Source organism: Panthera pardus, unplaced genomic scaffold (assembly GCF_024362965.1).
Source record: "Panthera pardus isolate Hobbes unplaced genomic scaffold, ASM2436296v1 HiC_scaffold_16, whole genome shotgun sequence".
In the NCBI taxonomy this organism is placed as follows: Eukaryota; Metazoa; Chordata; class Mammalia; order Carnivora; family Felidae; genus Panthera; species Panthera pardus.
The window spans coordinates 8218333-8452538 of record NW_026526721.1 but is presented as its reverse complement, the minus strand read 5'-3'; the positions used below and the strand labels follow the sequence as shown (position 1 = coordinate 8452538).

The following is a 234206-nucleotide window of genomic DNA, read 5'->3' as shown; positions in this document are numbered from 1 at the left end:
TCCTAAGCAGGTTCCTCGCTGTAAGCACAGAGCCTGACTTGGGGCTCAATCTCAGGAACTGTGAGATCATGACCTGAGCCAAAATCAAGAGTCGGACACTTAGCCAACTGAGCCACCCAGCGCCCCCAACCAACTAGAATTTAAATAAAAACTTCAAGAAAAAATTAAAAATATAAATAAATAAAAACCCTATTTCCAAATACAGTTATGTTCTGTGGTAATGGGAGGTTAGGACTTCAACATATTAACTTGGAAGACACATGATTCAGCCCATAACAGGCTCCTTTTCTATGGGGTCCTGGTTGCAAAGCACAGAGCCATGCCTGTCACCCCATGGAGACAGGACAAGAAGAGGTTATCACAGTGGGCTCAGGTGAGCTGTGAAGGCTCTCAGGCGACATGTATTCAGTCCCCCTCCTGGAGAGCCAGGCCAGGTCCGGCTGGTGCATAACTGGGCTCACTGTGGAATCCCAGAGGCTGGAGACAGGTGCATGAGAGGGTCCCTGGAGCCCCTGGATGGAGCCTGAGCCCCGGGGGCGAATGTATGACAGTGTCCATAGGAAAGAGCGAAAGAGCAAGACAGAGTGCCAAGTCAGACCAGAGGGACAGGGCTGAGGTTTAGGGCAAGGGCAGGGGCAGAACAGGCAATGGGGACATCAGAAAGGGTGGGGCTGGGGCTGGGAATATTCATCCAGGTGGTGTCCCCACCAGCAGAAAGATGAGCTTGCAGGTGTACTCGACTCATGTCATGGACTTGTGTGATGATCTGAGGGTCATGCCCTGCGGGACAGACCCCCATTTCCATGTGCCTGCATAGACATGCTGCACACGTCCTCGGCGGGGCGGGCGGGTTAGGGGGGCAGCAATCTCCCTGACCATGTGCTTGAACTTCTGCCAGCCTGGGAAGATAACGGACTGCTGCCTGTTCTAGGTGTGAGCCTCAACCCACCTAACTAACAGACCACGGAGACCGCTCAGAAGGTTGCAAACCCTTCATTCAAAAGGCTACATGCCCGGGGCACCTGGGTGGCTCGGTGGGTTAAGCATCTGACTCGTGATTTCAGCTCAGGTCATGGTCTTGCAGTTTGTGAGTTTGAGCTCGAGTAGTGCAGAGCCTACTTGGGATTCTCTCTCCCTCTCTCTGCCCCCTCCCTGCTTGTCCTCTCTCTCTCTCTCTCTCTCTTAAAATAAATAAACTTAAAAAAAAAAAAAGGCTATGCCCGTTTTCTGGGAGGGCTCTCCATTCTTCATCAGAGAGAATGAGCAGTGACGTGGACAAGTTTTGCTGGTCTTTATTTCAAAGGTTAGAAGAAAATATTACTGCATAGGGGGCACCTGGGTGGCTCAGTCGGTTAAGCATCTTACTCTTGGTTTCGGCTCAGGTCATGATCTCTTGGGTTCATGGGTTCGAGCCCCACATCAGGCTTGGTGTTGGGCATGGAGCTTGCTTGGGATTCTCTTGCTCTCCCTCTCTCTCTGCCCTTCCCTTACTCGCTCACTCTCTCAAAATAAATATTTAAAAATATTTAAAAATTACTGTATATGTTCAGGAGCCATAGATGTCTAGGATTGTCCTACTTTTACTTCCTCATGTTTCCCATACCTCTCCTACCTCCATTAAAATATAGATACACAGAACAGTGTCTTCACTTTCAACAACATAAAATCCCAAAGAGGCAGAATTTACATGGAGGGTCTTAATTTCAACTTCTCAGAATAGAAGCAGTTTCTGCGGGACCCAGAGCCTGAATTATTTCATTTGAGAATGAGCTATGGTCTTGACGCCAATGTCCATTCAATCTCCAGCATAATTTATCTTTCCTATCACTAGCCCCCTGGGAAGCCAGTGTGAAGGTAGAGTGACACCAATTCTGACAGATGACAGAGGGAGTTTTGTCTTCTGTGTGGTGTGCCTGCTAAGCCTCAGACTCCAGTGAGTGGGCCTGGGTTCATGTCCTAGTTCTGATTTTCTGGGCCATCTTGAAGCAATGATTTTCTTCTTCTTCTTTTTTTTAAATGTTTATTTATTTTTCAGAGAGAGCAAGAGACCAAGGGAAGAGCAGAGAGAGGAGACAGAGGATCCAAAGCAGGCTCTGCACTGAGAGCGTTGAGCTCGATGCGGAGCTCGAACTCATAGACTGCGAGATCATGACCTGAGCCGAAGGCGGATGCTCAACCAACTGAGCCACCCAGGAGCCCCTAAACTAAAAAATGTTTTAAAAGCAAACTCAAGCTTTAAGAATTAAAAACCAGGGTCCCCTGGGTGGCTCAGTCGGTTGAGCGTCCGACTTTAGCTCAGGTCATGATCTCGCAGTTCGTGGGTTCGATCCCTGCATCAGGCTCTGTGCTGACAGCTCAGAGCCTGGAGTGTGCTTCAGATTCTGTATCTCCCTCTCTCTACCCCTTCCCCTGCTCATGCTCTCTCTCTCTCTCTCTCAAAAATAAATAAATGTTTAAAAAAATAATTCAAAACGAAATATATATCATCTAGCAATTCTACTTCTGAATATATACCAAAAGAATTGAACGCAGGAGCTCAGATGAATGCTGTTCATAGCCGTTTTATTCACAATTGCCAAGAGGCCGAAACAACCTGTGTCCATTGAGGGATGAATGGATAAACAAAATGGATCTACCCATACAATGGAATATTATTCAGCCCTGAAAGGGAAGGAAATTCTGACACCTGCTACAGCATGAATGAACCTTGAGGACATTGAAGCAAAGTGAAACAAGAGGACAACTGCATGATTCCACTTCTATGATGCATCTAGATAATCATTCATAGAAAAGAAAGTAGTACCAGGGGCAGAGGGAGAGGGAAATGGGAATTACTGTTTAATGGGTACAAAGTTTCAATTTGGGAAGATGAAAAAGTTCTGGAGACAATGGTGGTGATGGTGGTACAACAGTGTGAATGTACTTCATAGCACTGAACTATACACTTAAAAAGACTTAAACATCCCTTATGGGATAAATAAGTCACAGGAATAAAAGGAATACAATCAATGCTATTGTAATAGTGATGTGTGGGGACAGAGGGTAGCTACAGTTGTGGTGAGCACAGCATCCCTTAGAGTTGGTGAATTACCATGCTGTATACCTGTAACTCAGGTAACATTGTGTCGACTACAATAAATGGTAGGTTTTACGTTATTTGTATCTTACCATGATTTCCTGGGTGGCGCAGTCGGTTAAGCGTCCGACTTCAGCCAGGTCACCATCTCGCGGTCCGTGAGTTCGAGCCCCGCGTCAGGCTCTGGGCTGATGGCTCGGAGCCTGGAGCCTGTTTCCGATTCTGTGTCTCCCTCTCTCTCTGCCCCTCCCCCGTTCATGCTCTGTCTCTCTCTGTCCCAAAAATAAATAAAAAACGTTGAAAAAAAAATTTAAAAAAAATTAAAAAAAATAATTTTTAAAAACAAAAATATCCCAACGCATCTTCTTCCTGTGGAAAAAATATACTTTTTGCTTTGTCACACACACACACACACACACACACACACACAAGATCTCTTAGAAAATAATAGCAACAGCAATAACAACATCTTGTAGCTTCTAAATCAGCTTTGGGAGTTGAGGAGCACTTTGTGGAGAGGAGAACAGGAAACAGGGTCGGTCTAAACACAAGGAGAGGAAACACCCATTTCCCTGCTTGTCTTCGACACTGTTTATGTAAAAATATTCTGCCCTCTGAGATGTTTTGACTTTTGGTATCCTCCTCCTAGGCAAGCCGGAAACCCTGAGGGTTGACATCTTTACTCTTTGTTTCTAAGCAACGGCTGAAAGTCAGCAAACGAAGAAAGAATTTTTAATTAAAGAGAACAGAGCAAGAAATAGAGCCTCAATTTTATCTGTTTCCCACATCACCTCCCAGGCAGGAATTCGTACACTTGAAGTTATGCAATTTCCCCTGGTTTATCAACCAAGGGCCTAATTAAATTTTTATACCCTTAAGATTTTTATACCCTTTGGCAAATTACTTCCTCTATCATAAACATCTTCCTTGGACCCAAAAAATTGAAGAAATAATTGAAACATACTTGATAAGACAAAAGCCCTTTGAATTCCCAACTACCTCAACAGGAGTTTATTTGTTACTGTACTTTATTTTTTCATTTTTTTATTATATATATTTTTAAATTTTTAATGTTTATTTATTTACTTTTGAGAGAGAGAGAGAGCAAGAGAGAGAGAGCACAGCAGGGGAAGGGGCAGAGAGAGAGGGAGACGCAGAATCCGAAGCAGGAGCCTGACGCGGGGCTCAAACCCATGAACCATGAGATCATGACCTGAGCTGAAGTCAGAGGCTTAACCGACTGAGCCACCCAGATGCCCCCTGTTACTGTATTTTAATTCCGCTACCTGCAGAAAAAGAACTTAAAAAAAAAAAAAAAACCAAAACCCACTACCACCTTTATTCTGTATTGCCAATGAGTTCGTTTTTCATTAAATACATTTTCAGCAAAAACATGCATCGCTATTCATTTTCATTATAGTTTGTGGAGTTATATTCCACCTGTTTGAGGGTGGCATATTTGCATAAGTCCTTTAGAGCTCTCCTGTTAGGGAGATTTGCTTTTTCTCCTCATTCAATATTTATTGGTATTGTCATGAACTCACTGATATTTATTGTATACTTTGGGTTATAATCCAATACTGCTTTGTATCTGTGCTCTCATTGTCCCTGCTCTGCCAGGACATGGGGTCTTACATATGCTCGGCAGAAGGAAGAAAAATACAAACCAAAAGACATGAAAGAGTGCTTACTGTGTGAGGCTGCTGTCTTGGGTCCTTCTTGTCCTTTTTTTTTTTTTTTTTTTAAGTTTATTTATTGATTTATTTATTTAGAGAGAAAGAGAGAGAGACCATGAACAGGGACGGGGCAGAGAGAGAGAGAGAGAGAGAGGATCTCACGCAGGCTCTGCCCTGTCAGCACAGAGCCTGATGCCATGCGACGCGGGGCTCGAATTCATGAACCATGATATCATGACCTGAGCCGAAACCAAGAGTTGGATGCTTAACCTATTGAGTCACCGAGCACCCCCTTCTTGTCCTTTAAGCTGACTTTAGCAGCATTCCGTTTCTGAAGCCCACGTGCCCTCAGGAGCACAAGTCCTGGTTCTCTAACCTGATGGTGACTTTACCCAGTTACCTAGCCTCTCTGAACCCCAGTTTCTTAATCTGTAAGATGAGGATGATGCGTATTTGCAGAGTTGGGATGAGGATTAAATTGATAGTTTATGAATTAATTACATGCCCACAAAAGGAGCAAATGATCCCAATTGTATGAGGTGCCTGGAATCGTCAGAGTCACAGCGACACAAAGTGGAACGGTGGTTGCCAGTGAGGATAGGGAGGTCGTGTTTAATGGGACAGAGTTTCACTTGGGGATGATGCAAATGTTCTGGGATGGACAATGCTGATGGATGCACCAGTGTGAATGCACTTAAGGCCGAGGGGCTGGATCTGAAAATGATTAAAATGGTAAATATTGTTATGTGTACTTTACCCCCACACAAAAATATATGCTCATTGTTTAAAATTTAGAAAACATTTTTGGGGCGCCTGGGTGGCTCAGTCAGTTAAGCGTCCGACTTCGGCTCAGATCATGATCTCACGGTTCATGAGTTCGTTGGAGCCCCACGTCGGACTCTGTGCTGACAGCTCAGAGCCCGGAGCCTGCTTCCGATTCTGTGTCTCCCTTTCTCTCTGCCCCTCCCCCTCTTGCGTGCTCTCTCTCAAGAATAAACATTTAAAAAAAATTTTTTAAATAAAATGTAGAAAACATTTTTTAAAGTGTTTTAAATCCTTGGTAATCCCAGTAGTCAGTGGCCACTTCTGTTTTGTCATTTGTAGCCTCTGTATGGTTTGGGTTCTACTCATCCAATTTTGTTCTTTCGACATTATACAGATGTATCTCTCCGTGCTGTTCAAAACTCAATAAACTTAAAATATATATATATATATATATATATATATATATATATATATATATATTATTGTCAAATTGGCTTCCATATAACACCCCGTGCTCGTCCCAAAAGGTGCCCTCCTCAATGCCCACCCCCCACTTTCCCCCACCTCCACCCCCCCATCCTCCCTCCGTTTGTTCTCTGTATTTAAGAGTCTTATGGTTTGCTTCCCTCCCTCTCTGTCTGTAACTATTTTTTCCCCTTCCCCTCCCCCGTGGTCTTCTGTTAAGTTCCTCAAGATCCACATGAGTGAAAACATATCTGTCCTTCTCTGACTGACATCTTTCACTCAGCATAATACCCTCCAGTTCCATCCACGTAGTTGCATGCTTCAATAAACCTTTTTACTACCTTCGTGATATTCCATCATCACTGATTTAGCCATTGCCATATGTTTAGACATATTTTCAACATTGTAAATAACACTATCATAAACATCTCTGTTAATTAATATCTTAATTTTTTTCATGTTTATGTACTTATTTTGAGAGAGAGAGACAGCACGTGTGCAAGCTGGGGAGGGGCAGAGAGAGAAGCAGAGAAGAGACTCAAGTCAGAAGCTTTAACCGACTGAACCACCCAGGCGCCCCTAATATTCTTTAATATAGACCCAGAAGGAGAATTACTGAGCAGAGGTGACCATCTTTAAGGCACATGATTTACGTTGTCATGCTTTCTCAGAAAGGTAACCTGACTACATTACCACAGGCTATACGAAAGACACTCATTTTAAGGCACCCGTTTTAAGGTTGCCCAACGTTAAATATAGCATTTTATTGTTGTAATGTCTGCCAATGTTCTTTGATTTCCTCTACTCGTGTTACATACTCAGTGTCCTCTTTAGTCGTTTGTATGAAATGTTATATAGTAAGCTTAGTTATTAATTCCCCCCTCTGCCTTTAATTAGGTTTAATTATTGCCAAATAATTGCCAAAAAATCTGTTGCTTTTTTTAAAAAAAATTTTAACGTTTATTTGTTTTTAAAAGAGAGAGAGACAGACAGACAGCGTGAGCAGGAGAGGAGCAGAGAGGGAGACACAGAATCCCGAGCAGTTTCCAGGCTCTGAGCGGTCAGCACGAAGCCGGACATGGGGCTTGAGCTCACCAACCACAGATCATGACCTGAGCCGAAGCGGGGCTGCTCAACCGACCCAGCCACCCTGGAGCCCCCAAAATCTGTTGCTTTTAAGGAAAGAAAATATGGAAATATACATACACACACACACACACACGTACATATATATATATATATATATATATATATATATATATAATTTTTTTAATGTGGAAATATTTTTATCCCTGAAGTTCATTGCTTTCCCACCCCACCCCCCCCATTAGTTTAAATCACAGGCAGCAAGCTCCAGTTCTCAAACGTAGAGTCAGTGGGGCACCGAGGAGCAGACGCTATTTAAGCAAGGGGCCCCCAGGCCGGCCCGCGGCCTTCAGTGCTCTGTCGCCCGGGCAACTGATAAACCAGCATTCCTCCCACCTGACCCCGCGCCGGTGACGGTGGCGGCCGCGCTCCCGCGTCCCGCTCCAGCCCTGCAGCCTGGGGACGTGTCCTCAGCGTCCGGCAGCGGCCAGGCTCATCCAGGCGCTTTCTAAGCGCGGCCCCCGGGGTAACCGGAGGCAAGTCCCACGCACCCCCACGCGGGGCCACCTTCCTCTGCAAGGCCCGCGACGGCGGGGAGCGCGCTGTCCTCCCGCTCTCCTCTCCGCGGCCTTCCACCCGCCTGGAAGTGTCGCCGCGTCTCCACCCCACCCGGTTCGCGCAGCGCCGTCGGGGCGTCCCGGGCGCTCCAGCACCGCAGGCAGGGCGGGTCCACGCGGGTTCCCAGACTTCCGTAGCCGCCCCCCAAAATCGCCCTGCCGCTTAAAAGTGGCGGACGTGAGGTTCTGCGGAAATCTGGGACCCAGACGTTCCCGCGGCAACCAGAACCCCAGGGGCCGCGGGAAGAAGCCAGGGGCCCCTCCCCTCCCGCAGCGGGCGGGGGACACCCCCGGGCGAGGGTCCCGCCACCCCTGACCCATAAGGGTGAGTTCCTTGCAGAAATACACCCCCCCCCCCGCACGTGTCCTCTTCCCCGCGCTTCCCGAGACACTTCCCGTCGCCCATTCCCCGGGGTGCCTCGCCCCCGCCCTGGCAACCCTCCCTGGGTTTCCTTTGTCCCCGCCACACCCCTGCCCCGAGCTTCCAGAGTCCTCTCCAAGGATATCCCACCACCACTACCCCCCCCCCCCCCCAACCCCCGCGCCGCGCCTCTTCGGGACCTTTTCTGGTCCCTTCCCCCTCTCCGCCTTCCCTGTCCCCTCCCCGAGCCTCTCCCGCGCCCTCCCCGCCCCCTCCCCGGTTTCCCCTGTCCCCTCCCGCCCCGCCCCCGTTTTTAAACCTGGCGCCGAGCGCCCTGGTAGGTGAGCGCCCTCGCCCGAGCGGTTAGAGGCGCGGCCGAGTCGCTGGTGCCGCCGGAGGGGCGCTGGCTGTGCGGGCACCATGAGACCCGAGGCGGCGGCCGGAGCCCGGGAGGCGCGGGGGCGCGTCTGTCACTGCCCCGCCGACGGTCCCCGGAGGCCACCGCCGCCGCGCGGGCCGGAGAGGTGAGGGTGTCCCCGCGGTGCGACGGTGAGGGGGGCGCAGAGCGGGATGCCCCGTGCGCCGCTGAGTCCCCCCGAATCCGGGCGGAGCTCCGGAGCCCGACGGCGACGCAGGGCAAGTCCCTTAACCTTAGTCAGGGACGCAGAGTCCTCCGGGTTTCGGGGTACAGCGCCGAAGCGCGGAGGCCCAGGAACGGCCCGCGAGGAAATGGGCCAACGCTTCCATCCATAGATCTGAAATCACTGGGCTGGGAACGTTGAAGTCTCGGGGCCTCTCGGCGTGCCTAACAGGGGTCCCCTCACGTTGACTGTCACAGCCTTGGTGACAGTGTTTGGTTGGCCCAGTGCTTGGGGCTCAGCCCTTTCAAGGTAGTACAGTTAAAATCGAATTAGCCAAGGAGGTGTGGAAGGGGCTGCGTGGCTAGGCAGCCTGACAGGAGAAAACCATTTGCCCCTTTTGCATCCTAGATGCCTTGTGGAATGGTCTCGGCGAAGTCAAGATCCTTCAACAGCACGGGTGGTGCGGTAGAAATTAATGAGCCACAAAGTAGCCAGCTACAGTGGGGAATCAACGGAAGAATCCAGTCAGGCTGGGAGAGAAATCCCTCAACTAATGTGTCCTCTGATCATTGCATCAGATTTGGGACTTCTCAAAACCCAATGAAGGCAGAGAACTGATAATGCGGCAAGGAGGAAAAAAAAAAAAAAGAGAGAGAGAGAGAGAGAGAGAGATCCCCCCACCCCTTCCAAATGGTACTGGTTTATCCACAGACTGAGAACTTGAGAGAACTTTCTGGGGTATCCAGTGATCCTTTCTCAGGCAAACATTAGAATTGATAAGAATGATAACTCTTACGATATTATTTTTTTTAAGTTTATTTGTTTGTTTTGAGAGGGAAAGAGAGAGAATCCCAAGCAGGCTCTGCATGGTCATGGCAGAGCCCCACATGGGTCTCAATCTCACAATCATGAGATCGTGACCTGAGCTGAGATCGAGTTGGATGCTTAACTGACTGAGCCCCCCAGGTGCCCCTTATGACATAATTTTGAAAGAGCAGAAAATGCTGGGGTTCATCTCTGGTCCCTGCCTTTCCAGCCCCACACCATGGAGACCTTGGATCCTGACACCCCAAGAAACTGAGCTGCCCGCAACTGGAAACCCGGTAAGGTTAAGGGGGGCATTGTGGTATCCAACAGTTCAGCCAGAAAGTGGCACCAACTCAAAAATGACCATGAAGGCCTGTCCCTCTCTCGGTGGTCTAATACAGAAGTGCCTGTGGGTTTGGGATTGGGAGCCTGGGTGAGGCTGCTGTTAATCAGACCTGAGTCACATGCACAGATTGGGCTCCTGCTTGCTTCTCTCTCTCTGTCTTCTTTTGAATCTTGATTCATTTTTTGAGAGCAAGATGGAGACAGAGCATGAGTGGGGGAGGGGGAGAGAGAGAGGGAGACACAGAATCAGAAGCAGGCTCCAGGCTCCCATCACAGAGCCGGATGTGGGACTCGAACCCACAAACCATGAGATTGTGACCTAAACTAAAGTCGGACACTTAACCGACTGAGTCACCCTGGCGCCCCTGCTTGCTTCTTTCTTGAAAAGCAAAGCCTAGCTATGGCCTAGTTCTCTCAAGGGCATTCTGAGAGAAAGAAAGGGAGATTTCTTTTATGTTGTTTTTTCCCCTTGCAAACCAGCGGGTAGAGAGAGGAGGGGTTGGCTGTCTCTGGCTGCCTCCCCTCCCCTTAGAGAAAAGCTGAGGGTGCCATTACTGCTGGGCTGGTACCACAGTGCAAATAAGGGCAGAGACCAGTCTGGGGTGCCCAGAAGTTGCTGTTAAAAGCCCACCATCTGGCCCTTTCTGAAGGACTTTTGCCCAGTCTGCAAGCACTCCTGGGGTAATTCATGTTGTCTGAGCAAATACACTCTGGCTGAGGGCTTTGTGGGTAAAGATTAATCTCCACCACTATTCTTTTGTTTCCTGCACTGGTAACTAAATGGCTTTATACTTACTGAAGTAATGGCTTGCTTTCATAGAATTTACCTTTCCTTTTTTAAATCTTCAAATGTAAGTTGATGACTTTTATAATGCTGAAGAGCTAATCAGGCTGGGAAGGACTATGTATTTAATTTACGTAACATGTGGCATATGTTATGTGTGCAGTTATTTGTAATATGATAAGAAATTCAGGTGCGGGAAAGCTGACCTTGGACTGTATTTTAATATCCAGACTACTTTATTAAATTAGCCTGGATAATGGAAGTTTTTAATTCAGTTGCTATTATTTAAAGAATGAAAAAAATACAATCTATATCAAATGAATGATTTTGTAGACGAAATTAGTCTTAAACACATGCAATCTCTAAATAATGGAAAATAATTTCGTCTTTTGCATCCAAGCTTAAGTTCGTTCTTAAATATAAGATTTAAGAGGTGCTTGGGAGGGGGAGAAAATATAGTTTACAATTATGCGATTTTTTTTTTTTTTGTTAAATGAAATGTATATGGAGCGGTTGTTGCAAGAATAAAAATACTGTAGCACATTTATTAACGCAAGGCAGGTGGATTTTTTCCTATGATGACGAGAAGGCTATTTGTGAGAAAATTGTTAAGGTGTAGCAACTTTCTAGTTGATCGTTAGCATGGCACACTGGATAAAGCAGTTGTGTCCATGGATTTGGCGGGGAGGTGCTCTGTGGGGGCTGTAGCGCACGCCGCCCTGCGCGCCTGGACAGCTCTTTGTAGAGCCCACTTGGCGAGGTGAAGTCTGCGGGAGCCAGGGCCAGGTGAGCGCCGCCCGGCACCGGGAGGGACCGCTTCTTGCTCAACAGCGCCCTCTCCCGACGACGCGGGAGAACTCCTTGCCTCCCGGGCCCTGTTGAGTATTTCTGGAGAAATTGTAGGGCTGGATTGGAGGCCCTGTGCCCTGAGCCGTGGACTCACCCTCACCCATTTGGTATCCCTCCCTCTCCTTGGGGGGCTGTCTTCCTCTCCTGCCTGGGGAAAATGAACGACAGCCTAATCCTTCGTTGACCTCTGTTGCATTTCTCTCCTTGCCACTTGCCGACCTTGCAAGGGAGGTGATTCCCTAAAAGGAGATGGGCCCATCCTCCCATCTCACAGGTTTCCCCGCCCTTGCACTTTGTTGGAGTCAGAGGCTGCATGGGGAGGAGAGTGGGAGACCCTCATGAAAGCCTCTGCTTGTATCTCTTCTCTTACTCTTATGGACACACACATTGACATACTTACCCTGTATGCATTTCTGTTCCCCTGGCATCATCAAAATATGAATGTTTAGACATTTCTGTCATCAGAAAAGGATCTTTAATTAGAGTGTATTTGTGACATAAAGTTTTTGTTTTTATTTATTTAGTTTCTTTTCTTTTCCTTTTTTTTTTTTTTAGAGAGAGAGAGAGAGCATGAGTCGGGAAGAGGGGCGGCGGGGGGGTGGGGAGAGAATCTTAAGCAGGCTCCATGCTCAGTGCAGAGCCTGACATGGGGCTCGATCCCCTGATCCTGGGGTCATGACCTAAGCCAACATCAAGAGTCGGGTGCTCAATGGACTGAACTACCCAGACCCCCTGGCATAAAGTTTTTAAAGCTGTGTATGTTTGTGGGTAAAGTTTTACAGTTTTTAAAGGTGTATTGAATGTTTCAGAGTCTGGTTAGAATTACTCAGTTTATTCTGTTTAAATTTTTTTTTTCCACGTTTATTTTTGAGAGAGAGAGAAAGAACTTGAGTGGGGGAGGGGCAGAGAGAGAGAGCTCCGGAGACGCAGAATCTGAAGCAGACGCAGGGCTGGAACCCACAAGCCGAGAGATCATGGCCTGAGCCGAAGTCAGATGCTTAACCAACTGAGCCACCCAGGTGCCCCTAGAATTACTCGCTTTAAAGGAAGCTGTTTCTCTGTACTAACACTGCCTTTTGGTGCCACCAAAGTGTGTGCACTGTTGTATTAGACACAGCCATCGCCGGATATAAAATCACCTCTGACAGCCCAGGATTGCTTCCTGTGGTGGAGTGAGCAATTAGAGATATTTTATAAAGACAAATAAAGCTTAACACAGACGCGATTCTCTGGAGTCCTCAAAAAGTGAACTTCATTTTGGAGAAGGTTTTGCTCAAAGAGCCTCATTTTCTTTCCCTAACTTAGCTCAGCACAGCATATTGGAAAGAAATATGGTTGGTAAAATATAATGACGTTTGGGGTGCCTCGGTGGCTCAGTCGGTTGAGCGTCCAACTTCAACTTAGGTCATGATCTCACAGTTTGTGAGTTCGAGCCCCATGTCGTGCTCAGTCCACTTTGGATCTTCTCTCTCCCTCTCTCTCTGCCCCTCCCTCACTCATGTGCACTCTCTCGCTCTCTCAAAAATAAATAAACATTAAAAAATATAAATATACACATATGTGTGTGTATATATATATACACACTTATATGTATGTATGTACATATAATGTATATGTATGTACATATAATATATATGTATGTACATATATATGTATATATAAAATGACGTTTGCTCAGAAAGACCACACATATCACTGCAGGATGGAAGGATGTGATGATCGTTGGTGACAGTCCTCAGACTCCTTCCTTGTCACACTCCAGAAGATTTTGTCTCCCTCTCGATCTGGCTCCGTGCAACCCAAGGGCTGGGGTTTCTGATCCATGGCTCCAGCCCATTTCAGCTCACTTTCAAGCTGTCCCCGGAATGGTCTGTCCCAAGACACCCCACTTTGTGCTTTCCATATAACTAAAACTTTCAGAGCTCTAACATCAAATGGCAATTTCTGCCTTCTCAGCCCCTTAGATAATCTGGCCACAGTTCAGGCCAAATTCTTTGAGATTCAGGACCTCACAGAATGGACAGAAAGGGGTCAGCCCTGGACCGGAAGAGTGATTGTCCTTTCTCTCACTAGCACCTACTCTGGTCACAGCGTGGACAAGCCTGGCACTCTCTCTCTCTCTCTCTCTCTCTCTCTCTCTCTCCCTGTGTCTTATCTCCATTGTCCTTAGTTGCTCAGCCTAGCTTTTCTTTCCTCCACTCCTGATATTCAGGGGGTCACAGGGTTTTTTGAATACTACTGAAGTGCCCTTGAAATCCATCTTTCCTTTCCCTTCCTGTCACTGTCCAAATCTTTATTACCTCTTGCTATGTGCCTCTGGGCCCTTACCTCCCCAACCTAGGCTGTGCACTACTCCCAGGGGCCACCGTTATCCTTAAATACAGGTCTGACTATTGAACTCCTGACTTCAAAATCAGCAGTGGTCTTTACTGCTGCCTCCAGAATGAAACTGAGACTCAAAAATAGGTATTCAAGGGGCGCCTGGGTGGCTCAGTCGATCAAGCATCTGACTTTGGTTCAGGTCATGATCTCATGGTTCATGAGTTTGAGCCCCGCGTCGGGCTCTGTGCTGACAGCTCAGAGCCCGGAGCCTGCTTCAGATTCTGTTTCCCCGTCTCTGCCCCACCCCTGCTTGTCTCTGTCTCTCTCTGTCAAAAATGAATAAATGTATAAATGTTAACAACAAAAAAATAGGTATTCAAGGAGTCCTGTAATGAGGATTCAGCTTCCTGGTGGAGCCCATTTACTACCACAGCTTCTCGTTCATTCCACACTGGGCTCCTCACTCTTCCCCATCTGTGCCCGTCAGAACTTGATGCTCTTTCTCTGCCAGGAATGGTCTCAGAATCACACATTCAAATGCCACTGAGGTCTCTGCCAGGCCTTCCATGAACCTTTCCCTCCTCCCTGCTTAGAATTGCTGGCATCTTGCTATATGATGCTTTGTAGCGCGGCTATTTGACAGTGTGTGTGTGTCTTTTCCAATTATATTTAAAAAGTCTTAACTGGGGGCACGTGGGTGGCTCAGGTTTAAAATCAATAGGAAAAGACCATCCAGAGAGAACGTAGGCAAACAGATGATTCAAAGACAAGAAGAGGCACCTGGGTGGCTCAGTTGGTTAAGCATCTGACTCTTGAATTCGGCTCAGGTCATGATCCCAGGGTTGTGGGATTGAGCCCCGCATCAGGCAACACACTGGGCATGGAGCCTGCTTGAGATTCTCTCTCTCTCTCTCTCTCTCTCTCTCTCTCAAAGAAAAAAAAAAAACAACCCTGAACTGAAGGACTGTGTCAGACGGACTCCTCTTTCCATCTTTGAATCCCTCACAGTCCCCAAGACATCACTGTCAACAGGAAGAGGAAGAGAGACTTATCAAATACTGTTAAGGTTGGGGCACCTGGGTGGTTAAATGTTAAGCGTCCAACTTTGGCTCAGGTCATGATCTCACGGTTCACAAGATTGATCCCTGTGTCGGGCTCTGTGCTGACATCTCGGAGCCTGGAGCCTGCTTCGGATTCTGTGTCTCCCTCTCTCTCTGCCGCTCCCCTGTTCACACTCTGTCTCTCTCTCAAAAATAAATAAAACATTAAAATTTTTTTTTAAAAAAAGAAGATAGAGAACTCGATCCATGTTCCCCTTAAGAATAAGGAGGATGAGGGGTACCTGGGGGGCTCAGTCGATTAAGCATCTGACTTCAGCCCAGGTCATGATCTCACGGTTCGTGGGTTCAAGCCCCGCATTGGGCTCTGGGCTGACAGCTGGGAGCCCGGAGCCTGCTTCGGATTCTGTGTCTCCCTCTCTCTCTGCCCCTCCCCCAGTCACACTGTCTCTCTCTCTCTCTCTCTCTCAAAAATAAACATTAAAAATTTTAAAAACCCACAAATACTGTTAAGGTGTTTACATTGTTTCTAAAATTGGTATTGATACTAAGAAGCGCAGACCACTTAGATTATATTTTTTTAGAATTTCAGGATGCTACTTCAGACAGACTATATCTGTGTTTGATGTGTCTGTCTTTGCAGCTTGAACCTGGTGATGACCGGCAAACTCCGGGATCAAAGGGTGCCTTTGGGTTTCAGCATCCTGTAAGGTAACATGACTTCACAGCAAGAAATATGTTCTTTCTTTTTAATAGAAGCATAAGCATACTTTAGTGTCCTCACCTGTGTACATTCTCAACAAAGTGGAAAATAATTCAGTATAGTCTTCTGTATTTAGTTCTTACCCAAAGGAACTTCAAGGATATTTTGTTGGATTTCTGGAATTCTTTCATTCATTCAGTGTTCCAGTTGCAAATTGGATTGACCTCTTTCCTTTATGTCTTTTGTTTATACCTCTCATTACATATTATGTCTTGTGTTAAATTTTTTTAATGTTTGTATTTATTTTGGGGAAGGGGAGGGGCAGAGAGAGAGGGAGCCAGAGGATCCCAAGTGGGCTTTGTGCTGACCTCAGAGATCATGATTCGGGCTCGAATCAACCAACCGTGAGATCATGATCTGAGCTGAAGTCAGATGCTTAACCGACTGAGCCACCCAGGTGCTCCTGTCTTGTGTTAAATTTAATTGGATATGAATTGTATATGTGTATCTGCTTATTTACTTAAGTACTTAAGTACATTTCTATTTCTTTCCCAGAATATAAGTTAGCATATTGTCTGGAGCAAAGTAGACCTTGAAAATATGTGTGTGACCGAACAAGGGATTGGTTGGAGGGTTCTCCCACCGTTGGCTTCTCCGGCCTCTCTGTGCTGCCATGGTCCTTCCTGGTGGGGATCAGGACCCTCACTACTGTATCCCTCTTACATTTCATCCATTTTAGGCAGGTGGCTCATGCTCAGGATTTTTTAACTGTGTCTCTGTCTCTTTCTCTCCCCATCTCTCATTTCCTGCAGCAGAATGAATCTAGTCTGTGCTACTCCTCATGAAAGTATTTTTACCCTGGTTATCCTGGAAAACTGAAAGCTCTAGTAAAACCCAGAGATACTAACTGCTAGAGATGCACTTGAAAGACCTTCAGACTGGTCAAAGAGTGATTTCTGGAAAAGGGAAGCTTTCCTAGTGTCCCTTACACCTGTGGTCTTTATTCCCCACGGGACTGGGGAAGCTTTAAAAATACAGACGCTGGGGGGCTCCCCTGGGAGTGTTGACTCATTTGTTCTGAGAAAGGCCTAGGTGTCTGTATTCGTACGGTCTCCCAGGTGATCCCAATGTGCATGGGGGATGAACCTGCCACCCTCTGTCTTGCCCTGTGAGCGTCCACCTGCACGACCCACCCGTGGACCTGCCGGCCGCGGACGCTCTGGGGCTGCTCCCCAATTTTTGTTTCAATGAAAATGCAGTGACTGGTGAGGCATGCGTTACAAACTGAGTGCACAATTTTATCTTTTTATTACAGAAAATTTCAAACACAGACAAAAGTGGAGAGAACGGTACAGGGACCCACATGCCTGTCACCAGCCTCAATAATTATCAGCCGTCTTCAGATCTGCTGGTGTTTATCATCTTCTCCAACCTATTTTTTTAATTGTTGTTAGAATATTTTAAAGCAATTCCAGATATCCTACTAATTCACATTCCCCTGCAATTACTTCAGCATTACAGCTAACTTTTAATATGGCCAAACCCTGGGGGCACCTGGGTGGTTCAGTCAGTTAAGCGCTGATTTCGGCTCAGGTCATGATCTGACAGTTCGTGAGTTCAAGCCCCATGTCGGGCTCTATGCTCACAGCTCAGAGCCTGGAGCCTGCTTCAGATTCTGTGTTTCCCTCTCTCTCTGCCCCTCCCCTGCTTACTTGCTCTCTCTCTCTCAAAAATAAACAAACATTAAAAAAATTTGTAAGAGAAAATATGGCCAAACCCTAAACTATGTTTGTAGTTTATATTTTATTTATACATTTTATATAAAATAGAATTTATGTTATTTATATTTTATACAATATAGAAATATGTTACATTTTTATATTTTATATTTAAATTTATATTTTTATATAACATTACTTGTATTTATATAATATAGAAATATATATATTTAAAGTATATATATACATATATGTATGTATGTATAAAGTATATATACACATATATGTGTATATATATATATATATATATATACATGTCTATATATATTTTTTTTTCTTCTGTTTGTTGCAGAGTTCCTCAACCCCAGCACTATTGAACTTTGAGCTGGATGGTTGTTTGTTGTAAGGGGCTGTTGTGGGCATGACACAATGTTCAGTGGAATCACTGGCCTCTGCCCACCACATACTAATAGCTTCCCCTCAGTTGTGGCAACCAGAAAGGTCTCCAGACGTTGCCACATGTCCCCTGGAGGCTGAGAATCCCTGGCTTATCAGAAATCTTGGGACGTTCAGAATTGTCACGCATTATTTATAGCAGGGTGTTTCCGCTCTTTTCTCCTCCATCCAAAAAGAGGGAAATGGAAATCAGCTCTACAGGGGCGCCTGGCTGGCTCAGTCGGTAGAGTGTGTGACTCTTGATCTCGGGGTTGTAGGTTCGAGTTCCATGCTGGGTGTAGAAATTACTTAAAAATATAAAAAAATAAATCAGCTTTGCAACTAAGTAGTGATCAGTTGATAATCCCTCTCAGTTCCTCAGGAGACCTCAGGGGAAAACGCCAATAAATGAGTGAGTAAATGGTAAGAAAAAAGGATTATGGGGAGAGTGAGGGGTATTTTAAATACTTCCCATGTGTAACTGGAATCATAAATCCTATAAAACCTGGATTTAGAGGTTCCAAATTTATATATTTAGGTTATTTCCCTTCCTTCCTTCTTTTCTTTCTTCCTATTCTTTAGACTAGACAAATAACCAGGGTTCCCATCTTCTGTACTGGCAAAGTGAGGAACCCACCCCTATCACTTTTCTATAGCAACGTCCAGAAAGATTAGCTGCTTCTCTAGACTGGGGCCTCAGGGTCAAGTTTCCTCCAGGGCCCAAAGGGCTACAATGTTCCCCATGCTCAGGGGTGTTAGGGAGAGTGGGACCTAACCTAAATAGGACATATATTCTCCAGGATAAATCAAGTTCTCCATTCGATCAGAGTGAGACTCTTCATCTTGAAACTTGGTGTTTTAATTCCCCCTTACCTTCACGGAAGCAGACCCTTTTTCCTGTGTTGGTCTAAATTGATTTTCCCACTCACGTTTTAGCTCATTTCTGAACTGGTGTAGGGTTCCTCACCAGCTCTCTCCACCTGCCCACAGTCTTGTGTTCTGGTGACTTAGAAAACACACCTCGGGGTGCCTAGGTGGTTCAGTTGGTTAAGCGTCCGACTTCGGCCTCAGCTCATGGTTTCATGGCTCCTAAGTTCAAGCCTCGCGTCAGGCTCTCTGCTGACAGCTCAGGGCCTGGAGCCTGCATTGGATTCTGTGTCTCTGCCTCTCTCTGCCCCTCCCCAGCTCACAATCTGTCTGTCTCTCTCTCTCTCAAAAATAAATAAACATGAAAGAAAGAAAGAAAGAAAGAAAGAAAGAAAGAAAGAAAGAAAAGAAAAAAATTAAAAAAGGAAGGAAAAGAAAAGAAAGAAAAGAAAACACTCCGGGCACATTGAAGGCAAGATCAGAGAGGGAGATTGGGAGTTAGCTGCTTTTAGGGAAGAGTACCTTCTCGATGGAGTTCAGCATTGTTTCGGGGTGATTAATGGTGTATTTTTTTCTTGAATATTAGACTTTATTTACCCATTTCAAAGCGCCAAGAGTATCTGCAGAGTTCTGGGGAAAAAGTGCTGGCCAGCTTCCCGGTGCAAGCCACAATCCACTTCTACAACGATGAATCCGATTCAGACGACGAAGAACAAGAAGAAGAAACCCAGTCTTCCGAACTTCAGTGCCAGGAGACAGAAGGTCAGGCGGAGAATGGCCCAGGAGGGAAGGGCAAGGGCCAGCTCACAAACCTGGGACGGAGGTCTGTAGGACACGGTGGCCTCAGTGGTAAGGGTCTACTCTCTCATGGTGACTCTCTGGGGAGCACAGAGTGTTCCTCACCCAAATAAATGGGGTCTCTCTCCTACACCAGACCTGGCTCACATGCACTCCTGGGGACAGCCGTGCCAGGACACCTTGCATTTCCCTTGGTGTTTAGGGGTCGGGGACTACCTCTGGCCAGGACGCCATTCACAGCCAGAACTTAGCTTTTAACTTTTCCTTCTCCTGGTGATTCTCTTCAGGGCACTCATGCACACTGTTGAGAAAGGATTCCAGGACCAGGAGAAGGTTTGTGTTGACATGGGTTGTTATTAGTTGGGACCAACTTTCAAAGCACCATTTACCATTGTCACTGTGCCATCAAGTGACAGATTATTCCAGTATAGGTTACTACCCCACCTGTGCCTCTCACTTAACCTCGGACTCTTTATTTAGCGATTTCTATTTTTGTAAAAATGATGAAGCTGTTGTCCCAGGGTTGATGTATTTGCTTACTGGCATTCCCAAAATATTTATGAAAAATAAATAAAACTGAATAATTTCCATAAGAGTAACATAAATTTTAAATGTGGATTTTTAGGGGACAATTCTGGATAAAAATTTGTGATTCTTGTCTAAGGGCTGAGTGTATGAATAAATGGAGAGAAGAGCTTTAACTCTTAGTTGGGGACTGGTTTGGGCTTATTACTTGAATAGAATAACACTGTTTTCAATCAAATTATCTAATATAAAATTATTTCCATTTTTTAAATATTTTGATGATTAAATGAGTGTACTCCACAAGTTTATCACTTAACTATCTTACATGTGGTTGTTTTCCTATATATAGTACATTATATAAATTTATACTTGAAATAAATATTTTGAAAGAAAAATGTTTGATAATCACCTTTTTTGTGTAAAATAATTTTATTTATTTATTTATTTATATTGTATTTTTTTTTTAAGTAATCTCTACACCCATGTGGGACTCAGACTCAGAACCCTGAGATCAAGAGTTGCACGCTTCGCCCACTGAGCCATCCGGGCACTCCATGTTTAAGACAATTTTAGATTTTAATTAGTGCCTGCTTTAAAGTGTTTAAAAGTTTGTCAGAGTGTTTTCATATTTAACTCTTTAAATGATATTAATTGTGTTTAAGAATATAAAAGTGTAAAAAGAATGTAGACAGGATTGTAACCTCGATGCTCAAAAAGTCCATTAATATTAAAAAAAATGGAGCTAGGGGCACCTGGGTGGTTCAGTTGGTTAAATGTCCAACTTCAGCTCAGGTCGTGATCTTGTGGTTCATGGGTTTGAGCCCCGCATCGGGCTCTGTGCTGACGGCTTAGAGCCTGGAGCCTGCTTCAGATTCTGTGTCTCCCTCTTCTCTCTGCCCTTCCCCTTGTGCTTGGTCTATCAAAAAAGAAAAAAGAATTGGAGTAATATATGCAAATATTTTAACAATCCAAACAGTATAGAAAAGTATACATTTGCATAGTAAGTCACCCTCTCCTGTTGTGCTCTTTCTCTGTGCAAAATACCCAACATCAATTGTTTTTTGTCTACCTCTTTAAAAATTGCTGTTTGTAGGGCACCTGGGTGGCTTAGTCGGTTGAGCATCCAACTCTTGATTTTGGCTCAGGTCATGATCCCAGGGTCATGGGATCAAGCCCCGCATAGGGCTCCATGCTGTGTGTGGAGCCTGCTTGAGATTCTCTCTCTCTCCCTCTGCCCCTGTCCCGCACCCATGGTCCCATGCTTTCTCTCTTTCTAAAATAAAATAAAAATAAAAATTACTTTCTTTCTTTCTTAATAACTGGAAATTTGTAGCTCTTAATCCCCTTTATTTCACCCATCCCCCATCCACTTTGCCTCTGGCAATCACCACCATTGAAGAGTATTTAAAAGTCTGTTTTGTCTGGCCATTTGCTTTGTTTTTGAGACTCCACATATAAGTGAAATCATATGGTATTTGTCCATCCATAGTGTTGCAAATGGCAAGATCTCATTCTTTTTTATGGCTGAGTAATATCCCATTATCTATCTCTATCTATCTCTATCTCTATCTCTATCTCACATCTTTATCCATTTATCTCTTCACAGACACTTGGGCTGCTTCTATGTCTTGGCTGTTGTAAATAATGCTGCAGGAAACACAGAGGTGCATCTGTCTTTTCAAATTCGTGTTTTTGCTCTCTTTGGGTAAATACGGAGCTGTGGAATTACTGGATTCTATTTTTAAGTTTTTGAGGATCCTCCATAACTGTTTTCCACAGTGGCTGCACCAATTTTCATTCCCGCCTGTAGTGCACAAGAGTTCCTTTTTTTTTTTTTTTTTTTCACATCCTCCCTGACGCTTGTTATTTCTTGTCTTTTTTTAAAAGATTTTATTTTTAAGTAATCTCTACACCCATCGTGGGACTCGAGCTTACAACCCTGAGATTGAGTCACACGCTCTACTGACTGAGCCAGCCAGTCGCCCCTATTTCTTGTCTTTTTTAAAATTTAATGTCTTATTATTATTTTTTTTTTTTATTTTTGAGACACAGAGACAGAGCATGAACAGGGGAGGGGCAGAGAGAGAGGGAGACACAGAATCCGAAGCAGGTTCCAGGCTCTGAGCTGTCAGCACAGAGCCAGACGCGGGGCTCGAACCCACAGACCGTGAGATCATGACCTGAGCCGAAGTCGGACGCTCAACGAACTGAGCCACCCAGGCGCCCCTTGTCTCTTTGATACTAGCCGTTCTGATAGGTGTGAGGTGGTATCTCCTTGTGGTTTGATTTCATTTCCCTGATGGTGAGTGACACTGAGCATCGTTGCGTGTGCCTGTTGGCCATCTGAATGAATGTCTTCTTTGGAAAAATGTCTATTTAGATCCTCTGCCTCTGCTCATTTTTTAATCGGATTGTTTGATTTTTTTTTTTTTTTTTGGCGTTTTTTTTCCTCTTTTCAGATTTTTTCTTCAAAATTTTTTTTTGTTAATATGATTATTTTACTTGTTTGAAGTGCCTTTTTTCAAACTTTAAAACAATTCTACCTGGGCTTATTTCAGAAAGGATTTCAGATGGCATCCTACTTTGCCAGGTTGTAACAGAAAAACATTAGAAGTCTTACCCTTACTGTCCCTTCATCGGATGCTTGAGATGAAGCTTCGGTCATCACATTTGGCTTTGTTTAGTTTTCTCAATAAATCAGTTTTACTGAGAAAAAAAGATCTGGCCCAGTTGCCCGTTTCCCATCAAGAAAACAAACTTGGTCTGCCATATATTCACTTATAAACTATACATTATATGGAACCATTTGAAATTGCTGATGTTTGGCTGTTTTGACCTCCATTTCCATTCGTTTACAAAAAAGAAAAAAAAAGTCACCTTGATGGCGTTTTCTTTTTAAAAAAAAATTTTTTTTTTAACGTTTATTTTTGAGACAGAGAGAGACAGAGCATGAACGGGGGAGGGTCACAGAGAGAGGGAGACACAGAATCCGAAACAGGCTCCAGGCTCTGAGCTGTCAGCACAGAGCCCGACGCGGGGCTCGAACCCATGGACCGCGAGATCGTGACCTGAGCCGAAGTTGGACGCTTAACCGACCGAGCCACCCAGGCGCCCCGATGGCGTTTTCTAAAACCTACATTTCTCCTTCATTTTCTGCAACAGCTTGCCTGATAATGATGTAGAAAACAGAGATCACATGTGGTACCATCTATACACTTTTTCTCCGGAATCTTTAAAAAATTCGAATCAAGTCAGCCACTCCAACAATGGTTACAATTAGCCAGGTTTCCATTAAATGTGTTATTTTGAATAAGTAATCTGTGGTTCCGGCTGACTTCTATGAGACATCTTTTAGCGGCTCACAAAAAAATAGCTCCTAATGAATGTGATTATGGAAACAGAGTCTTGCAAATACCAGGGGCTGAAGCCCGCTGGAAGCATTTGTACTTTCACCCAGCTGTGTGACAAGCCTCCCACGCTGGGTAATTTGCTGTAATATTTGTTTCTTCACGTCTCCAGTGCATTTTCTATGAGCCTTCCAGCGGATTTGCCGACAAAAGAACGCATTTCAATGTGTGGCCATATTGTTTTCTGTTTGCTATTTTATTTTATTTTTTTTAATTTTTAAAAAAAATTTTTTTTTAACGTTTTTTTTTTAAAATTTATTTTTGAGACAGGGAGAGACAGAGCATGAACGGGGGAGGGTCAGAGAGAGGGAGACACAGAATCTGAAACAGGCTCCAGGCTCTGAGCTGTCAGCACAGAGCCTGACACGGGGCTCGAACCCACAAACTGTGAGATCATGACCTGAGCTGAAGTCAGACGCTTAACTGACTGAGCCACCCAGGCGCCCCCAAATGATAGCTCTTTTTACCTGAGAAACTGCCAGAAGTTTTCAAAGCAATTGCACCATTGTCCATTCCCATCAGCAGCACATGAAGGTTCCAATTTGTCTGCATCCTTGGTTATGCTTGTGACTGTCTGTTTTTCTGATTACAGCCAGCCTAGTGGGTCTGAATGGATACCTCACTGTGGTTTTGATTTGCAGTTCCCTAATGACTAATGATGGGCACTTTTCATGTGCTTCCTGGCAATTTGTATATCTTCTTTGATGAAATGTCGATTCCAGTCTTTGTGCATTTTCTAACTGGGTTGTCTTTTTCTTGTTGAATTGTGATAATTGGGCAGAATTATTTTTAAAACGCTTTGTCTTTCTGGTGTGTGTTAATTTAGTTACAATTGGTTAACACAACCTATAAATCTACGTCATCACACATGTATATACGCCAATATACTGGGCCCAGTAAGTACAGGTGACTCCATCACCTGCTGTTATGCAAACCCTCTTCCTGTCTCACGAGACCTTGTATGATCCATGACCAGGTGCCAAGCAAAGGTACAGTGTCGATCTGTGCATTAAATTAACAAGGGTGAGGGGCACCTGGGTGGCTCAGTCGGCTGGGTGTCCAACTTGAGCTCAGGTCATGAGCTCACGGTTCATGGATTTAAGCCCACGTCGGGCTCTGTGCGGACAGCTCGGAGCCTGGAGCCTGCTTTGGACTCTGTCTTCCTCTCTCTCTGCCCCTCCCCCACTTACACTCTGTCTCTCAAAAATAATAAGCGTTAAAAAAATTTTTTTAAATAAAATAAATTAATAGAGGTTAAATTAAATTATTTAAAAATTTTTTTAGACTTCTAAAACTCCAGAACTCCCAATATTCCTTATGGATTTCTTTGCGCCTTCCCCTGGGCTGTGTGCACCCACGGTGCAGACGCCCCGACTTGGTTAAGGCACGGTGCCAATGGCTTCACCAACTCAGATTTGATTCCTATATGATCCAGTTACACTAGCTCAGAGAAAATTTCATTCTGAATCAGGAAATAAGCAAATCCTTGTTCTGCAAATTCCTGTTATTGGCCTGGAGAGAGACAGATAAGGCTGCAGGGCCTTGCTGCACCTGACCCATTGCTCCCCAGTGGAATGTTCCACCACCTGGCTTACAGTCCATCTTCAATAACATTATCTTCCCTCAGGGGAAACAACATTAGTCCTCGAAGAAGGCTGCAACGAAATAAAATATGTACCACTGACCAGCCAGTAGGCTCACAGATTTTTACTTTTTGGGACTTTGGAGTAAATTCTGGTGGGCTTTCTACAAAGGAAGTGGAGATTTTATTTTAGGTAGATTTTAGAATTTTTTTTAAATGTTTTTACTTATTTTTGAGACAGAGAGAGACAGAGCATGAGCAGGGGAGGGGCAGAGAGAGAGGGAGACACAGAATCTGAAGCAGACTCCAGGCTCTGAGCTGTCAGCACAGAGCCCGATGCGGGGCTCGAACTCAAGAACTGTGAGATCATGACCTGAGCCGAAGTCGGATGCTTAACCGACTGAGCCACCCAGGGGCCCACATTTTAGGTAGATTTTAAAGTAAGGTATAAAACTCTCTCTGAAATTATATAAAAGATTATTATTTCTCTTTATATTCCAGAGGTCTATTTGAATAATATATTGAAAAATACATTTTTTAGGGGAAATTTCATAGCAATTTTATTATAAATACTAACATTAAGAAATAAAGCATCCTTTCTTCCCTCCAGGCTAATTTTTCATTGTAAATTTTTTATTGAAGAATGACACCTGTGAAAACATATGGCATAAGCTTGATATGTATTTGCAAGGTTAATATGATCATGCAAACAGCACTCCAGATCAAATAGAAAACACAAGTAGGGGCACGTGGGTGGCTCAGTCTGTTAAGGGTCTGACCTCAGCTTAGGTCATGATATCACAGTTTGTGAGTTTGAGCCCTGTATCGGGCTCTCTGCTGTCAGCACAGAGCCTGCTTCGGGTCCTCTGTGCCCCTCTCTCTCTGCCCCTGTTCATTCTCTCTTTGTCTCTCTCAAAATAAGTAAATTGAAAAAAAAAAAAACCTCAAAAAAGTTTTAGGGGTGCCTGGGTTGCTCAGTTAAGTGTCCACCTTCGCTCAGCTCAGGTCTTCATCTCCCGGTTCATGAGTTCGAGCCCCACGTCGGGCTCTGTGCTGACAGCTCAGAGCCTGCAGCCTGCTTTGGATTCTGTGTCTCCCTCTCTCTCTGCCCCTCTCCGACTCATGCTCTGTCTCCCAGTCTCTCTCTGAAAAATAAATAAACATTAAAAAACACATTTTTTTTAAAAAAAGGAAACACAACTAGCCACCTAGGATAAGTGCTCCCTTCCAGTCATGACCCCCTCTTACACTACAGACTCCATTTGACAGGTTTTGAACTTGGGATCAGTAGGATCACAGGACATGTGCTCTTTCCTGTCTGGCTTCTTTCCTTGACATTCGTTTGTGAGATTCTTTCCAACTGTGTGGGCAGTTGTAGGGGTCTCATTCTCTGCTGAAGAGACCCCCACTGCGTGGCTGTACATGTGTCCATCCCCTCTCCTTGTGGTGTGTATGTGGTTTGTTTCCAGCTTGGGGCTATGAGAAATAACACTTCTTCAACTGTTTCCATACCCGTCTACTGGTGGACAGGGGCCCGATTCCATTGTGTGTACATGTAGGAGCAGGAACAAGAGCACAGTTTTTAGAAGCCTGTCCTGAACATGTCTGGTCTCCTCCAGCCAGAAAATAAGGAGTTGGGTGAAGGTGCACGGACCAGGAAGTTCCAGAGGAAAAGAACATTACCAACAAGGCCAATCTTTTCTTTGAGACCTTTTTTTTTTTAATTAATTAATTTAATTTTTGAGAGAAGGAGAAAGTGCGAGTGTGTACGAGTGCAGGAGGGGCAGAGAGAGGATCCCAAGCAGGCTCAACACTGTCGGAGCAGAGCCCAATGTGGGGCTCAAAATGAGGTTTGAACCCATGAACCATGAGATCATGACCTGAGCTGAAGTCAGATGTTACCCAGCTGAGCCACCCAGAGGCCCCTCTTTAGATCTTTATGAATGGGCTAGAGCTCAGGAGTGCTGAGGTGCCCAGTGAGTGACCATGGGCAGTGGGCTCTTCATTTTTCTTGAGTCGAGATTTTGTAAAAGGATTTAGGAGCTTACCTCATTAGCAATGAAACGGGTTGTGAAATGGAAATGTGAAAAGAGATCTGGAACATTCTATCCCGGAGGAGAAAGTCTAAGAACTCTTCTCTGCAAGTTCCAAGAAGTTTCCAGGAATTTGGTAAGGTTTCAACCAAGCTCTTGAACTCATCTGATGCCTTTACATACAGAGGAAATTCAGTTACAACAAGAGTCAAGTTTGAGAACAGAACCCGCATCCGGCAACATGTCCCCTTTCCAGCAATGAGGCCCAGCTCCGTCCCCACTTCCCCGTGATGGGGCAGCTTTGTACGCCAACCACGGGTCACATGATGCTTTTTCTAGCTGTTTCTGTAGCTCATCCCTGCCATGCTAATTATATAGACTCTACTAAGAGTTTTCCATTATTTTATTTTAGACCCTGAACAACCAACTGAAATCAGAGGGGTTGTTTGTTTGTTTGTTTGGGCAACTTATTTTTATCATCTCTCCCCCCACTCCCCACCCCATGATAGCAAGATAATATACCCAAGCAAAAGGAAAAACTACCTGGTTTTCTCTGTCTGTGTGACTCATTTTTGTAGAATTGCTGGTGAAACACCAACGTATAAATAGGTTAACTTTTTATGATGATTACGAAAATTATGGGTATTTATAAAAATATCTTCAACTGCCTTGGAGTTTGCTGGGCAAATCTAGAATATGATAGTATTGTAATATTCCATTATATCATTACACAGTAACCTTTACAAGCAGATTTTATTTTATAGTTTGAAATATTTAAAAAAGATGCTTAACACAACTAGCTATGACATAAATGAAAATTAAAACCACAGATACTGTCACGCGCCTACTAGAATGATTACATTAAAAAATTTTCTTTATGCTTATTTATTTATTTCGAGAGAGAGAGAGATTGAAAGTGTGTGCACAAGAGGGGGAGGGGCAGAGAGAGAGGAGAGAGAATTCCAAGCTGACTCCGTGCTGTCAGGGAAAAGCCCAACGCGAGTCTGGAACCCACGAACCATGAGATCATGGCCTGAGCCGAAATCAAGAGTCGGACGCTCAACCAACTGAGCTGCCCAGGCGTCCCTAGAATGATTACAATTTTTAAGAGACAGATAATAACAAGTATTGGTGGGGATGTGCAGTAGTAATTGGAAGCCTCATACATCACTGGTGGGAACGTAAAACGGTTAACGGTTTGGAAAACAGTTTGGCAATTTCATTAAAAAGTTAAACATACATCACTCACCATCAGAGAAATACAAATCAAAACCACAATGAGATACCACCTCACGCCTGTCAGAATGGCGAACACTGACGACTCCAGCAACAACAGATGTTGGCGAGGATGTGGAGAAAGAGGATCCCTTTTGCGCTGTTGGTGGGAAAGCAAGCTGGTGCGGCCACTCTGGAAAACAATATGGAGGTTCCTCAAAAAATTAAAAATAGAACTATCCTACAACCCAGCAACTGCACTACTGGGCATTTATCCAAGGGATACAGGTGTGCTGTTTTGAAGGAGCCCGTACACCCCAATGTTTATAGCAGTGCTATGGACAATAGCCAAATTACAGAAAAAGACCAAATGTCTACCAATGGATGAGTGGATAAAGAAGATGTGGTCTAGATATATATACAATGGAGTATTACTGTGTCATCAAAAAGAATGAAATCTTGCCATTTGCAACAACATGGATGGGAACTAGAGGGTATTATGCTAAGCGAAATAAGTCAGTCAGAGAAAGACAGATAACATATGATTTCACTCATATATGGAATTTAAGCTACAAAACAGAAGAACATAAGAGAAGCAAAAATAATATAAAAACAGAGAGGGGGACAAGACATAAGAGACTCTTAAACACAGAGAACAAACTGTTGCTGGAGGGGAGGTGGGTGGGGGGGATGGGCTAAATGGGCAAGGGACATTAAGGAGGACACTTGTTGGGATGAGCACTGGGTGTTATACGTAGGGGATGAATCACTGGAATCTACTCCTGAAATCATTATAACACTATATGCTATACTATAATCATTATAACATTATATGCTAACTAACTTGGATGTAAATGAAAAAAAAAACTGATAAAACAGAATAAAATGAAAAATATCCCCCCCCCAAAAAAAAGAATTCTTGCTTAAGTTTCATTATATGTGTCACATCATTCGCTTCTTTTCAAGTTGAGTCTTCTCTCTAGTACAAAACTTAGAACATTATAACACTCAGTAAATATTTTTAAATGGAGAGATTTATAAAGGTATAAAATGAGCGTATGCAATGCTTGGAGGCTCATGCTTTATTTAACTGGTCTATCACTATTACTGCAATAAATAAAAAATCCAAATAGAAAAAAAAAAGTTAAACATAAATTTACCACACAACCCAACATTACCACTCGCAGGTGTCTACCCAGGAGAAGTGAAAACATTTGTCCACACAAAGACACGGACACCAATGTCCACAGCAGCTTTATTTGCAAGAATCCCAAACTGAAACCAATCCAGATGTAGATCAACTGGTGAATGGATCAATAAAATGTGGTCTATCCGTGCAATGGGATATAATTCAGTAATAAAAAGAGATGAAATGCAATAGTAAAACATGCTGACACATGAATGGACCGTGACAACATTGTGCCAAGTGAAAGAATCCAGATACCACAGACTACCCTGCGTGGTTCCATTACATGAAATGTCAAGAGAAGGCTTGCAGCGTGCTCGGAAAGAGAGGCATTGTTCAGGAACCAGGTCGAAGGGTCTTGTGCAGCAAGCTCAGGGGCCCGGCCGATCCACAGAGGGCTTTGGAGAAGAGCCTTGTAGAGTTTTGAACGGGAAAGTGATAGGATCAGGTTTGTGTTCTGAGCATTCTTTCTGTAGAGACGCAAGACTGGGCACAGGAAAGTCAGGTGGGAGGCTGTCACAGTGGCTGGGACCCCGGGAGGAAGACCAGAGAGGAGGACACCTGTTTGAGGATGTACATTTCCGTATGCACATTTCTGAGCACTTGTTGTTGGGGTTGCTGACTCGTAGAAGATACTCCTGCTGACTAGACAACTGCCGTAGCTCCCCCAAATTCATGCTGGCCAACTTACACAGGCGATTGCTTTAGGACACCCCAGCTATTCTCCATTCCTCTGTCTTCCTATAATGAGATTTCGTATAAACTGCTCCATGAAGGAGATTGTACTCTCTGATTATGGGTAAAGAAAATCAAAAGCTTTGTCTTAAGCATGTGATTTCCCCTCTGCCTTCTGTCCCACTGTGCTGAGCTCCTCAGCAGATTGAAAGGCATGCTTGTTTCTTTTTTTTTTTTTAATTTTTATTTAACGTTTATTTATTTTTGAGAGAGACAGAGACAGCATGCGAGTGGGTTAGGGGCAGAGAGAGAGGGAGACGCAGAAGTAGAAGCAGGCTCCAGGCTCTGAGCTGTCAGCACAGAGCCCGACGTGGGGCTCGAACTCACGAACTGTGAGATCATAACCTGAGCAGAAGTCTGACGCTCAACCGACTGAGCCACCCAGGCGCCCCAAGGCATGCTTGTTTCTTATTAATAGGCCCTGACCATAAATCTAAGTAAGCAAGAAAAAACAAAAGAAAAAAAAGAGAAAAGGCAAGTCTTTAACACAATGCATAATATATATTTATATATTATATATGACTATATAACATGCATTATACATTATATATATGTGTATAATGCAGAATGCTTGCTTAGCGCTGGGAGTGAGTGCCCTCCTACAACAGGGATTGACTGACAATGGGTGCAAAGAAATTTTTGGGGTGATGGAAATGTTCTAAAACTGGATTATGGTGATTGTTGCACAATTCTATAAATTTCCTAAAATTATTGAATTGTGCAGTGCCATGATTGGGTAAATACATGGTACATAAGCTACACCCCAATAAAGCTGTTTAAAGAGCTGAGACTCAACTACTAAAACAGTATTTGTATCTTTTCTTTGGCCATTAAGCCACTAAACAAATTATGTAATCTTTTTTTAGCATGAAAAAAAAACCCATACTAAAAAAAAAATTAACTCAAAGGAGAAAGCTCTAAAGAAATCATTTGGTTTCTTCCCTGACACCCTTCGTTTTTGACTCTCTGAGTTTCTCAAGGCCTTGTCTTCTGCACACTTGCAGTGACCTCTGAGCCATCCATCACAAAAAGGTGAAGAGGTCTCAGGTGTATGTTCAGGATGATGACTTCAGTTCCAAAGACACGAAAGGAAGACCATTTGCTGAGATCCAGGCCATCAGGAAGTTAGATCTTTCTGTGAGTATCTTAAGTTACTTTAAACTCCAAGATTACATTTTTGAACAATGTGGTAGGGTTATGACCCAGATTTAAGTTAGGTGTAAGACTTGGGGCTCATTACTAACAATACCAAACAATAATGGTCACCAGCTGTCATAATTTGGGGGTCTCTCCAAGTACATCCACTACACCTGCAAATGCAAAAGTTTTACATAGTTTTCCACAAACAATATACTGATTCAATAGTTACACCTACCATATAGATGGTTAAAAGATATTTTTAAAAATACGTTTATCAGCATACAACAGATACAGAAAAGTGAACAAATCATAAGTGCTTGATGAATTTTATTTTTTTTTATTAAAGATTTTGTTTTTAAGTAGTGTCTCAACCCAACATGGGCCTTGAACTCACAATCCCTAGATCAAGGGTCCCACGCTCTACCAACTAAACTAACTGGGTTTCCCGGTACTTGATGAATTTTAAAATAGAACACAGCCTTTAAAATACAAGCCAGGGGGATGCCTTGAGTGGCTCAGTCAGTTGAGCGTCTGACTTTGGCTCAGGTGGTGATCTGAGTTCATGAATTCAAGCCCCATATTGGGCTAACTGCTGTCAGCATGGAGCCCGATTTGGATCCTCTGTCCCTCTCTCTGCCCCTTCCCCGCTTGTGCGTCCACACACACTCTCTCTCTCTCTCTCTTTCTCTCTCTCTCTCAAAAATAAATACAACACTAAAATTTTTTTTTAAATACAAGCCAGGTTAAGAAATAGATTATCATCACCCCAGAAGCTCCTTTTATGTGTTCCCCTGGCTAACACACTCACTCCCTTCCCCAAGGATAGCCACTATTCTGACTTCTAATACCACTGATTTTTCTTGCCCAATTTTGAAATTTACCATACAGTGTGTGCTTATTTGTGTCTGGTTTCTTTTACTCAAGATTGTGTACCTAAGAGTCACTCATTGTTCTAGGGTATTCTATTGTAGGAGTATATCACTATTTACTCATTCTATTGTCGATGGATGTTTGGATTGCTTCCAGGGTTTTGGCTATTATGGATAATTCCGCTATGAATTCTTCTGAATATGCCTTTTGTGCATATGTGTGTGCATTTCTATTGAGTACGTATCTAGGAGCAGTCTCTGGGTCATAGGGTATGTGTATGGTTAGCTTTAGTATAAATCATTTTAGTTTGCTAAAATCAAGAAAGCCACTTGAAGTGATTTAAGAGTAAACACACTCAAATGCAGAAATTTTCTAAATATAAACACACGTTCATTCTTCGTCAGAGTTGGCCTGAACAAACACTGTCATAGGCAGGACAATTGAATATCAGTCACGAAGTTACTGGAGTGTGATGTCTCACAAACATAACTTCTGAAGACACCATCTCCTGTGAGTTTCAGCCCTCAGGAAATGAGGCCGCTGTGAGCTCTCTGGCATTCCTGTCTGCGCCTGGGCGGGAGTCTAAATGAGCAAGGATTGTATCCCTGCCTTGGCTTGGATCTCAGAGAAAGCATTATGTTTGTTCCATTTCCCCCTACAATCTGGAAATAAATTTATTTTGGGGTTAGTAAAAAGTCTACGGTAGTTATTTGCACAGGATACCAGGCTGAGGCTCTCGGTTCCTGGCTGTCTTCTCGAGCTCCGTGGCTGTTTCCCAGGAGGGCCTGCAGGCCTTGTCTATAACCAGTTCTTCTGGGGTGGCCTTGGGCTCATCAACTACCCTGTGTCATAGCCTATCCCTGACCTGACACCTTGAGATTTGAATTTAAGCCAAGGGAACCCTGATTCAAACCACAGCCTTCCAGCAGGATGTTTTTGTGGCACAGGTTAATTTCAGAAATTCAGAGGATTTGCCCCAACAAACAATGCATCCACATCAGTTTCACTTCCTGGTCTCTGGACTGGTTTTCCACTGGGATTTGGAGAAAACTTTCTCTCAAAACAAGGAAACTTCTAGCTTCCTGCCTGCCTTTGGGAATTTGAGGGGCTCACCAGAATTCCTGGGCCTTGGGGTATTTACAACCCTTAATAGACCAGGCTGTGGCAGGAGGGGGCGGGGGTCTCAGTTTTCTTCTCTTTTTTTTTTTTTTATTAAATTTTTTTTTTTTAACGTTTATTTATTTTTGAGACAGAGAGAGACAGAGCATGAACAGGGGAGGGTCAGAGAGAGGGAGACACAGAATCTGAAACAGGCTCCAGGCTCTGAGCTGTCAGCACAGAGCCCGACGCGGGGCTCGAACTCACGGACCACGAGATCATGACCTGAGCTGAAGTCGACCACTTAACCGACTGAGCCACCCAGGCGCCCCAGTTTTATTTTCTTTCTATTTGGATTCCTCCTGTTGCTGCCTGTTCTTTCTGAGGTCTCCAAGGTACTTAGTCCCTAGAAGGAGCGGCTTTTGGAATAGTGTCCATTATGTCTTAGTGTTTAGACGGGAAGCGATGACTACATCTTCTTTCTTTTTTACAACACCCTAGTGTCCCAAAGAGACCGGCTTCAGCTTTAAGAGAAGTTACCACACGCTCTTAACTGTCCGCTTTGGTTTGCTTTAAAAATTGCCACAATGTTTGACGTTCTCATTTGCCAGTGGCTGAACAGAAATTATGTTCTCTGAGTCAGATGGACTCCCTGAATTCAGTCACACTTTTCATGTTTTGATAAACCATGGCCGTGTTCTAAAGCTCTGCCCAGAACATGTTTTGTGGAAAACTTGTTATTTGTAAAATGGCAAATATTTAATACAAAGACATATAGGACAGCTATAATGACCTACTTGCTTAGGTTTATGAAATGGAAAGTAATTATTTGGGATCCCATATTTTGGGCTAACTTAACATTTTAAAATAATTATTTATTGCATAAGAATATATATTCTTAGGGGCACCTGGGTGGCTCAGTCGGTTAAGCGTCTGACTCTTGACTTTGGCTCAGGTCATGATCTCACAGTTCATGAGTTTGAGCCACGTCAGGCTCTGCGCTGACAGTGTGGAGCCTGCTTGGGATTCTCTCCCTCTCCCTCTTTCCAGGCCCGCTTCCCTGCTTACTCGCTCTCTCTCAAAATAAATAAAAATAAACTTAAAAAGAAGTATACATCCTTATAACATATAAGAATGCAATGAATATAAATTCACTCACCATTAGAAAGCTGGTTTGTCAATACAAGAGGAGAAGTCTTTATCAAGAGAACAGGTGAGGGGTGCTTGGTTGGCTCAGTCAGTACAGCATATGACTCTTGATCTCGAGGTCATGAGTTCAAGCCCCATATCGGGCAGGGAGCTCATCTAAAAAAAAAATTTTTTTTAAAAAAGAGAGAGAGAGAGAGAGACCAAGTTAGTCAACCAGCCCTTCCTAGTTTTCCATGTTTAAGACGATATAGATGTGGCTGACTTAAATTGCTTTTTTTTTTTTTTTAAGTTTACTTATTAATCCAGAGAGAGAGAGAGAGAGAGAGGAGTGGGGCAGGAGCAGAGAGAGGGAGAGACAGAGAATTCCAAGCAGGCTCCGTGCTGTCAGCACAGAGCCCAATATGGGGCTCGATCCCACAAACTATGAGATCACCACCTGAGCCAAAATCAAGAGTCGGATGCTTAACCAACTGAGCCACCCAGGTGTTCCAGATAGCTTTTTGTTTTAAAACCAGTTTTCTCCCATCCAACCATCCAACCATTAATTTTTTAGTAGCCTTATTGAGATGGAATTCACATATACTGTAATTCATTCATTTAAATTGTACAACTCAGTGGTTTTTTTAGTACATTCACAAATATGTGCAACTCTCACCACAGTAAATTTTAGAACATTTCATCATCTCGAAAAGAAACCCCACAGTCTTTAGTTATCAGCTCCTTCCTCTCCCACCCCAGCCCCGAGCAACCACAAATCTGCTTTTGGTTTCTGTAGATTTATATTTTTCCCCCCAAGTTTTAATTTTATTTATTTATTTATTTATTTATATTAAAAAATTTTAAATCATTTATTTATTTTTGAGAGACAGAGACAGGGTGTGAGTGGGGGAGAGGCAGAGAGAGAGAGAGAGGAGACACAGATTCCGAAGGAGGCTCCCGGCTGAGCTGTCAGCACAGAGCCCGACGCGGGGCTCAAACTCATGAACTGTGAGAACATGACTTGAACTGATGTCAAACACTTAACAGACTGAGCCACCCAGGTGCCCTGAGAATCCCAAGTTTAATGAATTGCTCTTTCTTACTCTTCCATTTGCTTCTCTGCTGACTCTTTCAAATAAAACTAAAATAAAAATAGGAGATACACGAAGGATTTCCTCAATTAACCAGGAAAATGAGCACAATTATTCTGTGCACAAGGGAAGCCACAAAGCTCACTGGAATAGTGGTTTTACTTGTCAGTTACTTTGATCACCCTGAGTACTTTTCAGTATGGTTAGACCATTTCCAAGTGCATCACTCAGAAAAGCTATCTTCTGGGATGCCTGGGTGGCTCAAGTAGGTTAAGCGTCCGATTTCTGCTCAGGTCTTGATCTCACGGGTTCACGAGTTTGAGCCCCACGTTGGGCTCTGTGCTAACAGCTCAGAGTCTGGAGCCTGCTTCGGATTCTGTGTGTGTGTCTCTCTCTCTCTGTCCCTTCCCTGCTCATGCTCTGTCTCTCTCTGTCTCAAAAAAAAAACAAAAACAAAAACAAAACAAAACAAAACAAAAAAAACCCACACACACACAAAAAAGAAATCTTCTTCACCTCATACATCCAATGAAATATTTAAAATGCAACAAGAAGGTAACAGTAGATGCAATAAAAATAACTTCAGAAATTTTAAAATAGCTTCTGAATAGTCCAAGCCCTTGAGATCAGGACTGTGCCTTTTCTTTATGCCATTGTGCCTTGGTTGTTATTTGGAGTGCAATGGCTTCCAACTTCAGGTCCAAATAAAAGAAAATATCGTTTTGCATTAATCCAAGAGATATCTTGATTTAATTCTACCGATAGTGACATCTAATGTTTTAGTTTTTTGCTTTTTCGTTTCAGAAAGGACAGAAATTCCGACTGTCATTTTGATATCAGCATGCGATGAATTCCTACTGATGCTCTCTTTTGTCCTCTAGTAGACATCTTTTGGGGGGGGTACGTCCAACTCACAATCATTTCCCTCTTCTTTGGGGACCATCCCTCAGTTCACCAGGGAAGCCAACCTAGGAACGTGGGTGGGTCTATACCATGAGCATTTCGGAGTTGTGACTGGACACGTCTGGCCCCGCAGTAGACAAGGTTGATCTGTAGAGAGATGAGAAATGAAACAGACGTGCTTGCAGGAACAGAGATGAGCAGCCAAGAAACCTGTTGGTTGGTCAATTCCTGGTTCCGCTGCACTCCTGACACCTGGCTGCATTCCTGCCCTGTAGATGTTCCCTCCACACAAAAGTTTAAAATAAGGAGACCTATAGAAGCCGAAACTAATACTGTAGTGTATGTTAATTAGCTGGAACTTAAATAAAAACTTGGAATAGGGCATCCGGGTGGCTCAGTCAGTTGAGTGTCCAACTCTTGATTTTGGCTCAGGTCATGATCTCACGGTTCCTGCCCTGAGATGTTATGTTTTTTTCAACAAGAGTAATACATACTCATATGACACCGATAGAATACCTACCATGTGCCAGATGCTGTTCTAAGGACTTCTGTTGTGACAGTCTCACGAGACCCTATGATGTCATGACTGTTATGGTGCCCGCTTGACAGATGAGAAAACCGTTCAACCCTTGCTGGAGACACTTGGGGGCAGTGCCCAAGACCCCGGGACTCTGCTGGTGGCACGCAGGAGGGGTGGCCCTGTCAGAGAGTGCTGAGGGAGGAGCAAGGAACCCACAGCCACGGGTTGGCCTGAGGAAGGACCTCAAGAGTAGAACAAGAGAGTGTCTGTCCAGCTCCAGGTGAATGAGCATTGCAGCAAGTAAGTGACCCTGTTCTCTGCCTCTGCTGCCTACCAGCCTGACATCAGTGAGGAAGAAAGGGAAGATCTGGGGTGACAATGGAAGGTGAGGTTATAGTTTCTCGCACCTCAGAGAGGGGGAGGACCACTGGCATAGACATGGGGGCCTCAGGTCTGTCTTTCGGAAAGCTGGCCCCTTTCACCAGCACTTCTGGGGGTTCCGAGAGTGGGTGACTCTATTTGCGCGGTGGCCGGGACAGGCATCCTCAACACTCGGGGGTGGACGTTTAGCCCAGGGCTGCCCACGGCCACACAGTTAAGAGCATTGCAGGCTTACGCTTCTTACATCACAGACACGGCACTGTGGCTAAGGTTACACCGTTGGGTCCACAAGCCAGGTGCATGGGCCGACGTGACGCCCTGGAAGGGCCTGGCCCAGGGTGCCGACCGCCCGGAGCCCATCCTCTTGCCAGAGAAGCCCCTGTCTTCCTTGTCGTTCTAGGCCTGCCCCCTTGTCCTGTCCCTCCCTCCCTCTGCACTGGGCGATGCAGCCACCGTGCCTCTTCCAAGCTCCACTGCTTTCTGTGGCCTGTGGCACCAGGTTCCACCGCCCACCCTGGGCTGAGTGACGATGGAATGTGTCTTCCTGACTCCCCTCTGCTTTCTGTCCTGGACTCAATACCTTAGGTAGAGCCATGTGAAACGGCTGTTCTCATTTACCTACAGAAATCATACGTTCTCATAGGTCAACTTAAACGTAGGCCTTTTAATTTTTTTATTTATGGGAGAGCACAAGCAGGGGGAGAGGCAGAGAGAGGGGGACAGCGGATCCAAAGCGGGCCCTGCCCTGACGGCAGAGAGCCCGATGTGGGGCCGGAACTCGTCAACCGTGAGATCATCACTTGAGGGGAAGTCAGACGCTCAACTGACTGAGCCACCCAGGCGCCCCAAACAGTAGGCCTTTTTTATTTGAAACATCTTGCTGCTCACTGTGCAGGAAAATACACAGAAAGAAACAAAGTAGGAAATCTGGGCACACGACAGTCTCCCTGGAGACTGTACAAGATCGTTTTCCCCGCCTGTCTGCCTTTCCCAGGGGCCTTTTAAACAGGGAGTTTTGAGGACGTCTCCCAAGGTTACCTCATGGCCTGACCTGAATGTCGGACCTGGTGGCTCTGCTCAGACGGTGGCCGCGCCCCACCCTCCTATCCTCGTCCTCACATCTCCGCTTCCCTCTTCTCTCCTTCCTGCAGGCTTTTCTTCTGCAGCCGCCTCTTGGTCCCAGGCTGTCTCCCAACCCCCGTGAGAAGGAGGCCTGGCTGCTCAGGCCTGTGTGACCTCGCCGTTACCTCCCCGTCCTGTCCTGGAGGCCCCTGGGGCCAGCCCCCCGCCCTCCCCTTGCCTGTTTCTCTCTGTACTGTGTGTTTTGCCCACAACATTTCTCCTGGCCAGGCTGCTAAGTCCAGAAAAGTTTAGTTGCCTTATCTCCGCTGTGGGTTTCTATCTGAGCCAGCTCTCTCCTCAATTCATGTTTCCCTACACAGAAGGGGCCACCTTTGCAAGCCCACCAGCGGCTTCCCCCACCCCCACCCTGCAGATTCTGTCTCTGTTTCGGGCCCGAGTCCCTGCTGGCCTCCCTCTGGGGCCCAGTGTCGAGGCTGCATGGCCCACTCCGGAGCAGAGGGCTGCTGACCGCCAGCTGACTCCACCCAAACCTGACTCCCCAGACTCACTCTCTGAAACTCCCCTCAGGCAGCCCGTTGCCCCCTCCTAGTGCACGGCAATGGATCTTGAGTGGAATTTCTACTCGGGGTCCTCGGAGGGAATCTGATCAGAGATCAGAGGGTTACCAGCCGGAACACGGGGCACAGGCCGAGCAGAGCTACTCTGGGATAAAACCAGGCTGCTACGTTGGCAAAGCCCGCTCCTGGGGCCTCTCATGAGCCTGGGCAGGGAGAGCACTGCTGAGTCATTCCTGGGCCCCTGCTGGTCCCCCATGATGCCTGCAGACTTCACCACCAGCACCCAGCCACTTGGCCAACAGTGACCAACCCAGCCAATGCACCCATCGGACCCCTCTTTTCTACACACCCTCTTTTATAGTGACCGGTTGTTCATTCAACCACTCACGCCATTCAATAGAAATGTGTTGAACACCTAGCACCTGCCAGGTACCATTTTAGGCCTTAGGGACATGTGGTGAATAAGACAGATGAGGTCCCTTCCCCTATGGAGTTAATAGTCCAATGGGGACAAACCAATGATTATCCAGCTGCATGGGCTAGTAGGGTCTGTGGACCAGAGCTGGGCCACAGATTTGTGTTACCAGCTTGAGATGAGGTAACACAGAAGTTGAGAGAAGTGTTTAGAAACTTCTTTTTTATTTATTTTTATTTTTTTAATGTTTATTTTTGAGAGAGAGAGGGGCGGGGAGGGGCAGAAACAGAGGGAGACACAGAATCTGAAGCAGGCTCCAGGCTCTGAGCTGTCAGCACAGAGCCTGACAAGAGGCTTGAACTCACAAGCTGTGAGATCATGACCTGGGCCAAAGTCAGACGTTTAACCAACTGAGCCACTCAGGCACCCCTAGAAACTTCTATAGTGATTTGATAGAGTAATCTTATGTTCATTGAGTCTAGTAAAAAAAAAAAAAATCTGGCTTCTATTGTTTGTCTTTTTTTCATTTTATTTTTCTAGTAATTCATTTCTAATATATTTTACAAAAATATAGATCTGCAATGGGCTGGAAATTTAGAAAAATTCATCCTATACTCCAGAAATTTTGAGAAGCATTGCTCTAAATTACAAATTGCAATTTGTGCCATGAAAAACATGATGGAGAATAACGGGAAAAACTTGGTCTAAGAAGGGTGGTGTGTGATGTGACCTAAAGGGTGAGGAGGAAGAGAACCAGGCAGAGCTGGGGATGGAGCTTTCCAGGCAAAGGAACAGCCAATACAAAGGCCCAGAGGGGAGTGAGAACCTGGAGGGCTAAAACAGAAAAGAACCTAGCGGAGGTGGAGGCAGAAGTAAGGGGACACAGGTGGGGCAGGTGGGGTGGGAGGAGCAAGGGGAGACAGGCGGGGCAGGTGGGGTGGGCGGAGCAAGGGGGACAGGCGGGGCAGGTGGGGTGGGCGGAGCAAGGGGGACAGGCGGGGCAGGTGGGGTGGGCGGAGCAAGGGAGATAGGTGGGGCAGGTGGGGTGGGCGGAGCAAGGGGGACAGGTGGGGCAGGTGGGGTGGGCGGAGCAAGGGGGACAGGCGGGGCAGGTGGGGTGGGCGGAGCAAGGGAGATAGGTGGGGCAGGTGGGGTGGGTGGAGCAAGGGGACAGGTGGGGCAGGTGGGGTGGGCGGAGCAAGGGGACAGGTGGGGCAGGTGGGGTGGGCGGAGCAAGGGGGACAGGTGGGGCAGGTGGGGTGGGCAGGCAGAGGCCCCCATCCCAGGAGTGCATTTGAAGGGTAAGGAGAAGCTATTGAAGTGCTTTAAGTGTCACGTCAGGGCTTCCTACCTGCCCTTTCCGATAACACATGCACAGCCAAAAAGGGACCGCTTCATCCTGGACTCCATCGGGAGGGTTTATTTTCCGGATCCAGGACATCGTGATGGCAGTATCTCCACTAAAGTCCAGTCCTGAAACAGGGATTTTCATAACAGCTTTCTTGGGGCAGCTGGGTGGCTCAGTCAGTTAAGCGCCCGAGTTGGGCTCAGGTCATTATCTCAAGGTCCGTGAGTTCAAGCCCCGTGTCTGGCTCTGTGCTGACAGCTCAGAGTCTGGAGCCTGTTTCAGATTCTGTGTCTCCCTCTTTCTCTGACCCTCCCCTGTTCATGTTCTGTCTCTCTCTGTCTCAAAAATAAATAAACATTAACAAAAAAGTTAAAAAAAAAACAGCTTTCTTGTAAAGGTCTGCAAACCTTTTTTAAAGGAACTTCTTGTGGGGCACCTGGGTGGCTCAGTCAGTTAAAAGTGTCAGATTCTTGATACTGGCTCAGGTCACGATCTCATGGTTCATGAGTTCGAGCCCCGCGTTGAGCTCTGTGCTGACAGTGCTGAGCCTGCTTGGGATTCTTTCTGTCTTCCTCTCTGTCTGCCCCTCCTCCATCTCTTTCCCTCAAAATAAATAACATTAAAGAAAAAAAAAGACACTTCTTGTACCTTGGGCACTTACTGGTTGAGACAAAATGTTGCCAGGATGAAATTTGATTTAAAGAAGGATTTTCAGGGTACCTGGCTGGCTCAGTCGTTAGAGGATGAGACTCTTGATCTCAAGGTCATAAGCTAGAGCCCCACATTGGGCATAGAGTTTACTTAAAAAACAAAAACAAAATCTTTAAAAGAAATAAAGAAGAATTTTCTCAAAGATGCTACACTTTGCAGGGTGCCTGGTGGCTCTGTCGGTTAAACATCTGACTTTGGCTCAGGTCGTGATCTCCTGGTTTCTGAGTTCAAGCCCCGCATTGGGCTGTCTGCTGTCAGCACAGAGCCCACTTTGGATCCTATGTCCCCCTCTTTCTGCCCCTCCCCTGCTCACTCCTCTCTCTCTCAAAAATAAATAAATATTTTTTAAAAAGATACTGTATTTTGCAACTAGGGAAAAAAACTAAAGAATGGAAAAGAGGATTCCAATCCATCATTTTTCCTTTTTTAAAGTTTTCATTTAAATTTCAGTTAGTTAACATACAGTATATTAGTTTCAGTTGCACAATATAGTGAATCAACACTTCCATACAACACCTGGTGCTCATCACAGGTGTGCACTCCTTTTTTAAATTAGAATAGGGACTGGGTAATATGGTTGGTTGATCTGGCCTTCTATCAACCGGTCTGTGCTTCAACAACTGTTCATAACGACAATGATGCTAAGGTTCTAAATATTTCTAAAGTATCTTGTAAGTCCCCCAAAGGAAAATTATATAATTTAAGCGTAATTCTAGAATTGTGGTTTCTGTATTCTTTAAAAAGAAATGTGGTGCCTGGGTGGCTCAGTCGGTGGAGCATCTAACTCTTGATCTTGGCTCAGGTCATGATTTTGCCATTTGTGTTGGGCTCTGCACTGACAGCATGGAGCCTGCTTGAGATTCTCTCTCTCCCTTTCTCTCTGCCTTTTCCCTGCATGTGCATGCACACAGTCTCTCTCAAAATAAACTTTAAAAAAAAATGTAACTGAGATCTATTGAACAGGATGGTCTATACGTCTTTAACGACTGGCTTGTGTCTAAAATGAGATCATTGTCGTCTCCTTGCATTCTGTTACTTTAACAGACTTTGCTAGGCTCTTTTCACTGCAGGTGAAGGTCTTTGTATATTCCAGAGAGTTATTGCACATTGTTTGCAAAAGATAACTTAGGTGGGTTCAAAGTTTGAACCAGCCCCATAACCTTTTTCATTATTGTAAAACAATTACTTTGTATGTGAAGGGGATTTCCTGCATGAGTTTGGTGAAACTTTAAGTTATGCCCTACAGATAAGTCATTTCTACCTCCTAGACCTGCCAGGAAGCTCTTAGCTCTGGTTTACATGTTAAATAAGTCTCGCTAAATTCCTAAGAGATCATTGCTTTCAAATTTCTTTGAACTTATTTAGTTATTCTGAAAATGATCATAGAAGATCTACTATCATTTTCTTGAATAGTTAAAGCTTAAAATGCATATTAAATAAATAAATAGGTTATCAATACATGATGTTGACAAATGAACAGTCACGCTTTGCTGGTGGAAATGTAAAAACGGAGGTTAGCTTCCTGGCAATTTGGCGATAGGTAATAAGAGCTTTAAGAAATTTCATATCGCTTACCCTTCAAATACATTTCCAAGAGATATAATCAGAGATAAGAACAAAGATTTCTATACAGGGATATTTGTTACGCTGACATTTATAAAAATGAAAATCAGAACCATCCTTAGAGTCCGTTAATAGAGAATTTGTGAAATTATGGTGCATCCATATGCTACAATATTATGCAATTATTAACTGCTCATAATGTAATGTTATTTGAAAAATGAGGCACACAAAATTATATTCACAGTATTTTTTTGTTTTTTGTTTGTTTGCACACACATGTAGAAGGGCTTATAGAAGACAAGAATATCTTTGAGTGATGGGTTATGGTTGATTTAGTTTTATTTGTTTTCTATAATTTAAAAATTCTCGGGGTGCCTGGGTGGCTCAGTCAGCTAAGCGTCCGACTTCAGCTCAGGTCATGAACTTGCAGTTTGTGGGTTCGAGCCCCGCATCAGGCTCCGTGCTAACAGCTTAGGGCCTGGAGCCTCCTTCGGATTCTGTGTTTCCCTCTCTCTCTGTTCCTCCCCTGCTCGCACCCTGTCTCTCTGTCTTTGTCTCAAAAATAAATAAAGAATAAAAATAAATAAATCTCTATGATGCATGTGTATTACTTTTAAAATAAATGATACTGATTAAAAACAATGCAAATATTTAAAGTATCCGTCATTAGATACCATTCCACATTCATTACTTATGTAGATTTAAAATGCTATAATCATGAAATGATCTTAGCCAAAATCTTACGAACTTTAATCAAGGGCATTTCTGATATGGTCTGTTGATCCATAGACTGTGTGGCTGATGGGCTCTTCAGCACCTTTCAATCACATAAGTTATTTGGTTCTTGGCATTTTCATGATTAATCCAACATGAAAAATCTGATTTAGCCCAATGCACCAACTACCACTAATCTTATTGGTGACAAGAAGCTTCTGATAAGGATGGCTTGGAGAGGTGAAAAAGAGGGCAAGTTTGGGGATTTAACTTCACTGAAACCATTTTCTTTGAGGGATGGGATATCTGATCCGATTTCGTTTACTTCAGATCTTTGAACAAATCATTACACAGGGATTTTGGGGGAAAAGGAGTTAAGTCGAGAAGCAGTGCTTGATTTAGCATTTGTTTTGGAATCACTTACCTTTTGGGTTGCTGACAGCAACAAACATTTTCTAAATGCCCAAAAGAACGAAAGTAGATTGTCTTCCCATAAGAAGTGGCAGATGAAAGTTGGTTATTTCTCTATATTCATTCAGATGAATGTTTGAGCGAGAAAAAAACCCAAGAAACAACCTGAAACCAAAACAAAACAGGTAAAAGTTACCTCTTAAATTTGTCAGGCATCCGTACATGGTGTGTGGCCTTCTCTAACTTCCAAGATGGCCTAGGAGAGATATTTATTTTGTAAAATAAAGTTCAGAAAGGCAGAGATATCATCCACTTAGACCAAACATTCAGTAACTCCTGCAAATGGATTGTCAATAGGCCTTGACACCCATTCCTTATTCTGGCCAGGAAGGAATAGAGTTATTCTCAAGGTTAAGTAAAGGTCATCTCTCTCTGCCAACTGCCAGTCAGCAGTGATGGAAAAGCACAGGCTGGGGCTAGGTGCCTGGAAATTTCACTTAAGAAACAAATGGCCCCAGTCTGTCTGTTCACTCAGGTCACTTCTGTTAGTTTTCCCATAATTGTGCTAGATCGGTAGGCAAGTGAAATGACAGATTCGTCACTGATAGAATCTCTATCTTGGGTTGACAATTCTTTAATTTGTGGCCCTTTGTGGTCAGAGGCCATTATTTCTGATTGCCTTTTTGTCCCACGGCAGTTCATCTGTCTTTCACGTACATTAAATTTAATCTTCTCGTTCAGAGATGACAGTGAATTCAGTCTGAAGTAGCTTTCAAACTGATTTCATAAATTTAGTAAATTCAGGGGGAAAAAAAATCTTAAAAGGCACCATAATTTGAAAGTAGAAGACAAATAATGATGGCTTTCTGGACATTTCGGGTCGTTACAAGATCTCCACATTGATCATTCTAAATATTTAGGGCCTTAAATGATTTGACTCCTTAAAATATGAGAAAAGTTTATATCTCCCTCATTCCACCTTCAAACCATTTAATTATAATGCTTCTGATGATTCCAGCTAGGAGCCTCTGAATTTTTCCTTTTTCACTCCATAACCATATACTTTGTTGTCTGTGCTAGAAACCCAGGACCCAAGATGAATCAGCCAAATTCTCAGGAAGTGAAGTAAAAACCAAGTATGTGCGTGGCCCCTTGTGTGTAGCACAGAGGACGTTCGGAGAGAGATAGACACAGTGTGGACGGGGTGTGGGGTGTGGACAGGGAGCAGCAGGGACAGATGTGGGCCAGGATCTGTGATTCCAGGGTTTTCGTCCGCTTTACCTGATTCAACCCTCAAGATTATCTCAAGGTAGGTGTATCCCTCTAGCACGTGAGAAAATGGAGCTTTCAGGGTGGGGGGAGGGGAAATCTCTCCAAGGCCTCCCATTCCACCCAGGAGGTGATGTGAGGACTCGAGAGCTTGTGTTCTCATCCAAAACCCAAACTCTTAACTTTGCAGGCTCTCTTCCTGAGGACAGGGGCAAAATCGGAAAGGGTTTCTATGAGTGTGGTGGTCCAGCCAAGTGGGGGTGAGGGGATGGGACAGGTGGGGGTAGAGAGAGACAGCAGAGGAGAGAGAGAAGAGTAATACTGTGTATGGGCATGTTGATCTCTCTCTCTGAGTCACAAGAGGGATTTATTATCTAACACAGTCCACTTATAGCATCGGCTCTCTCTGGGTTTGGGGTATTCTGTGGCACACTTTGCCATCAAAGATAAAGGGTTTTCTTCGTCGTGCTGTGCCAACCTTAGCACTTGGGTTTTCATCCTCAGGCTTGAGGGAATACTTTCTCTTCTGTTTCCTGACATGGATTTTAAGCCAACCTTGATATATGATTGGGGTAGCCTGAATAATGGCCCCCAAAGACATTGGCAGGTGCCAGTTCCTGGACTCTTTAAATGTCATCCTATAAGGGAAGAACAGTCTCTGAAGATGTGACAAAGTTAAGCCTTGTCTTGTTTTGCTATATAAACACTTTATTAAAAGCAGCAGACCAGCGGGGCGCCTGGGTGGTTCAGTTGGTTAAGCATCTGACTTTGATCTCACAGTTCACCAGTTCGAGCCCCGTGTCGGGCTCTGTGCTGACAGCTCGGAGCCTGGAGCCTGCTTTGGATTCTGTGTCTCCCTCTCTCTCTGCCCCTTCCCCACTCACACTCACACTCTCTTTCTCTCTCTCTCTCAAAAATAAATAAACAGTGACAGGTCAGCCCTATGGGCCAGTGGTCAACCCAGATGCTCAGGACCCAGCAGCAAGCCCAGCACTCACCTCTTGCTCTGACTCTGTTGGGGTGAGCACGTTGCACTCATGCACTGGGCCTTTCTCGCTGAGGATGTGGAGTTGCTTGTGTCATTTCTGAATTCTATGCGCACCTGCATGCACTGTCCCCGAGAACCAGTCCTGCCCAGTGCCTTGGTGACCCCGCACATGGTTTATATCTGTGATGGTGATGCAGGTGGTGTTTGGGAGCAGACAAATTAAGGATCTTGACATGGGGAGACGAACTTTGATTATCTAGGTGGGTCCTAAATCCAATCACAAGTGTCCTTATTTATTTTTAATGTTTATTTATTTTTGAGAGAGAGAGAGAGAACACGTGCACGTGCACATGCGAGTTGAGGAGGGGCAGAGAGAAGGGGGACAGAGGACCCAAAGCAGGCTCTGTGCTGACAGCAGAGAGCTTGATGCGGGGCTCGAACTCACAAACTGCGAGATCATGACCTGAGCGGAGGTCGGACACTCAATTGACAGAGCCACCCAGGCGCCCCGCACGTGTCCTCATGAGAGAGGCTGAGGGAGATTTGATACATGCAGGAGAGAATACCATGTATCTTGGCCAGCTCGGGCTGCTGTCACAGAGTACCCTGGCTGGGTGGCTTTAACAACAAACACTTATTTCGCACTGTTCTGGAGGCTGGGAGTCCAAGGTCAAAGTGCCTGCACGTTCTGGGTCTGGTGAGCACCTTCTCCCTGGTTCATAAGTGATCATCTTCTCGGGGCATCTGGGTGGCACCTGTGTGGCTCCTGACTTCGGCTCGGGTCATGATTTCACCGTTCATGGGTTCTGACCCTGCCTCCGACTCTCTGCTGTCAACACGGAGCCTGCTTCAGATCCTCTGTCCCCCCCTCTCTCTCTCAAAAATAAACATTAAAATAATGATCATCTTCTCACTGTGTGCTCACATGGAAGAAGGAGAAAAGGAGCTCTCTGGGGTCTCTTTATTTCATTTTTTAAAGATTTTTTTTCACTTTTTATTTATTAAAAAATTTTTTTTTAATATTTATTTATTTTTGACAGAGAGCATGAGCAGGGGAGTGGCAGAGAGAGAGGGAGACACAGAATCTGAAACAGGCTCCAAGCTCTCAGCTGTTGGCACAGAGCACGACGCAGGGCTTGAACTCACAGACCACGAGATGGTGACCTGAGCTGAAGTCGGCCGCTTAACAGACTGAGCCACCCAGGCGCCCCTCAGTCAAACTATTTTTTGCCTTCCATGGGCATAGGCGACTTCCAGGTAAGGCTATAACTTCTGTAGTGCTCAGCCAATGAGGAACCAGGGGAGGGACTTACCTCTGTGGTGCTCAGCCAATGAGGAACCAGGGGAGGGACTTACACAGTAGGAGATAAATTATCTGCTGTAACTGCCCCAAGTGTGCCTATCCGTCAGACACCTGCTCTTGCCAGAACGTTGATTAAAGCCTCGCTTCACTGTGCTCCGCCTCCCTCCTTTGATTGATTGGGTTGGTGGGCTTATTCCTCCCTTTAAGTATCTTCAAGATGTTCAAGCCCTTTGATCCTGTAACAATTCCAATGTCAGGAACCTAGCCCAAGGGCACAATTTCACAAAGCTTATCCACAAAGATTTCCACTGATTGTTCCTAATAGGGGAAAACAGGAGACAACCTAAGTGGCCAGAGTAGGGAAACCATCATCCTTCTGCTCATATTTCTGCCTCAGTGACTAAAACAGTCTGCCTTCTTGGGAAAGCGTTGGGGGAACACATTCCTGCACTATATTCCACACTCAACACTCACAGGTGTGTGACTTATCTGATGGGTGAGAAATGGCCACACTGACTGCACAGGAGTTGCCTGCTATCTGCCAGGACCACACAGGACGCAGTGCACCACGCTGTCTTGTGCATGCAGATGGCTGGGCCGTGTCTAACTCTGCAGGCCAGCCCTCCTCACATCAGATTTAAGGAAGAAAGCTGGGTTTTGGCTTCATTTTTATGCAGCACTTGAACATCTGGCTCCATCAGTATTAAGGTGGACAATGTATTTAAAAAAATTTTTTTTAATGTTTATTTTTGAGAGAGACAGAGCACAAGTTGGGGAGGGGCAGAGAGAGAGAGGGAGACACAGAATCCAAAGCAGGCTGCAGGCTCTTGACTGTCAGCACAGAGCCTAATGCAGGGCTCAAACTCACAAAAGGTGAGATCATGACCTGAGCTTAAGTTGGAGGCTTAATCGACTGAGCCACCCAGGTGCCCCAATGGACAATGTATTTGAATTCCCATCAGGCACTTGTCCTTCACAGAACAGTGACGACGAGTGTTGTGTTCACCCCAGTGGTGTGCATGTCAACCTGTGGTTCACTGAGAGGTGTCAAAAGAGGGGGTCCTGGAAACTATAGTGTCAGAAGGCAGGATGGGGCCTTTAGAAGCGGCCACAGGAGCAGGGTGAACAGGCTTTATAACACAAGTGGGCCAGCCTGGCCAACTATGGTGCAATTGGAGGGTGCCATTTGATGCTTTAACTGGCATCATCCAGCCCTGGCCATATGGCCCTCTGTGACTTACCTATACAAGCAGAGCTTGGACACTGGATTTGCAGAAAGAGCCTGATGAGACAGGTATTGAGTTACTGGAGTTTTTCCCCTGCATCACGTGAAACAGATTCACAGGGGGAAAACTCAGATCCACAAAAGCATCTGCTCACCAATTATAACTCAGTTTCTGTAACGCCATTATTTTGAACTCCGTGGCTCCTTCGGTCCCTGAGGTTTCCGTTGCATTTCTGGAACACTGGGACTTATGTGGTGGTGAGGAATGGAGGGGTAGGGAACATTTGGTCCCTGGTCATAAGTCCACACAGGTGACCACTGAGACATCCACGGTCTCTGTCTACATGGCTCCATTCTGATTTGGTGGTTATCTCCAAGTGCTGAACTTTTGTTGTGTCTAGACCGATTGGAAAGGTGGGGTAAGTACGTCTGCCCATTCTGAAATAGTATATATATAGTGCTACGGTTAATCCACCTGAGTTTTACCCTGAACGAGGAGAATCTTGACAATGGCCACAGCCTGACCTGCACCTTGGGAAGACAAACCAAAAAGAATCTCGTTTCTGCCTCCCTTTCCCCACATCCCATCCAGTCTGTGCTGAAGTGATTGCCTAGGACGGGGGGTGTGTATTGTCCAATGTACTGGGTCTGGGATAACTGCAGTAGCACTGGATTTACTTGAGTTTTCCAAGTTCTGTGGGCATGGGCCTGGTAATAGGATACTGCTTGTCCCATCGGCTCTTTGAAATAGTGGCACATAGAAGAAATTATGGGCTGGATCAATTTGCTTAAGGAGTAACACCAGATCTAATGAGCCCCGAGGCATCGGCTTCTGTAGAAAACCCAGCCTCCTGATTGAGATACTTCTCAGTAAGACAGGTAAGGTCAAGAAATTAGGGAGGGAAGAATTTTGGATTTGAATTGTTGGCTTTTCATTTAGGTGATTTCATATCTGGACTTCTATAATATAATTCTAGTTGATAATTTAATTACTAGAGGGGGTTTTGCCAAAATCAGAAAATGTTTATATTGCTGACATTTGGGGAGTATTTTATGCTATTATTTAGGCTTATTGTAAAACATGGTGTCTTTCAAACCTCTTTCTTTTTAAAATTGTTTCAGTGTTTATTTTTGAGAGAGAAAGAGAGAGAGAGAGATATCATGAGCCAGGGAGGGGCAGAGAGAGAGGGAGACACAGAATCAGAAGCAGGCTCCAGGCTCTGAGATGTCAGCACAGAGTCCAAAGCGGGGCTCGAACCCACGGAGTGGGCCGTGAGATCACGACCTGAGGTGAAGTCTGACTCTTAACCAACTGAGCCACCCAGGCACTCCTCAAATCTTTTTCTTAAACTACAGCATGCAGCAGGGAAATGCATTACATATCATGGCCCTGCAACTGAAGCAAAATTTTTACAGAAAAGCCACATCTCAGCCTGGGGTTCTCATGAAAGCAGAGCCTGTGACAAAGGCTTGTGCGTAGGCAGTCTATTTGGAAAGTGACACTAGGGAAGAGTGGGCAGCAATGGAGCAAAACTGAGAAGAGCCAATTCAGGCATGCGCTACTGAGCTCACCATTGCCATGGTGACCACAGCTCAATCTCCCAGGGCCTCCTGAGGAGCTCCCGAAAATGAAGCTCACAATTGCTTCTTTGGGGGAGGGACGCCTGCCCCACATGGAGCTCCATGGCATCCTCTGGGGGTTGACTTCCCCTCTCTCCAGGGTGCATTGTCAAGGGGCACCTGTGGCTGATCAAAGGGGCATCAGTGGCTGGAATAAGGCGTGGAACCAAGCAGATCTGAAGTGGCCATTAGAGGTATTCAATTAAGATACTTATCCTTCCTAAGTGCAATACCGTATCCTACACACACACACACACACACACACACACACAGTCTCTCTCTCTCTCTCTCTCTTTCTAGTTGAGGCCCACTAACCAGCAGTTCTCCAAGTGTGGTCTGGAGACTCTGTTTCAGGGGGTCCATGAGGTCAAAACCAATTTCATAAAACCATTAAGATGCTATTTGTCTTTTCCACTCTCATTCTCTCACAAGTGTGCAGTGGTTTTCCAGAAGCTCTGTGACATGTGGTATTGGAACAGACTGAATACAGAAGCAGACAGGAGAACCCAGCTGTCTTCCATTAAGCCAGATATTTAAAGTGATTTGCAAAAATGTAAAACAATTCCACTCATTTCACTAGGTTTCTTTTAGGAAAATATAGTTGTTTTTCATAAAATGTTATTTAAACATGTCAAAATGTAATGGGTATATTATTTATAAACAAATATTTTAAAAATTCCTATGTTAATTTCTAAATATAATCCACCTACACAAAAGCTCTTTGGGAACACTCTTTATGAATATAAAGGGGTCCTGAGGTTTAAAAAAAATGGTGAGAACTGCTGCACTAAACCAAGACCCTGGAAAGAACTGCATCCCATAATCTAAGAAAAAGCGACATACGGACAAAATGTCTTATAAAGTGTAAGAACAGCAGGGCTGGGAAACAGAATGAAAAGTTAATAGGGGGCTGGAGGCGAGGTGGGGTACTGCAGTTAATGAAGGGCCTTTTCTCACCCATTTCAACACCTTCATAGGCCTATCATTGGCCTGAGGGGAATGCAAAGGAGTGATGCTGATCCCGGCAGGAGTCTCACAAAGGTGGGAGGGCTGCTCCAACACTGCCTGTTCTTTCAAAGCTAACACCACTCCCTGGTTGACCGCAGGCTCAGTTAAATCCAATGAATTAAGGCAGGAAGTTCTCAATCCTGGCTGCATGTTTTAAGTGTCAGGTTGTCATTAAAAACTACCCCTGCTTGGGTCCCACTCCAGACCAATGAATTAAAATTTCTGGGGATGAGGCATCGGCACTGTTCTTTACCTTTTTATTGATGTGTGAGTTACTTCTTGGTTGAAGGGACGGGTGAAACAGGTGTAGGGGATGGAAGGAACTTCTAACTTACAAACTTCTCATAAAATAAGCCACAGGGATGTAATATACAGCATAGGGAATACGGTCGATAACACTGTAATAACTTTATATGGTGACCTACTGTGGTGGGCATTTTGTAATGTACAAAACTATCCAATTACTAACTTGTACACTTGAAACGAATACAACATTGTATATAAACCATAATTCAATTTTAAAAAGCATTAAGTTAAGTCAAATGATATTAACACAATGATTGTTATACCCAAGTAACTACAACCCATATCAAGGTGCGGGGCATTTTCAACAACCCCCCCCCCCCCCCCCCCCCCCCCCGGCAGGTTCCCTCATGGCTCTGCTAGTTAATATCACCATTCCAGTATTTATCACCAGAGTAGTTTTTCCTGATTTTGAATTTCATGTAAATGAGAACATATAGTATATATTCTTTTACGTCTGTTTTTTCCCCCCAACATATATCTGTGATATTCATTCCTGTTGTTAGATAAAGCAGTGATTCATTGTTTGTACGGCTGTAGGGTTTTTCAATGTATAAAGAGATCACCATGTATTTACCATTCTATCCTGGATGGACCTGACTGGTCCTCTTAAACTGCTCTTAAATGTGGTGAGACGCTCTTACCATAAAAATACAGGAAATGGGACAAACAACAGAACAGAAATAGCAGATTCCTGTTATCCATCTCGTGCTCATTGGGCAGGGATACTGTCCTTGAAATGGAAGTCCTAGTTTTCTCAACTATTTAAAATTAATAGTTTCTTTTTTTTTCATTTTACAGAAGGTATAGTTAAATCTGCACAAAAATGGGTAGCTCCACCTCTATGTAGAAATTTAGTGTGTTCAAAGTTAGAAGGCCTTGAATGCTTGCTAAGACTGGCCAACTGTGAGTATACTCTTACAAAGTTATACATGGTTTGTTTTTTAAACTTTAAGCTTCTTAATCTCACGTGGACGCAAACAGATGTTCACAAGGTGGCATCAGTCCAAGTAACTCATATACCAAATTCTCCAACCTCCTCACCTACACTTCCCCCAAATACTGTCTGATTCGGCAAAAGGTAGAACCATCTACTCATTGATCCAAAAGAACCCATGAGGGGCCCTTGATCACAACTTGTCTCAGCAGCTTGCCTCCCCCGCACAGTCAGTCAGCTGCGTCTCCGACAAAGGCTGCAGAGTGACTCCTCCCCAGCTCCACCGCCACCACTCTGCTCCATACTCTTGCCCCATCCCGGACTCTCCCTCCTGAATCCATCCTCTATCCACCAGCCTGAGCGACTTTTTAAAAACATACATCAGGCCATGTCATGCCTTCCCTTAAAGCCTCCCGATCGCTCAGTGTCTAAAGGGTTCCAACTCCTCACACAGACCCTTAAGTCCAGACTTCCTACACTGGCCCACAAAGCCCACTGCCGTGTCGCTGGCCTCTCCGGGCTCCCCCTACCACACCCCCTGGCACAGAGCACTCTAGGCCCCCTGCTGGCCTTCCGTCCTCAGGACACCCTGAGCTCCTTCTCACCTGGAGGCCTCTGCCCTGGCTGCTTCACACCTGCAAGGTCTCCCTTGTCTCTGATCCTTCTGTTGGGCTCCTGTTTTTGCTAATCAAATTTCAGTCCCAACTGCCTCTCTCTGAGCAGCCTTCCCTGACCCAATCTAAAGTAGTCATCCCTTTACTTTCTAGAACATTATATTATTTCAATTCTCTGCATAGCACTCATCACAAATATTTTATTTGCTTAGTCTGTCTCAATCTGCCTCTAAAATGTAGGCTCTTTCAGAGAGAATCTTTTCATCGCTACGTCTAGAAAAATACCTGGTATGTTGGAAGTACTCCACAAATGTTGCTTGTGTCTTAGACACAAATGTGATGGCAAGAACATACAAATTAAATGTACCCTTCTCCCAAATCAGAGTTCGAATTCTGGGCCTCCAAGAACAAACGGCAGGAAGGACATAATTGCCATTTAAAAATTGCAGCATGAGGGGCGCCTGTGTGGCTCAGTTGGTTAACTGGCCGACTTTGGATCGTGTCATGATCTCACGGTTCGTGAGTTTGAGCCCCACATCGGGCTCTCTGCTGACAGCTTGGAGCCCGGAGCCTGCTTTTGATCCTGTGTCTCCTCTCTCTCGGCCCCTGCCCTGCTTGCAGTCTCTATCTCGCTCTCAAAAATAAATAAACGTTAAAAAAAAATTAAAAAAGAATTACAGCATAAATGTCTCTCTGGAGGGATTTCTTGATTTTACAGATACTTATGTTTCAAAAAGTCTGGCATGTGGTAATGCAGTATTTATTTTGTCCATTAATAACTAATACTTGAGAACATCTACATTTTTTTAATGTTTATTTTTGAGAGAGAGAGAGAGAGCGTGTGTGCACGCGCAAGACGGGGAGGGGCAGAGAGAGGGGGAGAAAGAGGATCTGAAGTGGGCTCTGTGCTAATAGCAGACAGCCCAATGTGGGGCTCGAACTCACGAACTGTGAGATCATGACCTGAGCTGAACTCAGATGCTTAACCGACTGAGCTACCCAGGCGCCCCAAGAATATTTACAATATTAACGGAACTTTATCTAAAACAGGCTCAACTTATTTTTTTACATTTCAATATCATGTTTTAACAAGAGAGTCAAAATAATTATGGTCAAAATTATTACATCAAAAACTTTTATAATAAATGCTTGTTGTTAGTCTACATACAATTTAGTTTTGGGTGTGATGTTCTTTGGCTGCAAGAAAGAACATTTGGTTTACTTCACTAATAGGAATATCTCTTAATGCCGGGATGGCCTCTTCTTGGTAATTCTTCCGCTGTTGATTTTTAGCATAGTTATCTGTAAGAAGAGGACAAAAAGCTATGCTTACCTAAGTAATTTCTTCTACGGTTTCTGTGGTTTATGGAGATCCACCACATAGTTTACTGAGCTAATATCTGCATAATAATAAACACCATGTTAACATAATTAAGACTACTTGAATGCTCTCTTTAAAAGAAATGTCCCAACTGGAATAAAAATCAGGAAAGTCCTTTCTATATCTAACTAGGGTAAGAAATTAATATTTCATTCAACTGTACAGTGATGGTTAAAGTCCCACTTGCACACTTCTCATAGGGACAGAATTAGACTGAGGCTTGGAAAACAGATTTAACCCAATATCCCCAAACTATTAAATCATTCATGCAAACTTAACGACATCCCCTTTGTACAAATTGTCTATTTGCGGTAATTCCAGGCAAGAATTCAGGAAATACAGTAGGTTCTCAGAAAAGAAATATAAAAATACTGTAACTGGTTCAAAATATATTGTAGAGACTCATGAAACAAAAGCTTTGAAAAGTTAAAAAAAATCATACCAAGCAATATGGTGTGATTAATACCATAAGTATAATAAAAAACACTTCTTACAATCTGAGCAAGCTCAGGAATTTACTTTGATCGTCAGACTTAAGGGAATTTTAAAAAACTACAGAAACCTGCTGTGGCTCTTTATCTACAGAACTGGGGTCAGATGGACACAAGGGTCCTGAGGAGGGGGCACACTGTCACATTGCTCTCCTAGACAAGGTCTACATGGAACGATTTGCCTGCCTTGATCAACACTGCCTGTTTAGGATAAAATTTGTTTTTCTCATGAACAGTTGCTAAGGAATATATTATGTACTTGTGGTCTTTATGGGAAAATACACATGCTATAAACAGCAGATTTAGAATTTATTTCTGCCATGTACACATCTCCTCTGGTATAACTTTGTATTTATTTCTCCCAGGTTCTTTTTACTGGGCCAGTGTGTGTCACCTACTGTAGCCTATTCTCGGTTGCTTTTCTTGATAAAACTGCTGACTCTTTCTCTTCCATTCCCCCACACTTCCCTCTGAGGTACATTTACCTGTGATCGTATGAATGGAGTTGAGTGGAGAGGTACTCATCATGTTTATTCCAAACAAGAGTACATAACCGATTACTATAGTAATGAGGAGGTAGACGGGCAATGCAATCGCCCAATACCTGCAGAAGAAAATATTAAAGTAGGTAACTGCCTAAAAAGTCATCATTCTCAAGAGTCCATCACCAAGGTAACATGCTTTTTGAATTTTATTTTTGATTAGACAAATCGTTCTACAAGGTCTCATGATGAAAAGCTGCAATACTGTATCATTCCATACCATAGCAACATGGAAAAAGTGGAAACTAAGTCAGTTACCACTCACCTACCTGCAATCCATTTCCTTAAATTCTGTTGATACTTCTTACCTGCTATCCCATTATTTGTTCCCAAGGGTTTATACCTTAAAATGTTTTTTTCTGTAGTGTTACCTGAGCAAGATGTCAGGAGGAAATGGAGATAATGATGTTGTGTCCACCTCACCATTTTTAACTAAAGGTGTATCAGTGATGTCCTTTAAAAAGCTTTAGATTTCTATATGGCTTTTTATGGATCTTAAAAGAATAAATATTTAAGATTTGGGAAGTCTAAAGGAAAAACTATGATCCTGAGAAACAGCATTAATACATTTTTATTTAAGAAAATCATTAAACTTACTTTTGAGGCCAGTAGGTTAAGCCTAAGGAGTTTAGCCAAGTTTCAGGAATAAAAGCCCACACAAGATATAGTACTGCAGAAAAGGGGAACAAAAAGAAAAAAGAGAAGTTAGTAAGGCATGTATCTAATCTATCAAGGTTTAGATAACACAAAACCTCCTTTGAAGGTTCCCTGATCACCTCAAAAATGACTTTTCTTTCCCTTCAGTCTTCTAGCTCCTTATCTGTATCATTCCTATGATACTTACAACAAGTTAAAGTAGTATATTTCCATTGCTGTGAAATGGATCTCTAGAACTTTACCATCTTGCAAATCTAAAACTCTATACTCATTAAGCTACTCTTCCCCTACCATTAGTCTTTTTTGTTTTAAAACATGTCTTAAGTCTTATACTATATTTTAAGCAATGTAAGGTCAGAAATCACTTTTTAAAAAAATGTTTATTTATTCTGAGAGAGAGCACATGTGTCTGAGGGAGGGAGGGGCAGAGAGAGAGGAGAAAGATAATCCTAAGCAGGCTCCATGGGGTCAGCACAGAGCCCAACGCAGAGCCCAATGTTGGGCTTAGTCCCATCCATCAACAGTGACATCAAGAGTCAGTTGATGAGCTGAAATCAAGAGTCAGTTGCTTAACTGACTGAGCCACCCAGGCTCCCCAGGATATAAATCACATCTTAGCTGTTACTGTGATCCTTACAGAACCTAGCAATTTGCCTTATATACAGTAGCTGTTCAACACTTCGTCCCCACAGGGTTGAAATGATTACAGACACTTGTTGCTCAAAAGGTGAACGTATCTACTACCCTTGTTTGGACCCACTACCTGTTGGGCTTCTGCCCCATCTCCCAGAATACAATCTTATTTCCCTCAAGTGGAGTCTTTGTGGCACCCTTTACTGTTGTTAATGTGTAAAAACAATAGTCAACCTCCAAGCACTCACTGTTGGCTAACCATTTCACATGCAGTATTTAATTTAATCCTTAAAACAATCCTATGTGTGTATGTCATTGTTACAGCTGAGTAAATGAAATCTTAGAAATGTTACATCATCTGCCCAAGGTAAGGGGCAGAGATAAAATTCGAACTATTGGTATCAATGATGATGAGTCATATTCTACATCAGGAGCATGAGAAACGGTGGTGAACCCGAAAGACATGGCCTCTGTCCTCCCCGAGCATAAAACTTAGGGGAGGGGGACGGAGAGAAGTAAATTGATATTTTCACTGCACTATGATTAAGTGGTATGAGTAATAAAAGACGACATAAGAACATATGAGGACCTTAGCCCACACTAGTGCGGATGGAGGTGATGTTAGTGGTCAGGAAAGATTTCCTGGAAGAAATGACTAAACTGGGGCCTAAATAATGAGTAGCGGATTCGCCAGATTAAAGATGCATATAATTGGGGCCTGCAGATGAGGAAGGAAGGAAATATGAGAAAACGATGTTCCCTGCCATGATCCACAGAGAGAGCATGAAGGATCTGGTGAGGCATTTAGTGTGGCTGGATGGTAGAAGGAAAAGATGGCAAGGGACCAGCTTGAAGCTTGTGATGGCTTTTAAGACTAAAGAAATGCAGAGGCGCCTGGGTGGTTCAGTCGGTTAAGCATCTGACTGCAGCTCAGGTCATGATCTCATGGTTTGTGAGTTCGAGCCTGGCGTCTGGCTCTGTGCTGACAGCCTGGAGCCTGCTTTGGATTCTGTGTCTCCTTCTCTCTCTCTGCCCCTCCCCAACTTGTGCTCTGTCTCTCAAAAATAAATACATGTAAAAAAAAAATTAAAAACAAAACAAAAAAACAAACTAGTGTGTGAGACAGAAATGAGTCAAATGTAATGGCAGGAACTTCCCATACAGTATCTTGTCTGACCCTTTCCAAATCCTTTGAGGTGCATGCTATTGTTATTCATAAGCCACAGACAGAAAAATCAAAGCACAGGGAATTTAAGTAACTTGCCTAAGCTGGACTGTGAACCCATGCAGTGTGTTCATACTATGCTTTCAGGCAGCAGCAAGAGCATTGGTTAAAACGGAAGTGAAGAGGAATGTGATGCTTCTGGGGGAAACTAAGGAGTTTAGAGTACGTGCGGCATAAAGCATAAGGCTGTGAGTGCTGAGAGATAAAGCCGGAAAAGTGAACAGGTCCCAGATCATGAAATATGTTGTACAAGGAACTTGGGACTTTATGCTCTAGGCAATGAGGACAGCCGGAGATACGTATATATACACACATATATACACATATACGTATATATGTGTGTATATATATATATTTTTTGCTTTCAAGATCTAGCAAACTACGAAGACAAATAACCATTTACACTCCAACCAGAGGTTTTAAGTAGAGGAGTTGGGTCTGCGTCCCAAATGAGTCACTGTGATGGTTGTGTGTGTGGGATCTATCTGTGGAAGAGCAGAGGCAGTAGAAAGCCCCACCAGATTCAGCGGCAGGAGCAGATGAATGAGTTGGGAGAAGAAAAAGCGTAAGTGAAGAACGACTCCGGGTTTTTCGAGTGGGTGTCTAGTAATTTCAAGGCTGAGAACACGTGAGCAGTCATTCTCCACACAGCAATGAGTGATCTTCCAAAGATATAAATCTGACTATACTGCTTGCCTGCTCAAACCCTTAGAATAAATTAAGTGCCTTTAGAATAAAATTCAAACTCCTTTCTTGCAAGGACTTCAACATTCTGCTCACTTCTCCAATGTCTAGTCCTGCTGCGCAATGCTCCTGCTCTAGGTGGAGTCTCAGGGCCCTTGCACTGACAGTGAGTGCAGTGATTACTGTCTGCCTGGAATGTTCTTCATTTGATTCTTTCAATGGATGATTCCTTCTCTTCCATTCATTTCTTGGCTCAAATACCCTCTTTTCCAATGAGGCGTTTTCCATCACTTGCTGTTCCAGCTGTGTGCCACCCACCACCCCCTCCTGACTCCTATCATTTCCCTTTATTTCCTTCTAAGTTACTATCAAAATCTATAATTATTGTTATGGAACCAAGGTTTATATCTCCCTCAAATTCGTATGTTGAAGCTAGAATCCCCAATGTGGAGGTATTTGGAGGCAGGGCCTTTGGGAGGTAGTTAGGTTTAGAAAAGGTCATGAGGGTGGGGCCCCATGCTGGGATTAGTGTCCTTGTAAGGAAAGTAAGAGACCAGAGCTTCCACTTGCTCTCTCGCCACTCTGTGAGGACACATCAAGAAGGTGGCTGTCTGTAAGCCAGGAGGAGGGCCTTCACCAAGAACCACCCATGCTGTTACCCTGATCTTGCACCTCCCAGCTTCCAGAACCGGAAGAAATGTTGATTGTTTAAGCCTCCAGTCTATGGAATTGTTACAGTGGCCTAAGCAGACTAAGAAAATTGCTTGTTTTCAATTCAGTAAATATTTAAATGTAGAGAGAATCATGTAATCCCTTTGTACCCAATACCTTCTTTTATCATAACTGCTGGGTACAGCCTCTGACCTCTGTCCTATTACTTTCTACCTCATTTTCTCAGGCTTCAAGCCTACACCTCCATCGGTTCCTCAAACTCATAGGCACGTTCTTCTAAATGCTTCTGGTACTGGCTGTTCTCTGTCTGACTTTTTCCCCTGACTGCCCCACAGCTAACTCGCACTTTTCACGTCTGTGCTTAAATCACATCTCTCAGGGAGGTGCTTCCAGATTGCTGTATTTAAAACAACAACCTCCTCCCATTAACCTTAGCCTCCTTTCTTGCTTCATTTTTCCCCATGGTACATGTTATCATCTGACATCATATATGTGGTACTTACTTAATTTGTCCACTGGCTATCTCCCCATACTAGAATGAAAACCCTAGGAGAGCAGGTAAGTTTTGAATGTTTTGCTCCTCCTTTGCCTATCACAGTGCCTGGCATCTGGTAAGTACTCAAAAAATTTGTAGCATTACTTTTTGGTCGTGGGCTGTAGCAATTTCTTACTAGATAGGTCTCCTGAGGCAAGAGAAACAAAAGCAAAAATAAACTACCGGGACCTCGTCAAGATAAAAAGCTTTTGCACAGCGAAGGAAACAATCAACAAAACTCATAACGCAGTCTATGAAATGGGAGAAGATAATCACAAATGACGTATCTGATAATGGGTTAGTAGTGAAAATATATAAAGAACTTATCAAACTCAACACCCATAAAACAAACAATCCAGTCAAAAAAACGGGAAGAATGGACATTTTTCCAAAGAAGACATACAGATGGCTAACAGATGCATGAAAAGATGTCCAACGTGGCCCATCATCAAGGAAGTACAAATCAAAACTAAAATGAGATACCACCTCACACGGTCAGAATGGCTAAAATGAATTAAAGAAAACAAGCAATACTGGCGAGGGGTGTGGCCCTTATACTGTTGGGAATGCAACCTGGTGCAGCCACTCTGAAAAACCCGTATGGAGGTTTCTCAAAAAATTAAAAGTAGTGGGTATTATTGGATTTAGGTCTTAAAGTCATTGCCTTTATTTATTTGTATAGTTTGTAATCTTTCTAATACTAAAACAGGGATTTTTAAAAATGATGTTGTTGATGATAATAGTAACAGCAGCTAACACTTAAGTAATTATGTTCCTATATGTTAACTGCTTTGCATAAATCACAGCAATTAATCCTCACAAGACCCGTGAGAGGCAGCAGGGTGAAGTCAACCCAGTGTCTGGGTTCAAATTCCAAGCTGTATCATTTACAGGGTATATTAGCTTGAACACATTACTAAAACCCTGTGCCTCAGGACTGTCGTTCTAAAAATGAGGACAGTAATAGTAACATCTACTTCACAGGACTGTCTTGCACGCAATAAACATTCAGTAAACTTGACCACCACCTTTTCACAGATGAAGAATCTGGAAGTTCAAGAGGTTAAGCAAATGGTCTCAGGTGACACAGCTCGTCTCTAGAGGAGTCACGATTTGAACTCAAGTTAGAACATCTTTACTCCATACGCTACCCTAGCCAAAAGCATGGCTGGCTGTACTGATGCAGTTAAGGTTCAGAAACACCACCACTCCCTCACCTCCCTGGTTTCTACAAAATTCCAAGATGTTGGATGGGGACACCCAATTTTCTCTCAGGTTTTCCTCACAATTCCCGCATCCTTTTTTTTATTAAAAAAAGTTTTTTTTAAGTTTGAGACAGCACAAGTGGGAGACAGGGGGAGAGGGGGAGAGGGGGAGAGGGAGAGGGGGAGGGGGAGAGGGGGAGGGGGAGGGGGGGGGGAGGGGGAGAGAGGGGGAGAGGGGGGAGAGGGGGAGAGGGGGAGAGGGGGGAGAGGGGGAGAGGGGGAGGGGGGAGGGGGAGAGGGGGAGGGGGAGGGAGAGAGAGGGAGGGGGAGGGAGAGAGAGGGAGGGGGAGGGAGAGAGAGGGAGGGGGAGGGAGAGAGAGGGAGGGGGAGGGAGAGAGAGGGAGGGGGAGGGGAGAGAGAGGGAGGGGGAGGGAGAGAGAGGGAGGGGGGAGGGAGAGAGGAGGGAGGGGGGAGGGAGAGAGAGGGAGGGGGAGGGAGAGAGAGGGAGGGGGAGGGAGAGAGAGGGAGGGGGAGGGAGAGAGAGGGAGGGGGAGGGAGAGAGAGGGAGGGGGAGGGAGGGAGGGAGGGGGAGGGAGGGAGGGGAGAGAGAGAGAGAGAGAGAGAGAGAGAGAGAGAGAATCCCAAGCCGGTTCTGTCAGCGCAGAGGCGGAGCTCAAACCCAGGAAAACCGCTACTAGATCATGACCCGAGCCAAAACCAAGAGTCAGATGCTTTACTGTCTGAGCCACCGAGGCATCCCCCCACATCCTTTAGAGGAGAGATGTGGGTCCTGCTGTGTGACGTGGGCACATTAGTGTCTCAATGAGCATCAGTTTTCTTATCTGGAAAACCGGATCCTCCCCAGGGACTGAGCCAGATCCAGGATGTGAAGCACCCATGGCTTCTCTGGCCTAATTCTCTTCACTTCCTAGCTCCCACAGGCTGCACCCACACCAAATTACTCACTCTACACCCTTCATTCAAAACCTTCCCACGTCTAGGGGCGCCTGAGTGGCTCAGCGGGTTAAGCGTCCCACTTTGGCTCAGGTCATGATCTTGTGGTTTGTGAGTTCGAGCCCCGCGTCAGGCTCTGTGCTGACAGCTCAGAGCCTGGAGCCTGCTTGGGATTCTGTGTCTCCCTCTCTGCCCCTCCCCTACTCATGCTCTGTCTCTCTCAATAATAAATTAACGTTAAAAAAAACAAAAACAAAAAGTAAACCTTCCCACGTCTTGCTTCTTATTGGTTATTGTCGGGAAGAAAGCTAACCCTGATTTCCCAGGTTGATTTCATGTCGCTCTACTGGGTTCCCATGGCTCTTTTCACACTCTTTTTTTTTTTTTTTTTTCAACGTTTTTTATTTTTATTTTTGGGACAGAGAGAGACAGAGCATGAACGGGGGAGGGGCAGAGAGAGAGGGAGACACAGAATCGGAAACAGGCTCCAGGCTCCGAGCCATCAGCCCAGAGCCCGACGCGGGGCTCGAACTCACGGACCGCGAGATCGTGACCTGGCTGAAGTCGGACGCTTAACCGACTGCGCCACCCAGGCACCCCCTCTTTTCATACTCTTAATTGTAAATTTACTCGTCTGCCTTGTCCAGAAGACTATGACCACTGGGACCAGGTTTTATCCACTTTGCAGTCCTGTCTGGTGCTATCTAAATATTTGTTGAGTTAAACTATTTACGCTGGTGCCTGGCATACACAACACCAAACACAACTTCCCTTCGGGTTTTCTTAAAGACATAGGTAGAAAGAATCACAGTTCAGATGGACCCATTCTAAGAACAAATGCAGTGATTTCCTTGTCCTTGAACACCAGAAAAAGGCGCTGGCCATCAAAGTACTTACTGAAGCCAAACTGGGAGCTTAAGAAAAGAACAAAGCCATAAATCGCTCTTTCTGGTAATGGCGACGGTGAATTTTCCACCATTTTCCCTGTGGCTTTGGACAATCTGTGGGAAAGAAACACAATCATCGTCAGTGATTTCCTCCCCTTCGTCACTGGTCTGTCGTAGCCTCATTGCTTTGCTATGGGCACAGCCTCTGCAGTTTTTTCCCCTAGCCTAAACCACTGCACGCGGCCAACCTGCGGACACACCTCCCAACACACACCGCTTGCACGCGCGCACAAGCCCCCGGACCCCGCGTGCGCGCGCACACCCTGCAGCTGAGGGGAAGGGAGCGCAGAGGAGGGACAGACGCCGCTCCAGCCCTGCAGGCTTCGCTTCCCTGCGGAAGGGCAGGGCAGGGCCGGGCTCCTCCCCAGGTTTGGGCCCCGGCACCCGGGACCGGACCCTGCCCTCTCGGAGGAGCTTCTTGTTTCTTATTCGAGGCTAGGGGTGGGGGTTGGCCCTCGACCTTGGGTCCTTGAAGCGTCCACTTAGGCCCCTCCCGACAGCTCGACCACCTCAGCTTCGAGTCCCCTGCGCAAGCGCTGTCCGGGAAGCCTCGGGGGGGGGGGGGGGGTGGGGGTGCGAGAGAAGAAAAACTGAAGGAAAGGCCGGGTCGCGATGGCGCTCCCCCCACGCCTGCCCCCCCCACCCCAGGCGCAGGCGCACCGCGACCCTCGCCGGCTTGCAGCAAGCCAGCACTGGGGAAAGCTACATCGCTCCGCTCGCCGCCCGCGGAAGGGGGGGGCGGGGGGGGGCACGGTTACGCATGCGCGCTGCTGCCCACGTGATACGCCCGCCGCCTGCGCTGCCTCCCGCTCCCCGCCCGCCCGCCGGCTGACGTGGAGGGCCCGAGGCGGCGGCGTCGGCGGCGGCCCGCGTCCGAGGCTCGCGGGCGGCGGGCCCCGGTGAGTGCACATCTGGCGCGCGGCGGGGCTCCCGGATGTGTCACCTTGTCGCGCTGCAGCCGAGATGCCCGGGGAGAGGGGGCCCTCCACACCCCCCCCGTGGGTGTGTGGTGAGTGTGGGTGTGTGTGCGTCGCCCCGCGTCGCTAGCTGTGGTGCCCGAGGTGTGTCTGCGTGGGTCGGGGTGCCGGTGCGCTGGGGGTGTGGCCGCCTTTTTCGGCCCCAGTGGGTGTGTCCCCTTTGTCCTTAAGGTCCCTTTCTGCAAGCTTGGGCCCCTCCGGGCGTCTGTGCGAGGGTGGGAGTAGCCCCTTTGTGTGCGCATCCCCCTGCCGCCCGCGCACTCTCGTCTGGAGGGTGACAACCCTGATAGGCGAGGGGTCCTTCGGCCCGGGCGTGCGATCACGCGCCCTGTGTGTCCACTCTCGGCTTCTTTGTGTCGCGACCGTTCTTCTTGGCGTGGGCGCCTGTGGCCCGTGTGGGTGGCCCCTCGTTGTGTCACCGTCCCTCGCCGGGGGGGTGCGCGTCCACTCCTCGCGTGGCCGCGCGTTCTGCAGTCGTGACCCTGTCCTGGGGGGCATCTCCCGTCCAGGTGTGCGTCTTAGCGTGTACCCGCCCGCGTGTCGCGCCCGGATCCTGTCGAATGTATGATTCCCCCTTGTGCGCGTTTTCGTTCGCGAGTGTTCGTGAACGTTCGTGCACGCTCCATCCTCTGTGTTTTGTGTGCCTTACGTCTGCGCCACCTGCTTTCGTGAGAATGGCAGTCGAGTCCGGGGGGTGGTGGCCTCCTTCCCCGGAAGGGACCAGGGAAGGGAAACGCTCCCCCCTCCCTTCTTTTGGAAGCATCCTCCCGCCCCCAACGCTGGTGGGAAGAGGGGAGACGGCAGCGGGTCTGGCCAGCTGCTCTATAGTGTTGACGACAAGTGTGGCCTGTCGAACCCTCCTGTTCTGGGGGATGGAATAGGGGGGAGCCAAGGGCCCAAAATCGAGCCTAGGCGTAGGCGAATTTTGGCTGGGTACCCGTGCAGAGTGCCTTTTCCAGAAGCGCCCTAGACACCCAAAGCCCTTCAATTGCAGACTGCTTCCAAAATATACGTACACGCCAGCTGGGTAAATATATTTTAGCTGTTCCTGGGCATTCTTGATCATACTTAACGGTTCGTGTAGTGTTTTATGGCGTTCACGTAAATCGTCACTTGATTCTGCCCAACACCCTGGCGAGGGGAGTCAAGGTAGACTTCTTACAGATTTTACTCCTCCCTTGGGAGCAGTTTCCTTATAGTTACAGCTTCAGTTAGGACATTTTTTTATTGCAAGAAATTTGCATTTTATCCTGAGCGAAATGGGATTTATTACAAGGATACCCAGGGAAAGAGACTTCAAACCCGTTAAAGACCCTACCCTTCTACGCCTCCTCTTGCTCAAAGGTTCGTGCTCTGCGCTCAAAAGCTGTGTTTTGGTGTCTGTTTATTTCTGTTCATTTGTTCAGTTTTCTTACCTTTGCCTAATCTCCCTTTTTCTTTTTAACTTCTGGAATGATTCACACATAATATACGTAGGGGGATCTAACCAGTCCATGACCCAGATTTACAAATGTAATTATTTTGCCAGATTTACTTCAGATCCTTTTTTTTTTTAAGAAGTAAAATTGCAGATATTGGAGGTGCTCCGAGCTCCTCCGCCTCCTCTAGAGGCAGCCACCGTGTTCCTATTTTATGCTTGATTCACAGTGAATCCGTAAACAATATGTAGTGGTATGTGTTTTAAATTTTAACGGTGTTAAATGATAAGTGTCTTTTGCAACTTGCTTTTTTTGATCAGCATAATATTTTGAGATTTATATACAAATAAATTGGATGATTGTGTTACCTTTGGTTCATTTTAATTACTGGTAAAGAATTCAATTGTATGAATATACCATAATCTATCCATTTCCTTATTGATGGATTTTGAAGTTGTTTCTGGTTTTTGACTCTAAAACAGTCCTGCAATAAACCTCTTTGTACTTGCCTGCTTGTGCACACATTTGGAAGTTTGTCTAGGAAATGCACCTGTAGCAGAGTTGCTAGATAGGTTGTGTGCATTTTCAATTTACTAAATATCACACAAGCTCTCAAGGTGGTTGTACTAATTTTCACTCACTGGTTTTGAGTGAGGACACCCATTTATTTCCTCACATCCTTGCTAATATTTTATGTTATTAGACTTTTAACTTTTTTTGTCTTCTCTTTACTGACCAGCTTCCTTGTACTTTAGTGTATGGCTAAATTTGCTTGCAGCCACCTTGGCTACTGCTCCAGCTCTGTGTCAGATGGGTTCATCTCTCACAGCTAATTTGCTCAGTCTTTATCTCATGTGGTCCTCATAAGTTCAATTCCAGTAAAAATTTATTTTGCACCTATGGTTGATGTAAAGTTAGTAATTTCTGTGATATGTATATGTACCTCTCTAGTGGCAGTTGAGGCGATTTAATTGCTTTTTAAAATACGATGAATGGTTTTGAAAAATCTTTTTTCCTTTTTAATGTAATATTTGATACAATCAAAATATATGTAACAAAATAAAGATAATAAAAAACAAAATATATGTAATATATATGCAGGTTATGAAGCAAAATAATAAAATGAACACCAATCAATACACCCAATCCAAGAATCAAAATGACCAATATCGAATGTACTCAACTCCAGAGTGACTACTATCCTGAATGGTGTCATTTCTTGCTTTTTAAATATAATTTTGCCAGATATGTGTATATCCCTCAACAATGTATTGTATGGTTTTTGAGTTAAAAAAAAGGAATTCTGGATACAGTTTTCTGAGACTTGGTTGTTTCACTCAATGTTGTTTCTAAGAATCACTGATACTGAGTATAGATGTAAGTCATTTTTTAAGGCTGTGTAATATTCCACAGCAAATATAACACAGTGTATGCATTCTTCTTTGATGAACATTTTGGCTCTTTCTAGGTGTTGCTATTACGAAATTTTCATACATATCTTCTGGTACACAGTTGCAAGAATTTCTCTAATTTTCATGCTGGGGTATATGACCCTCAGGGGAGTAATGAAGGTATTTCTAGGGAGTACTTGGGCACCACGGATATTAATGCCTCCATTTCTAGATGATTAAATTCCATGTGTACTCTTTCCTGACGTTGGTAATGCCTGAGGCCTGTAATAGAGGCCTCCTGTTGCTTCCACTTTCACCTTACCTTTCCTAGTAGCACTTCTACCTTAGATAAGGAAGGCATACCACTCATCCACGTGGAGTCTGACGAAGGCATTGTTCCAAGTGGAAAAACTCCATGGAAAACAAAGAGATAATTTAAAATCTAGTGTATGTTGTTAGAGAAAGCCTTTTTAAATCCAGGCACTTCCCATTTCCTCAAGACTGCATTTGCAGTACATTTTAACACTTACCTTCAATTATCAGTGTATATAGTTACTGTTGATCAGTCGTATGCAATAATACTTATAACAATTTAAGCCAGTGATGTGTCAGCTTTATTTTTAAATGTCACAAGAAATTCATCCTTTGCAATTATTTAAACTTAGACTGAGCATTTTAGGTGTCATCTTAGTGTGAAATGATTAGAAGTATTTTTTGTGGTTTGTGAGTAAAAAAAGGTTGGAATACCACTGTGGTGAGCTATTTGCTAGAAGTGAAATTGCTGGATTATGGGGTATGAATGCTCAACTTTACCAAATCGTTTTCTGAAGTGGTTGTACCACCTTGTACTTCGACTAGCAGTTTTGTCAATTTATATACTTGGATGAGCAGTGTGTAAGAGTTATGGTTGATCTGTATCCACTCCAACACTTATTATCATCATCAGATTTCTTTATATTTGCTGATCAAATGGGTATGAAATGATGTGTCATTGTGATTTTAACTTGCGTTTCTTTGTTAATGAGTTTGAGCATCTTTTCATATGTTTATGAACGGTTTTCCTTTTGTGACATGCCTGCTCATATCTTTTACCCATTTTTCTGTTGTCTTTTAAAACTAACAAATGGGTAATAGTGATCCTTTATTGATTGTATGCATTGTAAATATCTTCTTCCAGTTCATGGCTTGTCTTTTTACTCTTTATGGTGTATTTTGGTGAACAGAAGTTCTTAATTTTAATGTAATCTAATTGGAAACTTTACCTGGCCTTGGAATTATAAAGACGTTCTCCTATGTTTCTTTTTAGAAGTTTTAAAATGATGTCTTTCACATTTAAATTCATAATCCATCTGGTATTGATTTTTGTGTATAGTGTGAGGCACTGATCCACATTCATTTTTTTTTCCTCCATGTGGCTACAGCTGTCCTCATACCATAGGTGGAATTGTCCCTCTGTTCACCAGAATGGGTTTGTTTCTGGCTCCCTTTTTCTTTGCCACTTGTTTCCTTGTCTATCTCTGTGTTATACCACACTGTTATAATTATTAATCCTATAGCTTTACCAGAAATCTTGCTATTTGGGGCAGGGGGTCTTGAGTCTCAGCTGTTCTTGGACCTCTGTTCTTGTTTTAAGAATCAACTTGTCACATGACATGAAAAACTCTTTGGGAATTAATTGGAATTATTGGATCACTTTGAGGGAGAATTGAAATCTTTAAGATTTTGAGCCTTCCTGTCTGAGAAAATGGTATGTATTTCTATTTATTTAGGTTTTTAATGTCTTTTAATTTGGTTTTGTAACTTTATACAGAGGGAACATTAAACCTTAAAATATTCATTCTAATGTTTCTATTAGTTTTGTTTCAATTATAAATGGTGCTATTTTTTAAGATTCTATTTTCTGTGTTTACTGTTAGCAAATAGAAATTTAATGGATTTTTATATTAGTCTTTAGCCACCCAATTGATAAACTTTTATTGTTTCTAATATATTTTCTGTAATTCTTTTGAGTTTTCTATGTGAATAATTATGTCATTGCAAATACACTTTTTGTTCTTCCTTTCAATTATTTTCCTTAAAAATTTTTTTCTTGTCTTAATATGCTGGCATACTTTTACATCTATGTTCAATGGAAGTGATGATGATGATTGTTCATTAAAAGTGATTGTAGTGGACATATACATGTCTCATTCCCGATTTTAAAGGGAATGTTTCTGCATTAAAAATATTTAAGTTCTCGTAAATAACTCTTTATAAGTTAGGGAAGTCTTTGCGGTTTTATCACATGCTTTTCTGCATGGGACAGAAAAACTTGAGAGAGAGTATCTTGTAGTTTTTCTTTTTTAATCTGTTAAATGTAGTGGATTTCAGTTAATACATTTTAAAATTCTTAATTCTCTTTTGTATTCTTTACTGAGATAAACCCAAATTGATCTTAGTGAATTGTTTTTTTTTGTTGTTGTTTTTTTTTTTTTTTTTATGAACTACTGGATTGAGTTTGCTAATATTAGGATTTTTTTTATCTGTTTATGAGTGAAATCACATATCATTATTCTTTATTGACTATCTTGTCTGATTTTGGCATTAATGTTATGCCACCCTTATACAATTAAAGAATAGTTCTTTTTTTTTTTCTGTTCCCTAGGACAGTTTGGATTGGGGTGATTTGTTTCTTAAATGTTTGGTGGAATTTACCTCTAAGATCATTTGGATCTAATGTTTTCTTTGTAGAAAGATTGTAAATGGTTGACAATTTGGTAGTAATTAGCAATGGAATAATAGTAGGACTTCAAGTTTTCCATTGCTTTTAATCAGTTTTGGTAAGTTTAAGAAATTTGTCTTTTCAACAAAAACTTTAAGTTGATTGGCATCAAGTTCATGGTATTGTCTTAATTTCTCCCCCCCCCTTTTTTTTTAATGTTTATTTATTTTTGAGAGAGAGGGAGAGACAGAGCATGAGCAGGGGAGGGGCAGAGAGAGAGGGAGACACAATCCAAAGCAGGCTCCAGGCTCTGAGCTTTCAGCACAGAGCCCAACATGGGGCTTGAACTCACAAACCGCGAGATCATGACCTGCGCCTGTGCTGAAGTCAGACGCTCAGCCAACTGAGCCACTCAGGTGCCCCTCTTAATTCCCTTTTTAATTTATGCTTTATCTGTAGTTATGTTCTCTTTCTCATTTGTTTTTATTTATTATTATTTTTTATTTTGGAAGAGAGAGAAAGAGAGTACAGGGGAGGAGCAGAGAGAGAGGGAGAGAGAGAATCCCAAGGAGGCCCCATACTGTCATTACAGAGTGTCGATGTGGGGTTCAATCCCACTCACCTTGAGATCATGACCTGAGACAAAATCAAGAGTTGGTGCTTACCTGACTGAGCCATCCAGGCGCCCCAACCCCCTTTTCTCATTTTGAGTATTTGTGTGTGACTTTTCTTTTTTCTAGGTTAATCTTGCCAAAAATTTGTCTATTTTACTAATCTTGGAAATGGATTAATTTTTGGCATAATTAGTTCTATTAAATTTTTGTTGTTGTTCATTGACTCCTTTTCGTTTATTTACTTCCTTTTTCTTTCTTTGGGCTTATATTACTTTTTTAACTTAAATTCCATGTTTAACTTAGTAATTTCCAGCCATTGTTATTACCTAGCATAAGTGTGTTAGGCTGTAAACTTAACTCAAAATTTATTTTTGCCTTAGCTAACATTGTTTAACTTACAATGTTTTCATTAACTTTCAAATCTAAGTACTTTAAAATTTTCATTTTGATTTCTTCTTTGATGTACACGTTTTAAAATTTTCTTTGAAACATGTAACATGTTTTTTTAATTTTCAAAAGTATCTACATTAACATTTTTCTTTTTGTTATTCACTCCTAAATTGTGTTATCAGAGAATGTAGTATTTTGTCTTCCAAAAAATGTTTGCTTGCTCTCAATTTGTGGCCTTGTACATAGTGAATAATAACTGTTAAGTGTGTACTTGTGACAAGTATGTGCTTTCTAATTGCTATGTATGTTAGATCAAACTTGCAAATTGTGTTGTTCAGACTGTCTTTATTAATTTTTGTTTCATTGGTCATTAATTGAGAGAGATATGTGCAATCTCCTGCTATTACTTTCTAACTGACTTCCTATAGTTCTAACAACTTTTCTGATGTGTGGTGAGATTATTTGATTAGGGATGTAAAAGTTTAACATTATTTTCTTGATGGATTGAATCTTTTCTATTATGCTGTGATCCTCTCCATGCTTAATTTAGCTTTTTGTGTTAGTATCTGTTTAGTCTATCTCACCTTCCTTTTGGTGGTAATTTACCTGGAATATCCTTTTCCTTTATTTTGCTGTCACTTTTTTTATGCCCTGACATTTTAGGTGTCTGTTACAGAGCATATATTACTGGATTTTTCTTTCAATCCAGTCAGTTTATGTCTTTTAGTTGGTATTTTTTAAGAAGTTAGTTCAAGTCTCTTGGTAGCTCAATTTTTATATAAAATTATTTTGATTTTATCCTTGTTCTTGAGAGAGGTTTGATGGGTATACACATTCTAGGTTGATGGATTATTTTCTGTCCACATGGTGAAGATATTATCTACATGGAAAGCCTCCTGTGCGTTTATTTTTGCTACTTTGAAGAAACTTCTTTTTCTTTTGGTTGCATTGGATATTCTATCTTTGGTGCTATGTCATTTCCTTTTTAAGTCTAATGGAGATTACTTTTTGTTTATCCTCTTTTGGATACACACGCTTCTTGATTCTGAATTTTGCTGGATTCTGAATTTTGTCTTTCAAGAGGTCTAGAAGATTCTGAGCCTTGTAATAAATATTGTCTCTTTGGAAATTTAGTTGAATGTGTATGTATTGAACTGTTTCCAGGTTAGGTATTTTTCATCTTTCATAGTTTTCATTTCCTTGTTTCCCTATCAGAATTTACAGTGCTGGGTAATTTTATCAGCCATATCTTCTAGTTCATCAATTTCTCTTCATCTGTGCTTAGTCTTCTCTATAATGCGTCCATTTTTTTCCTTTTACTCTTAACCGTTATATTTTTTATTTGTAAAAGTTCCACTTGGTTCTTTTTTCAGATACATCAAGTCTTTCTTTCATGTTGCTTCCTCGTTTTTCTGAACCCATGGGTATTCTGTGGACTGTATCTGGCAGTCCCAATGTCTGATGTCTTTAGGGATCTAAATTTATTCCTTGTTTTTTTCTGTTGTCTATCTCTCATGTTGGGTTGTCACCTCCTATGCTTGATGATCTTTGGTTATGAACTCTTTGATTGATCTTTCTCCGTGGGATCTTGAAAGTTTGATTTGGAGGTCCTTTTCTTCTGATAGGATTTGTATCATGTTTGGTTGGGAGCCAGGGAGTTTACATTGGACCACTTTCGGTGTCTTCACTTTGCTTCTGGCCCAGGGCTGTGTCCGTTGCTGCTCTTGGCAATACTACTTGTAGCTCTTGACTCTCAGCTTTAGTTTTTAGCCAGAGGTTTGTTGCTTTTGCGGGGAAGGGTGGTTTTAGACATTCCTAGTTCTATAAGCTCAGCAAAATTTAAAAAATTTTAGAATCGAGGATCTACTTTGTTTTGCAGTGAGAGTCCCCTATTAGTTCATTGTAACTGATGGGTTTAGAAGTCCTTTACATTCTTACTTGAGTGTATTAGAAAAAAAAAAGTCCTTCCAAGTGTAAGGTTTCTTGTGGTATCAAATTTTCTATTAAAACAAGCTTAGATCTGAGTTAAAAGTTGAGTTATTCTCAAAAAAATACTGAATAACAGTAGTAGAGGTAGCAAGTGGATTTAGCAAAGTTTTCTACTTGGGGAGCGTGAATAAAAAATTTGGCAAGTACTGAGCTAGGGAATCAAGATGAATAGCGCACAGCATACCCTCTCAGCCTACAAAGATAAGCCTGTGATGACCAGTGTGAGAACTGCTGTCAAAAAGATGTGGGCAGGGCGCTCTGGGCTTATGGAGAAGAGGTGCAGAAAGGAACTTGGTAGTAGTAGTGAGAAGATCAGGAAATGCTTCCCAGACTGGTAGGCCTTAGGTGGTTGTAGAACAAGGTTTGTTTATGAATCGGAGGCAGTTGAGTATGAATGTCTTCTGTGTTGCATGTTGTGGAGTGACTGGAAATAAAAGCAGAAACAGGATTATGAAAGACCTTCCAAGCTGCAGTACGAAGTTTGGACTTTATTCTGAAGGTGAAGGGAAGCTATTGAATGATTTTAAGCAGTAAAATGTTACGATCAGAGTTTTAGAGAGTGCCAGGTTAGAGAGTGCCAGGTTTGAAGGCACATCACCAGCTGGGAGTCTGCTTGTTAAGTTAGTTCAGAGAAGAAAAGATGAAGCGAAAATGAAGGTAGTGTCATTGGCATGAACAGGTGTACGGGTGCTAATTTTAGATTTCATAGGTGGGTAGAAACGACAGGACTTTGTGGTCAGATGGAGAGGAATGTTGAGAGAGACTGGGGAGTCCAGATTGCCTCCGGATCGCTGGTTTGCTTAACCATGTGGCATGTAGAACAGTTAACTGGTAACATACGGAAAGAGGAGAGAACTTCGTTTCATTTGTTTGTTTTTGAAGAAAAAGATAAGTTTATTTTTGAACTTAATCTGAGAAATTTGTGGGACATCTTGTTGACGGGGACTATAGAGATGCAGTGCAGCCTGGAGGAATTAGAGACTTCAGCCTCTGGCCGTTTCGGCCGTTGTTTGTTTCAGTGCAGTTTGAGATAATTTAAAGTGGCACATGGATTCTGTAATAGTTAAGAACTTAATGTGTATGAAAAATGTAAACTGTATGTCAAATCTATGATATCATGGATATTACCACTTAGGCCAAGTGAGCCCAATAAAAGAGAACTACTAAATAAATAAAAATACATGTGATATGTGGAAATGGCAAAAATCATGGTGAAGCTGTGCAAATGATGGAAGTGCAGAAAGTACTATTTTGAAGCCCTGGGTGTGGTGGATGAGGTCACCGAGGAGAGAGTAAGCCTGAAAAAAAAAGAGAGGTGACATTTGGGTGGCGGGGAATGGAGAAGAAGAGCCCATGGAAACTGAGGAAAAGCAGCCAGAAGAATAGGAGGAAAACCAGGAGAAGATGGTCTTTGGAGTCCATATGAAGAGTTCTGAGAAGGAGGAAGTGGTCAACAGTGTCAAGTAAGTTGTAAGCTGAAAAGTGCTCTTTGGACTTAGCAGTTAAGGTAGACCGTTTAGCTGGAAGCATCCAAACAGTGGATTTTTTAAAATATGCATCTAATACTAATGTTAACAATAGCTGATATTTATAATATTTCCTATATGCCATGTACTATTCTAAGCACTATAGATGTGTTACTGGTTAATCAAACAGGTAGTATTGCTATCCCCATTGGAAGTGTGAGGAAAGCCAAGTACGGAGAGGTTAAGTGACTCGCCCAAGATCACACACTCAGGCAATGAGGGAGCCAGGATTCAAGCCCAGGCAGTCTGGTTCCAGAGTCCATGCTCTTAATTAACCACTGTGCCATATTGCCTCTTTGGTTAAAACAAGATAGAAAATAAAAAGTACACCAGTGTCTAATCATAGAATAGTTGGTATAGGGTGTGGTGAGTCAGGTGTGATGTCAGTGAGATCTGCCAGGCTGTGAATGACCAGCATGCTGTCACAGTGGCTCAGTCTCCTGGGTATGAGCACATTAATTGGATTATAACCGATGCCGTGATGGCGATGTGTGGGCTATGACAGAGAGTTCTTGGCTCTACACACACAGAATGTTTGTAAGGCAAATGAATTAAAAAGTGTATATATTTTCCAGGATAGCATATGTCCCACTTTATGTGCCATACCTTGGGTGCTAAAATGTCTATTTTTTCCAGTCATTTGCTTTTGGAGTTAAATTCTCCAAACTCTGGAAACCTTGTTCATACAGACAGTTCAGGTTCCAGACATAATAGATAATCAGTCTCTCGTAGAAGGTCATTAATGACCTTGTTGTAAGCAGTTTTCCTTGAATAACAGAGGTGGAAAGCCAGTTGCAGAAAGCTGAAAGGATTCGAATGGGAGAAAAGGGAGGAAGAATTCTTGATGAAGAATGTCTGTTGTAGGAGGCAGGGGACACAAGAGCTGTATGACTCTTGGTTGTGGTCAGAAAGGAGCTAATCAAAGTTAAAGGTTTAAAAACTGGCTTAAACCTGCACAGTGATCTGGGGTGTAGCCTTGGGAAGGTAGAGCCTTGGTGTCACAGGTGGTGAAGATCATTTTAGTCAAGGAGGTGAATGGTAAGGCTGGGGTCCTGAAGGGATCGTGTATACAGGCCTTGGTGTGGCTGGGTTGGTGAGAGTTTGGAGGAGAGAGGGGAACACTGTGATGATTGCCGGTGTTCTTAAACATGGCAACAAGCAAGAACTGGCCAGGTGGCAGTGACAAGGAAGAGTGTGTGAGAGGAGAGACTATGGAATTAGAGGACCTAAGTTTAAATCCTTCTAGCTTGGTGACCTTGAGCAAATTACTTAATTGTGCTAAGCATATTTCTTATCTGCACACTGGAGGTGATGATCGGACCTGAGAATTGCTGCGAGGATGAATGGGATGGTGTATGTGAAAATGTTTGGTACAACGTGTGACAAATAGCATGAATAGTTTGCTAGGAAGATGGTTCTTGTTCTTCACTTCTGCTACTGTGAGGTTTTCGTACAGCGAATTGGACACAAGAAGAATTAAAAGAACAGGTTTGTATTTCAAGGACTGACGGTGGTCTTGCTTAGGAAAAAAGAAGCTTTGTTTGTCCTAACAGGAGCGGGGTGATAGTGGTGAAGTGGAAAGGTGTAAGAAACGGTGTTCATGATGGTGCTGGTGAGGAGAGGGAAAGACGGCCGTTACATGGGCGAGAGTTAGAAGTACTACCATGCTGCATTTTTCAGTGATACTTAGGTTTTGTAGCTAATCTCTGATAGCTATAAATCTTTATTATTGAACTTTCTTCTGGAAAAAAGCCTTAGTCTGAAACTCCAGCCCTAATTTCCCTCTCCCCCCATTGAAATGCTTCTTTTTAAAACATAGTTAATATGTTTGAAAATACGAGGCTGTTGATAATATGAGGGTTTTTGCCTACCTTTGCAATCTAGCAGTGCTCTGTGGTGTGGTAGTTGTGAGAGTGAGAGATGCAGTGATTGTTAGGAGGATGGAAGTCTGGATGCGGCTGTGGGAAGTTGGGAGATTGACAGTCTCCCCCAGGACCACCCCAGCTCTGCCTCTTTGTCCAAGACAGGAACGCACACGGAGGGATGGATAGCAGAATATGAACAGCCAGTGGAGTCAGGATTTACTTCTGGCCAGGAGGTTGAGAATATGGTAGAGTTTGTGTGTGATGAAATGGCATATTTTATAGGATGCAGTAAAAGCAGATGGTGTAGAAGGGCAGGGGTGGAAAGATGTCTTTTGTTCATTCAGCAAACAATTATTTGAGGGCTTACCATGTGCCAGGCACATACAAAAGTGAGTAAAATGCCCTTAATTATCTCCTAGCTAAGGGAGACATGCAAACAGATAAATTCAGAGTAGAGATGGTGACTATGTGAGTCTAAGGAAGAAAAGAAAGATAAACTGATCACTTGAGGAGAGTTGGGGAAAGAATAGCAGACTGAGGATGAGAATCTTCCAGAGCTCAGTGTCCTTATTGATTATTTTGAGGAGGCCTAAGTTCCAAGGATTTTTCTAATATACCATAGAAGCCAGGAAAACTGCTTCTCATATTATCTCAAATGATTTAATTACTAATTTGGGTTTGTGTTATTTCCTTAGGGTGGTACAGCATGGATGATTTTGCCCTGGGAGATTTCACTGTAGTAGATGATGCCTTGTTAGAAGATTGCCCTTATGTGGACGATTGTGTCCTCGCTCCTGAATTTATGTCCAACGATTGTGTTCGCGTGACTCAACTTTACTGCGATGGGGTGGTAAGATTTGTTGATTCTTTAACATTGTGTCTTCTTCTTCTTTTTTTTTTTTTAATGTTTATTTCTTTATTTTGAGAGCGAGAGAGTGAGAGGAGGGGCAGAGAGAGAGGGACAAGAGAATCCCAAGCAGGCTCGGTGATAACAGCCTGGGCCCGATGTGGGGCTGGATCTCAGGAACCGTGAGATCATGGCCTGGGGCGAAATCAAGAGTCGGATAGTTAACCAACTAAGCCACCGAGGTCCCCGTAACATTGTGTCTTCTTAAAGGTTTATCATTTTATTGAGGTATAATTGACCTAAAACATTGTATTAGTTTCCCATGTGTACAATATAATGACTTGAAATACGTACGTGTCGTGAAATTATCACCACAGTAAGTTTAGTTAAAACTACGTTCATTACTGTTCGTAGTTAAAGATCTTTTTTTATTCTGAGAACTTTTAATATCTACTTTTTAAAGGTGTTTTGATTTAGAGCTATGGGAGTAAAGATGTTTTTGTGGTACACAAGTTTTTAAAATAATTTTTTTAATGTTTATTTTTGACAGAGAGAGAGAGAGAGAGCGCGCACGTGCGCACATATAAGTGGGGAAGGGACAGAGAGAGAGGGAGACACAGAATCTGAAACAGGCTGCAGGCTTTGAGCTCTCAGCATAGAGCCCCATGCAGGGCTCAAACTCACGGACAGTGAGATCATGACCTGAGCTGAAGTTGGACGCTCAACCGACTGAGCCACCCAGGTGCCCCTGTGGTACACAAGTCTTACAGGAGGTACAAATGTGATTTCAGAAGGGAAAGTAAGCAGTGCCTCAACAAGAATGTACAATACCAGAGAATGAGTGATGAGGAAATATGGTTTTCTGACTGGAGATTAGAATGGTTCTCAAGAGAGAGCCGTAGATACAGACTCAGGGGAAATGAAACGCTTTGAAAAAAGGCTTAAAGTCTCACCACTGAGCAAAGATAGCGTAATCAAAGTGTATAAGTAAATGGGCACTGAAATTTGTTACTTTAGTACTGATAATCCTTACATTAAAAATTGAAAGCTGTATTTTTGCATTTCACCAGATACAAGTCAAAAGAATTTTTTTCTATTTAGGGGATGCAGTATAAAGATTTTACCCAAAGTGAGAGAAACTTAGGTGAGTAACTTGGTATTTTAATTTGTTAAAAGACTGTAATGGGAGGTTCATCCATTCGCATCAACATACCAGTCCTACATATCTGTCATTTTTATTTTTTGATCTATGTCTTTTTAAAACATTTTTAACGTTTATTTATTTTTGAGAGACAGAGAGAGAGCGCAAAAAGGGGAGGGGCAGAGAGAGAGAGACACAGAATCTGAAGCAGGCTCCAGGCTCCAAGCTGTCAGAACAGAGCCCGATGCAGGGCTCGAACCCACAAGCTGTGAGATTGTGACCTGAACCAAAGTCGGACACTTAACCGACTGAGCCACCCAGGCACCTTGGTTTATGTTTTTGTTTGTTTGTTTGTTTTTTGCTCATTTGTTTTTTAATTTGGCTCCATGCCCAGCACAGAGCCCACTGTGGGTCTTGAACTCATGACCCTTAGATCAAGACCTGATCTGAAATCATGTCAGACATTTAACCAACTGAGCCACCCAGGTGCCCCGATTTATATATTTTTAGTTGAAGTATAGTTGGTATACAGTATTCTATTAGTTTCAGGTGTACAACATTTATATATATTAGGAAATGCTCACCATAATAGTTACCATATGTTACCATACAGTGTTATTACCTTGCTGATGACGATATCCCTCACCCTGTCTATACTTTACAGCCCTGTGATTTGTTTTATGACCGGAAGTTTTACCTCCTAATGCCCTTCACCTATCCTGCTCACCCCTTCTTTTTTACCTTTCCATATCTGTTGTAGCCTTTCCTTTATTAACAGTGTTGATTTATTTCAAAACGAGGCACAAAATATTAATTGAGTACCTTTTTCTAATTAAGAATTTGATATCTGCAATATGTGGTGTAGTAAACCAGTTTCTGTCCTGCAAGATTACTGTGATGCCATTAAAATACACATCTTCTGGCCACTTCTGTTTCAACGTCAGCACAGTTCTGTAATATCAAGGTTGCATCCTTGTGTGGAGGCTGGGTAAGTTACTACATGTTATTTGTTTTGTGTGAACAGTTGTAAGCATGTTGCCCATTATTAAGGAACACCAAATACAATGGAAGCCTTATTCTTATTCTTATGTCTTATTCTTAAATATTGTTCACCTTCACTGTAATGTAATAAGGTGGAAAAAGTTAATGCTTTGGATTTAGATATGATTGACTAATCATGGTAACATAATGAATGAATATCTGAAGAGCATAGATGGTTTGAAACCTACCTAGGGAAAATTAATATGCTTGTTTATAAATAAGAGTATTGTTATACAGAAGAGAGAAAAAAGTACAGAATTTTGTCCATTTAATAAATAACTTACTGTTACCTAGAGTGAAGAGAGAATTTTTTTCCAAATAGTTTAAATTGAGGTATAATGTAAAGTATAAAAGTCAATGGATTTTTATATATAAGAACCTGATGTTTTAAAAATGAATTTGTATTTAAGCAATTCTCATGCTTCTGAGATAAGTTTGAAGAAATTACAACATCTAGAATTGATGGAAGATATTGTGGATTTGGCAAAGAAAGTTGTGGTAAGTGATAGAATCCCCCATATCTAAAGAATATAAATACTCATAGGGTGTCAGGGCCACGTTAGTAACTTATAGTGGCTAACAGGTTATGGTTTCAGTTTAGTTTAACATGACATTATTCTGCTACCCATGAGTTTGCTGTGTATTTGAGAGATTAGATGGACTGCTATTTTCATGGCTCTGACATGAATGATGAGATCCAGGACTATTCCTTGTCAGTAAAGAATAGAAACTGGAATTTGGCACAGATGAAAGTATGCTCCTGGTTCACAGGAACTTTTGTCGCTGAAAGTGACAAGGTTCTCTCTTATAAAATCATGCCGCTGTCACTATCACCACAATAAATACTACTACTTTGTGGTAAACTTTTATTATGCCGTATTTGAGGTAGTATCCCTGTACTGCACTGAGGGTTATTTTTTTTCCCTGTGAAAGCCATTTAGTAATTTTTCTTACTTCAGTTGGTTATGGAACCAAGTGTTTTTCTTGGTATTATTCTGATTGCAAACTTAAATAAAAGACATTCTGATATTTATTTCCTGCTGATAATCCTTTGCTATAACTTCTGTCAGCCAGTGTAGTTGCTTCTTTTTTTTTTAATGTTTATTTTTGAGAGCGAGAGAACTTGAGCAGGAGAAGGGCAGAGAGAAGGGGGCAGAGGATCCCAAGCGGGCTTTACACTGACAGCAGAAACCCTGATGAAGGGCTCAAACTCACAAACTGAGATCATGACCTGAGCTGAAGTCGGACACTTAACTGAGCCACCCAGGTGCGCCAGCCAATGTAGTTTTATAAAAAATTTGGTGTGGGGTGCCTGGGTGGCTCAGTTGGTTAAGCGTCTGACTCTTAGTTTCGGCTCAGGTCATGATCTCCTGGTTTCATGGGTTCCACCAGCTCAGAGCCTGCTTGGAATTCTCTCTTCCTCTTGCTCTCTGCCCCTACACCACTCATGCAGTCTGTCTCTCTTGGAATGAACTTTAAAATCCATACATCTAAAAAGTACACTGAGTCATTTTATTATTAGAAGCCAATTTAAGACTATTTCTTAATTCTTGTTTCAGGGTTCTTAGGAGGTAAATGGGGCATGAAAGTACTTGTAGGAAGTGGACTCTGAACACATAGCAGTATTCATGAAATGTAGGATTTTTTTTTTGTTTTTTTTGTTTTTTTTTGTCCACTGGAAAATTCAAGTGTAATTCATTGAATAAGGAAATAACTGTGTTTTTTTTGTTTTGTTTTGTTTTGCAGAACGATTCATTCTTTATTGGAGGCTTATTGAGAATTGGTTATAAAATAGAAAATGTAAGTGTTAGATATGGGAAGCAGGCACAACTACCAGTAACTGGCAGTCATCTCACTGGTCATTGCCCATGGGTCGAGTTCACATGTTTAGTGTTTTACATGTAGTATTTGGTAGTATCGATTTCTAGATTTTGCTTAAAAAATCTCCTTACTCTGGAGGTTTGCATCATTTTCTTCTCCCTCCTGTGTAAGTAGTATAATTTTGAGCTTCTTTTACAAGTTGATTCTTTTTTCTTTTTTAGATTATTTACCTTGCATATATTCTCCCAAATGAAATTACTAGGTCTCTAGTATGAACATTTTGGATATGTAATTACTAGATAATCTCCAGGTACAATAATCCAATTTTTAATGCTACTGGTAACATAATAAACATCTACCTGTTTCCCTTAAACCTGATGCCAGCATCGATAACTCCACTACTTCTGAAGTCATTTCATATATATGTATTTTTTTAATGTTTTTATTTATTTTTGAGAGGCAGAAAGAGAGCATGAGCGGGGAAGGGGCAGAGAGAGAGGGGGAGCCACAGAATCTGAAGCAGGCTCCAGGCTTCAGGCTCCAGGCTTCAAGCTGTCAACACAGAGCCAATTCGGGGCTCGAACCCACGAGCTGTGAGATTGTGACCTAAGCTAAAGTTGGACGCTCGACTGACTGAGCCACCCAGGCGCCCATATATATATATGTGTGTGTGTGTGTGTGTGTGTATATATTATATATGTGTGTGTATATATATATGTGTATATATATTTGTGTGTGTATATATATGTGTATATATATACGTGTATATATATATGTATATATAGTTTGTTTTTATTTTTATTTTCTTTAATTTAATTTTGAAAGAGAGAGAGACAGAGTGCAAGTGGAGCAGGGCAGAGAGAGGGAAATACAGAATCTGAAGTAGGCTCCAGGCTCTGAGCTGTCAGCACAGAGCCTGATGTGGGGCTTGAATTCACGAACCGTGAAATCATGACCTGAGCCAAAGTCAGACGCTTAGCTGACTGAGCTACCCAGGCATCCCTGAAGTCATTTTAGACCAGAAGTATGAATAACATTCTTGTGAACTCCTGACTCTTCATGAAGATCTTTGCACTGAATGCTCATTTGAGCAGTTGTGCTTTTCTCCTGTTGTTTATCTGCTTACTCTTCTCTGTTTGCCACAGACCATTTAAAATACCCAGTCCTGTGGTGCTGGGGGACTCCGTCAGTTAAGCGTCCAACTCTTGATCTCGGCTCAGGTCACGATCTCACAGTTCGTGAGCTCGAGCCCCATGTTGGGCTCTGTGCTGATAGTACGGAACCTGCTTGGGATTCTGTTTCTCCTTCTTTGTACCCCTCCCCCACTGTGCGTGTTCTCTCTCTCTCTCAAACTTAAAAAATTAAAAATTTTTTTGAATGTTTATTTTTGAGAGACAGAGCATGAGCGGGGTAGGGGCAGAGAGAGAGGGAGACACAGAATCTGAAGCAGGCTCCAGGCTCTGAGCTGTCAGCACAGAACCCAGTGTGGGGCTCGAACTCACAAACCGTGAGATCATGACCTGAGCTGAAGTTGGGTGCTTAACCGACTGAGCCACCCAGGTGCCCTCCAAAAATGTTTTTAAAATACACAGTCCCTTTCATGAACCTTAATCTCTATACCTTTCACTTTGTGGTAAGGATGGAAGTCCTAGTTTAGATGAGATCTGAGACCCCTCACTCACCTTTTGTTATTGTACTTTAGTGCTACACAGAGCATCCTCTGGCCAGGTTGTAAACCTCAGCTTCCAGGTCTGTAATCATTGAAGCAGCATCCTGTTCTCTGAGGGTGGCCTGAGGTTACTTAAAGATGTAACGTGTGAGTCCATGTTATCTGTTAACTTACAAATCGGGGTCCAGCTGTTCTAAGTTGCATGCTAGTGTAATGAAAGTAGGAGATCGTGTAAGTTTTTATCAAGAATCTAAAATGCTATATGTTACATATATGGTGTCACATGTAAATTTAGAGTTAATACCCAAATCACATTCTTTATCCATCTTTTTGATACAGAAAATCTTGGCAATGGAAGAAGCTTTGAATTGGGTGAAATACACAGGTGATGTAACAATTCTACCTAAATTAGGAGCAGTTGACAATTGTTGGCCTATGTTAAGTATTTTCTTCACTGAATGTAAGTATACATGCATTAAATTGTTTCTTGACTCAGTTTTTAAAGGAATTATTCGGGAAATGGAATGTGTGGTTATTTATCTTAGGACTTTTTTTAATGTTTGTTTATTTTTAAGAGAGAGAGAGAAACACCGAGCACAAGCAGGGGAGGGGCAGAGAGAGAGGGAGACACAGAATCCAAAGCAAGACTCCAGGCTCAGCTGTCAGCACAGAGCCCAACATGGAGCTTGAACTCATGAACCGTGAGATAATGACCTGAGCCACGTTAGGTCCTCAACCGACTGAGCCACCCAGGCATCCCTATCTTAGGATTTAAAAAAATGTTTTTCTCTTGTGAATAAGAGAAAAGCCTGAATAAGAGAACTTTAAGCTTATAGTTTTATTGTTCTGTACTTCCTGTCTTAATGTTTTTTATGACATCATACTTCTAAAAATCCTACCTAATGAATGTCATGTTATTATATATAATACCCAGAAAAAGAGATCACAACTGGCACTTTATGTATTCTCATTCAAAAGAGAAATAAGGGGGCACTTGGGTGGCTTAGTCGGTTAAGCATCTGACTTCGGCTCAGGTCATGATCTCACGGTTCCTGAGTTCAAGCCCCACATGGGGCTCTGTGCTGACAGCTCAGAACCTGGAGCCTGCTTCGAATTCTTTGTCTCCCTCTCTCTCTGCCTCTCCCTTGCTCATGCTCTCTCTCTCTCAAAAATAAAGATAAAAAAAAGAGAAATAAGAGCTGAGATTGTAATTTTCATTTCCCTGATGACTATTAATCTTTTGTATGATGAAACTGCTTTATATATTTATTTACTTTGTGAGATATATTTCTCTAAATAATTTGAATGTTAGCAGTTTTTTTGTAGCATATCTTTTTTTTTTAATTAAAAAAATTTTTTTAATGTTTATTTTTGAGAGAGAGAGAGAGTGCGCGCGTGTGCACGTGAGCAGGGGTGGGGTAGTGAGAGAGGGAGACGCAGAATCTGAAGCAGGCTCCAGGCTCTGAGCTGTCAGTACAGAGCCCAGTGCGGGGCTGGAACTCCCGAACTGCGAGGTCCTGACCTGAGCTGAAGTTGGGCACTTACTGACTGAGCCACCCAGGTGCCCCTAGCTATAGGGATCTTGAAGCAGAAAATATTTGGCTCCTTAGTTGATGATGACTGGTAATTTGCCATCCCTACTGAGAAGAGGTCAAGTCTTATGCTGTTTAATGTAAGTGGTAGAGAGAAATTAAGCTTAAACATGAAGGCTGGGTTGATAGAGGTGGTTCTCCTCATTGTTCTGGAGGCCTTTAATTACAGGGTAGATTTTATGGTAAAAGTGGAGGAGCAGTATCACATCGGGCACCCATGTGGACTCGGTTCCAACGCTCTTTCTCTGTTCTCTTCTTTACAATAGCTGTCTTATGGTAGCTGCTGTTGTCCTTATTTTAGAAATAAGCAAACTAAGGCTTTGGGAGGTTAAGTGATATTTCTGCATTCTAGTGAGTAGTACGGCCTAGGTGAGAGGTCAAGATTCCCTAATTTCAAAGCCTAGGTTTTTATCCTGTAATCTTACTTTATCCCTTATTAATTACTTTATTTGGTGACCTTTCAGAATTCTTTCTTAAATCTTCGATTTTAGATACTTTTTTCACCTTGGAAGTGTATGTGTTTGGTAGAGGCTTAACTACGATTTTGTTGGGATAAAATTACTATCCGTTAAAAAATATTTTTTATAGAATAGCTAAAAATATAGAAAATGAAGTCTTGGTATACTTTTAATATAAGTTTTGGTTATTACCTACTGTGTTTTAATTAGTTTATTAAATTTTTAAAAGAATGGTATTTCAAATAACATTTTAACATTTCATTCATGAGAGTCAGAATGTTAAATTAAGATATTTAAAATTATTTGTTACATTAAATACATTTTAGAGAGTTTTCCATGTTTTTGTTATTAGACATTTTTATTGAATATTGTGCCAGGTTCACCATACATGCTCAGTAACTTGAGTAATTATGGAACTGACTTGAGTAATTATGAGACCTGTTTGGAATATCATGACCGAACATTTATTTAAACTACAATTAGAACTAATGTAATAGTAAGTGCTTTTTTTTAATGCTAGACATAAAACAGATGAGACTCACAGCAAGCAGTGAATCTAATAATGTGTTCTAAAACATTTTCAGTTGTGTATTTTCAGTTGTATTATTTGGTACATGTAAAAGATTACAACAAACATGTTATTTAGAAGGTATAATAATTAATTGACTTTATGGATTGACTTACATAACCTAAGTTTTAGAACATTAACAGTACCAATTTGTTTTCTCACTCTCTCCTAAAAATAAAATTTAGACAAGTATCACATAACTAAAGTCATAACAGAAAACTGCAATTTGCTTGAAGAATTTAAAACTCAAAATTGTGTGGAGTGTATAGAGGTGAGAATAAATATTTACTTGTAAGTATATTTTAAGATTTATCTGTTAGAACTTTTATTAACATTCAAAGGAAGTTCAAAAAAACTGTCAGCACACAACGAACTATAAAATTCATAAACAGGTTTGAGGGAAATTTTTAATAAATTTTAATTGGAATATTTATTTTTTTGGAACAGGCAAACAACATCTTGATCAGAATTTTCTAATGTTACACATATATTTTTAAAATATATATTTATATATTATTAAATTAAATTCACATAATGTTGAATGACATAAACATCAAATTGCACATATTTTAAGAGTTAATTATAAACTGAAATTTGATTTTTTTAAATTGAAAGGCTTTTACTTAGTTGAGGAAGTATGATTTTCTCTGGTATAGCTTTATTAAGATGTAATTCACATGCCATAGAATTTAATCATAGGAAATACAATTTTTTTTTATTTAAAGATTTTATTTTTAAGTAATCTCTGCACCCAGTGTGGGGCTCAAACTTAAACCCTGAAATCAAGAGTCACATGCTGTACCAACTGAGCCAGCTGGGTGCTCAAGTTAAATAAGATTCAACTAAATTTTTAAAGAAGGATTTAGGAAAATGTTTAATGTTCTTTTTAATTCACTAATTAAAGCCATTTATGTGATCCAGTTTATTTTACTCTGTTTATTCTGAAACTGTAAGTATTTGAAGTGAAAAGTTTCAGTTGCATCTGTAGCATCTTCGATTTCACATTCTTACTAATTTTGCTGCTTCGTTTTTTGGCAATTAATCTATTCAACTTTGCCTATATGTTACTGATTTATATATTGGGGTTTTTTTTGGCACTTAGGTTATTGAATAATACCACATTTTCTTTTTTTTTTAAGTTTATTTATTTTGAGAGAGAAAGAGTGCGTGCACGCTAGCACACAAGCAGGGGAGGGGCAGAGAGAGGGAGAAAGAGAATTGCAAGCAGGCTCTGTACTGTCAGCACAGAGCCTTACATGGAGCTTGAACTCACGGAATTGTGAGATCATGACTTGAGCTGAAATCAAGAGTTGGATACTCAACTGACTGAGCCGCCCAGGTGCCCCTAAATAATATCACATTTTCTAACTCTTGCATCTACTTTTTTCCCTGCTGTGTGGCAGGCCCAGTAGGTATATTTAAAAGTGGGCCTGCCAAATACTATACACAAGGGGATTAATTATTAGTAGTTATTCATAATGTGGTTTTACTTTTTAATATTCCTTTAACAAAGTTAGCATTGAATCGTCAGAGACTGGTTTCTTTAAGTATATATACCAACATATTGGGTATTGCGTTCCCCTTTTCCACATAAATAATACCCCAGGTTATTTCTGTTGTCAATGACAAAAACCTAGAACTATTTTTCCTAGATAGTGGGTTCTTGATTGCCTTTGCATTTAATTTATGAGTCTTCTTTCACCTTGGTTTCTCAGCAAGGAGAACTAATGAAAATGAAAGGAAATGAAGAGTTTTCAAAACAAAGATTTGATATAGCTATTATCTATTACACCAGAGCCATTGAATATAGGTAAGAGCAAAATAGAACGAGATCCTTTTTGTGTGGCAGATCAAGTTAGAATGCTAGTCAGGAGAAATAAAAACAAGGCAAGGAATTAGAGAGTAATTTCAGTTTGCCAAGTGGAATAGATGTTCTCGCCCTTAGGCGCCAGAAGTATTAGGGATGGCCTGGGTCGATGAACTTAACCGAGCAGTAGAATTCAAGCAAGTCAGGCAGGATTGTGAATATTACTTCTACCCTACCCCATTTTCTCTCAAGCTTTCCAGTATAGGGTCATCTGTTTTTTTCTTGTTCTCATTTTGCCTTTAGCTGATATCTTCCAGATTGTTAACTGATCAAAAAGGGTTAGTTACTAATACTTAAGATTCCCATTAAAAATTCCCATTTGGGAAGTTTTGCTTCTTAAGAGGGAACTTTTAAAGGATAATAGTTGGGATTGTTGAGAGAAGGTGTGTATTTTTCTACCTCATCTTCTGTTTGCTCAGCTGCTAGAATTTTGTAGCATTCCTGCATGTGTAACTCATATTTGGTTCCTACTGACATATTAGCTGGGCCACCTAGTATTGTAGCAGCCTTTGGAGGATGTGTTGTAGACAGCTACTCTCTTTCGTGCCTTGCCCATCTCCATGGGGAATGAGTGACTCAAGGTAGCACACCACACCTGGAAGGCGGCTGCTCTGCTCTGAGGAAAGAAACAGATAAAACTAGAAAGGATAAAATGTGAAATGAAGCTGTTTAAAGTATTGTTGTAGTTTAAAGACTTTCAGAGTTCTTTGTCAAAGTGGTATAGTCCTGACTTATGTGAGTATAATTCTGTCCTTTGTACCTATGCCACACTTGTGGTTTGCGAACTTTTTATTATGCCTTATTTTATCTTGACGGCATCCCTATGAGCTAGGCAGAAATAGTAGAACATTTTGAATACAGGGAAATATAGATTGATTTGAATAAAGTTACTATGGTAGGAAGTGAAGGAACCAGGACTTAGCCAATTAGGTCTCCAAATCCTATATTCCTTCTGCTCTGCCACATAGATGTAAAGGTTTTGAGAAGTTTTTCATGCCTTATGTTTTCTGTGTGCTTTTTATTTGTTTTGTATGTAATGTACTTTCCTGACTAAACATTATTTCTTTTAAAGACCTGAAAATCACCTTCTTTATGGTAACCGAGCTCTTTGTTTTCTTCGCACTGGACAGTTTAGGTAAGTTGGTTAGAGTACCCCGGTCACTGAGCTATTATGCTAAACTACCCATTTTTGAGAAATATTTCTGTTTTGCAGGTAGACAAGAAAATCCTTCAGTAGTTTTGGCAGAAATAGTTAAATGGTTAAAGGGGCTCTATAGGCTTTATGTAGAACAACCATGACAGCAGCAGCTGTTGATTGAATGGATAACATGTATGCTTTTTTCAGTACTTTTACATGTGTTTCTTAATTCTCATAACACACTTAATAGGTAATGTTATTCTCCACGTTGAAATTTGGGGGGGCTCATACTATTAGTAAGTAGTGATGTCAGGATTTGAACACAGATCTTATCTGATGGTATCAAAGTTTGTGTTTATAGTATCTATGTTACTCCCCCCCTTTTTTTTTAAGTTTATTTATTTTGAGAGAGAAAGCACGAGTGGGAGAGGGGCAGAGAGAGTGAGAGAGAATCCCAGGTGTTCCTGTGTTACCTCCTTTTGCTCCTTTAATTGATCTTTATAATTCTGGAAGGATTTTTGCTGTTTCTTTCCTATATCTTGATATAAAAAATTAAGTAAATCTCACTTATAAGTGAAAGAAAGAAAAGATATTTACTGGTTTAGCTATGAGACTTGAATTATGATTTATGTAATTCAGTCTTAGTTTCTTATGTTGCATTGAGATTTTATGTATTAGTTGAGAAAGATTGTTGACACTGTGCCATGATTTTGTTGTTCCTCAATTAAAAATTTTTAGGATAATATCACAAGCATTAGTAGTGAACAGTATATGCTATTACATTTAGTTATATCCTGCCATACTGTAAGATGGGCTTAGAGTGGCTGCAGGAATATATGCACTCAGTAGAAGAATATTACAAGCACAACAAGACAAACTAAAAAGCCAGTTTAGAGCTGGGGATCCTCAGAGTAAAGCTGCATAGGCATAAAGTCCTGTGAAGTTATTAGTTATAATTCATATTTGTGTTTGACCTTTCTATTGCCAAAATAAAAGGAGAAAACCTGACAAGTTACATGAGATTTTTCACTGTTCATGAAGAAGGAGGACAGAAGTTGTTCGGGTGAAACAATTTTCCTGATGTTTAGTTCTGGAAGAAATGTCTTAGATGGCTTACAAGTAACTTGAATTGAGTGATGGACAAGAAAGAACCTCCACAACTTTTCTGTGAAAGCAGAAAACTCTGAAAGTGCAGTTTTGGGTTTCACAATTTTTTTGTGGCGTTTTCTGATGAAAGCAGAAAGTTTGATACCACTGATTTTTTAGTTAAAGTGCTTACATTGGGATGCGGGAGGGTGGGAGTGGGGAAGAGAGTATGTTCCAAGTATGTAGCTTTTAAAAATAACATGTGTTTTTCTTTTATTATAAACAGAACACATTCTCATGGTAGAAAATTTGGAAAATACGAGAGTTTAAAAAGAAGAAAATAAAAATCACCAGTAATCCAACCACCTCGGAGAATACCGCTGTATTAACGTTATGCAGCTTTTAGATGGCTTAAGCCGTGGATAAACCGAGGCTATCTAGACTAGAGGAATGGATGGGCTTGACACAGTCTTCCATCAATACCACTGTCCTCAACTGGTTCTGACAAGAAATGAGCTACAAATGTCCTTAGTTATTGCGTCTGGCTAGGTCCAGAATTGCAGATATCCTATGCTGTTTGATGGTGAATCTGTGTGCTTTCAAGATGAATAGGTTGGCAACTTGGCTAGCCTCTTGTGAAAATCGAAATGTTGATTGGGCAAAAGGTCATCCGCTCTGCATAGGGGAGCTCCGAGAGCTGAGAGGCCAGCCAGGGGGTTTCTGCCCTCTTTCACGAGTGTTGAATGCTAGACATTCAAGGAGGATCCTCTTAAAACTGTGCTGCAAACGAGGTGCATCAAAGTAGAAATACAGAAGCCAGGTAGCCTGGTGAGGTAAAGGTTAAAAGCAGGGTTGTGTGTCCATCCTTGTACTGACTTCCTGATGGTCTAGCTTGTGGTTCGACACCATCGAAGTTTTCACTAGAGGCAGGTCAGCAGCATTTCCTTCTTAGGTGATCACCAATATGTATTGGATGCCAATGTAGTGTCAGAAATATTGTGCCACACGGGTTTGTTGGTGTTTCCCACCTTCTCACACATTGTTTACATGACTTGCTCAGTAACCTAGGGATGTTTTCTGAGTCCACAGTACGTTTCATTCCTGATTAAGTGAATAGATAGTGTGACTTCAGGAAGGAACACGTTGCCAGTGATTCACTCGTGTCATTGACAGCAGAAAGACCCATGCCCTTTAGCTGAGTTACCGTGGTTGAGATGTTTTGAAGGTCTCACATCTGAGGTTTGGTAGATCTGTCATGGGAATCTGGCTGAGCAGCTGTGGGACACCTGAGGGTAAAGCCTCCAGCCACCCCCCCCCCCCCGCCCCCGGCACTGTTCTGAGCACTTTACACACACAAGCTCAACAACCCTCCACGACCCCGTGAGGTGGTTGCTCCTGACTCTTTTTAGATGAGGAAACAGGAATGGGGAGGTCGAGTAAAGTGTTCTCAGATACTAGGTGGGTGTGATGGAGCCAGAATTTAAACCCAGACAGCCTGGATGCAGGGTCTCTACTACTAATCCCCATGGATGGGTGATGGTAGAATCAAAGGGTAATGTGAAAGCTGAAAAGAAAATTAAAAATAAATGCTTCAAATAGTCAATAAACATTAATATCCTTATAGGACATGCTGATTACAAACCGTGAGTCTTTTTTTCATGTCCATCAGATTGGCAAAAATTTTTAAAGCTTCATAATACCAAGTGTTTGAGAGGATGTGGAACAAAGGAAACTTGCGTACTCCGCCGGAGAAAATATAAATTGGTGCAATCACTTTGGACAGCAATTTGGCAAGGTGAAGATGTGCATACTCTGCAGCCCACTTCTAGGCTCATATCCTCCAAACTCAGACGTGTCCCCAAGAAGATACGTGCAAGCCTTCACGATAGCACTGTTTGTAAGAGTAAAGGAATGGAAACAACTCAAATGTCCATCAGTGGGGGAATGGATAAACAAATGATGGTATATTCATACAATGGAATCTTATGTAGCAGTTAAAATGATGACAATGCTGAGTGAAAAAGCAAGTTGCAGAATGATTTGTATGGTATGATGCCATTTATATAATGTTCAAAATATGCAAAATGACTTACATATCCTCAATTAATACATAGTGTGTATTAAAACTTTTTAAAATGCATGGGCATGTTAAACACTAGGGGAGTGGCTGTCTCCTGGGGAGGGAAGGAGGGAAAAGGATCGGAGATAAGAAAGATGATACACAGTGGATGTCAACTGTAACAAAGTTCTGCAAAAAGATCTGAAGTGAATGTGGCAAAATGTTAAGATCTTGCTAAGCTGGTACATGGGTGTTGACTATATTAATGTTATTCTTTGTATTTTTATGTATACTTGAAATATGTGATAAAAAGTGATACAGTGAAATTGAAAATGCACATGATAAGATGAAAAAAGAAAAAAGCAGCATTCCCTAAACATCAAGGATAAAATAAGTGAAAAGTAATCTTGAAAGAAGAGAAATAATAAGTATTTTAAGACCAGAGGTGGGGAGCCGGATGTGAGGTGTGTGGGGAAAATGCTTCATTCAGAAATGGTCAAAGTGGTGGTGGTGTGGTTTTAATGCCAGATAGTCACAGTTTGTAAATCAGGGCACCTTTGGGTGAGTGTAGGTGAGGCCAAGAGCCCACCTGAACTCTTCCCATTCATCAGACACGTGCACCTCCAGGTCTGCAGATGTCGCACTTGGGGAATCCTTGGAACGGGATTGGGGTGAGGGGGGTGGTGTGTGTGGAAATACTCTATCTCCTGCTACAGCATCTGCTGAATACTTCAGGCTCAGGACTGTGCAGTGTACCCCAAAATGCCTGGTGTGGCTGAGATGTCCTTTTATTCATGTGTTCCAGAAGTTTACTTTTCAAATATGATTTGGCAGTTACAGAGCATTATAGAGTGATAGTTTTTTTTTTAATGTTTTTATTTTTGAGAGAGAGAGAGCATGAGCAGGGGAGGGGCACGGAGAGAGGGAGACACAGAATCTGAAGCAGGCTCCGGGCTCTGAGCTGTCAGCACAGAGCCCAATGCGGGGCTCGAACTCACAGACTGTGAGATCATGACCTGGGCTGAAGTCGGATGCTTAACCAACTGAGCCACCCAGGTGCCCCTAGAGTGGTAGTTTTAATTGAAGTAATCAGCTGTTTTTAGTTTAAAGGAGAATCTAGAAAAAGCAATTAGACATATCTATGGCTTCTGTAGTTGTACTTAAGCGAGGTATGTGATTAGGCTGTGCCTCCCTACTGTTTCATTCCTTCTGGTACTCACATGTGGAAATCTGCATTCTTTGATGGGATGTGATAAACTGTGTAAGGGGAAATGTAATTGGAGAAAGGGAAAGTTTAGCCTTGGATGTTTTTTTTTAATTTACTTTGGAAAATTATTGAGCTTTAAACTTGGTATTTACTTTGACCTTCACTATTTAATTACCCATCATAATACGTTCTCTTCTTTTAGATCCAACTTGTGATTAATAGCAGGAAGATAGACTTTAAATGACTTCTGTTTTTTTGTTTTTGTTTCTTTGGTGTCTTTCTGAATTTCTCTGAGGCCAGAGGCATAAATCAAGTCAATTGTATGTTCCTGCGAGAACTTAAAAAAATCCTAGTGTGTGGTGCTTGACTGGCTCAGTCAGTAGAGCATGTGTGACTCTTGAACTCTTGATCTTGGGGTCATGAGTTTGAGCCTCACATTGGGCCTAGAGCCTGTTTAAAAAAATCCTAGTGTGTGTGGGGAATGTCACTGTGAGTGTTTTGGTTTGGTGAATTTTTGCTCATGCTGCTCTCTTTCTTTTGCGGGCTCTTTATTTTTACAAGCTGCTGAATTTACTTTTGAAGCTTTTGAATTTATTTTTTCAGTCTTCTTTGTGCTTTTAAAAAGCAGTAATGCACATCATAAGAAGTTAAGAGTACAAAAGAATGAACTGAAAACTCTTGCCAAGCTCAGACCCCTGCCCTAATTCATCTTTTCAGATCCTTATGTGTTTCCATAACGTCTTATGGCTACATAAGCGCTTATTATGTTGAATCAAATGCAGTTGCCATTTTTATAAGTCAGAATATAGGCAGTTTCGTTTGGTTCAATGTAATGTTCATGTGTGTGTGTGTGTGTGTGTGTGTGTGTGTGTGTGTTAAAATATATTCCTTGTGTGTGTGTTAAAATATATATATTTTAACATAGGAGCATGCTCTACACACTGTTGCACTTTTTTCCACCTAATACTTAAATCTTGGAGCTTGTTGCATGTCAGTGTATATAGAGATACACCCTTGTTTATGTTCATGGCTCCATAGCCTTTTACAAAATGGATTACTCATGCTTTGGTTAGTTTGTATTAGAATATAAATTATTTCTAGTTAAAAATATTACAGCTCTGTAATGATTATCCTTTTACTTATATTCTGCACTCAGGTACAAGTATATCTGTAGAGAAATTGCTGATTGCTTTTACTTGGATGAAAGAGTTTATATAATTTTAATTCCAGATGATAACTTTTGATATTATAGTGTATGTGTTTATTCAGTTGATGGTTATCAGTCACTGCTTATTTGGCAGTGAATGACCATTACATCTGAATCCTGCTTTTGTCGCTTCGTTGTAAGATCTGTGAACTTGAGGAGGAGTATTACTATTTCTTTGTTGGTCTGGTCAGTCCCTGATAGTGATGACTTATAATAGGGAATGAAAAAAGTGATAATCCTTTTATGTCTTGCAAAGTCCTTACATATATTGTGATTTGAGAGAGTCAATAAATAGCATCCCCTGTCCCTCCCAAGTCCAGAATCAGTTAAGAGATGGAAACAGAAGACAGGCAAATGGTGATCCAGTCTTACCTCTAATGCTGATCCAGTTTTTAGAGAACAGAGCTTTATCAGGATAGTCTCATAGCTAAGTGACTTATTCATCCATGATCACAGACAGAACTGGCTACAGCGACCTTTATGAACTTTAAGCTTGGAGGAAAAGGGAATCTGGTGTTATGATGGTGTTCAGTAGAAGATTCCAAAGAGAAAAAGAAGAGGCTACGCCACTATGATTTGTGCCCCTCCCCCTCCACTAGGTAGTTATTATTCATCCTCCGGGGAAAAGTTAGGGGTGGGGAAGGAGATAGCTCAGAAATGGTTCATCTAGCAAATCCACATGGAAGCTAGAGGAGGGGACAATACGTATTCATTCCTAACATTTTAAGGCAAAATGTAGTACGTCATATATGAAGAAATAGGTGAAGGGGCTGGAGAGAGAACACTTTGCCATGTAACAGGTATTCAGTTGGATCATCTAGGCTAGAACTCTCTCTTACCTTACCCTGTGTTCAGTACTCTCTCCATGTCACACAGTCTTTAATTTAAGAGTAAGTAGCCATTTGCATTTCTTGTTTCCTGTTTTCAGAGATGTATTGTTCAGGGTATTGCTGTTCCTAAAGGCATACCTGCTCTCCAGAGTGTTTAGGTTTCAGGCTGTACTAGGTTGGATGAGCAGTAACCCCATGTAATTTACTATGCCCAGTTTGTTTTAGTAGGAGGATGTGGTCATGTGCTAGTAAATGTGAAAATGTTAGTGTTTTTATATGTTTATATACACAGGCACTAATGAATATAGTATTTACAACGTGATTGTAATATAGTACTATGGTTGTAGTATTGTATATTATATTAATTATAATAACAGTAACATTCAACATTGATTCAGCCAGTATGATGGGAGTTCTGCTTTTAGCTCTGTCAGAAATGGGCAAAAACGGACATAGTTCCCACTGTATTCTAGACGGTGGGCCAATGGTGGGAGGGAGGATGTTGTATTCATGTTATTAGTAGTGTGCCGGGTGGCCTGAATACAGAGGAGGAGGGGAGTGGTGGTCAGGGGCGAGACCAGGGAGGGTCTTGTAGGCTTCATTAAGACTGTTGGCCTTTAAGAACATCAAGAAGTGAGTAAAAGATTTTAAATTGAGGGGAGATGGCACGATTAATACCTTAAAAAGATCAGTCTAGTTGTAGTGAGGAGAATGGGTTTGGAGGGGATGCAGAAAGAATGTGGGTTAGGAGGCTATTGCAGTACTCTAGGCCAGAGATGATGGTAGCTTGGAGCAGGGTAATGGTAGTGGAAATGGAGAAGCGGAAGGATTTGACATACTTTGAAAGTAGAAGGGACAGAGGTTGCTTATGGTTTGGTGTTTGGAACTATTATGAAGTTTCTGCCTTCAGCCACTTCATAGATTATAGGCTTACTCTGTAATACTGAGCTCACTAGAAGAGATACATTTGTAGGAAATAGAACTTGACTTCACTCTTGGACATCCTGATTTAAAGTGTCCTTGAAGGATTCCAGTTGGAATGTCACATCGGCAATGAGTTAGGTGGGTCTGCCACTCTAGGGAGAGGTTTGGGCAGGAGACAAATACTGGGATAGTTAACCTAGATGATTTGAAGTTGTAGATGTGGGTGAGGTTGCTTGGGGAGACGGTTCTCAACTTTTATTGTGCCCTGGAATTGAGCTTGGAAGAAATACCCCCAACCCAGAGATTTTTGATTAATTGGGCTTCTAGCAGCACCCCCCATATAGTACTCATGTGTAACCAAGGCTGAGACCCACTGGTCTAGAGTGAGGATGAGCTGAGAACTAGGACTGAGCCTTGAGGGACACAAATAGTGGCCAATTAAGGGAAGATGAACCTGCGTGGAGACTGTTAAGAGGTAGCCAGAGAGGTAAGAGGAAAACTGGAAGCGTGATGTCATGAAAGCAAGAGGGAGAGAGTGGCCAGTAGTGCCTGTTGCTGAGAAGCCAAACGGAATTTAGATTGAGCAATATGAACATCTTCTAGTTCCCATAGGGAGATCTGTCTGTGGGAAGCTTGGAATGGATGCTGGGTTGGAGTGGGTTGAGATAAGAGGAAATGTAACAGTATAGGCAGCTGTTAAAAGTATCTAGGGAGAGAAGTAATGAGACGAGATATGCCATTCTGTCATGATGTGTTTGGTTGCAAATAGTAGAAAACCCAGTTTAAATGGTGAAGAAAACTTAACCTCGTTCAAAAAATCCAGAAGAACGTGGCTCTAGGGTTGTGTATTTAGTTGCTCAACAATGTCCTCAAAGACCTAGGATTTTTTTAGCCCCACTATGTGACTTGGACCTTAGTCTGGCTACTGTATTTCAGACGTTAAACTGGACATTCTAGTCTCCAGCAAAAGAATGGCTCATGCAATCTTCAGAAAAAAGAAAAGTACACATACTGCGAAGCATATGATTCATAAGTATATAGGTTGAATTTTCAGAAACCTTACATGTGTAAGGTCCCGGCACCTTACATGGGTAAGATCGGCACCCAGATCACAGCCCCAGAAGTCTGCTTTTTTCCTCTTCCCAGTCTGCCCACCTCCTCCCCCAGGATAACTACTATCCCAGCTTCCAACGCTACGGGTTAGTTTTGCCTGTTTTTGTGCAATGTAAATAATCATATGGTATGTGCTCTTTTATGTTTGGCATTCAGCATTGTTTTTGAGATCCATATTGTTGCATGTAGTTGTAAAGTGTTCATCTATTGCATGAATATACCACATTTTATCCATTCTAATGTTGATGGGCATTTGGGTAGTTTCTAGTATTTGGCTTTTACAGATAGTATCATTGTGAACATACGTATTCATTTCTGTTGAGAATATAATTAAGGAGTGGAGTTGCTGGGATGAAAGTATGCTTATATGCAGCTTTCCTACATAATTTCCTGTCTGGTTGTATCATTTTATACTCCTGCCAGCAGTATATGAGAGTTTCAGTTCCACGTCCTCACTGACACTTACTATTTTGTGTCATTTCATTTAGACATTCTGATGGGTATGTAATGACACATTGCTGTGATTTTAATTTGCATTTCCTTAAGTTGATCAAGGATATTTAAGTTGAGCATCTTTTCATACGCTTATCGACCATTTGGATATTCTCTTTTGTGAAGTGCCTGTTTGGATATTTTCTTTTCTTTTGAGTTGAATGTCTTATTCATTAGGTTTTAAAAAAATTTATTTTGGATATGAGTCATTGGTCAAATATATGTATTACAAATAGCTTCTCACATTCTGTGGCTTGCCTTTTCACTTTTGATGTTTTGTTTTCACAAACAGATGACACTAACTTCAATATAGTGCCATGTATCAGTTTTTTCCTTTATGATAAGCACTTTTTGGGTTCTGTTTATAACCTTTGCTTTCTCTAACATCACCAGAATGTTCTGTTTCTTTCAAAAGCTTGATTTTTTAACTTTCACACTTAGACGTATAGTCCACCTGGAGTTGGTTTTTGTATTTAGTGTGAGGTAGGGTTCAGGATGGACATGGATGTCTAATTGACTCATCACTGTTTCTTAAGAATGTATGTTTTCTCCATGCACGGCAGTGCTCATCTTTGTCAAGTAGATCAGGTGACTATATGTAAGCATCTGTTTCTGATTTGTTTGTACTAATCTGTTGGTCAGGTCATCTGTCTTTAGATAGACTTTTTTTTTTTTTTTAACTGTATATAGTCTGGTAGAAGCTACTGCTATCTGGCAATGTAAGTTACCTAGCTTTATTCTTCCTTGTAATCTCTTTTTAAGAGTGATGAGCCCTCTGAGCTCTCATTGGCCAGCTCTGGGTTATAGGACTACCTCAAAACTAGTCAGTGCAAAGGAGAGTGAGATTGCTGTGATTGGCTTACAATAATTATAATTATCACCCTCGTTTTACATGTGAGAAAGCGGGCCAGAGAGGTTAAGAACTTCCTAAATAATCCCAAATTGAGTTAGCGATTGTACTGAATTTAACTTCCATCTGTGTTTCAGTTTTCAGGCTCTGTCCGCTGCAGCTTAGCTGATGTGTGAAAGATCTGGGAATTATATTTTTGGAGATCAGAAGTCTGGCTGACACGCAAAAATAGTGCAGAAAAACCAGGCAAATAATAACAAGTTTGGCATAGATGTAGATAAGATATGTGCTGGAAATAACTCCAGAAATAAGAAAAGTAGTTATTCCTGGGTAGTTGCGATTGTGACTCTGGGTGACTTTTTCCTTTTGTTTTGCTTTTCTGTATTTTCCAAATTTCCTATAATGGACATATATGGATTTTTAAAAGTTAAAAAATTATTTTAAACTAGGTTATTTTTGGAAAAGTCAAGAAGTACAAGTAGATACACAATATATAATGCCTTTATTAAATACATAAAAATGAATATTTATTTTTCTTTTCAGAAATGCACTTGGTGATGGAAAGAGAGCCATTATTCTAAAGAGCAATTGGACAAAGGTAGATTTCTTTTATATTTACATTCAGCAAGTAATGCCATATAATTTTGTGAGAAATCTGTGTACAGGATGTGAATTTATATGTAAAAATGCTGGATAAAATTAATGCAGAGCTCAAGAATGTGAGAGGGAAATCTTCAGTTCCATGATCAGAAAGGATACTTCACACAACAGTGAGGTCCTGCATGTCTGAGGAGGACAGGTAGCCCATAGGAGTGTTGAGGGTCTGGAGGGTACTTGAGTGATTGAGATGTCAGTATCTGCGTTTTCTGGATTGGTCAAAGACCTTCCTATGAAAAATGAAACTTAAAACCTAGAATGAATTATAGGAGACTGTCTTTATGACCTTGAGGTGAGAAAGGATTTCTTAAATAATACACGATGCACAAATCTGGGGTGGGGGAAATCTAGTAAATTTGAATATATCAAACTTAAAAACTACTGTATGTCAAAAGACACCATGAATGAAATCATAGTCTGGGAGAAGATAATTTGTCATATAGATAACATATATAACTGATAGGGTTTATGTCCAGAATATGCAAAGAACTACAATAAATAAGAAACCCAGTAGAAAATGGGCCAGCGAAATAGATAGGCACTTTGCAGAAGAGAAATCCTGAATGGACAATAGAAATAAGTTATGTTTTGTTTCCTAGAAATTAAAATTGTACAGTTAGAAAAATGAAACCAAGAGAGCAGAGTAGAGAGCTTCCAAACAGCCCTTCATATACATGAGTAAATAAAACAGTGTGGTATTATTAGGTACTTTAGATTGGCAAATTAAAGAGACCCACAGTCCCAAGTGCTGGTGCATGTGTGTACTAACAGGAACCCTCCGTAAACTGGTGGGTGAGAATTGGTTGCAGCCAACTTGGAGAGCACGATCATATGCTTATGCTGTTGTAATTATTTGATTCTAAGTGTGTGCCCCACAAACATTCTTGCAATATGTGCGCATGGGGAGATATACAGAGTGGTCATTGTGGTGGTGTTTTTAATGGCACAGAACTGCAGATACCTACATATCCATTGATGAAGCAGTGATGGATGTGGTATTTTCACTTGATCAGAGTTGTAACTCTCATCTGATCTGGCCCTCTTCTTAAACACCCATTATGTCACTCCTACCCCTCTCTCCCTTGTTCACTGTGTTGACCTGTTGGTCTCCTCGCTGTTCCTTACATATGCCAGGCACTCCCAGTTTGTACTTGTTCTTCCCTCTGCCTAGAATTAGAATGCCTTTCCCCAGAGTTAGCTCTCTTATTTCCTTTCATTTTTTACTGAAAATTGTCTTCTTAGTGAAAACTTCTGTCTGTACTACTAAAATGGCAAGCCTGCCCCTGCCTAGACATTTGCTGCCCTCTTTCCCTGCTTTACTTTTTTTCTTCTTGGCGTTTATCATTATTGAACAACTCTGTGTGTTATTTCAACTGTGCTTACTGTGTGTCCTCCTATACAACGTGAGCTCAATGAGGACAGGTTTTTTTGTTTGTTTGGTTCACTCTTGAATCTAGACTGCCTGACAAGCTGCCTGGCACATAGTAAGCACTTACTAGTAAATAGTAAATATTTGTTGACTTAGTGAATGAACGAACCAAATACTAGTTTGCAGTTGGAATAAGTTAACTGGCTTACCGACATTTATAGATTTAAAAAACAGTGTTGAGGGGTGCCTGTGTGACTCAGTGGGTTAAGCATCTGACGCTTGATTTTGGCTCAGGTCATGGTCTCATGGTTGTGAGATCGAGCCCCACATCAGGCTTTGCGCTGGGCATGGAGCCTGCTTGAGATTCTCATTCTCTCTCTCTCTCTCTCTCTCTCCCTCTCCCTCTCTCTCCCTCTCTCTCCCTCTCTCTCCCTCTCTCTCCCTCTCTCCCCCACCCCCCGCCCCGGTGGCCTCCCCCCTTCCCCCTCTTGCCCTTGCTCTCTCTGTCTCAAAACATAAAAAATTAAAAAACAGTGTTGAATGAAAAAAAGCAGTAAAAGCATAATGTAGGCCAGAAAGATATCTATCAAACTCATGATAATGTTTGCTTCTGGGCAGTTAGAGAGGGAACAATGAGAGAGGGTCCAAAGAAGATTTCAGCCATATCTGTATGGTTTTATTTCTTTCATTAAAAAAAAAATGCAAAACAAATACAACAAAATCTTAGCATTTATTTCTGGGTGTTATATTGATCACTGTATTTTCCTAAATCATAAAAATACCTGACTTTTAAAAAAAATTTTTTTTGAATGTTTATTTTTGAGAGAGAGAGAGAAAGAGAGCATGAGCAGGGGAGGGGCAGAGAGCAAGGAGACACAGAGTCCAAAGCAGGCTCCAGGCTCCGAGCTGTCAGCACAGAGCCCGATGTGGGGCTCAAACTCAAAAGCCATGGGATGATGACCTAAGCCAAAGTCAGCCGCTCAACCAACTGAGCCACCCAGGCGCCCCCTGACTTTTTTTTTTAAGTGGAGCTTCAGATAAGACACAGAAAGACATGTGTTTCAGACTTCATTCTTGGCTTTTTGTTTTTAAACCAGAGTGAATATAATCATAGAATTTTAGAGTCCCCTAAGTTGTGATTCATGTGGCCAAGGAGTTTGTATCAGAGTCTGGGGACGGTGAAATTCCCCAGGTGGACTTCTGCATCCAAATTTTGGAGTCTGTTTTTAAATGCCTCATTTTACAGATGAAGATGTTGAATTCCAGAAAGGTAAAGGGACTTTTGCACGTAAAGACAAAACTGGATTGAGAATCCAGCATTGGATTTGCTTCTGTTTTAGAGTGATCAGTTTGTCGCTATTTTTATTTCCAGTCATTGTTGTACTTGATACGGAAATTTGTTGATCACTGAACCTGCATTTGGCGTGTGCTCTGTAAACACTTACAGAATGTATGGATGATAGAATTCTTAACACCAAAACCCAGACCCTGAAGTTGGTTTTCTGGAGTTACCTTTTGCTATTTCAGTCTAGTATCGATTGAAAAAAGAGTACTACAACTTTCTGAATTACATTGAAGACTGTTACATTATAACAGTTACATTGTAGAGTGTTTATTTCTGGATTAATTTATTGAGCAGAAAATACTTTTTAAAAAAAGACTTTATTTTTTAATTTGTTTTCTATTTATTAAGACTATTTTTTTAGAGCAGATTTGGGTTCACAGCAAAATAAACAGGAAGATAATTTCCTATAAGTCCACACACATGCATAGCCTTCCCCATTGTCAGCCTCCCCCGTTATCAGCATCCTCCGGCTGACTGGTGCAATTTGAGAATCGATAAATCTACACGGGTACATTATAATCACCCCAAGTCCCTAGTTTCTCTTAGTGTTCATTCCCTAAATGTTAGGCATTCTGTGGATTTGGACATAGGTATAATGACATTTATCCATCATTATGGTTTATACAGAGTATTTTCACTCTCCCCAGTATCCTCCCAATCTGCCTGTCCATCCTCCTTTCCCTGACCCAGTCCCTGGCAACTGCTGATCCTTTTACTGTCTCCATAGATTTACCTTTTCCAGAACACAGAGTTGGGATCATACAGTATGTAGCTTTTCTCATATTGGCTTCTTTCACTTAATAATACTCCTTTAAGTTTCTGCCATGTCTTTTCATGGCTTGATGATGCTTTTTTTTTAGTGCTGAATAATACTACCTGCCTGGATGCACCAGTTTATTTATCCATTCACCTACTGAAGGACATTTTTGTTGCTTTCAAGTTTTGGCCATTAGGAATAAAGCTGCTGTAAATATCTATGCGCAGGTTTTTTTGCGGACACGTTTTCAGCTCCTTTGGGTAAATACCAAGGAGTATGATTGCTGGATCACATGACAAGAATGTGTTTAGTTTTTTAAGGAAATGCCAAACCGTTTTTCAAAGTGGCTGTAACCTTTTGCGTTCCTACGCCACAAATGAGAGTTCCTGCCTCTCCGTATCCTCAGCATTTGGTGGTGTCAGTGTCCTGAATTTTGGCGTTCCTAATAGGTGTGCAGTGGAATCTCGTTCCAATTTGCATTTCCCTAATGACATGATCTTTTCATGTGCTTATTTGCCACTGTATACCTTCCTGGATGAGGTGTGTGTTAAGATCTTTGGCCCATGTTTAAGTGGGTTTTCTTATGGTTGAATTTTTTTTTTTTTTTATTTTTTTTTCAACGTTTTTTATTTATTTTTGGGACAGACAGAGACAGAGCATGAACGGGGGAGGGGCAGAGAGAGAGGGAGACACAGAATCGGAAACAGGCTCCAGGCTCTGAGCCATCAGCCCAGAGCCTGACGCGGGGCTCGAACTCACGGACCGCGAGATCGTGACCTGGCTGAAGTCGGACGCTTAACCGACTGCGCCACCCAGGCGCCCCTATGGTTGAATTTTTAAGAGTTCTTTGTATATTCTTGAGTAACAGCCCTTATCAGATGTGTCTTTGCTAAATATTTGCTCCTGGACTGTGGCCTCTCATTTTCTTGACAGCAGTTTTCAGAGAGCAGAAGTTTTTAATTTTAATTAAGTCCAGCTTATCAGTTATTTCTTTCATGATCCATGAAAAAGTTATCACCGTTTTTTGCATTTTACATTTAGGTGTGTGATTCATTTTTAGTTAATTTTTGTGGAGAGTGTAAGGTCTAGATTCATTTTTTTTTTTTTTTTTTTTTTTGCATGTGGATGTCCCACCATCATTTGTTGAAAAGGCTCTCTTCATTGTATTGCCTTTGTTGCTTCGTCAAAGATCAGTTGACTATAATTATGTGGGTTCATTCATTTTATTTAAATAGGGTTATTTTGTGATGATTACAAAAATATTTATATAGATGCTAAACACAAATCCTAGTAAGTATTAAAAAAATTTGGTAAGTACAGCTAGGCCATTTTTTCTTTTATTTTACCAGAAAGGAGTGCTCATTGAAGGGTAGCCTAAACTGCAAAAGCAAAGGTAGACTGTACAAGGTGCATTCTGTACTTCTACTTTAGATTAACTATGAGCCTGAGTCTGTTGAGTCATGCCTCTAGGGTATAAACCTGTATAGAAGGTATTCTTTAGATTCTGTGAAGGTGAGCCATTGTTCCCCCTTCTTTCCAGATAGAGAAGACTGGTACAATGTCAACTGTCCTACACATGCTTTCAAGCTTAAGAGAGGGTATATCATTGTATCACAAAGAGTGGGAATGTTTATAGTCAACAGACATTTGTCAGTAATCCCCGTGCATTGTCTTTTGGTATTGTCATATAGCATACAAACCAGTAGCCTCACAGATGCCCACAAGAACCTTTTAATATTGAGGGGGTGTATTTTGTGAGTGACCAAACCTAACTCCGATTTGGCCTAAGTAGTTGGTTCATGTAATTGAAAAGTCTAGGGATCAGCTTCAGGCATGGCCTGATCCAGGTCTGCATCCATTTTCTTCCTGTTCTCAGTTTTGCTTTCATGTGTTTTTTTCATTTTCAGTCTTTTTTTCCTCTGTTTTCATTCTGTGTTTCTTTTTGGGTAGTAGTGTCTGTAGTGTCTAATCTGCCCCAGTTTTCATCCCATGTATTTTTCATCTTAAATGCTTTAACTTTGGAGTTTCATTTTGAGTATTTCTTACTTATTTCACATCTTAATATGTTCAGTCTTTTAGCTCCTTAAGCATATAGAATATGTTTATAATAACTGTTCTAATGTTCTTAACTACTAACACTATCACCTGTGTCATTTCTGAGTTATTTTCAGTTGACTTTTTTTTCTCTTCCTTGTAGATCACATTTTCCTTATTTGCATACCTAGTAATTTTTTATTGGACATAAGACATTGTGAATCTTACCTTGTTTGTTACTGATGTTTTTGTGTATCTGTAAATATTTTTGAGGTTTGTTTTAGGATACAGTGAAGTTACTTGGAAACAGTGTAATTCTTCCGAGTCTTGGTTTAAGCTTTGTTAGGTGGGACCATAGTGGTATTTGGTCAAGGGCTATCTTTTTCTTCACAGCTGGGGCAAAATTCTTCTGAGTACTCTACCTGTTATTCTATGAATTATGATGTTTTCCACTTTGGTTGGTGGAAACAGGAATTATTCCTGGCCCTGTGAGAATGCTGACTATTGGCTTTCAAGTGGTTCTTTCCTTGATTTGGGTTTTGGGTGGTTGCCTTGCATGCACATACTGACTAGTACTCAGTTGAAGTCTCAATGCAGGTGGACTGTGTGAGGGTCTCTGGAGTTCTCTGTGGAGCAGTCTCCTCTCTGGTCTTCTGCCCTGTGAATTTGCACTGCCTTGGCTTTCCTGGACTGCTGGTGCTGTCTCTTGAACTGAGACTGCGGGCCCTGTCTGGGTTCCTTTGCCCTGTGCCATGGCATAGAAATTCCATTCAGCAAGGTGGAGCAGTCATAGGGTTTATTTTGTGTGTTTCTTATGTCTCGAGGATCACTCTCTTTTGTTGCTTGGTATTCAACGTCTACAAACCTTTATTCCATATATTTTGTCCTTGTTTGTTTTAGGCAAGAGCATAAATCCAAATCTCTGTTACTGCAGCTTGAGCAGAAGTGGTAGAGCGTAGGCTCTCCTGGCTTCATTTTGAAAAGGACTTTTACCATGTAGTGGGAGCCCCAAACTGATATCCTTAATAGCTGTTAATTCTAGTGCAAAGAGAACCTCTTTTAATATCTGTATAGAGCACCTGAGGGATGCCTCAGACTGATCCCGATTGAGCCGTGTGCCCACCAGCAGATTGATCCTACAACCTGGAAAACGGTGCATTTCGATTGGCCAGGCTCCTGGATCACAGCTGCACTCTTCCCTGTTTATTGTGGAGATGGAGCGCTAGTCCCAGCCCTGCCATTACAATACAGAGTAGGGACGTGGTGGCACCCGAAAAGAGGGGCTGCTCGGCAGATGGACAACAGGGAGTTTCTATATATGTGCTACACAATGAGGTAGTGTCAAAGAAGAGCAAAGCTTTGTATTGCAATTGGGTTCAGGAAGCTCTGAGATACCTTTAATTTAAGCTTCCTTCACATAACTTCAGCAGCGATACCTGAATAAGCTCCTTTCTCAAATGATAGACATTATAGTAGGTTTTATAGAGTTTGGGAAGAGGACCCAGCAGCAGATGAGGACAGTTGCCGGGGGCAGGGGGAGGGGGGGTGCGGATAAGAGAAAGAAAAGGCGCTTTCTACAAATTTAGCAGGTATGGTTTATAATCTCATAATTTCTAATGCTATGAATTTTTATGCAGTTACCTAAATTTCAAAGTTGGAATATTCCTAGGGGATAGGATTTTGGTTTTGTAGCATATCTGAGAGATCTATCTTCATATGCCTTTTGAGGAAAAGCAGAGTTTAAGCAAATGGAATCAGAATTGGGATCTTTAATCTGAGCCTAAATAGTCTGGCTATAAAAATGCTTCAGAACTCACAGATTGGGTTGGTGCACCAGAGTAGGATTATATATATGCACCGAACCTGCATAAACAAAGGTCCTCATGGTTGTTTACAGCCTGTTTTAGTGAAAAGTTCATCTTTCTTAAAAGGGTCATTTATCTCTGATTTAGTAGTTTCTTATAGAATGAGAATGTTCTTTGTAAAATGTGGAGTAAGGAGGAAAGAGCTGTGGGCCCAGAGTCAATAGGTCAGGATTCTTTGGTTTGCCTCTACACAAATGTGCCATTAGGGCAGTTTCTAGCCTCTTTCACAGGTACGTCAGTTCCCAAGTGGAGATACTGTACCTACAACAGGAGCTCAGTTTGTGAGTAGGTAGAAGAGGGGGTGGTTGAGTTAGCCCCAAGTTTGGTAATACTAGCTTTCTAGATTAAAATGTTCATCCTTGATATAGAAGATTTCCCAGAGTGCGTAAATGGGGCCAGCCAGGACTGTGGTTCTATAGCAAACAAAACAAAACAGGAAGCCCCGATCGTTGGAATTGAGTAGATCTATGGTTTTTGGACCTTTTCTTCAAGCCAAGAACTACACCTAGAGATAAAAAATGAAAAGCTGATTGAGAGAGGTGGATGGAAGGTCTAGCCTAGGTGTACCCCTTATCTGTAGCCATGCTCTCAGAGGGGTTGCAAAACTTCTGTATAAGCTGATTTTCCTTCCAGCTCTAAAATCTGTGTGATTTCCAAAGTGTAGAGAGTGTAATGACTTAGAGACTATTACTGCCTTAAAATATTTTCAAAAAAATTAAGTTACTCCTATGTAATGAATGTTTTTTTGTACTTTATTTGGCAAAAAATAATATATTGCATTCTTTACTAGTAAAATATAATAAAGGTTGAATTATTTTCTTTGTGGGCATAAAAATCTCTTAAGCAAAAATACTGATCTCTAGTTAAAATTATTATAAATACTATTCATTACTTTTCATTTTAGCTCATTTAAGTAATTTTATTTCCTGAGAGGTATTAACATTTTAAAAAAATTTTCATTGATAGGGTCCTAATCTAACATTTTAAGTAATTAGTTTTTAAGCAAAATATTTTTCCTTATCTATTTTCTTTAACTTAAGCATATTTTTGAGAAAAAATTAAATTTATCTTTTGGAACAGGGTCATTATCGTTATTGTGCTGCTCTTTCTATGCTGGGGGAATATGACTGGGCCCTGCAAGCAAACATAAAAGCTCAAAAACTCTGTAAAAATGACCCTGAGGGAATCAAGGATCTAATTCAGCAGCATGTAAAGTTACAAAAACAAATAGAAGACCTGCAAGGTATTTCACCTAAGATTCTTTGGTTACAGTCGAATTCCCTTTAAAACTTTTGAAGGTGGGTTTCTTGGATTAATGGAGGACCATAAATCAATTCTCAGGTGATTTGTACTTACTTTGTTTTGCTTTCTTGGTCAAGTCACTTAAGTTTTCCATTTCTATCTGTGTAGAAGTACATTAGTGTTCTATTCCATTAGGTAATTACAAATGATTTGTATCTTTTAGTTGAAACAGACAACAACAAATTATAATTTGTTCTTCTGTAGATTTTGAATAAAGTGAAGCCTTTTGAAATAAAATTGTTTAAAATTTTTTCTTCTATGGTTATAGTTACTTCCTAAAGAAAGAACCCTTCAGTAGAGTTGTTTGATGTTCACACCAAGTGTGTGGCTCATTCTATAGCATGCTGACCACATATGCATATATACATCTGTGTATGGATATGTACACATACCAGAAATCGGCTGTGTGGGCTAGGAATTCAAGATTTTCATTCTCTCGTTTTCTCTCCTAAGTGATTTTGTTTTCTCCAATGCCCGAAATTTCCTTACTCTATACTTGCACCATATAGGTCTTTGCTGTTTTTTCTTCTTTGGGTATTTACTGTCTTAGGAAGCTGAGCTGAGATGTTATCATCCAACTTAACGTGATTGTAAGATTGTGAGCTCCTTGAAGACAGATACCATCTCTGGTTCAGATTTATATACTGCTGCAGCTAGTCAATGATCACATGTAACGGGATGTCAAATCAGGCTGTATAACAATTTGGTGAAGCCATCCTAAAACTAAAAACATCTGGAAATACAAAATTATTCAGGTTTATTTTTCCAGTTCTGTAAATTTGATGCTCTGTCAGCTTAAAGGAAAGTTTAAATCTCTTTAAAGTATGTGTTGCTAATCCTCTGATTACTATGCGTGTGTGTGATTGATTTTTATAGGTCGAACACCAACTAGGAATACAATTAAAGCTTTTTATGAAAGCAGGTGAGTTAACATCTCTCAGGTCTGTAGCTGTTACTTGGGATGGCTTTGCCTTGTAAGTTTAAGAATCACTATGTATGATGCTTTGTAGCTAATGGCAACCACGGTAAAGTTGGGGAGGGGAAGGACCCGGGTTTGTGCCTTAAGATCAGGTGACCCATGAATTGTCACATTTGTTTTGTGGACTGTTTTACTGAACCATTTCGTATGTATTTATGGGAGATCTGTAGCCTAAGCCTAGGGGAAAAGAGCTGTGTAATATTACTTTCATTTCACTCTACTCGTATGGGAACAGTTTTTGTAGTGACGATCCTGGCAGCAGAGAATAGGGACAGTCTGTACCTTTAAGCCTTAGCTGCTATCCTGGAAACATCTGTCTCCAGCCTCCCAGTATCTTTTGAAAGGCTAAGACACTTTCTGTTAGAAATAAGCAACAGGCAGATTTTAATATGCTCACAAACAAATAGCAGCCTGGGTCCTACGTTTGTTACTGGGCAATTAAAAGAGATTATGCCTTTTCCTCCATGCTTTAGATATCTAAGATATCGAAGCTGTTAAATTTATTTATTTTTTATTTTTTATTTTTAAAAATTTTTTAATGTTTTATTTATTTTTGAGACAGAGAGAGACAGAGCATGAACAGGGGAGGGTCAGAGAGAGAGGGAGACACAGAATCTGAAGCAGGCTCCAGGCTCTGAGCTGTCAGCACAGAGCCCGACGCGGGGCTCGAACCCACGGACCATGAGATCATGACCTGAGCCGAAGTCGGATGCTTAACTGACTGAGCCACCCAGGCGCCCCTAAAGCTGTTAAATTTGAAACAGGGAGACTTACTTGAATATTAGAAACCAGAATATATTATTAAACTGTTCTTAATCTGTTTTGAGTTTTCACTACCAAATTGAAAATAACATTTATGTATAAAGCCCAATCTCAGAGGTAGATTCTTTCTAAAACAGTATTACCATGCTTTCAAGGGAAAAAAGGTGATAGTTGCTAAAACTTGTTTCTTTGAAGGATAACTTTTTTAAAATTCATGCTAATCAGGGGCACCTGGGTGGCTCAGTTGGTTAAGCATCCGACTATGGCTCAGGTCATGATCTTGCGGTTTGTGAGTTTGAGCCCCACATTGGGCTCACTTCACTGTTGTCGACCTGTCAGCACAGAGCCAGTTTCCCATCCTCTGTCTCCTTCTCTGCCCCTCCCCCTCTTGTGCTCTCCCCAAAATAAATAAATATTTTTAAAAATTATTTTAAAAAATGCATACTAATCAGTATAAAAAAATTTAGTATTTCTTTTATTCCCCATTTCAGGGCCTACATACCTAGTTTATCAGCACCTGCATTTAGTACTTCACTTAACTTCGTGGAAACTGAAAAAGATTCCAGAAAAACTAACCACGAAATGGCAAACGGTGGTAATCAGAATCTAAAGGTAGGTTTAGTTAAAAACTAAAATTAAAATTATTTCAAGTTTAGAAAGTCTCATGTTTTTACAATATTTTGGTGATAATGGAAGCTAAATATTTTGGTGATACAAATCCCTTTTTGCCTATTGATACCAAGAGAATGATTTTCTTTTCTTTTTTTTTCATTTTCTTTTTTAGTAAATATTCCAACTACCTCCTTCAACTACATGAAGATGATAGTCACAGTTTCTTTTGAAATCACATTTGTGTGTTTTCAAAAATCTTTTTTTCTAAATTTCATTTTTCCTCTTGGATAAGTTCTTTTTGTATGCTTTTCCTGCTTTACATGTCTCTCAATCAAACAGCCACTTAGGAATGAGTGACAATGGGGTCTGGTGGCCATGTCACCCCACTGCTTACAATGCTTTGGATTTTTCTTTTCCTCCCTTTCCCCTTTTGTATCTACTTGGCCTTTGGCACCACACCAGCCTGCCCACCGGCTTGTGTTGCATTGGGCCTGGGAGGCCTGCCATCCCCATCTCTGCCCGAAATATTTCTGCAGCCTCTGTGGTGCTTCCCAGCAGTGGTCCCCAGGCTTTATTCCCTGCTGTGTGCACCAGCACCCAGGTCTGATGGTTTGTGAGGGCGCCTCTAGGCCTTCCAGTCTGCCTCTGTGATCAGCGTCTATATCTCCATTTTCTTCTGAACAGTAGTATATTAAAAATTCAGCAGGTATCACCAAGTACACATTCATATTTCTTTCTAGGATTTGAGAGGAAAAAAGGAAAATAGTGTTTTGGAGTAGGTGGCGAGGAGGCATTGAAGGGAGCTTTGCCAAGTCCCTGTATAGTCCTTTTATTGTTAATAATGAATATCTCAGAGGCTGTACTCAGGGAAAGAAGCATAAGGAAAGATATGATAGTATTTATTAAGTACACTTATTGAACAGACTTGTTAGGCATCATGCCAGGTGTTGGAAATAGAATGGTCTTCTTGTTTGTTTATTCATTTAGGCCTAATAACCAGCTGGTTATTTTAGGCACTTGGGTAAATTCTGTTCTATTTTATTATTTAGCTATTGAATTCTTTATGGCTGTATTTTTTTTTTTTTTTAATCTCACTAATTTTATTTTCATGGCTAGGTGGTAGATGAAGCTTTGAAGGTAGATGATTGTGACTGTCATCCTGAATTTCTACCACCATCAAGTAAGTTTTTTCCTTATTTGTTGCTGAATTAATGTAGTGTTCCTAAACTTCCATGGCCCAACATTTGTACAAGCCTCACTTGTATTTGCTTTTGTTCTTTTCTACTTTATAATATTTCTATGTTAAGAAAACATTGAATATTTACTTGAAGTCAATGCTCAGTATTTTCATATATTTAATAAATTTAATTTTGGAAATTCATATAAGAAGCACAGAAAGGAAGGATAAAACTCTTCTTCATCTGCTACCTAATTCCTGTTAGGCCGGTAGTGTCTTTCAACTTTAATTAACCACCACCACCCCCCAACCCAGGGGGCTTTTTAGACTTTTTTTTTCCTATTTGCCCTCCTGCCACGGATACTGTTTATCTTTTTATGTCCTGTATGTACATCTGTGCTTTATATATATAAAAAAATTTTTCTCATCTCCTAATAACTAATTTTCACCCTGTTAGGAGTGATGCTGAGAATGGATGCTTTAGGCTTATTTTATTTTATTATTTTAACTTGCATGTGCTTAATGTATATGTTTATTTATGCATCTAGTAAATACACATACACCCAACAGGACTCCATTTACTCGACATCATTGGGAAATGATGGGTCCAGAGAAGCAAACATTGATGCTTCACTTATTTCTCAGTCTCCCTTTATATGACCAGATTTTGTTGAAAATTATTGTACAGTAGATCATATGCTTCCCTGCCTTTTAAAATAGAGCTTAGGAAAATACAGATATTCTTGATGATGCAAGGTTGCTTGTTAGATACAGATTTTGTCTCAGACTTTCATGTGCTCCTTCCAGAATTATTGTGGTGAGATTAGTGACGTAGTTAGTGATCCTGCTGCCCTCTTTTCCTTTTTCTTGTTTGTTGGTTCATTTGTTTTCTGCTTCTGGCAGCCATTTCTGTCTTTTTTCCCTGCAGTTCTGTCTTTTCTTAGACTCTGGTGCCATATACCCAGCTATTTACCATTAGCCATTCCCATTTGGTTAGCTCATTGGAGAATGATAAAGAGGGCGACTCAGGTGATTATCTTACCTGATGTGACTCTAATAGTGCATGAAAAATCTTTGAGGACAAAACTTTTCTTTTGGAAAACACCTTTTAATTTATTGATGTTTCTTAGGCTGTTATTATCAGCACATTTTTAAGTAAATAATTTAAATACCACCTTCAGCATCTGTATTCAGTCAAAGAAATTGAGGTCCTAGTTAAGCCTACATAGATTTGCCCTAAATCGGACAGCAGGAATCAAACTAGAACTCTTCTGCCTTTCTGGAAGCCTCTCTTGTTTTCTGAGGCCACTCAAACCACTTCGGCTCTCATCCCCTCCTTAATTCATAGGTTCTGACTTGCCTCTGCTGTCTCTCCCCAAAGCTCCCATCACATACACCCTGTCCGTATTGCCGTGCTCTCTTCCACGCAACTTTGTGCATTTGCCTCCCTGCTCCGAAGTACATAGTGGTTCCTACTCTCCAGCCTGTGAGTCAAAGTCTGGACTCACACAGCTCGAGTATCGGAAGCAAAGGACCTGTGATCGCTCACTCCAGCCAGCCTTCACAGCCCCTTTCCAACCTTCTCTTCTTATCCAACTCCCCAGATCACACAGGTTTACTTAGTGTCTCTTAAAGTGAATGTCATTCTTGAGTTTGGCCCATCCTATCCAAATCCTGCTTGCTTCTTAAAGCTAAATATGAATGCTGCATTCCCACTAACACTTTTCCCAGACACTCAACCTGAAGTGATTTCCACTTCTATGAGTTATAAGACCAGTTAACATGGAATTAATATGTCAATAGCAACATGCCATATCTTCTTTTCTAAAAGTGATTGTCGTGTAATCCTGGTAACTGTCTTTTCTTCCCATCTGATTGTAAACTACCTGAGAAGAGGAACTGTGGCCTTTATCTCTCTGTATCTACTGTAGGCCTAAATAATATCATTGTAATTTATGTTCACAATAATTTTATAGCATATACAGACAAACATTATAGCTGTTTCTTTACTTGTTTGTAGTTTCACTCACATAAAACATTGCTTGCTTTGCTTTCTTATTCCAATGTACATAGTTTTAGTTGATTTGCTTTCAGGCTTGTTGATTGTTGTGTACAGATTTCGGGAACAAATACTTTGTATTCACAGGTCAGCCTCCAAAATATAAAGGAAAACAAAAATCTCGAAACAATGAATTGGAGAAGTTCAGGTATGTTGTTTATCTAGGTTTTTTTCCCCCTTAAATATCCTCCTCTTAAGAAAAAAGAAAAAGGGGAGGGGAGTATGTCTCTTTCAAGTAGTAGCTATGATGAGTACTAAAATTCCTTTCAAATATCAAAGGCATGTCTTTAGGAGAGTGCCATATTTGGCTAAAATATTATTAATTCTGAATGTTAGTAATGTCTGAAAGGCATATAATATGAGATATAGCAGTGTTAATTCTTAGAAATCTCAAAATACATGCTCATGAGAAGAAAAAAGAAGTATGAAGTGAAAATTACCTCTTCTCCCTGCTCACCTTATTTCACCTTTCCCACAATTGCTTCTCTTGTGGCTTCCTTTAGGTACTCACTGTTAACAAGTTCTTGGCCACCTGAAGCTTACTCTGCATATACAGGCATGGGTGTGTCTATATTCAGGGGCCCTTTTAAGCAGCTGTCATTAGAGGAAAGTGTTCACTAATAAAGTGACTACATATAAAGTGAGTTCTACCAAACATCCCCTTCCCGGAATTAACAATAGGAACTCTTGCCACCTATCTTTACAATTAACCCACCATTGCCTGCAAAGATACAGATTGATTGCAGAGTGAGTGAACTTGTAAATCTTGCAATGGATACAGAAGTTCATGAAGTCAGTGAAAATGATGCTGGAGACCCTGCAAAAGCATTTCTGCCAAAGGTACACCAGCTGTTGGCTTTCTCTTCATTTAAGGCTGATTCCTTGACAGATGTCTCAAGAAGGATTTGAATATCAAAGCAAGAGAATCTTTTCTATTGGCTCAATCTCTGTTGAGCTAATAGAGAAATTAGTAAAGCCCCATTAAAAAAAGGTGATCATTTTTTAATGCTGCTACAAAATTTAATTTAAAGCAAGGGCATAGATACTATGTTATTCTCTTATTCTGTAAGAAAATCCTGAGTCCTCCCTCCCCCCTTCCCCAACCCTCAAAAGAAACCAAAAACATACAGGGACATTCTTTGAATGCATGGTTATAATTTAAACTGTTCTGCTAAAGATAAAATGTTTTTTTTTTTTTATAGTTTGTTTTTGTTTTCAAATTGAAGTCTTCTTGTTTGATTATGTCCATTTCATGGGGTTATTTAATGATTAAGTAGGATAGCCACATGAAACATTTAGAGCCCTGGAACATGGTAAATGCTCAGTTTACCTTAACTATCATTATTGTTATTACCATCATTTTCATTGTTGTTAAGACCATTCTGGCCTATATCTTGCTTTTTTATCTCTTTCAAATATCTTGCATATCTTCACACATCAGATCATGGAGATCTACATCCTTCATTTTTATGGCTGCAGGATATTTCACAGTATAGATGTCTATTTGAAGAAGAAATTTCTAGAGTGGAATTGCTCTGTCATAGGGAATGTGTAATTTTAACTTAGATAGATACTACCAAATTGTCCTAGAAAATGAGTACTGTTCAGCATTCCTACTGAGCTGTGGGAGGGTGTGTGTATATGTATATGTGTATATATATATAGTCTTTGTCCTCCGTTCTTGGCTTAGAGCACCTAGGATCCTTGGAACTTTTGGAGTGAAAAGAGTATCTTTCGTTATTCCTAACAGGCTCCTCTCTACCTTACCTGAGTTTAAACTGAGATGACTTAAGGCTGGGCCCCTACCTGCAGGATTGGGGTTGGTCATGAGAAAGAGCAAGAATGTGATTGGAGGGTTGGAACTCTCTGCTCTACCCCCTGATCTCCAAGAAGGGGATGAGAGTGGGAAATTGAGTTCAGTCACCAATGACTAGTAATATAATCATTCATACTTATGTAATAATAGCCTTAATAGAAGCCTTTAAAACCACTGGGGCTCAGGGAGCTTCTTCTGGGTTGCTGAATACATGGAGATGCTGAGAAGGTGGCATGGGGTGGCGTACCTTCCTGTGCATCTCTTCTGTTGGCCATTGTGAGTTACAGCCTTTGTGATAAGCTAGTAATGATAAGTAAAGCACTTTTCTGAGTTCTGTGAGTCATTCTAGGGAATTGTTGAAGCTGAGGGAGGGTCACAGAAACCTCTTGAGTTTGTAATCTGCCAGGCAGTAGAGGGTAGCCTGAGCGCCTCCTTGTGGCTGACAGTATGGGGAAGGGCATCGTGTCTGAAGTGGGATCAGTTTTGTGGGACTGAGCCTTTGACCTGTGGGGCCTGTGTTAACTCCAGAGTTTGTGTCAAAATGGAATTGAATTACTGAACACTCCGTGTTGGAGAATTGGTATGGAAAAATGACAACTATTTAGTGTCAGAAAACACTATCCAGAGTACCTGAATCTTCTTTACCCTCAGCAGCATTTGAAATCAGACTTTCTGAAACAGTTGTCATATTATTAGATTTTCCTATGAGATGAAGCATCTTTACAATGTTTAATGGGCACATTTCTTGTTTCAAGCTGTGTTGTTATTGACGACTATAGATTTGTAATAACTTTTGATGATCATAAATCCCCCCAATTTCTTTTTTTTTTAAGTTCTCACGTGTCATCTTTATAATCAATTCTTCTGGTCCCCCTCCACCTCCAGTTTTATAGGGATTTTATTGAGATGTCATTGTATTTAGAGATTAATTTGGGGAGAATTGCCCTCTTGGTAATAATATTTCTATGTAGGAATTTGTGACTTTCCATTTATTCAGTGTTTGAAATGACCTTCACATGGAGATGAGAAGGATAGGATAGGGAATATAATCAATAATGCTGTAATCATGTTGTATGGTGACAAGTGGTAAGCACACTTACCGTGGTGAGCATTGTGTAATGTATAGAATTGTTAAATCACCATGTTGTATGCCTGAAACTAATATAACATTGTATATCACTTTTACTTCAGTTTTTAAAAAATGACTTTTAGGAAATACTCTTTTCTTTCTACAAGCAGGAGTGTTTTATTTTAAAATAACTCAAAACACTTTTCTCTTTTAGTTCTACTTCACAGGGGAGTTTACCAGTAGATTTGAAAAACATCTTGGAAAAACAGTTTTCTAAGTCTTCCAGAGCTGCACACCAGGTAAAGGAAAAGGCTTATTTCTATTTTAAAAAAGCAAAGTCTTTGAACAAAATATTTTCGTATAAATTAAGTCTAACGTACATCTCTAAGATTTATTTTTTATAATTTAAGTTACGGACATACAATTTTCTGTATGACTGCTAAGAAACAAAACTATCACTAATTTAGATATTAACTTGCTAAAGCAGATTTTTTTTAATGTTTATTTATTTTGGGAGAGAGAGCAAAGGGGAGGGACAGAATCAAGCAGGCACCGTGCTGTCAGCACAGAGTCCGACACAGGGTTCGACCTCATGAACTATGAGATTATGACCTGAGCCAAAATCAAGAGTCTGATACTTAACTGACTGAGCCACTCAGGCACCCAAACTTGATAATTACTTTAACCAGAAATTGTCAACTAATGGTTGACACTGAAAAATTGTTTGGTTCCCAAAGATTTAAAGATTTGGGATTCTTTGCTTTCCAAAGTTTTAACTTTTAAGATAATATTTTAAGATTTAAATTATTTTGAAAGGTTTAAGTGCTTGCAGTTTTATTATGCCTACCTGAAAGCTGTCAAAGAGCGAACTTTTTATTCATTGAATGATTTAACCATAATCAGATAACTTTATGTATAAAATTCTTTCTATGGTATTTAGTAAGTAATTTTAAAATATACATTAAGATGGGGCCCCTGGGTGGCTCATTCGGTTAAGTGTCCGACTTTGGCTCGGGTCATGATCTCATAGTTCATGAGTTCAAGCCCTGCATTGAGCTCTGTGCTGACAGCTTGGAGCCTGGAGACTGTTCCAGATTCTGTGTTTCCCTCTCTGTCTCTCTGCCCTTCCCCCACTCGCACTCTGTCTCTCTCTCTCAAAAATAAACACTTTTAAGAAATTTAAAAAATAATAAAAAAATAAACATTAAGGGGGAAAAATGAATAGGCAGAACACAGAGGATTTTTAGGGCAGTGAGAATTTTCTGTATGATATCATAATGATAGTTATATGTCCTTATACATTTGTCCAAACCCATAGAATGTACAACACGAGGAGTGTATCCTGTGGTAAACTATAGACTTTGGGTGATTAAGATGTGTGAGTGTAGTTCGTGTTTGGTGAAAAATATACTATTCTGAGTTAAAGAAGATATGGTATACATACAGTGGAGTATTCTTAAAAAAAGCATAAAATCTTGCCATTCTTAAAACATGGATGGACCTAGACCAGATTTCATTAAGTGAAAAAGAGAAAGTTAAATACCGTGTGATTTCACTTCTGTGTGGAATCTAAAAACAAAACAAGTGAACAAACACACACTCAACATACAAAAACAGAAACAGTCCCATAAATCCGGAGAAGAAACTGGTGGTTGCCAGAGGGGAGAGGGTGGGAGGATGGGTGAACTATGTGAAGGGGATTAAGAAGTTCAAACTACCAGTTATGAAATAAATAACCATGTGATGAAAAGTATAGCATAGAGAATATAATCAATAATATTGTAATAACTGGATTGTGACAGATGGTAACTACACTTATTGTGGTGAGCACTGCATAATGTTAAGCATTGTGGAATCACTGTGTTGTATCCCTGAATTTAGTATAACATATGCTTATTATACTTCAATAAAAAAATAGATATGTAAAATACACCATTCTGATGAGTGATAGTAGGGTGTACATTTGAGGAGGCAAGGGGTGTAATGGACATTTCTGTACCTCCTCAGTTTTGTTGTAAACCTAAAACTAAGAGAAAAAGTCTTCTAAAAAAATGCAAGGGGTATAGCTAAAAGATAACTTTGAAGGAAATTTATCAAGCTAAACGTATGTATGAAAAGAACAAAAACTTTTATTTATTTATTTTTTTAATTTTTTTTTTAAAGTTTATTTTTGAGACAGAGAGAGACACAGCATGAACGGGGGAGGGGCAGAGAGAGAGGGAGACACAGAATCGGAAGCAAGCTCCAGGCTCTGAGCCATCAGCCCAGAACCCAACGCAGGGCTCGAACTTGCGGACCGCGAGATCGTGACCTGAGCTGAAGTCGGACGCTTAACCGACTGAGCCACCCAGGCACCCCCAAAAACTTTTAAATTAATGAAGCAGTTATTCCAGGAGCTAGGAAAAAAGAAAGACAGCAAATAAACCCAAAGAAAGGAGAAGGAAGGAAATAATAAAGATTGAAGTAGAAAATAATGAAATGTGGCACAAAAACAGACACATAGACCAATGGAATAGAATAGAAACCCCAGAAATAGACCCACAAACGTATGGCCAACTCATCTTTGACAAAGCAGGAAAGAACATCCAATGGAAAAAAGACAGTCTCTTTAACAAATGGTGCTGGGAGAACTGGACAGCAACATGCAGAAGGTTGAAACTAGACCACTTTCTCACACCATTCACAACTCAAAATGGATAAAGGACCTGAATGTGAGACAGGAAACCATCAAAACCTTAGAGGAGAAAGCAGGAAAAGACCTCTCTGACCTCAGCCGTAGCAATCTCTTACTCGACACATCCCCAAAGGCAAGGGAATTAAAAGCAAAAGTGAATTACTGGGACCTCATGAAGATAAAAAGCTTCTGCACAGCAAAGGAAACAACCAACAAAACTAAAAGGCAACCAACGGAATGGGAAAAGATATTTGCAAATGACATATCGGACAAAGGGCTAGTATCCAAAATCTATAAAGAGCTCACCAAACTCCACACCCGAAAAACAAATAACCCAGTGAAGAAATGGGCAGAAAACATGAATAGACACTTCTCTAAAGAAGACATCCGATGGCCAACAGGCACATGAAAAGATGTTCAACGTCGCTCCTTATCAGGGAAATACAAATCAAAACCACACTCAGATATCACCTCACGCCAGTCAGAGTGGCCAAAATGAACAAATCAGGAGACTATAGATGCTGGAGAGGATGTGGAGAAACGGGAACCCTCTTGCACTGTTGGTGGGAATGCAAATTGGTGCAGCCGCTCTGGAAAGCAGTGTGGAGGTTCCTCAGAAAATTAAAAATAGACCTACCCTATGACCCAGCAATAGCACTGCTAGGAATTTATCCAAGGGATACAGGAGTACTGATGCATAGGGGCACTTGTACCCCAATGTTTATAGCAGCACTCTCAACAATAGCCAAATTATGGAAAGAGCCTAAATGTCCATCAACTGATGAATGGATAAAGAAATTGTGGTTTATATACACAATGGAATACTACGTGGCAATGAGAAAAAATGAAATATGGCCTTTTGTAGCAACGTGGATGGAACTGGAGAGTGTGATGCTAAGTGAAATAAGCCATACAGAGAAAGACAGATACCATATGGTTTCACTCTTATGTGGATCCTGAGAAACGTAACAGAAACCCATGGGGGAGGGGAAGGAAAAAAAAAAAAAAAGAGGTTAGAGTGGGAGAGAGCCAAAGCATAAGAGACTCTTAAAAACTGAGAACAAACTGAGGGTTGATGGGGGGTGGGAGGGAGGGGAGGGTGGGTGATGGGTATTGAGGAGGGCACCTTTTGGGGTGAGCACTGGGTGTTGTATGGAAACCAATTTGACAATAAATTTCATATAAAAAAAAAAAAGAATGAAATGGAAAGACATGTAATGGAAGGATTCACAGAGATAACCATAGATTCTTTGTCAGTATAAATAAAATTTATACACTGGTATTGAAACTGATTAAGGAAGAAGAAAAGAAGACATCATAAGACAATTTCAAGAATGAACAAGGATACATTACTACAGATCCTTGAATATTACAAATACATCAAAATACTATTATAAATGACATCATACCAAGAAATTTGAAAGCGTATATAGATGAAATGGATAAATTCCTAGAAAAATCCCAACTTACAAAAACTGATTCAAGAAGAGATAAAAACCTTGATGCAATCCAGAATTCATGAAACCTTGGCCGGTGACTATTCCAGTCACTGAACACTTACACATTATGTAGTACTAAATGAAAGATGATCTTTTTTGGGTAAATGTGATTCATATGCATCTGCTCTGGTCATCCAGTTCTTTATGTAGACATAGTTTTATTTCTTCTAAAATAGAATATTGGATTTAAATTTCACTCTTAAAAATGTGTATTAACATGGAATATAATACTTGTCCCAATATGGGGGTTATTTAAAAATTCAATTAACTATTTTAGGTATATATGACAAATATCTTACAAAAGACTGAAGGAATGAAGCATGTTTCAAGCAGTTTATGAAAACATTTCTAACCAGTTGCATAGAAGCATCTTTAGAATTTCTGGCAGTTAGGGGCACCTGGGTGGCTCAGTCGGTTGGGTGTCCAGCTTTTGGCTCAAGTCATGATCTCATCATCCATGAGTTCGAGCCCCACGTCGGGCTCTGTGCTAACAGCTCAGAGCCTGGAGCCTGCTTTGGATTCTGTGTCTCCCTTTCTCTCTGTCCCTCCTACACTCATGATCTGTCTGTCTCTCTCTTTCAAAAGTAAATAAAACATTTAAAAAAATTAGAATTTCTGACAGAGATGTTAAAATTATGGTTTTTTATGTTGATTTACTGACTCTAGAAACTATGAAAGACTTAAATAGAAGAGACAACCTGTGAAAGATCAAAGGTGATTTAAATAAAATGTGGTAGTTATTTTTGAGCCTTCCATTGTTCATTCAACACACTTTAGGTTAGGCCCCTCCCTGTCTGTCCTGAAGAACGAGAGACATTGGGTATATGGCATTGCAACCCAGCCTGCTCTCATGGAGCTTTTAGTACTCCATGGTCGTTTATTGTATTTACTGAGAGAAACAATTTTTAACAGAAGCATGAGTTAAAAGGGACTCTTTTCTAGAATGTGAAAGAGATTAAAATGGAATCAGTACATTCAGGGCTAATAACTAATTTGTGGGGATAGCACATCATCATCTATAACTTTTAAAACTCATATCTTGGGGCACCTGGGTGGCTCAGTCGATTGAGCATCCGACTTTGGTTCAGGTCATGATCTCGTGGTTCGTGGGTTCAAGCTGTGCTGACAGCTCAGAGCCTGGAGCCTGCTTCAGATTCTGTGTCTCCCTCTCTCTCTGCCCCTCCCCCTCTTGTACTTTCTCTCTCTCTCTCTCTCTCAAAAATAAGTAAACATTAAAAAAATAATAAAATTCATATCAACATAAATGTAGCTGTCCTCGAGCTTTTATTAAATACTGTAGCAAATACGAAGTTTATGTGAGAGCTTCTCTGTTCCGTGTGTATTCTGGGGGAAAGTTCTCCTTGGACAAAAGCCAGTAGGCAGCTTTTGTTAATTGTGACCAAACTGCTCTTCCCTTTGTGCTTTGTGCAGTGGGCCTCCTTTTGGATCTTTACTGTTAGGAACAGTGAGGAATATTGCACACGTATTTGCATCTTCTGCTTTCCTCAGTGGTGTGCACGTGTATGTCAAGGAGTGAGGAAGTCTAGGCTTAACCTTGTAGTCTTGTCTCTCTAGTTTTTATGGAACTTTTGTGACAGCTATTGCCATGTAACTAAAACTTGAATTCAGCTTCTATGATGTATGTTCACATATATATCCAAAGGTACCATTTTTTCTCACTTTATTTCAAGGTACATTTATATTTATAGTACTTTTGTTTTTTTAATTCTTATGCTCTTCCCTTTGCATTTAACCAAATCTCTCCTGATAATTTTATTGAGTTCTGTTCAAGCACATGTTAGGCAGAAGCAGAGCCAAAGATTGAAATAGCCATTTCTTGCTAAGAATTAAGGTTTAATTCCAGAGCACGAGGGCAGTTGTTAAAGTCTGATAGTGATCAGAAAATTGATTTCTTGTTCTTATTTGTCTAATTCTAGTTCCAGCCAAACAGTTACTTAAATTGGTGGCTGGTATTCTCCATTTGTGCTGTTAAAACTTCTGAATGCTGTCTGTTTGGTCTGGAGAAGTGAGCAAGGCTTAGAACCATACAGTGTAAAATGAACCACCCTTTCCTGTCAGCAGCAGTAGGAGTATTGAAAATAAGATGGTGAAGTAGTACCTTTAGGTTTTTGCTTTAAAGGTGCCATGTAGAGAAAGTATAATGCATAAAGCATAACTTTGGGGGTTTATGATCAGTTGTAAAATATAAATGCCCTATGATGAACTTTGGCATCTTAAGTTTCAGACGGAACACATATAGCTCTGGATTACTGAAGTAGAATTTCTTCTTTTGCAGGATTTTGCTAATATAATGAAAATGCTGAGAAGCTTAATCCAGGATGGTTACACGGCTTTGCTCGAGCAGCGCTGTCGCAGTGCCGCACAGGCCTTCACGGAGTTGCTCAATGGTCTAGATCCTCAAAAAATAAAGGTAAAATTTCTGTCTTATAACTGGCTCATCAATGCAGGAGCATTTCAAGTGAATGTAGATGAGAACGAAGGCTTTAAGGTCATTGTATTACTGTACCTTAGACCCACCTGAGATTGCCTGAATCTGCTCCAGGTTGTGAGAAGCCGGTCATGCTCTGATTCAGCCATTATGGTTGCACACATCATACCACCTGGGTTTAGACTCTCTCCTTGCTCTCTACTTGGTGCTCATTAGAACGCTTGGCTTCTCCTCCTGCAAAAGCACTAAATCCAGGTTTTGGACTCACGTTAGTCACATCTTTTCATCCAGAAAGAATGAGCTAGGTGAAAAGTTTATGCAAGATTATAAGAGAGGAAAATGTCTTAATCTGTCACTAGTACCCATTTATATGCAAAACATTATGGTTTCAGTTATTCTAATCTGTCACAAACCATGCCTTCAAGGAACTCTGAGATAATGGTTCTGCGTCTTAAATACTTGATTTCAGTATAACTGCACATCTTTGCAAAATATATTTTCTATTTCTGTTTGGTCTTATCCCAATCATAGCAGTTAGTGAGATTTTATTACATTTTTTTTCTATTGTGGCTACCAGGTTTGTGCAGATTAGGCAAAATTATGTTCAAATTTTTAACTGGAGCATTTTTCTTGACAGCAATTGAACCTGGCCATGATTAACTATGTCTTAGTAGTCTACGGACTTGCTATTTCTCTCCTTGGGATAGGACAGCCGGAGGTAAGATTTGTAACAGAGATGATAAACAGTTAAAATATGCCATTTTAGAAGATATGTGAAAAATAGTTTTGCCACTTTGGTTTATTTCTTTCTGTGTACTTCCTTGATATTTTTTTTCTGAAATACCTGTTTGTGGTTTTTGTTTTTTTTTAAGAAAAATTAGTTTGTGATCCCGTTAGAAAAAAGCTATGCCAGACGACCAGTAGAAATTTACTTTTTACTTGTATAAAAAGTAAAGCACCTACTATATCGTTACAGATTTAAGAAACATGTTGAGTGAAAAAGACAAGTTAGAGAACATGACAAACATTGTGATAACCACTTATGTACAGTTTGGAAAACTTGTGCAACAATAGTAGATATTGTTTATGACTATCTCTGCCTTTTGTAAAGGTAAAAAAACACTGGCTAGCCCTACATCAAGTTTGAGATAATGGTTGCATTTAGTGATGGAAGGAAGGAATGGCCTTGGGGAGATTAAGAAAGGAGAGTTCAACTTTGTGTTAAGTTCTTTTAGTTCTGGCTACTAAGTATTTGGGTATTTTATTATCTTCTGGAGCACAAGCTTCCCTTAAGCACATAGAATCAGTGTATAGGTGTGAGCACACATGGTTTTCGTTACTCATGGTCCTTCAGTGCTCTCCTGCAAAGTTTCCTTAACTGCAGTGCACACAGCATTATACAGTTGACTCTTGAACAACATGGGTTTGAACTGCATGGGTCCACTTACACGTGGATTTTTTTGAAAAATATAGTATAGTACTGTGAATATATTTTCTCTTATGATTTTCTTTTCTGTAGCTTACTTTACTATAAGGATGCAGTATATAACACATATAACATACAAAATACATGTTGATCAGTGGTTTATGTTATAGGCAAGGCTTCCAGTCAACAGTAGACTTAGTAATTAGGTTTTTGGGGAATCAAAAGTTACACTTGGATTTTCAATTGCATGGGACACTTATGACCTCTGCATTTTTCAAGAGTCAACTGTACTTTGCTTTCCATGGTTTTTAGTTTTCAATAAAAGCCAAAATTTCAAAATTGCTGTAGAATTACCTCAGGTATAATATATCCTTTCTATCAACTTGGGCTCCAAGCTTCCTTGGCTGAGTGAAGCCCCCCTGCCTGCTACCTTATAAGGATCAAGTAATCTTTTATGTTCCCCTCTCATAGTGGTCCACCGTCTGAGGTTCATTTTCCTTGTTACATGCTTGTTTCCTTATTATTTTTGTTTTGTTTTTAATGTTTATTTTTGAGAGAGAGATTGATTGAGGGTGGGGGAGGGGCAGAGAGACTTTCAAGCAGGCTCTACACTGTCAGCTCAGAGCCTGACGTGGAGCTCGAACTCACAGACAGATCATGACCTGAGCTGAAATCAAGAGTCAGACACCCAGGCACCCTGCCTTCTTTCCTTGTTCTTGATGTGACAGATGAATATCTTCTATTAAGGCCTGTCTAATTCTATTTTCTAATAGATTGTTGGAGATAGGACTTTATGATCTCAGTTCTTCTATTCTTGGCAGAGTGATAATATCTTAACCATGTTTTGCTTTATCAAAATTGAAGAAATAGTTCACTACATTTGTGATTTACTTTGAATTAATGAGACTGATTTAAAAAAACAAACCAGACATGGTAGAACTTGGACATTTAAAAGAATATCATCACTCAGGGTAGCCCCAGAAGTAAGCAGCGTATTTACTCCAGGAGAGCTCTTGCTTAAAACATTTTTGGAATGCCTCCTTTGGAACTGGCCTCAATGCTTTAATGAAATCCCATTTTGTAGTGACATTTCCTTTTTCACCCACAATGGGGTTACCAGGACTGCCTTGAGCTAAGTGTCTTTTGGATTTTTTCAAAAACAAAATTCAAAGCATGGAAGTTTTCCATTGTTGGGAATTTTCAGAAGAATGTACTCTAAGTTCTGTAAAGCTTTTGCTATTTTTAAGACTGAGTATTTATCTTTCTTATGCCACAAAACATTGTGGTAACATCATTGGAGTGCCAACGGAGCAGCACTTACTAGGAGATAGGTCATGGTGTGTTTGCATCTAGTCAGTCTTTATACCATGAATTCATACCTTTTAGTTTTAGCCAGCACATACTGGGCCCTCTGTGTGTGTGTTAGTAAATGCTCATTTGGTTGGTTGTCTGATGTGTCCCGCACCCATGTTTCATTCTGAAGCTGGATCACTTTGGTTGTGTCTCTGAGTATCCTATGATCAAAATTTATATGTTTGCTAAGAAAATAAAATGCCGAAGGCGTGATTTTGCCATAGAAATTTTTGGATATACAGTTTGTAATAATACACAAAAAGAATCAACCTTCAGATAAAATCTGTTCTAGTCTTTCTTTTGTAGTGTTAAATGATCATTATTTTTATTGCTACTGAAGGAATTATCTGAAGCCGAAAACCAGTTTAAGAGGATGATTGAACACTATCCCAATGAGGGACTTGATTGCTTGGCCTACTGTGGAATTGGAAAAGTATATTTGAAAAAGAACAGGTTAGTAGGAATTGTACTTTTTTGTGCTCAGGGTGGATAACTCATTTGAAGTCTAAGGTGGTGGTGGTCCCTTTTCTGGAATTACATTGTTATTTTCTCTGTGGCATACTACCATAATTGTGTTTGCTTGGAGGAGCAGCATTTCTATATCAATATTAATTATTAATTGAGTATGACCAGTCAGTTCAGCATCTAATGCTTCCTTTTTTTGAATCTTATAAGAACGTTTGGAATAAGGTAATGTGACACAAAAGATTGTATATTTTTTCTGTTAGTATATGTCACTTACAAATGGTGACTGAATTGATATAAGTTAATACTATATAAGTCTGATTATATGATTTTTTGGTTACCAAAATACCTATTTCCACCAAAAACCCGTATAAATATGGTTTTAATATGAGATATACATCTGTTCAAAGACATCATGAGTTAGAAATAAAAATTTGTTCTCTGAACTTACTCTATAGTTGGAATCATTTTTTTGTTTTAAGTTTATTTATTTTGAGAGAGATAGAGTGTGAGTGGGAGAGAGAGGGAGAGAGAGAATCCCAAGCAGGCTCCATGCTGTCAGCTCAGAGCCTGACTGGGGACTCGAACCCACAAACTGTGAGATCATGACCTGAACTGGAACCAAGTCTTTGGACGCTCAACCAACTGAGCCACCCAGCTGTCCCTATAGTTGGAATCCATACTCAAAGTTTAATATGTAGTTGTTCTCCAAATGTTTCATATCTTATCTTCCCAAATTGCTATATGACCCTTTGGGAATAGGATTATGCATTGGGCTTTAAAAAAGCTCTCTGTTCAGTACTTGCTTGCACAGCACATAGGCTAAAATTGGAATGATACAGAGAAGATTAGCATGGCCCCTGCACAAGGATGCACACAAATTTGTGAAGTGTTCCATATTTTTGGCACAATAAAGCAGTATAATTAACTGTAAAATAACAGTAACAAAAAGAAAACCCAAAATCTCCTGTTCTACACTTGCACTCAATATAATCGTAGGTATGTTAGATTACTTTATGAAGAAATAATTGTTGACTAATTGGATATCATTCATAGCTTTTAATTCTTAAATTTTAATCTGTCTTTTTAGGGGAAATTTTATCAGGCCTTTGGTACTCTTGGAAGCCCACTCTGGGAGTGTGCTTAGGACTTCTTTTATATATTTTTAAAGATTAAAGAAAGTTCTTTAACTTCCCAAAGTTAAGTTCCTGTGACCAGGCCGATTTATATTAAGAATCAGGTAGAGGGAGGGGAAGTGAGGGTTTAGCAATCATCTGTGTAGTAATAGCAAGTGAAGTTAATTTCAAAGTTTAGCATAAATTGTTTAGGATATACCCTTTTTATTTTTATTTTTTAAGTTTGTTTATTTAGTTATTTTTTTTTTTTTTGAGAGAGAGAGAACATGAGCAGGGGAGGGGCAGAGAGAGGGAGAGAGAAATCCCTAGCAGGCTGTGTGCTGGCAGCATAGAGCCTGACACGGGTCTAGATCTCACAAACCGTGAGATCAGGACCTGAAGCCAAAATCAAGACTCAGACACTTAGCCAACTGAGCCACCCAGGTGCCTTTAGGATATACCCTTTTTAATGCAGCGGTCGTATGCAGTTATTCACAAGATCTAGGAATAGATCGTAATGTGTAATATCATGGGAATTATGATAAATGATAAAGTCTTTGCTATTTTGAAAAGCATTTACATTTTGATTTCAAAATATTTATCTGGTGTGGGGTTCAATGTCTAATATGCTGGTTGTTTGCTGTTGTGATATGCAGTTTCTGGTAAAAGTTCTGTGAACTGTCTTACGGTGGATGGTGAATTTTCTGCAGGTGAATTTTTCTTCCCCATAGGCAAAAAAAAGGTTCTTAAATTGGGCAATCATTTCAAGATTTGAGAAAGCAGGAAAACTTTCTTCTCTAGTCTCAAGAGAATTATAAAGACTTGGTTAACTTTATAATCCAGTATTTTAGTATTCTTTTGCTGAATGGACTATGGAAATCGATTGACATTTTTTAAAAACATAAACCATAACTAAAACATTTCATATAGTTAAAAGTTTACATACACATTTGTTCTTTTAAAATACTGCTTTATGGTTGAAGATGTCTAGCATACACAGTCTCTTTAGAATTTTTTCAGAAGAGCGATTTTTACTATAGATGTCCTAATAGAGTTAAAAAAAAAGTATGATTGATTAATTTAATTGAAGGGTTGCCATTTCTCTACAGGAATCTAACTTATTAGTAAATAAAACAAATAAAAATGGAACAACCAAATTGTTCAGTTTTCTGTTTTAATTGTTGGAAACTTAAAAAAAATTTTTTTTGGGGCGCCTGGGTGGCGCAGTCGGTTGGGCCTCCGACTTCAGCCAGGTCACGATCTCGCGGTCCGTGAGTTCGAGCCCCGCGTCAGGCTCTGGGCCGATGGCTCGGAGCCTGGAGCCTGTTTCTGATTCTGTGTCTCCCTCTCTCTCTGCCCCTCCCCCGTTCATGCTCTGTCTCTCTCTGTCCCAAAAATAAATAAAAAACGTTGAAAAAAAAAAAAATTTAAAAAAAAAAAATTTTTTTTTAATGCTTATTCATTTTTGAGAGAGAGAGAGAGAGAGAGAGAGAGACACAGAATCCAAAGCAGGCTCCAGACTCTGAGCTGTCAGCACAGAGCCCAGCATGGTGCTTGAACTCACGAACTGTGCGATCATGACCTGAGCTGAAGTTGGACACTTAACCGACTGAGCCACCCAGGCACTCCTAATTGTTGGAAACTTTAAATAATAAATTACAACTTTAAAAGGACTAGTGTGCACCTACCACAATAAAGCCAGTGTCCAGGCAGATTTGTGTTTTAATTTATATTACTTTTATAGTAAGCAATGATAATGCTTTTTTAAAAAGTTTTTATTTTAATTCCAGTTAGTTAACCTATAGTATTATATTAGTTTCAGGTGTACAATAATAGTGATTCAACATGCCTGTGTTTTTTAAAGAAAATATAGGTTGTATTGAATATTTCTCTACAGTGATTTATCAGATGTATTCTTAGTAAACTTGAAATCTCTGTGACTTTTATTGTGGGGAATGAAAATTCTTATCACAGCTTTAATATCTTCTTTCTTCATAATTCTGACTTTAGATTTCTAGAAGCTCTTAATCATTTTGAGAAAGCAAGAACCTTGATTTGTCGCCTTCCTGGAGTGTTAACTTGGCCCACAAGTAATGTGATTATTGAAGAGACTCAGCCAGGGAAAATAAAGGTAACCATTGATTTTTGCAGAGAACTTCTAACTAACTCTAAAGAGCTTCTAACTGCAAAAACTAATTTGCACTGACTGACCCAGGTATCAGGAGACAAAAAGGTAGGGACACCCTGTCCTCAGCATCCCCACATGTATTTCCCCTTTAAAGACTAGTGAGAATCACTAACATCTGTTAACTGTTTCCTATGTGCCGGTCACACAACTTGCATTTATCATACCTTTAATCTGTACAGCAACCCTACAAGATGAGTACTAGGAATATTCTTATTTTACTGTAGATTAAGTTAGGGAGGTTAAATGATGATCTCCAGGTTAAACAGCTAGGAAATGGTGGAGCTGGGACTTGAATCTCGGCATTCTGACTTGAGAGTATGCATTATTATTTTTTTTTAAGTTACTTATTTTGAGAGAGACAGAGACCATGTGAGTGGGGGAGGGGCAGAGTGAGAGGAAGAGAGATATAGTCCCAAATAGGCTCTGGGCTGTGTGGGGCTGGAACCCATAAAGCCATGAGATCATGACCTGAGCTGAAACCAAGAATCAGATGCTTAACCAGCTGAGCCACCCAGGTGCCCTGAGATCATGCGTTATTAAGGAGTATGACTCACTGGTTATACTTAGAGAAAGGTATGGCATCATGGTTTCATCGTGGTGACTATAGTTGTTAAGATGGTACTTGAGGACTTAGAAAATAAATTTAGTCTCCTATCCAGAGGCATGGAATGCTTTGCTACTTCTGAAAAGACTAAGTTACGTGTGGATTGACTAGAATAGGCCTTTACTTGTGGAGAACTTGGTGTGTGTACAGAACTTGGCTTTTGGCTGAAGCTTTTAAAAGCGCAGGGGTCAACTCTTACAACTCAATAATCAAAAGACAGTCCAATTAAAAGTAGCCATTATACTGGAATTTAAAAAAATTTTAAAAAGTAGCCAAAGGATCTGAATACCTCTATCTGCCAAACATTTCTACAGGTAGCCAGTAAGCATGTGAGACATGTTCAACACCATTAGCAATCTGGGAAATGCAAATTAAAACCATAGTGAGATAGTACTTCACACACTAGGATGGCTGTATTCAAGAAGGAAGACAAGTGTTTATAAGATGTGGAGAAATCAGAACCCCCATACGTTGCTGGGGGACATGTAAAATGCTCTGGCAGCTTCTCAGTAGGTTGAAGATAGAGTAACCACATGACCCAGTAGTTTCACTTCTGGGGATATACAGAGAAAGCAAACCATATATTCTCACAAAAATGTGTACATAAATGTTTATTAGCAATATTATTCATAATAGTGAGAAAGTGGAAACAGCTCAAGTGTCCATCAACTGATGAATAATAGTTAAACCAAACCATTCATAAACCATTCATAAAATTGTATAGTGGTCCTCCCATAAAATTGTGTATTATTTGACCATAAGGAGTAATGAAGTACTGATAAGTACTACCGCATGGATGAACCTTGAAAACGTGCTAAGTAAAGGAAGCCAGACACAAAAGATTGCATATTTTAGGATTCTATTCATCTAAAATTTCCAGAATAGGCAAATCTATATTTAGAGACAGCAAGTAGATCAGTAGTTCCAGGGGCTGGGGGAGTAGGGGGAAATGGGGAGGGATGGGGTTTTTGGTTGGGTGATAAATCCGTTCTAACTTTAGACTGAGGCAGTGGTTGTGCAACCCTGTGGACATACTGAAAGCCACTGAGCCATATACATTTTAAACGTGTGGATTGTATGCTATGTGAATTATATCTCAACGGAACTGTTGAAAAAAAATCATCGAATGTTCTCTTTGTAGTAAATTGGGATGGAGACAGAGGAGCTATTGATAACGAAAGCCAACACTGGAAGCATGGCCCAGGTCTCTTGGGGGCGTCAGTGGCAGTGGGGTAATTCTCCAGGGAATGCACAAGATGCTTGAGGGTGATAGGATCCCAGGTGATGTGCCTCTGGCAAGGAGGAGCAGGGGAGATTCCTCAGGGTTGCTCTGCCTCCTCTGACCCCCTCTGAATGCCTAAAGGACACTTGAAGAGCTAACCTTGTAAAATGAGCCTTGATGATAATAACACAGGATAAGATTTTGATTCTGACATTGAAATTCTGAAACTTTTGTTCAGTCTTTTTTTTTTTTTTTCTGACTCTATCTCTGGGTATGTCTCAGCCTCCTTCTGAAAGGAGAAACTTTAAAAGTTGTATGTAGTTTATTCTTTGCTAAAAAACATTTAGTCATTCCTATGCTGAAAATGTTTTGATGGCAAGAGGTTATTGAAATCATAAGGACTGAGAAATTAGTGTTGTTATAATATATGTGTTGTTATAATATATATAATATAATATAATATAATATAATATAATATAATATAATATAATATAATATATAGTGTTGTTATAATATTATTTTTGTTTATTTTTGTTTTAGATGCTGTTAGAGAAGTTTATTGAAGAATGCAGGTTCCCTCCAGTGCCAGATGCCATTTGTTGCTATCAGAAGTGCCGTGGATATTCTAAAATCCAGATATATATAACTGATCCAGACTTTAAGGTACATAATGAACATACGGTAGGACAGTAACTTGCAGAATTGTGCCTTAAAATGGATTCAAAACAGATTCTGTAATTGGAGGTACCTAAGTTCTCTGGCTTGTCAGCAGTTTTATGTCTTGTCTCTTGTCTTTACCCCATCCCCTGGACTTCTTAGGTCTATATCATCTCACATAGGGACCCAGAGCCAGTCACTAAAGAAACTCTGAGGGCAGGGAGTGACCTGAGAAGGCAGGCTACCTAAGTCTATTTCAGCTTTCTAGCCACTGTTTATGTTCTTTAGGAACACTGGAAAGAAAATGAGGTTGTTACCTCTGATTTGTTGCAATTCTAATTTCTTACAAAATTTGAGCCTAAGAATCTAAGGGCCATTGTGACCACTGAATTCACTCCTAGAGACCTAAATCTGAAACCAGATCTGGCACTTAAGGTTACTTGGCCTTACTTTATTCAAGACAGTAGCTGCCCACTGTTCCTGGTTAGTAGATCAGGTGAATACTGTTTATACAATATTTGGTATTATAAAGAATAATGCAGCTATATGCTATGGAAATGAATATGTCAGTCAAGTTCTCTGTCTCTAGCACTAGGCATTTTGGGGTATAAAAAGATTGTACTTCCCTAGGAGAGAATGTGATGTCTAGTTATGTTTGCCAGGTGAATGCAGATAGCTCTCTTTTATCTTAATATGTGTGTTGTGATTGTGAGGGAGAGTGTGTGTGTGTGTAGACATCTTTAAAATGTATATTAAAAATTGTTTTAAACCCATAGGGTTTTATACGAATCAGCTGCTGCCAGTACTGTAAAATAGAATTTCACATGAACTGTTGGAAGAAATTGAAAACAACAACTTTTAATGATAAAATTGACAAGGTAAGTTCACAAAATAGCTTGGAACTTTTAGTATGTCTATTGTATGTTGATTTTTTTCCCCTGAGAATATTCAGAAAAAGCTTTAAGTGAATATAAATTCCTTTCTGTGTTGTTGTTTTTTTTAATTTCTTAAAATATTTATTTTTGAGAGAGAGAGCATGCGTGCGTGCGAGGGGGAGAGGGACAGAGATAAAGAGAGACAGAATCCGAAGCAGGCTCGGGGCTCTGAGCTGTGAGCATAGAGCCCAGTGCAGGGCTTGAACTCAAGAGCCGTGAGATCATGACCTGAGCCGAAGTCGGGCACCTAACTGACTGAGCCATCCAGGCAACCCCTTTCTGTGCATTCTAAACATAACTAAAAGTTTTAAATTATTATTTGAATGATAAAGTAGAAAATCAGTTTTTGTTGTTACTTTATACTGGTATAAAGGCAATAACCATAGAGACCTTTAATAAACTGTTTAACCAGTTTTTACATTGGGAATGTTATGGTTAAAAATAAAAATTTAAATGTCTAATGTTAACATTCTGATGTAGAATTGGGGTTTCAGATTTTTTATTTTCTACCAAAATGTAATGAGATAATTTGTACTAAGCAATTAACTTAAATTTGGTACTCCCACTTCTTTTTGTGTTTTTTCTTAATTAGCAAGGTTATAATGTTAATTACCATTAGCTAGGTGTACTTTGAAAGAAGGCACAGTTTTGTAATCTAATTTGCATTCATAGAATTTGTTTCTGATTCGTATAAGCTATTGACTTAAAAAAAAAAACATTTTCTACACTGCTTAGCCTCATGTAATCCCCTGTTCTTGTTGGGGAAAAGAGTAAGGTGCTTGTGCGGTGTCTTCTTAGCAAGAGGAATTATTCAAGTTTGGTAGAAATAAATGCTCACATTTTATGGCAGTTTCACATAGTTAAGTAACGATACAATGATATGAACAAATAACTGTTGGCGTTGAATCACTTTTGCTGTGTCTTACATTAACTGAGTTTCTCTAGTTACACAATGCTCCCTTAGTGGTCTTAACCATGCCTATGGGTTGAAATATACTCTGTCAGTTAGTCCTCTTTCACTAGGATGTATTAAAGTAATACACAATGCAAATATCTCGTAATTTACAATAAGAAGAGTTCATTTTTTGCTGACATTGATTGTCCTAAAGTTGTGCAAACTGTTGCCAGGGTTGGGCTGTAGCATCTCCAGTCTACGTAGCTGTATTGTTTCTGAGATGCGGTTGAAGAGTGACCGGAACGTGTTCTTGTGGCAGAGGGTGAAGAGGAATAGCTAGTCCATTTGGTGTTTCTTAAAGCTTTCTCGTGGACGTAGTGTACGTTATGTCAGCTCATCTTGCATTGACCAAAGCAAGTCATGTGGTCAGCCCTACAGCTGGAAGTATATTCCTTCTATAAGGGAGGCTCCGAAAGTCGGAAGACAATGGGCAGGGACTTTCAGTGCCTCCCTAAAGGAAGTTTCTGATGTATCTTGACTATTTCTGATGATTAAAATGGTATGCATCTATAGATTTATGCAGAGATATAGCACTTGTTTTTTTAATCAAATAGGATTTTCTGCAAGGAATTTGTCTTACCCCTGACTGTGAAGGAATCATTTCTAAGATTATCATTTTCAGCAGTGGTGGTCAAGTTAAATGTGAAGTAAGTATCTAATAAAGGGAAAATATTACCAAATTGTTAATCAAAACATTTACACCTTTTAAAATATGATTTAAGTTTGTAGAAGTTGTACAGTCTTGTGTTTTCCAGGAAAAAAAAGTTATTTAATTTAAGAAAATATAGGAAATTTTAGGATGTGAGAATATACCTTTGCAATGAAGGATTCTCACGTTCTTTAATTTCCTAAAAGAGGAGACTTTTGACATTTCAGTTTTACAGTTTGAACTCTTTGATAATCTTGTTTCCTTAATCCTCAGTAAACTTTTGGGTATTAACGAGGGTGGGGTTCTTAGGGAGGGGGAAGAGTTTCGAAGGATTACCTTTCACTTCACAATATGGAGGGTTATGGGTTGTTCTAATGGTATTTGTAGTTTATTTGATCTGCTCACTCTTAATTTTTTTTAAGCTTCCTAAGGTGTGTCTACTCTTTTGTTCCTCTTTTCAGTAAATTGTTTTGCTAAAATTTTCTGGGCTTTTGTCTGGGTCAGAGCATCACCACTGTTCTCTATCAAATTGAACATTGCGGGTGCTTCTGAAATGCTTGTTGCTTGTGGTTTTGTGCTTTATGTCATGGGAGTATGAGACAAATTTTGGATGTCTTTGTTTTATTTAAAGTTTGAACACAAGGTCATAAAAGAAAAGGTTCCTCCAAGACCTATTCTGAAACAGAAATGTTCTAGGTAAGATTTTTAACAATCAATTGGTAGTTTAATGATGTCTATTAGAATGTAATTCTGTTAAATGCAGATTTCTGAATTACGCTGTGTTTTAAATTGGCTGTGTACACACACCCAAGTAAGTGGTGTTTAAATGAATTTTGTGGATATTTAAAACTTGAAAAGAGAACTAGCCTAGAATGGTTAAATATCAAAAGCTTGAGTAAGAAACATTATTTGAATTTTAAGTAAAATTATGACATTTGATGCTGTGAAATGACGTTTGATTAGTAGATTTGGCATTTAGATAAAAATTATACACTTAGCTCTCAGTTGTTTAAACTTTAATTCCAAAAGCATTTTTCTTTTTTTATCTCTCTTCAGCAAATATTTTTGAACCAATGACTATTTCTCACCCGAAAAAACTCAATATACTGTCAGAATTATTCACTTCTCTATATATATGTTGTTTAGATCAAATAATTCCAATGCTTTTTCTTTTTCTTTTTGGTCCTGCTTCTTGTTTTCCATTCTAAGAAGTGATTTTTTTTCATCGTTTGTGACCAAGAAAAAGCAAAAGAAAAGATGAACAGAAATATTTGTTGAAGAGAATTCTTTGTAAACCATATCAACCAAATTCCAATGTTGTGGGCTATCATTAGGATGTGAAAATAATATTTTACTGTGGAATCTTTCTTTGAAATGAATGTACATATGCATTCTCTTACCGAGTAATTTTTACTATTTCTGTTTACCCTAAGCAGTAACTTATATACATGGTAATAACATTTGTATAACCTATACATGCCAGCCTTAATTATAAATCACTCAGTCATTGAATTCTTGTTTTCATGACACAAGTACCCTAATTTTAACTGAACATGTGTCAACAGTTTTTGGTATTGAACAGAAGATGCAGGCCAAGTTCTAAATTCAAAGGGCAAATTCTAACTTACTGCTTGGAGAATGGTTTCTGTAATAGGCAAAGGAAATAGTTAATTGAGTTTATAACAAAGGTGGATTACCACTAACTGTAAATGCTTATCAGCCTAGAGAAGCTAAGACTGAAAGAAGACAAAAAATTGAAGAGAAAGCTCCAAAAAAAAGAAGCAAAAAAATTAGCACAAGAAAGGATGGAAGAGGACTTAAGGGAAAGTAATCTGCCCAAAACTGAAGAGCAGAAAGGTATGCTGAAGTCCAAGGCATGATGAGAATAATATATTCTTGCTTAATATGTCCGTCTTACTGGGCATTGTGTTGCTACCGAATTGAAATTAAGAGTTCAGTTAGTGTGTTAATACCGTCACTTTCTTGTGTTGCTCTGGATGGGGAGAAGTTGGTGTAAAGAGCACTGAATTTGGAAGCAGTACATAGGGATTCAAAATCCTAGTACGCAGGGATAGCGGTACACTAACATGGGGCAGAATCTGTGTCCATGTCCTCATCTCCAAAGTGACGGTGGAAATAATAGCTGACATGCATATTCTGTGTTTAGCAATGCTCTGAACCCCACTGTGCAGATATATGTGAATGTTGAATGTGAATTAGCTGAATGTGGAATTAGTTGAATGTGAAATAATGTTGAGTTCAAATAAAGAAACTGTTCATAAAAGATCGATAGAGATAACCTAACCCAGCCTTCTGTTTTACGTTCATCTTGTCATTATTCCCTGATCTACATGGGAATGTCTCAGTTGTTATACTGTTCCTGTGAGTATATTTACTTTCAGACTTTTTTCTTTTTAAACACTTTTTTAAGTTGATTTATTTATTTTGAGAGAGACAGAGACAACACGAGTGGGGGTGGGACAGAGAGGGAGGGAGACAAGAAGAATCCCAAGCAGGCTCTGTGCTGTCAGCGCAGAACCCAATGTGGGACTTGAGCTCATAAAACTGTGAGATTATGACCAGAGCCGAAACCAAGAGTCTGAAGCTTAACCAACTGAGCCACCCAGGCACCAAGTTTTTTTCTTAATTAAGGTTTTTTTTTTTAAATTGAGGAATAGATAATGTAACATTGTATTAGGTGTACATTGTATTAGGTGTATTTAGGTGTACAACATGATGTATATATGGCATATTTGTATATATTGCAAAATGATCACCATAGACCTATTAACTTCCATCACCATACATAGTTACAGAAATTTTTTTCTCATGACTAGAACTTTCAAGATCCACTCTTCTAGTAGCTACTTTCAAATGTGCAATCCAGTCTTATTAACTGTAATCACCATGCTGTACATTACATCCCCAGGACTACTTTCAGTTTTCAGCTGAAGGAAGTTAATCTTTCTTGTTTTCTACTGTGATGGCTGTTCCCAAAATGAAATATTTCCTCTTGTTTTTATGTTTTATTTAGTATTCCATTAATGTTTCACCAATCAAAATTATCTTTTCTACTGTAAAAGTCTTTGGTGAATGTGTTTTAATTTTGCATGCTTCAAGGGGCTAAATGGCCCTCTGTAAGGGAGATGCCTGGGTTGGGAACATGAACTTCTGAGAAATTTTCTGAGAAATTTTCCAGCTTGGAATCAACAGCTCCATGGGATCCTGTGATTTAGGATCCAATAATAAGATGAAAAACCTAATAGTAACTACCAAATATTAATTGAATTCAACTGAATAAATGATCCCTTCAACTCCAGAAAACACTCTTTGCATTCTTAGTGATTAAACATAGTTATTGAATGTAAATGTTGATAAGGCTGGGTTAGGATTGTTGAGGAAAGTAACCCTATTTTGGAGGAACTGAGTTTTTCGATGTTACATGAGTGGTACAGAGTGAAGGAGTACTTAACTTCTGATGTGTTTGGTTTAATGTGACTGTGTTTTCAAACATATTGCTAAGCAATTATTTTCCAAATTTCTTGAGTTTATTTAAAACATTAAGAATTCCTCTGAACCGTACTTTACGTTATTATGTAATGTGATATTATTTCTTTCTCAGTTTATATCTTTGCAAATTGGCCCCGTTGCTTACTTTAACTGACCACTTTTCTTTATCCTTAGAAACTGTAGACAATGTTCAGAGTTGCCAGTTCCTTGATGACAGAATTCTGCAGTGCATAAAGCAGTATGCTGACAAGATAAAATCTGGTATTCTGAACACTTCCAAGCTTCTCAAAGAATTGCTTTCTTGGAAGGTTTTAAGCACAGAAGACTACACAACCTGTTTTTCTAGCAGAAATTTTCTAAATGAAGCAGTGGACTATGTCATTCGTCACTTGATTCAAGAGAAGAATAGAGTAAAGACCAGGATATTTCTGCATGTTTTGAGCGAGCTTAAAGAAGTGGAGCCCAAATTAGCTGCCTGGATCCAGAAACTGAACAGCTTTGGTAATGCCACTGAACTCGAGGGCTGCTGTTTATTAGTAGGAAGGCTGGATATATCTGCCTCTGAACCCTCTTTTTTTCTGTCATCATATATGATTTTTTTAAATGTAGGACCACAAATTTGTCTGGTTAAAAGTACTGTTTCCTCCCAATTCACAATTTAGGTTATTTTATAGATAGATTACGGTTATAGATAAGTTACCTTTTCAAAAGGTGTAAACACAAGAAAGTTCAGTCACTTAGAAAATCCAGTCCTATATTTTGCTACTATTTGTAAATGTGTAAACTACGTGAATAGTAGGCACAGTCATGGGTAAATAGCACCCCCCCCCACCCCCCCCCAGGCAGCTGTCCGAGTGCCCTCTGGGACCGTGCAGTTCTGTAGACAGATTCCTTAGAAAACTTAGAGGAAAGAATGGATGGAACTAATTGCTTAGGATCACAGAGGGCAATCCGTATCTAAAGATCATGAGAAAAATTCTCTGAGGTTGAATCATAGGATTATAAAACTCTGCTACTACTGTTCCTGATTTTCCTAATTTGGTTGAGGAAGACCCTCTCCTCCCCCCAAGCAGCCCAAGGCCATGCGGGGACCTCAGAAAGCAGCTGCAGATAGAGTTGTTGTCTAACACTAGATTGAGAGTTTTCTGGGTACCTACCAGGGCACTGTTTACCTTGGTGACCGTGATGGCAACTGGCCTCAAATGGTAGATGACTCCGTTGGCAGCAGTTGGATACAAGGCCAGTAGGAGCCGTAGCAGGGCAGTCCGAAGAGTGAGCCTGCCAGGCCTCTGCAAGTCACACGGATCTGCTGGAATTTTTAGGGACAGGGAGCTGTTAGAATTCTAGAGTTTGGGGAGTGTATTGATAAATTTCTGTCAGTGGAAACAAAGTAGGCTAGAAGCAAGCTCAACATAGTTGATAGCTAAGTGTTGCTACTTTGAGCATAGGTCTGCATGGGTTTCTGGTCCCAGAAAATCACTCTTAAGTGATCAGGTTGTCATTAGCATCTACTAACAATCAAATAATAAATTACAATGTTATTCTCACTTTAATCTGCTTTGGAAGATAGGCTCAGGAGAAGTAGGCTTTCTGGTTATGTTTACCTGGGCAAGAGTGCCTGCCATTGTTGCTTTGGGTAAACTAGAACATTTGAGCCTTATAGTTCACTGATGGAAATGTTAATGTGGCCTTTTGATATAATTCACATTTATTCTGTAGATTAAAGTATCATTTTAATAAGTATGTATGCATAGTATTTAAAATTGTTTCTATTTAAATTACTTCAGGCATGTTAATTAAAGTAAGGCTGTACTATAATCCTGATGTAAAACTCATATATATTTAAGGCAAGTAATTTCCAATTCTTGGAATTTTACTTCTCAACAAAAGTCTATACTGTGGAGTCACATCATGTGCATATTTAACATGAGAGGTCAGGTCACATGCAGGGTGTGGGAAGAGGTTAACATTTTAATACTAGAAGCCATCTCTTGCCTTCCCTTCAGTGAGCACATTTTTCATGCATCATGACCACTGCAAGGTAACTATTTCATCTGGAAGAAACCGCCATCCAAGGTAATTTTGTCTCAGCAGTCTGCTTCATTTGCTGACTGATAAACCATGGCCAACACGAGGTGATCATGCTGTATCTGAGGCGAGTGGGAAGACAGAACAGAGCCAACCTTTGCCTTTTGGTGGCTGTTGGTAGGGTCAGGGCTCACCGCCCCTCCCTCAGTAGCAGTACGAGTTTGCAGCTACTTCTTTCTCTGATTGGGTAGCAAGTGGAGTAACAGTGGGAATAGTGACTATCCTGATTTTGGAGGAGGGTAAGGAGCCATTGATGGAGGGATTGGGTGGGGGTGGTTACCCATGTCCTGTTTTAAAGGCATTTGGGAAGCTTTTGCATATTACTGATTTTTTGTTCCTGTGAAAGATATATAGAAAAGCACTGTAAAATCTTGCTAGCTTGCACTAATTAGGATGAACATCATTTTGAATTAGTGAAAAAGTTGTTATATTTTTAAAGGAATTTAATGCCTGCTTTCATTGCCTAAGTCTAGTAAAAATAACTTTATAAACTTTTAATATACGAGCTATTTTGTAAGAAGCTTTTGGTCCATCTTATTCAACTAATAGAGAAGAATGATTGTCATTAGCCTATCAGTGTTAAGTCATATTCTAAAATGCAAAATAGCTTGAACAAGTTTATGTTCAAATATGTATTTTTCACTGAAAATGTAAGCAAATTATAATTGAACTGCTTTCAGTAAGACTGAGTGTGATTTTACTGTAAATGATTTTCCCTTTTTCTGATTTGGGTTTTGTTTTTATTACAGGTCTAGATGCCACGGGACCTTTTTTTTCTCGTTATGGAGCATCTCTTAAGGAGCTTGATTTTAGCATCATGACTTTTCTCTGGAATGAGAAATACGGTCATAAACTAGCCTCTATAGAAGGAAAGCAACTGGATTATTTCTGTGAGCCAACATCATTGAAGGAAGCACGATGTTTAATATGGCTGCTAGAAGAACACAGAGACAAGTTCCCAGCGTTGCATAATGCTTTAGATGAATTCTTTGATATAATGGGTATGTAGACTGAGTTTTAGTTTATGTTATATCTAAGGAGGAAAAATATCTCCGAAGGACCTAGCTTATTTAATACTTAAAAAAATAGTGAGAATTATGGTACAGGCAGCTTATGTGGGCAAATTAGTGATTAAGAATAATGATTTTTTTTTTTGTCATAGAATCTTTTTACTCTGTTGAGCCAAGTGTTATAGACATACTCAGATGGGTATATTATACTGACTACGTACCATACTGTTCTCATTTTAGGTACTTTAACAGTATCAGGGCAAAGGTTGCATATTAAGTGGACAGAATTTATTAGTAAATGGTTTGATGTTTAACATTCAAGAAAACATTGCCCTGCAGAGGAGGTGATGTTTGCAGAATCTATAAATAGCACATCTGTTGTAGTGGGAAGAACTTAGAATTGGGAGTTAGGAAAAGTAGGTTATGGCCCAGCTTCTTCTCTAATTCAGTTCATTAAAAACTTTGTTTTTACTACTTCTTCAAGGCCCCTGCCTGAGCTGGGTGTTAACCAGGAACTCAGAAATGTTTATACTAGTCCCTGCCCTCAAGACCTTATGTTGTCGAAAAGGGAGTAAGATGAAGATACAAATAACTATAATATGGCCGTAAGCTCAATAAGAGAGGATCAGAAAGAGTGCTGGGGGTTCAAATGGAGGATCAAGCCCTTGTGCTCTTCCTGGGGAGGGCGAACCCTTGGTGTAGCACTGGAGTCCAAGCTGTGAACGGGGAGGTAGTTGGACACCTCCCAAGTTGACACCTGGGATTAGAGACATGGGGTTGAGGAGGGAGTCAGGTCACCTGTTTGGGTAGTGGCATGGAGTCCAGTTTGGTAGAATAGGAGGACTAGTAGTTAATTCCTTAGTTTCCCTTGGATCTTAGTTTCTTCATCACTGAAGTGATAGGATTTAGAGCCATTCATCTGTGTGGTCCCATTTTGCTTCAAAATTCTAATATTCTTAGATTCTATATTAATTTTAACTTATCTTTGGTACTACATGTATGTCTTATGATAATCTCCCACCCCACCCCAATCCCTCAGCATTCCTTAGTATTTGCTTTACATGTTGTCAGCAGTTAGACCTAAAATTTCATGCTTTGTTTTAAAGAGCGCATTAAAAAGTCCAGCCTTGTACAGAAGTATCACACATTACAAATTTCATACGTATAAGGAACTGAAAAGCTTGCTTTTGTTCTGGGTCTTAGGAAGGAGCACATTCAAATATAGATGGCTTATTTTTCCAGGACACAGCTTCATGGCTGGAGGTGACGTGCTTCTTGATAGCCTGAATTTATTGCCGTCAGTTTGCTGCTGCTGGTAGTAAAATACTGTCTGGGGACTGAGCTTACAAAACCCGATGCATGTTTGGATCACACAACAAAATAACTAAAAAGGACACAATTCTTTCTTTGTGTGCATTTTTTCTGATTCTTGTGTTCTGTACCCCAGATATACTATGACTGTTCCTCTGCTTTTAGTCATAGAGTCAGGAGCCACCAACCAAATGACTAGCCATCCCAACAGATTTTCTCTCCAAGAGCTGTGCTTCTCACCCTTACTCCAGACATTTTCAATTTTGTCTCTTTTCATTTAAAGGGATGATTATATTTCTTAAAACTTTTCAGAATCCACTGATCTTGTACATAAAAACATCCAGTCCTATCACTAATTCAGAGTTTCAGCCTGTCTCCTGAACTCTGCATACTGTTTTACTGTTGGTAGTTCTTTGTAGACAACTAAAAGGTCCCTTAAGAGCAGTGTGCCTGAACCCACTTACTGTATCCCCAGAGACCTGTTTTTCCTAAATTTATCTCAGTAACATTGTTGTATATCTTGTATATACGCAGGAAACCCTGAAAAAAGTCTTGATTCTTCCTTTTCCCTATTACCCCATATCTAGTCTGTCACCCGTTCCAGTAAGCTTTATCTTTGATCTCTCCTCTCCTGTCCATCTCCACTTCCCTAGGTCAGAACCTTAATAAGCGTTCCATGATTAGACCACGCTGGTAGCCTCCAAACTGGTGTCTGTTCTTTAGATCTTCCCACTACAGATCTTCCTCTTATATTGCCACTAGTGACTCTTCTGGAACATCTCTTTCATACAACTGTAACAATTCTGTTAAACACTTGCTTAGTTTTGCCTACACATTAAATTCACATCTGTGTGATTTATCATCACTCTCCCCATGTGCCCTGTGTACATACACCCCACTTCTTGAAGGTGTACAAACCCTCCTCGTACTTTTCCTGCCTCATGTCTTTGCTCCTGCATTTGCTCCAGGTACGTCCTGCCCCTTTGCTTGTTTATTTCAAGTCTCATTTTGATATTGCATCCCTCTCTGAGCCCTCCCTGGCCTGTCATTGGGCCTTTATCCTTGAAAACTGTATTATTCCATCAGCTTTGTTTCCATTGTATTTATTGGGGCACTTGGCACTCTGGGTTGCCCGTATTTGCTTGCTTGTGTATTTGTACAACATAAGCTTAGAATACAAGCGTATCTATGACAGGGATTATTCTCTGCATCTTTGTATTCACAGCACCTAGCACGGAGTTTGATATCTAGAAGGCACTCAAATTATGCTGAACTAGATTGACATTTTGTGATTCTTTGTAGTTGGTTTCCATTTAATTGGCCATTTGCTCTTGGTTTCTAAACTAAACTTGTGTCAAAGCAAAATAAGGAGCAAAATATAGTTGATGATAGTAGTGTCTGCGGTGATTTTCTTTAACGCTTTAGTGTGCTGTCAGTGTAAAAATTTCATTTTCTCACAAATTATTGGTATTTTCCTACAGACAGCCGCTGTACTGTATTAAGGAAACAAGACAGTGGTGATGTGCCGGTAGGTTATTTGATTGCTTTCATCGTGTTAATTTGTGTTAGCCAAAGGAAGAGAGGAGTACCCAGGCCAGTGTTTATTTACATCACAGGTGGCATTCTAGAACCAAACATGGAGGATTTCTGGCTAACATATACTCATTTATAGAATGTTAATGCCAGTCTTCCTCTTGGAATTAGAGTGACAATCAGCAATCAGCAAATTCAAGAGGCTTAAATTAGACAATGTCCATAAAGTTTCGCAACTAATAATTGTTAGTCTCAGAAATAGGGAAGGAGTTGAGTCATCTCCTGCCTAAAAATGAAAAGTTATCTGTAATGATTAAAATTCTAATGTTTTGTTCTGTAAGGAAAACAAAGAGACTTTGTTTTGAATGGCTCCAAACTAAGTTAAGTTAAAATAATTCCAGAGTCGTTTTTCTTAGTAGGTTGTGGCAGTTTTCAAACAGAAAGATGCATATTTACTGATTTTTAGGATCAGGTCATCTGTACTTGAAACTTTTCTTAATCTGCCTGTGAAATACTGCCCAGCTAAGTATGGAAACACAACTAACACACCCAGTGGGAAGTTAAACGTCTTCTAAGTCCACTGTGCCTCAGAGTTGGCTAGGCGTAGAGTGTCCAGTTTACCTGAAGAAAAGGAATGTTGGGGCGCATGGGTGGCTCAGTCGGTTAAGCGGCCGACTTCGGCTCAGGTCATGATCTCACGGTCCGTGAGTTCGAGCCCCGCGTCAGGCTCTGTGCTGACAGCTCAGAGCCTGGAGCCTGTTTCAGATTCTGTGTCTCCCTCTCTCTGACCCTCCCCCGTTCATGCTCTGTCTCTCTCTGTCTCAAAAATAAATAATAAAACATTAAAAAAAAAAAAGAAAAAAAAGAAAAGGAATGTCATTGAAATGGTGGTAGCATATAATCGGAATTACTCTAAAAGACTGATTAATTACTTGAAATAACATACACCTTATTAAAATGTTGGACCAAGAGGTGGTTCAGTCGGTTAAGCATCCGACTCTTAATTTCATCCCAGGTTATGATCTCACAGTTCATGAGATCAAGCTCTGCATCGGGCTCTGGGCTGACAGTGCAGAGCCTGCTTGGGATTCTGTCTCTCCCTCTCTCTCTGCCCCTCCTTTGCATGTGCACACACACACACACTCTCTCTCTGAGAAATAAAACATTAAAAAATTTTTGGAAGCAATTTTAGTTATAACAGTCATTATTAGGCTTTCTCTTATTTTCTATTATAAATCATAACACTAGGGCTAACATATGAAGTGTTATTTTTGTTCAGCATTTTGTGTATATTCAATTTGTGGCTAAAACCAGTATATACTTTATACAGAGCTTCATCATGCTGTTATTTGAGTGTTCTTTGTTTTTTTCCCCCATTTTTCCAGTTTAATTCTGCCAAGATAAAAAATAAAGGCAAGAAAAAGAAGCCAAAAGATTCAAAGGTATGGAGTATTTTGGTATTAATTCTTGTCTAAAATAGTTAATTGAATTTATAAATTAGAATTAACAAGTTCTTGGGGATATTTTGAAGTACTTTATAGAGAAAGACTTTTTTTAGGATTTAAAGATTTGCTCCAAGCCCATGAGCCATATGGGCATTATTTATCTTCTGGGGGGTTCTTCATGGCTGTCATGTATGTGGGAGCTCAGGAGGGCAGGAGTTGAGACAGTGAACAGATAGATACTAGAGGAGGATTAGAGCAGCTCTCTGTAAGTTCTGCTAAAACTTGGCTTTTTATCTTTGACATTTGAGTTTTTTTTGAGCATTGGAAGCTACCTGAATGTTAAGTTGGGCCTATTTATGGGTGTTGAAACTTTATTACTATGTGTTCCTGTTCACAAGGAAATTTAGATAAGTCTTACATATTGGCAATTTGCATGCATATTTATATAAGCATTCATTTGTTTTAATGCTAATTTTTTTTCATGGAATTTTAAGGTAGAAAATTGTTTTCATTTTTGTGTGTTTTAAACTAGCCTATGTTAGTGGGGTCTGGAACATCTTCAGTAACCCCAAATAATGAGACTATCACTTCAGGTGAAGACCACAAGTAAGTAAAATTGAAAATGTGTGCTTCAAATTTTAACTCAAGTGTATTAACTTAGCAAGTGGTATTAATTTAACATAATTTAAACTTGTGTTTTATTTCTCTAACTTCACTATCTAAATATGTGCATCTGTTATGACAGCCTAGTGTGATCCATCTTGGTTGATTTTATAATATGGCTTGTCAGCATTAAGAATTCCTGCAAACAACATTAAAATCATTGGGCTAATGACATTCATCAGATAAGTTTGGGAACTTACTATATGCAAGATACTATGGGAAAGATTTAGGAAATAGTCTTTAAAATGTTCAGTGAAGAGAATTTCCTACTGATAATTACTAGCATATTTGCTATAATAGAGAGGAAGATGTTTTAGATGTTCAATCTTAGATGTGAATGATTTTCAGTGGCATCTAGTTGTTGAAACTGAGTTTTCAGAAAACAAGTAGACATAAGAAAAAGTAAAAGTAGTGAGTAGCAATGACCTTTTTGTCATATTCTTTTATGAACCAGAAACCCATTTTTTTTCACATTTCTTTTTTTTTTTTTAATTTTTTTTTTTTAATGTTTATTTATTTTTGAGACAGAGAGAGACAGAGCATGAATGGGGGAGGGTCAGAGAGAGAGGGAGACACAGAATCTGAAACAGGCTCCAGGCTCTGAGCCGTCAGCGCGGGGCTCGAACTCACAGACTGTGAGATCGTGACCCGAGCTGAAGTCAGACGCTCAACCAACTGAGCCACCCAGGCGCCCCCACATTTCTTAAAGGAGTTGTCATAAGAGCTGCTTTTGCACATTTTCATGGATTCTTTAAATGGAGGAATTATTTTAAGTTCAAATAGTAATAGTCCATACTTAGACAGAACTTATGTACCAGGTACTATTCTCAGGGCTTTACATATACAAATTCATTGAATATACTCTTCACCCTGGGAGATAAGTACTGTTATTATGTACATTTTACAGATAAGGGGATTCATGCACAGTGTAGTTGAGTGCCTAAGAACCTGAAGCTTGTACATGTCTGAGCCAGGATTAAACCTGGTAGTCTTGTTTTAGAACTCACAAACTGCTACATCTTTTTAGAATGCAAAATCGTACACTTTAGCAAAAGAATCTTTTTGTTAAGTGTTTTACTGGTTCCAATCTCACTTTAGCTTAAATTAATAGCAGTTATAACAAAATCTTTAACAAGTTACAATTAATATAACATTGATACTTTTAAAACCAGGAGTTTCAAAAAATTTGTTCTTGGGATCAAGAGTAAGTAGTTAGTTAAAAGTGCTTCCTTGGAGGTTTATAAATGTATACACACACACACACACACACACACACACACACACGGTTTATAAATGTCTACACACGCGCACACACACACACACACACACACACGGGTAACTTTTCTGCATTTAATTATCTGGTAGTGTTTTTTTGCATTGTAAGGCTGAGTCGTATGTTACTATCTTTGTTTTAATTTAAATATTCTGGGTCATCTCAAAGTTTAGGACTCACAAAAAAAATTTCTTTTTTTAATCAGCAGACGCAATCCAAATTCTGCAGGCCCATTTGTGGTACCTGACCACCTTCGGCAAGATGTAGAAGAATTTGAAGCTATCTATGAACAGCACAGCAGTGAATATGTTGTCCGTAATAAGAAGCTGTGGGACATTAACCCAAAACAAAAATGTTCAACTCTGTATGAGTAAGTAGTTTAACATTCCTACTAGTATTATTTCATACTGAAGCTGCCAGTTAAAGATTGCAGGTTGTTTAATTTGTGTCCCTTTTGCTTATTAAAGGAATCATTTATTGGCTTACAAAGTGGGGAAGGAAAGTATTTTTATGGCTTTTGTCGTGTAGTGCACAAAGTTAACTGAGGGTTTTTAATTTTAAATTTAGAATCCTGGAGCACCTGCGTGGCTCTGTTGGTTGAGTGTCCCAACTCTTGGTTTCAGCTCAGGTCATGATCTCACCATTCTTGAGATGATTGGAGCCCCACATCGGGCTCTACACTGACAGCACAGAGTCTGTCTGAGATTCTCTCTCCCCCCACTCTCTCGCCCTCTCTCACTCCCTCTCTCTCCCCCTGTCTCTCCCTCCCACCCTCCCTCTTCTCAAAATAAATAAATAAACATTTAAAAAACAAAATAACCACAGTGGTCTGGCTGGACCCAGGCTCTGGTACTTGAGGGCAGCCAGGACCTTTTATAAGTAGATAGATAGATAGATAGATAGATAGATAGATAGATAGATAGATAGATAGATAGATAAGTAAAGTAAATAAAATAAATAAATAAATTCAGAATACTACTAATAATTGGTTTTGTCAGTTTGAGCTGCTAATATAGATATTTTCTGTCTCTGAAACTGACCCTGGTATGTGCTGATAGGACTGTAAAAGTTTCCAGCCATATCTTTCATCATGAATTCCAGGGTATACAGTACTCCTCCCTTATCCTTGGTTTCGCTTTCTGAGGTTTCACTTACCTGTGGTCATCCGCAGTCCGGAAGCAGATGATACTCCTTCTGACGTGGTGTCAGAAGGTCAGTAGTAGCCTAATGTTACGTCACAGTGCCTGTGTCACTCACCTCACTTCATCTCATCACAGAGGCATTTTATCTCCTATCATTGCAAGAATTGAGTGAGGATAGTGCAATAAAATTTTGAGAGAGAGACCACATTCACGTAACTTATATTACAGTATATTATTGTAACTGTTCTATTTTATTTTTAGTTATTGCTGTTAATTTCTTATTGCACCTAATTTATAACTTAAACTTTATCATAGGTATATATGTGTAGGAAAAAATAGTATAGGGCTCAGTACTATCTGTGGTTTCAGGCATCCCGGGGTTGTGGAACATCTCTCTTGTGGATAAGGGGGGAGTTCTACATTTGACAAGGAGTCCTATTATTATTTGATCTCATTGTTCTTTTGCTGATGGATGCTGTTGTTTAGCATCTCCTAAGTCCAGTGACAAGTAATGTAGCTTGTCAAAGTGTTGCCCTTTTATTGGGTAATGAGGATACCAGGATCCCATTATTACTTCTGCTGAGGTGACAGGTGTTCTGCTGGAATGATAGTAAAGGTAACAGGACCTTGTATCTCTGTATTGTACGGGAGACTTGTCTTCCTGACATTGACATGATACAAGAGAAACAGACTTTTCTTTTTAAATAACTTTGGCTGTTACTTTGGGATTGAAATGTGAATATGAAATCAACGAGTCTGAGTAGGGTAGATGAAATAATGGAGTAAAGGGTTCAGGAAAATCTAGCAAGCAGTTACCATTTTGAGCTTGGTATTACTAAGTAGTGCATGCTACCTTCCTTAAGAAGAGAAATTGAGGGTTAAGATCTGCAATAGGAAATTAATTTAAGACCTGGTTATTCTCGCAGAAAACCTGTTACTCATCCATAGTTTAGTCCTTGCTTCTGTTTTCCCCAGTTGCTTCTTTCCTTTTCAGTCTGGTTATGCTCCCAGGCCCTTCTTTATGGTTTTTCTTTAAATTTTTTTTTAATGTTTATTCATTTTTTGACAGAGACAGAGCGTGAGTGGGGGAGGGGCAGAGAGAGAGGGAGACACAGAATCCAAAGCAGGCTCTAGGCTCCGAGCCGTCAGCACAGAGCCCGATGCGGGGCTCGAACTCACTGACCATGAGATCATGACCTGAGCCAAAGTCAGATACCCAACCGGCTGAGCCACCCAGGCGCCCCTATGGTTTTTCTTTAGAGTTGAAATGCTGAGCATATCATATTTCCAGAAAACTCCTGGATGACCCCATGGAAACAGCTATAAAACTACACTAGTATTTCTTAAAATATGGTAGGCTTTGCTTCAAGCATCTGAAACTGAAGCTAAACTGTGTCATTGTCAGGACCTTGCTTCTTAAAGAATTTATTACTGTTACAAGTGGGAGGAAATTAAACAACTTTATGAGGAAGAAAATAGGCTGATGTATTTTGAGATAAAACTTTAAAGTCAAAAACTTACAGGAAGTTACACCTCAAAACAATTCTTTCTCTGAATTTTCAAAAGTAGACATGTGATGATGAGCTTAAGAACGATTTCTTTTAGGGGTGCCTGTCTGGCTCAGTCGGAGGAGCGTGTGGTTCTTGATCTCGAGGTCGTGAGTTCGATCCTCATGTTGGGTGCAGAGATTACTTAAATGAATAAATGAATAAATGAATAAAACTTAAAAAAAAAAAAAAAGAATGATTTCTTTTAGTGGCCAGTGGGTAAAAGAAAGAAAAATGAAACTAAAATTTTGTGTATGACAAGAGTGTTAGAGTAGAAAAAAAAATATTACGCAAGGAATCCAGAATATTGGGATAACTGCTGTTAATTTTATCCTGACTCACGTATTCCACTGTGAAGCTGGAGATTAGACTGATTGGTGTATAATTGACTTGACCCTCTTCTAGTTCTAACAATTTATGATTTTAGATAGTTGAAGGGAATTGTATTTCACTGGGTAGCGTTCTGCACTTAGCTTTTCCTACCACCTCTTTCGTGGTATTAATTAGTCAGCCACGATTTATTTAACCACTTAGGATTAAGCACTGTGGAAGATTGCAGACAAAGTAGAAGACACAGTCCTTTCGCACAGCTTGCAAGTAGCAAGAGAGCTGCATCATTGGTCTGATCACACTGTGTTGTAAAGAGAATGACTTTGTGAGGGAAGAATCATGAGCTTCTACAAAACAGTGATTTGTCAAAGGACCACTGCCAGCATACTAGGGTGGGAATGCTTTCCCAAATGTTTTCTTCATCCTGTCCCGTGCCCCTGTGCCTTCAGTGGCCTGTAATGGCACTATGGAAGGCCAGCCATGACCATTTCAGACCCTGATGGTCCCTATCCAAGTGTGAAAATATATGTACGCGAGTAAACATGTACTTGCATATATGAGATAACAACATAAGAACTATTAATCTTTCTGGTATAGTTAGGTTTTTGTTTGTTTAAACTGCTGTCTCATGTAGTGTGCCGTTTTTACCTCTGGTTCTGAAGTGCAGGAACACTATCCCTTTTAGAGTCTGAGACTTTGAACAGGAGCAATGATGAGAGAGATGCATCTTGTTTAACTTGGCAGAAGTGGAGTCAGCCTCCTTGTTTCAGTTGTATCTAGCATCTTTCATTAGAGCTTTGGCCTCTTTCATGTCTGCCGAACAGCCATACCAGTACCACTGTTCTGTGCGTCAATGGATGGTTGCTAACCCCTGTAAGACACTGGTTATAAAGAAGTCATATTTATGCTATTTTGGACCCAGTGTTTCCCTTACAGAGATGATTTTTCAGGGCTAGAAAGATGTATAAATAGAGTTAAAGTTCATTTTTGTGTTGCGTTTCAAATAATAGCAACTATAAAAATTTTATTCACAATATGGTTTATAACACGCTTTCCCTTTGGGCTGGGGACCCTTGTTAAATTTTGTCCTGCCTCAATGTTTGAAAAATTCATTGCTACTTAGGCAGTGGAAAAAATGTGGAGGCTCTATTTCTTTGAAATTGCATAGTATGTGTCTTGGTTGCTAGTTATGCCATTGTTATAGACTGAATACCAGATTCTAATGGAAGAGGAAGGCTCTTGGAGCCTGACACAAGAATGGGAAAAGAAAATAGCCCCTTAACTGGAGTGCACCCCAGTCTAGGACTGGATGTAGATTAAGGGATCACCCCATTATGTGTGTCTGATCCTCTGCTATATTGATGTATTTGATTTTTTGTTTTGTTTGTATTGGTTTATTGATCAGACATGATTAGTTTCAGTACTTCTGAATCATTGCATATTCCTAAACAGAAAAATGTTGAGTTTTACTGTATGTAAATTCCAATAGGATTTTAATGAAATTTGATTTCTTCTCATTTGACATTCTTGTTACTGATACTCTTGTTATTTTTCTTGAATAAATTTTCTTTTCATTACTTTTAAAATAGATTGTATAATTATGTAATTGAAATTTATGAAATAACTTTTTAATCCCTTTTTGGTTTTTTTCCCAACAAATTTTTTAAGGATTATTCTCCAAGGGTAAACAAAATTTTGCTTCTAGAGTATCACTGATTGCATATAGCTTTTGTCAGATTTAATATGAGTATAATATGTTTGTTGGGGAGGTGTTGAGATCAGTTGGAAGTGAAATAGTATTTTTCTTTGGGAGAATTTTGGGGGAAACACTTTTTTCAAAAGAACATGTTTAAGTACTTCCTTGTAATAACATGTAAACATAAATTTTTTCCAAGTTATTTCTCTCAGTTGTTGGAAGAGCATGGTCCCTTGGACATGAATAATAAAATGTTCTCTGAAGAATATGAATTCTTCCCAGAAGAAACTCGGCAAATACTAGAAAAAGCCGGAGGTTTGAAATCTTTTCTCTTGGGATGTCCTCGTTTTGTTGTGATTGACAACTGTATTGCATTGAAGAAAGTTGCATTACGGCTTAAGAAAAAGAGAAAGAAGAAAAACATTAAGACAAAAGTGGAAGAAATTTCAAAAACAGGGGAGTATTTACGAGTTAAACTACCACTGAATCCAACCGCGAGGGAATTTAAACCAGATGTAAAGTCCAAACCAGTGTCTGAGTTATCTTCGGCACCAGCTTCTGAGGACGTGAAGCCCAAACCTGTATCTGCTAATTCTCCCCAACCAACCTGTGAAGCTGTGAAGCCGAAACCAGTGTCTGATAATTCTTCTAGATCAGTTTCTGAGGATGATGAGAAGCCCAAGGAGGTCTCTTTTGATTCTCCCACATCAGTGTCTGAGGATGCCGGTCACAAGCAAGTATCCTGTAATTCTCCCAAACCAGCCTCTGAGGATGTGAAACCAACCTACTGGTCTCAATCCCATTTGGTCACAGGATACTGTACATACCTCCCCTTTCGGGGATTTGACATTACCCAGACACCACCAACATATATGAACGTGTTACCCAGTTTGCCCCAGTACACTAACATTTATACACCTCTAGCCAACGTTCCTTCTGAATATCAGCTGCAAAGATCAGTACCAGTGGCGCCATCGTTTGTAGCCAGTGACAGACCAGATGAAAGTGCTGCTGTATGTTTTGAGGGTCCTCATTTGAATGCTGAGAATACTCCTCCTGGTAACGAGATTGCCCCTAAAACACAGATCCTTCAGGAATCTTTGGAAGTATCAGTAAAGACACAGTGCAGCACAAATGGTGACGGTACAGCCCTCAGTGGGTCTAACAGCCATGAAGGTCACTGTGGAAATTCTGCCAACAAGTGGGAAGTAAATCTAGAAAGTACCGACGAAGTAACAAATATTCCACATAGACAAATGGCTGCTATACAGGTAAGACCTAAATAGAAAAAAGTAATCTCAATACTGAAGTTAAATTTTCCTTTTCATCTTTCTTTGCCATTTACTAAAATTCTTTTAAATTATTGACTTTATAATGGTTATGAAAGCTTTTGCCTGGAAATGTTTTAAAAATATGAACCCGTTTGTAGGGCATGATCAGTAATTCAGAAAGAATTTTTGGGTCTAGTAAATAATACCCTTCTTCCCTAACCAAGTTTTGTACCAGTTGAGAAATGAGATAGAGGAATCAGCAGATGGAGCCATCACGTTAATGATTAATAATGGCACCATTGAGGATGATGTAGTTACTTCTGTAGCACTTGCACATCCTGGTATTGAAGCCCTGACACACCAGCCTACCTACCCAGTTAGAGCTAGACCAGGAAACCTCACAACGTGGGGTGCTTGCCCCCATAGACTTACTGTATGGAGAATGAAAGGAAATATGCTTTTGGCACAGGTGGCCCCAAAAAACAGAGTCTGGGCTACATGTGACCAGTTTCTTTTACGAAAACCAGTTTCTCTAAAAAGACAACCAGGTGGAGAGAAACAAAAGAGATGTGAATAAAAGTTACTAACAAGCATGAGAATAAGTTTATGTTCTGTAGTTCACTTTATCGGGCATGAATTCATTAGACCCTTGTTGGATTATCCCCCTCCTCATTATGTTTTCTGTTTTCTAGAAAGCTCTGAAAGCACATGTTAGAGTAATAAACCAAAATCATTTTCATTTTTACCAATTCTACATGATAGCTCTTTCCTAATACAAGAATTTGTAGAAAGTGTGAGTTATTGAAATTGGAGAAAAATAAATAAAACACACCTCGAAAAAATTGTGAGCATGTCTTAAAATGTCATTACATAATGGATTTATTTTACCACAGGAATTGAGCTTAATGGAATTATTTGTTTTTCCCCAAAGGTGTCCTGGAATATAACACATCAAGAGGTCAATACTGAGCCATATGATCCTTTTGAGGCACAACAGGTGAGTCAGAATTGTATTAGACTATTTAAAGGTTTTTTAGTTTTCATTATTATAACTAGATGGCAATGATGAACTAGAACTATTTTGGAATCTGCTAATTCCATATAAAATGTTACCATGCAATAAGCTTTAGAACATGACAAAAAAAAAAATTGTTTTTATTGAATTTGGGAAAGAGGCAGAAGCAAAAGTGTTTTTTCCCTAGCTTATTTATTTCAAAGTATAATGGCTTTATTGTTTTAACTGGTATAATGAGCCTCTATTAATTTATATATAAGAGCTTATTAATGTGAATGATACAGAAAGTTTTATAATAAAAACCTTCACCATTATAAGAATGATTCAGTTAGAAAAGCTATTAATATAATATATTGTGTTAATGTATCTTAAGAAAAGTTATTTGGCCAACTCCATAGTTCCTGAAAGGTATTAGATAAATTCAATTCCCCTTCTCATCTAAAACTCATAATAATATGGGGAAAGATGAATACTTCTCCACATGCTAATATCTTTTTCTCAAGCCAAAGCCTTCATCTCCCTTTTAGGTGAAACATGACCACTAGTATTTTATTATCCTGGAGATAGCAACTGACAAAATTAAGAGAAGTAAGATTGTAAAAGAGGAGGTGTAGTATTCTTTCTTACGGAGGCTAACATTGTGTATCTGGAAGATTAAAAAACAATCAAGTGAAAATGCAATACCAAACTCTAAGAGAATTCAGAAAGGTGATTGGATAGAATACTTTTCCGTACATAAACAACAATCTGTTGCAAAGTATACTAGAAGATAAAATTCCATTTTTAATAGTAACCAAAAGATAAAATAGTTAAATCTATGAAAGAAAACTTTAAAATGCTACTGAGAAACGCACAAAAGACTTACGTAAATGAAAAGTATTGAATAGGAAGGTCCATTATTGTGAAGAGACTGGTTGTCCCTAAAGCTTTTAACACAGTTCCAGTACAATCATGAACAACATGTGTTAGTTACCTGTTGCTACATAACAAATTACCTTAAAACCTAGTGCCTTAAAACGACAATAAACATTTATGATCTCACAGCTTCTGAGTCAGCAATTGAGCGGTTCAGCTGATGGTTCTGGAGATTGCTGAGGACTTGCAGCCAAGATATAGACCAGGGCTCATCTAGCCATCTGCAAGGAGTAACTGGGGTTGGAGGTTCTGTTTCCAAGATGGCTCACTCACACAGCTAACAAGTTGCTGCTGACTATTGATGGGGGCTTCAGTTCCTTGCCTGTGGGCCTCCATGTAGGACCACTTGAGTGTCCTCATGTCCTCATGGGGCTTGGCTTTCCCCAGAGTGGTTGATCCAAGGTAGAAGTAGCAATAGCATTCATGACCTACTTTAGAAAGCCACTTTCTATCACTTCTTATGTATTCTCTTAGTCACACAGACCAACCCAAAAACCCTGATACGTTGTAGAGGAGGATTGTACAAGGGTATAAATACCAAGAGGTGAGGATCTTGAGGGCCACCTTGGTGGCTGCCTCCTGCACAGGGTTTATCTGAAACTGGACAAATTGATTCTGAACTTCACATAGAAAAGTAAGCATCAGGAATGCCCAAGGAGAAGAAATTACAAGAAAGGGAGTTGTGCATCTAGATAGCGAAATACAATATGAATCTATTTTAGCACATAAATAGGACGTTAAAATAAGAGACAATAGAACAAAAGAAAATAGAAACTTAAGGTATAATAAATAAAAATGGTATTAGTGAACAGAAAGTAGTTTATTAAATATGTGGTATTAGGAGAAACGGGTTGCCTGTCTAGAAGAAATTAATTTGGGTCCCCACCTTATTTCCACATACCAAAGTAAATTCCAGACAGATCAAAGATTTCAGTATTAAAAAGCAGATCCACAATTTACCTAGAAAAAAAAGGGAAATTTTTTTCATGAGATTAATAAACAGTATAACAAAGAGTATCTGTTTATATATACACATATATAATCTGTGTGTACATATGCATAGCATGTATTTGTATATGGACAAATAGACACATGATGTCAAAACACTAATGACAAACTAGGAAAATTATTTGCGGTATAGGGACAGATAGAGAACTAATTGCCTTGTTTAATGTACAAAGTTTCTGTAAATTAATCAGGGAAAGATTAATGCAAAAATGGGAATGGATGTGAATAGACAATCCACAATAAAATAAGGATGATTTTTTAAACATATAAAAAGATGCCCAGCTCCACCTGAAATAAGAAAGTCATTTATGCACTGTTGAAAGAATGTAAAAATGTAAATTTCTGGGGATGGCAATTGGGAATTTACCTGCACTCCTATATATGTATAGAGACCAGTGAACAAGGGTATTTGCATATTTGTTTCATCTGCGTTAGTGGCAGCAAAAAATTGAATACAACCTAAATATCCATCAGTATTAGACTCATTAAGTGAATTATAGTCCAGCAATTTTATTATTACTGATATGGAATGGTTTACAAGACCAGATAGATAATTAAGTAGGAAGAAGTAAGGTTAGATTGTGTTGCTATGCTTGGTACAAATAGCTTTATAGTTTTGGCCAATTAAAAAAGTAATGTAATGGGGTGCCTGGGTGGCTCAGTCAGTTAAGTGTCTGATGACAGCTCAGAGCCTGGGGCCTGCTTTGGATTCTGTGTCTCCCTCTCTCTCTGCCCCTCCCCCACACTCACTCACTCACACACACACACACACACACACACACACTCTCTCTCTCTCTCTCTCTCTCTCTGTCTCAAAAATGACATTTAAAAAAAAAATGTAGAACTCTTAATTTTTTTAATGAACAATACTGAAAATTATGGAGGAGAAATTAAAAATCATCTATGTTGCCTTCTCCCTTATTTACATTTTGATGTGCAGCCCTTAGGCCTTATTTTAACATTTACATTTAAGTAAGCAATTCTTTTTACACTTGATCTTAGCCAAAAGGCCGAGAAGCGATAGCAATTCTTTTTAAAAGATAGGATTGTAGCTTATATGTTGTGTTTAAAATTTTCGGTATTTATATGTTATGGATTTTTTCCATGTCAGTAAATATAGATTTTTACCATCATGTTTAACGCAGACTTGGTATTCTATTGTATGAATATGATAGTTTATTTGATTAGTTTCTTACTGTTGAACATTTAGATTGTGTCAGCTTTTCAGGCATACGGACAGTGCTGTAGTGAACATTTTTGCGTATAGCATATCTGGTGTTGAGTTCTTAGAGCATACTGAGTTCTAAACCAGGTATGCTCTTCACCCTCACATTTTTTCATCAGTATTGGGAGAATTCAAAAACACTTGTTAAATTAGCAGTTAGTTTCAGGACCTTATCATCAGCGTGGCTGAGTGTTGGCTTCTCCACCAGTGAGACTTGCAGTTAATCCCCAGCACTGTTGCTTTTCCTCAGGGGCTTTAAGAAGTTGCCGGATTTCTCTCAACTTTGGTTTTCTGATCTCTAAAAGGTGTGAATAATGTTCTTACAGAATTGTGGTGAAGTTTGTATGTGATAACATAGAGATGGCTATAACTTCTTGTTCCTTTGGTGACTTGGGCGTATAAATTGATACATAATAATAAGTTGTTCATTCATTGTGATTCTTTTGCTGAATTGAGAATGAACATAGAGGTAACTAAGGTCTAAAACCACAAAGTCTTTCTCCTGGGTCGTAGTGGGGTTGACCATTTAATTTATTATTTAAACGTGGACTCTCTATTCATGCTGCCAAACTTTTAGTCTGGACAAATAAAAATTGGGACACTCAAAACAGACTGACATGTGTGGTCACTCTGGTCACAGCTCATAGTTCTCTAACTGATAAATCACTGAATTTCAAAACCTTGATTCTCTGCTTTTTTTTTAAACTTGGAAGATGCTGAGGTGCAGGAGGTGGGGGAAGATAGACCTAGGTTTGTGCCCCTGGGATAGAGTTCCAGGCTTGGCCACTAAGGCCCTGGGGAGAGCAGTCAGCCGCGACTGGGCGGACTTGCCAGCCCACCCAGACGCCTTTCAGACACACAGGTGTGATTGCTGACTGTCTCAGCAGAATGAAAGGTTTTTTAAATTTTTTTAGATGTTTGTTTATTTTTGGGAGAGAGTGAAACAAAGAGCACGAGTGGGGGCGGGACAGAGAGAGAAAGGGAGACAGAATCCAAAGCAGGCTCCAGGCTGAGACACAGAGCCCAGTCCAGAGCTCAAACTCAACAGACTGCCAGATCATGACCTGAGCTCAAATCCAACGTTTAACCGACTAAGCCGCCCAGTCTCCCTTCAGAATGAAAGGTTTTTATTTTTATTTATTTTTTTCAGAAGGAAAGGTTTTTAAAAACACGTAAATAACATTTCTTGTTGGACAATATTTCACATTCAATATGCTTCTGTTTTTGCTTTTGCTTTTTAAGCTGGTCCAAGAGATAGTTACATAACTGGAAACCATTGATAATATTTTAACTTGTCATTTTTACAACTGTCCATTTGAAACACTTAAAAGTAGGGTCAAAGTTAATATGTTTTGTTCATATCTAAAATGCATATGTACATACAGCTTTTTAAACCTAATAAATAGTTCTTGATGTTAATCATGGAGAACGATATTCACATCACACTATTGATTTAGTAATACTGAACCCTTTTAAGACAAATATTCAGAACTAATTATAGGACAGATTGAAATGTTTCATTATGAGTTACAGTAATATGAATAATTGTACTTTAAAAAGAGTTGGCTTTGCTAACCACTGTTTAGGAGGTTTTAATTCTTGAATTATCATGACATTTCCCTTGTAAATTTTCATCTGCCTCTTTTTCTCTTCTGTTTATTTTAAGAGACTGTTTGGAACAAGATGAGAAAAGGGTATTTTAAACTATTTTAACAGATAATTTTGTAACTTTTAGGGAGATCTTTCACAGATTGAGAAGGAGTACCAGGTTTTACAAGAGCAGCTTAAGGAAGCATGTGAAAATTATGAGCAGATTAAACTCAAGGTCTCGGAAGAGACCAAGGACATGGAAGAAAAGTTGAAAAGGAACTCAGAAGAAAACAAGGTAATTCTGTCCGAAACTTCTCTTTAGTAGCATGTGGCATGATCAGGAGGTCTGTACTTTAGTAGCCTCAGTTAGCTGAGTCAGCAGCATTGTTGGCTGAACAACGGATTTTTTCTTAATAATGCTTTTTTAAATTTCTGTATGACATTAAAGTAGCAGTGTTTTTGCAGTGTTTTAGAACTTCTGCTATATGTTGCCTTGTAAGAAAAGGGCTGTGAATCTGGGTTTTCGTTTATTTATACTCAGTTGCTTCTTTAATAAATCTGTTTTCTGGTGACTGAGATTTTTGTTTGTTTGTTTTTTAATTTACATCCAAGTTAGCATATGGTGCAACAATGATTTCAGGAGTAGATTCCTTAAAGCCCTTTACCCATTTAGCCCATCCCCCCTCCCACAGCCCCTCCAGTAACCCTCTGTTTGTTCTCCATATTCAAGAGTCTCTTATGTTTTGTTCCCCTCCCTATTTTTTATTATTTTTGCTTCACTTCCCTTAGGTTCATCTGTTTTGTCTCTTAAAGTCTTCATATCAGCGAAGTCCTATGATATTTGTCTTTCTCTGACTAATTTCACTTAGCATAATACCCTCTAGTTCCATCCACTTAGTCGCAAGTGGCAAGATTGCATTCTTTTTGATTGTCAAGTAATATTCCATATATATATATATCTTACATCTTCATCCATCCATCCATTGATGGACATTTGGGCTTTTTCCATGCTTTGGCTGTTGTTAATAGTGCTGCTATAAACACTGGGGTGCATGTGTCCCTTTGAAACAGCACACCTGTATCCGTTGGATAAACACCTGTAGTGTAATTGCTGGGTTGTAGGGTAGTTCTAGTTTTAATTTTTCTGGTGACTAAGTTCTAAGTTAATCCTTGTTTATATTGAGAGGCAGTGTAGCATTAGTGATTCATAGTGTGAGCCTTGGGGTCCGACCAACTGGGTTCAGATTCAAGCTTGATTCCGTACCAGTTCTCATCTTGGGCAAGTCACTTAACTTCTTTGTGCTTTAGTTTCGTATCTGGAAATTTTGGGTGACAATAGCTCCCATTTCACAGGGGTAGATTAATACTTGTAAAGTACTTACAGCTGTGTATTGTGTAAGGGCTCTGTAAGTATTGCCTCTGCCACTGTTATTACTACTACTATTGTCATCACCTTACTCTGAAGGAAATGTAAGACTGACACATGAAGCTTAGGCATATTCGATCTGCAAAATCACCTAGACCATCTTGAATTGACCTTGAATTCCATCAGCTAAGATGGATTACAGTTACAGGTAACTGGCTATTGGAATTAATTAGTGGCAAGGCACACTGAATTGGTGGGGAAATGAATTATAGATGTAAAGGAATCTTAGCGTGTTTCTTTTTAAAACCTGAGGTCTTCTGTACAGGCATAACAAGTGGATGTTAGTTAATTTAAGAAAGGAAGGATTTACACTTATCGTGGTAAGCATTGCCTAATTTTTAGAATTGTCAATTCACTGTCTTACACACCTGAAACAAATTCAACATGGTATGTCAAGTATACTTCAATTAAACACAAAAAAGGTAAGAATTTGTTCCAGCAGTCTGGATCAGTAACTGTGGTAGCATATTAAATAGAAGAAAATTAGCTTAGTGGGATTTTAATCAGGGTATTATCGGTATTTAAGCACACCCAGAACAAAAGGGTCAGTTTGTAAAGGTAGCTGTTAAAATACTGCTGTTGTAATGGTTACCACGTTCCTGTTATAACTTGTCTTCACTTGGGGTGAGACAGGGGAGATTTGAAGGGTGAGAGCAATTGAAGAAACCAGACTTTCTGGTCAGTTGCCTGGTTGAATGAGATCTTCTGATTGGGAGAGGAGAAAAGGAGCAAAAATAAAACCCTGCACAGTAGTCACTCATAGAACACTAATTTGAGTAGGCTGTCTGGGGGCTTAACAAAATAAAATATTTTTATAAGCTTTCTATTACCTCAGTAAAATTCAGTTTTACTAAATCCATAGGAGAATGCTTATGGCCACCTGATTAAGTGATGAGAGCAGATTTTCAGACTCTGCCACTTGGGCTTCCGGTGAGTGAGCTTTGCTTCTCTCTGGCAGAGGCTTGTCCAGCTTTATAAACTGCTGGTCTGACTGGGTCCTGCATTTGTGCAGTTTCTCAAGGCATCTTCCTTTCTTTCTATACTTGACCAAGAAATTCACAGTGACTCAGTCACCTCGGGTGGAGGGCTGCTAGGGAGCCGCAGCTCTGACTGGGACTGGGCTTTTAATGTGCTTTTTTAACTTCACTGAGGCTCAGGTCTGCTTTCAAGTGGGGGGGGGTCCTAAGAGTGTAGTCGGTCTGTTTTTTAAAAAAGCCATTATTTAGTCCCCCAGTTTTAGGCCTGTTGGGTTGTTAGATTTCCCATGTAAAATGTAGGCCCGTGTCCTGTCAGAATAAATTGCTCATCTGAGTTTTTAGGTTGTTGTCTATACAGGAGCCGATGCGATGTAGCTGTGGCCATTTCTTTATTAATCATGATTGTGTTCATAATTAGCTTGTGGAGAAATCTTTTATAAACATAAAAAGAAATGTGTGGCTTTTATTGATCTTTCCCATGGTCTTGGACTCTTTAGATCACTGAGGTCATCAGCTAATACTTCTACTTGAAAGTTGGTTGATACCACATACTAGGTACAACCACCCTTTGCACTCTAGACAAGCGATAGCAAATCATGTTTCCGAGCTCAGGCATCAGGAAGGCTGCCTAGGTTGAACTCCAGCACTACCATCTGATACCTCTGTTACCTTAGTTTACTTAACCTCTTTGACCCTCAGCTTCCTCGTTAGTAATACAATCTGTACTTCGTAGGTTTTTGAGGACTCACAGGGGTGGTTGGACGAGGGTGTGTTGTCCAGAGATACTAAGTATAGTTAGAAGGAAGAGTTGTCCCACCCAAAATGCCGCTCATGCCCCTACTGAGAAAAATTGTTTACAAAGCAGTTAAAGAGTGCTTGGCATATAAAAAGCATCAATAAAAATCTGAGCTAGCTATTGTATATAGCTGATGGGGTTTTATTATCATGAGCTAGGATGGCCTTAATAGTTATTTAGGCCGGTTATCTGTTATGTCGGAGGAAAATACCTGTTCTAAGGCCAGAATCTCCTGTTGGTTTTACCTCTAACTTGCAGTTGGCAGATCATAACTGACTGCAGTATTGCTCACGGGTTTATGTTCTTTTTAATTTATTAAGATAAAATTCATCATTTTATTCATTACAAAGTATGTAATTCAGTGGTTTTCAGTATACTCACAATGTTATATGACCATTAACACTATCTAATTCCAGAACCATTGTCATAACGCCAAAAAGAAACCCTGTTGTACCCAATTAAGCAATCATTGCTCGTCTCCCCTGTTCTTAAGGTACTTTAATGAGATTTTCATATAGCTAAGATGGGTATTTAAGTTGACTTTGGCTCTTAAAACATAATCAAAATAATTTTGACCTAGAATACGTTAATGGAGTAGAATTTTAAAACTTTGTCCTATTTTTACATCAAAACAGAATCTTGGGCCCTGCCTGCCAAAAATTCCTCAGCCCACATCTGTGTAGAGGTGGGGTTCTCCTGTTCGTTCAGTCATGACCTTTGCCAACTTCAGCCTTTTTTTTTTTAAGTTTATTTATTTATTTTGAGAGAGAGAGCGAGAGCACAAGCAGGCTCCTCACTGTCAGCATGCTGCCTGAATGGGGCTTGATCCCACAAACCATGGGATCGTGACCTGAGCTAAAATCGACAGTCGGACACACTTAACCGACTGAGCCACCCAGGTGCCCCTCGGCCTTTTTTTTTTTTTTTTTTTTTTAAGTTTATTTACTTTGGGGGGAAGTAAGCAGGGGAGGGGCAGAGAGAGAGGGAAAGAATCCCAAGCAGGCTCTGCTCTGTCAGCATGAAGTCTGACGTGGGATTTGATCCCACGAATCGTGAGATCATGACCTGAGCCGAGATCAAGAGTCAGACGCTTAACTAACTGAACCATGTAGGCACCCTGAGTTCAGCGTTTATGATCTAACCTTTATGTAGCTCATTATGTGGCAGACTCAGTTGTAAATTTTTTACATGGATTATTTAATCTCAAACAATCATAATATACTAATGTTACATAGTACACTAGCATTTTCTCCATTTTACTGTTAGGATATGGAGGCAGGAGCAGCTAATGCAACTTGCTGAAAGTCATACCAGTACTAAGTGGCAGAACAGTTAGTAAGTGTCAAGCTCTAGATCCCTTGCTTTTGTCCTCCCCTAAGAGAATGTCCGTTCCATAACCGTTTGAAAAATATTTCTCAGCACTTCACAAGCAGTATGGATGTGTCAGTTAATTGCTGCCATAATAATGCTGACTAACCACCACCCACAAAACCTTAGTGACCTATAATAGTAAATGGTAAGTGTGTGAGTCTGTGGATTGGTTTATCCCAGTTAGGCTGGGCTGGACTGTTTCACCTTTGGATCAGCTGAAGTTCTGTTGTTCTTGGCTTACTTGCTCATATACGTGGGGTCACCTGGCTATGGAATGATCTAGAATGGCCTCAGCTGGGATGATTGGGGCAACCAGCTCTGCTCTATGTGTCTTTCTTCTTCCAGTAAGTGCAAGGACAAGCAGGGATGGTCACACAAGAAATTTTCAGGCCTCTGCTGACGTCAGGTCTGCTAATATCCCATTAGATAAAGCAAGTCACATAGCCAGCCCAGATTCAGGGGTAGAGAAAAGAGACTGCTCTTTATGGAAGGAACCTGGATGGCCCCATGACAAAGGGTGTAGATAAGGATGGGACTGTGAATGCTATCCCTCTGCCATAGTAGGTCAGCACCAAAATTCACTAACATTCAGTAGTTAACCAAGAGTTTAAAAACCCTTCCATGATTGGTGCCGACCCTCCATCATCTACCTTCTCCTTTACTAGTTAGTTCTCTGCATTATCCTCTATACTTACTGGATAGCATTTGTCCTGTGATTTTTTTCACTTTTGGCTCTTTTCCTAGCACTGTTTCTTCTGCCTCAAGTGGCCTTCTTTCTCTCCAAGCCTGGCTCACTTCTCATTTTTTGGGTCCACCTAGCTCAGGCATCACTTTCTTAAGGGAGCAGTTGCTGATGGTAACCTCAGCTTTGGTTCAAGGTCCTTATTAATGCAATGGTAATAATAAATACCTCACTATATTATCCAGTGACTATTTTTGTTAACATTTTTGTTGAGATATAATTCATTTACCATAAAACTCACCCATTTAAAGTATACAGTTCTGTGTTTGTGGTACACGTACACAGTTGCACAGCCATCACCACAGTCTAAGTTCAGAACGTTTTCATCACCTTCAGAAGAAATCTCATACCCACTGTCAGTAACTCTCCATTCTCCTCCCTCCCACCGCCCTAGGCAACCACTCATATACTGTATGGATCTGCCTATTCTGGGCATTTTATATAAGTGGAGTCACACTCTGTGTGGTCTTTTGTGACTGCTTGCTTTCACTTAGCATAATGTTTTCAAGGTACATCCATGTACATCCACCCATGTAACACATGTCAGTACTTCATTCCATTTTACTGCTGAGTAATATTCTATTGAATGGCAGTGCCACATTTATCCACTCATCAGTTGATGGGGTTTTTTTTCTACTTTTCGACTGTATGAATAATGCTGCTGTGAATATCTGCCATGAATATCTGTGGGCATATGTTTTCATTTCTTTTTTTTTTTTTTTTTAAGTTTATTTATTTATTTTGAGAGGGAGAGAGAGCATTCCAAGCAGGGTCTGCACTGTCAGCACGGAGCCTAACGCGGGGCTCAAACTCACGAACCGTGAGATCATGACCTGAGCCGAAACCAAGAGCCAGACACTTAACCAACTGAGACACCCAGGCACCACCATATGTTTTCATTTCTTGAGGGAATATGCTTAGGAGCAGAACTGCTGGGTCATACACTGACTCCATATTTAACTGCTTGAGAAACTGCCAGACTGTTCGAAAATAGTTGTAGAAGCTAACATCCCCACGAGTAGAGTGTATGAGGGTTCCAGCTTCTCCACATTCTCATTAATGCTTAGTATCAACCATCTTTTTGATTGTAGCCATCCTAATGGGTATGAAGTCATTTCTCATTGTGCTTTTGATCTGCATTTCCCTAAAGGCCAGTGGTGTGGAGCATCTTTTCATGTCCTTATTGTCTATTTATATATCTTCTTTGGAGAAATGTCTGTCCAATTTTTTGTCTGTTTATTAATTGGATTATTTGTCTTAAGCATTTCATATATGTTTAATCTGGGTGCAAATTGCTAGTTAAATATATGACTTCTAAATATTTTCTCCCATCTTCCATACTTGAAAATATATTTGTCCGATCTCCATTTTGCGGGTTGTCATTTCAGCTTCCTGATGGCATGATTTGCAGCACAGTTTTTTATTTCAGTATCGTCCACTTTTTTCTTTTGTTGTTTATTTTTGATGTCCTATTTTAGAAACCTTGTAATCTAGGGTCATCAAGATTTACTTCTGTATTTTCTTCTAAGAGTTGTATAATTTTAGCTCCTCCATTTAGGTCTATGACCATTTTGAGTTAATTTTTGTGTGTGGTGTAGTAATTATCATTTATGCATACTTCCCCCACCAAACTGTTGTCATCTTTTAATTTTTTTTTTAATGTTTATTTTTGAGAGAGAGAGAGACAGAGAGCAAGCAGGGAAGGGGCAGAGAGAGGGAGACACAGAATCAGAAGCAGGCTCCAGGCTCTGTGCTGTCAGCACAGAGCCCGATGCAGGGCTCGAACTCACAGACTGTGAGATCATGATCTGAGCTGTAGTCGGCCGCCCAACCAACTGGAGCCATCCAGGCACCCTTAAACTGTTGTCATCTTTGAATCTCAATGTACAGAATAGTTCTGCTGATGTTATCAAACAATGTGCATTTGAGCACCAAAGAACTGGGTTAACTGGGTTTAGTGAATTGTGGCTGCATATTCTGTGTCCGCCTACATCAGAGAACATCAGGCCTGCACTTCCGTGAAGATTGTTGCTTGAATATTTGCTAATATGTGGTTGAGGATATTATCCATTGTTTCATCTGACAAAATGTATTGGATGCTCCCTTCAGTATAAGCAGGCTCTGCTCGTCTTTCGGGACTTTTCTGCAGCGTCCTCTTTATGAGGCCCTAAGAAGTTGTTTCGCTCTGCTTTCACTACCTGGGCTTCTTTGTGCAGCAAACTTGTTTTTATTTTGTGGGTATAGCTCACTCTGTTTCCTCGGATTTTGTCTACCAGAAAAGTTTTAATGCTCTTTCTAAAGAATGGCTAACGCCTCATGCCATTTACTTTTATATTACTCTCACTTCTGGTTCTGTATTACCGTTTTTATCTTTTTATTTTGTTTTCTTTACCTACTTAGCATTCTTTTTATTTTGTCTTTTTTATTATTTATTTTGAGAGAGCATGCGGGGGAGAGGCAGAGAAGGAGACAGAATCCCATGCAGGTTCCATGTTGCCAGCACAGAGCCCGACTCAGGGCTCAGTCCCACAAACCATTGGACGCTTAACCGACTGAGCCACCCAGGCACCCCTTCCGCCTCCCATTTTCTTATCCATAAAAAAGTCAGCCTTGCCCACTCGGCTACCCACAGGCTGTTAGGAAAGATGAAGTTTGATAATAGATGTGAAGCATTTGTAAAAGTAAAGCCTGGGAGCACCTGGGTGGCTCAGTCGGTTAAGCATCCGACTTCGTCTCAAGTCACGATCTCACAGTTTGTGAGTTTGAGCCCCGTGTCAGGCTCTGTGCTGATGGTTAGGAGACTGGAGCCTGCTTTAGATTCTCTGTCTCCCTTTCTCTGTCCCTCCCCTGCTCATGCTCTCTCTCTCTCTCTCTCTCAAAAATAAATAAACATTAAAAAAACAAACAAACAAACATTAAAAAGCAAGGAGAAACCATTGAACTTGCCAGATAAAGCATGTTTGTAGACCGCCTCTAGGTGAGAGTCATTTAGGCTAGAGAGTGAAGTGTGAACACTTCTAGGTGAGCTGAAGGGGTTCTTCAGAATCCCCGAGTGCGGTGAGGGGCTCTGAGTGCTGAGAGACCTGAAGGAAAGGAAAGGGTGTTTGAAGTATGTGCTTAGGAGGCTGACATACCCTCTGTCAGGGGCACTTAAATCAGGGGTCCAGTGAAACTTGAGGGTGTTGCAGAAGGGTCCTTGGAGGATGGAACAAATGTCAGAAGGAAGGCGGAGGCTACTACAGACAGGACTCTTTCGAGCAGGTTTCAGGGGAGATTCTGCACTTTCCCCTTTGCCTTCCCTGCACCACGTCTCTGCTCCCAGCACCCAGGATAAGACCGTGTCTTCTATAAATAGACTCTCATGGTCTGAGGACTTGCCCTCTGAACCCTGTAGACCTCCTTGCATCCAGTTCACAGTGTAACCAGGTGCATCCTGGAACGAACTGGTGGACATTTAACTGACATTTCTAACATGGCTTTTCATGGGGAAATGCATTCCAGGTTACAACCAACCAACTGGTCAGCGGATTTGGAATAGGGTGGGACTTGCCCATATTGGGAAAGGCTGTTTTGGGGAACAAAGCATACCTGACTTGATTGTGTGCTGTTCTTGTGCTAGAACAGCCTGTTAGAATAGAAGTGTCTGTTGTATAGACAAATAAGACTCAGAAGAATGTTGTTTCTTTCTAAATGGTTATGTTGAAAAGCTGTTTGAATTCAGTATTTTTATTCCTTTGATTTCTAGTCTTTGTCAAACGCTTAGAAATTTCTGCTCTGTCCCATCAAACTGACTGCAGGGCCTGGGGTGCCTGGGTGGCTCAGTCGGTTAAGTTTCCAGCTCAGGGTCCTGAGATCGAGCCCCCTGTCAGACTCCACACTGAGCGTGGAGCCTGCTTAAGATTCTCTCTCTCCCCCACTCTATCCCTCTCCCCTGCTCACTCGCACTCCCTCTTTCTCTCTCACTCAAAAGTAAAAAGATTTTTAAAAATGACTACAGGGTCAAAATTATGGGTTCTCACATATTTATTCACAGATTTATTTAAACATCCATATCTAGGTTAATGTGTCTGTTTTCATGCTTCCTAGCCTAGTACATCTTCTGTGCTCTTTTTTGTTAATGGGATTTTTAACTGTTCATCAAAGGTAGAAACCTATCTTTAACTCTGTCAACTTATTTTTTTTTTCAATTTTTTTAAATGTTTATTTTTGAGAGAGAGACAGCATGAGTGAGGGAGGGGCAGAGAGAGAGGAAGACACAGAATCTCAATCAGGCTCCAGGCTCTGAGCTGTCAGCACAGAGCCCAACGTGGGGCTCGAACTCACAAACTCTGAGATTGTGGCCTGAGCCAAAGTTGGCCACTTAACCAACTGCGCCACCCAGGTGCCCGTAACTCTTCTTTAGGTCACAACTTCTGCTTTAGGTCTTATATCCCACTTAGACATATGGTCTTATCTGTCCTCTTCTTTTAAAATTTCATTTATTTCTTTTTATCATCCCTACCATAATCCTTATTGTCTCTCACTTGGACTATTACAGTGAAATTTTTAAGAAGTTCTACCTTCGTCTAACGTAGTTTTTAACATTAAGGGTTATAATAATGGGCTATGAAATCAGTTTAATGGTGGTGACTGGAATTGTTTTCAATAATTGAATAGATTAAAAATATCAGAAAGCATCTCCGAAAGGGCAGTTCTCTTTCAGTGTGCATGTGTGTGCATATATATATACATACGGTATGGATTGTTATTAAAACGTAACTGTTGTTTGGGGTCACAGTCAAGAAAATATGAAGGCCACTGATTTGGTCTACCGCTTTCATATGGCCTCTTACCTATTCTTTTTTGGGTTTTTTTTTTCCCTCTTACCCATTCTTAATCCATCTCTGCGTCTTTCGCTTATTTTTCTAAAACCAGAATCTACTCATCTCACTACCTTGCTTAAGAGTCTTCACTGGCTCCGTGTTATCTACCGGCTAAAGTCCACCCTCCTTAGCATTACTCACAAGCCCCTTTATAATTTGAACCCAAGTCATCTCGGGTACCATTCTCCCTGCCCTGCCTTCCATATGTCCACCTCGTACTCCAGCCACGTAGTGCCTCTTGCTTTCATTTGTACGTGTCTTACTCTTTTATCCTTCTGCCTCACTATTCCTACTGTTTGGGATCTATTCTCCACATGGCATCTCATCTTTAAAGACAGAAATCAGAAATCACTGTTTTTAAGAAGCCCTTCCCAAATACCAGATAGTCTATCATGCCTCTGTGCCTTTTTGTTTGACAGCCTCCCCCCAGCCTGATTCGGTGAGGACAAGTGAGGCCCAAGGCTGTGTGTCATATGATTCTGTATCCCAGGCTCAGCCCAGGTCCTAAGTGTGCTCTGCTAAACTGGAGTTATTGATTGAACTAATGCACCACCACAATTCTGGTCTTTGGGGCTTTTTTTTTTTTTTTTTAAGTAAATCTTCCTGTTTATTTAAGTGCTTTCTAAAAATGTTTTCAGATATCAAAGACAGAATTAGATTGGTTCCTTGAAGATTTGGAAAAGGAAATTAAAAAATGGCAACAAGAGAAAAAAGAAATCCAAGAAAATCTAAAAGCACTGAAGAAGAAAATGAAAAAGGTTCTAAATGCCAACGAAACGTAAGTTAACAATTGAAAGGCAGTGATTTTTTATTATTGGGGCTTTTTTGTTGTTATTTTAACATTTTTGATATTCAGTTTCAGACTATCAGGTAAAGTACAAATTTAAATACTGTTTTCATCTCATTTTAGAGAACGTTCTGTGGGGACTTACCTGAAATTTTTCGTAAAACTACCATGTTTGCCAATCAAGTGGGACTATGAATGAGCAAAGAGCTGACTTCCTTCTAGTCGGGACACCACCCCTTACTGTGAACATTACCTTTGCCCCATTTTTTTCCTTGTGTATAAAGTGAGGGGCTTAGTCTAGATCTAAGGTTCTTTCCTGCACTAAGATTCTGTGATGATTATTTATAATTGCTTTCATCCTGAGCCTTTAAATTACTAAAATTTGGTCTTGTGGTATGAAGGATTTGGTAATGCATACAGGTAATACAGTTGTCAGATGGGCCAAGTTTAAGATTCTCTGTGATCCATTCCTAACCCCTCTCTTCCCTAGTTGGTGACATATCACATGATTCCTCAGCTTAATTGTTACCTACCACTGTGTAACAAAACACTCAAACTTGGTGGCTTACATTAACAGCCATTTTATGTGATCATGATCTTGGAACCTGGTCTGAGTTCCACTGGGCTGTTCTGCTGGTCTTCACGTGGCAGGGAATTGGCTGGGGCTGGGCTCAGCTGGGATGGATGCTGGGATGTCCTGGCTTTTTCTCTCCGTGTAGTTTCACGGCTGCTCCCTTTCCATGTAGCCTCTTCATGTGACTTTTATCGGTATGGTCTATCCAGGTGGTCTCCAACACGGTAGCCAGGCTTCATATGTGGTGGCAAAGGGCTCCCAAGGGTACGGGAGCAGAAGCTGCCATGCCTCTTGAAGGTTCAGGCTCAGAACCATCAGAGCATTACTTCCACCACATTCTGTTGTGAAAAGCAAGCGGCAGGCCTACTGGAGATTTAAGGGCATGAAGAAGGGGAGGCATGGTTCACGGGGGCCACGCTACCATTCTCACCTTTCAGGACATCCATTTGCCATGCCATAGGATCGACGACTTCATCGTGAGTCTTGCTGGCATTAAATTCGGATGGTTTTTAGGTAATCCTTCCAAGAATGATGAACTATAAAACACCGCCTATGTCTTGTCATTTTGAGTAGGCTCAGAGTAGTTCCATCAGAACACATGTGTGGAAATGATAACGTCTGCAAAGCTCTGTACAGTACCCCCCACCCCATCCATAGGTTCATTTTTCACGGTTTCAGTTACCTGTGATCAGCGGCAGTCAAGCTCAGATGATTCCCCTTCTGACATATTGTCGGAGGGTCAGTAGTCGCCTAGTGCTGTGTCACCTGCCTCACCTCATCATATCACACAGGCATCTTGTCATTTCACATCATCAAGGAAGGCTGGGGACAGTGTAGTAAGATAAGATACATTGAGAGAGAGACCACACTCATACATAACATTCATTACAGTATAATTGTTCTTATTTATTATTAGTTATTGCTGTTAATCTCTTACTGTGCCTAATTTATAACTTGAACTTTATCGTAGGTATGTATATATAGGAAAAAACCTGGGTTTGTTACAGTCCATGGTTTCAGGCATCCAGTGGGGGTCTTGGCACATATCCCTCTCAATATTTGAGCATGTCAGTAGTTAAGTTATTCAAAAATTCAGGAATATTTGTATTTAACATAGATTTTTGTATGCTCAATTCAGATTTACTGTTAAGCTAGACAAAATAAACGAGGCTAATAATGATAAGAAAATTTTTTGTGTGTGCTAGCATAAAAATCCATTTCTGTTGAGGAATAAAGTTTTTATTAATTTTTTCCACTTTATTAATACATGTTTTCCTTTTTTCTGTCCCAGTTTAAAGATAAGCTACAGGCTTCTTTATGTGCTTGGCTTTTTGCACTTTGTAAATGATATAAATCTAAATTTTATATCTGGATTTTAAAGTAAAGCCTCTTTTTATATTAAAAGTTTTATGTAGTCTTAACTTTTGAAGCAAAACTCTGAGCAGGAGAATAATTGTATAATTAAGCAGTTGACCCTAGAACAATGTGGGGGTTTAGGGATGCTGACCCCCAACATGTAACTTTTGACTCCTCCAAAACTTAGCTACTAATAGCCTACTGTTAACTGGAAGCCTCACTGATAACACAATTAACACATATTTTGTATATGTATTATATGCCATAATTCTTGGTAAACTAGAGAAAACAAATTTACTAAGAAAGTCATAAGGAAGGGGCACCTAGGTGGTTCAGTTGGTTAAGCATCAGACTCTTGATTTTGGCTCAGGTCATGATCTCACAGTTTTTGAGTTTGGGCCCCACATCGGGCTCTGAGCTGACAGCTCAGAACCTGCTTGGGATTCTCTTGCTCTCTGCCCCTCCCCCACTTGCACTCTCTGTCTCTCGAAAATAAACTTTAAGTGAAAAGAAAGAAGAGAAAGTACATTTTTAGTATTATACTGTATCAAAAAAAAAAATCTGTATATATGCACTACACAGTTCAGACTTGTGTTGTTCAAGGGCCAACTGTACTTCCTGTTTTGCAGGAAGTTTTAAAATTTAAAAAGAAAATGGTTTTGTAATCAAAATACCTTGGGTTTACATTCTGGCATGCCAGTTCAGGTCTTTTCATATGCAGATCCCCTCCCCAAGCACCCACCCTTGAAATTTGATCTTGCTGGGTTACTTTTTAGTCATTATTTTAATTCAAGTTGGTTGGGGCACGTGGGTGGTTCAGTAGGTTAAGCCTCTGACTTTGCCTCAAGTCACGTTCTCCCAGTTCATGAGTTTGAGCCCTGTGTTGGTCTCTGTGCTGACAGCTCAGAGCCTGAAGCCTGCTTTGGATTCTTTGTCTCCCTCTCTCTGCCCCTCCCCCACTCGTTCATTCATTCTCTCTCTCTCTCTCAAAAATAAGCTTTAAAAAAAAATTCGGGGTGCCTGGCTCAGTCAGTTGGGTGTCCAGCTTCAGTTCAGGTGATGATCTCACAGTTCATGAGTTTGAGCCCTGCATCAGTCTCTGTGCTGAGCTCAGAGCCTGGAGCCTCCTTCAGATTCTGTATCTCCCTGTCTCTCTGCCCCTCTTGTACTCGTGCAGTGTCTCTGTCTCAGAAGTAAACATTTTTAAAAAATTAAAAAGTTTTAGAAAGATATATACACTTCGTTTTGCAGGGTGTTAGACCGGATATGTGTGTGTGTTAACTAGGCTGTATTTCTTTTTGAGAGAGAGAGAGCTCGGGCAAGTGGGGGAGGGGCAGAGAGAGAGAGGGAGACATACAATCCACAGCAGACTCCAGGTTCTGAGCTGTCAGCGCAGAACCTGACACAGGGCTCAAACTCATGAACTACAAGATCTTGACCCGAGCGGCAAGTCGGATGTTTAATCAAATGAGCCACCCAGGCACCCCTGTAAGTCCTATTTTAAAGATGAGAAGGCTGTTTTCATTTTGAATGAGAGCCACTGGTTATACTGATGATGATAGACAACACCGATGCTCCTCTGGGTCATGTGGAATCACCTGGAAGTGCTCCTTGAAGTGAACGGAGATAAGGTGTTGTCTACACTGCAAGCATATGACCTAGGGTGAAGACAAGATTTCTGTCCTTTAGGTGTAAAAGGAAAATGACCCAGATTCTTTGCCTATTTAGAAGATAATAGAAATTAAATCAAAATGTAGAAGTTTACAAAATCAAGAAATGTTTGCATCAAAGTAAGTAGAATTTACTATGTGGGATTGTGTTTTTAAATATCCTTGAAAATTAATTAAAATTTGGTGATTTTCTTCCATAGATATACCCAGAAAAATGATGGAAAGGATAAGGAACATGAATTACTTCTGGATCAGTCCCTCGAAATCAGGCAAATTAAGTTTATGTTTGCTTTTACTATTATCTTATACTTTTAATACCCAGAGGCACCAGCACACTAGGCTTCTAAATCTATTGTGGCTTGTCTGTTTCTTTTAAATAATTATGTGTCTCTTTTATTTCTGTTTCTATTTTATTCTTTAAATTAAGGTTTAAATAAAATTATTCTTTGAGTATTTTTATTTTATGATGTTCCTACTACTTTTATTTTACATTGTCAGTATAAAAATCCTGAATTTTATTTGGGGTGCCTGGGTGGCTCAGTCAGTTAGGTGTCCTACTTCAGCAGTTCATGGGTTCGAGCCTTGAGTCGGGCTCTGTGCTGATGGCTCAGAGCCTGGAGCCTGCTTCAGATTCTGTGTCTCCTGCTCTCTGCCCCTCCCCCACTCATGCTCTGTGTCTCTCAAAAAATAAACAATTAAAAAAATTTTTTTTTTAATCCTGAATTTATTATTGTTGATTAACTGTTCTTTTCCTTTGAAGTCTCCTGAAACTAAAAATGTGGATTTTTTTTTAAGATTTTATTTTTCAAGTTTATTTATTTATTTTAACAGAGAACACACGTGCTCCTGAGTTGGGATGGGGGATAGGGAGAGGGGGAGAGAGAGAAAGAGAAAGAAAGTCCCAATAGGCTCCTCACTCTGCACTGAGCCCGACGTGGGGTTCAGTCTCATGGACAACAAGATCATGACCTGAGCCAAAATCAAGGGTCAGATGCTTAACCAACTGAGCCACCCAGGCGCCCCTAAAAATGTGTTTTTAAAACTTTTCTTTTGTGTTACTTAAGATAACAATCTCAACTTTATTATGGTGGTGGTTCTACAATTCTAAGTTTATTAAAGATGACAGATTTTTATTATGAACCTATAAAAAGTTTTAAGCTTTGTTAATGGATATAATGTTTTTACCTACGGGTAGTCAATATATTCATTAGTGAAGCAGTTGTGTTCTGCATTTTTCGTTGACTATTGTTTCGCATAGACATTTCCATTCGCATCATGATTCATGGCCTTTTTTTTTTTAAGCCCTTATACACATATTGCCGTGATTACTTTGTAGAGATCACTTTTTTCCTTTGGATGATTTCTTTGTCATATAATGTGTGTCAAAATAGAATTTCCTGACTGGAAGCATGAGGGATGTTCTGTAGCCAGATACGTTGTAGTCCACCTGCCCTGGTAAAAGTGATGAACCAGCTTCTCAGCATTTCCACCAAACACTCAACTTTTAAATCTTATATGTTCCTTTGATCATTTGTGAAGTGCAAAAAGCACATATGAGTGAATCTGTGTGTCAGACACTAAGAAGTTATGTGAGTCTTTCTGTGTCATGATTTCAAAGCTAACCTGGCTTAAGCCTTTAGTTATCTCACTGTTTTTTTCTTTTTCAAGAAGTTTTTTCTCATTAACATTTGCAGTGATACATTTACAAGTGAGAAAATGAAAATAGAAGAGTGCATAAAGAAAGGGAAAGAGAATTATGAAGAGAGTCTTCAAAGAGCAGTGGCTGCAGAGGTGAGCCTGGGACACTTGGTGACGGACAGATGTGGCGAGATTGTTTGCTTTGTGTTTAACTGCATGTGAGGCATAACAACATTGCTGAAAAGTGTGGAGTCTGACGGATAGCCTCTCACCCAGAGTCCTACATCCCAGAAATAGCTACTTTTTTCCATGCATGTCACTTTTTAATGTTTTACCCTTGTGCTTACATGATATTACATAGCTGTACTCAAAGCGAACACCACATTTTGCAGTCTGCTTTCCTTATTTTTATAATTCAGTCGTTTTCCATGCTGTACCTTAGAATGGCTTCATCATCTGTAATCAAGTGGTGTGCCATGAAGTAGCCAACCATAATAGTCACTACTAGAAGAGGAACTTGAAAATAATCCACTCATTAAGAATATACTCTCAAAAAAAAAAAAGAATATGCTCTCTTCTTTCCTCAGAAGAATATATACCAATGTCCACATACTATTTGAGATACTACTGAGACAAAAATCAAAATAATGACCTCTGGCTGTATTTTATTGAGTTCCCAAAACATGGTTGTCTTTGTTTTCTCAATTGAGAAGAAATACTACTTGTTGGTATATATATCTATGATTATTCTGGGAAATTAAAAAAAAAAAAGACTTAGCTTATATAGTCCACAGACATGGGACTTCTGATTAAATATTGACTATGCAGCTGCTCCTAAGGAAAGGATGGGGAAAGAAAAGCTCAAGTGCCTATATTTTATGAGTCCTATGCCTGCTTGTATATTTATGAGCTTGGTCAGGTCCCATTTACCACGATTTGGCCAGCCCTTCTGCCTGGTGGGCCCTGTGAAGGTTACTGACACCTGTATTAAAAGAAAGCAGTTCTATATTTCTCGCAGTGCCTCTTACAAAAATGGCCCATAGGCTTGTGGGAAAACCAAAAAACATTCCCCAGAGGCTTTTGAAGCTCATACTGAGAACAGCTTCTCTGAGGCCTTTAAATTTGATAGCGTGCAGCCTGGGGGTAATTGTGCAGGCCCCTGGCCCTCTGCTTACCAGGTACAGGACCACAGATAATGCTCATCAGGCATATACATGCAGGGAACCTGGCTCTGTGTTTGTACATGGCTTAAGCAGTAAGCCATGTGGAAAGTTTAGTATCTGAGAAAAGTACTCTGTAAGGTAAAATAATTTTCCTGCCATTATGTTATTCTGTTTTCAAATCCAAAACTTTGAATTAATTCATGTTGACTTTTGTGAATTACCACATAAGCAAGTTCTAGTGCTTCTGTCATCATCTGTCATTTAAGGAGAAACTTGAAAGTGGCTTAGAATGTTTATGTTTTAACAACCTTAAGATAGTTTCAGTTTCACTGTTTGAAAATACTTCATTGTTATCTAATCTAATGGTAGGTATCTGTGCTTGAAAACTGGAAGGAGACAGAAGTGTACAAATTACAGATCATGGAATCACAAGCAGAAGCGTATCTGAAGTACCTGAAGCTCCTGAGCAGGTACTGTGTGGTGTCACGGGTGTGCTTCCCAGCATGTCGTGTAGGAAATCCACATTAGAGCTGATTTGACAAAAAAGTCATTACATTATTCAGGACCATTTTATTTTTAATAGTTATACATCAATACATGTTCAGTTGTAGAAAAATCAAAATATACAAACCAAACTGATAACGATTATCCATAATTCTTTTTTTAATGTTTATTTATTTATTTTTGAGAGACAGAGTAGGGGAGGAACAGAGGGAGAGAGAGAACCCCAAGCAGGCTCCTCACTGTCAGCACAGAGCCTGATGTAGGGTTTAGTCCCACGAACCATGAGATCATGACCTGAGCCAAAATCGAGTCGGATGCTTAACCTGTTGAGCCACCCAAACTCCCTGATTATCCATAATTCTTAACGTTTTTTTATTTATTTTTGAGACAGAGAGAGACAGAGCATGAACAGGGGAGGAGCAGAGAGAGAGGGAGACACAGAATTGGGGGCAGGCTCCAGGCTCTGAGCCATCAGCCCAGAGCCCAACGCGGGGCTCGAACTCACGGACCGTGAGATCGTGACCTGAGCTGAAGTCGGACGCTTAACCGACTGAGCCACCCAGGCGCCCCGATAATTCTTAATTAATGTGTAACTAATTAGTATTTTAGAAGAAACCATTAAGTATCTGAAAAAAAGAAAATATATATATATGTATATATATATTTTTTTTTTTTTTTTTTTTTACTAAGTGATGTAAAGGAAACTTCCTTTCGTATCAATAATGACATTTCTCTAACCTAATTTTGAAAAGTTGGATAGTATTCCAGCATACAAATGTGTCATGATTTATTAAACCCCACTGTGGTGGTGCATAGTTGGGTTCTTTGCACACTCTGTTAAGAAAAGCTGCATTTCAGTGAGTTTCCTTGTAGCCGCATTTTTATGCACGTTATTAATCATTTCCATGCAATAAATTTCTGGAGTGAAGATCACATCTTCAAGCTTTTTAAACAATTACCTTCTGTAAGAACAATCACTTAACAGTCTTAATGATAGAGTATGGAAATGTCACTTCAGAAGATACTCACCTATGGTCATTTTTTCAACTCTCATAATCTTTACCTGTTTTTGTTGGTTTAGCTTTGATTTTGGAATAAGGTTTACCTGGGAATTCTAGAGGGTCTTCCTCAGTCTAGTCTCTAGCACTATTCTGTGTGGATTTTCACACAAGGGATTATTTTTCATCTGGTCTTTTTATCATTCCACAGTCAGGTTTTTCATCCTTCCCTGTGCTTTTTGCCTTACATTTCAAACCCTCGGTGTTGAACCACAGGTTCTGTGGGTCACGGGGAAAAGTTTGGATGTGTTGTTATTTCTTCATTTTTCAAGATTTAGTTTTTTTTCACATGAGAAAACCTTTCTAATGAGAGGAAAACTAAGACGCTGATTCGGGTTATAAGACTAGTGCAGCTGAAGTGGAGGCCCAGGGGCTCTGAAAGGCCAGTGTTTGACCTCGTGCACTATGGTGCCTCTGAGAAACAGAGATCTCAGACCTCCTGTCATCTGACAGTGTCGACTTCCTTATTAAATCTCATAGGACACGTAGCTTCTTTCTTAGGGATGCCCTGCTAACTCTCCCATTCCACCAAAGGATAGCAAAAGAGAAAAGATGTAAAAGGAAATGTTCTGGGTTTTCTTTAAGATGTGTAAAGAAAACTGGGTGCTCAGTCAGTTAAGTGTCTGGCTTTTGGTTTCAACTCAGGTCAATATTCAAGGTTTGTGGGGCGCCTGGGTGGCTCAGTCGGTTAAACGTCCAACTTCGGCTCAGGTCATGATCTCGCGGTTCATGAGTTCAAGCTCCACGTCGGGCTCTGTGCTGACAGCTCAGAGCCTGGAGCCTGTTTCAGATTCTGTGTCTCCCTCTCTCTCTGACCCTCCCCTGTTCATGCTCTGTCTCTCTCTGTCTCAAAAATAAATAAACGTTAAAAAAAAATTTTTTTTTAAAAAGATTCAAGGTTCGTGAGATCGAGCCCCACATCAGGCTCCCCATCAACAGCACAGATCCTGCTTGGCATTCTCTCTCTCTCTCCCTCTCTCTCTGCCCCTCCCCGACTCACGTGTGTGTGCTCACTCTCAGTCTCTCAAAATTAATAAATAAACAAAAAAAAAAAAAGATGTGTAAAGAGAGCTGACACAATCACAAATTCATAGTGTTATTGATCTTCCCAGTTAGGAGTTGGAAAGCTTGTTTGTCACTTTCAATAAAGGTGTGGAGGTATAACTTACCAGTGTGTCAGGCCCTACTCTTTATTTTACAATAACGATGTGGGTTTTATTGGAATGTTTCAAGTGTTCCAGGCTGCCTTATAATTTTTTTTAGTGTAAAAACACCCTTTGATGTTAAACACAAATAAGTGAAAAATGGTCAAATCTTCAAATTTAGGGAAAGAAATTAAAATTAAGGAGAATGTTTGCTCTCTGTCCACCAGCTTAGGGGTTTGGGTTAAACAATTAATATTTCCTAAATTGTTTCTAGTGGTGAGTCTATAAGATACATAATTCTTTAAAAATAGGTTTTGGAGGGGCGCCTGGGTGGCTCAGTCAGTTAAGCATCCGACTCGGTTCAGGTCATGATCTCACTGTTTATGAGTTTAAACTCCGCCGCAGGCTCTGTGCTGACAGCTCAGAGCCTGGAGCCTGCTTCAGATTCTGTCACCTTCTCTCTCTGCTCCTCCCCACTTGTGCTCTGTCTCTCAAAAATAAATAAATGTAAAATAAAATAAAATAAAATAATTTAAAAATAGGTTTTGGTGTGTGTGTGTGTGTGTGTGTGTGTGTGTGGTCATGTGAAATACATCTTTCTGTCGTGTTTAAATGTTGTCATTTACACTTCAGTGCTTTTAACTTTTAAAACATTTCTAAAGTAAACATTAAATGGTTTCATGGTTCTCTGCTTTTTCAGTGATTCTGCAGCATATCCTGATACGGAGTCTGATGTACATTCATGGGAATCATTTCTTTGTAAAGTTGGAAAAGAAATTGAGAAAGCAAAGGTAAGTTACAAAATATTTTCTGTCAAAACCTAGATGATTATAGTTCTCAGGAGAGGCTAGTGTCATTGAAACTCTTTCTTTTTTGAGCTGTTAAAGATAATATATATTTTTTATTGTAATTATTAAGAAGAGTTTTTCCTGAAAGTAATGCTGTTTTCTTAATTAACTGTCTTAAACTCTGCCCTTAATTGATAAGATTAGAGAAGTTCCATTTGATAAGGCTTTAGAACATTCTGATTAATGAGGTCTCATTTTGAGTTTCTTTCCTTACAAGAAATAATTGTTCTGATACCTTGCATCTCTGTTATATTTCCTGGAAAATTGTTGACCATTTGTAAATATATAGTAAGGAAAAAAGTATTAATTGACAATTGTGATATTTCCCTGGGAATTTATTAGAAAAACTTAACACTTTTCCTTCTACCTACAGTCTCAATTTGAAGAACAAATTCAAGCAATTAAAAATGGCTCTCGGCTCAGTGAACTTTCTAGAGTGCAGATTCCTGACCTTTCACTTCCTGTCTGTAGCACAGTAAGTCTGTCACAGCTTCTGTCACCACAATTTCTTCCTTATTTGGGCCCAAGTAATTTTTTATTGTTTGTATTCTGGGAGATTGCCTTAATGTTTTCATTATTGGTGCTACTGGTTAACATTTCAAGCTGGATAGTAAACATTCTTACATAAATGGAAGAGGAGTCTTTCTACATCAGTGTCTAAGGACAGGACTGAAGTGAACACAGGGCTGGTACATCTGCTTTCTTTTCTGGATGCTGGCATGTTCTCTGCATTTGAACGAATAATCTAAGAGGAGCAGGTGCCTGTGGTTTAGACCAGCTCTCTCTACTGACACCACCTCAGAGTTAGTCTTATTCCTGGATACTTGTGGGCATAAGACCAAAATTCAGATCTGTGTCCTCATCAAACACAGAGACATACAAAGGTTTTGTTGGTTAGGTCTGTCATAGTTTACTGCTATTTTGAGGTATTTGCTAAAAAATCTTTTGAATAATAGTGACTGCCAAACCTGTCTTTATATTTTAAACTATGCAGCACAGTAAAGAAAAACATGAATTTGATATTGTGGACTTTAAAAATGGCTATACCAGGTATCACTTTATTGTCTTCTGGGGTGCATACTGCTTCTTTAGACACAGAGCAGACGCTCAGCCAATACTAAAATGGCTGAAGCCCAAAGGAGATCAGACTGTAAGAATTTAAAGAAGGACTCTATTCAAGAGTTGATTAGAGGTGGTTTCAGAATATTTTGGCACAACATTAAAACCTGTTTGTGAAGTAGTCTGCTGTAAGGAGACTATTTTCCTTAGCTCCTGATTTGCACCTTCCTGCTACTGCTAGACCTTTGCCTAAACTGTCCTCCAGCCTGGAGCACTAGCCTCACTCTTGGCATTGTGTCTGTACCTGAAAGCCTGGTCAAGGCGGCCCTCATTTGCCCCTCACCCCGTAGCCCTTCTGTCACATGCGCTCAGTCTCCTTAACTGAGGTGACAGGCTCCCTGCACACAGGAGCCTGATCTCGAAAGGCTTTGGCTTGCCAGTACTTTGCACAGTAAGCATTCAACTTGTGGTTTCGTCTGCCAAAACTGTGTTTAAAATGTTAAAAGTCAGCCACCTTGAACTGAGTAAAATATTCTATTGAGTTCCAAAGTTTCTTCTCTCCATAGAAAAACATTTTTTTCTCCATTGAACTGAGTAAGAAGTAGAGTTTTATGTAGAATTAAAGCTCACGTATCATTTATAGTGTTTCCAAGCTTTCATGGCAGACATGGAAGGGGAAAAAATGTGAGATCTCAACAGCATATTCACTACTAACTTTTAGTTCTAGCTTATGTAATTTTATAAACACACAAAAAAATTTTAATACCCAAAACCTTGGGAACTTGTAGGGTGCCAGGCACTTGAGTAAATAAATATTACCCTAAAAACCATTAACTTTGTGTGTCATTTCTCCCCCATTCATTCATTGGGTATTTAGTGGTGATGAAGATTGGATGCAGTCTCTTCCCTCAAAGGACATATGGGTTTGGGAAAAGAGAGATGTTAAGCCCATAATTACAAGTAAAGTGTGCCAAGGTTTTTCATAGGAGCATAAAATGCTATAGCAGCATAAATTAGGAGGCACTAACCTAACGAAGAGGTCCAGACCTCAGCAGAAGATTCCCTGTTGGAGGTCTCAGTGAGTCAGAGATCTGGAATAGGAATTAACCAGGCAAAAGGAGGACATGGGTGTGTGTTTGAGGAGGGGTGGATGGTGTGATATTTGGAGGGTCAGAGTGTTCAAATGGAAGAAACAGCATATTTGGAGGCTAGGAAAATAGGGAACACTTCTTTCATGGATATAAAAGAAGTTTAGTATGACAGAGGGGGGCTTTGGTGAGAAATATTATAAAAGTACCCAAGGGCCAGAACGAAGGGAACTTTGTTCTGTAAGATGTGTTCAGCAGTTTGACTTTTCCTGAGGTCACTAAGAACCCAATGCAGGTTTCAAGTAAGGAGACGACTTGGCGCTGTTCCTGATGGCTGTCAGCTTGCCCACAGTATGAAGTGGCAGAGGGGCTCACTGTCACCAGCCATGTCATGGATCAGAGAGTGGTTGTGGGGTTGGAGGGAGAGCAGGGTCAGAGACCAAGCTGAGCCTGCTTTTGGAGACACTGAGTTTAAGTGTCCTTGGAATCACCCAGTGGATTTGCCTAATAAGGGAGTTTGAATTTGCAGGTTTGGATCTCAGGCAAATATTCTAGACTAGGATCTTGTAAAAAGCGGGCGTTATTAGTACCTAGCACGTAGTCTCTGAGGCATAAGAGAGTGTGAAATGTCCTGGGGAGAGGGTGTAGCAGGGGCTGGAGATGCACCCCCCTCCCCCAACAGCATAAGGAACTGAGCGTCCACATTAAGGCACAAACAGGTGTAAGCACTGCAGGGAGAGCTGAGAAGGAGCTCCAGAGAGGGAGAGGGAGGCCAGCAGTGCAGAGCCCAGAGAAGCTCATTTTAAAGTGAAGGCGACCAGCAGTTTTTTAAAAACAAAAACATTTAATTCATTGGAGTCAAGTTCCCCATGCACTTGAGCACCCAGGTTTATTATAGTCGTGCTTATTCGTCAGTGTTTGTCCACAGATGTTTCTCTTAGTGATCCAACGACTGTAGTGTGTTCTTCCCAGATTCCTCCTAAGTTACTTCCCGAGTCTTCAAGCCATGACGATCACGGAACTGCCGCTGCCAGCACTTCTGCAGATCGTGGGACTGGAAACCAAACAACAGGTCCCAAGGATTCAAGTCTGGTCTCCGCCAGCGATGGCCCAGTGGGGGCTTCCTCTCCTCCATTGTCGGGATCGCTCTCCTGTCAGCCTGGAGTCACCCAGCTGCCAGAGTGTAAGAGCACGGGCCAGGAAACTCTGTCAAAACAAAGCCTTGTGGCTGATCAGAAACTACCAGGACGTGCTACTCGGTCAAGCCAGTCTCCAAAAAAGCCGTTCAATAGTATTATTGAGCACCTGTCAGTGGTATTCCCATGTTACAACAGGTACGGCTATAAATTGTCTGTGACTCTGTTAAATATCTTAATGAACTGAGGTTTCCTGATCAGATAACATTTTGGCCAGTTAAGGGCTGAGGTGGAAACAACTCCATAATCGTTCTTTCAAAAAGACAGGTGCTACATTTCTTCCCTTTTTTGTAAACATGGAGGTGAGCATTTTCAAACCAACCTTTTGATGCACATATCTAGATTGAAAACACTGAACACTGGTTACTCCATACTCATCAGAACCCAGAGCAATTTGCTTAGATTTTGATGAGATCATTAACATGCTCTAGTCCTAGTTATGGAACCCCTAAATGAAAATAAAACTGTAGAAGCACCTGGGTGGCTCAGTTGCTTAAGCATCCGACTCTTGGTTTCAGCTCAGGTCATGATCTCACGGTTCGTGAGTCCAAGCCTCATGTCGGGCTCTGTGCTGACAGCTGCAGAGCCTGCTTGGGATTCTCTGTCACCCTTTCTCTCTGCCCCTCCCCTGCTGTCTTTTCTCTCACTCTCTCAAAATAAACATTAAAAAACAAAAACAAAAAACTGCAAAACACTAGTTTTATATCATTTAGGCAAAGAAATACCACATAGCCAGGAAAGTGGCAGCAACTTAGACCTTGCTCGACACCTCTGATTTGTTAGAGGTGTGAGGTCCGAAAGACTAGATGTAATCTGATAGTGAATCAGGGTTGTGGGTGTGTTACAGAGGGTCCTCTGAGGGTGGGGAGCGCTGCTTTATCTCAGCCAGTGTTTCCACCTCCAGCCTCTGGCCTTGCTGTCTGGGTTGGTATGAAGGAGGAGAAGTATTCCTTGTCTCAGCCAGGAGAGAAGGAAAGGCAGTGTCTCTGGGATACAGCTAGGAAAAGAGGAATGCACATCCCTGGATGACCCTCTGTGCCCTGTTCCATGTTATTTCTGTCTTTGATATTAGTTACAGGTTTTGAAATTACACGGTTGAAGCAAAGTAGTGGTTAAATTATGATTGAGCAGAATTAATGTTTTGCATCTGTTGGCAGAGCCCTTCTTATTTGAAAACAGGTATATGCACATGGGCATATTTAGCCCTGCCCAAGTTTGAGAAACATTTTAAGTTCTCTCAATAGCAGTTCCCATGCCAATTGTAAAAATACTCAAGTTGTAATTAGCCAAAGTACCTTAGAAATAAATTGTTTGCAATCCTGACTAAATTTGGGAGCGTTTACACCACCAAGTAGAAATGCATCCTAATTTTCTGAAAGTTAAAACATTTGAGGGATTAGTGCTACAAATAACAAGTTCCTGTTGATTAATGGTTTAATTCCATCCACTGCTACTTGTGAAAAATTCAGGCTTGGAAAACCTTGTCAGATTTTTTTAAAGAAGGCAGTCAGCAAATCTAATTTCCTCTTGGGTAGAAAGAGATTTTGTTGATTTCAAGTCAGAACCAATGTTCTCTGCTCAGTCAGTGATTTAGCATAAAGCTACAATATACCCAGGCTGTAGGAAGTCAGGTTTCTAGGTAGAGATGGGTATCTCAAGTAGATCTAGTGATACACTGTTACTTTGACATTCTAGTTAAATAAATAGTTAGAAATACCGGAATTTTCATAACTGCTTGGAAAGAGTGATTCCCCTGCTTTTATATACCGTTGCTATTATTTACAAATTTATTTTGTTTGTATGTATTTGGTTGGTTTCTTTTAGCTGTTAATATCGGCACACAGTATTTCTTTACAGTAGAAAACCTTGAGTTTCTCTTGTCATTTGTGTCCACTTTCTCTTTTTAGCACTGAGCTTGCTGGTTTTATTAAAAAAGTGCGAAACAAGAACAAGAACTCACTGTCAGGATTGAGTATTGATGAAATTGTCCAAAGAGTGACAGAACACATTCTAGATGAACAGAAAAAGAAAAAGGTCAGTGTTTCATCCAGATACAATAAAATGGTCCACTTTATTTATAAAATAAGAATTTATAAAAAAAAAAATGCATCCAGCCAAAATGTGGAGAACACTTCAATAAAGACAGAAGACGGGCAAGCTTTTGGATTACTGAACTTGCTTCACTCCCCGCATTGTCTCTGCAGCCAACTTCAGGAAAGGACAAGAGGTTGTCTGAGCCCAGCTCTGCTGCTACTGTGACCACTGCCTCCCAGGGCCCATCCTCCCTGACTGCTGGACCGTTGCCCAAAACCAAGGGACAGAAGGCAGAAGATATCCCTGTGAGTATTGTATGTGTGGTCAGTTTGGGTTTTTTTGGGTTTTTTTTTTTTTTTTTTAACATTATTTATTTTTGAGACAGAGAGAGACAGAGCATGAGCAGGGGAGGGTCAGAGAGAGAGGGAGACACAGAATCCAAAACAGGCTCCAGGCTCTGAGCTGTCAGCCCAGAGCCCGATGTGGGGCTCGAACTCATAGACTGTGAGGTCATGACCTGAGCTGAAGTCGGACGCCCAACCGACTGAGCCACCGAGGCGCCCCTCAGTTTCTTTTTTTAATGAAGAAGAAGAGGGAGACAAAATTTAACAATTTTAGCCCCATTCTCTTCATTTCTAGACCTAATTTATTTGATCTTAAAATTAGAAACCTGGGACGCCTGGCTGGCTCAGTCAGGGGAGTGTGTGACTCTTGATCTCAAGGTCATGAGTTTGAGCTCCACGTTGGGCGTGGAGCCTACTGAAAAAAAAAATTAGAAACCAAATTTAGATGTACTTGAGTTTCCCATTAGGACAGTCTGTGACCAGTAAGGCCATCTCTGCTTTTATGGGAACCTGGGGCTCCTGTTGGGAGAAGCGCCTACCCCAAGAAAGTTCCAGCCACATTGTGGAAACTGGGCCTTCAGACAGTCAAGTACAAGTTAATTTTTTATATCACATGTGATATTTTGAGTAGTTCGGGAAAATGATTTTTGAATCATTTTATGCCGTGTCACCACGGGCTTTGGAATCACACAGACTTGGTTTTGTCACTTAGTAACACTGTGAGCTTAGCTCTTACCTGCTTGTTGAAGTTGCTATCTGGATGAAGTGCTACATTAGAATTACCAGGGTCAAGCTGTGTGTCCAGGAGGGTCTGGCTGCTTCCCTTCCCTCTCCCCTTGAGTGCCTGGAGGGGGTGTGGGTGGGTAGGACACTGGAATGGGCTGAACTTGCCTTTAATTTGATACACAGATTTTAAATGTTTATTGTTCTTTTAGAACAATAAATGTTCTAGAATGTTACATTTATATAGATCTTTTTATAAAGTACTGTGGCATCGATGATCTCAATTGAGAAGACATTGTAATTGTCTTTGTAATGAGGAAACTGAGGCACAGATGGCAGCTTGCCAGCATTCCCTCATTTGATCTGGGTGTGCAGCATGTAATTCCCTAATCCTCACCACACAGACCCAGCTGACACCGGGACTGCGTACCAGGGACCAAACGTGTGGTTGAAAGAGACGCCATCACCTCCGTGGCTCAAGGCCACGGGCTCCAGATTGAATTCTGATGCAAAGCATGTTTTTTCCCTTTTGTCCAACTGTGGTATCAGAATTTAGATGAAATCAAAATTGCAATAGATTTTGGCCCCGTAGTGGAGTCAGTGATGCATGATTGGACAGAGTACTAGTTTGCTGACGAACTAAGCAGTGAATCTTTTTGTGAACTTGTTTTTATTCCTCCCGTACATTTTCATTTTCCACTATTCGTTGGAGATTTTCCAGACCTCATACACTCAGTTCCCAGAGTGTCTAACTCCAATGAGAAAGTTTATGAGCATGCAGAACATTCCTGCAAGGCCTGGCTGGAGTGCCTCCCTCTCCCCAGGCTGTCCCTGACTGGCCACAGGCTGTGTGGTCCTCCAACCAGGTCCTCAGAGCATCTTCACGGACAGCCCCACCCCCAGACAGACGGCAGTCACCTTCTGCAGAGAGATGGCTTTCTGCTTCACAGTTGATGTTGATAGTAATAAAGTTGTAAAAGTTGACTTACAAGAAAAAAATATATTCAAACTGGGACTTAGTTGGATCATCGTGGGTAGTTTTTTAAGGATTAAAAGTAGTTTGCTTTATGTTTTTAAATTACAAAACCAATATGTGTTAATAGTAGGAAACACAAATAAAAAGCATTTAAAGCCTCCCAAAATCCAGTCTCTAAGGTAACCAGTATTATGAGGTTGGTATTTCTAACTCTTTTGTATGTGTGTGTATGTGTGGATTTAGTCATACTTTTTGTGTCTTTTTTTTTTTTTTTCACTTAGAAATGTATTGTAGCGATCTTCCCATGCTAGGAAATAGTCAAGTTAACTGTGGGTTTTTGAGCCAAATCTAGCTCTGAGCTCTGCAGAGGCCTTACCATTCCTTTCCCCGGGACTGACCCCTCTGTTGCTTCCCTGACCCTCCCATCAGGGGCCACAGAGAGGAGCTAGAACACCTCATTCTGCTGCATCTGCCCGGTCAGTGTCAGAGGAGAGACAGAAAACCCCATTCAGCAGTTCAGGGTCTTCAGAGCCTTTTGCCCCCCTCTGCGTCCCTGACCTTAATCCCACTGCCAGGGCTGCTTCCGTGCACTTGCCTGACAGTTGGTGGAGAATCCGTTTGGGGCCAGGTTCCTTGTCAGTTGCTAAGGTTGTAGATGAATGAGGCTCCTTCCTGCCATCAGGGTGCTCAGAGTTTAGAGGGGAAGAGGAGTGGAAAATACTGGTGCAGTGTGGGTAGGTGCTGTGAGTCGTATGGAGAACTTGTGCCTGGTGTCCCGGGTGCCTCTCGGGCTCTGCTGTCACAGAAATGCCGTCTGTGCTCACCAGACTGTGTGCCCCTGCTGGAGACTCTCCCATTCAACTCTGTGCCCTCGCGCCCCACACAATCCCTGACCTTGGTGTTTGCTGAATGAGCCATCAGATTGTTTTGTTTTGATTTGCACACGTAATCTACATTCATAGAAACTTTAGAAAATAGGAAAAAAAGTTAAATCTCGCTGGACGAAAAGTAACCATTTGTCCACATTCTGTATCTTTCCAGCCTCTTTCCTGGGTATCTCTCTCTACACCCATTCTCTTTATTTTTAAAAAATTAAGTATGTGATTATATGATATGTACTGTTTTGTAACTTGCTTTTATTCAGATGTTAGTCGTGACCAGCTTTTTGTGTCAGGGATCGTGGACTTCAGTGATTTCAGTCAGCCCCACAGGAGTCCATGGTGTGGATCATCATTTACGTTTGTATCTCCAGCTGTTAGATAATTAGATGAATGATTGGTTTATAGTGTTCATACCATAGTTTAGGTGTGAGGTGGGATAATTAGAAATTTGTAGTAATTTCCTGGGAATCTATCAACCGTATAAAATATTTTTTTCTCTGAGAAAATTAGAACTTCAGAAGTATATTTTTTCTTTTGTATGTCTTTGTTTTTCTTTTTTTAACGTTTATCTTTGAGAGAGAGAAAGCACGTGCATCTGCATGTGCACAAGGGAGTGGCAGAGAGAGAGGGACGCTGAGAATCCAAAGCAGGCTCCTCGCTGTCAGCGCAGAGCCCGACATGGGGCTTGAACTGACGAACTGTGAGATCGTGACCTGAGCCGAAGTTGGACACTTAACTGACCGAACCACCCAGACACCACCCCGTCTATATTTTTTCTTCAACGCTGTTGAAAAATGAGTTGTTCCCAACTGAAGGCTACTGGTGGGGTATTGGGTGTGGGGATGGGCTAAATGGTGACGAGCATTAAGGAGGCACTTTGTTGGGATGAGCACAGGGAGTTATGTGTAAGTGATGAATCACTTAGTTCTATTCCTGAAACCATTATCACGCTGTAGGAAGAGCTCATATAGTAAAAAGGAATTTAGTTATTCTTTATTATTGGAATACATTTGTTCCCACAGGCACCGGGTGCAGCTTCCTGTGAAATATGCCATGAGGTATTCAAATCCAAAAATGTGCGTGTACTAAAATGTGGGCACAAGTTTCACAAAGGGGTAAGAATTCTCTTCGGCCATCCTCCTCTTGAATTTTGACTATGAAGTATTTTGAAAATAAAAGGGAACTTTTTTTTCTAGGTGTCAATACTTCTTGGGGTTTCAAAGCACTTTCTTTATAAGCCAGTGTTCTTTGTCTCCCTTTCCAAAAATTGCTGCTGTGGCGAGGGAGAGAGGCCTGGGGTGTGCACACTGTCCTTTCCATCCATCACATCATGGGTGGAGGAGAACAATCCTAGTCGGCTCCATCAATCAACTTGGTTGGTGCTGAAATTCAAAATAATACTAGTTTCTTGGAAGGTAGCTTCTTATGTATATGACTGAATAGGTGCACAGTGCAAGAGTTTGTCAGTTTCGTGCAGTATAGGAAGTTTGACATTTTAGAGGAGAAAAGCTAAGTTTAACTGGATCCATTGTGCCTGATTCTAGGAGATTCTGGCTTGTACCCTTCCAGGATCTATAGGTAGTTATCTTGGTTGCTGTGAGCATTCATTCTGCACCCCTGCTGCTGGCTGGAACAGATCAGGTCTCTGCCATGTCTGTTTATTAATCCCTTCAGAAAAGGGATAAATACAATATATTCACTAGGTGGGGTCAAGACAGCTTGTAGTCTCTTGCATGGCCTGTCTCCTGCAGGTATAGGGGTGTTGTGCCTGCACTTCCAGACTTAACACACACACCCAGCTTGGTAGCAGCAACACACCGTCCACGAGCAACTTGGGACCACAGTGGGTAGACAGGCTCCAGTCGAGGCTGCAGTATGCAGGCTGGTGGGGTGTACAAGGTCCAAGACCAGGCAGGAGAGGATCGGTTAACTATTAGGTGAGTGAGTCCCAGGGCCAAGAAAATGCCAACCTCTGGAACTCAGGGCACTGACATGCCAAGGCTGAAGCTGGAGTGTGGGGCAAGTGGAGGGGCGAGGGGCAAGGCCGTCCCCCTGAGGTCAGGTTGGAGGCCCAGAGTGCATGGGTCAGATCCTGAGGGGAGATTATTTGTTCCTGAGGCTTGGGGCACACTCCTAGCTTGAGTAGGCTTCTGTGTTCCTCAGTGTTGGGAGCTCCAGGCCCCATCAGAATTAGAAGTGAAGTTAACCATGTCCTTTGAGCAGCACAGGAGAGCTCAGGCTCCACGTGCCCCTAAAGGCACTGACTGATTTTGTTTTCTCATTTTCAGTGCTTTAAGCAGTGGCTGAAAGGGCAGAGCACTTGCCCGGCCTGCCTTGATCAGGATCTCCTGTAAGAAAAGTAGCCGGCACCTTCTGGAAGAGGCCAGTCTGCTTTTGTAGGTAGTCACAGTTCACTGAAGAGTCATTTACTGGTTTGTTGAATTGGGAGAATAACGATATATTACTTCTGGTATAAAAGGCAAACATTTGGAGATCCTTTGCACTGTGTGTCACAGCGCTGGTAAATGGAAATCTTTAATATAGTTGATAGTAATTTCCCTGCTCTTATTAAACACTTTGATAATAGCAAATAGTGGCTAATAAAAGTATGTGTAACCACATTCCTAAATTGTTGGGGCTGCTTACAGAGGTACTCTCTGAGACTGAAGGCTTCTTTTGGAAAGTGTTGTGAGCACCTCAAAGCAGTACTTGAATTGTAAGTATTCTGACCTGTTAAAGTGCCCCCGGTTAAAATTTTTACGAGTCAGTATTCCTTATAAAATGCCTACATTTTTCCTCAGAAATTCTGCACTTAAATGGGCGTAAGCAAACACATTTTAATAATCTGTAGTAAATGGTAACATATCGGCTGATTTAAACCAAAAGATTTAAATCTCCTTTTCATGGAAACACCATGTGATTTTGCTTTTCCATTTCATTATTTTATATCCCTGGTAGATTTATAAAGGACTTAGTTTTCATCACCTAAAGGTATAATTTGATTTTTGAAAATTGGTTACAAACACTTTCTTATTAGTGTCAGCCAAGACTTTTTTTGCCCTGAAAATTGAGGCTGCGTGTTCATCCCCCAACCCTACACTTGGAGCTTCTTCTTTCCATACCTTACTCTTAGGAGCAGCATTTGTCCTTCTTCGTGATGACAGGTGTTTGGGTGTCTCTGTCTGATGCATAGCGGGCACTATGGGGAAGTAGTCCCCGTCATTCCCCTCCCTGTCCCACCACCACAGAGAGATACTTGTGTAAGTAGACAGTCCTGAGGCGTCCGTGTTTTGCTCGCTCCATGTGTGACATTTGTGTGGAGTAATGCATGCGCTCTTGTACTGTGGTGTGAGAACAAAACTCTACATTAGAATCTGTTAAAATATTAGATAGCTTTAGTGACTTATAAACAGTGGTAAATGCAGAACCACGAATTGTAGATACATTCCATTTCTCTCAGACGTCAAAAAATGTTTTTCATTGTGTTCTTTGTTCCCCTGGAAGCTCACAGTCCCAAGTTCGTGAGCTGATTTCACCACCTTCTTCAGCCTTGGTTCCCTGTGAGTTTTGATGTCGTGGTGACTTAGTCCACTGACACTCACTCTGTATTTTGAAGCAGATTCTCTTTGTGGGTCCCTGAAACATCGTCTGCATGTCCTTAATAACTGAGAACGGTAGATAGGAAGATATGTAGGGACCAGTATGTAGCAGCAGGTACAAAGGCAAGGAAGAGCAGCTAGAGGGTGAGAACATGCGTTTTGTACATCAAACAGATACTTGTGAACATGCCTTACCCATGTCCTGTTGTAAGTTTCAAAATAAAGAGCATTCTAAAATAACATCAGTTTACTGTCATGCTTGTCCATCGTTTGTCAGTTTTTTAAAAGGATTCTACCAGAAAACTCAAGGCACATACAAATGTTATCTTTGGTTGGAAAAGAAGAGCCATGATATGTCCAGAGTCTAACCAAGGATCTTAGGAAATTATGAGGCTCTGTGCCTACATAAAGGTTGCTAAACTCAGTTTCACAAGATTGGCTATTTAATTTGTGAATGGAAGGTTTATACACAGATGATAGAATTTACTGTTGAGCTAATGTAAGGCTTTTCATGTGACTACGAATAAGAATGTGCAAGTCGATCTCTCATTACAATCCTCAGTATCCGTTTTCCCTTGAGGCGCTTGTGGATTCATGGACTACTAAGGCCAAGCAGTAAGGTCTCTGTTGGAGAATTCTGGTGAGCACTAAGGGGTGATTGAGGAAATACCACTATGTGTTTTTAATCTGATAGCATTTAATTAAAAATAAAATGTAACTTAAAGCAATGACTGTTCCTAAGAGCTTCCATTCTTTTCCCTGCTGAGCAGCTTCGTCTATGCTATAAATATTGGGTAATCTAATATAAAACTGAAATGGTGCCCCAGCAATGCAAATGTTACTATGTTTTCTAAGGTAATTTCTAAGACTGGAGGTAGGTGGGCAGAGTGGCCACACTACAACACGGAAGCAATGGAACTATTTTATTTTAGGTAGTTTTTAAATCTGATGACCCTCTCTGGAGAAATGGATTAAGGGAAACAGAAGAGACAGTAGCAAAGGTGGAAACTCCTCTTATCACACGAGGTACTTGGTACTTACTACGTGAGGTACGTGAGGAAACTCCTCTTATTACATGAGACTGATAAAAAGCAGGTGGTAAAGTCTGTCAGAAAAAGGACCAAGAACATCACTACGATCCTTTGTAAAAGAAATAGGAAATACATTTAGGTATTCTAAACTTTAATCAAACTATATTAAAAGAATAGCTATGAAAACAATTGATCAGTCATGTCTGATCCCATTTTAATGTTCTCCTTCACTCTGCCATGGTCTGAAAGGAGCCATCCGCCTTCATGTAGCCATATACCTTAAGCACTGGGCTAGATGTTTTGATACAGCGGTGAACAAGAGAGCAGGACTCTCTGAAATTTGTCCTCCAGCTGAAGAGATAGTAAGTGTGTGATTTCTGGTGGCAAGAAGAGCTTTGAAGAAGTAGGTATATAGATTAATGATATTCTTGTAGGGCACCTGGGTGGCACAGTCAGTTGAGTTTCTGACTCTTGATTTTGGCTCAGATCGTAATCTTCATGGCTCGTGAGATTGATCCCCATGTTGGGCTCTGTGCAGACCGTGTGGAGTCTACTTGAATTTCACTCTCTCCCTCTCTCTCTGCCTCTCCCCTGTTCTGATTCTCTAAATAAATAAATAAATAAATAAATAAATAAATAAATAAACAGACTTTATTAAAAAATAATATTCTTGTAAAGTGTTTAGCAAGGTGCCTAGCACATAAATACTTGACAAAAGGAAATTAGTAACTGTTACTAAGATTAGGTCCTGGAGATTGCACAAGGAAAGAGTTTGGTGGTCCTGTATAAGAAAGGCCTTGTTAGATTAAGAAGTAGAATTTCTCAGTGTAGCCCAGACTGCCGAATGTGATCAAGTGGACAAGAAAGCAGAAGAAATCAAATCACCTCAAAGTCATTTGGAAAATAACAGCTTTGTTCCAAAATCTACCTAAAGATAACTGTGGACATTGTGATGATACAACAAAGGATAATTTAACCTGTGGCTTTCAACACACGCAAGCAGTTTTGAGGCCATCTTTCTGGTCAGTTTAGATTTAGGACCAAAGATCTATGGTTGGCTCACTTTGGAGATTTGTACTGGGGCCTGGGAAGGGTCTGAGCCAGGCTAATCCTAGTGGAGAAGGTGTGTGATCCCAACTCCCTGCTTTGGGGTCGGAACTGTGCTCATTCACTCTTGTCATTGCCTCCAGGTTATATTGTCTCTTCCTACTTCCCCTTTAAGAGTGAAAGAAAAGGGAAAATATTCAGCAAAACTGCAGAAATTAAATGACACTTAGAAACTATAAAATCCTAATGAGACAACCATCAATAATCAGAAAAGGTCATCATTTAAGATGTACATATGGAAAAAAATGAACCTTGACCTCACACCACACAAACGTGATCTCCAAAAGGATCATGGTCCTAACTAAGTATAGAAAGTAAAATAAAGTTTCTAAAGAAAACAGATAATCTTCCTGGCCTTGGAATAGGCAAAGATTTATTAGGACACAAAAAACACCATGAGGGAGGCACCTAGGTGGCTCAGTAGGTTAAGCAACTTCAGCTCAAGTCATGATCTCATGGTTTGTGAGTTCAAGCCCTGCATCCAGCTCGCTGCTGTCATGACATCACAGAGCTTGCTTTAGATCCTCTGTCCCTCTGCCTCTTCCCTGCTCGTGTACTCTCTCTCTCTCAAAAATAAACATTTTTTTTAAAACACCATGAGAATAAAAAATATGATAAATTGGATGTCATTACAATTAACTCATTATCAAATTATCATTGAGCAAGAAGTCAAGCCATGAAGCAGAAAAAATCCAACAAAGGACCCAGAATATGTAAATGTTACATATGAATAAAAAGACTGTATATTTAGAAATGAGCAAATAATTTTGGCCATTTCACAAATATCCAGAAGGTTATTGTGCATTTTAATAGCCAAAGTTATTCAGTATTCATCATCAGGGAAATATAAACACTGGAATGAGATACCACTAGATAATCCACCAGGATGGCTAACCTAAAAAGAGGACCGACGAGACCAAGCATTGGTGAAGATGAGGAACAACTGGAACTCTCATACACTGCAGTTGGGAGTAAATTGGTACGACCACGATAACAGTATTTACCAAAGCTAACACTACACTAGTACCCTTTGACACGATCCCACTCCCACACATGTACACTTACCAGAGATGCATGCAATAGTACTTAGTATTTTTACGCTAGTTTTGTTCATAATGGCCTCAGACTAGAAACAACCCCAAGGTCCATGAACAGAATGTTCTGGCAAATTGTGGTATGTCTACACAATGGTTTAATGTCTCAGAAATGAAATTAAGGGAACCATCGCTCTACACAACAACACTGGCGACTCTCCCAAGCAGAATACTGAGCAAAAGCAGCCAAAGTTGAATTGCATACGTGTGAATTTCAAGAACGAGAAACCAAAGTGGGAGAAGTCAGAGTCCTGGTTACCTCCAAGGTGATGCTGCTGACAGGGAATGAGTACAAGGTTGTCCACCAGGGCTCTGGAAATGTGTATCTTCGGCAGAGTATTACACTTACCTGAAGAGATCATTTGGAAAATCCACGGAGCAGTAAATTTAAAATTTGTGTACTTTCCTGTAGTGCTTTTCAACAAAGCTAAATGAACAAAAAACAAAATGCTAAGCCTGGGCTCGGGAAGCTTAGTAATTACTATGGTTTTTAGGCAGAGCTCCTGGAAAGGCTCATCACGCACCTGTACACCTGGCCCTCGTGACTGTTAGACCAAATTCCCACCAGAAGTCAGCGCTGACCTCTACGCCCCAGCACAGAACAGAACAACCTTTCCTTCGGTTGCCTGCTCCTGTAGTCTCCCAGCAATGACCTCAGCCAGCCAGTGGTTCTTCAGAAAGCTGCTCAGTAGGGTAGTAAAAAAACGTGAGCCTGATGCCAAACTTGTAACTGGTGCTGAATGAAGAGAAAAAAAGCCAAAGAGCACACCTTGTTAGGAAGGGAGTGCAAGTTGCCTTGGAGTTCACTCGTACTGGCAAGTGAGACCATTCTCTTTGCGAGGACCAGTTCAGCCAGCCTCCTTGGCCGGGGGAGGTCTGGGATGCTGGGGTTGGGTTACACTGGCCCCAGGAGCAAGAGCCAGTCGTTCAGTTTCAGGAATTTTGGGAGCCGGCTGTTCGACACAACCATTGCTGAAACTGGAATGTATAACCTTATAATTAAATTCTATAAAAAGCAAAGGTAATTCCTTCCTGATTGCTAGAGTTTATCATTATGCTTTTGGGGTCACTGATGTATATAGTTTCGGTACGGTGGGAATAACGTAGAGCGGGATTCTCCCAACTCTGTTCAATGCTGGGAGTATTCAGAAATTGGCAAATGTGACTTACCGAGGCTTTGCCTCCCTACTGCCCTCCACCTCCGAAGAAGCCGTGAAGGCAGTTTTGTCTGTCGTAGAAACAGCTGGTCTAATGGCACTGGAGGTGCCCTTTATGCCTTTCTCATTTCACATTTGACAGCGATTAGGGGATTTTAACACATCAGCCCTTCGAGATGATTTTTTGCTGAACGAGCTCCTTCTCATGGCTCTATCAGGCGAAGGTCCTCACCCTCGCTGCCAAGAGTGCCTTCTGTGTGCCCGTCCTGGGCCCTGTCCTGGGTTTGCTCCCCTTTCACTGCCATCCTGGAGAGAACACTGCTTAGCACAGTGGCTGGGGCATGCTGGCCCGGAGACCCAGCAGAGTCTCAGCTCCTTCCAGCAGCCACTTGCCCGCATCACACCTGGTACGGCTGCGGGTCCTGTGCGAAGAAAAGAAAGAAAGACACCCTTCCTGCCTCAGGAAGCTCGCAGGTAAATCCAAAGCAGGTGTCCTTCAGGGGTGCCAGACAAGAAAGAACCACGTGGACCACCCCAAGCCACAGGCGACTGACTCATCTTACCTCCCTGGAGGCAGGAGGCAGCTTGAAATTGGGCCAGACCTCAGTCTTGCCCCCAGAGGCCTCCCAACAAAGTGGTTGGTATTTATTACCCAGGCTTCTGTGGCAGGACACTTCAAAGAGAAAGGCTTGCTCTTTCTAACATGTGCTTTTGTGTCAAACAGAGGTGTCATTGTTTTCAGCAAATACCTTGGGACGCGAGTGAATAAATACCATTCTGTTTTCCAACTCCCCCCCGCCCTCCATTTTTCAAAAGTTATGTATAAAGGCATTTTGCCTAATTCCTTCAGCCCTCTATTTCAGCTTCTATTTATTTGGTGTGATATAAAGGTCTTAATTTAGATCTCCCTGCTACCAGTTCCAAGAAATCTGCCACCAGCTCCAAGCTTCGTGTCCTGAAGTGCCACCCCATTCCAGCGGGGTGAGCCAGCAGCCTCCGAAAAAAGAAAGCAGTTGAACAGATGGACACTGTGCCTCCAGACGCTGGCTGCAACTCCCGCGCCAAGCAGGACTCTGGCTTTGACGGGGGCCTCACTGGAGGCCACGGTGCTTTTGCTTCCAGTTTCAAAACTACCACAACTTCGAAACTGGTCAGACCTTTGGAGCCTACGACACAGCACTCGCTACAAGCCTTCCCTGTGAGAGACATGGCCATCAAGCCCTGCTTCCGGGGCCTTTGTGAGACACAGCCCATGTGTCCGTCCTTCCCTTGTCTTCGTCCCCCTAGGGACCCCTCCTGGAGGACAAGGGCCTTGTCTGCCCTGACACCTTCACTTCTCCCAAGAATTTTCAGTACCTTGTGGCTGTGCTTTCTGGGAGTAAGCCACATGGCCCTGGTCACTTTGGTGAGCTACTGAACTACAGCACATCCACTGTCCATTTGTCACGCAGTCATTCATCAGATCTTCGTGGAATAGAGTCTAGCATGTGCAGGCAGTGTTGTGAGTGTGGGAGATACTACAGGGAACAGAAGCCATGAGAGGCCTGATCTCAAGTCTTCAACATTCTAGTAGAGGAGACTGGCCTCAAGTACGATAGTAAAATATATGGTATGGCACTGGTAATCCAGAGAAAAGTAGAGCTGGGAAAGGGATGAGGCAGTGTGTATGGGACGGCAGGGCTCACAGATGTTAAGCCAGGGAAAGTAGCATTTGAGTGCAGGCAAAGGACCTGTGGAGGAAAGGGAGAAGGGCCGGACAGAACAGGCAGAGCAAAAGCAAGAACAGAGCTGGCCAAGGGAGCACCTGATGGGTGTTTAAGGAGAGCAAGGAGGTCAGTGTTATCCCTTGTTCTGGTGGAATGTGCAGAGACAGGAGGATCCCAGGGCAGAGATGGGACACTGGGGGTCATGGGATGGAGTTGGGACTTGGGCTTGAGACCACCAATGTGGAGGCATTTCAACATCTGGCAGGCGGTACAGCTTGCTGATGGACCCTCATTAAATGTTAGTCCTAAGTGTAGGCTTGGACTAACAAGGGACTTACTCTGAGGCATGCAACAGGCATTTCTTCTTCCTTCCTCCCTTCCTCCCTCCCTCCCTCCCTCTCTCTCTTCCTTCCTTCCTTCTTTCCTTCCTTCCTCCCTCCCTTCCTTCCTTCCTTCCTCCCTCCCTTCCTTCCTTCCTTCCTTCCTTCCTTCCTTCCTTCCTTCCTTCCTTCTTCCCTTCCTTCCTCCCTTCCTTCCTTCCTTCCTTCCTTCCTTCCTTCCTTCCTTCTTCCCTTCCTTCATTCCTTCCTTCATTTCAAGTTTTTAATTTAAATTTTAGTTAACATATAGTGTCATACTAGTTTCAGGAGTAAGTTACACTTACATGTAACTCCCAGGGCTCATCCCAACAAGAGCCCTCCTTAATGCCCATCACCCATTTAGCCCATCCCCCCATCCACTACCCGTCCATCAACGCTGTTTGTTCTCTATCATTAAGAGTCTCTTGTGGTTTGTTTCCCTCTCTTCTCTTTTTACCTCCTTCCCGTATGTTCACCTGTTTTGTTTCTTAAATTCCACATATGAGTGAAATCATATGGTATTTGTCTTTCTCTGACTTGTTTTGCTTAGCATAACACTCTAGCTCCATCCATGTTGTTGCAAATGGCAAGATTTCATTCTTTTTGATGGCTAATATTCTGGGGTGTATGTGTGTGTCACATCGTCTTTATCCATTCATCATTCAGTGAACATTTGGGCTCTTTCCATAATTTGGCTATTGTTGATAATGCTGCTGTAAACATCAGGGTGCATGTGTTCGTTTGAATTAGTATTTTTGTATCCTTTGGACAAATACGTAGTAGTGCAATTGCTGGATCATAGGATAGTTCTATTTTTAACTTTTTGAGGAACCTCCATATTGTTTTCCAGAGTGGCTGCACCAGTTTGCATCCCCACCAGTGGCTTAAGAGGGTCCCCCCTCCCCCACATCCTCACCAACATCTCTTGTTTCCTGTGTTGTTAATTGTAGCCATTCTGACAGGTGTGAGGTGGTATCTTATTGTGGTTTTGATTTGTGTTTTCCCGATGATGACAGATGTTGAACATCTTTTTATGTGTCTGTTAGCTATCTGTGCATCTTCTTTGGAAAAATGTCTATTCGTGTCCTCTGTCCATTTCTTCACTGGATTATTTGTTGTTTGGGTGTTGAGTTATATCAGTTCTTTATAGATTTTGGATACTAACCCTTTATCAGATACGTCATTTGCAAAAAGCTTCTCCCATTCCATAGGTTGCCCCTCAGTTTTGTTGATTGTTTCCTTTGTTGTGCAGAAACTCTTTATTTTGATGAGGTCCCAATAGTTCATTTTTGCTTTCGTTTCCCTTGCCTCCAGAGACATGTCTAGTAAGAAGTTGATCTGGCTGAGGTCAAAGAAGTTGCTGCTTCTGTTCTCCTCCAGGATTTTGATGGTTTCCTGCCTCACATTTAGGTCTTTCATCCATTTTGAGTTTATTTTTGTCCATGGTGTAAGAAAGTGGTCCAGTTTCCCCAACACCATTTGTTGAAGAGACATTTTTCCATTGGAGATGCTTTCCTGCTTTGTCAAAGATTGGTTGACCATATAGTTGTGGGTTCATTTCTGGGTTCTCTATTCTGTTCCATTGATCTATGTGTCTGATTTTGTGCCAGTACCATACTGTCTTGATCACTACTGTTTTGTAATATAGCTTGAAGCCTGGGATTGTGATGCTTCCAGCTGTGATTTTCTTTTTCAGGATTGCTTTGGCTATTCAGGGTCTTTTATGGTTCCATACAAATTTTAAGATTGTTTATTCTAGATCTGTGAAAAATGCTGGTGGTATTTTGATAGAGATTGCATTAAATGTGTAGATTGCTTTGAGTAGTATCGAGATTTTAACAATATTTGTTCTTCCAATCCACCAGACACCTCTGATACAATTTCAACTGTATTTTATCAGCCTCCTAACTGAGCATCTGCTTCCACCCCTAACACCCTGCCCCACTCCCACCCTCCTCTAGTCACTTTAAATTCTGGACCCAATCACACCCCCACAGACCTTCAATGGATCTGCCCAGCAGAGCTGTGGGCATACCAGTGGGCTCACGTATCCTGGGCCTGAGCCCGTTCATTCAGCACCAGCTCCCTCCCCAGGTCATCAGTGTCATTCTCACTTCTCACACCTTGTCTTCCTGTAGCCCAGACCAGCCCCTGACCTTTAGCCACCAGCTCCCTTCCAGTGTGCCACTGCAAGCTAAGACACCCAGACCTCCCCTTTCATTCTGCCACCTCTCTGCTCCCTGAATGCCTCTAGTACTGTGGCCTTGATAAATTTTTTAACCTCCTGGAACCTTGTTTTTCATATTCATACAGCCAGGATCAAATGAGCATGTCATGCACATTGTGGCTGCTCAATCAACATTTTTTAAAACCAGTGAAGCCACAGAATAAGAGCCACACACCGCAAATGGGCTGTGGTGGCCTCCAAATCTCCCCTTCCTCACAACCCCCAACACAGGCTCTGACCTCCACTGTCTCCCAACATTCCTTTTACAAATGACTGTTTCTTGAGTGTAGTAAAATGTTCTGGCTGCCGCACTGATCACAAACATCACAGCGTTTAATTTCTCTAAGTACCCTACAAAGTAGAGCTTACTTTTATCACCTTGTACAGAAGAGGAAACAAATCTAAAGAGTTAAATAGCTGCACCAAGGTCACAAGGCTGGAAAGTGTCTGAGTCAGGATTTGTACCTCCTAGGCCAAGACGCTGCTCAAGGCATTCATCTACTGGCCACTTCCCCTCCAGCCAAAACAGCTCAGCTTCCCATACCCCTACAAACCCTTCTCCAACCATGTAGACTATGAAACCCCTGGAAATCCCAGTTCCCCTGCTGCATGCACTCACATACAGCTGCAGTGGGGGGTCCCCTTCATTTACCTCAGGAGACCATGCAAGTAGTGTCCCATGGTTAAATGGCCTTCTCCATGGTTACAATGCTACAACCTTTGTGCTACTCATGTTGTTGGGAAAAGAACTTCACTGAATCCCCAATATCTTCCTATTCTATTCTCATCTTATCTGTTTGTCTTGGAGCCCACTGACTTCTGTTCTACATTGGCTCTTTTTTTTCCTGAAATTTTTGGTTGCCTCTCTTTCCCTCTTTCTTTGCTCCTATCTTCTTCCATTATGCACCGTTAGCCTATTTTCTCAGGCTCTTGTCCAGCTTCATCATAGAATTACCTTTATTGCTATCTTGGATTGGACCCACACCTTACCCAATGCATGTTTTTCTCCTCCTTGATTTACAACTCTTTTTAGGATCGATTTGTTGATTTCTACAAAAATAGCCTGCTTGGGTTTTGTCATGGATTGCATTAAACCCATATATCAATATAGGGAGACTTGGCATCTTCACAATATTGAATATTCCATTCCATGAACATGGTACATCTCTTTATTTATTTGAGTCTTCTTTAATTTCTCTCAGGAATGTTTTGCAGTTTTCAGTGTAGAGATCTTGCACATATTATGTCAAGTTTATGCAAGTATTTTCTATTTTTGGTGCTGTTGGTAATGATTTTTATTTTAATTTCAATTTCTGATTGTTTACAACTAGGATATTGATATATAAGCGATATTTGTGTATCTATTTTACATTGTGCAAACTTGCTAAACCCACTTATTCTAGTAGCTTTTTTTTATATACTCAAGAATTTTCATAGATAATCATATCATTAGAGAACAAAGTTTTAATTCTTCCCTTCTACTCTGGATGTTTTGTCTTATTGAACTGTATACAATGCACTAAAGCACAATGCTGAATAGAAGTGGTGAGAAGGGGTGCCTGGGTGGCTCAGTTGGCTAAGCATCCAACTTCGGTTCAGGCATGATCTCACAGTTTGTGGATTCAAGCCCCACATTGGGCTCTGTGCTGACAGCTCAGAGTCTGCTTCAGATTCTGTGTCTCTCTCTCTGTCCTTCCCCCACTCACGCACTCTTTCTCTCAAAAATAAATGAATAATTTCAGCAACTTCTTAACACGTCTCCAGAGGCAAGGGAAACAAAAGCAAAAATGAACTATTGGGACCTCATCAAAATAAGGAAACAATCAGCAAAGGAAACAATCAGCAAAACTAAAAGACAACCTATGGAATGGGAGAAGATATTTGCAAATGACATTATCAGATAAAGTGTTAGAATCCAAAATCTATGAAGAACTGATATAACTCAACACCCAAAACACAAATAATCCAGTGAAGAAATGGGCAAAAGGCATGAATAGACACTTACCAAAGAAGACATCCAGGTGGCTAACAGACACATGAAAAGATGCTCAACATCACTCATCATCAGGGAAATATAAATCAAAACCACAGTGAGATACCACCTCATACCTGTCAGAATGACTAACATTAACAACTCAGGCAACAACAGATGTTGGCAAGGATGCAGAGAGAGATTATCTCTTTTGCACTGCTGGTGGGAATGCAAACTGGTGCAGCCAATGGAAAACAGTATGGAGGTTCCTCAAAAAATTAAAAATAGAACTACCCTATGACCCAGCAATTGCACTACTAGGTATTTATCCAAGGGATACAGGTGTGCTGTTTTGAAGGGGCACATGCACCACTTGCAGCACTATAGACAATAGCCAAAGCATGGGAAGAGCCCAAATGTCTTTCAACGGATTAATGGATAAAGAAGATGTGGTGTGTATATATATATATATATATATATATATATATATATATATATGTGTGTGTGTGTGTGTGTGTGTGTGTGTGTATATATATACACACACACACATATATGTGTGTATATATATATATGTGTGTGTGTATATATATATATATATATACACACACACACACACATATATACACACACACAATGGAGTATTACTCAGCAATCAAAAAGAATGAAATCTTGCCATTTGCAACTAAGTGGATAGAACTAGAGCATATTATGCTAAGTGAAATTAGAGAAAGACAAATATATGACTTCACTCATATGAGGAATTTAAGATACAAAACAGATTAAAATAAGAAAAGGGAAGCAAAAATAATATAAAAACAGGGAGGAGGACAAAATATAAGAGACTCTTAAATATAGAGAATAAACAAAGGGTTGCTAGAGTGGTTGTGGGAGGGGCGATGGGCTAAATGGGTAAGGGGCATTAAGGAATCTACTCCTGAAATCACTGCTACACTATATGCTAACTAACTTGGATGTAAATTAAAAATAAATAAATAAATTTAAGATTGTGCACAGGGGGGAAAACATTAAAATTTTTTAAATTAAAAAAAACCAACATTTGCAAAAAAAAAAAAAAGAATAAACATTTTAAAAAATTAAAAATAAAAAAAAAAACAAGTGGTGAGAACAGGCAGCCTTACCTATTCCTCATCTTATGCTGAGAACACTCAGTATTTTACCACTAATTATAATGCTAACTGTAGTTTTTTCATAGATATCCTTTATTAGATTGATAAAGTTCATGTATATCCCTAGTTTGCTGAGTTTTTAAAAAATCAAAAATAAGAAAAACCAAAAGCAAATACCACACAAAAAGAAAATTGAGGCCAATATCCCCGATGAAGATAGATGCAAAAATCCTCGATAAAATATTAGTAAACCAAACTCAACAATACATTTAAAGGATCATGCACCATAATTAAATGGGATTTGTGTATCCCATTTAGTATTTATGCATCCAGGCATGTAAGGATGGTCCAATATCTACAAATCAATCAATGTGATACACCAAATTAGCAATATGAAAGATCAAAATTATATGATATCTCAATAGATGCAGAAAAAGTATTTGACAAAATTCAACATCCACTTATGATAAGAACTGAATAAAGTGAGTATGGAAGGAACATACCTTAACATAATGAAGGTGATATATGACAAACCCACAGCTAACATCATAGTTAATGGAGAAAGGCTGAAAGCTTTTCCTCTAAGATCAGGAACAAGACAAGGTTACCCACTCTTTCCACTTATATTCAATAGAGTATTGGAAATCCTAGCCACAGCAGTTACCCAAGAAAAAGAAATAAACGGCATCCAAATCAAAAAGGAAGAAGTAAAATCCACTACTTGCAGATGACATAATACTATATATAGGAAACCTTAAAGACTCCACCAAAAAACTACCAGAACTAACAAATGAATTCAGTAAAGTCAGAGGATACAAAATTAGCATACAGAAGTTGAATGCATTTCTGTACACTAATAACAAGCTATCAGAAAGAAAAATTAAGAAAACAATCCCATTTAAAATTGCACCAAAAAGAATAAAATACAAATGAATAAATATAACCAAGGAGGTGAAAGACCTATACCCTTAAAATGATAAGATACTAATGAAAGAAATTGAAGATGACACATATAAGTGAAAATATATATTGTGCTTAAGATTGGAAGGATTAATATTGTTCATATTAACATCCATACTATCCAAAGAAATCTACACATTCAATGCAATCTCCGTTAAAATAACAATGGCATTTTTTACAGAAGTAGAGCAAAGAATCCTAAAATGTATATGGAACTTCAAAAGACCCTGAAAAGCCAAAGCAATCTTGAGTAGGAAGGACAAAGCTGGAGCTGTTATGCTCCCTTACATCAAACTATACTATAAAGCTGTAGTAATCAAAACAGTATGGTACTGGCATGAAAACAGACATACAGATCAATGGAATAGAAAAGAGAGCCCAGAAAAAAAACTTATACCTATATAATCAATTAATTTATGACAAAGGAGGCAAGAGTATACAATCAGGAAAAGACAGTCTCCTCAATAAATGGTGTTGGGGAGACAGGACAGATATATGCAAAAGAATGAAACTGGACCACTATCTTGTACCATATACAAAAATAAATTCAAAATGGATTAAAGTTATTAAATGGATTAAAATTATGAGTTGCATAAACTCATAAAACTCCTAGAAGAAAACATAAGCAGTGAGCTCTCTGACATTAGTCTTAGCAATATTTTTTTGGTCTGGTCTCCTCAGGCAAGGGAAACAAAAACTAAAACAAATGGAATTATTTCAAACAAGAAAGCTTTTTTTTTTTCCAAATTAAAAAGCTTTTGCACAACAAAGGAAACCATCAACAAAATGAAAAGCAACCTACTGAATAAGAGAAGATATTTGCAAATCATACATCTGATAAGGAATTAATATCCAAAATATGTAATGAATTTACACAACTTAAATTTAAAAAGATTAAAAATGCCTACTTGAATAGACATTTTTCCCCCCAAGAATACATACAGATGGCCACCAGGCACATAAAGATACTCATCACCAATCATCAGGCAAATGCAAATCAAAGGAAGCCAAATGAGATATCATCCCACACCTGTCAGATTGGCTATTATCAAAACGACAAAAAATAAGTGTTGGAGAATGTGGAGAAAAGGAGACTCTCATACACTGTTGGTGGGAATGTAAATTGATGCATCCACTATGGAAAACAGTATGGAGGTTCCTCAAAAAATTAAAAATAGAACTACCACATGATCCAGCAATTCCACTTCTGGGTATTTATCTAAAGAAAATGAAAACACCAATTTGAAGAAATATATGCACTCCTATGTTCATTGCAGCATTATTTACAATAGTCAAGATATGGAAGCAACCTAAGTGTCCACTAATGAATAAATGGATAAAGAAGATGTGGTATATATGTACACACAATGGAATATACTCAGCCATAAAAATGAAATTTTGCCATTTGTGACAACATGAATGGACCTAGAGGGTACTATACTAAGTGAAGTAATTCAGACAAAGAAAGACAAATACTATATGAGGGTGCCTTGGTGGCTCAGTCAAGCGTCTGACTCCGTTTCAGCTCAGGTTGTGATCTCGTGGTTTTGTGAGATCAAGCCCTGTGTAAGCTCTGTGCTGACAGCATGGAGCCTGCTTGGAATTATCTCTCTCCCTCTCTCTACCCCTTCCCCACTTATGCTGTCTCTGTCTCTCTCAAAAATAAATAAATAAGCTTTGAGACAAATACCATATGATTTCGCTTACATGTGGAATCTACAAAAACAAATTAACAAACAAAACAGAAACAGACTCATAGATACAGGAAACAAACCTTTGGTTACCAGAGGGGAGAGGGGTTGGTGGGTGGGCAAAATATGTGAAGAAGATCTAAGAGGTAAAATCTTCCAGTTACAAAATAAGTAAGTCATGAGGATATAATGTACAGCATAGGGCATATAGTCAATAATATTGCAATAACTTTGTATAGTGACAGATGGTAACTAGATTTATCATAGGGATCACTTTTTTAAGATATAAAAATATTTAATCACTATGATGTACACCTACAATTAATAGGATATTGTATGTCAGTTATACTTCAATTTAAAATTAATTAAAGAAATCAGTCAAATGTTTCTTTGCATCAATTTTGATGATTATATAGTGTTCCTTTTTCAGTCTATTAATATGGTAAATTATATAGCTTTGTTTTCAAATGTTAAGTAAATCTTATTTTCCTGGAATAAATCTCATTTGATCATCCTTTTTGTAATACTGTTGAATTCGATTTTCTAATTTGTTTTACAATTTTTTCATCTATGATCATGAGGAATATTAATCTATAATATCTTTTTTTGGTAATGTCTTTCCCTGTTTGTGATAATGGGATGATTTTTGGCCCCATATAATGAGTTCAAGAGTATTTTCCCTTTGATTTTCTGAAAGACTTTGCATAGAATTGGCACTATTTCTTTCATAAATGTTTGGTAGGATTCATCATTAAGTCCTGTAATGTAATGTTGTGTTTTTATTCAGTTCAAAATATTTTATTCATTTTGATTTTTATTTTCTCTTTTACCTATTGGTTACTTTAAAAATATACCATTTAGTTTCCAAATATTTGACTTTTTAAAAGATATCTATTATTGATTTCTAATTTACTTCCCAGAGTCAGAAAATAAAATTTATATGATTTGAATCCTTTTAAAGTATTAAGAGTTTTTATGGCCCACAATGTGGTCTGTCATGGCAAATGTTCCACGTGCAGGATGTGTATTATGCTATTGGTAGGTAAAGTGTCAATCAACAAATGGAATTAGTTGGTAGTATTTTCCAAGCCTTCTATAATACTTCCTGATTTTCTGTCAATTCATTCTCTCAATTACAATGTGAAACTTCTGACTATAATTGTGGATTTGTCTCTTCTTGGAGTACAATAGATTTTACTTTGTGTATTTTGAAGATGTGTTATTAGGTGCATAAATATTTAGTATATGTTCTATATGTTCTCTTGATGAATTGACTCTTTATCACTATGAAATGACCAATTTTTATCTCCAGTAATATTTTTTATCTGAAATCGACATCATCTGATATTAATATAGATTGATACAGCTTTCTTTTGATTAGTGTTGGAAAAGTATATTTTTTCCCATCCCTTTGCTTTTAACTTACTTGTGTCTTTATATTCAAACTAGGTTTCTTATAAGCAGCCAATCAAGCATCACATTTTTAACCAACCTGACAAGTTATGCCTTTTATTTGGGGTGTCTGCACATTGACATTTAATGTAATTGTTGGTATAGTTAAGTTTAAATTTACCATATTGCTGTTTGTTTTCTATTTGCAATATTCCTATTTTCCTTTTTTTGCCATCTTTTTGAGTAACTATGTGTTTAAAAATTTTGGTTTTGGTTTATTAGCTACCTGTTTTTTTAATTTTAGTGGTTGACTTATTTATAATTTACACCTTTAACTTCCATCAAGTAATATTATGTATATTAAATAATAATATAATTCCTTCAAGTAAATTATTCCAGTTTACTTATAGTATAAGAATCTTACAACAGTATTCTTTCCTTTTCCCCTCCTGACCTTTGTGTTATTTTTGCCATACATTTTGAACGCTATAAGTTATATACCCTATAGTATGTTGCAATTATTTTTTTTTTTTAACAGTCAGGGGTGCCTGGGTGGCTCAGATCATGATCTCACAGTTTGTGAGTTTGAGCCCTACATTGGGCTCTATGCTGACAGCTCAGACCCTGGAGCCTGCTTTGGATTCTGTGTCTCCCTCTCTCTCTGCCCCTCCCCCTTCACACTCTGTTTCTCTCTGTCTCTCAAAAATGAATAAACATTAAAGAAAAAAAATTTTTAAAGTCAGTTATTCAGGGTGCCTGGATGGCTCATTTCATTAAGCGTCACTCTTGATCTCAGCTCAGGTCTTGATCTCAGGGTCGTGAGCTCAAGCCTCATGTTAGACTCCACACTGGGCATGAAGCCTATTTAAAATAAATGAAGGAAGGAAGGAAGGAAGGAAGGAAGGAAGGAAGGAAGGAAGGAAGGAAGGAAGGAAGGAATAGTTATCTTTTTATAGCAACTTTATTGAGATAATTTACAATTATACAATTGTATAATTTATATACAATTATAAAGTATATGATTCCATGGTTTTTAGTATATGCAGTTGTGCAACTATCACCATAATCAATTTTTAGAATATTTTCATCATCCCCAAAATAAATTTCATATATTTTAACAGTAACCCTTCATCCTCCAAAATCCTCAACAATCACCAATCTACTTTTTTTCTCTATAGATTTGTGTATTCTGGATATTTGATATGAATGGAATAATATAATATGTGGTCTTTTGTGACTGCCTTCTCTAACTTAGCATAATGTCTTCAGAGTTCATCTATTTTGTAGCATGTGCCAGTAATTCATTTTTATTGCCGGATATATTCCTTTGTATGAATATACCTCATTTTATTCATCCATTCTTCAGTTGATGGAAATTTTGCCTGTTTCCACTTCTTGACTTTTATGAATAATGCTGGAATGAACATTCATGTTCAAGTTTTTGTGTAGACATTTGTTTTCATTTCTCTTGGGCATATACCTAGCAGTGGAATTGCTCAGTTATATAGTAACTCTATACTTAACTTTTTGAGGAACAGCCAGACTATTTTCTCAAGTAGTGGCTGCACTGTTTTGCATTCCCACTAGCAGTATACAAATGTTCCTGCTTCTCCACATCCTCATCAGCACTTGCTATTGCCCATCTTTTTTATTATAGCCATCTTAATGTGTCTGAAATGGTATCTCATTGTGGTTTTAATTGGTATTTTCCTAATGGCTGATGATGTGCATCTCAGTGACTCTCCCCCCAGCCCTGATTTTATTGAGATATAATCAACATCTGACATTGTGTAAGTTTAAGTTGTACAGTGTAATGACTTGATATATGTATATATTGTGAAGTGATTACCAAAACATTTTTTTTTTTTTAATTTTTTTTTTCAACGTTTCTTATTTATTTTTGGGACAGAGAGAGACAGAGCATGAACGGGGGAGGGGCAGAGAGAGAGGGAGACACAGAATCGGAAACAGGCTCCAGGCTCCGAGCCATCAGCCCAGAGCCCGACGCGGGGCTCGAACTCACGGACCGCGAGATCGTGACCTGGCTGAAGTCGGACGCTCAACCGACTGCGCCACCCAGGCGCCCCCAAAACATTTTAGTTAACACATCCATCACCACCTTTTTTCTTTCTTTGGTGGTGAGAACTTTTATGATCTAACAATGACTTATTAAGGAGATTTTCTGAATAGAGGAGAAAACTCATTTTCATATTTATCAATACATGTAGTATCTCCAGTACTCTTTCTTTACCTATGTAGATATAGATTTCCATCTGGTATTACTTTTCTTCTGCCTGGAGGATTTCCTTTAATATTTCTTATAGATCAGGTCTCCTAGTGATGAATTCATTCACCTTTTCAATGTCTGAGAAACTCTTTACTTTTTTGTGAAAGATATTTTTGATGACCATAGAAGTCCAGGTTGATAGCTTTTTACTTTCAGTGCTCTATATTTGTTCCATTGTCCTTGGGTTCACATCATTTCCAATATGAAGTCTCATGTAATTCTTATCTTTGTTTCTCTGTATGTAATGTGCCTTTTTTCTCTGGCTCCTTTTTTAAGATTTTCTCTTTGTCAATGGTTTTGAGCAATTTGATTATGATGTGCCTTGATGTAGTTTATTCATGATTCTTGTGTTTATAGTTACAGTTTATAGTTTGAATTTCTTGGATTTGTGGGCTTATGAGTTTCATCAAACTTAAGAAAATTCTTAGCCATTATTTATTCACATCTTTTTCTTGTCCTCTTATTTCTCCTGTGCTGTCCAATAACAGATGTTAGGCTACTTTGTTTTCTTACAGCTCAGTGATATTCTGTTCACTTTTTTTTTCAGTTCCCCCCCACACACTGTGCTTCATTTTGGGTAGTATTGTTATATTTTTAAGTTTACTCATTTTTGTCTCTACAGTGTCTGATCTGTTATTAATCCCACCAAGTGTATTTTTCATCTCAGACATTGTAATTTTCAAGTCTAGAAGTTCATTTTATGTCTTTTCAATATTTCTGTGGTTTTGAACATGCTTATTTCCTCTACCTTCTTGAACATATAGTATATGGTTAAAAGGACTGTTTTAATGTACTTTCCTACTAATTCTATTACCTATTTCCCTTTTTTTCCTGTTTTTGTTGATTGATTTTTCTCATTATTATAGGTCATATTTCTCTACTTCTTTGCATGCCTGGTGATTTTTGGTTGAATGCTAGACAGTGTAACTTTTATCTTATGTGGTAGATATTTCTCTATAAATATTCTGCAGTACATTTAAGTTTGTTCTGCAGTACATTTAAGTTACTTGGAAATAGTTTGATGCTTTCATTATTTTTTTTTAACTTTGTTAGCTGAGACTAGAGTAGATTTGAATCTGGGCTATTTTTTCCTTCATTACTGAACCAATACCTTCTGGGTATTCTATCTGATGCCTTGTAAGTTATAACCTTTTGTATTCTAAATAACATGGAACCATTACTGGTCCTGAGTAAAGCATAGGGATTATCTCATCTGGTCCTCTTTAGTGACTCTTTCTCCAGTATCTGTTGGTGTCATCATAGGCATGCGCTGATCAGTAATCAGCTAAAGACTCAAGGGGACCCTTTGCAAATCTCTGGGGCCCTCTCTCTATATGATTCCTTTCTCTGATAATTCTGCCTTCTCAACTCTGTCTGCCTTGGCCTCTTTTGACTCCCAGCTCCATCTTTTCAATTCAGGGAGACTGTGGGCCTCCACTGGGGTTTCCCTTCCCAATGCTGTAGTTTGGAAACTCTGTCCAGACAGTAAACTGGGGACATTGTAGGGCTCCTTTGTTTTCCCTTTCTCAAGGGTTACTGTCCTGTGCTGCTTAATGCCCATTATTTGCATATCATTGTTTTTTTTTCTTTTTCTGGTGTTTTAGTGTTTCAAGCAGGAAGGCACATATTGTCCTTGTTATTCCTGGAAGCAGTAGTCTTAGAAGGTATTTTTATTTATTTATTTTTATTTTATTTTATTTTATTTTATTTTATTTTATTTATTCTGAGAGAAAGGGAGAGAGAGAAAGCATGGGAGGGGGCATGCAGAGAGAGAGAGAGAGAGACAATCTGTCAGCACAGAATCCAATGCCAGAGTTGAGAAGGCAGAACAGAGAAGGAAATCATATATAGAGAAGGTCCCAGAACTCATAAACTGTGAGATCATGACCTGAGCCAGAGTCAGATGCTTAACTGACTGAGCCACCCAGGTGCCCCTTAACTCCTTTTTTAATGCTTATTTATTTATTTATTTTGAGAGAGAGCACAAGCAGCAGAGGGGTGGACAGGGAGAGGGAGAGGGAGGGAGAGAGAGAGAGAAAGGGAATCCCAAGCTGGCTCTGAGCTGTCAGCACAGAGGCCAATATGGGGTTCAATCTCACGAACTGTGGGATCATGACCTGAGCCGAAATCAAGAGTCAGAAGCTTAACCAACTGAGCCAGCCAGGTACCCATCCATCTTAACTATTTTTAAGTGTCCAGGTCAGTGGCATTAAGTACATTCACATTGTTGTACGACCATCACTGCCATCCTTCTCCACAACTTTTGCATCTTCCCCCCCCCCCCCCACTGAAACTCTGTACTCATTAAACACTAATGCCCTCGGGTTACAGGCTAGATATTGTGGATGCTCCTTCGTTGCATGCCTGTATGTTGTTGTCTTCCCTTAAATAATGTGTCCTTTTATTCTGAAAGGCAGTGAATTTGTTGATAGATCTTAACCTTCCAAGTCTTGCTAATAGGTTTGTGAGGAAGCGTTTAGAGGGACCCTTGCCCTGGAGCAAGAGTAGTCCTACTCATGAGCTCCACCCTTCGGAGGGTCTCAACTAAATGAACAGGATGTTAAGCAAAGAGTCCCCAAGCAGAAAGCCAGGATGAATGTGGTGCTCACCTAATGTTTCACTTTCCTTAGGGACTGTAGTCCTCTAACGGCTTTTATCCAATGTCTGAAAGCAGTTGCTTTACATGTGTCCGGTTGTATGGTATTGTGAGAGAATAAGTCCAATACCTGAACTTCTGACCACATCTGGAAGTCCTGGAGGGCATGTAAAAAACGGTGTCTAAAATACCATTTAAAGTTGTGTGTCTCTTTGTAATATGAGTGCCTCCTTCTCAATGCTCCCACTTTTTCATGAAATCTATCATACTTACAAATTCTGTGTTAGTCAAGCTTTTGTGGAAGGTACATATTGAAGAAAAGATTCATGACTCCATGAGATGTGGAACAGAGAACCAGAATTTTTTTTTTTTGCTTTAAAAAGCATTAAAGAAAAATTTTTTAATGTTTTTATTTTATTTTTGAGAGAGAGAGAGAGAGAGAGAGAGCAAGGGAGGGGCAGAGAGAGAGAGGAAGACACAGAATCCAAAGCAGGCTTCAGGCTCTGAGCTGTCAGCGCAGAGCCTGATGCGGGGCTCGAACTCACAAACCGCGAGATCGTGACCTGAGCCAAGATTGGACACTTAACTGACTGAGCCACCCAGGCACCCCATCAAAAAATTTTTTTAATGTTTATGTATTTTTGAGAGAGAGACAGAGTGTGAGTGGGGGAGGAACAGAGAGAGAGGAAGACACAGAATCCAAAACAGTCTCTGGACTCTAAGCCGTCAGCACAGAGCCTCACACGGGGCTTGAATACACGAACCGAACTGTAAGCATGACCTGAGCCCAAGTCAGACACCTAACCAACGGAGCTACCGAGGCACCTGAGAAGCAGAAATCTGGAGAATGAGCTGGTGTAAAGAACAGAAGTCCCCTGGAACTTGCTAGTATATTGGAGGGGAAGTTGGATTTTCACAACATAAGGCGAAGAAGAGATTTCCTGACTCAGAGATCAGAGATCTGAGAGACCCTGCTGAGAGCTGGGTTGCACTTACACTCCTCACAGCACCTAAAAGCACATCTTACTTCAAAAATGGTAAGAGGTTTTCATAGAAACATAATGAATAAATAAATGAAGTAAGTTTCTTTTTTTTTTTTTACATTTATTTATTTTTGAGAGACAGAGCACATGCAGGGGAGGGGCAGAGAGAGAAGGAGACACAGAATCGGAAGCAGGCTCCAGGCTCTGAGCTGTCAGCACAGAGCCCGATGCGGGGCTCGGACTCGCAAACCGTGAGATCGTGACCTGAGCCGAAGTCAGACGCTTAACCGACCGAGCCACCCAGGCGCCCCAAGTAAGTTTATGTTCTTATGTCAAAGGCACAAGAGAAGAGTTTCCTATATGTTTCTGCAATTTTTTTCTCAAGTAGTCAAAAGGATTTTAGATTTGTTTTAAGTTCTAATGTCAAACTCTCTTTTATCCTAACACTTTTTCCCCAAGCCACACTTGGAAAGAGGTAAGCCCTTCTGTCTCAAGAAGCATCTGCACATCAGGTCAGCCTGACCGCCCAGAGATCGGTCATTAAGCAGTCTAGGCCAGCTGCCCCTGACAGGATGGGAGATATCCCAGCATGCCTTCTCTTGACGGGGCAGCTGGTGTGAGCCTTCATTTGTGGAAAAGGCCCTCAGGGGGCAGGGAGGAGAGGAAAGGAAAATGACTGTGCAGAATGGAATCTACTGCTTGTCTGCAACTTTCTGCTGCTCCGAACCAAAGCCCTTTGGGGCTCTGCCAACCTGGGGACCTAGCCCTGTGAGAATGGCATGCCCACTTCTGGTGCCAGAGACCTGAGCTGGGGAGGGCGAAGAGGGAGGGAAGGCGGGGAACCTGTGGCTTAGGGAGCTGGCCCTGGTGCTTGGTGGTCTGCCCTGGTTTCTTTTCTTCTCACTGACTTTCTCATTGGCTTCTCGGTGTCCTTCTTCCTCCCTGCCTACGACTCCAGGACAGGAACTGTGGGCAGTGGTGGAGCCTGTGAAGGGAGCAGCCCCAAAGCTTGTTAGGTGGAGGCGGGAGACCCAGGCTGGGACAGGGCTGAAGTGAGGGGCCAGGGGCCCGTCACTGCCCTGACTGATATCGAAGATGAAGGGGACGGAGGGCACAAGGGGTGCGGTGAGCCTGGAGTTCAGATAAAGTAGATGCAAACGCTAGAAGCTTCTTCCGTGCCTCTTGCCAGTTGTCGCCACACCAATACTAAAAATAGCCCCCTTAATCCTGATGAAACGACTAGAGGAGAAATGGACTGTGTTTGTTTCTAAGGCGTCCGTATATGGCGGACTGGCAGTAGGTGCTCTGTGGTTCTCTCTGGTTCTCATTGGCAAATCTTCATTTGTTCCTGTGGTGGGAGTAGTGAGAGGTGGCTAGACCACCTCTGAATGGCTCCAGCTTAGCACACCCCAACAGATGACAGCATACAAACACGGGAATCTTACAATGAATAAAACCCACTAACATCCAAACACTAGGGCTCCTGACCATGTAATACGAGAATATTACTGCTCCCTCCTCTCTTTTACTGCTGGGTTTCCTCACAGCCTTGACATCACTAGGATATAGTGGGAAGAGTCTGGATCTTCAAGTGGAGTAAATGTGAAGTTTAGTGCCCGGCTAATGACTTCTATGTAGCGAGCATCACTCCGGGCCTGACGTTGGGCTGAGTGTGTTACACGGCTTTCCCAGGATCACACAAGATGCGGGGGGACAAGTCTGAAATAGAACTCTGTCCTACCAGGCACTTATTCACAGAGTATCCTTTGTCTACCTGATGTCATCGATCAGAGTTCCCAGGGCCCAGGAGAGCCTCTGTGCCTTCAGCTCCTGCACAGGTTGAGACCTTCGTCCTCACTCATTTGTTCTCAGCCATGGCTACTCATGAGAATCCCTGGGAGCATTTCAGCAGCCTATAACCAGCATCCCCAGCACAACTAAATCAGACTCTTAAGGGGTGAGATCCATGCTATAGACTGAATTGGGTCTCCCCCTAAATTCACATGGTGAAGCCTTAACCCCCAATGTGACTTCATTTGAAAATAGAGCCTTTCAGGCTATAGCTTAGGTTAAAAAAGCAGGTCATAACAGTGGAGCCCTAATCCCATACAACCGTGTCCTTATGAAAAAGGGAAGAGACCCCTGGGGTTGCACACACTAAGAAGAGACCTTGTGAGGACAGAGTGAGAAGGCGGCTGTTTGCAAGCCAAGGAGAGAGGCCTCAGGAGAAACCCAGCCTGCCCACACCTTAATCTGGGATCTGAGACTTCCAGCTTCCAGAACTGTGAGAAAATAAATCTCCGTTGTTTAAGCCAGCCAGTCTGTGGTATTTTGTTATGGCAGCCTGAGCAAATGAATATAATCCAGCATCAGCATTTTCGTCTTTCAAAATAACTTTGGCAATTCGAGGTCTTTTGCATTTCCAAATACAGTTTAGAAGCAGGTATTTAGTACATAAAGCCAATGGGAGTTTGGGGTTTGCACTGAATCTACAGATCAATTTTAGAAGAATAAACACCTTAACAATGTTGATTATTGCAACTTATAACCATAATGGATCTCTCTCCATTTATTTAGATCATTTTAAATTTCTCTCATCAATGTTTTAAAGTTTTCACTCTGGTCTTTCGTATCTTTCATTAAAAATATTCCTAAGTATGCTGCATATTTACTAACACTGGAAATGCTATTTTTAAACTTCTTTGTCCAAGTGTTTTTTATAGGCTTGTATCCTGCAACCTTGACAAATGTGCTTATTAATTCTCTTAGTGTTGTTTTCTAATTCCTTAGATCTTCTATGTAGACAATTGTGTCTGCAAATAAAGGCAGTTCTTCTCTTTCCCTTCCAATCTTACACATTTTATTTTTTGAATTACTGCATTGGCTAGGACTTCCAGTATAAGAGATTCTCACTTTGTTCCCAGTTTTAGGGGGGAAGAATTTAGTTTCTCATTATTAAGTATGATGTTAGCTATGGGTTTTCCATAGATGCCATTTATCCAGTTAAGGAAGTTCATATTCCTAGTTTGTTGAGAGTTTTAAAAATCATTAATAAGGGGGGTGGGCAGAACCTGGGTGGCTCAGTTGGTTAAGTGTCCGACTCTTGGTTTCAGCTTGGGTCATGATCTCACAGTTTGTGACTTTGAGTCCCACATCAGGCTCTGTGCTGACAGTGCGGAGCCTGCTTGGGATTCTCTCTCTCTCCCTCTTTCTACCCTTCCCCTGCTCATGCTGTCTCTGTCTCTCTCAAAACAAATAAAATTAAAAAAAAACTTTATTAAAAATCATTAAGGACCTTGAATTATTTTCATAATGTAATAAATTATTAACACTGAATATTAAAAAGAAAGTTTTCATTTAAAAAAATTTTGTCCATTTTTTTTAGTGATCACGTAACTTTTCTTTCCTGTTAATGTGGTGAATCACATCTGATAAACCTTATTTATTTATTTATTTATGTATATATTTTGATATTCCTGCATTATATTGGATAATACCGTGAAGATTTTTGCATCTATGTTCATGAGGCATTATTAGTCTGTAAATCTTGAGTTGGAATGTCTTTGTCAGGATGTGGTGTCAGGGTTTCATTGACCTCATAAAATGAATGGCAAAGTGTTCTGTTTTCTGAAAGAGTTTATGTAATATGGGTACTATTTCTTTGTTAAATGTTGGGTAATTTGGAATTTCCTCTACAGAAAGGCTTTTTGGTAAAAAATCTAGTTAATATATATAGGAACATTCTGATTTTCCATTTCTTTTTGAGTTAGTTATACTAATTTGTGTCTTTGAAGTAATTTTTCCAGTTCATCTAGATTGAATTTGTTGGAATAAAGTTTTTTTTTAAATATTTCTTCATTGTCCCTTTAATATCTAAAGGACCTATAGATACTTCTTCATTCCTACTATTGGTTATTTCTATTTTCTCTCTCTCCTTTTTTAAAAAAAATTTTAAACATTTTTATTTATTTTTGAGAGACACAGAGAGAGCAGGAGCAGGGGAGGGGCAGAGAGAGAGGGAGACACAGAATCTGAAGCAGGCTCCAGGCTCTGGGCTGTCAGCATAGAGCCTGACACAGGTCTCGAACCCACAAACTGTGAAATCATGACCTGAGGTGAGGTCGGACACTCAACCAACTGAGCCACCCAGGCGCTCCATATTTTTTTTTTCGTTAGTATTGACAGCTTATGAATTTTACTCCTCTTTTTGAGAAACCAACTTTTGGCTTTGTTAACTTTTTCTATTGTTTATTGCTCTCCTTTTTCTGGCTTCTTAGATTATTGGTTTTAAATGTACTGTCTCTTCTATTATATATATATAAAATTATAAATTTCCCTCTAAAGAGTGCTTTAGCTGCATCTTACAAATTGTGATGTGTTGTGTTTCCCTTTGCATTCAGTTCAGAATATCTTCTAAATTCCCTGATGATGCTTTATTTGATCCATTGGTTATTTAGTAGTGTGTTTAATTTCCAATATCTGAAGTTTTTCTAAATATCTCACTTTGATAGAATCTAATTATATTGAATTATTGTGATCTAATATAATTTAGTCCTGAGAATATGTTTTATGTCATTTGATCTTTTAAAATGTATTGAGATTTGTTTTATTGGCACAGTTGATAAATTACCTTGGTGAACATACTATCTTTAAACATACTAGATTTGTGACCAGAGGGGGATTTGAAATATTGTCCAAATGGAATTTAGTAGCAAACTTGGGGTGACCAAGGAGTTCGGGGCTGCTGGAGTGTTTAGTATGAGGCCAGAGCTGTGTGAGGAGGGTGGGGGCACAGAGAGGCCCAGAGAGAATAGCTGGGAGCTTCATCCTATAGGGAGAACAGTCCACATTCCCTGTCCAAGGTAGATATTTTAGAGATACGTGAGGATGTATTTGGTTGTCTCAATGACTGGGAGGCAGCTGGGGAGGGCCAAGGATGTGGGACTTTTCAAAGACCCACCAGACTCAGTCTACATATTAGTGCTGCTGTCCCATAATGCAAGTCACATATCCTTTCTCTTCCTTCCTCCCTCCCTGCCTCCTTTCGTTCCTTCCTTCCATTCCTTCTTTGCTTTTTTGTTCTTTACTTTCTTTACTGTTCTTTTCACTTCTTTCTTTCTTTCTCTTTCTTTCTTTCTTTCTTCTTTATTTCTTTCATTTTAGAGAGAGCACATGAGCAGGGGAGGAGCAGAGAGAGAGAGGAAGAGAGAGAATCCCAAGCTGCTTCACACCCACCACAGAGCCCTGTGCGGGACTCGATCTCACAATGGTGAGATCATGATCTGGGCCAAAATCAAGAGTCAGTTGCTTAACTGAGCCACCCAGGTGCCCCTAAGCCACATATCACATTTTAAATGTTCTAATAGCTACATTTAAAAAGTAAAAAGAAACAAGTAAAATTAATTTTGGTACTACATCTTATATTTTTTTATTTAAAAATTTTACATTTTTATTTATCCAGAATATTATTTTAACATATAATCAATATAAACATTAATATGGAGATATATTACATTCTTTTTGAAATTATTCTTAGTCTTCAACATCCAAAGTAATCACATTTCAAATTTTTTTAGTGTTTTATTTATTTTTGAGAAAGAGAGAGCAAGTGAGGGAGAGACCGAGAGAGAGGGAGACAGAAGGTCTGAGGTGGGCTATGCACTGAGAGCAGCAAGCCCAATGTGGGGCTCAAATTCACAAACTGCAACATCATGACCTGAGCCGGAGTCGGATGCTCAACCCACTGAGCTGCCCAGCGCCCCAGGGTAATTACATTTCAAATGCTCAGTAGCCACACATAGCTAGAGGCTTGTGGCTACTGAACTGGACAGCACAGGTTGAGACCCTAACTTTATGCATGAATACCAAGTATCCTTTGAATTTTAATGTACTTGAATTTTCTAGGAATGCAATTACTGTGCAAATAGAGGTTTGAGGGTTTGACTGTACTTTTTTTTTTTTCCAGAATTTTACCAAAAGTTGTTTACTGTTTTGGAAAGTGATATCCTCCAACAACACTCCCGTTTTGCGTTTGAGTCCCCAACACAGCACATACCCAAATCAGCTACATTTGTAGCTGTCATATTCATGGGGATTCTGTGCCTACAGGCATTAGGTACTTCAGTATCCTGTCTTGATATCTTCTAGTTTCTCTATGCCAAAGCGATTAATTGAAGTATGTATTATTTTACGATACATTTATTTCTTTGTATTATAGTTGAGCATTATAGTGATTTTTTAAAATTGTGTATAGGCAGCTTATATATGGATCTATCGGGTTACCATAGGAGCTATTTAAACATATTTGACCAGGGGCGCCTGGGTGGCTCAGTCGGCTGGGCAGCCGACTTCTGCTCAGGTCATGATCTCGCTGTCTGTGAGTTCGAGCCCCGAGTCGGGCTCTGTGCTGACTGTGCAGAGCCTGGAGCCTATTTCAGATTCTGTGTCTCCCTCTCTCTCTGCCCCTCCCCCATTCATTCTCTGTCTCAAAAGTAAATAAACGTTAAAAAAAAATATTAAACATATTTGACCAGTATTAAACTATTGCTAGTTATGAAAATATTGGTTGTGAATAAAAAATATTAATTATAAGGGCACCTGGGTGGCTCAGTCGGTTAAGCATCTGACTTTTGTTTTCTGCTCAGGTCATGATCTCACGGTTTGTGGGTTGTGGGTTCAAGCCCCGCATGGGGCTCTGTGCTGACAGTGTGGAGCCTGCTTGGGATTCTTTCTCTGCTTCTCCCCTGCTCGCTCTCTCTCTCTTTCAAAGTAAATAAGTAAACTTAAAAAATACTAATTATTGGGGGAGCCTGGGTGGCTCAGTCGGTTAAGCATCCGACTTCGCCTCAGGTCATGATCTCACAGTTTGTGGGTTCGAGCCCTGCACCGGGCTTTGTGCTGACAGCTTGGAGCCCAGAGCCTGCTTCAGATTCTGTGTCTCCCTCTCTCTCTCTGCCCCTCCCCTACTCATGCTCTGTCTCTCTCTCAAAAATAATAAACATTAAAAAAATTTAAAAAACATACTAATTATAAAAAGGAATATTGGGACCCTGTAGCAGAGAAGGGTCCCTGATTTAGGTTTTAAGTCTCTCCCCCTCTGAAAGCAGAAGAGAACTAAAACTGGTTTCAATTGTAGGGTTGGAGAAAAGGACGGATTACTTGCTTGATTCACTTTTTTCTATGAAAGACACACCAAAACTCTCTGATTACAGAAACCTTGATGATGCCTTTAGATTGTTTTACAAGGTAAAGCTCGTCTCAGAAAATTACCTCCCACCGTGTAAGAATGAGTTCTTAAATGCCACTTTTCCATACTAAATATTTGCGTTAAGATAGTAGCTCTTCCTTTTGTCCTCACAGATGGAAACCTGTTTCTTGGTCTTAATTTAATTACATCCATCAAATCTTACCAGTTTCCCCTGTGGACACTTTCCCTCCAGATCTCTTACAATTCGGTGGAGCAGTTAGTGGTTCCTCTGAGGGTCCAGAGAATCATACCACGGGAACCACTTAGTCTCTTGCTATACGTGCTGCCTCGGAAAGGATACTGGAAGCGTTTGCGTTTTTCTCAATGGCAGTAATGATAAAAGAACAGGACTCATGAGTATAAATGTAGTAACGACTAGGACAAAATAGTAATTTATTTTTAGGATTGCAAACACAAATTCAGAAATTCCCAGGCCCTTCCCCTCTGTGATGTCATGGGCTGTGAAGACAGGGGCAGCTGCTTGCCCAGGGTGATCAATACCCGGGAAATTCATCGTTGATGAAGTTGCTCAATTAGTCCCTGCCTCCTCAGGCCACTTTTTGAGGCCACTATTTACCCAGCACTTTCAACAGGCCAGGCTCTGTGCCAAGTGTTTGAATCCTTCATGGTAGGAGTTATTGTCCATATTTTACAGATGAAAGATTTATCTTTCTATTTGCTACGGAGGCAGGCCTGCGGATTTACATGCAATTACTCAGTTCTGGGTTGAGCTAATTTAAGTTCTAACCTCCTCTGTTTTTCAAAACAATGGCCAATTCAATCCTACTAACCACAGGTTGGTGATCTCATCAGTTCTCTCCCCAAGCCCTGCTTTTCATTCTCCTTATTCAGCAAACATTTGTTGCCTACCTGCTCTATGCAAAGCCCGGGAAACTTACGGAAGCTGTTGGGTTTCTGAAGTGTGAGGCACAGGGGCAGGGCAGGGCAATCTCCTGCCCTCACAAAGGGTGAAATTACAGAGCTTTAGAAAATGCCATCCTCAATGAGCTTGGCCGTGGCTCTCCAACTGGCTGCGTGGAGAGTCACCATTTGTGGGGGGCCTGGGCTTTCTCCTCAGTAGCTGGAGTAAGTAGTCATTGTGGCCTGTTTCCAACGTGCAGTCAAGGTGGAAGACGCGGGTACCTGGGGGTAACGTATCATCGACGTTGGCCAGTTGGACAACTGAATTAATCATATGCCAGTCAGGCCTGGAAAGAGCTTCCTGGGAAGTGCCCTGGTTACCTCCCACCCTGCAGTCAGGGCCCTAACTGGGGAGTAGCCAGTTAGGCTACTCCCTACAGCCTAACTGGCTGAGAATATCACCTCCAACACTCCCCAGTAGGTAACCTAGGGCAAATTACACCGATCTCTCCATGCTTCAGTTTCCACTCTATTAAGTTGGAGACGTAAGAGTACTGTCAATGCACCTAGAACGGTGGCTGGCACATAGCGCTAGATAAGTGTGAGCTATTACTGTTACAACAAGTCAGACACCAGTCTGCCTCTCCTACCTTCAAAGACTTTCAAGCCAAGCAGAAGAAACAGCCCTCCTTTCTCATCTTCTCTGCTAGCCTGAGAGCTTCATGTGGACACAGGTTCTGCTGCCTGGTGTGGGCTGGACCGTTGTCACAGATCTGGGGGTGATGGCCAGAGCCTCGACACTGGAGGGCTACGCTGGAGTCCTCCTGGGGGGTCCGGGTTGAATAGTCTCTTCATCGCGGGTCTCACTCATTTTTCCAGCTCTTTGCTTTTTTAAGTGCTCTCTGAGCCTTTACTCCATTTTCTTGTGTTTCAGGTTTATACACATCCCAAGAAGAACTGTATGTTGGCAAAGATTTAATGCCTTGTGTAATGTGAAAATTATCATAGCATACTTTCTTTACCTTAAAAATATTTTTTTTAACATTTATTTATTTTGGAGAGAGAGAGAGAGCGGGGGAGGGGCAGAGAGAGAGGGAGACAGAGAATCAAAGCAGACTCCAGGATCTGAGCTGTCAGCACAGTGCCCAATGCGGGGCTCACACTCAAAAACAGTAAGATCATGACCTGAGCCAAAGTCGGACGCTTAACCAACTGAACTACCCAGGCGCCTAGATTAGTTATTTTTTTTAATATATATTTTTTAATGTTTATTTTTGACATAGAGACAGAGCATGAGCGGGGAAGGGGCAGAGAGAGAGGGAGACACAGAATCCAAAACAGGCTCCAGGCTCTGAGCCATCAGCACAGAGTCCGGAGTGGGGCTTGAACTCACAGACTGTGAGATCATGACCTGAGCCGAAGTCGGACGTTCAACCGACTGAGCCACCCAGGTGCCCCTAGTTTTTTTCTTAATCTGTGTCACATATGTATTAGCATTTGTGTGTATACATACGCACATATGTATACCAATTTACAGTCCCATGAGCAGTGCATAAGAACACATCACCAATTTTAAATTGTGTTTGTTTTAAGAATAGAAAAAATACGTGGATGAGGTAAACATTCAAATGGACACAAAGTAAAAAAACTAAAAATAAATAAGAATCTGTCCTTCTCTCCCTCTACCCCCAATCCTCTGTCCAAAGGAATCTACTTCCAAAAGTTCACTGTGGCTACTTCCATACCCATTTCATATAAGATAATGTGTATCCTTTTCAAAATTAGACAAATGGGATGATTCTATACCTATTATCATTATACCTTGCTTTTCTCACTTTATAATACATGATTTTTCCATGCAAATCTACCTTGTCCAATTTAACAACTTCCTAGCATTATGTCAATATTGATGTAACGAAATCTATTTAACTGTTTCAATTTTCATCACATTTGGAAAATTTTCGGCCATTATTCAAGCAAATACTTTTCTGCTCCCACTTAACACTTTTTTCCAGGACTTCAGTGATGATAGACCACCTGACATCAACCCACAGCTCGGGAGGATCCCTCTCCCTTTCCTTCCCCTCTCTTTGTTTCTTCCTTTTCCTTTCCTTTTCTCCCTTATCCAATTGGCCTAATTCAATGATCCCGGAATCAGGCAGCATCCTTTCTAGTAAACAGGTAAATGCTCCCCATTTGATTATTTTTTATGTCTTTAGTTTCCTTTCTGTTTAAAAACTTTTTTTTTTTTAGTTTATTTATTTTTGAAGGATAGAGAGACAGAGGGTGAGGTGGGGAGGGACAGAGAGAGAGGGAGACTCAGAATCTGAAGCAGGCTCCAGGCTCCCAGCTGTCAGCACAGAGCCCGATGTGGGGTTCAAACTCACAAGCCATGAGATCATGACCTGAGCAGAAGTCACATGCTTAACCAACTGAGCCACCTAGATGCCCCTTTAATTTCTTTTCTCATCATGTTATGTTTTTCACAAATCCTTAAGCATATTTTTAATAGCTGTTTTAAGTTGCTTATCTGCTAATTTGACCTTCTCTGCCAACTTTGGATCTATGTCTTTTGACTGAGTTTTCTCTGGTTTATGGATCACATTCTTCTGCTTCTTGGCGTGTCTAGTAATTTTGATTGGATACTAGATATTGTGTATTATACCAACTGAGGGTCTGGAATCTGTCTTCTTTTAAAGAGTGTTGAGTTCATTTTGGCTGATAGTTAAACTCTTGAAGATCAACTTGACCCCATTAAGACTTGTGTTTAAGCTTTGGTGGGATGGGTTTAGAGCAGCCCTGCTAATTATGCATGACCCTTCTGGAATATTCCCTCTCGCTGGTTGGAATTCACATGCCTCCCAGCACTGTGTCAGCTCTGAAAACAGTTTGGCTTACAGACACCTGGCATTTCCTTGACTTTTGGAGATTCACCTTACATATATATTGATGAGGGAACACAGGGCAAGGGGCAACATATAAGCTAACACATCCACCTCCCCCAGGTGGGATGTGTGTGACATTCCTCAGGCTCTCCTGGCTGCCCAAGAACAAAGGAAAGGAAAGAAAACAAATGGTTAACTGATAGAGATCACAGTCATACAGGACATGAGTCTCCATCAGTTTACAAATATCTTAGTAAATTATAAGAAAAAGGCAATCTTATCAATAGATTATCAATCTATGATATCAATCTTACCAATCTCCAGAAACCTACAGACTCAGTTTCCTGGAGCCCCTAATATCAACCCCCTTCACAGTAATGTGGGGAACAAAGGCAAGAAGGAAATGTCAGGTAAAATTAAAGTTCTTTATAACCTGCAGGCTATCGACAAATACTTGGGGAAATACAGAGTATACATTTCTCCAGGAACCCCTACTGTCCTAATGTTAGTGCCTTACTAGAGGAAGAACAACCTTAGTTTGTCAATAGCAAGGCCTCAGGTAACTTAGGAGTCCTCTTTAGCACATGAAAGTCCTTCTGGAGGCCTCCCTCTTGCCTTTGCCTCTCCCAATTCCATAGTATATAACCAGTCACTCTTCATGACCCCAGTGCAGCCCTTTCTGCCCACAGGTCTTGCCCTGTGCTTTAATAAATTCACCTTCTTGCACCAAAGATGTCTTGAGAATTCTTTCTTGGCCATCGGCTCCAACCCCCACCCCCATTCCAAAACCCCATCATATGTGACTAAGTTTTCAGCCACAGGTTCAAGGGGACTCCTTTCAGATTTCTGGAGCTTTTGCTCTATGTATCTTTCTCCTCTCTAGTGTTCTGAAACTTAAATTCCAGCCATTCCAGTCTACCCAAACTCTGATCTCCGATTCCCCAACTCTGCAATGACATGTCCTCCTCAGTCCCCCCTCCACGTGCTACAGCCCACATGCAAAGCCTCGGCATTCTTAGGACTCACCTCGTGTGTGCTTCCCTCTTTCCAGGGATGTCAGCCCTGCACTGACTAGCCTAATGTTTAAACACAGGTGTTTCCTATATTTTAGCTAGTTTGCTATTTGTTTATGAAAGAAAGGCAAGTCTGGTACCAGCTTCCCCTTCATGAGTAGAAGCTGAATTTCCTAAACACTGTTTTAAAAATGTGCATCTTAAACCCCATGAAAACATACAGATTGATCTGTAAACGAAGATCTGGGATATACTTAACCTTAGTGTGTAAAACACTTTAATTTCTTTATGTCTGTTACACTTTTGCAAAACGGAGATAATAAATCATGGAAGCTGTATCACAAAAACTAGAAGCTGATGGTGAACAAAGAGCAAGAGAAAAGGGTGATTTCATTTACAATTTAGGTGAAAATCACGCACACATAATTCACGAATGAACACTATTTACATTTTTTAAATTTAAAATTTGAAAAAAAAATGTTTATTATATCAAGCAATTGATTTTAGCCAAGAGGTTAAATAATACATTGCAGGTATTTAATGATTATTTATGATTTTGCAATACTGCTTAGCAAAAAGGCACACCACAGAAAATTTAGTTATGATGGAGCAGAGCCAGGTTTTAGGTTTATTTAGTGTTTCTTGCTAGTTTCAACCTGATTCATTGACAACAAGTTCTTTGTTTATCTCCCTGAGTCATAACTATTTTGTATCCTTAGTTTCTACTGTGAGGAAAGAACAGAAATTTGTAACATAGAGCCTGAACAAGCAGAGGATTATTAGGCCATGTGATTGTCATTACCATTTTTCTTTCAATGAAAAGATTCATGTATCTGATTTCATACGTTTCTGAATCAAAGAAAGGGCTTACATAATCTTGTTCCCACGTCTCCCTTAATAAAGAGAACTTAGGAACCTTTAACTTTCATAGACACCATGCTTTTTACCCTGTTCACTGGGTATCCCAGAAAAATGGCTGATAAATCGTATTGCCGAACACATGTTTGCATAAATGAAGAAATTAGTGAGGCTGACCCTTTTTTTTCATGAGTTCATTGGCTACATGTTTTTCCTCTGGTGAATTGTCTATTCATATCTTGACCCATTTTTCTTTTGGGGCGTTCATACTTTTCTTACTGATCTGTAAGACTGTTCTTATGTGTTAATGATATTCATACCTTGCAAGTCATTATGTCATCGTTTTCCTAATTTGTCTTTCCTCTTTTAACTTCCAGAACATTTTTATGTATTGAAGGTTTTTACCATCAATATTCTTCTTGATGACATTTGTCCTTGCTGTCATATTTTAAAAGCTTCACCATATAAAAGTTATATATTATCTATATCTTCTTTTTTTTTTTTTTAAGTTTTATTTCAATTCCAGTTAGTTAACATACAGTGTAATCGTTTCAGGTGTAGAATTCAGTGATTCATCAACTTACTATATCTTCTCTGGTGTTGTTATGTCATTATTTACTTTTACATTGTTATACCTTTGAAATTTACTTCCTTTTGAGGTGGTTACTGGCAATACAATTTTTTTTTTTTAATATTTATTTATTTTTGAGAGAGACAGAGCATGAGCAGGGGAGGGGCAGAGAGAGAGGGAGACACAGAATCCGAAGCAGCTCCAGGCTCTGAGCTGTCAGCACAGAGCCCGACGCGGGGCTCGAACTCACAAACCGCGAGATCATGACCTGAGCCGAAGTCGGACACTCAACCGACTGAGCCACCCAGGCGCCCCAGCAATACAATTTTTAACACAACTTATAATATTCTCAATTCTTCTGCAACTGTTGAATGACGTTTTTAACTTCGTATTCCTTGCTTGTCTCAATACTAAGTTCTTATTTATACACCTGGGTCCAACTGTGGCTTTTATATTTGGTAAATTGTCCTGTCTCTTTTGGCACAGCTACCATACTGTTTTAATTTTTTGGTTTTTTTTTTTTTTCATACTACCTAATAATCTGGTTCGGTATTACCTTTCATTTTTTCCTTTATTTTTAAAATGTTATTGAATATTCTAAATACAAAGAACAAACTGAGGGTTGATGGGGGATATGGGAAAGGGGCAAGTGTGTGATGGGCATTGAGGGGGGCATTTGTTGGGATGAGCATTGGGTGTTGAATGCAAGCCAATTTGACAATAAATTATATTAAGAAAATTTAAAAAAATAACATACTTATTCTTCCATATGAACTTTAGATCCAAAGAAAATATTACATTAAGATTTATATTAGAATAAAGTTAAATATTAAAAATTTAAAAATTTTTATTTTTATTTATTTTTGAGAGAGACACAGAGAGAGAGCGTGAGCCAAGGAGGGGCAGAGAGAGAGAGAGGGAGAGAATCTCAAGCAGGCTCCATGGTATCAGCACCAGAGACCAATGCAAGGCTTGAAGCCATGAACCGTGAGATCATGACCTGAGCCGTGACCAAAAGTCGGACATTTAAGCTTGGGTGGTTTAGTCAGTTGAGCGGCTGACTTCAGCTCAGGTCATGACCTCATGGTTTGCGGGTTCAAGCCCTACATCAGGCTCTGTGCTGACAATTCAGAGCCTGGAGCCTGCTTCAGATTCTGTGTCTCCCTCTCTCTCTGCCCCTCCCCCTAATTGCACTCTGTCTCTCTCTCTCTCTCTCAAAAAAAAAATAAACATTAAAAAAAAAAAAGTTGGACGCTTAACCAACTGAGCCCCCAGGCATCCCTAAATATTAAAAAATTTCAATTAATTTGATAACTGATATCTTTACAATTGAGCTTTTCTATATGCAATAACATACATTTATCTTGATTTTAAGAAGTATTCCTAGGGGCACTTACTCTCATCACTTGTATTCAACACTGTACTGGGGGACCTAGCCAGGGCAATTAGGTAAGAAATAGAAATAAAAGACAACGTTGGAAAGAAAAAAGTAAAACTAACTCTATTTGCAGATGACATGATCTAGTATATAGAAAATCCTAAGGAATATACCCCCCCAAAAAAAACCTATTAGTAATTAATTAACCTATTATTAGTAATTAACCTATTAGTGATTAATATCAGCAAGAATCCTGGATACAAAACAATATATAAAAATCAACTGTATTTTGGGGCACCAGGGCGGCTCAGTCAGTTGAATGTCTGACTTGATTTCAGCTCAGGTCATGATCCCAGGGTCGTGGGATCGACCCCCATGTCGGGCTCCTTGCTGAGCCTGCTCTCTCTCTCTAAAATAAAAAATAAATTAAATTAAAGTCATAGGACTCATACTTTACAATTTCAAGACTTCCTACAAAGCTACAGTAACCAAGACAGTATGGTACTGACATAAGAATAGACACATTGATTAATGGAATAGGGAATCCAGGGTCCAGAAACCCATATGTGTATAATCAATTGATTTTTTTACCAGGGTGCCAAGACAATTCAATGGGGAGAAATAGTGGTTTTTTTTGACAAATGGTGTTGGGACAACTGGATATCCACATAGAGAAGAATGAGGTTAGATCTCTACTTCACAACATACAAGAAATTAACTCAAATTGATCAGAGACATAAATCTGATATCTAAAACTATAAAACTCTTTGAAAAAAAGCCACAGGAGTAAATCCTCACGGCCTTTGGATTAGGCAGTAGGTCCCTGGATATGACAACAAAAGCTCAAGCAACAGAAGAAAAAATGAATAAACTGGACTAATCAAATTTTAAAACTTTCGTGCTTAAATTATGTATCAGGATGGCGAGAAGGCAACCCACAGAATGGGGGAAAATACCTGCAAATCATATATCTGAAAAGGGGTTTGTAAACAGAATGTACAAAGAACTCTCACAACTTAGTAATAAAAAGACAAAGAATCCAATTAAATACAGGGCAGAAGATCTGAATAGACATTTCTCCAAAGATGACACACAAACGTCCAGTAAGCACATGCAAAGATGCTCAATATCATTAGTCCTCAGAGAAATCAAAATCAAAATCACGATGAGATACCACTTCACACCTGCTGGGATGGCTGCAATAAAACGATGGGCCATAACAAGCGGTGATGAGGATGTGGAGAAATGGGGACCCTGGGGCACTACTGGCGGGAATGTAAGATGGTCCACCTGCTGTGGAAAACAGTCTGGCAGTTCCTTAAAAGATCAAAGAGTCCTATGACCCTCAACTTCTATTCCTACATGGAGAGTTAAGAGGAGTAAAAACACATGTCCACAAAGGGCTTATATGCATATAAGTGTTCAGAGCAGTATTTTTCTTAATTGCCAAAAAAGTGGAAACGGTTCAAATGCCTGTAGCTGAGAATACACACAATATCGTACAGCTATACAACGGAATGTTATGTGGCGATCAAAAGTAACAAGCTATAGGGGCGCCTGGGTGGCTCGGTCGGTTAGGTGTCTGACTCTTGATTTTGGCTCACGTCATGATCTCACGGTTCGTGAGTTTGAGCCCCGCATCGGGCTTTATGCTGATAGCCTCTGCAGAGCCTGCTTGTGATTCTCTCCCTGTCTCCCTACCACTCCTCCCCCACTCTCTCTCTCATTCAAAATAAATAAACTTAAAAAAATAATGATCTACTGACCCACGTTGCAATGTGGATGAACCTCAAATACACGATACAAAGTCAAAGAAGTCAGTCACAAAAGGCCACATAATGTATGATTCTATTTATATGAAATGTCCAGAAGAGGCAAAGTATGGAGACAGTAAATTGCTGGTTTCTCAGGGCTGAAGGCAGGAAGTGACTGACTGCTAATAGGTTCAGGGTTTCTATTTGGGGTGAAGAAATGTTCTAAGTTTAGATGGTGGTGGTGGTTCCACAATTCTGTGAGAACACTAAAAAACAATGAAATTATACACTGTAAATGGGTCAATTTTATGGTTTCTAAATTATATCTCAATAAAGATGTTAATAAAAAGAATACATATCCTTTGGATCTGACATGATCTATATGATTCTCTCCTTTTGTACATGTTGGAATAACATATACAAAATAAAACACAAAATAAAACATTAAAGAATATATACCCTAAGGCATCCATTAAGATGGTTTCCTTTAACTGATTAATGTGATAAATCATGTCAACAGATTCCTTAGTGTTGAACTGCCTTTTCCTATTGTAAACATACACACATACCCCTTCCTGGTCATGATACATTGGCTTCTTTTTTTAAAGTTTATTTATTAATTTTGAGAGAGAGAGAGAAGGGGGTGGGCAGAGAGAGAGAGAGGGAGAGAGAGAATCCCAAGTAGGCTTTACACTGTCAGTGCCCAGCAGGGCTCAAACTCTCAAATCTCAAGATCATGACCTGGGCCAAAATCAAGAGTTGCGTTTAGTTTGTCCTATTGAAACTCTGCTAAGCAAAAAAGAGGTTAGAGTGGGAGAGAGCCAAAGCATAAGAGACTCTTAAAAACTGAGAACTGAGGGTTGATGGGGGGTGGGAGGGAGGGGAGGGTGGGTGATGGGTATTGAGGGCACCTGTTGGGATGAGCACTGGGTGTTGTATGGAAACCAATATGACAATAAATTTCATATATTGGAAAAAAAAAAAAAAGAAACTCTGCTAAGCAAATCAGTCTTTTCAAGTACCAACTCCTGGACTTAGTTATAAACTTTCCAGTGTTTTTGCTTTCATATCAATCAATTCCTGCTTTCATCATCACTTTTTTTTTTTTGAGAGAGAGAGAGGGGCTCAAGTGAGCAAAGGGCAGAGAGGGAGGGGGAGAGAGAGAGAGAGAAAGAGAATTCCCACGAAGGACAGAGGAGAGGGAGGAAGAGGGAGAGAGGGAGAAGCGGGGTTCCCTTGAAGCAGGGTTCAAGATCAAACAGTGCGGGGCTCAAACTCATAAACCGTGAGATCATGACCTGAGCTGAAGTCCGATGCTTAATTGACTGAGCCACCCAGGTGCCCCTTATTGTCATTCTTATTTTGTTCTTGCTTTTCTAGACTTAGGAGTGCCTAACTCATTAGTTTTCATTCTCTCCATTGTAATAATAAAAACACTTAAGGGGAGCCTGGATGGCTCAGTTAAGCATCCGATTCTTGATTTCAGCTCAGGTCTTGATTTCCGAGTTTGTGAGATCAAGCCCCATATTGGGCTCTGTGCTGACATCATGGAGCCTGCTTGGAATTCTCTCTCTCCTTCTCTCTCTGCCCCTCCCCTGCGCATGTGAGTGCTCTTTCTCTCAAAATAAACAACCTTAAAAAAAAAAAAAGACTATGAATTACCCTTTGACTGCAGCACTAGTCACTGTGCAAAGCTCTTTGCCATATAGTATATTCATTTTCATTAAATTAAAAAAAATTTTTTTAAATATTTTTATTTATTTTTGAGAGAGAGAGACACAGAATCCAAAGCAGGCTCCAGGCTCCGAGCTGTCAGCACAGAGCCCGATGTGGGGCTCGAACCCACGAACCGCGAGATCATGACCTGAGATGAAGTCAGATGCTTAACTGAGCCACCCAGGCGCCCCCCAAAAAATTTTTAAATGCTTATCTATTTTTGAGACAGAGAGCACAAACAGGGGAAAGGCAGAGAGGGAAATACAGAATTTGAAGCAGGCTCCAGACTCTGAGCTGTCAGCACAGAGCCCAACTCAGGGCTCAAACCCATGAACCATGAGATTGTGACCTGAGCCAAAGTCAGATGCTTAACCTACTGAGCCACCCAAGCGCCCCTCATTTTCATTAAATTTTAAAAGGTCTGCAAATAAAGTTCTGATTTTCTTTTTGAAGAATGTTATAAAATTTACAAATGGTTATACTGAATTTTTCTTTTGGTATTAATTTCTAATTTTATTGCAATATGGTAGACTGTGTGGCTTGGGCAATTTCTACTTATTAACATTTTATTGAGATTTTCTTTCTTTTTTGGAAGAATGTATACCTGATTTTTGCAAATTTTCCATGCATTAAAAAAATATTTATTTTCTGTAAGATAGAAAGAAAGATGGTGGTAAACACTTCAGGGAATCAATACTCATCTCTTGAATTTACCTGTTTTTGTGTTTTCTGTTTTAATACATTTTGATGTTGAAAACTATTTTAAAACTAAAACGGGTGCCTCGATGGCTCAGTTGGTTAAGTGTCCAACTTCAGCTCAGGTCATGATCTCACGGTTCATGAGTTTGAGCCCCATGTCGGGCTCTGTGCTGACAGTTCAGAGCCTGGAGCCCGCTTCGGATTCTGTCTCTCTCTCTCTCTCTCTCTGCCCCTCCCCCATTGACACTCTCTCTCTCTCTCTCTCTCTCTCAAAAATAAACATTAAAAAAATTAAAACATAAACATTTAAAAAATTAAAATGAATACTTGATTTTAGTTTTCTGCTCTTTTCCACAACCTTTCGTCAACTAAGTCTGTACGTACCCTTTTCTTGGTGCATCAAGCAGCAATACGTCTGGGCTGCTGGCCCAGCCTCCCTCAGGGGGGCCTGATCAGTGGCTGCTGGTCTAAAACAGGAAAGCCGGTCCCATCCCATAAGACCCAGAAGTGATGGTTCTGAAGCCCTAGTCCTTTGTCCCCCAGATGGGTGACCCCTGAGAAAGGAAGTGACAACATCCCATCTCACGGAGCACTTGTTTAACAAACCCTACCTCAGGGAACCCCAGCCTCCTGCCCCTGCTGGACGTTGCCAAGGGAACCAAACAGAGGCATCGCTGGAGCAAGTGACAGTTGACGCCGATCACAGGCAATCCAATATTTTGGTTTTTCCGCCCCCTTGGTCTCGGTCAAGGGGGTGCTCCCAAAATCTGACAACAGTCTTGCAGACACAGGTGCAAATGATGTCTTGTACTTTTCTAAGTACTTAAAACCTCCAGAGTATGCTTCTTGTATGTTAATGCAAGGTTTCAGAGGGCCTGGCTGGGTTTGGATGTGAAAAACCCCGCAGCACTTGGAATCCTGCCTAACCTGGCGGGGGCCGAGGTGGCCCCATTCTACCAGCGACATTCTCAGGAAAGCAGAATTGTGTGTCACGACTCCTCACTGAGCTATCACTCCGGTTTGCCTTTACTCCCTCCGTCACTTCACTGCATTTTGTGTAAGTGTAGATGGGTCAGCTTTGAGTCTGTAAGCTAGGTACCCTTAGGTTTCTTAGTAAAGTCACGTTCTTTGACTATTCCAGCCCCTCTTGACAGTCTCGAGTATAAATAGGTTTTGGTGGTCAGAGTGAAGACACTGGCCCAGGAGACTTACTGTCACCTCCACCTCTTGGGCCCACATGCACGCACTTTTTTTCTGCCCGAGTGTCTAGTTTTGCCCACCTTGGCGTTCCAGAATTGTTCATGCCCAAAAGTGGCCTTCTCTTCCCGGAGCATTTTCCCAAGCAGTTGCCCTGCCTTGTGACTTTTCAGCTCTACGCTGGTCTCAACATCCGTTAGCTTGGATAAGCCTGACCGTGGACAGAGGTTTCTCCACACAAAACTTTCTTCCGCCTCTTTGACAACCAGTGGCAATTACGAAGAGTGGCTTTGACAGCAGGGGTGCACGAACAGGTGGCCCCCCACGAACAAGATCACGTGCGCCTTTGGCAATGGCTATTCTAATTCTCTCTTGGTGTGGGAAGTCGGGGCCGTGGGGGCGGATGATCGGGCCAAGAAACATATAGAGCGATGTGGCTCGGGCAGCTCACAGCTTCTCTGGGCCTCAGCTTGCTTAGCTGCGAAGTGGGGCTAACAGAACCCCCTCAACAAGGCCATTGTGGGGTCATTACCACAAGACACTACAGTGGGCTGAATTGGTCGAGAACATCCCCTGACATTTTCACTTTCCAGAACGGAAATCAGGATGAGGGTACGACTTGTCTTGGACTTGTGGGTCTTCTGTCACTCACCTCACTCCTTAACGGCATCCAGCTGCAAACGATTTCCTGTCTCCTGATTTCATCTCCATTTGATTCACCTCATCAAAACGGAGGCCACCACTGAGAACAAAGGCAGCAGAGCCCTGAGCTCCCCTCGGCCGACCCGGTGACGCAGCCAACGTGGGACGGGGAACAGGAGGAAAAGGGCAGAAAAGCATGGCGCTGACGTGGCACAGTGAGGCCCGCACCGAGCGAGGTGAGGGTGGCCCGGGGTTTGGCGCAGGTGAAACTGGACCTCGTTAAACAGAGCGCCCCCGGGAGGCGGGGAGGCGCGGGCGGTGCCTCCGTCAGTTCTGATCCCTCCATCAGCCACGCGGAGAGTAACCGTTCCCTCCTCCGAGGATCACCATTCAGCTAAATGATAGGTGCAC

At 40.7% G+C, this 234206-nt stretch overlaps 3 protein-coding genes, 1 long non-coding RNA gene and 1 other non-coding gene across 19 annotated transcripts; 3 read left to right on the top strand and 2 right to left on the bottom strand.

The window, feature by feature from the left end:
• Positions 1 to 8342: 8342 nt before the first annotated feature.
• Positions 8343 to 20233, top strand: RIPPLY3 (ripply transcriptional repressor 3). The gene is made up of 5 exons (XM_019420317.2): positions 8343 to 8570; positions 9664 to 9730; positions 15436 to 15503; positions 19102 to 19364; positions 19601 to 20233. The coding sequence occupies exons 1-5, from the start codon at positions 8467 to 8469 to the stop codon at positions 19885 to 19887; spliced, it is 789 nt and encodes a 262-aa protein (XP_019275862.2). The 5' UTR covers positions 8343 to 8466; the 3' UTR covers positions 19888 to 20233.
• A 4834-nt stretch (positions 20234 to 25067) lies between these two features.
• LOC128777228 (uncharacterized) lies at positions 25068 to 28102 on the bottom strand. The gene is made up of 2 exons (XR_008422414.1): positions 26876 to 28102; positions 25068 to 25972 (listed from the first exon to the last, which is right to left on the bottom strand). It is a non-coding gene; the product is annotated as an uncharacterized LOC128777228 (long non-coding RNA).
• Positions 28103 to 28187: 85 nt separating this feature from the next.
• PIGP (phosphatidylinositol glycan anchor biosynthesis class P) lies at positions 28188 to 63864 on the bottom strand. Of its 5 annotated transcripts, none has more exons than XR_008422412.1 (8): positions 63783 to 63844; positions 63073 to 63176; positions 56208 to 56280; positions 55554 to 55672; positions 54365 to 54498; positions 43943 to 44094; positions 34264 to 34409; positions 28188 to 28268 (listed from the first exon to the last, which is right to left on the bottom strand). XR_008422412.1 is itself a non-coding variant. In XM_053903083.1 (6 exons), exons 3-6 carry the CDS (start codon positions 63152 to 63154, stop codon positions 54368 to 54370), a joined length of 405 nt encoding a protein of 134 aa, XP_053759058.1. In that variant the 5' UTR covers positions 63155 to 63176; positions 63583 to 63671; positions 63783 to 63864; the 3' UTR covers positions 51583 to 54367. The 5 variants fall into 5 exon arrangements, 3 of the variants coding, with proteins under 3 accessions (XP_053759058.1, XP_053759057.1, XP_019275878.1); XR_008422413.1 differs by lacking the exon at positions 43943 to 44094 and adding an exon at positions 44126 to 44185 and having other exon boundaries at positions 28189 to 28268; XM_053903083.1 differs by lacking the exons at positions 28188 to 28268; positions 34264 to 34409; positions 43943 to 44094 and adding an exon at positions 63583 to 63671 and having other exon boundaries at positions 51583 to 54498; positions 63783 to 63864.
• A 70-nt stretch (positions 63865 to 63934) lies between these two features.
• TTC3 (tetratricopeptide repeat domain 3) lies at positions 63935 to 191526 on the top strand. 11 transcript variants are annotated; one of them, XM_019420323.2, is made up of 46 exons: positions 63935 to 64021; positions 76689 to 76843; positions 77942 to 77984; positions 78819 to 78969; positions 79433 to 79520; positions 80769 to 80822; positions 82852 to 82972; positions 85316 to 85401; positions 86846 to 86940; positions 88070 to 88132; positions 98447 to 98501; positions 107011 to 107173; positions 108109 to 108154; positions 109465 to 109585; positions 110702 to 110765; positions 112909 to 112969; positions 115921 to 116005; positions 122176 to 122310; positions 122966 to 123046; positions 125448 to 125560; positions 128698 to 128818; positions 131242 to 131364; positions 132135 to 132236; positions 133803 to 133895; positions 134529 to 134593; positions 135618 to 135754; positions 137582 to 137908; positions 140245 to 140496; positions 143298 to 143344; positions 144735 to 144791; positions 145327 to 145400; positions 146936 to 147100; positions 151645 to 152716; positions 153648 to 153713; positions 158615 to 158764; positions 169282 to 169421; positions 173231 to 173299; positions 174725 to 174821; positions 176201 to 176301; positions 179239 to 179329; positions 179760 to 179861; positions 182506 to 182867; positions 184637 to 184763; positions 184934 to 185068; positions 188710 to 188802; positions 189976 to 191526. In XM_019420323.2, the coding sequence occupies exons 2-46, from the start codon at positions 76700 to 76702 to the stop codon at positions 190039 to 190041; spliced, it is 6003 nt and encodes a 2000-aa protein (XP_019275868.2). In that variant the 5' UTR covers positions 63935 to 64021; positions 76689 to 76699; the 3' UTR covers positions 190042 to 191526. The 11 variants fall into 11 exon arrangements, with proteins under 11 accessions (XP_019275868.2, XP_019275866.2, XP_019275870.2 ...); XM_019420321.2 differs by having other exon boundaries at positions 63955 to 64131; XM_019420322.2 differs by lacking the exon at positions 63935 to 64021 and adding an exon at positions 73175 to 74065.
• On the top strand, positions 126371 to 126476 carry LOC128777433 (U6 spliceosomal RNA). Its single transcript, XR_008422693.1, has one exon. It is a non-coding gene; the product is annotated as a U6 spliceosomal RNA (small nuclear RNA).
• Positions 191527 to 234206: the final 42680 nt, after the last annotated feature.

What these genes read in the sequence shown, in the direction of transcription:
- RIPPLY3 (XM_019420317.2), top strand. Translation starts at nt 8,467, where the DNA reads ATGAGACCCGAGGCGGCGGCCGGAGCCCGGGAGGCGCGGGGGCGCGTC. An exon ending in CCGCCGCGCGGGCCGGAGAG is followed by an intron (nt 8,571 to 9,663) that starts GTGAGGGTGTCC and finishes CTGCCTTTCCAG; the next exon opens with CCCCACACCATGGAGACCTT. An exon ending in AGGACACGGTGGCCTCAGTG is followed by an intron (nt 19,365 to 19,600) that starts GTAAGGGTCTAC and finishes GATTCTCTTCAG; the next exon opens with GGCACTCATGCACACTGTTG.
- TTC3 (XM_019420321.2), top strand. Translation starts at nt 64,086, where the DNA reads ATGCCCGGGGAGAGGGGGCCCTCCACACCCCCCCCGTGGGTGTGTG. An exon ending in AAGTATTTTCTTCACTGAAT is followed by an intron (nt 82,973 to 85,315) that starts GTAAGTATACAT and finishes AATAAAATTTAG; the next exon opens with ACAAGTATCACATAACTAAA. An exon ending in TAGATCCTCAAAAAATAAAG is followed by an intron (nt 122,311 to 122,965) that starts GTAAAATTTCTG and finishes TTTTCTTGACAG; the next exon opens with CAATTGAACCTGGCCATGAT.
- PIGP (XM_053903083.1), bottom strand. Translation starts at nt 63,154, where the DNA reads ATGGTGGAAAATTCACCGTCGCCATTACCAGAAAGAGCGATTTATGGC. An exon ending in AAGCTCCCAGTTTGGCTTCA is followed by an intron (nt 56,281 to 63,072) that starts GTAAGTACTTTG and finishes CCTTTTCTGCAG; the next exon opens with TACTATATCTTGTGTGGGCT. An exon ending in TTAACCTACTGGCCTCAAAA is followed by an intron (nt 55,673 to 56,207) that starts GTAAGTTTAATG and finishes TTTCTTCTGCAG; the next exon opens with GTATTGGGCGATTGCATTGC.